We start from the raw sequence: 288,358 nt of genomic DNA on the forward strand, positions 1-288,358 counted from the left end.
CTCTCTCTCTCTCAAAAAAAAAAAGCTAAATTTATATTTTATTTTGTAAGCACTTAGAACAAATGAAAAACATCTCTCTCCAAACTTCTGCTGTATTTCCTATCATATTTCCCATCCACGTGAATGGCAGAAATAAGGACTCACATCTTCCACCTCCCTTATCTAAATGACCTCCAAATGTTACTTACCCCAAATATCTCCTGACTCCGTCCCATCTGCCCACTTACACTGCCATAGTTTTAGTCCAAGGCCTCATCATATCGCCTCTGACTTATTGTCACAGCCTCGTAACAAGTTTTCCTGATACTACTCTTGCCCCCTTATCCATCCTCCATACTTCCCCCCAAATCTCTGCTGATGTTAGCCTTCCTCATTATTAGCCTTCATGGATTTCTACCACTCTCAAGATAAAGTTCAAAGTCTTTTGCACTGATTACAAGAGCCTGCCATGATTTGGCCCCTGCCTAATCTCCCCCTACCACCCTCTGCCCTTACCCTTTATTCTTCAGCAACACCAAACATTTCATTGCTCCTTAATTCATGCCATGCCCCTTTATGTCTTAATGCTTTGGGCCATGCTTGACTCTGTGTCAAAAACAGTTATCTCCTGCCCTAACCAGTTACAGCAGTTGTTTAGAGCATTATCCCAACATGCCGACATGCCGAGTTTACAGGTTTCATCCCTGGTGAGGCATTTACAAGAGTCAACCAGTGGTATAAATAAGTGTAACAAGAAGTCAGCGGTTCTCTCTCTCCCTCCCTTCTTTTTCCTAAAAACAAAAACAAAAACAAAAAAACTCATCCCTGGCTGGATAGTTCGGTTGGTTAGAGTGTTGTCCGGGTATGCAACAGTTGTGGGGTTGATCCCCAGTCAGGGCACACACAGAAAGAGATCAACGTTTCTGTCTGTCTCTCTCTACTTTTCTCTCTCTTTAAAATCTATCAATGAAAATAAAGAATCAATCAATAAAATATTTTTCATAAATCTTTCTAAAATAAAAAACAGTTGCTCCAGGCAGTGGTGCCATGGATAGAGTGTTGCCCTGAGATGCTGAGGACCCAGGTTCTAAACCCCAAGGTCTCCAGCTTGAGCACAGGCTCAGCAGCTTCAGCACAGGGTCACTGGCTTTAGCGTGGGATCACAGACATGACCCCATGGTCACTGGCTTGAGCCAAAGGATCAATGGCTTAAAGCCCAAGGTCGCTGACTTGAAGCCCAAGGTCGCTGGCTTGAGCAAGGGGTCCTTGGCTCTGCTGTAGCCCCCTGGCCAAGGCTCATATGAGAAAGCAATCAATGAACAACTAAGGAGCTGCACTGATGAATTGATGCTTCTCATCTCTCCCTCCCTGTCTGTCCCTGTCTGTCTGTCTGTCTGTCTCTGTCTCACAAAAAAGAAAAAAGAAACAAAAACAAGAAATAGTTGCTCTCTTCTCTGCTTGGGTAACTTTTCTTTCAAGACTCTGGTTAGGTGTTGTAGCACCTAATACTTTTTGCTGTTATCATACTCTTTTTTTTTTTTTTTTTTAATAAATTTTTATTGATGTTAATGGGATGACATTAATAATTCAGGGTACATATATTCAAAGAAAACATGTCTAGGTTATTTTGTCATTAAATTATGTTGCATACCCCTCACCCAGAGTCAGATTGTCCTCCGTCATCCTCTGTCTAGTTTTCTCTGTGCCCCTCCCCCTCCCCCTAACTCTCTCCCTCCCTCCCTCCTGCGTCCTCCCTCCCCCCACCCCTGGTAACCACCACTCTCTTGTCCATGTCTCTTAGTCTCGTTTTTATGTTCCACCAATGTATGGAATCATGTAGTTCTTGTTTTTTTCTGATTTACTTATTTCACTCCGTATAATGTTATCAAGATCCCACCATTTTGCTGTAAATGATCTGATGTCATCATTTCTTATGGCTGAGTAGTATTCCATAGTGTATATGTGCCACATCTTCTTTATCCAGTCTTCTATTGAAGGGCTTTTTGGTTGTTTCCATGTCTTGGCCACTGTGAACAGTGCTGCAATGAACATGGGGCTACATGTGTCTTTACGTATCAATGATTCTGAGGTTTTGGGGTATATACCCAGTAGAGGGATTGCTGGGTCATAAGGTAGTTCTATTTGCAGTTTTTTGAGGAACCACCATACTTTCCTCCATAATGGTTGTACTACTTTACATTCCCACCAACAGTGTATGAGGGTTCCTTTTTCTCCGCAGCCTCTCCAACATTTGCTATTGCCCGTCTTGTTGATAATAGCTAATCTAACAGGGGTGAGATGGTATCTCATTGTAGTTTTGATTTGCATTTCTCTAATAACTAATGAAGCTGAGCATCTTTTCATATATCTGTTGGCCATTTGTATTTCTTCCTGGGAGAAGTGTCTGTTCATATCCTCTTCCCATTTTTTTATTGGATTGTTTGTTTGTTTGTTGTTGAGTTTTATGAGTTCTTTGTAAATTTTGGATATTAGGCCCTTATCTGAGCTATTGTTTGAAAATATCAGTTCCCATTTAGTTGGTTGTCTGTTTATTTTGTTGTCAGTTTCTCTTACTGAGCAAAAACTTTTTATTCTTATGTAGTCCCATTCATTTATCTTTGCCTTCACTTCTCTTGCCATTGGAGTCAAGTTCATAAAATGTTCTTTAAAACCCAGGTCCATGAGTTTAGTACCTATGTCTTCTTCTATGTACTTTATTGTTTCAGATCTTATATTTAGGTCTTTGATCCATTTTGAATTAATTTTAGTACACGGGGACAGGCTGTAGTCGAGTTTCATTCTTTTGCATGTGGCTTTCCAGTTTTCCCAACACCATTTGTTGAAGAGGCTTTCTTTTCTCCATTTTGTGTTGTTGGCCCCCTTATCAAAGATTATTTGACCATATATATGTGGTTGTATTTCTGGGCTTTCTATTCTGTTCCATTGGTCTGAGTGTCTATTTTTCTGCCAATACCATACAGTTTTGATTATTGTGGCCCTATAATATAGTTTAAAGTCAGGTATTGTAATGCCCCCAGCTTCATTCTTTTTCCTTAGGATTGCTTTAGCTATTCGGGGTTTTTTATAGTTCCATATAAATCTGATGATTTTTTGTTCCATTTCTTTAAAAAATGTCATAGGAATTTTGATGGGAATTGCATTAAATTTATATATTACTTTGAGTAATATGGCCATTTTAATTATATTTATTCTTCCTATCCAAGAACAAGGAATATTTTTCCATCTCATTGTGTCTTTTTCTATTTCTCTTAGCAATGCCTTGTAGTTTTCGTTATATAGGTCCTTTACATTCTTTGTTATGTTTATTCCTAGGTATTTTATTTTTTTTGTTGCAATCGTGAAGGGGATTATTTTTTTGAGTTCGTTTTCTAATATTTCATTGTTGGTATATAGAAAGGCTATGGACTTTTGTATGTTGATTTTGTATCCTGCGACCTTACTGTATTGGTTTATTGTTTCGAGTAATCTTTTTGTGGAGTCCTTTGGGTTTTCGATGTATAGGATCATATCATCAGCAAAAAGTGATACCTTTACTTCTTCTTTTCCGATGTGGATGCCTTTTATTTCTTTGTCTTGTCTGATTGCTCTGGCCAGAACTTCTAGCACCACATTAAATAAGAGTGGAGAGAGTGGACAAACCTGTCTTGTTCCTGATTTAAGGTGGAAGGTCCTCAGTTTTACGCCATTTAATATGATGTTGGCTGATGGTTTATCATATATGGCCTTTATCATGTTGAGATATTTTCCTTCTATACCCATTTTGTTTAGAGTCTTAAACATAAAATTGTGTTGTATTTTATCGAAAGCCTTTTCTGCATCTATTGATAAGATCATGTGGTTTTTGTTCTTTGTTTTGTTAATATGGTGTATTACGTTAACCGTTTTACGTATGTTGAACGATCCTTGAGATTCTGGGATGAATCCCACTTGATCATGATGTATTATTTTTTTAATATGTTGTTGTATTCGATTTGCCAGTATTTTGTTTAGTATTTTAGCATCTGTATTCATTAGAGATATTGGTCTGTAGTTTTCTTTCTTTGTGCCATCCTTGCCTGGTTTTGGTATGAGGGTTATGTTGGCCTCATAAAATGTGTTTGGAAGTATTAGTCCTTCTTCAATTTTTTGGAAGACTTTGAGTAGAATAGGAACCAAGTCTTCTTTGAAAGTTTGATAGAATTCACTAGTATAACCGTCTGGGCCTGGACTTTTATTTTTGGGGAGGTTTTTAATAGTTTTTTCTATTTCCTCCCTGCTGATTGGTCTGTTTAGGTTTTCTGCTTCTTCATGACTCAGTTTAGGAAGGTTGTATTGTTCTAGGAATTTATCCATTTCTTCTAGATTGTTGTATTTGGTGGCATATAGTTTTTCATAGTATTCTACAATAATTCTTTGTATATCTATGATGTCTATGGTGATTTCTCCTCTTTCATTTTGGATTTTATTTATTTGAGTCCTGTGTCTTTTTTCCTTGGTGAGTCTTGCCAAGGGTTTGTCAATTTTGTTGATCTTTTCAAAGAACCAGCTCCTTGTTTTATTGATTTTTTCTATAGTTTTTCTGTTCTCTATTTCGTTTATTTCTGCTCTGATTTTTATTGTCTCCTTTCTTCGGCTGGTTTTGGGTTGTCTTTGTTCTTCTTTTTCTAGCTCCTTAAGGTGTGAAGTTAAGTGGTTTACTTCAGCTCTCTCTTGTTTGTTCATATAGGCCTGAAGTGATATGAACTTTCCTCTTATTACTGCTTTTGCTGCATCCCAGAGATTCTGATATGTCGTATTTTCATTTTCATTTGTCTGTATATATCTTTTGATCTCTGCGCTTATTTCTTCTTTGACCCATTCATTTTTTAGAAGTATGTTGTTTAGTTTCCATAATTTTGTGGATTTTTCCCCCTCTTTTTTACAGTTGAATTCTAGTTTCAAGGCTTTATGATCAGAGAATATGCTTGGAACAATTTCAATTTTTCTAAATTTGCTGATATTGTCTTTGTGGCCCAACATATGGTCAATTCTTGAGAATGTTCCATGTACACTAGAGAAAAATGTATACTCTGTCGCTTTGGGATGAAATGTCCTGTAGATGTCTATCATATCCAGGTGTTCTAGTATTTCGTTTAAGGCCACTATATCTTTATTGATTCTCTGTTTGGATGACCGATCTAGAGCCGTCAGCGGTGTATTGAGGTCTCCAAGTATGATTGTATTTTTGTCAGTTTTTGTTTTAAGGTCAGTAAGTAGCTGTCTTATATATTTTGGTGCTCCTTGGTTTGGTGCATATATATTAAGGATTGTTATGTCTTCTTGATTCAGTGTCCCCTTAATCATTATGAAATGACCATTTTTGTCTCTGAGTACCTTTTCTGTCTTGTAGTCAGCATTATCAGATATGAGTATTGCTACACCTGCTTTTTTTTGGGTGTTGTTTGCTTGGAGTATTGTTTTCCAGCCTTTCACTTTGAATTTGTTTTTATCCTTGTTGCTTAGATGAGTTTCTTGTAGGCAGCATACAGTTGGATTTTCTTTTTTAATCCATTCTGCTACTCTGTGTCTTTTTATTGGTAAGTTTAATCCATTTACATTTAGTGTAATTATTGACACTTGTGGGTTCCCTATTGCCATTTTATAAATTGCTTTCTGTTAGTTTTGTATCTTGTTTGATTCTTCTCTTTTGTTTTTCTATCGTTTGTTTTTGTTTGTTTGTATTCCATACTTCTTTCCTCTGTTGCTACCTTTTTTAAGTCAAGTGTTTTTGTGGTGGTTTTTTCAAGGGTGGTTACCATTAAGTAATGAAAAGGGTACCTACCATATTCATTGTAGTACCCTTTCTTATGAGTGTTTCTGCGCTTCATCGTCCTTTGCTACTGTTAATCTTCATCCTTTCTCCCCTTTTTTTTTTTTTTTGTTGTCACAGTTTAAGTTTGGTTTTATTGTTTTCTTGGTGGAGCTGTTACTTGGGGTTATGTTTTCTTTTGTTCTTTGAATCTGGTTGGAAAACCCCCTTTAGTATTTCCTGGAGTGGGGGCTTTCTGATGATAAATTCTCTCATCTTTTCTGTATTTGTGAATGTTTTTATATCTCCTTCGTACTTGAAGGATAGCTTTGATGGGTATAGTATTCTTGGCTGAAAGTTTCTCTCTTTCAGGGCTTTGAATATTGGGGTCCACTCTCTTCTAGCTTGTAGAGTTTCTGCTGAGAAGTCTGATGATAATCTAATAGGTCTTCCTTTATATGTTGTATTCTTCTTTTCCCTGGCTGCCTTGAGAATTTTTTCTTTGTCATTGGTTTGTGTCATCTTCATTATGATGTGGCTTTGAGTGGGTTTGTTGGGGTTAAGAAAACTCGGTGTTCTGTTTGCTTCTTGAATTTGAGGCTTTAGTTCTTTCCACAGGCTTGGGAAGTTCTCATCTATTATTTGTTTGAGTATATTCTCCATTCCATTTTCTTTCTCTTCTCCCTCTGATATACCTATTATTCTTATGTTATTCTTTCTGATGGAGTCAGACAATTCCTGTAGGGCTTTCTCTTTTTTTTATTATTTTTGAGTCTCTTTCTTCTTCTCTCTGTTGTGCCTCAAGTTGCTTGTCTTCTATTTCATTAATCCTATCTTCTATCTGGGCTGTTCTATTAGCTAAGCTTGTTATATCGTTTTTCAGTTCGTGAATTGAGTTTTTCATTTCTGTTTGATTTGTTTTTATAGTTTCAATTTCCTTGGTAATATATTCTTTGTGATCATTGAGTTGTTTTCTGATTTCCCTAAATTGCCTTTCTGTATTTTCTTGTATATCTCTGAGTATTTTTAAGATTTCTATTTTAAATTCTCTGTCATTTGGCTCCAAGGCTTCCAGTATGCTAAATATTTTTTCCATAGATTTTTCCACATCTATTTGTGTTACTTCTCTATCTTTTGTATCCATAATATTCGATTTCCTTTTTCTTATTGGCATCTGAAGGTGGTCTTGTTGATATTCTTAATTAAAATTAATAAAGAATAAAAAGGGGGAAAAAAAGAAAAAAGAAAAAAGAAAAAAAAAGAAAAAGAAAAAACAAACAAACAAAAAAAAACACTCCACTCACAAAAAAAGTAATGATTTATTATTTCCCCCTTTTTTCTTTCTTCTCCTTCCCTCCTCTCACCTCTTTAGGTAAATATCGTGATGACCTGTAAATTATATTATGCTAAATGGAACAAAAACTGCCTATAACGGAGAGCCTGATCTGGGGTGAAGAGTTCAAGGGGCAAAAAAGGGAGTAGGGACCTACTAAATGCAAAAAAAAAAAAAAAAAAAAAAAGGAGGATATCTTAGACAAGCATAAAATGATTTGCTTGTAAGTGATGGTCGACTAAGAGATATAATGAGGGGGATAAGAGGGAAACAGAAAAAAGGAGAGAAAAAATAATATTTAAAGAAGAAAAAAATAAAAATAATAAGTAAAAATCTGTTGTATTAAGTGGAGTGTAGACTAAATACAATGGAGACTTTGGGTTGGGAGGAATGCTAGTGAGTTAAAAAGCAATGTAAAAAGTACCCAAAATGCCACAAAAACAAACAAATAAAGGAAAACCAGGAAAAAAAGCAGAAAAGAAAAGAAAAAAAGAACAAACAACAAAAACAAAAAAACTTGAGTCCCAAATTAAATAATTTGTTCGTAATTGAGGATTAAATGAGAGGAAAAGTAAAAGGAGAAAAGAAGGAATGAATAGAAAGGAAAAAATAAGAAAAAGAGAGAAACAAAGGAAGAAAAAAAGGAAAGGGAAAAAAAACAAAAAGAAAACAAAAGGGGAGAGAATGAGAGTTAAGGGTTTTGGAGTGTAACCCTAAGGGAGAGTTAGGATGAAGAAAAGAAATAAAATGTAACACTCATGGGTAGTGTAGTTCAAGAAAAGGGTAGCATAAGATGGGCAGAGAATAAAAGGACCGAGGTGGAGGAAATACAAATAAAGGCAATAAGAAAGAAGAGAGAAACAACAACAAAGAATTAGTGGAACAAGTTATAAAGTCTGTGGATTTTTCTTGATTTTGAGAGGTTAACTTCTTCCTTTTTCTTTTCTCTCCCTCTTCCTGGTCGGTGACTCTGTACCCCAGGTTCTGCCCCTGTGTCACGCTTAGGTAGGAATTTGCAGTTGATGGGATTCTATGGCAATGTCATATAATTGGCTTTAGTCTCACTGGTAGTCAAGGCTTGTTGGCGTTTGTAGAGTCCAACAATGAGAGAGAGTTTGCTTTCTTGGAGTCCCTCCCCTAGTCTCCCCTTCCTGAATTAGCAGCCTGGTGATCCAGCTATGAGGCTGCCACTGCTTCTGTCTGGGGAGTAAGAGGCTCAAAGAGCTGGGAAATCCCCACTCTATCCTCACTCAGCGCAAGGCTCTGGATAAGGCTCTGGCAGTCAGAGCCTCCAGCGTAATCAGGTGGGGCTGGGAGTCAGTTGTTGTCAAGGTGACTGTTCAGCGCCTACCATTCAGTTGGACCACTCAACCCAGGCTTTCCACACTTTGTAGCCTGTTTTGGCTGGAAAGAAGATGCACTATTCACTGCTTGCGACTAGTGTAGTATAGATCTTATTATCTGCCAAGTCCCTCTTGTTAGGTATATCCCTGAATATGGAGGCTCTGTCAATCAGAAGTTGCCCCCGCCCCTTTAGCGAAAGGCACTGAAAAATATTATGCCTCTTGTCTTGGATCGCTGAACTGGGAGAGATCTTATCAATTAGAGCCCCGTGGGTGCGTAGATTTTGTGGGTTAAGCTAATTTCAGTGATTGGATCCGCAGCTGTGCTCCAGAGAGTATTTCAGGCTGCCTGCGCGCCCCTCCCCCAACGCTTGATTGTTAGCTCGAATGGCTGGGTGAGGTGCCCCGTCCACGGAGAGAATCTCCTGACTAGTAAAGACAGGTTTGGCGCCCCTCCCCGACTGCGTCACGGGGCACGCGCGCACAGGGCTTCTCAGAGCATGCCGGTGGTTGCCGGCACTCCCCCGGACGCGGCTCGGGGCCCGGGCGCGCGGCTTCTCAGAGCACGCAGTGGTGGCCGGCACTCCCCGGGACGCGGCTCGGGGCGCGGGCGCACGGCTTCTCAGAGCACGCCGGTGGTTGCTGGCACTCCCTGGGACGTGGCTTGGGGCGCGTGCGCGACTTCTCAGAGCACGCCGGTGGTGGCCGGCACTCCTCGGGGTGCGGGCGCGCGGCTTCTCAGAGCACGCCGGTGGTTGCCGGCACTCCCCGGGACGTGGCGCGGGCAGCTGCACGTGTGGGTTGACTCACCCCAGGCGTATTCCCTCCTCGGCAACAGTCCTTTCACTTTCAGTGTGTGTGTGTGGAACTCCGGGATGCTCCGAGGATAAATTTTTCTGTTTCTAGTTGATAAATTTGTTGAGATTTTGGGGAGATCTGTCGGACGCGCTGCTCACGGCGCCATTTCCGTGACGTCACTCCGCTAGCTCCTGTTATCATACTCTTGATTGCTCACATGAATAATTAAATTCTTTTTTTTTTCAGAGACAGAGGGAGAGTTAGAGAGAGGGATAGACAGGGACAGAGAGATGAGAAGCATCAATCATTAGTTTTTCATTGCACATTGTGACACCTTAGTTGTTGTTCATTGATTGCTTTCTCATATGTGCCTTGACCATGGACCTTCAGCAGACCAAGTGACCCCTTGCTCGAGCCAGCGACCTTGGGTCCAAGCTGGTGAGCTTTTGCTCAAACTAGATGAGCCCGCACTCAAGCTGGCGACCTCGGGGTCTCGAACCTGGGTCCTCAGCACCCCAGTCCGATGCTCTATCCACTGTGCCACTGACTGGTCAGGCTAATTCAATTCTTATATGAGCTTCATGAAATAAGTTGTTATACTGGCAGCTAAGATTTGAACCCAGATGCCTGGCCCAAGGACCTACTGTTGAAACCACTACACTTCTCTTCAACTCAGACACCACACTTATCACACTGTGTTGCAATTGTCAATTTATCTCTAAGTCTCTTCAACCTATTGGGAATTAATTAATTAATTAATCCCATTAATTTGAGGGACAGAAACAACAACTCATTCCACTTAGTTGTTCCTTTTAGTTGTACACTCATTGGTTGCTTCTCACATGTGCCATGACCAGGGGTCGAACCCACAACCTCAGTGTGCTAGGATGATGCTCTACCACTGAGCAACCTGGTCAGGGTCATGTGAATTTCTTGAGAACAGAAATTATGTCACATTCATCTTTTTACTCTCAGAACCCAGCATAGTGCCTGTCACATAATAGGCATTCTATATGTTTGTACTGAATTGATGGATGAACAAATGACTGAATGAAGGACTTCTGATATTTATGAATGATTCCTCTTGCTCTGTTGTTTTAGCCATTCTTGAAGATAAAAAAAGGCCTACAGAACTAGACACATACTTCGATAAAGACTGAAATTATATTAAAAAACAACAACAACAGAGAACTGCTCACAGGTGATAAATTTTCTGTTTACTGATATTCTATCAGCAGTTTGGAAATACAAGCAAAATCATTTTATTAAGAGAAAATATACAACAGCGGGATGAAGAAGGTGCTCGATAACAGAAAGAATTTAATTCTTCCTTCAACTGCTCCCCATTAAGATAAGAAATGAAATAAAACCTGCTATTAAGGGAAACTAGAGAGAGACACAAAGGCTGTCTACAAAAGATATAAGCTTGACCAGAATGAAGATATTAAGAATATGTAGAAATATAATAAAATAATATACTGAAAGGTAGCTTGGTTGTAGCAGAAAGCTACACTTAAGCAAATCAGTATGGCTGTCCAAGCATCAGTTCTCATCTGTCATAGGGGGATGATAATATCCACTTTAGAGAAAGGTCATGAAGCTTACGGATAAGGTACCAGGCTAGCGCAGTGTTTGACATGGAATAGGTTGTCAATCAATGGTAGTGTTACTCATTATTTACTTGGTCCTTTTTATGTTTCAAAGGACATTCATGCATATTGTCACAGAGTGATTTAGGGATAGAAAAAGGAAATATGTCGTGGAAGACTGCAGTATAACTGTGGGAAAGCACTAGGCTAGAAACCACATGGACCTGGAATGGAATCTGGCTCAGCCATTTCAGAGCTTTGTGTCCCTGGGCAAAGTCCCTTAACCTCTCTGAGCCTCAGTTTCCACATCTGTAAAACACAGATAACAGTACCTATTGTAGTTGCAGAATGAGGGATTTTTTCAGGTCTAAAACCCAACAAAATAAATTAGTATTTCAGTTTGTGAACTCTGAAAAATCAAAACTCATGAATAACAACCAATTTTTTTTAAATTTATTTTTGTTTTGTTTTTTTCATTTTCCCGAAGCTGGAAATGGGGAGGCAGTCAGACAGACTCCCGCATGCGCCCGACCGGGATCCACCCGGCATGCCCATCAGGGGGCGATGCTCTGCCCCTCCGGGGCGTCGCTCTGTTGCATCCAGAGCCATTCCACTGCCCGAGGCAGAGGCCACAGAGCCATCCCCAGTGCCCGGGCCATCTTTGCTCCAGTGGAGCCTCGGCTGTGGGAGGGGAAGAGAGAGACAGAGAGGAAGGAGAGAGGGAGGGGTGGAGAAGCAGACGGGCGCCTCTCCCATGTGCCCCGGCCGGGAATCGAACCCGGGACCCCTGCACGCCAGGCCGACGCTCCACCGCTGAGCCAACCGGCCAGGGCAACAACCAAATTTAAGATTTATAAAGATTCTTTTTTTTATTCATTTTAGAGAGGAGGGGGAGAGACAGAGAGAGAGAGAGGAGAGACAGAGAGAGAGAAGGTAGGGAGGAGCTGGAAGCATCAACTCCCATATGTGCCTTGACCAGGCAAGCCTAGGGTTTCGAACCGGCAACCTCAGCATTTCCAGGTCGACGCTTTATCCACTGCGCCACCACAGGTCAGCAAATTTAAGATTTATAGTAAAAAAAAGGCTCAAATTATCTGGTGTGATCAAAAAACTTTAAGAAGAAATGTATATAAAAAGAATACTAAGGGCCTGACTTGTGGTGGCGCAGTGGCTAAAGCATCAATCTGGAATGCTAGGTCACGTGTTCAAAACCCTCGGCTTGCCCTGTTAAGGCAAATATGGGAGTTGATGCTTCCTGCTCCTCCCCCCTTCTTTCTCTCTCTCTTTTTCCTGTCTAAAAATAAATAAGTAAGAAAAAAATTTAAAAAATAATATTAAGTACTCTGGAAAACATAAAATAAGAAGAATTTGCCTTCTTATACCTGAGATGGTTTAAGCTGAACATGGATCCTAGAAATAGGGTGTCCTGATGGGTACACTGACAAAAATTAGGTTCCGGATTTGCAGATATGAGTTTTGGACCCTTGAATGGTGTGGATTCCCTTATAGTTAGTTACTCTGTAAACCCTTGTTTGGATGGAGAGCTGGCTTCTTGCTATAGAATTTCTTTCTCAATTATTTCCATCAAAATGCAATAATTCACAAGAAACCGAAAAAGACAAAGCTTAAAATTTTACAACCACTTTTCATTAAACTGATTTCTCCCATTGAAAGAGTTACATACATTGTGCATCTAGTTAGACAAACACTCCCATATGTACTCAAAGATTTTTACTATATAATACTGTTGCTAATAGTGACAAATAAGAAACAACTTAGAAAGACCCTCAATGTCCATCGGTAGGGGTATGACTAAATAAAATGCAACTTATTCATTCAGTGGAATACTATCCAGTAGTTAAAAGTCATGAACTGTGGCCTGACCTGTGGTGGTGCAGTGGAGAAGGCATCACGTGGAATGCTGAGGTTGAGTTCGAAGGCTCGGGCTTGTCTGGTCAAGACACATACAAGAAGCAACTACATGAGTTGATGCTTCCTGCCCCCCCCCCCGTGTCTCTCTCCCTCCTCTCTCTAAAGTCAATAAATAAACTCTTTTTTTTAAAGGTCATGAACTACTACGTAAGTGTCAACAGGGATAATTCTCTTTCTTTTAAATTTTATTTATTCATTTTTTTTAGAAAGGAGAGAGAGAGGGGGAGAAAGAGAGAGAGAGAAGGGGGGGAGGAGCAGGAAGCATCAACTCCCATATGTGCCTTGACCAGGCAAACCCAGGGTTTTGAACCGGCGACCTCAGCATTTCCAGGTTGACACTTTATCCACTGCGCCACCACAGGTCAGGCAAACAGGGATAATTCTCAAAACTATAACATAGAATGAAAACCACAAGTCACAAAAGGATATGTATAGTATGAAACCATTTATGTCAAATACTACAATACAACAACTATGTTGTTCTATACTTATTTAGGTAAAAGTATTTAAAAGATTTATTTGGCCTGACCTGTGGTGGCACGGTGGATAGAGTGTCGACCTGGAACGCTGAGGTCACAAGTTCAAAACCCTGGGCTTGCCCAGGCAGGGCACAGACAGGCAATCAATGAATAGCTGAAATGAGGCAGCCATAAGTTGATACTTCTTACCCCCTGTTTCTGTAAAATCAATACATAAAATCCTTTAAAAAAAGATTTATCTGAAAGAATGCACATCAAGCTCAAAAATGGTTATCTATGGGGAGAAGAGAGAGGAACAAGTTGGAGAGGTGGCCAAAGGGAACTGTGATGATTAATTTCGTATGTCAACCTGAGTAGGCCACTGGGTTCCCAGGTATTTGGTCAAACATTATTCTAGGCTTATCAGTAAGGATGGTTTTGGATGAGATTAGCACCTGACTCAGTAGACTGTGTCAGATTGCCTTCCCTGATGTGAGTGGCTGCATCCAATCAGTTGAAGGCCTGAATGGCACAGAAAGGCTGACCCCCTCTCCTGCCTGAGTGTTTACGCTGCTCAAACTGAAACATCAGCTCTTCTTGGGGCTCCAGCCTGTTGGCTTTTGAACTGGAACTAGTCCACTGGCTCTCCAGAGTCTCCCTCCAGCTTGCTGACTGCAGAGCTTGGGATTTCTCAGCCTCCATATTGTTTTGAGCCAATTCTTTATAACCAATCAGCCTCTCTTTAAATAAAGACAAAGATATAGATACTCTGTAGATTTTGTTTCTCTGGAGAACCCTAATACAGGGATTTTAGTTTTCTCTTTTTTATGTTCTGATTTTTAATAAAGGGAGAACGGAGCCCTGGCCGGGTAGCTCAGTTGGTTGGAGCACCATCCTGATGAGCCACGGTTGCAGGTTCCATCCCTTGCCAGGGCACATGCAGGCATAAACCAATGAATGCCAAAATAAGTGGATCAACAAATTTATGTTTCCATCTCTCCCTTCCTCTCAATCAATACAAATAAAAATAAAATAAAAAGGAGAATGGATTCACGTGTTATGTTACTGACTTTATCTTCAAAGAACCAAAGCATGTGAAGCCTGTGTTATTATTCCCAGTTAAGAGATAATGAAACTGAAAGGTGAAATGGTTGTGGCAGTCCTTCCCCCTAGTTCCCACACCCGCAGTTGGCAGAGAAGTTGCAAAGACAAATGCATCATTATAAAATCAAAGTCTCTGGAGCTCTTTGTTAGGATACAGAAATTAAAGGTATTATAATTTCTTGCTTTCTCCTTCTCACCTTTTTTCTCACATCTTTCACGGAAGGAGTGAGCTCACACACATTGAGAAAGAGAAGAGGCAACAAATGTCTCATAAACATGGTAATTAACTCCATGCTACTTTAAAGATTTGAGGGTGTGCCAAAAGTTGTCTGACCCCCAGAGCGTGGAGTGAATACCGCTCTGGAAATCTTTGAGAATCAATGCTTCAGAAACATAATTTATGGGCACAGCAGCTAGACAGAAACATTCGCAGTGGAAAATTCCTTTCACTACCCGGTTAAAGGATGGGGATAATTCTTCTGGGCAGGAAAAAATGTGCTTTGAAATATGTAAGAGGAAGGCAGAAAGCATCAAAGGTGTGTGTGGGGCGGGGAAGCTACGTGAATATTTATAAAATCCTGATCTTTCTTGACTATTTCTAAGGAAAGATATATTAATATAAAATCTATTTGGGGACTTTTCTGTTTTACATAAAAGGAGAAAAAAGAAGAGAGATGTTTCTTTCTGTTATCAACAGAAACAGAAAGCCCCTTTCCGTCAAATTAAAAAAAAGCAACTGTATCTTAGGTCTTGGGAGGTCTTGTGTAACTACTTGAATTCTGTAAACATGGAGATATAATAGTCGCTCTTCTTCTCTGCCTCTCTCCAAATCAATGGTTTGACCTTTGAATTTAAAATGTTGTACCAGTTGTTAGACAAATAAAGTGCCCTATTATTCAAATAGAATTATGCATCTTTTCAAACCTGATTGTTTATCAAGATACTTCTGAAAGCTGTTTCCGGAATTCTTACTTTTTCCGAAGTTCAGGTTTCTTTAACAATGTAATTTAAATTATAAAACAACAGCATTGTTGCCTGACCTGTGGTGGCGCAGTGGGATAAAGCGTCGACCTGGAACACTGAGGTTGCCAATTCGAAACCCTGGGCTTGCCTGGTCAAGGCACATTTGGGAGTTGTGGCTTCCTGCTCCACCCCCTTCTCTCTCTCTCTCTCTCTCTCTCTTTCTCTCTCTCTCTTTCTCTCTCACTCCTCTCTCTCTAAAAATCAATAAAAATTTAAAAAATCTTTTTAAAACAAACAAACAAAAAAAAACCCAAGAGCATTGCATTTAAGGAATTCCAAAATGATTATGTTGACTTCTGGTTTGAATTTGGACACGGTCTTTCAAGAGACAGTATATGTGATGCTTATTAAGATTGTATGCTAATAATGTTTTATCATAAAGACTTCATTACTTTTATTTGTAGAACCTGTGGGTTGCGACCCCGGTGGGGGTCGAATGACCAAAACACAGGGGAACCGCTGTTCTAGAATCTAAGTTTTTAGGCTGCATTATAACTTTTATTAAATATCCAAGTACATTTGAACTGAAATGAACAAGTGTTTTAGAATTTCACAGAATATTTTACATTATTTGTATAAATATTTAAAATTATAATCAGAATTGTTTATTATAATTGAGATCCAAGACAAATATTCTGTCTTTAATTGTACCTTTTCATTTCTTCTTTTTGAAACTTGTTTTTACCCAATAAATTCAAAAATAAAATTTAAAAGTAACTTTGTTGTTTTTAAAATTATAAACTGTGGCCCTGGCCAGGGGCTCAGTGGATAAAGCGTCAGCCCAGCGTATGGATGTCTCAGGTTCGATTCCAAGTCAGGGAACACAGGAGAAGCAACCATCTGCTTCTCTCCTCCTCCATTTTCCCCTTCTCTACCTCTTCTTCTCCTGCAGCCAGTGGTTTGATTGGTTCAAGCATGGCCCCGGGTGCTGAGGATAGCTCGGTTGGTCTGAGCATGTCAGCTTCAGGCACTAAAAATAGCTCAATATTTGAGCACCAGCCCCAAATGGGGTTGCCAGGTGGATCCTGGTGGGAGCGCATGTGGAGTCTTCCTTGCTATCTCCCCTCCTCTCACCTAAAAAAAAAGAAATGTATTATATATACACAAAACATAGAATATAATAATCTCCCATGTACCCAGTATCTAGCATCATCAAATATTATGTTCCTGATATTTACTGAAAATATATATTTTAAAAATTTTATTAAATTTAGTGGGGTGGCATTGGCCAATAAAACTATATAGGTTTCACATTACAATTCTATAATACATCATCTGTATTTTGCATTGTGTGCCCACTACCCCAAGTCAAGTCTCCTTCTGTCACCATCTATCATATTTGACCCCCTTTATTATGTCTCCCTCCACCCCCCTCTTTTCCTTCTAGTAACCACCATACTGTTCTCTGTGCATATGACTTTTTGTTTGTCTTATTTGTTCATTTGTTGTTTTCTGGGTTTTTAAAAATATTTCATTTATTACAGAGAGAGAAAAAATATTTTATTTATTGATTTTACAGAGAGAGAGAGAGAGAAGGGAAAGAGTGAGAAGCATCAACTCATAGTTGTGGCACTTTAGTTGTTCACTGATTGCTTCTCATACATGCCTTGACCAGGGGCTCCTGCTGAGCCAGTGACCCTTTGCTCAAGCCAGAAAACCTTGGGCTTCAAGCCAGAGACATGACCTTGGGATCATGTCGATGATCCTGAGATCAAGCTGGCAACCTCAGGGTTTTGAACCTGAGACCTCAGCATTCGGGGTTCACTCTCTACCCATTGTACCACCACCAGTCAGGCACATATGAAGCACTTAGAACCTAATACACTAAGCAATATGTGTTAGCTATTATTCTGCACCTTGCTTTATTTCCATAACATTTTTGAGATTTATTCATGTTGATACATGAAGCATTAGTTCGTTTTTACAACCACATAATATTCTATCATATGAATATACTACTATCATATTAATATATATCTCCTCTTCTGTGATGGACATTTAGGTTGTTTCTATTATGAAAAGTGTTGTAATGAACATCCTTATATATGTCTTCTAATGCACATATATGAGAGCATTCCTATTCTTCATCTTTAGTTATTTCCAAAAAAATTTTTTTTTATAAAATATGCTTTTGATTTCTTTTTCACAGCAAAGGAGCTGTGTATTCAATCCATTCTAATGTCTTCAAAATCAACAGTGTTTGTCTTTCTAAATGTTTGCAGCTATCCTCTTGAGCATCAAAAATCACAATTTGGTTGAAGTAATTATGTCATGACAGCAAATACTAGTCTTATTAATTTTGATTGCCTCTTAATTTTCGCATACTGCTGTCTGCAAATTGAAGGATAGAACCTGACCTCCAATCAGACAGGATACCATTTTAATATTACTTATAAAAAATCTGATTGATCATTATACTTCAAAGGTTTTTGAGATCTATGTCACAAGAGTTGTAACTAATGAACGGCTTTTCAAACTCTGTTTTGTTTTTTCTTCTTGGGAAAAGACTGCATTGGTCAAGTGGGTGTTTTATTGGTGTTAACTTAGACTGTAAACTTTAAGAATGTTTCAACTCATAAAGGAATAAAGACCCTAGTTAAAAAGTCTCTGAAAATCAGTCTCTTACACTACTAACCTCATTAAGTTTCATCTAGTAGTCCTTTTGAAAATTTATTCAAATTTTCTCATTTTCTCATTCTGAAGATTGTAGGAGAGTGTTATTTTTAAAGAAGTAGGGACAAACAACTTCTTATGACCTCTTTTTTTTGCACTTTCTTGTGCTACTAATTGTTACACTTCTCCTTTAAGAATATCTAGACAACTGTAATGGTTTGCCCTGTAAAGTGACTTTATTTTCTAAATGTTTTATTCTTCTTCTTATTATTTTTTGACTTAATGATTTCAGAAAGAGAGGGAAGGAGAGATAGACAGAAACATCAATCTCTTTCTGTACGTGCCCTAATGGGGATCGAACTGGCAGCCTCTGCATATTGGTATGATGCTCTAACCAACTGAGGTATCTGGCCAGAGCTGTAAAGTGACTTTAAATTGACCTTAAAGTATTCGATAAACAATACATATATCTGAAAGAATAAAATCTCACTAAAGACTCCAAGGCTGCTCTGACCAGGTGGTGGTACAGTGGATAGAGCATGAACTGGGATGCATAGGACCCAGGTTCCAATCCCCGAGGTGGCCAGCTTGAAAGCGGGGTCACTGGCTTGAGTGGTGTCATAGACATGACCCCATGGTTGCTGGCTTGAGCTCAAAGGTCTCTGGCTTGAGCCCAAGGTCACTGGCTTGAGCAAGGGGTCACTGGCTGTATTGTCGCCCCCGGTCAAGGCAAATATGACAAAACAATCAATGAACAACTAAGGTGTTGCAATGAAAGAATTGATGCTTCTCATCTCTCTCCCTTCCTGTCTGTCTGTCCCTATCTATCCCTCTCTCTGTCTCTGTCACACAAAAAAAGACTCCAAGGCTGCTCTCATATTATAATTTGGTACCTAGGGATTTGGGTGTCCCACCCTCTGTGAAACAAGTCATCTACTGTCATTGTTGGTAGCCAGCTCTTCATTTACAACTCTAAAAAAATACTCATCAGGTTTTATAGCTTCATAAATAAATAAAAATGCATCTTTGAAAAAAAGACTATGGGAAAGGCATTCCAGACTAATGGAAATATCAAGTGTTTATTGAGCACTAAGTTTTATTTATTGAGCATCTATTGTGTTAGACAGATGTTTCTACTCTTAAAATGAGTAAGCATACTAAGGTTGGCCAGGAAACAGAAGATTATGATCCGTATCTAAATCTGGTCTGGAAAGTGTTTTCCCTAATGATGCAGAGCCTAGGGCTCGGGGATGAGAGGACTAGGGTGCTGCTCACAACTCTGTCACTAGGCATTGTGTGATGGTGAGGATGTTCATCTCTCAACTCTTCAGTTTCACATTTGAAAAATGAGGGGGCTAGTCTGGATGCTTTTCTTTCTTTTTCTTTTTACTTTTATTTATTGATTTTAGAGAGAGAGAAAGGAAGAGTGAGAGGGATAGAAACATCGATCTGTTCCTGTATGTGCCCTGACCAGGGATCGAACCAACAATCTCTGTGAATCCAAATAACATTCCAACCAGCTGAGCCATCTGGCTAGGGCTGGATGCTTTTCTATATATCTTTCACACAATTCTATGAACTGTAAGGAAGGACCAAGGTTGAATGTGCTATTCAAGAGAGACCTTATGGAGAACAAAAGACTTCAAAAAGCCCCACGAAGGATTCAGATGCTTGGGAGACAGTGTTTGAGTATAACTAAAGCGGGCCCTAGTGCTAGACATGATTGCTTTTAGTTTACAGTGTAATATAACTAACTACAAAACTAGGATAACGTGTATACATATATTGATATTTACCTCCTCTCTTGAGAAAGTATGTTTGAAAGATATTTTTAGGTGATTAAAGAATGGCATATTAAAATATATTATTACTACTGAATATTTAACAGTACTAGGTGTTTTTTTTTATGTATCAGCTCAGGTTAAAGGCAAAATAGAGCCTGACCTGTGGTGGTGCAGTGAATAAAGCATCAACCTGGAACGCTCAGGGCTTGTCTGGTCAAGGCATATATGAGAGTTGATGGTTTCTGTTCCTCCCCCTTCTCTTTCTCCTCTCTAAAAAATGAATAAATAAAAAACATTATAAGTTTAATAGAATAACCTTATCAATTATACTAACACAAAATAATTTCATGAATCTGGACATTATTTTTTATTTTGATCCATGGCAGATATGTTTTAACAACTGGCTCTCCAGATCTCCCTGATCTATATAGCATTTGCTGATTTTCATGAAGACGCTCTCACCGTGGCTGATTTCAAGCTCCCAATGTGAGGTCACTAACTGGCGTTATGAAGACTTGCCCAATTAGCTCTTGTGAGCCAGTGCTAGCAGGCTCTAGCACACTGCCATAGTATATGTGTGTGTAAGGAATACATTTACCTTTCTTTCTGAATCAGTTGAATATAAGTTGCTGACATAGTGCCCCTTTTAGCCTTAAGAATGAAGACATCCTCCTCATAACCATAATATGGTGATCAAAATCAGGAAGTTAGTATTTTTAATTATTTTTATTTATTTATTCATTTTAGAGGAGAGAGAGAGAGAAGTGGGGAGGAGCAGGAAGCTTCAACTCCCATATGTGCCTTGACCGGATAGTATTAATACAGAATTATTATATACTCTCCTAGAGCTTATTCAAATTTTGCCAATTGTCTCAATATACCCTTTATAGCTTAAAGAAAGAATCTAATCCAGTATTGTCTATATTTTTGAGATAAATTGTACTTTCTTAGAAGTTTCTGTCTCTAGGCCTCTTACACTTTGCGAATCTCCCTTCGTCTTTTTTGTCCCACTTCCTAATCTTTCCACAGGCAGTTCTAGCATTAATTTCTAGTGTCTAACATTGGAAGTGCTATCAGCAGAACAGTGAAGTGCTAGCAATGACAGACAGACATCAAATGCTGACAGTGGTTCAAATGTTTGAATTTTACTTAATGTTGGTAGTTACTAGTAACAAATACTGCACTTGAATTCAGGAAGTAGCCCTTGTTTGTTAGTGTCCCTCTTGGTTATTAATATGACCTTTGCTTTATAAGCTTGCATTCAAGCCAATAAAAGAGAGTCTTATTGCAGGTTCTGGGAAACACTAATTTTATTTTACTTTATTTTTTTGAGAATTTTTATAAGAGTTTATTTGAGCCAAACTGATGACATATGCTAGGGAGCAAGATCTGCTCAGAGCAATACTAATTTTAACCAAATCACTTTCAGCAATATGGGGAAATAACTTAAAAATGTTTATATTAGGGGGATGTGTGTCTGTTATTCTGCTAACAATGTTTCTGTGTCCAAAAACTCTTGCTATTTCTGTAAAAACTAATACCCAGCAACAATGCTACAACAGCGACAAAGAATAATGTAATTATTAAATGTGCATGGGTTTAAAATGACAAATGTTTCCTGAACCTATTGAAAATCATGCATCACAATAGAACCTTTAAATTAATCCATAAGTCTGAGTTGATAGGTCTGCCTGTGCCTTGATCAGTCTTTTTTGTTGCTGTTCACTGAATGTTGGCACTCAGAAAATAATGCAAATGTCATCATGTACACAAACAAATCCTATGACATGTTTAACTACTTAATACAAATAACTAGGACCAGTGCCAGCATTAACGGATGAAAGAATTAGCTGCTGATAGGAATGAATTATTTTGGCTAATATTTTGCAAATGATTTAAGCAGAAGGCAGGAGGTAGTTTTTTCTTTGAAATTTCCAGACATTCATACCAATTTTCGACTTTGCTTCCATGGAGATCTGGCTATTCAGTGAAAGCTGTGCTTCTACACACAAAAAGGAAAAAAGCAGGAAAATAAAATGGATTAGGAAATAAAGACAAAACAAAAATGTTCACTGCAATTATCATCTTATTTCAGGCTACAAAGCACATATTCCCTAAACCTGACTATTTTCACTGCTAGCGCTGAATCCAAGCTCCGTCCCTTCTCAAACTGTGTTCCTTTCTACTCTCTCATCCAGAAGCATCTCTCTAAAATGGCAAGCCAGCATGTTGCTTCCATGGCTTCCGTTTGCTTATGAAATACCCAGCTCCTTCCTTGGCATGGCATTCCAAGGGCCCTCTGTGATTGGATTCCTGCCTATTTCTCCAACATAAATATCTCCAGGTCTCCTCTCCTCCCTTTTTTAAAAAAAATGTATTTATTGATTCTAGGGAGAGACAGAAACATTGATCTGTTCCTGTATATGCCTTGACTGGGGATCAAACCCACCACCTTTGTGTATTGGGAGGACACTCTAACCAACCAAGCTATCTGGTCAGGGCTCCAGGTGTCCTTCTGACAGAGCTCTCTGGTCTCCACGTCCTAGGTGTTACCCAAATGAACCACTTGTAGTTCCTGGAGGAGAGGGGCTCTCTGTTTTTACTTTCCATGCTTTGTTCACAATCCTCCCTGGGCAAAGCTCTTTATCTTTTGTTTGCCTAATGAATACTATGTTATTTCAACTCTTACCTTCCTTATAAACCCTATTCTGACTCCTGCCCACATTCACCTTTGTACACACACTCTACTTGGTCAATCTTCTATAATAGCACTGATAACACTTGATTGGATTTGTTTGATCCCGACAATCTCCTCTTAATAGGTTGCAAGCTCTTTGAGGTCAAAGACCATAAATTATTCATCTTTCTATCACCAGGCCCTTGCCTATGCTGTGTCTGGCACATGGAAGACACTCAGTTTTTATTAAACAATGTCACCCCAGTAAATCCAATAAAAGTAAATAACTAAATTAATTAAATTAAGTTAAATAGAAAGCACTCAGAACATCATGTAGAATGAAAAACAATTGTAACTTGAATTATCTAGATAGTCACTGTACAATATGTAGCCACGAGGCACATGTGGCTATTTTACATTTAAATTTTAATTAATTAAAATTAAAAATTCAGCTCCTTAGTCATACTCGCCACATTTCAAGTACTCAATAGCTACTTATGGCTAAAATATTGTATAACACAGATTATAGAAACTGCCATCGTCACCAAAAGATCTAATCTGTAGTGCTGATCTATATGATTCTTTATTCCCTCATTTCAATGTAATAAACATTGATTCTATTATATGCTAACATTTGTGCTAGGCATGGCAGTTATAGCAATGGTTAATAAGACATTATTATTATTGTTTGCACGGCATTCAAAATCTGCTAGGGAGAAACCTTGCAAAATGAGAGCTATTATTTCCGTAATGTGAGATTGGGGAAAATTTTACAGATTTTCTCTTTTAAACTGGGCATTTCAAGATAGACAGAATTTGAGTGGGGCAAAGTTTGGAAAAGGAGAGGGAATAGTGTGAGCAAATGTACCGAGGTGGGAAAGTACTAGGAAAACGGTAAGTAATTTAATTTGCTTACAATGTATGGTATATGAATTGGGAGTGGTGGTTTAGTTTATTCACTCATTTCTTCAATCATTGAATAAATATTTTTGGAGGACCTATCCTGTTTTAGACTCTATATTAAGCACTGGGGATACAACAGTGACCTATGCAGACATTGCTCCAGCAGAGCCCACAGCTGTAAGTGATGACATTTGGATAAGAATGTGGGAGGCACTGCCTGACCAGGTGGCACAGTGGATAGTGTCAGACTGGGACGCTGAAGACCCCGAGGTCGCCAGCTTGAGCACGGGCTCATTGGGTTTGAGCAAGGCTCACCAGCTTGAGCCCAAGGTCGCTGGCTTGAGCAAGGGGTCACTCGGAAATCAATCAATGAACAACTAAGGAACCTCAACGAAGAATTGATGTTTCTCATCTCTCTCTCTTACTGTCTGTCTGTCCCTATCTGTCTCTCTCTCTCTGACAAAAAAAAAAAAAAAAAAAAAAAAAAAAAGAAGAATGTGGGAGGCACTGAAAGCCACCCTACAGTTTGTACTTTGCTCCTCAGGCCCTCACACAAGCGTGGACTTTAGAACAGTAATGCGGGCTGGGCATGACATGGGAGTTTGCTAGAAATGCAGACTCTCAGGTCCCACCGTAAACTCAAGATGTACTAAATCAGAGTTTACATTTTAGCAAGATTCCCTAAGTTATTCTTAAGCACAGTAAGGTTTATTTATTTATTTATTTATTTATTTATTTATTTGTATTTTTCTGAAGCTGGAAACGGGAAGAGACAGTCAGACAGACTCCCGCATGGGCCCGACCGGGATCCACCCTGCACGCCCACCAGGGGCGACGCTCTGCCCACGAGGAGGTGATGCTCTGCCCCTCCGGGGCGTCGCTCTGTTGCGACCAGAGCCACTCTAATGCCTGGGGCAGAGCCCAAGGAGCCATCCCCAGTGCCCGGGCCATCTTTGCTCCAATGGAGCCTCGGCTGCGGGAGGGGGAGAGCCAGAGAGGAAGGAGAGGAGGAGGGGTGGAGAAGCAGACGGGCGCTTCTCCTGTGTGCCCTGGCCGGGTATCGAACCCGGGACTTCTGCACGCCAGGCCGATGCTCTACCACTGAGCCAACCGGCCAGGGCCGAAGCACAGTAAGGTTTGAAGGGCATTGTTGTAGACCAGCAATTTTCAACTGGTGTGCTGCAAGAATTTTTAAAACATGCAACACCTGACTCTTTAGTCAGGAACCAACCTCTTTTCCCTTATTGTCAAAAAAAAAAAAAAAAAAAAATTACAACAGCCAACAGAACAATAGCCATTCTGTGTGAATGAATCAAAATTATACCTATTTTTTTGGTCAGATTGGCAAAAATACATGTTTTGGTGTGGTGCAGAATTCTAGGAATTAGTTTATGTGTGCCATGAGATGTAAAAAGTTGAAAACTGCTGTTGTAGGTCAACTGAGCCACTTAGATAGTAGGTAAATGAGTGAGTTGAGTAAGGGAGTTGGAAGGTAGCAGGTAAGTAAGCATAAAGTGAGTAAGGAAGGTAGTATTCTAATCAGTATTGGGTTGGATGCCAAAGAAATTGGTCATAGGACTATTACAGTAGCTCAGACGAGAAGTGGGAGGGGTTGAATGTGAGAGACATCAAATCTTTTGTATATATATAGATATAGCTTCAATTCCATTAACTCATACTGGAAATACTGTATGTTACTCAGAGTAAAAATGTCTGCCAATCCTCATTTGGTATTTGAGATGTCTTAGAAAGGTACCCGCTATTTGTTTTAGACAATACTTATTGGCAAGTCTATTTCCTGTTGATGCCACAGGTCTATGGTCTACTCCTGAGTATTGAAGTATCAGACCCTTAACTGTGTAAGTTCAGACAGAGGTAATGATAAGGAACTCGGAAATTAAGTCATTATATGCAAGTTAATAAAAAGCTGATTTGTAAACTAGAAATTCAATTTATAGTGGAGCAATTAATTTTCTACTAACCTAAGAGATTTTTTATTTTATTATCAGCATTAAAAATTTTATTACAACTTTTTATTTTGAAATAGTTTAGGTCATACAAGAAGTGATAATACAGAGAATTCCCATGTACCCTTAATGTAGCTTTCCTCAATGATAAGAGCTTACATAACAACAGTACAGTACTTGTCAAACACAGGATATCGACATTGATATAATACTGTTGATTCAAGTACAGACAGTATTTGAATTTCACTATTTTTTTCAAGCAATCCTGTGTCTGTGCTGTTCTATGAAATTTTATTACATGTGTAGATTTAAGTAAATATCACAAGCAGGAAACACAACTGTTCCATCACCACAAAGATACTCCCTCCCATTACTTCTTAATAGTTATACCCTTTCCTTAACCCTAACCCTTGCCAACCACTGAGTTGTTCTCCATCACTATAATTTTATCATTTTGAAACAACTTGATAGTGGAGTCACAGTATGTAACTCTTTGAGATTGGCTTTTTAAAAAATTTTTATTTATTGATTTTTAGAGAGAGAGGAGTGAGAGAGAAAGAGAGAGAGAGAAGGGGGAGGAGCAGGAAGCATCAACTCCCATATGTGCCTTGACCAGGCAAGCCCAAGGTTTCGAACCGGCAACCTCAGTGTTCCAGGTTGACGCTTTATCCCACTGCGCCACCACAGGTCAGGCTAGATTGGCTTTTTCCACTAAGCATAATACCCTGAGGTCCATCCAAGCTGTTGCATGGATCAACAGTTCCTTTTTATTGCTAAGTAGTATTTCATTATATGAATGTACCACAGTTTAACCATTTACCAGTTGATAGACATTTGGGTTGTTTCCTGTTTTAGGCTATCACACATAAATCTGCTATGAGCATTTGTGTACAGGCTTCTGTATCAAAAAGTGCCAAACTGTTTTCCAGAGTAAGCAGTAGAAGATCTTAAAAATTACATAGATAGGTAGAGCGTTGGCCTGGCGTGCAGGAGTCCCAGGCTTGATTCCCGGCCAGGGCACACAGGAGAAGCGCCCATCTGCTTCTCCACCCCTCCCCCTCTCCTTCCTCTCTGTCTCTCTCTTCCCCTCCCACAGCCAGGGCTCCACTGGAGCAGGGTTTGCCCGGGCGCTGAGGATGGCTCTGTGGTCTCTGCCTCGGGTGCTAGAATGGCTCTGATTGCGGCAGAGTGACGCCCCAAGATGGGTGGAGCATCGCCCCCTGGTGGGCATGCGGGAGTCTGTCTGACTGCCTCCCTGTTTCCAGCTTCGGAAAAATACAAAAAAATTTACATAGATAATTGGTGTAAGAATTACATGCTCACTGTAAAATAATTAACATAAGGTGGCAAGTATAAACTGAAAAGCAAAATTATAAGCCCTGGAACCCTGCAGCAACTCTTTCTGAGAAGTAACTATTGTTTCTTGTATATTCTTCAAGAATACGCAGTGACAAAAAATGATTTGACAACACAATACACACACACACACACACACACACACACACACACACGAACCTGACCTGTGGTGGTGTAGTGGATAAAGTGTTGACCTACAATGCTGAGGTCGCTGGTTTGAAACTCTGGGCTTGCCCAGTCAAGGCACACACAACAAGCAACTACTATGAATGGATGCTTCACACTCCTACCCCGTCTCTCTTCTTTCTAAAAATTCAATAAAAATCCTTTAAAAAAAGAGAATGTTTTGTGCACATGCAAGCACATATATATGTATATAAATATATATATATATTTTCCTAAATGGAATTACAATATACAAACTATATGCAACTTGACTTTTTGCTTACTTAACATCTTTTAGACCTATTTGCTTATCAATAAATATATACTTGTTTTAATGGTGGGCATAGAACTCCATTGTATGAATGTACCATGATTTCTTTACACAGTTCTGTAAGGACACCTTTTCTATTATGTTTGCTTTTATTTTCTATTTATTTCTTAAAAATTTTTTATTTATTGATTTTTAGAGAGAGAAGAGAGAGGGGGGAGAAGCAGGAAGCATCAACTCAGTAGTTGTTTCCTGTATGTGCCTTGACCAGGCAAGCCCAGGGTTTCGAACCTGTGACCTCAGCATTCCAGGTTGACGCTTTATCCACTGTGCCACCACAGGCCAGGCTCTTTTTATTTTTAAAAAAGATTTTATTTATTGATTTTACAGAGAGTAGGAGGAGTGAGAAGTATCAATTTACAGTTGCTTCACTTTAGTTGCTCACTGGTTGCTTATTGTCTGTGCCTTGACCGGGCAAGCCCAGGGATTCAAGTTGGCAACCTCAGCATTCCAGGTGTTGATGCTCTCTCCACTGCACCACAACAGGCTAGACCAGGGGTCGGGAACCTTTTTGACTGAGAGAGCCATGAATGCCACATATTTTAAAATGTAATTCCGTGAGAGCCATACAACGACCCGTGTACCTTACATATTATCCAATAAAAATTTGGTGTTGTCCCGGAGGACAGCTATGATTGGCTCCAGCCACCCACAACCATGAACATGAGCGGTAGGAAATGAATGTTTTATATTTTTAACGTTATTATTTTTTTATTAGAGATTTGTCTGCGAGACAGATGCAGCCATCAAAAGAGCCACATCTGGCCCTGGCCAGTTGGCTCAGCGGTAGAGCATCGGCCTGGTGTGCGGGGGACCCGGGTTCGATTCCTGGCCAGGGCACACAGGAGAAGCGCCCATTTGCTTCTCCACCCCCCCCTCCTTCCTCTCTGTCTCTCTCTTCCCCTCCCGCAGCCAAGGCTCCATTGGAGCAAAGATGGCCTGGGCGCTGGGGATGGCTCCTTGGCCTCTGCCCCAGGCGCTAGAGTGGCTCTGGTCTCGGCAGAGCGACGCCCTGGAGGGGCAGAGCATCACCCCCTGGTGGGCAGAGCGTTGCCCCTGGTGGGCGTGCCGGGTGGATCCTGGTCAGGCGCATGTGGGAGTCTGTCTGACTGTCTCTCCCCGTTTCCAGCTTCAGGAAAAAAAAAAAAAAGAGCCACATCTGGCTCGCTAGCCACAGGTTCCCAACCTCTGGGCTAGACCGTCTGTTTCTCTTTATTACAAGGCTACAATGAAAATCTTTCTACATATATCTTTATGTAATTTGTACAAGCATAAACTATTGTAGAAATTAAATTGCTAGGTTATTTTTACATGTTAAGATACTCTTAAAAAATATTTACACTCCCACCAATAGTATATAAGAATTAAAAAAAATTTTTTTTTAATTGATTTGAGAGAGTAAGAGAGAAAGAAACATCAATTTGTGGTGCATTCATCCTTTGAGTCTTGTATGTGCCTTGACCGGGGATCGAACCTGCAACCTTGACATATTTGGATGATGCTCTAAGCTAGCCAGCCAAGACATCAATTTGTTGTTCCACTTCTTTATGCATTCTTTGGTTGTTTCTTATATGTTCTCTGACTGGGGATTGAATCTGCAACCTTGGCATAGCGGAACGACACTCTAACCAACTGAGCTATCCAGGCAGGGCTTGGAGAATTCTCAGTTCTTTATCAACATTATAAACTTCTGCTAGTCTTGTAGAAGTGGAATTTAATTTGCATGTCTTAGTTGTAAATGAAGTCAAGCACTGTTTTATATACTTATTAGCCATCTGCATTTTTTGTCCAGTAAGTTAGTTGACTTCATATCCTTTGTTCGTTTTTCTATTGGAGTATTTTTTATCTTACTGATTTGTGACAGTTCTTCATATATGAAGTAAACTAGCCTTTTTCATTCTGTAGCAAATATTTTTCTCACAACTTATAGTTTATTTTTTTATTTTATTTATGGTATTTTCATAAAACTTAAAATTTCTGTGAACTCGAATTTATTCACTTCTAGGCTTCTGGATTTTATATGTTCAGAATGGTGGTGGCAAATACAAAATATATATGTGTGCTGTCCAGAGCGGGAGATGATTTGGAAAACCTAATTTATAATCAGAAGCTTGCTCCTTTTGTATGGAGTCAGAGCAAAGAGAACTGTGATGTGTTTTTTTCAGCCTATGGTAAGGCTGGAGGATTATCTCTGTTAAACTGTGGGGTATGCATTTCTAGTGACCAGAATATTTTTGCATTATATAGTGCATTGCCCTTTACACAGTAGCAAATGTTCTAATTATTCAATTTTCCTCTTTCACTATTTATCAGGCATCAAAACTTCTGTCACTACAAGACTATTTCATGAAGGACATGCTATAAATAATTAAAAGTTATTTTATTTCAGTTACATGTTTCATTTGATGGCATTTTCTCACTTTGTCCCCAAATTATTAGGGTGCACTCAGTATTTCAGTACCTTAGGAAATAAATTCCACTTTTTCGGATAGGATTGGAGCACACAGCACTGACATTTGCACATATTGAAGACTCAATAAATATTTTTGAGTGAGTTATAGGGAAAAAAAGAGGGCTACTGTGAAACATTCTTTAATGTCAGCATAATTTTACTACAAAACTTTACTGATCTTATCCCAGTTAGTTGTTATTCTTCTTTAGTGATATTTTTCACAAAATGAAAGTAAGTCTACTGAGCAGAGGAAAGCTTTAATTTGGCTGAAAGTATAAAATTGTTTAAAGTCTCGGCTGCTCCATACATAATCTGCCCAGACTGGAAACATAGAATAGATGAAAATTTGCATCATGTACAACAAATGTGATGCTTCCAGACAAACACCAGTCGTTTTCAGCTAATACTAAAACAGGAAATCATTTAAAATCAATTGATATTAAATTGGCACAATTGAACTAATTAACATAAAATGACTTGGTTTATAGCCCTATTTTTCTATTACTTTAAGTGAAATTTTGCATTAACTTATATAACTGTAAATTTTCCACTACTATTTGATGTTCTAGCTGCATCACTCAGTAACTTCAATCTATTAAAAACTGTATAACATTCTACCAAAGGTCGTATGGAAATTTATTTTGAATAGTATTGCACTGGCCAAATCTTTAGAGGTAAGTAAAAATGTCTGATTTTATTTCTTGTTAGTAATATTTAGATGTTTCTGTTTAACTTCTATTGTTCAGTTGATTAAATATACCATAATTCTTTTTTAAAGTTTTAGGAAAAAAACCAGTAAGCACGGAATATGGTCGAGAAATTAAGACAGGCATGGAAGGAATATAATTTAAGGATTGAAAAGAATCATTATATTGCATTAAGAAAGCTTTAGATGTGATATCAGGTGAAATCTGCACCATTTACACGGGGCTTGCATTACTTCTCAGTTGGAAAATTTGTCTTGTTATTAAATACATTTATTCCCTTTCTTCTAATTGTAAAATAATTTATTAAAGGAATATTTTAACCGAAAACTTAAGACAGAAACGAAGAGTTAACTAAACAATGAGTGTATGAGTCTAAGAACTTCTATAACAGCAATGGAGACACTGTAATAGGTCACTTCTTCCTGTCCTAGGAAAAACAGCGCTTTGGAGGGGACAGGCCCTCCCCAAGTTCATCTCCCCGCAGAGGGTCTTGGCAAAGGGCCAGGAAGCTAAATCGAAACACACACACACACAAACAAAAGGTGATAAAGACCGAAGTTAAGTGGGGTCGAAAGGGCGGAAGGTGTCCTTTCGCACTTCAAACATCTTGGGGTAGGGGTGGGGAGGCTTAAGAAGGAACCAAAATTCTTCAAGCCGCGAGGCCACCCCGCCCACGCTTCAGGGAGACGGTGGATACGCGGGGGAGGCGGGGAAGAACTTGTAGGTTCCCCTCGATATCTTTTACCCAAATTTCACTTTGCCTCCACTTTGCTCGGTCCTCTCTTCCTACTTCACCGCCCCGAGTGGAGAATAAATTCGTCGGGCACCCGGCCTAGCACAGTATCCCAGTTCCTTGGTCTTTCAAACCCCGGAGACCACGTTTTCTGGGAGACGGGAATGCTAAGATGTAAAGAAAAATACCCCCACCGTGCTAGGTCTCCCCGGTAGTGAATTGGTTCGCTTTCTTTCCACACCTGAAACAAAAACAAAAAATTCAAAAACGCCTCAAAAAACAAAACCTCTAAATCACTTAGGATCAGGTACTCGAGTTAGGCAAGTTGAGTCCTTTTGGTGGGAAGGAGTAGGAACCACGGCGAAGCGAGGTTCAGCAACTAGGGCCATGGTCCCTCGCTGGGGCGTGTCGGAGGGCAGGAGGTCGCAGGGTGATGCCCAACTTAGCTGCTACCTCGGGCTGCGCGGGGGGCACCGAGGCCCTGGGAAACGAGTCCCGGGCATGCCCGCTTTCCGATTTCCCACGGCCCGAGGGTCTGCCGGACATTCCCACCGACCTCCCGTCGACCCCTCAATAAAGAACTAGGAAACATGGCCCCACCGGGTCCGCGCCGGAAGCGCCGCCAAACGAATGAGTAAGTCAGGCGCGGGCATGGCACCTTGTTTACCCCACTCGGCGGCGCGCCCCGGCGGGCGCCTCGTTTGGAGGCGGGGTCCGAGACGCGGCACCAGGGAGGCAGCCGGCTGCGATTGGTTGGTGACTGGGAGGAGGACGCGGGGTGGGAGGGCCGCAAGCCAGCCCTGCAGTGGCGGCGCGCTGCCGCTAGATGCCGCTCCCTCCCAACGGGAGCCGGGCGCGGGTTTGTGGCCGACAGATGGCGCCTGCGCGTTCCATTCGCCTCCAAGTCGCCGAAGAGCGAACACCCCAAACAATCCCGAAGCGCCACCAAAAAAAAAAAAAAAAAAAAAAAAAAGAAAAGGAAAAAAAAAAAAAAAAAAGAAAAAAAAAAAAAGAGAGAAAGAAAAAAAAAAAAGAAAAAAAAAACCCCCCGCCGGATCCGACCGCCACTTTCAAAACCCCCCAGCGCGCTAGAACCGCGGGAGCTTCCGTCCCTGAGTAGAAGTCGAGGGTGTAAAGAAGAGGAAGGGGAAAGCTCTTGTACCAGCCCAGGGGTGAAGAAGCCCCCGGCCTGAGAAAGAAGGAAGAGTGGGGGAGGCGGACGGTCTCGCTCCTGCCTCTGTGTACGCTGAGGGGGGAGGTAAGTTATAAAATGGCGGAGGCGAAGCTTCTAGAAGTTTGGAGGGGCACCCGGAGGGCGCGGGGCCCACCGTGAGGTGTGTGCGGTGGAGACGGGGCACAGCAGAGGAGTTGGGAGGGACCGCGACTGGGCGCCCCGGTGCCGTCTGCTTTCCCCTCTTCTTTCGGCCCCGGCGGGGCGGCCCGGAGCGGGGGACCCGGCCCAGGCGGGGCAGCTCCTCTCGGTCCCCGCCTGAGCCCCGGCCCTCCTTTCTCCCCGGCCCCCCAGCGCCCACCTCCGCGCCCCCGAGGAACTTCCTGCCCCTTCCCGCCCTACCTCCCGCTCCTACGAGCCTTTCTCCCGCCGGACTCTTATCCCCGTTCCCCTCGCCGAGGACCCTGCCCTTCCTCCCGCGCCCCGCTCTCCCCCGGGGCCGCTGCGAGACCCCCCCCATGGGTGGCCCAAAATGGAGAACGCGGAGCAGCGCAAGATGGAGGCTCCGCTTCTCCGTGTAGCGTTAGATTTAGGTGCCTTTTCTCCAGCAGGCTCCTAAGGCTGGGAGAGCCAGACCTGGAGAGGTGGGGTGGGGTGCGAGCCCGGTCGGGGGAGGCTGGCCGGGAGGCTGCGAGGGGGTGGAGGGGAGCGCGGGAGCGAGGTGAGGGGAAGGAAGGGAGCAAAATGGTGGTGCTGGGAACCGGGGGGGAGGGGAGGAGAGGAGGCTCAGTTGTGTATATTTGGGCCTCGGACCGAGAGAGGCGAGGGAAAATCTACTCTGATCACACCCCTCCCTCGTGCCCCCTCCCTGCTGCCTTCCCCTCCTTCCTTTCCTCCCTCCCTCCCCTCCCTCCCTCTCTTCCTCCCTTCCTAGAGAGGGAACAACATTCATGTGACGGGCCCCTCGGCTTCTCCCCCGCCCCATCATCTCCAGCGCGTGGTGGGGAAACTGCTGGGGAAAGCGATTGGCATCGATCTCGCCATCCCTTCCGAGGCCCGACTTCGGTCAGTTTTCTTCGGGCAACAATTTTATAAATAGGTTGGGGTCTGGCGGTGTCGGCCCCCTCGTGCAGCCCGTGCCCTGAAGTGGGCCCTGCCTGGCTGGCATGGTAGGAGGGGGGAAGGGCGGGAGTGGAAGGCTGTTTGTTGGGGGGTTTTGGCGCCACTTTTGTTTTAGTTTTAGTGCTGCTTTTCGTTCTCACCCCCACCCGCGCCGTCTTTCTCAAGACACGAACTGAGCTGATCCTTGCCCCAGGTAGGCAGCTTCTGCTTTTTCCCTCCACACTTTTATTCTGGCTGGGGGGTTGACTTTCTTTTTCCTTCTTTCCCGTGCCCGGTGATATGTGGACGACGATTTTAGGGACGAAAAGGGTCGGATGGGCCATGGGGGACAGAAGGTGTGGGAAACAGCATCAAGTAGTTCCGCAAAACTTTGAGCCCCGTTCCCATTTTCTTCTGGCCTATATTCGTAAACGTATTGTTGATTTCTGCCCTTATTATTGTTTTCTTTCTTTCTTTCTTTCTTTTTTTTTTTTGGTCGCGAGAATGGCTTGTTTTGCCTTGAGTAGTTTTTTTTTAAGCCGGTGTACTTTCGACATTTAGTTTTCGCTCCTCCTCGTTGTATATGTCATTTTATTTTTAACCCTGAACTGTAATGGGTTTTATCGTGGGTTTTTTTCGTACTGCAGTGTTCAGCTTTAATTTTTAATATTGCATTAGTTTCATCCGGTTTGTGACTTTCTCCGTGGCCTAGAAATGTTTTATGTTGTTGCCTGCCCCCACCCCTCTTTTTCTTACATGCAGTTTTTAAATTGAGGGTCATGGTAGTTGATTAAATGATTATTTACAGTTTACATGATATAGCTTTTAGGAACTTCTGATCTTGTAGGATTAGGTTTAAGTAAACGAAAACCTTGCTGGTTCTTAAAATGCGCGGGCCGCCCCCCCTCCCCCCCGCACCAGCATCCCCTCACACTGGAGTGTAAATTCCAGACCCTTTTTCTCCCACGGACCGCCGTATTTCACAGCAGCCACACCCTGTATTTGTCTCTGTGGATTGGACTCATTATCAGCTTAATTTAGTGACTCTTAAACCACCATGATAGGACTTGCTTTAGCAGAAGCTTCTTTTCCTGTTTAGTCCTAGTGGTTAGTGTCGAAAGAGGAATAATCGAGGTTTCTTGATGAAACCTGGCGCAGTCCAACCTCTGCCTTTTTTTCTGTTGTCTTTTTCCTACTCCGGGCTGTTGGCGGTGTCAGCACCGCTGCTGGGGGCGGGGGTGGAGGGGAGAAAGAGTCGGGTTACCGAAGTGCGTCATTCCTGGCTCTAGCACGGCCTGCTCGGGAGCTGTTGGTGTTTGTTACTGTCCTCGCTGCACTTTCCTGCCAACCTTCTCTCTCTGCGTATTGGTTAGGAGCAAAAGCAGGAGGCGGTCTCCTACTTAATTCTTTCTGTAGCCCAGCGCGTTGCGTTTAAGGGTATACGTGAACTTATTTAAAAAAAGAATAAAAGGTCCTGGAAAGTGGATACATTTCTGTTCAATGACATACATGTAATTCAAGTAGTTTAGACTTAATTTCATACATTTCCCAATGAACGGTGGGGTTAATTTTGAACATTTTCAACCACTTATGGTAAAATGCCTGTTTTTCTTTCTACATTGATATCAGTCTATAATTAGGGATCAGAAGGGCCAGTCAAGGCATAAGTGTTCAGCTGCTTTTCAAGTGGTTGAATTGTAATTTTTTGACACATTATGTTAAATAGTCCTTTTTTTTGTTTGTTTTGAGACAAGGTGCTACGTGAATTCAAGCCAATTACACATGTTTAACTTCATTTTCATCACATTCCTGTTTATCTTTTTAGATATAATTTTAACTATCCTTTTGATTTTATGGACTTCATTAAAATTCTTAAAGGTGGCTATTTCTTTGTATTTAACCAAAGTCTTAAATTTACCACCTAACCAGGAGTTGTGTAGGGTGGCCTTACAGTAACACTGTTAAATTCTTGTCTTGCGGTACTCAGTGGACTTCTGAGCACAGCGTCTTCCTCTTCTCTCTTTTTCTGAATATACTAATTAGGGGAGGAAGCAGTGGAAGGTAGTAAGCCAAAAGAAAGTGGCCTTGAGTCCATGATTGTAGCTGGATGGCTGAGTACAGGAGAGCTCATTGTATTACTATTCTCTCTAGTTTTGTGTGCCCTTAAATTTACATAATTAAGCAAACTTGAAGGAAATTTTTCAGATTGTCTTGCAACTTTGGTGTAATGACAAATTTGTATTAACATATCCTGTAATTTGCATGGGAAACTTGGCCTTGTGTATAAGTAATCATACAATGCCTTATATACCAGATTTCAAAAAAATACTTAAATTGAACTGTTATAATGGAACAGGGAGAAAACATACATCTTGCCACACAATCACGAAACCGAATTAGGTAATTAGCCTTTATTAGCTGGTTTTGCACGCCGACCACACGGAAACCAAAGCCCTTCAAATCAATGCGACCCGACTGCATTTTGGAGTTAGGTTTTATAGGTGGAATTACACATTGATTGAGGAATTGGGGGGGGGGAGAAAGCATAGCAGTAAAACAAAGCAATGAAACAAGCTTTCTTAACGATGTTTATCCATACACCTGCAACCTTGCAAAGCTAGCCCAAGGCCACAGTCTGAGAGACCCGGCCTCTAGGCCAGGAATAAGGAAACTTTTATCAGAAAAAGTAAGTTCTGCTAAAAGTCTCTTTGTTTTAGAGACGGTAAGTTTTTTCTTTCTTTCTTTTTTTTTTTTTTGCCAAAAATTATTCATGTTAAGAGTCTTTCTTTTCCACACTTCAGAACCAGTGTAGAATGAGCAACATAAGTTGGTTGAACTTTAAATGTTTGTAAATTACTTTGAAGGTGCTCTACTTTTAGCTTTTTTAATCCTTTGAAAAAGGAAAATTCCATTTGCAAATTTTGTAAATTTTGCTTGGTGTCTATTTCATTAAGTTGAAGTTCCAGTGAGTCAGTATGAAAGGATTTACTATTAATAGGAGGGGCTTTGGCAATTGTAATAAGTGCAGTGGAAAGGATTGGGTGCCCTAGGGAGCATTCCTGGTAGGAAGATCAGAGGTAGTGGTTGAGTTTAGTTTCAGTATTTGGTGTTTAATGAATGGATAGAGAAAAGGATTGGTGGATAGAGAAAAGGATTGGAAAAGAAATATACGTACTAGCCATTCTTTCCCACAGTGAAATAACTAGCACTCAAAGGTATCAGAGACTGGCAGTTGGGGTGGGGTGTGTCCTTTTTTTTTTTAACTGATAGGAAAATGTATACATATGATATTAGTTACCCTCCACTACAAGGATCTGGTGCTATAAATAGTTAAACGTTGACGTATAAAATATTGTAATGTTTTCTGTTACAAAATAATTCTGATCATTACCCATCAACTGTAAAATAAAAGTGCAATGCAATTAAAACCCTGTCTCCTTAATTATAATCTTTGTGAATTGCTTCTAGATTTTTTGAAGGTAAGTTCCTTTTTTCTTCAATTTTATTGTGTTTAGTGTCAGTTTTTTTTGTCCCATAAGATACATTTTTGAATATATGTCAAAGTTTGAAAGGAAATCCAAAATAATGGATATGTAATTTTACATTTGGTAATTTGTGTTTTCTAGTCATTATGAAGTAAACCATTCTAACTTCATCTGGGAACAGACATTTTAGAACTGAATAAATATTCTGTTTATATTTCATATTCAACATTTTAGTTTTAGAAGGATGTTAAGAGAAGACAAATTGCATATTTTGAATTCTTATTCATATGCAAATAATCTTAAATAGATAATGAGAATTGTGGCTTCAGGTTTATTTTATTGTGGTGAGGTAACAGCTAAACTACTAAACCAAGAAATTATGAGTTTGGTAACTCTGAAGTTCAGTTCATTTTTTTTTTTTTAACCCAAACACTCAAATGTAATTCTACATTCCTTTTGCATTGTTTTCTTTTTCAACTTGATTGACTTTGGTCTCCTGAGGACCGATGTATTAAAATTGGTGGGTAACAGGCTCATGCTCACATTATCCTTTGGGAATATAGGGTTAGATATGAAAATACGCCTTTGACAGTTTAGTAATGCTTAATATTCTGCCTGTTTAACTGGTGCCACCCACAGTCATGTGTGGGAAGGGGGTAAACAGTGAATAGCTTATTCTTTTTGCTTTGGGTTCTTTATAATAGATGGAAGCCTTTAGTTTTTGATAGTGCAAGTTAACTTTTGAGCTTAAAATTTACTTTAAATAAACAGTGATCTGTCTTTTATCTCTTGGATAACGTTCCTATCTCTTTAATGCCATGACTTTTGTGTCTCGTTTTTTAAAAAAAAAAGACACTGGACTTGTATAAGCACTTTGAAATCGCGGTTAGTAGACTATTCAGAGATTAAACATGACAGTTTACTGTCCAGTGGAGCATTATAGTATACCTATTTTGGGAGTTGGGGAACATAGCAAAGGAAAGAGATAAATTCCAGTTAGCTATAGGTATCAGTATACACAGAGATATGATTCTTTGGAGAGGAAAGAAAAAAAATTCTTGGGGCCTCATAACTCGAGCATTGTCCAGATACACAAAGGTTATAAGTTTGATTACTAGGTCAGGGTTACATGCAGAAACAGATAGATGTTTCCATGTCTCCCTCCCTCCCTCCCTCCCTCCCTCCCTCCCTCCTTCCCTCTCCCTCTCTCTCTCCCTCTCTCCCTCTCTCCCTCTCCCTCCCCCTCCTTCTCCCTCCTTCCTCCTCTCTCCTTCCCTCTCCCTTCTCCCTCCTTCCCTCTCTTCCTCCACTCTTCTATTCCTGTGTCTCTAAAATCAAGAAATTTTAAAAAAACTTGAAAGCTACAGATTATTTAAAAAGTTCTTTACATTTTTCTTTTGTAATCTACTTTTGAGGTATGTTTAGGACTTTTAATTTGTGGTTCAATACTGCCTGGTATAATAATTTTCTGTATCCAGATATCTTTTTATTTAATTTAATTTATATTTTTTACAGAGACAGAGAGTGAGTCAGAGAGAGAGATAGACAGGGACAGACAGACAGGAACGGAGAGAGATGAGAAGCATCATTAGTTTTTCTTTTTTTTTTCTTTTTTTTAATCATTAGTTTTTCATTGCACGTTGCAACACCTTAGTTGTTCATTGATTGCTTTCTCATATGATCCTTGACCGCGGGCCTTCAGCAGACCAAGTAACCCCTTGCTGGAGCCAGCGACCTTGGGTTCAAGCTGGTGGGCTTTTGCTCAAACCAGATGAGTCCGCGCTCAAGCTGGTGACCTCTGGGTCTCGAACCTGGGTCTTCTGCATCCCAGTCCGACACTATCCACTGCGCCACCGCCTGGTCAGGCTCTTCAGATATCTTGAGCTATGGTTATTGCATATTCTGTTTGGCAAAGATCTGTGAGAAAACAAAATTGTTAGCTTGATTTTTTTTCAGTATTTTGAATTGCCTGTTTTGTATTTAATTTAAGCAAATTTTATATATCATTAGTGTAAGTGGTGTTCCTTGGTAGTCTTAATTTTTTTGTGTGTATTTAAAAAAAACTCCATCTCTTCAGCAGCTGTGGTAATCTGCTGCCTGAATTGTGTTTCTAACAATGCTTGCCATAATTCTGCATTTTATAGTAGCCAGAAGAAAACAAGTTTTTCCATGTGGTTAGTCTAATCAAGAGGTTGTTGAATTGTTTTAAACTTTCCTCCCCAAAGGAAGGGAGCGTGAATAATCAGTGGTTTGTTCTTTTTTACTATTTTAATTGGAAAATACATGACTAGGCTTGATGGAACAAACTAGAGAGATTACTGTAAATTTTTTATAATCTAATGTACAACTCAATAACTTCATCAGAAAGTTTATAAATATAGTGTAAATTCTGTTGAATGTTGCTAGAGGGGGAAGAGTAAGTCATGTTTACATTTTTGCATTGTTACCATTTGCTGTAATTGTATTTGACCTATAACTTACTGAATCCTGAGATATTTTAAAGTGTAATTTAGTTGCTATTTGAGGTTCTTTTGAATGCTGATAGCTGTGCTGTGTGTTTCAGTATGTGCATAATCTTAGCTACCTTGCAGGATGTGCTTTCTCTCAGCATTTTACAAATGGGGAAATTGAGGCTCTCAGGGTAAATGGCTTGTCATATAATAATTGACAGCTTGAATTCACACCTAATTAGTTTGTGCTTTTTAAGTTCTGTAGTTTTTTCCCTTAGCTGGTTTAGATCTTGGGTTATCTATAGCCAGAAAGTATGTATCATTTTAATATACAAAGTTAAATTTTCTTTTTTCATGTATAGAGCAAGACAAATGCAGATTAAAAAAAATTATTTTAGTGAGGAGAGAAGGAAGGGGGCGAAGAGCAGGAAGCATCAACTCCCATATGTGCCTGACCACGGAAGCCCAGGATTCTGAACCAGCGACCTCAGTGTTCCAGGTCGATGCTATAACCCTGCACCACCACAGGTCAGGCATAAATGCATGCAGATTTTTACTCAGGGTTAGATGAGTTGTAGCCTAGGAAGGGTCTAAATTGTATTTTATACTAATAGTTGAAATGAATCTGAGCTTTGTTGATTATGCTTATTATACAAAAGTTTGTGGGGTTATATGTTGAATTGTCTTTTTTTGTTGTTATATTATGGTAGAATGGTTTCACTGTTTTTATCCTTTGTCATTTATGTTCTGTACTGAATGGAAGCTAAGTGTGTCTGAGAGTAGTTCCCCAATCATTCCATTTGTTTATTTGAGTAGTTGAATTTGAAATAAAAGTTTAGGTACTCTTACAATAAATACACTGCTCTCGTGGGTTCTCTAGGGGTATTTTTTGGTTGTTATTTAATGGTGCTTTATAAATATTCTTTTCTAAGTGTTAGTATCTTCTATATACTTTCTATTCTAGTTCACCTTTTCACTTTGTAATCTTGTGTTCTTGTTTTTATCAGGTATAGATAGTATTGGTGCCTTGGATTATTAGCTTGGTTAGTGATCAGAATTTTGGTCTCAGCTTTCTTTGCCTTCCCTCTTTTTCCATGCTGCGTTTCATAAAGTATAAGTAGAACTTTCCTTATCTGAAGGAATGCTAGATGTTGGATATCTGGCCTAAGATAAATTAGTGGAGATGAAGTAAAATTGAATATATTAATGCTTTTTGTAGTCATGACTCAAAATTTATTTTATGTTAATCATTCCCTTAAGTTTCATTCTGTAGGAAATAATTTTTCCTGGTGATGCAGTCTTGTACACACACTTTGTTCAATATTCAGTCTTTTCATCCATTTTTCTCGCTTTGTACTCCAAGAATGCCAAGATCTTGGTGTTCTACCATAGAATTGTGCCCCAAGGCATCCATTATATGTAATAGTTTCTTTCCTGTGCATCTAGAAAGATACCAGTTATGTGCCATTCTTGGGAGAGTTCAGGAAATTGTCACTCAAATCATTTTTAAGAAGGAGAGACAGGGAGGGAGAGAGAAGTATCAACTGATTAGTTGTATCACTTTAGTTGTTCATTGATTGCTTCTCATAAGTACCCTTGATTAGGGGTAGGGTAGGGGGGGCTCCAGCCAAGTCAGTGACTCCTTGCTCAAGCCAGCGACCTTGGGCCTAAACCAGTGACATTGGTTTGAAGCCAGCAACCTTTGGGCTCAAGCCAGTGACCTTGTGATCATGTCTATAATCCTGTGCTAAGATGGTGAGTCTGCACTCAAGCAGGATGAACTCACACTCAAGCCTGCGACCTCAGGGTTTCAAACCTGGGTCCTCAGCAGGTCCACGCTCTGTCCACTGCTATCGGTCAGGCCATTTTCTGAGTTCTATGGTTAATATGAAGAACACTGGTTGAGAAAGGCTGCTAGAATATTCAGGGATTTGGTTTAGCACTAACCAGAGTTTTACGTTCTATAGTTAATTTTCTGTCAGTAACCCTAATTTAGCCTTTGATAAAACTTACGCATGATAAAATGTGAATGCAATTGATATTGCCATCTCTGTGGGATAAATTTGTTAGTGTTGATGTCAAGCAGTTAGTGCTGCTTAGTTTTAAATAACTTAATGTGGGAAGTTAGATGAATAATGAATAATTTTATTTGTGAAAAGGAATATTGTAGGAGCTCTCTGTTCATTATACAATCTAAAACTTTTTATATATAAAAAAGTCTTTGACAGTGACTGTATGTAACATTAACAGCTACCACTGACATGTTAGAAATGTCATATGTGTATTATTAGTCTTCATAACATTATGAGGTTAGATGACCATGTGATTTATTGTTGAAACCAGGATAATTTTCAAAGTGAAAGGGGTACCAGCTGGATGGCATGCTGGGATAATAGTATAACATGGGACCATCTCAGAAAGTAGGGTATATAACCCGAATTAGTATCCACTTTTTCACAGTAGGAAACCAAAATATAGGGAGGCCAGGTAACTTGCCCAATTACTAAGTGGTAGAAGGGATTTGAAACTCCTATAGAAATTTAGAAATCTTGGGCGTGAAAGTGATTTAACTTTCTGTAAATGGCCATATTCTCAGAGCTTATTTTCACTCTTTTGGAGGAGTGTTTTTATAGGTATGAGGGAGGTCTATGGTAAAGACAAGATATACAGTGTTTTTTAAAAGCCGGTAAAATTTCCAGTTGGCCTTTTTTTTACTTGACTGTTAAGATTTCAGTTGATTATATGTCTTAATGTTGAAAAGCAACTTTTCAGGGTCTGCCTAAATAAAAGAAAATTCTAGGATATTTACTTTTACTGCTTACATATGTGTTTGTTTTCCTTACATATTATTCAGACTCCTTTACCATTTTCTTAGAAGGAAATGTGAATTGTATGATATTTTGTGGGAGGTTCTTACATGGAAAATTTATTCTGAGAAGAAAGCTGAAAGAGAAGTAATTTTGTGAGTGCAGAGAAGTGGTATTAGAAAAGTAAGAAAAAGGTCCAATTTAGAGACCTATCTGAAGTTAAACTGATTTGGTAACATTTAAGAGTTAAGTATTACAGAGATAATATCATTTCACAAAATTAATTGTGCTCTTTATTTTGGGTGCCTTTTGTAGTTGCTTTGTATTCCTGGCCAGTTTATGTTTGTGGTACTTCCCACTTACAAAAATGTTTTCTGTAGGCGAAATGAAACACTTGGAAAATTACTTCAGCATAATGACAGATTCACTGTATTGTAAACTAGGATTTCTCCCCCCTTTTTTTCTTTCATTGTAGTTGAGTGGTAGAGATATGATCTTAAGAGAGGACTTCGAGTTTTGTTTTCATACTTGGGTATTTACTATTTCATTGAGGAAATTGTGATTTTTCTCCCCGAGGTAGTTTACTTTTGGAGGTTATATTAGAAACAACCGAGAGGTTATTAAGTAGGTCTACTCGATTTTTTAGATTATTGATTTTAGAGAAGGAAGAGGAAGGGAGAGAGGGACAGAGAAGCACAATGATTTGTTGTTCCACATTTTATTAATTCATTGGTTGATTATTGCATGTTCCTTGACCAGGCATCCAACCCACAACTTTTGTGTATCGGGATCACACCCTAACCAACTGAGCTACCTGGTTAAGGCTAGATCTGTTTAAAATAATTTTTTTATGTGACAGAGACAGAGAGAGGGACAAATAGGGCCAGACAGAGAGACAGGAAGGGGAGAGAGATGGGAAGCATCAGTTCTTGGTTGAAGCTCCTTAGTTGTTCATTGTTTTCTGGTATGTGCCTTGACAGGGATGGAGGGATGGGGAGGAGGGGCTACAGCTGAGCAAGTGACGCCTTGCTCAAGCCAGCAACCTTTGGGCTCAAGCCAGTGACTTGATGCTCAAGCTGGATGAGCCTGCACTCAAGCAGTCGACCTTGGGGCTTCGAACCTGGGTCCTCTGCACCTCAATCTGATGCTCTATCCACTGCGCCACTGCCTGGTCAGGCTAAAATAATTTTTTAAATTTATTTATTTTAGGAGAGAGAGAAAGAGAAAGAAAGAAGTGGGGGGGGGTGAGCAGGATACATCAACTCCCATATGTGCCTTGACCAGGCAAGCCCAGGGTTTCAAACTGGCGACCTCAGGGTTCCAGATCAATGCTTTATACTCTGCATCACAACAGGTCAGGCTAACATTCTTAAAAGATCTTATTTATTGATTTTAGAGGAGAGAGACAAAGAAAGAGGGGAGCAGGAATCAACTCCTAGTTGCTTCGCAGTAGCTGTAGTTGTTTCTCATATGTGCCTTGACTGGGCAAGCCTCGGGGTTTTGAACCAGTGACCACAAAGTCGAGCCAACATTTTTTTTTAAAATGATTTTACTGGGGCACAGCTGGAAAGGGGCCACTCCTTCACCCATCACACACCGCATGTTTGTGGGGATCCTGATGCTAAACCATTCATAGATGACCTGCTATTCAAAAAAGAAAGAAAAAGATTTTTATTTATTGCCTGGCCTGTGGTGGTAGAGGGGATAGAGCGCTCACCTGGAGTGCTGAGGTTGAAACCCTGGGCTTGCCTGGTCAAGGCCCATGACAAGCAACCAGTGAGCAGCTAGAGTGAAGTAACTACTTGTTGTCCCCTCTGTAAAATCAGTAAATAGATCTTAAGAGGGGAGAGAGAGAGAGCGAGAAAGAGAAAGGCAGGAGTGGGAAGCATCAACCTGTAGTCCTTGCTTCTCCTATGTGCTTTGGGCAGGCCTGCGGTTTCTTTGTTGCTTTATCCACTTCACCACCACAGGTCAGGCCTATTCAAATTTTTAAAGGTCTTATTTAGTTCATTAAAGTCATCATGAAGTTAGAAGGGCCGTGGGGAACCACATTTCTGACCAGGTCAAACAATTTGAATGACTTGTAGACAAGTTTATTTCTTATGGATTTGATTCATTATATGAAATAAATGCAGTTGTTTGTTTTAAAAAGCTACTGCTGATTTTTAATCTGGGGTCCATGGTTAGGATGTAGTTGTAAGAACCCTATGAAATTATATGCAAAATGTGTAAGTACTGTATTTGTGTTTTCTTTCAGGTTCTTAAAAAGGTTCATTCATTGTTATATCAGCTGGTACTGAAAAGTGCCTACAGCGATGGGGGTGTATAATGCCAAACCCTGAAAGGATTAAGACTAATCCTTTTTATTTGTTGTTATTACTTTTTAAAGATTTTATTTATTGATTGTAGAAAGAGGAGAGAAAGTGAGAGAGAAGCAGGTAGGAGCAGGAAGCATCAACTCTTAGTGGTTGCTTGTCATCTGTGCCTTGACTGGGCAGAGCGGGGGTTTCAAACTGACGCCCTCAGCATTGCAGCTCAACACTATCCACTGTACCACCAAGGCCAGGCAAGAACAGTCCTTTTCAGAAACATTATGTACTGGAACCTACTATATGTTAAAGAACATTAAGGTAAAACCAATAGTCAATACAGTTTAATAGTATCTTTTTTTTTCTTAGCGAAGGAGTTGTGGGACAGACAGACAGGAAAGGGAGAGAGAGATGAAAAGCATCAGCTTGTAGATGTGGCACCTTAGTTGTTCATTGATTGCTTCTCATACGTGCCTCTACTGGGGAGCTCCATCAGAGCCAATTTCCCCTTTGCTCAAGCCGGATGAGCCCACACTCAAGCCCCGACCATGGGGTTTTGAACCTGGGTCCTCGGTGTCCCAGGTTGACAATATAATATCCTTAATTTGAGACTAATGACAAGTACTTAACAATAAGGACTACTCTGGAAAGCTTTAAGGAAAAAAAATAACAATTGAGTGCTGTTAATGTAGCCTTGGATTGCTTCAATCTTTGGAGATGTTCATAAACTAAGTTCAAAGAGCCCATGATCATCCCCTGTAACCAGTTACTGTTATTCAAAGGTTGGAACCTTCTAAATCAGGGGTCCCCAAACTACGGCCCGGGCCACATGTGGCCCCCTGAGGCCATTTATCCGGCCCCTGCCGCACTTCCGGAAGGGGCACCTCTTTCATTGATGGTCAGTGAGAGGAGCACTTTGACCATCTCATTAGCCAAAAGCAGGCCCATAGTTCCCATTGAAATACTGGTCAGTTTATTGACTTAAATTTACTTGTTCTTTATTTTAAATATTGTATTTGTTCCCGTTTTGTTTTTTTACTTTAAAATAAGATATGTGCAGTGTGCATAGGGATTTGTTCATAGTTGTTTTTTTTTATAGTCCGGCCCTCCAACGGTCTGAGGGACAGTGAACTGGCCCCCTGTGTAAAAAGTTTGGGGACCCCTGTTCTAAATGATATTCCAGTTCTGAGTAAAAGTAAAAGAGGCAATCAACAATCATTCTGTTCCGGGACTTTTGTGTCTTACTTTATTTCAAGTTGTAAATGCTTGCTTTAAAAAAGGAATGGAAATTCGTATATGCTTTTGCTTTACTTTCGGATTCTTTGTTGGAATGTTAGATTGAAATGTCTTTGTAGCAGTATATGATAGTCGTTAAATTCATTCTTTCTATAGGATCTGTAAGATGATTTAGGTTTCGTATATTTGAAGTATTTCCATTTCAGGATTGGATGTATGATAACCTTTTCTTGAATTTCTAACCTTTATCTCTTTTCAAAAGCACAGAGAAATTTTCTGTACTTACCAACCTGCATACTGCCTTGTACTTAATATGCAAACTTTATGGCAACTAGAATGTTGTTACAAAGAACACATATAATATCCTCTTAGTAAAAAAAGGCCTTTTTTTGGTTTAAAGTAGTAGTATTAAAGATAGGAACATGAACCTTTGAGAATTTCCCTTCTACACTAAAGTAGAGTAAATGTAGGAAATATTAGTAAAGCCATAATATTTTCCCTTTGGAATATATCCCTCCCTGTTTCCACCACTCAATTCAGGCCAAAAGACATTCCTCAGACTTGATCCCTGGCGGGAGAAGTGAGGAAGTGGTGGTGGCCGTGGCTGGCAGGGAAGCAGAAGCATGAAGGTATGTTTTTGAAAAGCAAAATTGTCAATGACAAATGGATTTTTCCAGCACTGAGTAAATGTACTTTTTTGAGTTTTGATAAATATCAATGCATAATGTGGTACTATTCATTGAGGGACTCTTCAGTGGTTGCATTTATATTTGGCTGTTCAAGATATACAGTCACTTGAAAAATTTCAGAGGGATTGTTTGGACAATACAGGATTATACTATTAGAAAGGATTCTTTAGTAGGGAATTGCGGTATTTCCTAAACCTTCGAAGTATACGAAAACAGCCATCCAGGTGGCTGAAGAAGAATAGCAAACCTGCCTGACCAGGTGGTGGCGCAGTGGATAGAGCGTTGGACTGGGATGCGGAAGACCCAAGTTCGAGACCCGGAGGTCGCCAGCTTGAGCGTGAGCTCATCTGGTTTGAGCAAAGCTTACCAGCTTGGACCCAAGGTTGCTGGCTCAAGCAAGGGGTTACTTGGTCTGCTGAAGGCCCCCTGTCGGGGCACATATGAGAAAGCAATCAATGAACAACTAAGGTGTCACAATGCGCAACGAAAAACTAATGATTGATGCTTCTCATCTCTCCGTTCCTGTCTGTCTGTCTGTCTGTCCCTGTCTATCCCTTACTCTGACTCTCTCTCTCTCTCTCTGTAAAAAAAAAAAAAAAAAGAATAGCAAACCTAACTTGAGAGATTATTTGAGTGTATGTGTGTGTGTGTGCACGTGCCCATGCATAAATATGTAGTGTTTAAATGTATAGTATAGGTGAATATCCAAATATATCTCATAATTAAATTGTTAATTGTTTTGGACTAGGAATTATGCTTTGATCTGATTTTGTTTGAATACCTTGTCTGACTGTGTAGTACATAGAATACAGGTTCACAAATATTTGAATAGAAACCTTAGGTTTTTTTAGATATGCAACCTTGCATTATAATTACATGATTAATATTCATATTAAAGAACTGTCTGTTGGAAGGGAAGTAATCAGTTTCCTTTAGTTGGCTTTGCATTAATGACTAAGTTTGTATCTACAGGATATTGTGTAGTAGTGGTTACTAGGCTCCCTAGCATTTAATTTAAAAAGTTTTTAAAAGCACTCAGGTAGCTACTGAGGTTCAGAGTTGTTTAAGTGACTTGCCCAGGATAACTCAGCTAGTACGTGGCAGAGCTTCTTTTTGAATCAGCACAATCTGCACAGGGATACACTGCCTCCCAGTGGGATGATTTGTAGATTTCATAGTGATAACTTTTTTGGAGGTAGAGAAGTCAAGGAGACAAGACTCCTAAATTGATGAAACTTAGGAGGAAGATAAACTTCTAAGAGCAGTCAGAAAAGTTTTTTTTTTTCCCCCCTGACAGTCAGAGGGACAGACAGGGACAGACAGACAGGAAGGGAGAGATGAGGAGCATCAATTCTTCATTGCAGCACCTTAGTTGTTCATTGATTGCTTTCTCATATGTGCCTTGACGGGGGGGTGGGTGGGGTGGCTACAGCAGAGCTAGTGATTCCTTGCTCAAGCCAGTGACCTTGGGCCCAAGCCGGCGACCTCAGGGTTTCGAACCTGGGTCCTCTGTGTCCCAGTCCAACGCTCTATCCATTGCACCACTGCTAGTCACGTTAGGTAGGAGAAAGACTTATTTTCTACCAAGAGCTGCTAGGATAAATAATTCTCAGTCTGAAGTTACATGTGATATGTTTCATATTTTATAATATCAGGTAACAATTAGAAAGGGGTTAGATGGAGAGAAGATGATTAAGTTTGTGATATTGTACTTGTTTTAATCCTCATAGAGTGACACCTGCATTTATTTTAAGGAATTAAATTTGTTATAAATTATGAAATAAAATGTTACCCAAAGCATTGTTTGCACATGTGTCACGAATGGTGTTCTTACTAAAGAGCAATAATACTGCTTAGAGGAACAATATGTTTAGGTAAATTGTTCTAAATGCAGGCAACATTATGATGCCACTTTGCATTGTTCTGTTCTGTTTTTCATTTTCTCTAGCCTTCCTCTGTTGCTTTTCTACCTCCAGTCGTTTTGGAACTTTTAAAATTCTCCATACAAAGTACACTGCTCACAAAAATTAGGGGATATTTTATAGCTTTATATTCATTTTGAAATATCTCCTAATTTTTGTGAGCAGTATAGAAACCTTTTTGATGGTAATTTCCTTTTTTTACTCTTATGCTGTTACTACTAATGTTAGCTAACTCTGTGCTAGGTACTTCTACATGCTAGGCACTTAAATAGAAATGATTTCCAAAATTAACCCATTTACCTGACCAGGTGGTGTTGCAGTGGATAGAGAGTCAGACTGGGATGCAGAGGACCCAGGTTCGCAACCCCGAGGTTGCCGCCTTGAGCATAGGCACATCCTGCTGGTGCATGGTCGCTGGCTTGAGCAAAGGGCTCACTTGCTCTGCTGTAACCCCCTCTTCCTGTCAAGGCACATATGAGAAAGCAATCAATGAACAACTGAGGTGCCACAATGAATAATTGATGCTTCTCATTTCTCCCCCTTTCTGTCTGTCTCTATATGTCTGTCTCTCTGTTGCTCTATCACACACACAGAAAAATTAACCCATTGAAAAAACATGGGCACTTACTATTTTCTATTTACAGGTGAAGAAACAGGTATTGCATGAAAATGTAAAATTGCCCAAGAGCGCATACAGTAAGCCCTCACTTAGTGTTGTCCATAGGTTCTTGGAAACTGACTTAAATGAAACTACAAGTAACTAAACCAGTTTTACCCTAGGTTAATTCCTTAAAGCATTTTTTTCTGGTCACAAAACTAAGCAAACCTCTAAATAAAGACTCAGAACATTTCTAATATTAAACGTTGAAATGCATGTGAGCTATACATATGCATACATTTAAGGAAGATCAAGAAAAAGGCGAAGTTTTTTCTATCCCACTCTGGAACCTCCAGATGCAAGATGGGAACCACCCTGGCCAGGAGACAGGCAGACACACACACACACACACACACACACACACACACACACACACACTCTCTCTCTCTCTCGCTGGGACTGGATCACTGTAGACATGTCAGTTCACCTCACATGTACATCTTTAGGATGTGGGAGGAAACCAGAGGCCTTGGAGAAAAGCCACACAAACATGGGAAGAACATGCAAACTCAATGCAGTCAGTAGGTCCTGGCTGGGAATTGAACTTTTTAATCCCCATTATACTGATAGGACATTATTTGAGGACCTGCTGTACCTAGGAAGTGGTGGGGCCTTGATGTGAAACCAGGTTGTCAGGCTGATAAGAGTCCATGTTCTTAGTGCTACAGCACCTTACTACTGATTGGTTGACATTAACGTGAATGGTGTCCTCACCTTGGCAATATATTTAAATCCTCTCTTTAATTATGGAATTATGATTGTTCATCCTTACAGGAATTTTAAAGGTCAGCAGAGGATTAGGCAAATTTCTGATCCCCAGGTTTTCCTAGCATAAAATAGTTGTAATCCTGTTTGTTTTATATGTTATGGGAATTAGATAACAATACCTTTTCCGAGTATTTTTTTTTTGTGTATGTGTACCAGACAATATGCTGAGGGTTTTGCTGGCATGACAGGCCCTCAGATAATTGTAATATTCTCATTTGTTGAGTACATTTCATTTGTCATATACCTGAGGATAGTATACCCATTTTATAAATGAGAAGACTGAGGCCTAAAGGAATTAAGACATTTGCTGAAATATGTAGGTTCCTACCTTAAAGCCTTTTTTTACTTGCTGGTCCTTCTGCCTGCCTTGGTTCATTGTTTATACAGGACATTTTGTTCAAATAATTAGCCTTTCAGTGACGTATTTCTTGGCCATGTCATGTAAAATAATGTTCTTTGCTCCTAAGTCCTCCCTTTCTTCCTCTTTTATTTCTTGGCAAGAGTCTTCATCATCAGACAGTTTTACATGGATTGTCTCTTTCCCTACACTAGAATCTAAACTCATTGAGGGCAAGAATGTTTTTCTTGATCATTGCCTTATCCCCAGCGCCTAGAACAGAGCTTGGGACATAGTATAGAATCATGTGATATTGAGTGGCTCCTTTATGCGGTATCCTGAGACTCATTTGTAAGCTGATCTTGAGTTAAACTGGTTTAATTTTAATGAGCTAAAATGGATATTCCCTGGAACAAAGAAGTGTTGTGGTGTGTGCTCAGGCCTGTTCTAGGATGGGAGTGGGGAGGCAATTGAGTCTTGCATTGTCATGAATTGCCTATGAATTCCAGGAGGAAGGAGTGTGTGCCCGAGCTCAGCTTCTGATTCTGTGAAGCCTTTATCTCTTTAATAGAGATCTGCCATCAGCTTTTTTTTTTTTTTTTTCTGCTTAAATTTCATCCCCTCATCTTGCCTAAAAATTCGTTCATTGACCAAACATAATGTATTTGTGATGTGCATAGTTTGGAGCTATATGTGAAGCAGGGAGTTAGTTGGCTTCAAACAGGATTTCTAGCTTTGCAATTTGTAAGTTAGTAGGAAATAACATGTATAACATATATGTATGAACAGATGTTATATGTGTGTTCAAAACTGCCATGTATTGAAACTTTCAATAATTACGTTTTAGTTGATATTTTCATAGCACATCAGTCACTTTCTGATGTTGTAGAATGCATACCTCTTTGTTTCTACTCAAAATTTCTTGCAATATATGTAGTGGGAGCACAGTAGTGATGTACAATATTGTACTACCATGATCTTGTACTTAAATGGTAACTGATTTTGTTTTTTTTTTAATCTTTTTTTCTTTTATTTTTTGGAAGTTGGAAATGGGGAGGCAGTCAGACTCCCGCATGCGACCAACCGGGATCCACCCGGCATGCCCACCAGGGGGCGATGCTCTGCTCATCTGGGACATTGCTCTGTTGCAACCAGAGCCATTCTAGCGCCTGAGGCAGAGGCCACAGAGCCATCCTCAGCGCCCGGGCCAACTTTGCTCCAATGGAGCCTTGGCTGTGGGAGGGGAAGAGAGAGACAGAGAGGAAGGAGAAGGGGGAGGGGTGGAGAAGCAGATGGGCGCTTCTCCTGTGTGCTCTGGCAAGGAATCGAACCCAGGACTCCTGCACGCCAGGCCGATACCCTACCACTGAGCCAACTGGCAACTGATTTTGGAAAGACACGAATTATGTTTTAGATACTTCAACCTTAAGCTGATATCCAACTGGATTTCAGGAGGTATAAGAGCAGGAGAGATATATGCTAAGGATCCCTGTGCATAGATTACATTGGCCTTTGATGGGGACTTAAAATAAAGAAAAGCAGAGGATCAGGAGTGAAAACCTTTTTCTTTTCTTTTTATTGAGTTTATTGGGTTGACACTGGTTGACAAAATTATTCAGGTTTCAGATGCACAATTCCACAATACATCATCTGTGCACCGTATAGTGTGTTAACCCCCCCCCCCATGTCAACTCTCCTGTCACCACTTATCCCCTCCGTGTCTTCTCCACCTCTCCCATGCCCCCCTCCTTCCCGGCAATCACCAGAAAACCTTGTTGATTGGGCCCAAGGAAATAGAACCATGGTCAGGGAGTTAGGAGGAAATCTAAAAAATGTAGCATTAAATCTCTAAGCATTTCAAATTTTAAAAGAATCCAGATGACGTGTTTTCCATCTGGGAGATGCTTTTAAATTGTATAGATATAAAAGCATCCAATTATGTCAAGGTGAAATGATCTTTAAAGCTGATGTAATCAATGATTATTTGAAAAGAAAAACTTTTTTCCCCTTTTGTTCCTCTGAACTTTCATGTGAAATAAAAGTGTAGGCAACCAATTACAGTTTTCTTCAAGTTTTATAGAAAAGCTACCTTGTGTACAAATAATGCCATACATGAGTAACTTATCAAATCTTCTCACTTTTCTGCTTCTTGGGAAAATATTTCAGAGAAATTATCTATCTGAAAAAAGTGCTTATAACTTCACTTTCCTCATTCTAAGTGCTTACTTTTTTATTTTGGTAAAATATGAATTTTACCATTTTAAGGACATAGTTAAATGGCATTAAGTGCATTCAAATTGTTGTGAAAATGTCCTCATTACCCATCTCCAGAACATTTTCATCACCCTGTAAAGGAACTGTACCCATTAAAAAACCCCTACCTCCACTCCGTCCTCAAACAGTCCCTGGTAACCATTGTTCTGCTTTGTGTTTCTATGTATTTGACTATTCTAGGTACCTCAGTACAGGAGGAAGCGTAGAGTAATTGTCTTTTGAAGACTGGATTATTTCACTTGGCATAATGTTTTCAACTTTATCCATGTTGTAGCATGTTTCAGAATTTCCTTCCCTTTTAAGCTTGAATAGTATTCCATTACACGCATATGCTGCATTTTGTTCATTCATCCATGTTGGCCACTTGGGTTGCTTCCACCGTTTTGCTATTGTGAAAATGCTGCTGGGTATACAAATATCCCTTCAAGTCTCTATTCTAAATTCTTTTGTGTATATACCCAGAAGTAGAATTGGTTCACAGATATTTGAGTATCTAGTACGTGGCAGTCACTGTGCTAAGCATTATGGATTTACTTTTTCACTTTTTATTTAAAATTTGTTATAAAAATATTTATTGACTAAGTGAGAAAGGAAGGGAGAAAAAGAGAGAGACAGGTACATCGATCTGTTCCTGTATGGGCCCTAACCGGGGATTGAACTGGCATCCTCTGCTGCACTTAGGGACTATGGTTTTAACTAATCAAGCTTCCTGGCCAGGGCGGGCACTGGGAGATTAGGAATGAACGTGACAGCCTGGTCCCTGCACTCAAAGAGTTTATCGTCTGGTCGGGGCAGATTAAATAAGCAGTTACAATTAAGTACTGTATTAGCTTTCCAAAATGGCAAGTACAGAGTGCCACAGGTAAGTGTAAGCATTATATGATTGTAATAATGTATAGAGTGAAAAGAATACAAAATATTAGCTGCTTTCCTACATTCCATTAGTATCCCTTGCAGCAGCCCCCACCTCCCTACCAACCACATGAAAATCTCTTCTGCTCTTTTTGCACTTTTAGGTACTAGGACTTAATATCCTCTTTTTGCACTTTTAAAGATGTACTGCATCTGGGGTTTATCTTTGACTAATGTGAGGTAGGACTATTGTGATATTATGACTTGTTTGTTTATTTATTTGACAGAGATGGAGAGTCAAGAGAAAGGGACAGAAAGGAAGGGATAGAGAGGAGAAGTATCAACTCATACTTGTGGCACCTTAGTTGTTCAATGGTTGCTGCTTTCTCATATGTGCCTTGACTGGGGGGCTACAGCAGACCAAGTGACCCCTTGCTCAAGCCAGAGACCTTGGGCTCAAGCCAGTGACCATGGGGTCATGTCTGTTATCCCACACTCACGCCAGCGACCCCGCACTCAAGGTGGTGAGCCCGCGCTCAAGCCGGGGACCTTGAGGTCTTGAACCTGGGTCCGCTGTGTCACAGTCCGATGCTCTACCAGGGGTCCCCAAACTTTTTACACAGGGGGCCAGCTCACTGTTCCTCCGACTGTTGGAGGGCCGCCACATACAGTGCTCTTCTCACTGACCACCAATGAAAGTGGTGCCCTTTCCAGAAGTGCGGCAGGGCCGGATAAATGGCCTCAGGGGGCCGCAGTTTGGGGATACCTGCTCTATCTTCTGCACCACTGCCTGGTTAGGCTGTGATACTGGGATTTATAGAAAATATATATTTGGTCTTCTTCCTGTTTCTGGTACAGAGCTCCTTAAGTGGCGAGAGTAAAGAAAAGGTGTCTATTTTGTATTTTTCTGAAGTGAGAAACGGGGAGGTGGAGAGACAGACTCCTGCACGCGCCCGACTTGTATCCACCCCGCATGCCCACTAGGGGACGATGCTCTGCCCATCTGGGGTGTTGCTCCACTGCGGCTGAGCCATTCTAGTACCTCAGGCGGAGGCCATGGAGCCATCCTTAGTGCCCGGGCAACTTGCTCCAAGGGAGCCTTGGCTGCTGGAGGAGATGAGAGAGACAGAGAGAGGAAGGAGAGGGGGAGGGGTGGAGAAGCAATTGGTCATTTCTCCTGTGCACCCTGACCAGGAATTGAACTTAGGACTTCCACATGCTGGGCCGACACTCTACCACTGAGCAAACCGGCCAGGGCTTAGGTATCTTTTATTTTAATTAAGTGGCTATCGGAACTCACCTAAAGATGGGGACTGGTTGATTTCCTTTGGAACCAGTGCTATGATTAGAGGGTTGGAACTGTAAGTCTCATCCCATGACCTCCAGGGAGGGGAGAGGGGCTGGAGACAGAGCTCAATCACTAATAGTCAATGTTTTAATCAACCAAGTCTATATAATGAAGGGTCCATAGAACCAAAAAGGACTGTTCAGGGAGCTTTCCCGGTTGGTAAACAAGTGGAAATTTTGGGGGAGCGGTGCCCTCTGAGAGGGTTGGAAGCTTCACGCCGCATACCTATACGTCTCTTTCATCTGGCTGTTCCTAAATTATCCTTTTATAGTAAACTGGTGATCTAGTTAGTTAATATTTCTCTTTGTGAGCTAGCAAATTAACTTGAGGAGATGGTTGTTGGACTTGGCACTGGCCTCTGAAATGGGTAGGGAGCTGTCTCGTAGGACTTAGCCCTTAACCTCTGGAATCTGGTGCTGATCTGGGTAGACAGTGTCAGAATTTGGTTGAGTTGTAGGACACCCAGCTGGTTTCTGGAGAACTACTTGGTGCTGTGTGGGAAATGCGCCAACACACATAGGAATTGGTTCCCAGAACCACTGGAGCCATATCCACTTTTGTCTTTGCTTCCTACCATGCCATGAACTACCTAGTTATTTTTATTTTTTTAAAAGTACTTTATTTTATTGATTTTACAGAGAGGAGAGGGAGGGGGGAGTGAGAAGTATAGACTCCTAGCTGCTTCACTTTAGTGGTGCATTGCTTTCTTGTTGCTTGTCGTGTGTACCTTGATGGGCAACCCCAGAGTTTTGAACCAGCGACCTTAGCATTCCAGGTCGACACTCTATCCAGTGTGTTACCACAGGCCAGGCTTATTTTTCTTGCAGTACATTTTTCTCTTTCAGTTTTGATTAAAAAAAAAAAATATATATATATATATAATATAAATTGATTTTAGAGAGTAATGGGAGAGAGACAGTGATTTATTCATTTGTTATACATTCATTGGTTGTTTCTTTTTTTTAAGTGATTAAATTTATTTTATTGATTTTTTTTACTTTTTTTTTTTTTTTGTATTTTTCTGAAGCTGGAAACGAGGAGAGACAGACAGACTCTCGCATGCGCCCGACCTGGATCCACCCGGCAGGCCCACCAGGGGTGACGCTCTGCCCACCAGTGGGCGATGCTCTGCCCCTCCAGGGCGTCGCTCTGCCGTGACCAGAGCCACTCTAGCGCCTGGGGCAGAGGCCAAGGAGCCATCCCCAGTGCCCGGGCCATCTTTGCTCCAATGGAGCCTCGCTGTGGGAGGGGAAGAGAGAGACAGAGAGGAAGGAGGGGGGGTGGAGAAGCAAATGGGCGCTTCTCCTATGTGCCCTGGCCGGGAATTGAACCCGGGTCCCCCGCACGCCAGGCCGACGCTCTACCGCTGAGCCAACCGCCAGGGCCTGATTTTTTTTAATAGAGGAAGTGGGGGAGAGAAAGAGAAGCATTCATTTGTTCTTCTTAGTTGAGCATTCATTTGTCGCTTCCCAGTTGTGTCCTGACCAGGGATTGAACCCACAACCTTGGTGTTTCGGGACAACACTCTGACTGGGCTAACCGGCCACGTTGGTTGATTCTTGTATGTACCCTGACAGAGGATTGAATCTGTAGCCTTGGCTTATTGGGGTGACGCTCTAGCACATGAACTACTGGGCCAGGGCATCCTCCTGATTTCTAATGACACTACCTAGATGTGTAGTTTAGGCTTCTTTCCTAATTCTGTCCAGCAGTGGGATTATGCTATCAATACGTGTGAACTTTTAAAGCTCTGTGTAGATGAAGATACATTGTTTTCCAATAGGGTTGTACTCACCTTACAGAGCTGACATTGCTGTGATACATGGCAACCACATTATCCCTGCTTTAGAGATGTTATTTTAAGTGGTTTGCCAGTGGTATTTCAGGTTCTTTAATTTGCGTTTCTTTGATTACTAGCTAGAATGAGTATTTCCCCTTATTTTTCAACAGGTATTTTGAGTGTGACAGACAACACTTAAATTTAACCAGAGGCCCTTTTTAATTATGAGTATGCAGTAGTAGTTTTCTGGTTAATTACTGGTATTGATGGTTTTTAGTATTAAGTAGATGTATCTAATTATTTTAAATTGGGTTTGTGTATTATTTTTGTGATGTCTGTTCATCTTATTTGTGGTTTTAGTTTTTAATTTCAATTTTAGAAGCAGAAGTTGCTTAGGAAACTTGCAGTAATCTATGATCCTCTTGTCTAGTCCAGTAGTGCATTAGGTGGACAGTTTGTGGATAAGCTGTGCTCAAGTGTGCCATAGATTGTAAATAGAATATGAGAGAACCAGTTGGAAAACCCCAGAGTTTTTTTCCCTTACTGCATTGGAATATTTTTAGCAATGGAGCCTATAGTGAAATTAAAATTTTATTAGTAGTTCAGCCTGTATCTTGATAGTAATGATAATTTTTACTAATGAGCAGGGTACAGAAAGTAAAGATGGCTGTTAGACATCATTTTTTAAAAAAATTATATGATTGCATTCATGGTTATGCCAGGTAGTATGTAGTTCAGACTTCCCTTATTGAGAATTTGTCATTGCCAGGCATAGTGAGACCTATGGGATAAGGTGTACCCATCTAAGATATTTGAGAATGTTTTGGACTACCTAATTTTAGAGTGATTAAAGAGGCACTAGCAATTTTGTATTGAAAAAATGTTCAGGTGTGGGGAGAGAAGATGGGGGCAAATGGTAATAAAGAATTGTTAATTTTCAAACACTCTAGATTAAGATTTGTTTTAGTTAGGAGCATAAAAATGTATTTATAGCTTTAAACTGATCATGCATGTTATGTTTAAATGTGAGTTGGAGCCCTGCTCCCTCCCCTCTCAACACAATCACCTTATTTTATTTTCATGATAGCCTTTATCATTGCTTGGTATTTTCTTCTTTTTTTCCCCACACTAGGATTTAAGTCCTTTGAGGTCAGGGTTTTGCTGTTTAATGTTGTAACCTTAATAGTGCCTGGTATAGTAGGTACTCAAAATATATTTGTATTTGTTGAATGAATGAATGAACGAGTTATTTAATAATTTAACTGGATACTGATTAAAATATTTAGAAATAAATTCAGTCCTAGTTGTGAATATAACTAAATGAACTTTTAGACATTATTAGATTTTTTTTTTTAAATTAGTTTGAGAAGGTGGAATAAGCTTTGTTATCTGAGGGGCTTGTTGGTATTACTGTAGATCCAAGAAATTAGAGGTAAGGCTAAGAAAGACACCAATATCCAAATGTTCATTAAATAAACCTTTTGCTGTATGCAACTATGTCTGAGCTCATTATCTGAGCTATGACTATTAGCAGATTTTCTTTTAATTAGTTTTCACAAGTTAGAACAAGGTTTTATTCCTAAGCATCTGATTTGGTGTACACTATGTCCTCACCCAATGTCACAGTAGGTTCTCTGACTTGAAGGCAAAACTATATAAGGAAGCCAATTTTACCATAGCCTGATTGATGTAAGCGAGTTACCGTATTTTTTTGCTCCATAAGACTCACCTGACCTTAAGACACACCTAGGGTTTTAAGGAGGAAAGTAAGAAAAAAATGAACTAATCAGTGTGTTAAAATATTTAATAAAATATACCACAATAATATTTCAACAATGTAAACTCAACAGCAGTATAACAACCATTAGCACTGTTATTAACAAATGAGAAGAGACTTTAATGTTCAAATACTCTTCTAGTTGTCCAGGAATCCTCAGCAGCTAAAAATAATGAACATTTATTTGCTCCATAAGATGCGCAGGCATTTTCGCTTCCACTTTTGGGAGAAAAATGTGCGTCTTTTGGAGTGAAAACTACGGTAAGTTCCTTTAGCCACCTTATCAACATTATATATAACAAAATGATGTACGAAATGACCTTGTTTGAGGACCTGCTGTATTTCCAAACATAGACAAGTTTCTTTTGCAAGCTGCAGAAGTTAAGAAATCTGAAACAGGTGAAAAAAGGAGAAGTTAGTCAAACTACGGTTGACCCTTGCACAATGCAGGTTATAAGGATGCTGACACTCCCCATAAACAGTAGGAAATCCAAGTATAACTTTAGACTCCCCCAAAACTTAACAGCTAATTGCTGACTATTGACTGGAAACCTTACTGATTGCATAGCCAGTTAACAAATTTTGTATGTTTCATGTGTATTATATACTGTATTCTTACAATATAAAGTAAACTAGAGAAAAGAAAATGTTAAGGAAATCATAAGTAACCTGAGTTGGGTAGCTCAGTTGGTTAGAGCATTCTTTTGATACATCAAGGTTGTGAGTTCGGTCCCCAGTCAGAGCACATACAAGAATTAACCAGGGAATGCATAAATAAGTGGGACAACAAATTGATGTTTTTCCTTTTTCCCTTCCTCTCTCTCTAAAATCAGTAAATAAATTAATAAAACAAAATCATAAGGAAAATACATTTATACTGTTTATTGAAAAATATTGCATGTAAAGTGGAACTCTGCAGTTCAAACTCGTTTAAGCGTCAACTGTATATTGCCTTTCTTTTTGGCCAACATCTTGTAAGAAGACTGGGGGAGGGGAGGTATGTTTGTGTGCACTGTATTCCCCAATGTTGAATGTATTACCTAATACCAAATTCTGAGTGTGTTGCTCATTATGTGTGTTAAATGAAATAGTGATGATCCACCATACTTTTAGTGCATTATAGGGTTTTCATAGTATTTTCACATTGTCCTTGTACTAATCTTTTAGGGAGGGAGGTCTTGTGGTAATTCTGCTATTTTCCTTTTTTTTTTTTTTTTTTTTGAGAGAGAGAGAGAGAAAGGGATAGATAGGGACAAACAGGCACGGAGAGAGATGAGAAGCATCAATCATCAATTTTTCGTTGCAACACCTTAGTTGTTCATTGATTGCTTTCTCATATGTGCCTTGACCATGGGCCTTCAGCAGAGTGAGTAAGCCCTTGCTCGAGTCAGCGACCTTGGGTCCAAGCTCGTGAGCTTTGCTCAAACCAGATGAGCCTGCGCTCAAGCTGGCGACCTCGGGGTCTCGAACCTGGGTCCTCCACATCCCAGTCCGACGCTCTATCCACTGCGCCACCACCTGGTCAGGCACTATTTTCCTTTTTAAAAATTATTATTATTATTATTTATTTATTTATTTTTTAATAGAAGCTGGAAACGGGGAGAGACAGACAGATTCCCGCATGCGCCCGACCGGGATCCACCCGGCACGCCCACCAGGGGGCTATGCTCTGCCCCTCCGGGGCATCACTCTGCCGCGACCAGAGCCACTCTAGCGCCTGGGGCAGAGGCCAAGGAGCCATCCCCAGCGCCCGGGCCATCTTTGCTCCAATGGAGCCTCGGCTGCGGGAGGGGAAGAGAGAAACAGAGAGGAAGGAGGGGGGGGTGGAGAAGCAAATGGGTGCTTCTCCTGTGTGCCCTGGCTGGGAATCGAACCCGGGTCCCCCGCACGCCAGGCCGACGCTCCACCGCTCAACCGGCCAGGGCCTTTAAAAATTATTTGACAAGAGTGTCAGAGAGGGGGACAGATAGGGACAGACAAACAGGGAGAGAGATGAGAAGCATCAATTCTTCGTTGTGGCACCTTAGTTGTTGTTCACTGATTGGTTTCTTATGTGTGCCTTGACTGGGGGTCTACAGCAGAACGGGTAACCCCTTGCTCAAGCCAGCAACGTTTGGGCTTAAGTTAGCGACCATGGGGTCATGTCAATGATCCCATGCTCAAGCCAGTGGTCCCATGCTCAAGCCAGTGGTCCCGTGCTCAAGCCGGATGAGCTTGCAACCTTGAGGTTTTGAACCTGGGTCCTCCACGTCCCCGTCTGATGCTTTATTCACTGCACCACCGCCTGGCCAGGCTCATGCTATCTTTAAAATGAAAAATTGTCCTTCCAGAGGAGCCAAACAACATTGTCCAAGGTCATAGAACTAGAGTTCTTGACAGAAACACTAGAACATGCATTTGGTTTCCTGATTCTGGTTCTGTGCTCTAGAACCATAGAGTTTTAGATCAGGAAGAAACCTTAACTCTAACCTCCTTTATATATGTATGGGAAATAATTTAACATTATAAAGCTAATGTGCCAGGGTTCTATTCCAGACCTCCTTAGATTGTTTTTTTTTTTTTTTTTTTTTTTTTTTTTTTTTGGGTGACAGAGATAGAGTGAGAAAGACAGGAAGGGAGAGAGATGAGAAGCATCAATTCTTCATTGCACCTCCATAGTTGTTCATTGATTTCTCATATGTGCCTTGTCCGGGAAGCTACAGCAGAGCAAGTGGCCCCTTGCTTAAGCCAGTGACCTTGGGACATGTCTGTGATCCCACGCTCAAACCAGCAACCCTGCAGTCAAGCTGATGAACCCACGCTTAAACCAGTGATCTTGGGTTTTGAACTTAGGTCCTCTGCGTCTCAGTCCAACGTTCTATCCACTGCACTACTTCCTGGTCAGGCCAGATTGATTCTTTATTGTGTCTAATCAATCTTCCATGTGTTTGATCATGGAAGTTTGTATGCTACTAGTTGAATTGGCTGGCAGATAACAAAGTTATTAGGGTTTCACAATAGTTTTCTGGTTCATGTTTATACTTGTAATGGTGAATATCTTCCTAAACCATTTGAATGTATTTTGAGGCAACTTGCAATAGTGGGAAGAAGTTAGTAAGCCTTTAGAGTCAAGCTGATTTAAGTTGGAACCCTATGACTCCTTTCCTCATTAACTGGACTTGTAGAAATTAATTTCTCTTGTTTTCTCATCTGTAGACTGGGCAGGATGTCATCTGGAAATAGTTAAATATAGTGTATTATGTTAAGTTTATGAAATATGGAATTTGTTTGATAATGTTAAGGTTATTTTATAAAATGTCAGAGATATGAAACAGTCTTTATGGTGCAGAAAGGAACAACTAAGATGAAAGCAAATTCGGGTAAACATTTGTAGCAAATATGACCAAAGGTTTTTTTTTTTGTTTGTTTTGTTTTTTCCCTGAAGCTGGAAACGGGGAGAGACAGTCAGACAGACTCCCTCATGCGCCCGACCGGGATCCACCCGGCACGCCCACCAGGGGGCGATGCTCTGCCCCTCCAGGGCGTCGCTCTGTTGCTACCAGAGCCACTCTAGCGCCTGGGGCAGAGGCCAAGGAGCCATCCCCAGCGCACGGGCCATCTTTGCTCCAATGGAGCCTTGCTGCAGGAGGGGAAGAGAGAGACAGAGAGGAAGGAGAGGGGGAGGGGTGGAGAAGCAGATGGGCGCTTCTCCTGTGTGCCCTGGCCGGGAATCGAACCCGGGACTTCTGCACGCCAGGCCAACGCTCTACCACTGAGCCAACCGGCCAGGGCCCAAAGGTTTTTTTTATGTTAGTTAGCATTCATACAAATCGATGTGAATAACTATTCTGATTTTAAATGTTAGTAAACATTACGGTTTTAATACTATTGTTACCACGTATTGAGTCTTACTAAGTGCCAGGCACTAGCTAAGTGTCATTTTAAATCCTTAGGCAGTAAACGTGAAGAATAGGTTAAAATCTCCCCATTTTACAAATTGCAAAAAATTGTAGGCATGCTCCTTATCACTAATCAAATGTCCTAATATAAATGTCCTACTGGATCTCATGAAAAAAAATAAGAATTGCACATAAAATCTATACACAGAAAGCAGTGTTATTATAATGAAATATTGGAGTAAATCTTAATGTCTAGCAAGAAGTAAATAGAGTATGATACAGCATATCTGTTGAAATTTCATGGAACTATTAGTTTTTATTACTATTATATAAATGGTAGCCATGGATATAGAAATTAAAAGTATGCATAATAAATATCTGTTCTGTGAATGTAGTTTTGAAAAATCGACACCTAGACATCCATGCATGCACATCCAGATGAAGCCTGGAGAGCAAAATCAAAATAAGTGAATTATTAGGGTAATGGGTGCTACGTGATTGTTCTGAATTCTTTAAAGGGAATTTTGCATGCAGTTTGGTGGGAACCAAAGTCAAAAGCTTGTGTACTTTGCACTGAAGAAAATTGTTTTTTAATGCTCAGAGGGTTTGACCTAGATGGTATGGTATATTTTTTTCTTATACTTTGAGTGGACTTTAATAGTCCCAACTCGACTGGCTTTTTACTTTATTTTAATAAACATGACATACATTATTCAACCCATTGCAGTTTACCATGACATTTTAGTGTTGTTCTTTTCTTCCTGTTCTTGGAAATTATAGCCTTTATAAGTAGACCTGTACCTTAATAGTTATTTTTGTACCTTAATGGATTTGAGAATCTTCAACTTCTTGGTGACATTAAAGAAGCACACGTTTTAAGCCAGCAGCTTTCAATTGGTGTGCCACAAGAATTTTAAAAACATGCAGTACCTGACTGTTTAGTCAGGGGGCACTTAATGACCTCTTTTCCTTTTGTCAAATAAAAAAAAAATGACAACAGCCTGACCCGGTGGTGGTGCAGTAGATAGAGCGCATTGGACTGGGACACGGAGGACCCAGGTTCGAGACCCCGAGGTCGCCAGCTTGAGTGCGGGCCCATCTGGTTTGAGCAAGGCTCACCAGCTTGAGCCCAAGGTCGCTGGCTGGAGGAAGAGGTCACTCGATCTGCTGTAGTGTCCCCCTCCCTTCCTGGTCAAGGCACATATGAGAAATCAGTCAATGCACAGCTAAGGAACCACAACGAAAAATTGCTGTTTCTCATTTCTTTCCCTTCCTGTCTGTCCCCTATCTGTCCCTCTCTCTGGAAAAAAAAATGACAACAACCAACACAATAGCCATCTGTTGTGAATGAATAAAAATTATACTTATTTTTTTGGTCAGATTGGTAAAAAATACAATGTATAATTTTGGTGTGCTACAGTTTTAATAATTAGTTTATATTTGCCATAAGATGAAAAAGGTTGGGCATTGCTGTTTTAAGCCATCCATTGTAACCTTCCATGCCCATTGCTTTTTGTGTGGCTGTCTTGTCAATCAGCAAAGCAAATACTTTACTGCTCTCTACCTTCTGAATTACTTCATATATTTTATGGTTGATATATTTTATGGTATGTGTGTTCTTTTCTATTTCACTGCTTCCATAAATAAAGACTTGTTGAGATGTTAGTTTGATCCACTCTCTTTTTCCATTCGTCTGAATACTACATGGCACAGTGCACCATTGATTCTTGCGTTTCTCATTCATATTCTGATTTTAAGAAGCTTGTTAGAGTTTGCCTGGGGAAATAAATGGTTTGATGGTTTTAGGTGACTTGAGAACTAACTTACTAGAGTGCCTTTTTTCCATTGTTTCCAGTTGTGTTTCAGTTAAGGGCATTGTTAAATTGATTCATTTTTATTCTTTCTGTCTGTCTGTCTTGTTTTAAATTAATCTTCAGGGAGTGTGTCTGCAAGTGAAACTCTTGAGAGTTCCCTGTACTAGAATTCTTCGGAATGTTTGCCTTTCCTGGTGGTTGTATATTTTACAGAAGCAGCATCTGCAGCATGTTCTGAAGCATGGTTCTCATGTCTTCAAATGATTTTTTAAATGTTTGGTGCAAACTGCTTCAAAAGAAGAAAGAACTTTATTATTATTTGTATAAAAATAATGATTCCTGATCATGGTAAAAATGGGATAGAAAGGGATATAAAGTGAAAAATTCCAATTCCCTCCATTATCAATTTTCAGAGATAACCACTGCTGATAGTTTCTTTGTGTTTTTTTTTTTTCTAGACAATTTCTAAGCACAAACTGGATCAAATTTATGTTTTGGTCTATAACTTGTTCTTTTCACTTGGTGATACTGTCTTACATTTTATAATATCAGTTGATTTTTATCAGGGTAGACTTTGTATTTATGAATTTAATCATTCCCATGATTTTAAAAAATGCATAATTTTCCTGAGCATATATGAAATTTAATCTTTTTTTTTTTTGAATTTTTTGAAGCTGGAAACAGGGAGAGACAGTCAGACAGACTCCCGCATGCGCCCGACCGGGATCCACCCGGCACGCCCACCAGGGGCGATGCTCTGCCCACCAGGGGCGATGCTCTGCCCCTCCGGGGCGTAGCTCTGCCGCGACCAGAGCCACTCTAGCGCCTGGGGCAGAGGCCAAGGAGCCATCCCAAGCGCCCGGGCCATCTTTGCTCCAATGGAACCTTGGCTGCAGGAGGGGAAGAGAGAGACAGAGAGGAAGGAGGGGGGGGTGGAGAAGCAAATGGGCGCTTCTCCTGTGTGCCCTGGCCGGGAATCGAACCCGGGTCCCCCGCACACCAGGCCGACGCTCTACCGCTGAGCCAACCGGCCAGGGCCTAATCTTTTTTTTTTTTTAACAAAGAAAGAGATATTGTAATTATTTCTCTACAACAAATTAGCCTAGACATATTTTGTTTTGTGGAAAGTTCATGGGCATGTGATTAAGGGCATGGGCATACTCATACTTTATATTAAAAGAATATACTTTATTATAATGGTGTCTTTTCAGAGTGAATTGTGTACAAGGCAGTTTTTATCTGCCAAGAGTTCATTGTCTTAGTACAGAAGGTACGAAGGAAACTAAAGCATTAAAATGAAGGATCAGTATTGTGATAATGGAAACTTGTATATAGTAACAGAAAGAGGTAGTGATTTTCTGGGAGAGGTCAGGGAATGAGCGTTACAGAGGGGAGGTAGTGATTGAGGTCAGTAGGAGTTTATCAGGGCATTTGAGACCAATGAACCTCCCTCCCTTCCTTTTCTCATATATTACAGCGGTATTCAACTACTTTTATTATTTTCTTAATATTTTTTTCTTTTTTAAGATTTTATTTATTGATTTTGGAGAGAGCAGAGACAGAGAAAGGGGGGAAGGAGCAGAAAGCATCAATTTGTAGTAGTAGCTTGTAGTATTTATCTTGACTGGGCCAGCCCAGGGTTTCGAACTGGTGACCTCAGCGTTCCAGGTTGATGCTTTATCCACTGTACTACCACAGGCCAGGCAACAACTACTTTTAGTTACCTTAACATACCATGCTTTTTGAAGCCCCCTTGTAGTTTTGCTTGAGCTGTTTTTAATGTCTAAAACACTAATGCACCCACGTTTCAGTGTAACTTGTTAATGTCTTTACAGATTTTGATTGGGGTCATCTAAACTCCCCTTTCCCATTTAAGAGCCTGGGCTTCCCATTAAGAGCTCTGTGTCCTGGGCTTCCTATGCATATTTATGCCAGTGTTCTTTTTTTTTTTAAGTGAAAGTGAGAGAGAGAGGGATATGCGGGGACAGACAGATAGGAAGGGAGGGAGATGAGAAGCATCAACTCATAGTTGTGGTGCCTTAGTTCATTGATTACTTTCTCATATGTGCCTTAACTGGGGGGCTCCAGCTGAGCCAGTAACTCCTTACTCAAGCCAGCGACCTTGGGCTTTAAGTCAGGGACCATGAGGTCATGTTTATGATCCCAGGTAACCTCGGGCTCAAGCTCAAGCTGGTGAGCCAGGGCTCAAGCCGTATTTTACTGTTTTTTGATGGTACTCAATTTTAATTTCTTTTGTAACACCTTCACTATCTTTTTTTTTTTTTATAAATTTTTATTAATTTTAATTTATTTTGTTTTTGTTTTTTTTTAAGCTGGAAACGGGGAGAGACAGACAGACTCCCGCATGCGCCTGACCGGGATCCACCCGGCACGCCCACCGGGGGCGATGCTCTGCCCCTCTGGGGCATTGCTCTGCCGCAACCAGAGCCACTCTAGCGCCTGGGGCAGAGGCCAAGGAGCCATCCCCAGCGCCCGGGCCATCTTTGCTCCAGTGGAGCCTCCGCTGCGGGAGGGGAAGAGAGAGACAGAGAGGAAGGAGGGGGTGGGGGGTGGAGAAGCAAATGGGCGCTTCTCCTATGTGCCCTGGTCTGGAATCGAACCCAGGTCCCCCGCACGCCAGGTCGACGCTCTACCACTGAGCCAACCGGCCAGGGCTCACCTTCACTATCTTTGACGCTCACTTGGGGGGCATGATTATTTTACTCATTTTCCCCAACATTTTATTATGAAAAATTTCTAGTATACATAATTGTATTGTGATCGCCCATATATACCCATCACCTTGATTCTGCCTTTTACATTATACTGTATTTGCTTTGTCAGATATCCATCCGTCTGGCCATCACTCTCTTCTATCCATCAATCTTCCATATTTCTTGTGCATTTTATGTTTTTAAATCTCCCCCCAATTATTTGAAAGGGGGGAGTGGGAGAGAAAGAGAGAAAAAAAGCATCAATTCATTGTTCCACTTTTCTTTTTTGTGTGAGAGACAGAGGAACAGATAGGGACAGACAGACAGGAAGGGAGAGAGATGAGAAGCATCAGTTCATTGTTGCGGCACCTTAGTTCATTTTCTTCTCACATGAGCCTTGACTGGGGGGCTACAGCAGAGCGAGTGACCCCTTGCTCAAGCCAGCAACCTTGGGCTTTAGCCGGTGCGCCTTGCTCAAGCCAGATGAGCCCGCGTTCAAGCTGGTGACTTTGGGGTTTCAAACCTGGGTCCTCCGCGTCTCAGTCCGACACTATCCACTGCGCCCCCGCCTGGTCAGGCTCATTGTTCCACTTTTTGATTTAGTTATATACTCACTGGCTGTTTGTCACATATGCCCTGACTGGCATCAACCCATGACCTTGGCACACTGGGACAACACTCTATCCATTGAGCCATACAGCCAGGGCCTTTGTGATGCATTTCAAAGTTGCAGACATTAGTACCTTCCATGGGTAAAAACTTCAGTATAAAATTCACTAAGTGGAGTTAATGCTTGCCCTGGCTGGATAGCTTGGTTTGTTGGAGCATCATCCTGAGGTACAGAGGTTGCAGGTTTGGTCCTTGATCAGGGTACATACAGGAGCAGCTTGACATTTCTGTTTCTCTGTTGCCCTTCCTCTCTAAAATCAATAAATAAATTGAAGAGAAAATAAATGGGATTCATGTTTTATTTATTTTTTAAACATTATTTTTTAGAGGAAGAGAGAGAGAGTGAACACATCAGCTGGTTGTTCTCTTAGTTGTGCCATTGATTGCTTCTCGATTTGTGTCCTGACTGGGGCTTGAGCTGGTGATCTTGGGGCTGAGCCGGCGACCCAGGATTGAAACCAGTAACCCTGGCATTCTGGGACAACGTTCTATCCACTGTGCCATTGGCCAGGGCATGTTTTATTCACTTTTATCCTTTTTCTTTTCTTTTTTTTTTACATTTTAAAAATTGTGCCTGTTCTCTTTGTTATGATGGCTTTCATAGTGCTTGTGTATAGGTGCTTAGTGCTTGAATTGAAATCCTTAATCTTGTGCTTTTGATATAAGTGTTGTACTTGAAATGAGCAATTCAGTAAGGGCTCAAGTAGACAGAATTTCGTAGAACAGGGATAATTATTATGTTTAGATCTCTCTCTCTTTTTTTTTTAACAGAGAGAGAGAGTCAGAGAGAGGGATAGATAGGGACAGACAGGAACGGAGAGAGATGAGAAGCATCAATCATCAGTTTTTCATTGCAACACCTTAGTTGTTCATTGACTGCTTTCTCATATGTGCCTTGACCATGGGCCTTCAGCAGACCGAGTAACCCCTTGCTCGAGCCAGCGACCTTGGATCCAAGCTGATGAGCTTTGCTTAAACCAGATGAGCCCGCACTCAAGCTGGCAACCTCGGGGTCTCGAACCTGGGTCCTCCGCATCCCAGTCCGACGCTCTATCCACTGTGTCACCGCCTGGTCAGGCGGATAATTATTATGTTTATTAGAATAATTTATTATTTAAAAGCCAAAATAAGATTCTAGGGAAACGGGACAGGGTAGGGAGGGGATGACTGGGTTAGGAGGATACTAGAAACTGATTTTAGAAGCAAGCCAGTGTTTTAATTGGACCTTAAAGAAAGATTTTAGGATGAGTAAAAGGGGGGTGGTTATGGTTACAGACTGGAGAAGCAGAGATGGGAGTGAGCGCTGTTCATGGAATAATGAGATAAGCATTATACTTTGGAGCTGTAGGTTTAATTTCATTAATTAAAAAAGCATTAGGTGTTTTTGTTCTTTGGAGGATCTCATTAGGATTTAAAGAGCCTTGATGTTAAGCTATATAACAAGTGGCCTGACCTGTGGTCATGCAGTAGATAAAGTGTCAACCTGGACTGCTGAGGTTGCTGGTTCGAAACCCTGGGCTTGCCCAGTCAAGGCACATTTGAGAAGAAACTGCTAGGAGTTGATGCTTTCTGCACCCCACCTCCCCATTTCTCTCTCTCCTGTCTCTAAAATCGGTAAATAAAATCTTAAAAATTTATATATAACAAGTGTCCCAAAAGATTATCTGATATTTTTATTAAACTCAGTTTTAAAAATCTACTCTTTTTTATACTTTTTTCCAATTGAGTAAACTTTTGTCTGGTTTATTCAGACTTTCTAGAAACTGGCAGCTCTTGGTGTTTCTGTAGAAGATAGAAGGAGATCCCAGTGGCAAGTTGAAGTCCAAACGGAATAAACTTCCTGGAGATTTCCAGACTTGGTTAACTCAAACATGAGCAGTGTCTTTTAGGAAAGAGACACTTCTTTCTTGTGGAAAGAACAGTGGTGTGGTGACCACTGGTGGCTTAAACTCTGGGAAAGCTTCTTTTTTACCCCCCTTCTTTTACAAGAGAGGAGGGAGTATAGAGAAACAGATTCCTGCATTTGCCCCGACCGACTGGGATCCACCCAGCAACCCCTGTCAGAGGCCCATGCTCTGTCCATGTGGAGCCTGTTTACAACTGAGCTATATTTAGCGCCTGAGGTGGAGGCTCCATCTTCAGTGCTCCTCAGCTCCCTGGGCGATGCTTGAACCAATTGAGCCATGATTAGGGGTGGGTAAAGGGAAAGGAGGGGTGGAGAAGCAGGTGGTTGCTTCCCCTGTGTGCCCTGACAGGGAATTGATCCTAGGACATCCACACACCGGCTGATTGATTCTCTACCACTGAGCCAACTAGCCAGGGCCTTCTCTTTTTTCTTCTTTAAAAATTATTTATTGATTTCAGCAAGAGAAAAAGGAGAGAGGCAGGAACATCAAGCTGTTCCTGTATGTGCTCTGACTGGCACTTGAACCCCGCAACCTCTGCATTTGGAGATGATGCTCTAACCAACCGAGTTATCCAGCTAGAGCATCTGGGAATCCTCTTAAGGATGTTCTGGGGAAGTACATCATTGAGCAGTGGCTTTCTGGCATTTGAGAGTATAAGGTTCAGATGATTAAGTGGCCCAATGCAGGCAGGGAGAAGTGTGTTCGCTTCTCTTCTCTATTCATGCCTTCTCTGTCTTTAAAACTGGGCCATCGGGGTATATCGGAGGTTGCTGATTCCATAGTTTACTGCAGCTTTTCTTAAAGTGGGATATGGACCCATCAGTATTGGGGATTTGTGAGTATTACAGGTGCTGAGACTTGTATACAGATCTACTGAATGCTTCCCTAGGTGTGGGTTTTATAACCCTGTATTTTAACAAGCATTTTATATGACTCTTATGCACACTGGAATTTAAGAGAACGACTCTTTTAAGATAGAATTTTTCTTTTATTGATTAAGTGATCCCTAACATGTATTATGGTGGAGCTACTGCTCCCCTTCTGGGAGGTACAATTACAGGCAACAAATACCCGTTTGCTTTATAATAGGATTGCTGGTAAAGTACAGCTGTTGGGGATTTTCTGCTGCTCAGGATTCTGCTAGAGATCATTTGGTGTACACAGTTGTAAGGAAACTATTGTTTCTATGTATTGAACAAGTTATGTATGATATTTCAGGGATTTCTCTGTTTGTTTTAGGTATAAACTTAAATACAGAATAAAATGAAAAGACACCTCATATTTGAATTTATTGGATTCAGAAGATTTTAAGGATATAATTTCATTTTCTGTCTCTCTTTTTTTTTTAAGTGAGAGGAGGGGACATAGTGAGACAGACTCCCATGTGCCCCAAACGGGATCCACCTGGAAACCCCCACCTGTGGCCAATGCTTGAGGGGAAGAGGGAGAGGGAGAGGAGCAGCTGCTCGCTTCTCTTGTGTTTCCTGACCCAGAATCAAACCCGAGATGTCCATACACCAGGCTAATGCTCTATCCACTGAGCAAACCTGCCAGGGCCCATAATTTCATTTTCTGCAAAGCTGATGTGGATTATCCCAACAGGACACCCATTTGCGAAGCAGATATGCCTAAAACAGGTTCATGCTGAGATTTTTGTCTCTTACTAGCATGTGTGACCTTGAACAAGAGACTCTTAACATTTTAAAAACTATTCAGTGTTGATGAGTGTTAAGGGGAAGTTGTGATGTGGTTTTTTTTTTTTTTTTTTAATCATTTTTTTTTTATTTTCTATTTTTCTGAAGCTGGAAACGGGGAGAGACAGTCAGACAGACTCCCGCATGCGCCCGACCGGGATCCACCCGGCATGCCCACCAGGGGCTAAGCTCTGCTCACCAGGGGGCGATACTCTGCCCCTCCGGGGCGTCGCTCTGTTGCTACCAGAGCCACTCTAGTGCCTGGGGCAGAGGCCAAGGAGCCATCCCCAGCGCCCGGGCCATCTTTGCTCCAATGGAGCCTCGCTACGGGAGGGGAAGAGAAAGACAGAGAGGAAGGAGAGGGGGAGGGGTGGAGAAGCATATGGGTGCTTCTCCTGTGTGCCCTGGCCGGAAATCGAACCCAGGACTTCTGCACGCCAGGCCAATGCTCTACCACTGAGCCAACCGGCCAGGGCGATGATGTGTTTTTTTTTTGTTTTGTTTTGTTTTTTAAATTTTTATTTATTTATTCATTTTGAGAGGAGAGAGAGAGTGAGTGAGAGAGAGAGAGAGAGAGAGAAAGGGGGGAGGAGCAGGAAGCTTCAACTCCCATATGTGCCTCAGACCAGGCAAGTACAGGGTATTGAACCGGCGACCTCAGCATTCCAGGTCGATGCTTTATCCACTGTGCCACCACAGGTCAGGCGATGATGTGTTTTTGAAACCATTTTTTGACAGTACTTGCTTAAGTGCTTGCAGTAGCACACTTTTGGTCTTACCGTGATGGTGTGTGGGCATTTTTCTTCTCAGGTTTAATACAGAAATAATAAGGTGAACAGAAAATACCCTCTGTGAATTCTTTTAAGTATACTTGGAGAAGGATGAATATTGCAGGTTGCAAAAATATATATAAGAGGAAGTAGGCAGTACATCAGAGAAACATGGAGAGTGAAAGTTAACCTAGGGATAACTGATTTCAGAAATCTCAGCTCTAAAAGATAATGAATACCCTTTGTATGTGGCAGTGGGAGCAGAGAAAAATGTGAGCAGGTGGAAGAAGCTCATGAGGACAAGGTTTAGTTAGACTAGAAGGGATCGTAGGGCTGAATGGAACAACTATTGCACAAAGATACTGTATTAGCCTGAAGTGATCTGTCTCCTTAGAAGCAATGGAGGCAATCATTGGCTTATCAAACTTGAAAGACTATTCTAATACATAAAGAGCATTTTAAAGTCAGCAAGAAAGAGATTAGCCTGTTAGGAAAAAGGGCAAATGACATGAACAGGGAGGGTTTATGAAAAAGATGCTAAGAATGGCACTAAAACGTAAGGAAGTAAGAGCACAGCAAATTAAAACAAGTATCCCTTCTTAGCCAGACCTATTTGGTTCCCGATTTTCATTAGCAAGAGTTCAGATAATTATGAATATTGCATTATCTGAATCTTGGTTTGTGAGTTTTGAATAACAAGTGTTTTAATGAAAATGTATGTTTGGGTCCTGAGTTGGTAAAGTGGGGCTTCATGTGGGGAGATTCACCTATACTCTGAATGAACCCTTTTTACCTTAGCAGACTGGCAAGATTCAGAAACTTTTGACAGTGCTGTTACTGAAGGTACAGAAACAGATCTACACTGCTCACAAAAATTAGGGGATCAGGGAACGTGCAGATGCTCCAGGACTTTTAAGCCTTTTGATAGTGCATTTTCACCAATGAAATAACTTGGTTTTGCATCTTATTTGCATAACCGAACGACTTTCTTTGACTTGTCGTTTGCTTTTCTGATGTTCTTGTTTAATAAAAAAATCAAATGCTTTGTTTATTGCTTCATATTCATTCTGAAATATCCTCTAATTTTTATATAGATTGCTGGTGGAAGTACAAATTGTCTCTGTCTATAGAGACCAATTTGGTATTATTTGTTAAAATTATAAATGCATATAGCCTTTCGCCAAAATCTTCACTTGTATCTGTTGGAAGAGGGATGCTTATGTGTTAATTGATTAAAATATCCAGAGCAACATGGAATTAAGTATTGTCCAAGTAGCTAAAACAGATAGTTTTGGGGTTTCAGTATAGATATTGAAGAAATTAATTAGAAAAAGTTAATTGGAAGATGGACACAGACTCTATAAATTTTATTAAAATTATTTATATAAAGTCCAGTTCACTTTTTAAAAAATACAGTCCTGTGAGTTTTGGCAAATAGTCTTATACAATTATCATAATCAAGATATATTTCACTTCCAATATCTCTGCCCCTAAATCCCTCCAATACTTCTTGATATATAGTCAGTCTTTCTCCCCAGCCTGACCCCCTGGCAACCATTGATCTGTTTTCTATCCATAGGTTTGGTTGGTTTTTTTTTTTTTGCCTTTCAACTGTCATATAAGTGGTAGCATACAATAAGTAGCCCATTGAGTCTGGATACTTTCCCTTAACATAATGGTTTTTGTTTGTTTGTTTGTTTGTTTGTTTTTGTATTTTTCTGAAGTGAGAAGCAGGGAGGCAAAGAGACAGACTATGGCATGTGCCAACTGGGATCCACTGGCATACACACCAGGGGGTGATGCTTTGCCCATCCAGGCCATTGCTTGCAACTGGAGCCATTCTAGCACCTGAGGTGTAGGCTATGGAGCCAGCCTCAGCACCCGGGCCAACTTTGCTCCAATGGAGCGTTGGCTGTGGGAGGGGAAGAGAGAGAGAGGAAGGAAAGTGGGAAAGGTAGAGAAGCAGATGGGCATTTCTCCTGTGTGCCCTGGCTGGGAATTGAACTCAGGACCTCTATACCCGGCTGATGTTCTACCGCTCAGCCAACCAGCCAGAGCCAACATAATTTGTTTTTTAAGATCCAGCCTAGTATGTATATAGTGATAAGCAAAATAGAATTCATGCCTTGAAAATGGGTAATTATGGCCCTGTCCAGTTGGCCCAGTGGTAGAGTGTTAGCTTGGCCTGTGGATGTCTGAGATTTGATTCCCAATCTGGGCACACAAGAAAAGTGACCACCTACTTCTCCACCCCCCCTTTCTCTCTTGTTCTCTCCTGCAGCCATTGCTTGATTGTTTTGAGCACCTCATCCTGGTGTGGATGGCTCTGTGGAGCCTCTGCCTCAGGTGCTAAAAATAGCTTGGTTGTGAGCATGGCCCAAGATGGGCAGAGCATCGGCCCAGATAGGGGTTGCCAGATTGATCATGGTCTGGGTGCATGCAGGAGTCTGTCTCTATGTTACCTCCTCTCACTTGGAAAAAGAAGAAAAAAAAAGGGCAATTACATACTGTGATAAGTACTAAAAATACAAAAGAAACAAGTTGCTGAGAGACAACTTACAGCAATACTGCTATCTTTTATTTTTTTTTAATACTATCTTTTTTACCTACTTTAAAAATTTTCAATTGCAATTTACATTAAACATTGTTCTGTGTTGGTTTTGGATGTACAGCATAGTGATGGAAAATCATTTACTGTATTTCCCCATGTATAAGATACTCCCATGTATAAGATGTACCTTAATTTGGGGGTCCAAAATTTGAAAAAAAATGTAATACATAAAGTTGTTGAAAACAAGATTTATTCATCATATAATTCATACAACTCCTTATCCACACGAAAAAGCAGGAAGTGCAAGTAAAAAACAAAACAAGAACAAACTACAACCACTGTATAAGATGCACCCAGTTTTTAGACCCCAAATTTTTCAAAAAGTATGTCTTATACGTGGGGAAATACGGTACTTTGCATAGTGGTCCCCTCGGGAGATGAGAGCAGAATTTGGCAAACTTCAGCCCTACCCTGCTGGCTGTATTGTAAATAAAGTTTTATTGGAACACACACACAGAAATGTTCATTTAATTATTTCCTTATCGTTTTTGGTGACACTGGGTAACAAAATGCAGGTTTCAGGTGCATATTCTACAACACATCATCTGAATACTGTGTTGTGTATTTACCACCACCATTCAAGTAAATTACTTATTTGTTAAAAAAAAGATTTAGCCTGATCATATATATCAGGTGTTTGTTCCTTTTATTACTGAGTTGTATCCCATTGTATAGAATAGATAGAACAATTTGTGTATTTATTCACCAATTGAAAGATGTTTGGTTTGTTTTCTACCTTTTGGTGTTTCCAAGTAAAGCTGTCTAGAAGTTTAAAAGTTTTTTACATTTAGTCTAGCATTCTTTTTGACTTAATTTTTTCATATGATATAAGGTATGGGTTAAGGAACTTTTTTTTGGCCTATGGATATCCAATTGTTTGAAAAGACAGTCTTTATTGAAGTGCCATGGCACCTTTGCTAAAAAAAACCAAGTGACCATATGTGGTGGATCTATTTCAGGTCTCTATTCCGTTGATGTGCCCTTCCCCCATTGTTCTGCGTTGATCACCATTCACACTATCTTTATTACTTACTGTAGCTTTATAGTAAGCCTTGATACAATATATAGTGGGCATCCTCCAATTTATACTTTTTCAAAATTGTTTTGGCTGTTCTAATTCCTTTGACTTTTCACCTAAGAATTAGTTTGTTGATTAAAGAAAACTTTGCTAAAATTTTCATTAGACAATTTGCAGTTCTACTTTGGTATACTACTAGATTCACAGAAAGTAGCAAAATAAATGTAGAGGGGATTATATATAGCCTTCATCTAATTTCCCTCATCGGTAACATCTTGCATAACTATTATACAATATCAAGACCAGGAAATTGACATGGGTGTAATTTACAGTTTATTCAGATTTTATGGTTATAAGTGTATTCATTTCTGAGACTGTGTATTCATAATTCTTTCAAATTTTATCCGTATAGATGGTTTTAACTACTGCCACCATCAGGATACTGAACTGTTCCACCATCACAAAGACCTCTCATACTGCTCTTTTATGATTACATTCATCTCTCTCCCTCAGCTTCCTCTACTCTGTTTCTAATCCTTGGCAACCGGTAATGTGTTATGTTCTTAATAATTTGGTCATTTTGTAGGATTTTGTGTAAATGGGAACCTTATAGTATATAACCTGTTGAAACTGGATGCCCCTCTCCCCATTCAAATAATTCCCTTGAGATATAGCCACGTTTTTATATTCCAGCAGTTACTTTTCTGTTGCTGTGTTATATTTCATGGTATGGATGTGTGTTCACTCACTGAAGCTTGTGGTAGTTTGTTGGCAATCTTTGGTGTCCTTGGTTTATGAAAGTATTGTCTTGGTCTTTGCCTTAATCTTCACATGATGGTCTCACTGTGTGTATGTCTGTCATCAAATATCCTCTTTTTATAAGGATACTAGTCATACTGGATCAGCGCCCACACTAAAGACCTCATTTTAACTTGGTAACTTCTATAAAGACCCTAACTCCAAATAAGATCACATTCTGAGATACTTAAGGCTAGGACTACAACATACAAATATTGTGATAGCGCAATTCAACCTGTAACAGTTGTTTCCAATTTCTGGCTATTACAAGTAAAGCTCCTGTGAACATCCTTGTTTTTGTGTGGACATAGATTTTCATATTTCTGGGATAAATGCTCAGGGATACTGCTCAGTTTCAAGGATGTTCTTAATGGCAAATGTGTATATGGTTTTTAAATTTAAATTTTTAAAATTTCTTGAGATACAATCACATAAGGTGTACAGTGTGTTAACTTGATAGTTATGTATTGCAATGTAATTACCAACACAGCTTTAGCAGCTTTCTATCAAGTTATGTAATTATCGTTTCTTTGTTGTGGTGAGCTTATATGGTTTTCAGATGAAACTCCTAAACTCTTTATCAGAGTAGCTGTACCATTTAATATATGAGAATCAGTTTCTTTGCATCTTTGCTATGATGTGGGTTTGTCACTACTTACTATTTTGACCTCTTTTTGCGAGTGAAACAGACACAGACAGACAGGAAGGGAGAGATGGGAAGCATCAACTCTTTGGTTGGGGCACCTTAGTTGTTCATTGATTACTTTCTTATATGTGCCTTGACCGGGGCAAGGGGGATCCAGCTGAGACAGTGACCCCTTGCTGAAGCCAGCGACCATTAATTCATGTCTATGGTCCCACGCTCAAGTCATCAACCTCGATGTTTCAAACCTGGGTCTGCAGAGTTCCAGATTGACGCTCTGTCCACTGCGCCACCCTCTGGTCAGGCCAATATTTCTTTTAAAAAAATGATTTTATTTATTGATTTTTACGGGGGGGGGGGGCAGAATGAGAAGTATCAATTCATACTTGCTTCACTTTAGTTGTTCATTGATTTCTTGTCATAATGTGCCTTGACTGGACAAGCCCAGGGTTTCAAACCCACAACCTCCGCTTTCCACATTGATGCTGTATCCATTGCACCACCACAGGCCAGGCCAGTATTTCTTTTTGTCCAATCAACTGTGTGTATGTGTGTACATTTTTATTTTACAGTTATTTCTTGAAAGTAGCATACTGATCAACACAGTTTGTTGCGAACATTGATGTTAACTGACCTAATAATAGAAGATGTTAAGAATTGTATTGATGATGTGTTTCATGGTGTGATGGTTGAATCTGCTACACCGACTTCTGAATGATTTCATGACCTGTAAGTCATTGTTAATATGAACTAGTGAGGTAGGTTCACTAGTAACTATGTTATGATTTAAACCACTTCAGCAGTGGAAAACTCTGCTTGTTGCTTTATAACTTTGGACAGAAAAGAGACTGGTGAAATACTAGTGAATAGCTAGTAATATGTTATTTCTAGCTAAAGCAGTTCATACAGGACAAATGGGGAGTGAGTGCACAAAATGAAGGAAAAACCTTCAACTAAATTGATAGGAGTGAGATAATTGGCAAACATTAGCAGAATAATTTACAGTAAGTAGTTGGAGAAGAAAATTTTTTTTGCTTTTTTGTTTGGAATTTATTAATCAGGAACACTAAACATACTTGCTGATGGTAGAGAGATTGCTTTTCTTTTTTTTTTGTGGCTTTTTAAAAAAATTTTTATTTATTCATTTTTTTTTTTTTTTTTAGAGAGGAGAGGGAGAGACGGGGGGGGGGGGGGAGGAGCTGGAAGCATCAACTCCCATATGTGCCTTGACCAGGCAAGCCCAGGGTTTCAAACCGGCGACCTCAGCATTTCCAGGTCGACGCTTTATCCACTGCACCACCACAGGTCAGGCGAGAGATTGCTTTTCTTGATAAAAAGAACATTTTGAGCATTTTTAAAAAGTTTTTTATTTTTTATTTTATTTTATTTTTTTTTACAGAGAGAGAGAGAGAGAGAGAGAGAGAGAGAGAGAGTCAGAGAGTGGGATAGCCAGGGACAGGCATACAGGAACAGAGAGAGATGAGAAGCATCAATCATCAGTTTTTCATTGCAACACCTTAGTTGTTCATTGATTGCTCTCTCACATGTGTCTTGACTGCGGGCCTTCAGCAGACCGAGTAATCCTTGCTCAAGCCAGCGACCTTGGGTCCAAGCCGGTGAGCTTTTGCTCAAAGCAGATGAGCCCATGCTCAAGCTGGCGACCTTGGGGTCTCGAACCTGGGTCCTCTGCATCCCAGTCCGACGCTCTATCCACTGCACCACCGCCTGGTCAGGCCATTTTGAGCATTTTTACCAAAGTAATCATAGAATAAAAGGGGAGAAATCTCCTCATACATGTTATTAGATTTTACTACATTTGGCAGAAACCTTTTTGTGAAATGGACCATTACAACAAATGGTTTTCTGTAGAAGAATTTTCTAATTGAGAAGTTTCTTTCCTGACTGATGGCTTAGTAGATAAATCATTGGTATGACAAATTATGTCTTAAAAGCAAAGTTGCAAAAACGATAAATTTAAGATAGATTCAAGTTCTCTGTGGTATACTTTCAAGTATACCTAACATAAACATTAGTTCTAGTATATGCTGTATTTGCTTTTAATAATATACAGGATGGGAGAAAAGTAGGTTTACAGTTGTAAGTATGTGAAACACAAGAGTTTATTCTTGTATTATTATTTATTACTTACTGTATTAGTTTTCATATGAACAACTGTAAACTGACTTTTGCCTCACCTGTATTGGTTTTAATATTTAATGCCTGCTGAATCATTATTTCGCTGCCTTTCTCAGCATTTGATAATCCTTTTGGGGATGTTGTGCAGGATGTATTAAAAGGTAGTCTTTCAGTCTCAGTACTGTCGGCAAGTTTAAAGAATTCTCATCATCTTAGAGCTTGGACTGGGGTTGTCTTGTCTCTCTCTTTCACATTGCATGGCATATGAAAGTGGATGCAATACACTCTTGGGTGTATGAAAGCACTTAAAATGGAATAGGATACAGGGCAAAATGCGGAGCCCCTAGTGCCAGTAGTATAAATACACATATACACACACACAACACATTTTGATATCTCTTCTTACTGGATTATCTTTCTGATGAATGCTAATAATAAGCTCTCTTCCCCAAGTTTAATGGAATCACATGATGCATTTTAGGGATCAGTAACTCCCAATTCTTAGTATCATTACATTATGCCATTCTAGCATGTCAGTCCTTTGCTGCAGTTTGCCTGAATCCTGCTGGAAGGTTCATGTTGCTTTTTTTCTGACTTCAAGTTGTGAGACTTGTTGGCTCAGTGGTAGAGCGTTGGCCTGGCATGCAGGAATCCCGGGTTCGATTCCTGGCCAGGGCACACAGGAGAAGCACCCATCTGCTTCTCCACCCTTCCCCCTCTCTTTCCTCTCTCTCTTCCCCTCCCGCAGCCAAGGCTCCATTGGAGCAAAGTTGGCCCGGGCGCTGAGGATGGCTCTGAATGCAACAGAGCAATGCTCCAGATGGGCAGAGCATCGCCCCCTGGTGGGCATGCCGGGTGGATCCCAGTCAGGCGCATGCGGGAGTCTTTCTGACTGCCTCCCCGTTTCCAACTTCAGAAAAATACAAAAAAGAAAAAAAAAAGGGACTTGTACTATAAAATTTTGGGGAAGGGAGAGAAATGTTGACCATTTATTAAGTGAGTTTAAATGATAGTTTTCATACCCTTTGCTGAGTAACCTGTAGTGAGTAACTTTAAAAATATAGCTGGGATTAGCTGGCACATTTTTTTTTTTTAATTGAAAAGTTGAATATGTCTTTGAATCCTTATATAAGCTTTGGTTCACGTTTACTATATTAAATTGGAGACAAAAGAAATATCTGTTTGTCAAAATAAAGTATTCTGAGTATAGATGCCAATTGTCTGTGTTTTTTTTCTTCTGAGACCGAAAGAGAGAGGAGGGGAGATAGACCCCCCTCATGCACCCTGACCGGAATCCACCTGGCAGTACCTTTTTGGGGCTGATGCTCTGCCCATCTTGGACCATGCTAGCAACTGAGCTATTTTTAGCACCTGAGGCAAGGCCATGTGGAGCCATCCTCAGTGCCCAAGGCCAGCTTGCTTGAACCAATTGAGCTATGGTTATGGGAGGTGAAAGAGAAAGAGAGAGACAATGGGGGGGGGCTGGAGGGGTGGAGAAGCAGATGGTTCCTTCACCTGTGTGCCCTGACCGGGAATTGAACCTAAGACAATCCACATGACAGGCTGACACTCTACCACTGAGTCAACCAGCCAGGGCGTTTGTGACTTTTTTTTTGTTTCGTGCCAAAAAGTTTTTATTTTTTTTATTGATTTTAATTATTGTGTTTACATGGATTCTAGTGTTGCTCCAAATGCATCCTCCTTCCCCCGTATTCCCCTCAACATTTCCCTTGCACCCCTCTCCATAGCACCTTCTCCCCTTCCCTTCAGGTTTATCCCATCCTATCATCCCCTTTCCCTCTGTCCTCTTTTCCTCTGGTCCCTTTGATCTCTCCTCTGTTCCATTTCTCAGTTCACATTGTTCATTGGATTCCTCAAATGAATGAGGTCATATGATATTTTTCTTTCTCTGCCTGGCTTATTTCACTCAACATAATAGTTTCCATGTCCATCCATGTTCAACATGGCATCTGTATTAATTTATAAATTTACAGTTCAAAAGGTATCAATAGTTATAGTGTATAGAATCCTTTTTCAGTGGAAAGGTGTTCTCCAGTGATGGGTGATTGGTAAAATCTCATGTATCTATGCGACATGAAAGAAGCTTGCTTGTTAAACGGAGGTCTAAATTTTCTATTGTGTCACCCCCCCCCCATTCATAACTTTTGCCATCTGAGTAATTTTTACGTGGACAGCTCAGCACTGTTAAGTAAATTAACATCTTTGTGAAACAGATTTCTGGAACTCTTTGTCTTGAAAATCTGGAACTACCCTTTAAACATCTCTCCCTTTTTACCTCTTTCACTCCCTGGTAACCATCATTCTACTATCTGTTTCTATGAATTGGACTACTACTTTAGATACCTCATGTAGGTAGAATCATATAGTACAAGGGTGGGCAAAAGTAGTTTTATATTTGTGCGTTCCTGGAACAGTTAATAAAGCTGTTGTAATAATCATAACCCACATGTCTTTTTTCATACAAACAATTGTAAGCCTACTTTTTGCCTACCTCTGCATTTGTCTTTTTGTGACTGAGTGGCTTATTTCATTTATTATAATTCCGGAAGGTTCATCTATGTTGTAGCATGTTGACAGGGTTTATTTCTTAAGGATGGATAATACTCCATTGTTTGCATATACGACATTTTATTTCTCTCTTCAGCTGTCATGGGTATGTGGTTGCTTCCACCTCCAGGCTGTTACGCATAGTGCTGCTATGAATGTGGGTGCGCAACTATCTCTTTGAGACCCAGTTTTCAGTTGTTTTGGATCTATACCTGGAAGTGGGGATTGCAGGATCATATGGCAGTTCTACCTAAAATATTTTGAGGAACCTCCATGCTATTTTTCATAGTAGTTGCACAATTTACAATCCTGTCAACACTACACGGATGCTTAATTTTTCCAAATCCTTGCATACAATTTTGATTCTAGACATCCCAGAGGGTGTAGAATTGTATCTCGTTTTGGTTTTGATCCAAGTCCTTTGCCCACTTTTTATTTTGGTTATTTGATTATTGTTCTTGTTGAGTTGTAGGAATTCTTTATATATATTCTGGATATTAACCTCCTATGAGATATATGGTTTGCATATGTTTTCTCCCATTCTGTAGGTTGCCTTTTCACTCTCTTGATCATGCCCTTAGATGTGTAAAGGTTTTGGTATAGTCCTGTTTGTCGGTTCCTTTTGTTACGCTGTGCTTTTTTTTGTCATATCTTAAGATTCCTTGCCAAGTTTAGTGCCATGAAACTTTTCTTCTGTTCCCCCTCCCCCAGGAGTTTTATAGTTTTAGGTCTTACATTTAGATCTTCAATCCGATTTGAATTAATTTTTGTATGTGGTGTGAGATAATGAATGGTGTAGTTTCATTCTTTTGCATGTGGGCATCCAGTTTTCCCAGCACCATTTGTTGAAGACACTATCCTTTCTCCATTGAGTGTTTTTGGAACCCTGTCAAAAATTATTAAATATGTATGCCATGATTTATTTATGGCCTCTCCACTGTATTTCATTGGTTTGTATGTCTGTTTTTGTGCCAGTACCACACTGTTTCACTTAGTGTAGCTTGGTAATAGGTTTTGAAATCAGAAAGTGTTGAGTCTCCCAACTTTGTTCCTTTTTTCTCTCACAAAAAATTTTTCTGCTCACAAAAATAAGGCAATCAGGGAATGAGCAGATACTCCAGTATTTTCAGCCTTTTGTGTAGTGCATTTTCACCAATGAAATAAAAGTTAGTTTTGCATCTCATTTGCATAATCAAACAACTTTGACTTGTTTGCTTTTCTGATGTTCTTTAATAAAAAATCAAATGTTTTTTTATCACTTGATATTCATTTTGAAATATTCCCTAATTTTTGTAAGCAGTATAAATTGTTTTAGTTAATTGAATTCCCTTGAATTATATTACAAATTTTTTTTATTTCTGTAAGAAAGTGCTCTTGGTATTTTGATAGGGATAGTGTTGAATCTGTAGATTGCTTTGAGTATAGTATGTACATTCTTACATACTAAGTTGTCCTATCCATGAATGGGGAGTCTCTCCATTTATTTGTATTTTCTTTAATTTCATTTCAGCAGTGTTTTGTAATTTTCAATGTATAAGTCTATCATTTTCTTGGTTAGGTTTATTCCAAAGTATTTTATTCTTATTGATGCTATGGTAAATTAGTGAGAGGAGGGGAGATAGTGAGACACCCCCCCCCCCGCACGCTTCTTGACCAGGACTCACCCAGCAACCTCATCTGGGGCCCATGCTTGAATCAACTGAGCTATCTTCAGCACATGGGGTTGATGCTCGGACCAATCAAGCCACTGGCTACCGAGGGCCAGGGGGAGAGAAGCAGATGGTCGCTTTTCCTGTGTGGCCTGACTGGGGATTGTATCCACATGCCAGACTGACACTCTGTCCACTGAGCAAACCAGCCAGGGTCACAACTGATTTTTGTGTGTTGATTTGTATCCTGCAACTTTGTTGACTTTATTTATCCTAACAGTTTTTGCATCTCTGTGTGAGAGAAATCTTTAGGGTTTTTTTGTTTTTAAACCTATAAGAGCATATCATCTGTGAATGTAGATAATTTTACTTCTCCCTTTCTAATTTGGATGCCTTTGATTTCTTTTTCTTGCCTAATTTTTTGGGTAGGACTTCCAATACTTTGTTGAATAGAAGTGACTGATACCAGAGGACATCGAAGAGGGAAAGCTTTCAGTTTTTTATGATTAATATGATAGTTCCTGTGTGCTTTTTATAAGTGACCTTTATTATGTCGGAGTATTTTTTCTTCTATTCCTAGTTTGTTGAGTAGTTTTATCATGAAAAGGTTTTGAATCTTATGTTCTGTTTGCATCAGTTGAGATGATCATGAGGTTTTTTTTGTTTTAGTTTCTTTTGATATGTCATTCTCTTTTTTTAAGGCATCATTGTTTAATAGCGCTTTTTAACCTTTCTCATCTCATGGCACACATAAACTAAAGTTGTGCAGCACAGCAAAAAAATGTATTTTTTGCAGATATGACCAAAAAATAGGAATAATCTTGATTCATTCGCACCAGATTTCTGTTGTTGTGTTGGCTATTACCTTTTTTTATTGGACTAGCTAAGGGAAAAGAGGTCAGTGCCCCTGGCTAAATTGTCAAGTCTTGCATGTTTTAAAAATGTGCCATGGCACACCAGTTGAAAATTGCTATTTTGCTATAGTAATATCCCATGAACACACAGTGGTTTTTTTTAAATCTGTCATTCTCTTAATGTGCATTGCAATGATTGATTTTCATATGTTGAACCAGCCTTGTATTTTGGGAATAAGTCTCACTTGGTCATTGTGTATTATACTTTTAATGTGCTGTTGAATGGTTTGCAAGTAGTTTGTTAAGGGGTTTTGTATCTATATTCATTGGGGATATTATTCTGTAGGTATTTTTGTAGTGTATCTGGCTTAAATTTAATTAAAAATAATTTATGTTTTAATCTTTATTTAAGGAAGTTTAAGATTAGATAGAATTGAAATAATTTTAGACTACAACATATATGTGAGTCTCCTGTCATTGTCATTATGTAGAATTGCCAAATGAAGAACCAGCATTTTAGATCTGAGATAAGAAATAGGAAGTAACTATACTGTGTTCATAAACTTCATTGTGGAAGCATATTTGATTTCTGAACATGAATATAATTTAAGCCTATGAATTGTGTACTGTGGGTGTAAGTAGAAAGATTGGTTTTTATCAAGTGGATGCTAATTCTAGAAATTTTAATAAGGTTATCTAATCAAAAGCAGAAGGTACAAAAATACTAACAAAATAGCATGGAGTATTTTTGTTTGTTTTGTTTTTAAGTGAGAGTAGGGGAGATACAGAGACAGACTCCGCATGCATCCTGACTGGGATCCCGATACTTTGTCTATTTGGGGCTTGAGGCCCACTAGCAATGGAGCTAGTTTTAGAGTCTGAGGTGGAGGCTCTAAGGAACCATCCTCAGCACCTGGGGCCAGTTTGCTGGAATCAATCCAGCCATGGCTTTATTGTTGTTTATTAACTGAATTGTATCTGTTGTATCTCCATCTTCATATGATTTATTAATAAACTTAATATTCCAGATACTTTTTACTACCTTGAATGAATAAATAAATGTGAAAATTTTAATGTAATCAGTCAGAGTATGTGAAATGAAATAATTGGATTTCCCTTGAAATTTAGGTGGGATTATCCTGTTTTCATCTGCTTTGCTATGAAATATGACTTGATATCTGCTGTTGCTTGAAATCTGCCAGTGAGCCAGTGGTGCCCAGTGTGAAGTGGTAATAATGCACTGCGCTTTATCATGCTGTATACCCTTTATGAGTGTTAGTTAACACATGCTTTAGCTCATTGTTGTAAACTTAATTTTTAGATCAGATATTCATTTATACCAGCTAATTGGGTCTCCCCTCTGAGATGTTGATAGCCACTAACACCCAGTTGTGATTACTACTGAATATTCATGATGTCATAACAGCATACAGAAAGTTTTGTCAGTGAGGCATATCTATATTAATTAATTCATTCGTTTTGTGAGAGACAGGAAAGGAGAGAGATGAGAAGCATCAGCTCATAGTTGTGGCACTTCAGTTGTTCATTGATTGCTTCTCATATGTGCCTTAATGGGGTGGAGTTCCAGCTGAGCCAGTGACCTTGGGCTCAAGCCAGCAACCATGGGCTTCAAGTCGGTGATCCCGTGCTTAGGCTGGTGTCCTTGGAGTTTTCAAACCTGGGTCCTCAGCATCCCTCGTGGACACTTTTATCTACTGCACCATCACCTGGTTAGGCAATTTTTTATTTATTATTGATTTTAGAGAGAAAGGGAGAGAGAGAGAGATTGATTATTTTGGTTGATTTATTTATTTTTTTTTTTGCGGGGCTGGGGGAGAGAGAGAGAGAGAGACAGGAGATGAGAATCATCAACTTGTAGTTATGGCACGTTTACTTGTTCATTGATTGCTTCTCATACGTGCCTTGACCTTGGGCTCAAGCCAGCAACCACGTGATCATTTTGATGATCCCACACTTAAGCTGGTGAACCTGTGCTCAAGCCAGTGGCCTCGAAGTTTTGAACCTGGGTCCTCAGTGTCCCCAGGTTGATGCTCTATCCACTGCACCATCACTGGTCTGGCTGTTGATTATTTCTTGTATGTGCCCTGACTGGTGATCGAAATCACAACCATGGCATATTGCGATGATGCTCTAACCAACTGAGCTACGTGGCCAGGGCTGGCATATATATAACTCCATGCAAAAAGCTAACTGCAGAGTATGATATTGAGGTATAAGTAAAGTGAAGAATGAACATTGACAGTACTTTTAAAAATTACTCATGATTTAGCTGTTTACTTTAGTAGACTGAGATAGGATTTTAAGGTAATGGTATATAATAAAACAAATAGTTTACCTGTTTTGAAACTATCTTGGGTTAGGATCAGATTATGTCTATTCAGCTGCAGTTTCTTAGGACAAACTGGGAATTAGCAAAATTGGAGTTAGATGGTTGTTAACTTCACATCAGGTTCCATAGGTGTCCAGTATCTAGCAGCAGCCAGTGCCAGTGTGGCAAACAGATGAGAGGAGCCACGGCATCGTGGCATTAAAATTAGGACAACTGGAGAGACACAGGGAGACTGTGTTCAGGGTGGGTTTGGGAGCAGGATCCCAGTTCCCGGAATGGTTTTGGTAGATTTAGGTATTGTGGCAAGAACAAGACAGGGTATTAATCCTTAGGCACAGTGTACAGCTGAGTACAGTGTGGTAGAGTAGTGGGTATGAAGGAGTGAGGAAAACATTTTTATCTTCTTCCCCATCCAAAAGAAAAAAATTGAACTGGTAGTACTTACTTGTTTTGAAGTTCATGAGTGGCATGCTAAATTTTCTACAGAAATCAGAACTCATGGTCAAGAACTGGGGCAAGCTGAGTATTTAGGTTGGGCCAGGTGATCCTAATTGTGCTTAGGACTCAAGCCACATTTAGAAATTATTGGGGAGTGTGGGTAGACAAGGAAATGAGTAAGAGTGTTGATCACCTGCTATCATGCCGTCATCATAAGTTAGTCAGTGTATGAATATTATTATTAATTGCATTTTTGTACCATAAATTAATTTGTGGCTGGGCATTTTGGTAATTTAAGTGTTTGTATTTTTTTTTTTTTTTTAGTATTTTTCTGAAGTTGGAAATGGGGAGGCAGTCAGACAGACTCCCGCATGAGCCCGACTGGGATCCACCCGGCATGCCCACCAGGGGGCGATGCTTTGCCCATCTGGGGCATTGCTCTGTTGCAATCAGAGCCATTCTAGTGCCTGAGGCAGAGGCCATGGAGCCATCCCCAGCGCCCGAGCCAACTTTGCTCCACTGGAGCCTCGGCTGCCAGAGGGGAAGAGAGAGACAGAGAGGAAGGAGAAGGGGGGGAGGTGGGGAGAAGCAGATGGGCACTTCTCCTGTGTGCTCTGGCCGGTAATCGAACGCAGGACTCCTGCACACCAGGCTGACACTCTACCACTGAACCAACTGGCCAGGGCCTAAGTCTTTGTATTATAATGATGGTGGCATTTTAGAAGGGTACATATATTTCCTAGATGTGATCCTTACAGATAGAAGGATGTGCCCCTTTAGGGGAGAAGTGTTAAGATAAGGAGATGGCATATGATTTGTGTGCTGAGTTTGCTGACTTAGAAATTGAATATTTCTGCATTTTTAGGGAAAGAAGTAGCATGCCAGCTACTTTAAATGCTCCCCCATTCCTGAATAATGTGTGAATTCTGCCCTGGCTGGTGTGGCACAGAGGATAGAGTGTTGTCCTGGAACACAGAGGTTGCCAGTTTGATCCGGGGATCACTGGTTTGAGCTCTTGTCAGGGCATGAATGAGAAGCAGTCAATGGATGCACAGCTAGTGGAGCAATGAGTTCATGCTTCTCTTTCTCCCTCCTCCTTCTCTCTCAGTTAAAAAACAAGTGAATTTTAGCCCTGGCTGTTTGGCTCATCGGTAGAGCGTCGGCCTGACGTGCAGGAGTCCTGGGTTCGATTCCCGGCCAGGGCACACAGGAGAAGCGCCCATTTGCTTCTCCACCCCTCCCCCTCTCCTTCCTCTCTGTCTCTCTCTTCCCCTCCCGCAGCCGAGGCTCCATTGGAGCAAAGATGGCCCGGGCGCTGGGGATGGCTCTGTGGCCTCTGCCTCAGGCGCTAGAATGGCTCTGGACGCAGCAGAGCAACGCCCCAGAGGGGCAGAGCATCGCCGCCTGGTGGGCATGCCGGGTAGATCCTGGTCGGGCGCATGCGGGAGTCTGTCTGACTGCCTCCCCATTTCCAGCTTCGGAAAAATGAAAAAACAAACAAACAAACAAACAAAAAAACAAGTGAATTTTGAGGGACCTTATTTAGTGATGGCTGTGTTTAGTATTTTTAAAAAAGTTTTCTGTCTTGAAACCCCTTGGTTTGAATTAAAAGAACTTTGAAAAGAATTATTTTATGAAAAAATAATTTTACAGATTTTACAGAAGTGAAAGAAGAAAGCTTTTTTTTTGTTTTTTGTTGTTGTTGTTTTGTTATTGAATTAATTTAACTTGGAATCTAAACTTTGAGTAACAGGCTGTAAATATACTTTATAGATAAATTGAAAAGTTATGATGATCAAGTTGCAGCTTTTAGATCTGTTTATATCAAAAGCAGTACCTGTGAGATTGTTTACTTGAATTTAGCACATAAAATTAACCTATTATGACCTATTACTTTTTAATCCACTCATTATATATGAATGTATTTAACAAGCCTTTAGTGGCTGAACACTGTACACTTGAACCTAAGAAGTGGTTTTACAGTATCTTATGTGGCCAATCTAAAATGTGTTCGTTTAGTTTTCAGTAAGGAGAAACAGAAGTTAGTTGCTGTTTGGATATATTTTTCCCTGAAAGGAAGAGTGATTGAGAGTTAAAGCAAATTTCATTTCTGTGCTTTATCCTCTAAAGCTGTTGGAATGTTAGCTCTTTTATAGTAGTTAGAAAGAATTGGTACATGTGATAAAAATCTCAAAAGTTTTTCCCTGACACTAGGTGAGAGCTCCACCTTGTGATCTTAGAGCATATTAAAAGAATTAATAACCTACCGTCAGGCAGTAATACATAAGCTTGCTTATTTAACTCATACTTTTATATAGCATTACATTCTTACAGTTTTGGGTTTCCGAACTTAGGCCAAATGGTGTTAAGTACATTTAAAGGCCTTGTAAATTTTTTAACATAAGTCTTTGGAGGAAGCAAATTGTATTTATATACAGTTTCAGAGATTTAAAATAAAAGGAGAAATCCTCAGATCTTCCTGCAGATGAAGTTTATATTTTTTCCTTTTTAAAAGTTTTTTTTTATGAGTTTATTTGAGGCAAATTTCTGACAATTGCCAGGAAGAAAAGTCTCAACAGATTGAGAAAGTGCTCTGGCAAATGGCGGTTTCACCACTGTGGGTCAAATAAGTTTGCAAATCCAATGTATATGTTTGCTAGCTTATAGTTTGCATTGGTTGTGCGCGACAGGCTGTAAGCAGGCAGGGTCCTCATAGCCTAAGGCAGGGGTCTCAAACTCAACTCAGCATGTGGGCTGCAGAGCAAGATGCTAGAGAAATGAAAAATACAAGTAGGCCCCTAGGCTTACTTAATTTTATCCAAAATATTTTGAACTTCGTGGATTAGTCTGCGGGCCGCACAAAATTGTTCGGCGGGCCGCATGCGGCCCATGGTCCGCGAGTTTGAGACCCCTGGCCTAAGGCTCAGTTTTAAGACTAAGCCTTTCCCACCCTTTTAATACTAAGATATTCTCAACACTAAGCTTTTCCCCATACCCTTGACTGTTGCATGATGTGGGATGGTGCAATCTTATGAGAAATCCCATTTATGCCTCAGATAAGTGGCTTTGTATCAGAGACTTCCTTATTTGTTTATTGGTAAAGGCTTTAATTTCTACACTATAAAATAAGGGAGACCAGGGAGACCAGAGGTGTGCTCGCGCGCGTTCTCTCTCTCTCTCTCTCTCTCTTCCTGAAATTAGCATTGCTCAGACCCTGTCAACAGTATTAGAGAGGAGAGGCAGCCAAGATGGCGGAGTGCTGAAGGAGAAGCCAGTATGCAGTTTGTGCAGAGAGAAGGAGATGGGGAACAGAGGTGAATAAGGCTGGTGAGGTGGAAACCTTGATTCTAGGAATACATGGATGACTTCAGTGGCTTTGGGAACCCTGATTGGAAAGTGAAGTGTTTTCCCACTGTGTATTTCTCGCCCACTGGGTGTGAGCTAAGATTGAAGGTAATGAATGGCTCACCAGCTCTTGTCTTCGTTTCATTACCGTCTGAATCTAATGCGAACCTGCATGGGCCAGGCGGCTATGATGGTGGCCGCAGCTACTGGCTTTATAACCACTTATTTTATACATCAGAATCAAAGGGGAAGATGTCAGGGGGTTCCATGAAATTGATTGGTGATAGGCCCTGGCCGGTTGGCTCAGTGGTAGAGTGTTGGCCTGGCGTGCAGGAGTCCTGGGTTCGATTCTCGGCCAGGACACACAGGGGAAGCGCCCGTCTGCTTCTCCACCCCTCCCCCTCTCCTTTCTCTTTGTCTCTCTCTTCCCCTCCCGCAGCCAAGGCTCCATTGGAGCAAAGTTGGCCTGGGCACTACGGATGGCTCTGGTTGCAGAGAAGCAATGCTTTAGATGGGCAGAGCATCGCCCCCTGGTGGGTGTGCTGGGTGGATCCCAGTCAGGCACATGCGGGAGTCTGTCTGACTGCCTCCCCGTTTCCAGCTCAGAAAAATACAAGCCCTGGCCGGTTGGCTCAGTGGTAGAATGTCGGCCTGGCGTGCAGAAGTCTCAGGTTCGATTCCTGGCCAGGGCACACAGGAGAAGCGCCCATCTGCTTCTCCACCCCTCCCCCTCTCCTTCCTCTCTGTCTCTCTCTTCCCTTTCCGCAGCCATGGCTCCATTGGAGCAGGGTTGGCTCGGGCGCTGAGGATGGCTCTGTGGCCTCTGCCTCAGGCACTGGAATGGCTCTGGTTGCAGCAGAGCGAAGCCCCAGATGTGCAGAGCATTGCCCCCTGGTGGGCATGCCGGGTGGATCCCGGTTGGGTGCATGCGGAAGTCTGTCTGACTGCCTCCCTGTTTCCAACTTCAGAAAAGTACAAAAAATAAAAATTATAAAAAAAAAAAACCAAAAAAAGAGAAAAATAAAAAAAAAAGAAGAAAAGAAATTGATCGGTGATACATTAGGGAGGGGGGAGAAAGCAAAGTGGGGAAATCCCTGGGAATGGATAAAACTGAAAATGTATACACTAAACCTCCCTTACACAGGGAGGCGCAAGACTGACAAGTGAATGAACATGGTAATAATAACAAGGAAGCATTTGTGGGTTCCTGCTCAGGTGGGATGCCTACCCTGAGGGCAGGAAAATACAATTACCCCAACTCCTCAAAGACATGTTATCAAGTACATTATTTTACATGCAAATGGCAAAACAGACAGGCTTCAAAGCAAAAATTGACCTTTGTTCAGATAGAGAGCAACTCCCTAGGACATGAGAACTCACCACAAACTGCTTTCAGTTAGAAAGGTTTGATTTAGACCAGGGGTAGTCAACCTTTTTATACCTACCGCCCACTGTTGTATTTCTGTTAGTAGTAAAATTTTCTAACCACCCACCGGTTCCACAGTCATGGTGATTTATAAAGTAGGGAAGTAACTTTACTTTATAAAATTTTATAAAGCAGAGTTATAGCAAGTTAAGGCATATAATAATAATTACTTACCAAGTATTTTATGTCGGATTTTTGCTGAGTTTGGTAAAATAAATCTTTATAAAACAATTTACTATAGCTAAATCTTTTTATTTATACTTTGGTTGATCTGCTACTGCCCACCATGAAAGCTGAAACACCCACTAGTAGGCGGGAGGGACCAGGTTGACGAGCACTGCAAAAGTTTGCGGTTCGCAATCACGAGTTTAGGCTATCTACTCCGTGATTCAGTCTAGGAAGATCATATTGTTCTAGAAATTTATCCATTTCTTCTAGATTGTTAAATTCGGTGGCATATAGTGTTTCATAGTTTTCTATGTTAATTCTTTGTATATCTATGATATCTGTGGTGATCTCTTTCATTTTGGATTTTGTTTATATGAGTCCATTCTCTTTTTTCCTTAGTGAGTCTTGCCAAGGGTTTGTCAATTTTGTTGATCTTTTCAAAGAACCAGTTCCTTCTTTTATTGATATTTTTTCTATAGTTTTTCTGGTCTCTATTTCATTTATTTCTGCTCTGATTTTTATTATTTTCTTTCTTCTGCTGGTTTTGGGTTATCTTTGTTCTTCTTTTTCTAGTTCCTTAAGATGTGAAGTTAAGTGGTTTACTTGGGCTCTTTCTTGTTTGTTCATATAGGCCTGTAGTGATATGAACTTCCTTCTTATTACTGCTTTTGCTGCATCCTAGAGATTCTGATATGTTGTATTGTTATTTTTGTTTGTCTGTATCTATTTTCTGATCTCTGAGCTTATTTCTTCTTTTACCCACTCATTTTTTTATATTATGTTGTTTAGTTTCCACATTTTTGTGGGTTTGTTTACCTCTTTTTTGCAGTTGAATTCTAGTTTCAAGGCTTTGTGATCAAAAAATATGCTTGGTATAATTTTAACTTTTCTGAATTTGCTGATGTTACTTTTGTGGCCCAACATATGGTCAATTCTTGAGAATGTTCCATGTACGCTAGAGAAAAATGTATACTGTGGCACTTTGTGATGAAATGTTCTGTAGATGTCTATCATATCCAATTGTTCTAGTGTTTTGTTTAAGGCCAATATTTCTTTATTGATTTTCTGTTTGGATGAACGATCTAGAGCTGTCAGCATGTATTGAGGTCTCCAAGTATGATTGTATTTTTGTCATTTTTAATTTTTAGTCATTTAATAGATGTCTCACATACTTTGGTGCTCCTTGGTCTGGTGCATATATATTAGGAAGTGTTACATCTTCTTGATTCAGTGTCCCCTTAATCATTATGAAATGACCATCTTTGTCTCTGATTACCTTTGCTGTCTTGTAGTCAGCATTATTAGATATGAGTATGGCTACACCTGCTTTTCTTTGGATGTTATTTGCTTGGAGTATTGTTTTCCAACCTTTCACTTTGCATTTGTTTTTATCCTTGTAGTTTAGATGTGTTTCTTGAAGGCAGCATGTAGTTGGATTTTCTTTTTTGATCCACTCTCCTACTCTGTGTACTTTTATTGGTGAGTTCAATCCACTTACATTTAATGTAATTATTGACACTTGAGGGTTTCCCATTGCCATTTTATATATTGGCTTTCTGATAGCTCTGTATCTTGTTTGGTTCTTCTCTTTTATTTTTCTGTCATTTGTTTTTGTTTGGTTGTATTCCATACTTCTATCCTCTGTTTTTTTTTTGTTTTTTAAGCCATGTATTTCTGTAGTGGCTTTTTCAGGGGTGGTTACCATTAGGTAATAAAAAGAATATACATATATCATATTTATTATAGTACATTATCTCATGAGTGCTTCTGCACTCCTTCCTCCTTTGCTACTGTTAATCTTTGTCCTCTCCCCTTTTTTGTTTCTGTTGTCACAGATTAATCTTCTTTTTATTGTGATCTTGTTTGGAGCTTTTACTTGTGATTTTGTTTTGTTCTTTGTATCTGGTCAGATAACCCTCTTTAGTATTTCCTGAAGTGGGGGTTTTCTGGTGATAAATTCCCTCATCTTTTCCATATCTGTGAATGTTTTTATTTCCCCTTCATCTTTGAAGGATAGCTTTGATGGATATAGTATTATTCTTGGCTGGAAGTTTCTCTCTTTCAGTACTTTAAATTGGGGTTCACCGTCTTCTGGCTTGTAGAGTTTCTGCTGAGAAATCTGATGATAGTCTAATGGGCCTTCCGTTATATGTTGTATTCTTTTACCTGGATGCCTTGAGGATTTTTTCTTTGTCATTGGTTTGTGGTAATTTCATTATGATGTGCCTTGAAGTAGGTTTGTTTGGATTAAGATAATTTGGTGTTCTGTTTACTTCTTGAATTCGATGCTCTAATTCTTTCCACAGGCTTGGGAAGTTCTCATTGATCATTTGTTAGAAAATGTTCTCCATTCCACTTTCTTTCTCTTCTCTTTCTGATATACCCATTATTCTTACGTTGCTCTTTCTGTTGGAGTCAGATAATTTCTGTAGGGCTTTCTTATTTTTTTTTTTTAAATTCATGAGTCTCTCCTCTTCTCTCTGTAGTATCTTTAGTTGTCTATTTTCTATGTAAGTAATTCCTCTGTCTGGCCTGCTCTATTAGCTAAGCTTGTTACCTTGTTTTTCAGTTCCTGTATTACGTTTTTCATCTCTGTTTGGTTCCTTTTTATAGTTTATTTCCTTGGTGAAGTATTCTTTTTGTTCATTAAATTGTTTTTTGAGCTCTCTAAATTGTCTTTCTGTGCTTTCTTGTATTTTCCTGAGTATTTTTAGGACTTCAATTTTTAATTCTCTATCATTTAACTCCCAAGATTTCCAAGCAATTGAAAATTTTTTCTAGAGATTTTTCATCATCTATCTGAGCTACATCTGTCTTTTGTATTCATGATATTTGATTTCTTTTTCCTTAATCGCATTTGAGTGCGATTGTTAATAACACTAATAAGAGATAATTAAAAAAATAAAATAAAAATGGAAAAGATACAGTGAAAAACTGAAAATTCTATACTGATAACTGGAACAAAAACTGCAGAGAACAAGAAGCAGGAACTGAGGAAAGATGACAAAGTGATAAAAAATGAAGTAAAAAACACAAAACATCACAAAGAAAAATATGGGTCCAAAATATAATAATTTGTTGATAAATGATGATCAAATGAGAGAAGAAAAAGAAAAAAAAATTAAAGGTTTTTAAAATGGAACCCTCATAAAAAACAAGAATGAAAAATATAACAACTATGGATAATGAAGTTCAAAATGAAAAGGAAAGAATAATAAGGAAAGAATATAAAATGTCCAAAATGGGGGGGGGGGAGAAAAGTTATAAAAATGTATTTTTTTTTTTCCTGGTTTTGAGAGGTAGCTTCTTCCTTTTTTTCTGCAGGTGGTGCTGTATTACAGTATTTTCCCCTGTGGAACTTTTTTTGTGCAGAGGTTTACTGTTATGTCACTTGGAGGCTGTGACAATGGGAGACTCAGTTTTCCTGGTGCCTCTCCCCACGTCTCTGTCACCTGAGCTAGCAGCCTGGGGACTTAGCTTGAGGTTCGCCCCAGCCACTGATTGAAGAGCAAGAGGCTCTAAGAACAGACAGGTCCTTCCAGTACTGCTTAAAGCACAGTTCTGGGTAAGACTGTAACAACTAGAGCCATCAGTGAGAGCAGGCAGGGCTGAGAGCTGATTGCCAATCCTAGTGCCTTTCTAAGGGCTGGGGGGACAGGTCTAGTACGTCTCAGTATGCCGCGGGCTGGGAGCCGATTGCAGATCAGGGGCCTTTCTAAGGGCCTCTAGGCATGTCTAGTATGCCTCCGCGTTCTGAGGGTCTAATCTCCACAGGCTTCTCTCTTGTGCCCTGTTTGGTAGCCCACAGGAAGCCAGGTGCACGCCCATCCCCCATGCCTTCAGCAAGGTACATAGAGGCTTGTACCTGCCCCCTTTGGTGGACAGTGCCTATGATCTCAGGCTTGTAGAGGTGCCCCGCCTGGACAGTCTCAGGCCAAGGGATCCTGGCGTTTGCTCACTTCCCATGATGGTGGCGGATCTCGGAATGCATAGACTTTTGCCACAGCTCATGCAGATGTCTATCACTGATAACCTCGGGCTATGCCCTCCAACCTGCTCATGCACAAGTGTGCACACGCTCACACCAGTGGTGCTAGGTGGAGCCACTCACATACCGCCTGGGATCATGGATCTGGGAGCACACAAAGCTGCTGGCACGGGCACCAACTCCCTCCCTCGGGCACCCTGTATCAGAAACCTTTGTCAGAGCCTGCTGCTGTGCTCACCCCGCACCTGCGATCTTAGGCAGAGCTAGTATGGTCTTTCTTCTGCTTGATTATCCACCCTAACCCAGCTTTCTCCCTCTGCCCCTGGTCCTCCGATTCTCTTGGCTTCAGACGAAAGTGTCCGTCCCTCAGATCAGTGAGGAAAGCAGAAAACCCTGTTCTCTATCTTACTTCCTTCAGAGTGGGTTATATATTCAGCCACCTTTTCGTCCAATCATACCTTTGTCTGGTGTGTGTATATTTCAGGTGCTCCTGACATTTTTTCTCTTTCTTTAGTTGTTTAATTGGTTGAAATTTCAAGGGGAGATATCAGGAGCACCCTTCACGGTGCCATTTCTCTTGCCTGTTTTGAAGTTTATATTCTTAAAAAAAAAAAAGGGCAATGTTAACTTACCCATTGTTCTGGCCCCTTAAATTACAAAGCAACTTCAGTGTATAATTTTTGAGCAATGAAAAATTGTTTTTGGTCGCTATTTATTTATTTTAGGGAGAGAGACAGATAAGGACAGACAGACAGGAAGGGAGAGAGATGAGAAGCATCAGTTCTTCGTTGGGGCACCTTAGTTGTTCATTGATTGCTTTCTCATATGTGCTTGGGGGGGGCTACAGAAGAGCAAATCAGTCCTTGCTCAAACCAGTGACCTTGGGCTCAAGCTAGTGACTATGTCTATGATCCCATGCTTAAGTCAGCAAATCTGTGCTTAAGTTGGCGACCTCTGGTTTTTAAACCTGGGTCCTCTGCATCCCAGGCTGACGCTCTGTCCACTGCACCACCGCCTGGTCAGGCTTGGTGATTATTTAAAGAATGTTTAAGATTGTAAAAATTCAGATTCATGGAATTTAGTATTATGTTTAATACTAGGTGCTGTAGAGGTAGGTGCCTTGTAGAAATAAATATATAATTTTTCACGTTTATTGTTACAGGCGGCTCCATTAAGGGCAAGGCTCACTGCTGTACTTTTACCACTGTGTGCCAGTGCCCTGCACTGCATTTGGCACGTGGTAGATGTTTTTAATTGGTTGGATGGATTCTTAATATTTAGGCAATTTTTAAAGCAAATATTTTACTGGGCTTGGGAGTTGGCCAATTTAATAATTTTTGTAAGCCTGTCAGATGATATTTCTTTTTAAAATATAGGCACGTTGTTTGGGAGACTCATGTCTTTATAAAGTGCATTTTTCTTTTGTATTTGTTTTGCTTTCTAGTTTCCAAATACATATTAGTGTAACCTTGTACTGAACAAATTATTTGGTCTGACAAACTTCTTGTACTCTAGAATCAATTTTGGGCTATGTAGAGGAATGTAGTATATTACACACCAATATTATTTACTGCTGTCTGCTTTTTAGAGCTGATCCATTCTTTTTGCCCCACAGGAGAGTATATGTATGAACTCTCTTTAAAGCCTGCTTAAAATCTGTATATTTAAGGAATGCAGCAAGTTTGTTATAAAATGGTTAGGGGGATGGACAGGTAAGCAGGGAAAGCAAGCACTTTCATTTTCATCTTGCTGTCTAGATAACCTCAGGGTTTGGTTGGAATTTATTTGGCTCTGTACCTCTCCAGCTCTCTTTAAAAAAACAAAATTGTTTTATTTATTTATTTATTTATTTATTTATTTATTTATTTATTTATTTATTTACTTACTTACTTACTTACTTACTTACTTTTGTAATTTTCTGAAGCTGTAAACGGGGAGAGACAGACAGACTCCCGCATGCGCCCGACCGGGATCCACCCGGCACGCCCACCAGGGGGCAAAGCTCTGCCCACCAGGGGGCGATGCTCTGCCCCTCCTGGGCGTTGCTCTGTAGTGACAAGAGCCACTCCAGCGCCTGGGGCAGAGGCCAAGGAGCCATCCCCAGCTCCGGAGCCATCTTTGCTCCAATGGAGCCTCCGCTGCGGGAGGGGAAGAGAGAGACATAGAGGAAGGAGAGGGGGAGGGGTGGAGAAGCAGATGGGCGCTTCTCCTGTGTGCCCTGGCCGGGAATCGAACCCGGGACTTCTGCACGCCAGGCCGACGCTCTAGCACTGAGCCAACCGGCCAGGGCCCTATTTTTTTTTTCTTTAAAAAAGAACTTTCCTTTTAAAAATAAATTGGGATTGTTAAGAGTCTAGGTGTGTCCTACATATAATGGCAAGCCTCAGAGTTGTGGTGTACTGTTTAGCTAACTCCTTAGGTTACAGTAAGAAAACCAGATTAACAATTAGCTTGTCTTGGAGGGGAACAATCCTGAGACCATGATTTAGTGCAAGGAGAAAATGATGCTAATAGTCATATCTAAATAAATATTTTACATTGTGAGTATTCTTGAGTAGAAGTTCAAAGTGTAGTGATATAGACAACCCTTGATTATTCAGGGCTTACTTTGTGGATTATTCATTCTTGTTTCTTTTATTATGCTCATTATTTTGCTATTATAGTTGCTTAATTACAGTGAGCCTAAGAAATGCTGTGTTTTGACTGGCCATTTATGATGTTTTTAGAGATTGAGAATTAATGGGAAAATAGAGTTATCAGTTTTTCTTGTATTATGTGTGTTATATTGGAAGAGATCAGTAGAAGTTAATACTGATGTGTGATAGTTGAACATTTATTATTAGATGGATATGTTTAATCTCACCTACCTTTTCTTACTTGAGAATAAAAGAAAAATATAAGAAAAATTTAAAAGCAAGGTACACATAAGATTAATAACTTGAGATCCAGCCTATTTTCTCTTTTTGTTGTAGACTTGGCATTTGCTCTTAGGTCATTCTTTCATTTAGGAGCTGCATCCTTGACCTTCAGAACTAAAAATAGTACCCTTCCTCTGGCTAAACTTAGACTATTTGTTCCTATGACATTATTGGTATTTAAATTGATTATAAGTTCCTTCAGAGAAAGGGAACAGATTGGAGCTAGCATTTCCCACCCTTTTCTATTCAACCCAATGTGGTATTATCATGAAGAGGTTATTAATAAGCCAGGCTTTGGATTGTGTTTTTCTTCTACAATAGAAGAGTCAGCTTTTATAGTAAATATTCTATAATTTTATCTTAAGTTTTTTATTTGCTCCTTTTTATGTACTGTACACTATCAGCAAAAGTTTACAGAATTTTCAAACATCTTGTATTATGGTTTAAACTTGTCATAAGGGTTTCAAGACCAGTAAAGAGTCACATCATGTTCCTAGTTAAGGCATATATTTTTTAAAACCAGGCTAGAGAACCATAACAATTTCAAAATAATTGTCTGTAATACAAGCCTCTTTCTCTGTGTCTGTAACTGTTGTGGGGCTACAATAGTTACAACAAATCCTTATCCAGAAAGCAGTCAAATGCAAGGGAAAGAAATTCTATCTACTGAAACATACTAGGAGGCACAAGGTAATTTAGTTTTTGAGTGTAGATGCCCTTCCCAATATTTTTTGGTGTGTTTATAATAGATATGGCATTCCTCCCCTTTAAAGGAATTGTCTGTCTTAGAAGAAAGAAGCAAACCATTGTTTTACCCACGTAAATATATGAATATATTTCTGACATTGGAGCGTTCCAGAAGATGATAAAGAAATGATAGCAGCTCCAGAAATACCAACTGATTTTAATCTACTACAGTAAGTATATTATGATGATTTTTAAAAATACTTTTTCCACAATATAGGAAATGTGTTAACGTCAGTTAAAATTAATTCTTTAAAAGATCTAATACAGTGGTCCCCAACCTTTTTTGGGCCACGGACCGGTTTAATGTCAGAAAATATTTTCACGGACCGGCCTTTAGGGTGGGATAGATAAATGTATCACGTGACCGAGACAAGTGTCAAGAGTGAGTCTTAGACGGGAATCTGGTCATTTTTAAAAAATAAAACATCATCAGACTTAAATATAAATAAAACAGAAATAATGTAAGTTATTTATTGTTTCTCTGTGGACCGGTACCAAATGGCCCATGGACCGGTATCGGTCTGTGGCCTGGGGGTTGGGGACCACTGGTCTAATACATAAGATATAGTATAGTATGTATACTTAAAAAATTTATATTAATTAATGTTCATTGGACTTTGTGACAGTAATTATTCCATTTTTTTGTACTACATATTAAATTAATTTTTTTAAATTTAGACACTCAGCTATTTATTATTTTTGCTGTGTAATTGAATCCACGCTTGGTTTTACAATAGCAACTGTTTGGAGGGAGTATCATGAAACTCTTGAAAAGTGTTCTCATTAGCAAGAAATATATCCTGCCGCAGTACTGAGGATGTAATATCAGCTTTCTGTGATCAAATCAATGACGACATGCTAAAGCAAATCTAGGAGGGTAGGACATGCTCTCTGTATTTTTGCAGAAATAGTTACATTCTTATTAATCCATAAAGTGACTTCAACATAGGTATTTTCTTTACCCATATCTTAACAGGTGCCTATATTCCTTATTCAACTTTTATCCCAATTATTCTTTGGTGATATTGGACAGAATTTGAACTGCTATGTGTAAGAATGGTTTTCATACTGCATCCCAGTTTCATGAAGTGCCTCAGTGAAAAGTGAACCTGCTTGTGGATCCCTTTAGCTTGACACACAGATATACCACACCATATTTGCTATAAGGGTCTTTGTAAAACTTGATTTGAAAACCGTCTGGTTGCTAAAAATAATGAAGACAACAGATAGATGTACGTGGTGGTAATCAGTGTTCTCTTTTGATGGTGTATAAATTTTCATTTTAAAAATAATTTTATTTTCACCGTCACTCTACAGATCTAGTGGGATATTGCCAATATTTCAAAGTATGATTTTTTAAATGTGATTTTTAATCCCAGTGGATACTGACTATTTTAAGATTTTTGGTTCTCCCCCTCCATCTCTCCTTGGAGCAGGCCCGCACTTCCCCGACCCCTTCCCCAAGGTGTGTTTTCTTTCCCTTCTTTTTCCTGAGCCCACATAGCCCAGTTGACTTTACTTCTACCTCTGTGATCTTCTAAATAAACTTCTGCTTGTTAAAAAAAGAAAAGATTTTTGAGGATAAGTTGTTGTTTTTTTTTCTTTGAGAGAGGATATGTGATAGTTTGAGAAAAAAATCTTTGGTGTCACTATTGTAAAATTACCTTATGAATTTCTTATATATTAAGGGTTAGAAATGATCAGAAGGGTTTGTATTATAAACTAGACCATTGATTGTTAGACTATCTTGAGTAAGTAGGGCCTGATACAGGATAATGGATAAAAGAGAATTGATTTGTGTAGGTAAATAGGAGGGGAGTATTGTGTGGATTAGGGTAAAGAGGAAGAAGTTTAAAGTTCATTCATAGATAACTGAATAGCTGACTCATGAAGTTTCAAGTCACTCAAAGGTTAAGGCCAATATTCTCTTTAAACATATCTATTCCACCTAGAATAGGTTTTATTGTTGTTTTAATCTTAAAAGCAGAGGAAAGCACTGGAGAAACAGGCTTAGGAGAATGTTTCTTCTCCAGTTGAGGATATTTTAGACTCCTTTACTGATTACTCCATCTTTCTTCAGGTTTTCCCAGTTAGTAATCAAACCTCTAATGCTAATTACTCTTTTACTTGGGATAGCCTGGAGATGGGATTTAAGAATGTAATTTAGCCTGACCAGGTGGTGGTGCAGTAGTAGCTAGAGCGTTGGCCCGGGATGCTGAGGATCCAGGTTCAATATCCTGAGGTCGCTGGCTTGAGTGTGGGATTGTAGATGTGACCCCATGGTTGCTGGCTTCAGCAAGGGGGGTCACTGGCTCAGCTGAAGTGGTGCCCCCCATCAAGAAACATATGTGAAAGCAATCAATGAACAACTAAGGTGCTGCAACTATGAGTTAATGCTTCTGGTTTCTTTCCCTTCCTGTCTCTCGGTTAAAAAAATGTAATTTAGCTTTTCATTACTCTAGTCATTAGAATATTGTGAAGGCTCATGTTTGTTTGCAGGCTTACTGTAGTTACTGAGCCAAGAGAGCTGGTGTCCCACAAATATATTGGGAAGAAAGAAGTATTACTATACACCAAGATATTTTAAAACATTTTTAGTTTGTTTTTTTTTTGCAAGGCCGTCTAGGCATGTGAGAAGAATATTGATGACAGCAATCTTCTTAAGATGTAACAGGCATAAGTTTCAGGGTTAATATTATAGTAGTCATTCAGTTTTTGGTGCATTAGCTCTTGGAAATGTTATTTATTACAGGCTCTTTCCTCACAACATTATAGAACATAGTTAGGATTGCCACTATCTTCAATACATTGTTTAAATTACTTTGTAGATAAGTGCTATAAATAGTAACCCCCACCTGTATTTTGACCATTACTTTAGATTTATAAGGTATTCTTCCTACCTCACAGCTTCTGAACAATTGGTTATTATAGCAATAAAAATGGAAATAGAAGAAATATAGAGAAGACTAGCTTTAGAAAAATAGCCTTTTACTTTGATCCATATTTAAATTTTTATTTATTTATTGACTTTAGAAAGAGAGAGGAATGGGGGTGGGGAGAGAAACATCAGTTTGTTGTTCCACTTTTTTATACATTCACTGGTTGATTCTGGTATGTGTTCTGACCAGGGATCGAACCCACAACCATGGCACATTGGCACAACATTCTAGTCAACGGAGCTACCTGGATAGGGCTTGATTTATATATCTGAAGCAAATCTGGTACACATTTTGAGTGGTAAAACCATTATCTTTTAGGGTGTGACTCAATTCTGAAATCCATTGTGGCCCAAATACCAAGTATGACTTGCCTTACAGCAATTAAATGAGAGTATGTTATTATTAGTTATTACTTTGCTTTTTTATGTGTAAGAATATCCAGTTTATAAAAAACACTCCTCCTACAAACTATGGCACAATTCTTAGAATGACTGATTTATATCATGGAGATTGAAGACACTTTAGAGATTTCATTCTTTCCTACATACACATTGTTTACAGATGTGAAGATTGAAAGGTCATTTGGCCAAGATCACACTGTTTCTTAGTACTAGTACCAGTTCTCCTAACTATAGCTTACTACTTCTTTATTTATAAAGAATTTTGGTCAGTTAGCATACTTCCCTACTGTGTATCAAATGATTTTAGTTTGTAAAAATGTTTCATACCTATTCTTTCAAAAATAAATGTTTTATATGGTTACACCTGGATTTAGAAATATTTCTGAATGAGGTAGTAGAGGACAGAGTATCTTTAATGTTAAAATTTCCTAATAAAATTTCTCTAATGACTAATGTTAAAATACAGTTTTCCCTGAGCACCGTGGTCTTGGAATCAGAAAATGAAAACAGCCATTACAACAGAACAGCACCATAGTTTTTAGGATTAAAATTTTGAGAGCCACTGGTTTCGTCTTTATGCTTTGGTTGTAAATTAACAAAATAAAGGAAGATTTAGACATTTGTGCTTCAGATTATTGGTTTTGTAGTTGGTTATGTAATTTTATATGTTTGGTAGTATGCTATGGTATGATTTGGGAAATTGATTGCATTTAATGCGAATAAGGAGTTTTGTAATGAGTTAACCAAATCTTTCTTTTAGAAAATATGGCAAAAATTAGAAACCACATCTACATTTCTGTGGAAGGTTTTAATAATTGTTTATCTTTCTATCACAGGGAGTCAGAAACACATTTTTCTTCTGACACAGATTTTGAAGACGTTGAAGGAAAAACCCAAAAGCAAGGCAAAGGAAAAGTATGTATAGAATTTGTGACTTTATTTTGATTTGTAAGGTCATTAAAAAACAAACAAACATATATATAAATAAATAATTATGTATATAACATAGCTGTTTTAGTTATATCTGAGATGATGTCTTTTTAAAATTAGTATGGTAGCCCTGGCCGGTTGGCTCAGCGGTAGAGCGTCGGCCTAGCGTGCGGAGGACCTGGGTTCGATTCCCGGCCAGGGCACACAGGAGAAGCGCCCATTTGCTTCTCCACCCCTCCGCCGCGCTTTCCTCTCTGTCTCTCTCTTCCCCTCCCGCAGCCAAGGCTCCATTGGAGCAAAGATGGCCCGGGCGCTGGGGATGGCTCCTTGGCCTCTGCCCCAGGCGCTAGAGTGGCTCTGGTCGCAACATGGCGACGCCCAGGATGGGCAGATTATCACCCCCTGGTGGGCAGAGCGTCGCCCCATGGTGGGCGTGCCGGGTGGATCCCGGTCGGGCGCATGCGGGAGTCTGTCTGACTGTCTCTCCCCGTTTCCAGCTTCAGAAAAATGGAAAAAAAATTAGTATGGTAAGCCTTCTGAACATGTGGTTTTGGGGCTTCTAGATCAAGTATCTTTTATCTATTTTCATGACTGTAAAGATAAAGTTAATACATTGTAGTTTCTACTCGTGTATTTGCAATGTACAGTATACTAAGCAAAATGTGATATCCTGTTGGCTTTATTTTTATTTACACATGAGTAGTCAAATATAATTGCAAAGAAGTTAAAAAAAATTTCTTATTCCAAAGCACCCTAAAAATGTAACCTACAACCATTTCCTATCTAATGGATTATGATGGACAATAGTTTTATTCTTTATATGTAATGTCAAGTGAAGTTCTGAGTAAATAGAATGCAAGTTTAGAATATGAGTGGGTACCTTGAGGGCTCTGGGTAACTTGGCTAATGGTTAAATCATTTTGCTGTTTTGGAAAAGTACATTTGACTCTGTGCATGTGTGTATATGCATTGGGCAAAATACGGCTTGTTTTTGTCCAGCAATTTCTTAACCATGATGAATTTTATAGTTGTATTTTTTTTCTTTTTTTTTGGGGGGGGGGCGGAGACAGGGAGAGTCAGAGAGAGGGACAGATAAAGACAGACAGACAGGAAGGGAGAGAGATGAGAAACATCAATTCTTCATTGTGGTTCCTTAGTTTTTCATTGATTGATTTCTCATATGTGCCTTGACAGGCTGGGGGGGGATTGGCTACAGCAGACCGAGTGACCCCTTGCTTGAGCCAGCGACCTTGGGCTCAAGCTGGTGAGCCTTGCTCAAACCAGATGAGCCCTCGCTCAAGCTGGCGACCTCGGGGTCTCGAACCCGGGTCCTCCGCATCCCTGTCCCACGCTCTATCCACTGTGCCACCACCTGGTCAGGCTGTATTTCTTTATGACACATTTAATTTTAAAAAGTTTAATATAGAAACATACAGTAACAAAGCAAAAATTTCCCATAAATTTAACATCCAAGGTAATTTATTCTTTAACATTTTGGTAAACATACTTTGGTACATATACCTATGTATAAACACGAACATACAGTTCTACTTAAATAGAATCATGCTATGCAAACTATTTAATTTGCTTTTAAAATTCAATGGTATATTATCAGTAATCTTCATATATTAGATTTTTTCTGTCATTTTCAATGATAGCATCCAATTTTATGTATGGGACATAATTTATTTAACTAGTTCATGGAATACTATGCTCATGGAATATATTATAATAAGAGCTACCATGTTTCACACTATACTATACACGCTCCATGGCACTGTGAAAATGCATTTACATATTACCTAATTTATTATTTGAACAACCTTGTGGATTAGGAAACTTCCTTATTTTATAGATAGGAAACGAAGGTCCAGAGAAATCAGTGGTTAAAGAATATGAGCCTATAACTGTTTAAAGATGGTGCTTTTAATCCATAATAGCAGTGATTGTCAACCCATGTGTCTCAAGACTTTTTAAAACAGGCAATACCTAACTATTTAGTCAGGGGCAATGACTACTTTTCCCTTAGATTGTCAAAAGTAAAGAGTGAAAGCAGCCAGTGCGACAATTGTCATCTACTATGAGCACCCTATCTGGAACCATAAATATATAGGTTATATAATAGGGTTGCATCTTATTAGTTACATTGCATAATAAAGTTGTGTCTGGTTTGTTAATTCTTGGTACCAGAAATCATTATGTACAAATACAGGCACCTGATTTTTTTATTTATTCATTTTTAGAATGGGGGGGGAGAAAGAAGGTAGGGGAGGAGCAGGAAGCATCAACTCTCATATGTGCCTTGACCAGGCAAGCACAGGGATTCGAACCAGTGACCTCAGCGTTACAGGTCAGTGCTTTATCTACTGCGCCACCACCGGTCACGCTAGGCACCTGATTTTTTAAAAAGTCACTTTGGACCAAAAAGGGTAGGTGATTACAATTATTTTTTGGTAAATCAATCAAAATTATACCTATTTTTTTATTTGGTCAGACTGGAAAAAAAATTTTTTTTGTTGTGCTGTAGAATTTTAGTAATGAGTTTTTATTTTTGTTTGTTTGTTTTTTGTATTTTTCTGAAGCTGGAAACGGGGAGAGACAGACAGACTCCCGCATGCGCCCGGCCGGGATCCACCCGGCACGCCCACCAGGGGCAAAGCTCTGCCCACCAGGGGGCGATGCTCTGCCGCGACCAGAGCCACTCTAGCGCCTGGGGCAGAGGCCAAGGAGCCATCCCCAGCGCCTGGGCCATCTTTGCTCCAATGAAGCCTTGGCTGCGGGAGGGGAAGAGAGAGACAGAGAGGAAGGATGTGGGGGGTGGAGAAGCAAATGGGCGCTTCTCCTGTGTGCCCTGGCCGGGAATTGAACCCGGGTCCCCCGCACGCCAGGCCAATGCTCTACCGCTGAGCCAACCGGCCAGGGCCTTAGTAATGAGTTTATGTGTGTCTTGAAATGGAAAAGGTTGAGAATCACTGCACTTTAGTATATGTAATGCCGGTGGCTTAGGCCAGGCAGGTCCACACTGGATTTGGGCAGACGGTAGAGAAACTGCAGAGCTGGAAAGGGTTGGGCCATTCCGTTTAATAAAGCCTCACAACGGACAAACACACAGGCAGGGGGAACCGCCCGTCAGGCAGACAAACAGCAAAATGGCCCCTCGCAGTGGCGGGCAGGCAATCTGCCATCCGCGATCCCCCATCTCTAGAGTGCAAGCACCCCTAGCCTTATACAGGCCATACACACGTGGCGCTGCCACGCAGTCACATACCAATCAGGCAAAGTGCTTGCAGCTGGTAACCCCGCCAGCAAGTCTAACACGGCTGCCGCACAGTGTACTACCTCCTAGTCTCTTTTTAGAGATTTTTTCTTCTCCATGATTGAACCCGGGTTAGCATGTTTACTTCTTGTACTTCCCTGCATTATCACTCCTTGCACATTGTTTTTTCTAGCTCAGCATATTCACTGAGCCATTTCCATTGTATTAATTAGTTTTTCATACCAACAGGGAATGGGAGGCATATGATAGATAAATTGCAAATATATAGCTCCGTGTTAATTAATATTAGCATTTTATACTTTTCTAGTGTACTTCTTGTAGTTGATCTTTTCTTTCACCCTTATCTCTGAAATTCCTTTTATTGGGGACAAAAGCCTTTCATTCTACAATTAAGAATTAATGACTTAGGTTCACAAAGACTGAATATTGTTAACACAATAATGTAAGTTAAGCAGTAAAATCTTTTAGTTGTTAGGAAGGGATTTGAAGAAGTTAAGAGTAGGGTGGTGTTGGACTCTTAGAGGAGGAGGAGGAACCTTTATGGGACACAATATAGAAGCATACAGGCTGTCAGTGGGGATACATTTGTAGACCTGCTTGTAGATCAGGGAGCTGCAAACTGGCCTTTTTTGTACTGCCCACCAATTAAGAATTGTTTTTACATTTTTAAAGGTTTGTAACAATAAAGAAATTATGACAGATCAGTTATGTGCCCCACAAAGCTATAAATATTTTCTATGAGGTTCTTTACACATAAAGTTTGCCTACCCTTGCTTTAGTTCAGTGTTTTTCAACCGACAGTTCATGAACTGGGGCTGGTTTGCCAGAAGTGGTGGTTAACTCTTTCATGGACCAGCACGAAATTTCTGGCAGACCGGCAGTTGAAAAACACTGCTCTAGGTCATAGAAATGTGTTAGTTTAAAAGATACCTTAGAAATCATTTATTCTATTCTGTAAAGATTTTAGTACATTTCTAGCATTTTAGAAATGAGAATGCTAAGTTAGGGAATGACTTATTTTTCTATAACAAGTTATAAAAGTTGTGGGAGGTATTTTATAACTCAGGTGTTATAGACAGTCTTTTCACAGGTTTAGGAAGCCCCTCACACCAGTATTGATAACTTTCCTATAAAGGGGCCTCATTTCCATAGTGTTCACATAAATTGAATTTTCCTGATAAGTTAGTGTTGGAGGGAGGGCCCAGATAAGAGTGAGGTTGATATGCCTATTCTATTTCGAATTCCTTTGTCAGTGTACTGCAGTGATCTATGATGACTAACAATAGGTGTCAAGCTAAATGTTAAAACTAAGTGTGAGTGGCTTATTTGATAAAGCAGCAACCCTATGGGGTAGGTATGGTTTTATTCTCAATTTACAAATTCAAAATCTCTCTGAAGCACAGTGTGGTTAAGTAATGTGCTTAAGAGCACTCAGCTAATAGAAGTTTGGCCCCATGAAGCCTGTCACTCTGCAGAGGCTGTGCTGCTACCTACAATGTCATGTGTGGTACATGGCAGTATAAATGAAAAAAGAGGCTGCCACAAGCACACCATTTTATATGGCGGGTATGGCATGCCCCTTTAGGTTTAAGCGTGTTTATGCATCTTTTCAGCTGCTTCTGTACCTTTAATTTGAGTTCTCAAAGATAATGATATAATTTAACTAACTTGTGTTTTTATGCAGACTTGTAAAAAAGGCAAAAAGGGCCCAGGAGAAAAGGGCAAAGGTGGAAATGGAGGAGGAAAACCTCCTTCTGGGGCAAACCGAATGAATGGTCATCACCAACAGAATGGAGTGGAAAACATGATGTTGTTTGAAGTTGTTAAAATGGGCAAGAGTGCTATGCAGGTAATGTTTATCACGTTCTTCCCAGTTTATTTGTACATTGTGAACATTAGTCAGTTAAATGAAATATATCCCTAGTTTTTTTAAATTGTGTTGAAAATATTTCTAGCACTGCTTATTAAAAAAAAGCATCAATCTATTTAGCAAACTAGAGATTTGTCTATTCAGACATAAGACCTTTAAGCTGTGTATTGAATTATTTTCTGCTGCATTATTTTTCCCCCTAAATTTATTGATTGCTTTTAGAGAGATAGAGGGGGGAGAGAACCTACTGAGCTAACCAGCCAGGGTTGCATTATTTTCTTTTAATGATATCTAAAAATAAATTATTTGGTCAAAACTATGCTGATGTAAACCCTGATGATGAAGTTTCAATTTCCCCTGAATTTAGATAGCTGCCATTAAAATATGAAGCCCTTTGCCCATATAGAATTCCTAGCTGAGTGACCTAATATAATCACTATCTGCATTGGGTAATTGATTTTTTTAAGTGAGAGGAGGGGCTAGAGAGACATGTACCCTCATTGCGATCCACCTGGCAACCCCTGTCTGAGTCTGAGACTAGAATCAACTGAGCTATCCTCAGTTCCCTGGGCTGATGCTCTGACCAGTTGAGCCATTGGCTGTGAGAGAGGAAGAAAGAGAGAAGGGGAAGAGAGCGGGGAAGAGAAGCAGATGGTTGCTTCTCATGGGTGCTCTGACCACGGATTGACCCTGGGACTTCCGTATACCGGGCTGAAGCTCTAGTCACTGGGAAAAATGGCTAGGGCCAAATTGAGTTATTTTGATCACTGTTCTCTATTACAAATTTTATTACTTATTTCTTAGCAGAAGGCAAAAAGTTATATCCAAGGTTAAATAATTAATACTAATTATGTTTCTTCATAATGTTATGACAGTAGCATTTATATTTTATAATGGAGGCTAAACTCATGTGGCTTTTAAATATTGAATCAACACTAGTCAAGGAATATACATGCTTAATAAAGTTATTTAATTTATAAAAGCTATAGGGAATAGGTATTTCCTTTATAGAATTAACTTGAATCAATAAAAGGTACACATGGATGGGTTAGGGAGAACTAGCCATTTAAGTTTTTTTAAATGAATAACTTAAAGTCAAGTCTTGTTTATAAATATGGACTTATCTAAATACTTGTGGTTTTGTAAATGAAATTTAAAATTATCACTAGGAACTGATAAAGATCATTTTTACATGTAAAACTAAAAAGAATGCTTAGTTTCGACACTATTACCAGTTGTGCAGAACATTGTATTTTTTCTCTTCCCCTCTCTCCCCCTTTTCCTTCCCTCCTTTCTTCCTTCATTCCTTCCTTTTTCTTTCCTCCCTTCCTTCCTTCCAGGAAGGGAGAGAGATGAGAAGCATCAACTCCTAGATGCATCACTTTAGTTGTTCATTGATTGACTCTAATACATGCCTTGACCCGTGGGCGGGGGCGGGGAGTTCCAGCTGAGCTAGTAACACCTGGCTTAAGCAAGCCAGCTGCTATGGAATCATGTTGATGATCCCATGCTCCAGCTGGTGAGCCTACACTCAAGCCCTAGCCGGTGACCTTGGGGTTTGAACTTGGGGCCTCAGCATCCCAGGTCGACATGCTATCCACTACGCAACCATCAGGCAGACCATTGTATCTTCTAAATTTGAATCCGCCTTTATTTATTCACATATGGTTTGCTTTCATATATTTGTGATTAGGATGTGGATTATATTTCTTATTTAATGTTTTAAAAGGTTATTTTTTGTGCATGTTCGTTATTTTAAAAAATATCTATGTTACTATGTTAATAGTTTATTTAGTCATTCTCTAATTTAAAAATTTACCCCCCTTTCTGTAGTTTCCATTTTTGGTTAATTTTATCTAAGAGATAAATGATTTTATTTATATTATGGAATTTTTAAAATTTGTATTGATTTTAGAGAGAGGATGGAGAGAGAGATAGAGATCAATTTGTTGTTCTACTTATTTATGCAGTCATTGGTTGATTCTTATATGTGCCCTGACCAGGGATCTAAGTAGTTAAATGCATTAATTCTTTTTTGGTATCTTTCATTTCTGTTATATAAGAAATCTTGACTTATATTCATGCTAATCAGGATATTCTATTTTTGTATAGTCTGTAGTCTATTTTTGTTTTAACTTTTTATGTCATCAAAAATTTTTACTATAAAATATGAGGGGTTAAGCTTTCTATTTCCTTTGTTAACAAATATCTCAATATTTAAAGAGTTTTCCTTATTTTTGTGTTGCTTATGCTTTGTAATGTATTAAAATTATACCTCTAAGCCATTTGTTTTTCTGTTTCTAAATGTGTTTTCCCACTTAAAAGCAGAATGTACACAGTACCTCTGCATTGATTCCACTGAATCCCCTGTTCATCTCTAGTTTATTTTGTGTACTTCTACTTGCATTATCTAACACTAAATTTGATCAAGGAAATGTACTGTTTGCAAACTTTTCAGAGTTCTTCCTTACCTAAAGGTTCCAGCTCAGATTTCCTTTTGGGATACTCGCTATTCCCCAGCTATACAGTATGTATTCTTTCCCTCTCTCTCTCTCTTTTTATTCTCTCTGTAGCCATTTTTCCTCCTTTCTATATCACTTAGGATTGACTAAATCAAATGTCACTCTTTTGAGAAGCATTCTTGGGCTCCATCTCCTTTTTCCATTGAATGTATTTCTTACTCTTCTCTTTTCATTATAGCACTTAGTGTATTGTATTACAGTTATGCATATGTCTGAATTTGCTTCTAGATCATTGATTCCTTGATCAGGTACCATATATTACTCAGTTTTTATATCCCCAGTTTATATCTATTTCAGTAATTATAAATGAGATTGAATAAGTACAAGACTAGCTGTTGGTTTTAAAATAGTTTTTACATTTTAAGAAAGGCAAACCCATGCATATGCCCCTAACTGTTGAATTTTATTTATAGATATTAAATTTCAATGAATAAGTTCTTAGCATACTATTTGATTAAAGTTTTTAAAGTGTATTTCAGTGTGATAGCTTGTATTTTGATTACAAGCAGGCTTGTATTCCTGGTATAAACCCTATTTGATCTTCATAAATAGCTTTTTAATGTGATGTGATCTTCTTGTAAGATTTTACTAAATATTTTTATCTTTATTGATGAAAATAGTCATTGTTCCATTTATTTATTGCTGCATAACAAACTGCTCTAAACTTAGTGATATAAAAGAAAAACCATTTTATTATGTTTAATGATTCTGTGGGCCTAGAAGACAGACAGAACTAAATAGGGGATGGCTCATCTGTGTTCTTGTCTATAATGGCTAGGGCTTTAGCTGAGACAGCTTGACTGAAACAGGGACTAATCCAGAGGCTTCTTTATTCATGTTTGGTACCTAGCCTGCAGAGACTTAAAGGCTGGACTCAACTGGAACTATACCTGGAACACCTACAACTGGTCCTTCCATATGGCTTCTGGGTTTGAAGATTATCCTGTGCAAGAAGGAACAGCTAATTCTCTAGTGCTCCAGGAATGCAGTGCAGAAGTTGAATGGCCTTCTGTGATCTAATTTTGGAAGCACCATTTCTACTGCACTCTTTTAGAACAGGGTTTATACACTCCACTTCTTGGGGAAGAATGTCAGAGAATTTGGAAGCCACGTTTTAAAACTCTGAGAGTCATACCATGCATTCTCTTTATCTATTTCCTGTATCATATTTGGAATAATCTGTAACACATTTCTTTTATAAATCCATTGCTTAACATACACAAGCTGTAAATTATAGAAGAGGACTGAATTCTAGAAATTGAGTCTAGTTTTAGAATATCTCCAATCTTTGAGTCAGGTAAAACTTAGATAATATTTTCTTTTTCATTTCTATATTATATAATCCTATTTGTTTTTGTACATCAAATTGTACATATTTTATTCACTTTGTACCATTTTTATATTTATTGGTATATAGCTTTAAACATTTCCCACTGACTTTTTGTTCTTTATATAGTATTAGCTATTATTTATCATCACAATTTAAAAAATTTGGTTTATTTAAAAATTGTTTTTATATGTTTTGTGGTTTCCTTTTGTGTTCACAAAGGAATAAAGTACTGCTTTTATTTTTTCTGTCCTAATTTAAAAAAAAATCCTGTATTGGGGTATATTTCAGATGCCGTGAAATTCACCCTTTCTGAGTGTAAATTCAGTGGTTTTTAGTGGTCCTGTTATCACTACAGTCTAATTTTAGAATATTCTCAATACCCCAAAAAGAAACCATTAGCAGTCACTTTTCCCTCATCTGCCACCAGTCTAAACCACTAAACCTACTTTCTATAAGCTTGCCTATTCTGGCCAATTCATATAAAAGGGATCATACACTATGTGGTCCTTTTTGAGTGGTTTCTTTGACTTAGCTAATGTTTTCAAGGTTCATCCATGTTGTGGCATGTATTATATATTTGTTCTTTTTTAATGTCAAATAATATTTCATTGTATGAATATATAATATGATTTGATTCATTCATTCTTCAATGCATGCTTGGTTTGTTTCTACTCTTTGGCTGTTAAGACCGAATGATGCTGTTAAGAGAGTATTGTTGTACAAGTTTTTATTTGGACATACATTTTCAATTCTTTTGGGTAATTATACCCTAGAATTTGAGTTGCAGGGTCAATATGATAGCTCTATTTAATTTTTAAGGAGCTGCCAAACTTTTTCAAAGTGGTGGCAGCATTTTTTAATGTTCTCACTGTGTTTTAGCATGCCATTTCTTCACATCCTTGCCAGCATTTGTTATTGTCTTAATTTTTTATTATAGCCATCATAGTGGGTGTGCAGAACTATCTTTCTTACTATAGTTTTGATTTCCATTTCCTTGATGGCCATTTACATTGAGTTGAGCATTTTTCATGTTCGAATAGCCATTTGTATATCTTCTATATAGAAATGTCTATTCAGATCCCTTGCCTGTGTTTTTAATTGGGTTATTTACATTTTATAAATGATTGAATTATGAGTTCTTTTTATATTGAATTTATTGGGTGACACTGTTTAATAAAATTATAAGTAAGGTTAAGATGTACAATTCTATAGTACACCATCTGTATATTGTATGTTCACCACCCTAAGTCAGGTCTCCTTCTGTCACCATTTATCCCCCATTCTGTAGATTGTGTTTTCATTTCCTTGATATGGAGTCCTTTGAAGCACAAAATGTTAATTATGAATAAATCAAATCCATTTTTCCTTTTGTCTCATGCTTTCGCTCTAATATCTAAGAAGCCTTTTTGCTCAATGCACAGTTCTGAAGTTTTACCTGTGTGTTTAGGGTTTTAGCTGTTATACATTTTATATCTTTGATCCCTTTTGAGTTGTGTATGGTGTGAAATAGGGTTCAGCTTCATTTTCTTGCACATGGGTATCCATTTATCCCAGCACCATGTTGAAAAGACTAGTCTTTCTTTGATTTGTCTTGGTATTTTTGTGAAAAGTCAAAAGACCATTAATGTAAAGCAGGGGTCCCCAAATTTTTACACAGGGGGCCAGTTCACTGTTCCTCAGACCGTTGGAGGGCCAAACTATAAAAAAACTATGAACAAATCCCTATGCACACTGCACATATCTTGTTTTAAAATAAAAAAACAAAACGGGAACAAATACAATATTTAAAATAAAGAACGAGTAAATTTAAATCAACAAACTGACTAGTATTTCAATGGGAACTGTGGTCCTGCTTTTGGCTAATGAGATGGTCAATGTCGGTTCCATATTTGTCACTGCTAGCCGTAACAAGTGATATGACACACTTCCGGAGCTGTGACACGTACGTCCGGCGTCACCAGAAGTAGTACTGTGCATGAGTGACGCCGCGCTTTGCGGTGTCGCCATATATAGTACTCCAGGAGCACAGGATGCAGATGCAGAGAGAGAAGGGGGGAGCAGGAAGCATCACTGACCACTAATGAAAGAGGTGCCCCTTCTGGAAGTGCGGTTGGGGCCGGATAAATGGACTCGGGGCCGCATGTGGCCCGCGGGCCGTAGTTTGGGGACCCCTGATGTAAAGGTTTATCTCTAGACTCTCAGTTGTATTTCCCGACTTTCATTGGGTCTACATCTTCATCCTTACGTTAGTACTCTGCTGTCTTGGTTACCGTAGCTGTGCAGTAAATTTTCAAATCATGAGTGTGAGTCTTCTAATTTTGTTTTTCTTTTTCAAGATTGGCTGTTCTTAATCCCTTGTATTATCAGAAGAATTTTAGGATCAGCTTTTTGTTTCTTAATAAGAATCCATCTGCGATTTTTGGTAGGGCTTGCACTAAATCTTTAGAACAATTTGGAGAGTGTTGTCATAAACTTTCTGTCCTCTCTGGTTTGTTACTCTTCAATTTGCCTTTCTTACTAATACACGACTAGGAGGATTCACTGTTGAAAAATTATTTTGTTCATTTTCTCATTGACCCAAGCATTCACTTCTTTAATTTTCTTTTTACTTTGATTCTATTGCAGTGTTAATGTTTAAGTATTATTTAGTACAATATTTTAGTCAAAAAAATATGTATGTGACTTCTAATATTTTCTAGAATATCTTTAATAATGTCACTAAAAATAAGTATTCATGCTTTATAAGGTGATATTATTGAATTTGATTTAATTTTATTATTAAAATGTAGATATAAAATAATATTCATTGACTTAGACAAAAGTGAAATGGTTTTTAGAGGGAGAGGGTTGGGAGAGCGGAGTAATGAGGGACCAATATTCGGTGACAGAAAATGATTTGACTTTGGTTGATGGACACATAACACAATCAACAGTTTAAATGCTATAAAGATGTTTGCATGAAACCTGTGTCCAATGTCACTCCATTGAGTTTAATTTCTAAATATAAAAAGAAAATATAATTAAAAATTTTATATATATGTATATATTACATTTGAAGTAAGTGATAGCAGTTGGTGTTAAATTTTAATGATTTTGATCAAACTGAATTCTTAAAACATTAGAAAAAGCTAATGGTTTCTTTTTCCCTTTGTTGTAGTCGGTGGTAGATGATTGGATAGAGTCATACAAGCATGACCGAGATATAGCACTTCTTGACCTCATCAACTTTTTTATTCAGTGTTCAGGCTGTAAAGGTAAGGTATATTTGTTTTGGGAAGCAGAATGTTTTCAAATGGTCTCTTCTGTTTTGTTCCTCCCTAAAGATGTATCAGCATGGAAGTAAATGCCGAAATACTGAATTGTTTGCATTAAAACTGCACAAAATGTTTGAGGAGAAAAGAGCAAAGAACAAAGTGAGAGACTCTGTAGAGACAATTTGTATTCATATGTGAAGTTAACTAAAAAACTTGGCAATTTATAATTGTTATGTTACTTTTATTAGGTATACTTCCCAAGTGGGAAGATCTGCTTTTAGGAACAAAGAAATAGAATAAGAAAGGAAGAGAAAGATAAAGAAGAGATACAAGTTCAAATGGCAGGAAATTGTAAAGTGTAGTGAATTAAAAAGTATAATGAATAAGAGTAAGTAAGTTAAGGTAGGGTGACATTTCTAGTTTTTCTTTTTTTTCCCCAGAGAAAGAGAGAGAGGGATAGATAGGGACAGACAGACAGGAATGGAGAGAAATGAGAAGCATCAATCATCAATTTTTTGTTGCGACACAGTTGTTCATTGATTGCTCTCTCACATGTGCCCTGACCACGCGCCTTCAGCAGACCGAGTAACCCCTTGCTCGAGCTAGCAACCTTGGGTCCAAGCTGATGATCCTTTGCTCAAACCAGATGAGCTCGCGCTCAAGCTGGCAACCTCGGGGTTTCAAACCTGGGTCCTTCCGTATCCTAGTCCGATGCTCCATCCACTGCGCCACCGCCTGGTCAGGCTCTAGTTTTTCTTCTTAAAGGTAGAGAAACTAGATTGGGGAGTGTGGTCTTGTTTAAAATGTTTTTGTGTAAAAATATTTTGAAGTAGGAATGGAGAAAGTATAAAATATAGAAATATTGTCTCTAGGCCAAAAAATATTTAGTGCAGACATTGGGCAAGCGGATAAAATTATGTAAGTTGAGGAGTCATGTATCCTGATTTGGATAATTAAATGAGTCATTCAAGATTATGGACAGATTCTGATCTATCCCGTGTTTCCCTAATACTTGATCCATCCTTGAAATTCTAGAAGATGCCCAGGCAAATAAATGTTGTTAACATAGTTTTCTAAGGGCATGATATATTTTTTAAACAATTTTACTTACTGACTTTAAAGAGAGAAGAGAGAGAACAAGGCCGGGTGGGGGTAAGGGGATAGGGGGAGCTGGAAGCATCAACTCAGAGTAGTAGCTTCTTGTATTTGCCTCGAGTAAGCAAACCTGGGATTTTGAACTGGCAGCCGGGCATTCCAGGTCAGTGTTCCATCTACTGCGCCATCACAGGTCAGGCAGGGAATTACATTTTTTAAAGAAATGGCACCAAAAACCATGGGCATTAATTAGGTCAGGAGGAAGGAAGTTTGCTTAAAAATAGGAAGAATCCCAAGAAGCCATTTATTTAAAATCTCTACTCATTTACTTCTATAATACCCCTTAAAAATAGTCACTGGAATTGGAAAACAAGAAACATTGTAAGAACTGATGCATTTTATTTGAGGTTGATTACAACATTTAGTGCATGATAAATATATTAACTTCTAGAGTCTAAGATCTTCATAATGCCATTAATGAAGTCAGTCTGAAGAAATTTAAAAAATTGAGTAATTAAAATCAACTTTAGAGCAGTGGTCTATAATCTTTATACAACATCAGGGTGGTTAACTCCTTTGTGGACTACCAAGGGTCTGTAGAGCTGCGGTTGAAAAACACTGCTTTAGAGTACAGAGAGTTTCCTAGTTGACTTGACTTCTTAGTTAAGGTAGCTGCAAATATGTATTAGAAAATTCTGCTGACTGCTCAGAAAAAGTATTGTTGTAATAATAATATGATGAGCCAGGTTAATGTTCTAAAAATCAAAATAGGTTATTTTTATTTTGCCTGTGTTAAGTCCATCTTTTCACAGTAGATGTGTATAGCTGCCTTTTTGTGTTATATTGTTAAGGACCATGTCCTTCCTTCCTTCCCTCCTTGCTTCCTATTTATTTATTTAATCATTTATTTTTTATTTCTCTTTACATTCTTTGAAAATGGAAGGTTGATTGCAGAAAAACCAAACAGGTGCCAGAAATAATTTGATGAGTTGAAATTCTAATTGTTTATTTTCAGTCTTCCCTATTAAGCAATAGTTTGGTCAATTTTAGTTTTCTAATTAGGCTTCTGGATTGTAGATTTTTAAATTTTTATTAAAGTTTTTTTATTGCTTTGAAATAAGCAGAGAGAGGCACATTTATGTGTTGTTTCACTTACAGTAGTTATGCATTTGTTGGCTGCTTCCCGTATGTGTTCTGACTAGGGATCGAACCTCTAACCAGCCAGGGTTGAATTGTAGTTTTAAAGCAAGGCCATAGTCAAAGCATTTTCCCTTCATTAGATTCCTTTCTGGCATCAGTCTGATTATAATTCAGGAACTTACCAACTCAACATACCTTGTCATAAACCAAGTTGTCAAGAATTGTAAAAATTCAAAGTGTTGAAAACTTAAATTGCAATAATATATTTATATATTTTTTAAAGAATCAAGAAAGCCCCATTAAAGGAAATTTACTATGTAACAAAGTTAGGGTTTTTAAAGTCCTTTAAAACACACTCAAAATTATTTTGATGGACTTTTATAAATAAGTTAGAAACTTTTTAAAGTATATATAATTGTGACAGCTACTTTTCTGCTTATTTTTGGGTTTTGGCTATTGTATGGCCTATGAGATGAGAGGAATAGCTTTAGAATTGGGCATTTTTCAAAATATATGCAGTATGTTTGCTTTGAGATTTATTTATATATAAATGTTTATTTCATAGAAATTGTTTCAGGGATTGAGTTACTTGTGCTTCTCTAGCACTGCCAAGTTTGCAGCACCTGGACATAAGTTATGGGAAGGTTCTGAAGATAAATCTATGACTCGAGATTAAAATAAGAAAGCCCTTCAAAAGATTTCTGAGAATGTGCTTTCTTTAGCTAAGGAGATGGTGGTTTCTTCCAAATGTGCCATGTTTTTATTTTATTTTTTTAGCACACACTCACAAGAAAGAGGCAGAAAGGGAGAGAGATGAGAAGCATCAGCTCATAGTTGTGGCACTTTAGGTGTTCATTGATTGCTTCTCATACGTGCCTTGACCGGAGTGAGCCAGTAACCCCTTGTTCTTGCCAGCAACTGTGAGATCATGTAATGATCCCCAGCTCAAGTTAGTGACCCAGTACTCAAGCTGGTGAGCCCTTGCTCAAGCTGGCAACCTCAGTATTTTGAACCTGGCACCTCAGCATCCCACGTTGAAACTCTATCCACTGTGTCACCACTGGTCAGGCCAAATGTGTTAATATTTTTAAACAATCATTTGAGTCTTTGATGTTGTGTTAAATACAGGCTCTTGCACAGCACTATTAGCAAATAGATCTCATCTGTGGTTGAGCAGTGTGATGTAGGTGAATAATGTAAAATTATTTGACTTCTTTTTGCCTTAGCCTTATTTTTCTTATCTGTAAAGCCAGGATTCTATAGTACCTGCCTCATAGGCATGTTATCAGGGCTCATCAAATTCGAAGTGGCTGGCACATAGGCAGCTCAGTAGGTGTTAGTTATTGGTCTAGCCCTGCTGGCTTGTTTTATTACTGGAAAGGCTTTAATTGCATGCCCATAGAGAAGAAGCTCAAGAATCAATTGTTCTTTTCAGGTTTTGGGTTAGAAAGAGAGTATGATTTTCTTCGTTGCAGCTCCTTAGTTGTTTGTTGATTTCTTTCTCATATGTGCCTTGACCATGGGCTATATAGCAGAGCGAGTGACCTCTTGCTCGAGCCAGCGACCTTGGGTCCAAGTTAGTGAGCTTTGCTCAAACCAGATGAGCCCACGCTCAAGCTGGTGACCTCAGGGTCTCAAACCTGGGTCCTCCGCATCCCAGTCCTACTGTCTATCCACTGCGCCACCGCCTGGTCAGGCAGAGAATATGATTTTTTATTGTTTTACAAAATATAGCTTAACCTATTGAAATAAATATTTATATCTATATAATAAGTTTCATCTTCCTAGCTAAGACATTTTTTTAGATGTTACTACTATATTTATGATACTCCTAGTGATAAAACTGGCAAGGAGTAAATAATCCAACAATAGAAATATGTTATTGAAAATCCAGTTTTCACATGGTGTTTTTTTTATTATTATTATTATTATTTTTTATTGATCTTAGAGAGAGGAGAAGGGAAAGAGAGAGACAGGAACATTGGTTTGTTTCTGTATGTACCCTGACCCGGGAATCGAATCAGCAACCTCTGTGCTTCGGAGGGACACTAACCAACTGGGCTCTCTGCATTGGCCAGACATTTGCTTTTTTGTTTTTTACAATCTGACACCCCACCAGTGGAAATTCATGTTCATATTATATTATCCCTGCAGTATCTCCTACTTCTAATTTTCCCCTAGAAATCTTTCTGATATTTGATCTGTATATGGCTGACCCTTACTACTTCTTGAAATGTGCCTTTCTTCTTCTATCCTGCTTTATTTTAAATTCCTGAATGTCCTTATCAGATTTCTTTGGAACACCTAACTTATACTAATCTCTCTCTCTTTTTTTGGTCTGAGATATAGCCTTGCCATTGCCATTCATTAGGGCATTTATTATGTACATCTTAATATTTTCTTTTTCTTCCTTTTGGAGGTTATTATTTTTTAATTTATTTATTTTGAGAGAGAGAGAGATGAGAAGCATTAACTTGTAGTTGTGGCACTTAAGTTGTTCATTGATTGCTTCTCATACGTGTCTTGACTGGGGGGGCTTCAGCCGAGCCGGTGATCCCTTGCTCAAGCCAGCGACCTCAGGGTTTGGAACCTGGGACCTCACCATCCTAGGTCGTCAATACTCTGTCCACTGTGTCAGCACTAGTCAGGCTGGAGGTTATTCTTTATTTAAACTTGCAAGTAGATTATGGGCTTCTGGATGGGCAGGAACTATATAGCTTTTGTTTATTTGAAACTCTTAGAGAAACGATGGGATGTAGTTGTCTTATGTGGAGTAGTGCTTAATGAAGCAACCTGGCTGAAGTGAACTCTACCCCTTATTACCTTTTGGTTCATCATTAAGGTTTTAAATATGACCCTGGATGCTGCCTTATTATTGATGGCATATGTTTTATATTAAAGGAACTAAGTCAGTATGTTGGAGACCAAATAAGTCAACAGGGTATTTTGCAATCTGGATATCTAGTGGACAGAGGTGTTGGGCCCAACCCCCCACCTCACCTGCCTAGTTAACGATTCTCACTCTTTCCTACCATGTTTCTCTGGAAGAGACTGGAAACCGGTTTCTTATTGGTGTAAAGTTTGATTGACTGGTATGGTGAGGTTTGTCTTTGAGTTGCCTTGGAAACTTAATTGAATTTCTAATGAACCACATTTTTCCTGGGAATAAAACGGATGCTCTTCTGGGGGCAGCCATTGTCTTGGCTCAGGAACAGTAGTGACTGATCGCCATGACATCCTCCCAAACCCATCTGTATGTTATATATCTTTAAGTCTCATCAAGTCTATCATTAATTCAATTTCATACCTTTTCCCGCTCGATATCCCGGAATAGACTCGTCGTGGCTGGTTCATGACATCTGTATACATATTATAGGTAAGAGTAAAGCAAGTCAGGCAGGAATGTCCAAGGCAGATTTCACTAGGGAGAAAGGTATCTTTCAGAAGTACGGAGTTGCTTTTTGTACACATTGAGATTAGGATTTGTGCTTTATTTATAGGGGTAAGTAGCACAGTGAAGGTCACATGATAAAATATTATGTGACTATAGACATTTTAGTACTAGAGACTGGCTTAGAAGTTCTATTGTTTGTTTATTCTTCATTTTACCGTGTATTAACTTCTCACACTTGCACATTTCAGGAGTTGTCACAGCAGAAATGTTCAGACATATGCAGAACTCTGAAATCATTCGAAAAATGACTGAAGAGTTTGATGAGGTAATATTACTCAAATGTTTTGATAACTTTAAGTATGTTGATCTTGAAAGTATTCTTAAATTCTGAGTATTAGTGTTATGGACAAGATATCTGACATCAGATTCAATCAGATGATCACTATGTGACCTGGGTAAGTTGTTTTAGCATCAGTTCTATCATCTGTTAAATGGGGCTAATAATTATCTTCTAACACTGTTGTGAAGATTGAATTCAGTAATGTTTGAAAATTCCTTAGTATTTTTTAATGCCTGGTACATAGTAAGAACTTAATAAATGATAGCTGTTGTTATAGTAAAAAAGTTAAAATATAAAGGAAGAATAAAGTTTAGAGCCTAAAAATATTTTTGGAATATTGTTAAAAGAAAATTTGGTCAATATCTGAGGAACCAGTTTTTAGACCAGGGGTCCCCAAACTTTTTACACAGGGGGCCAGTTCACTGTCCCTCAGACCGTTGGAGGGCCGCAGTATAAAAAAAACTATGAACAAATCCCTATGCACACTGCACATATCTTATTTTAAAGTAAAAAAACAAAACGAGAACAAATACAATATTTAAAATAAAGAACAAGTAAATTTAAATCAACAAACTGACCAGTATTTCAATGGGAATTTTGCTCCTCTCATTGACCACCAATAAAAGAGGTGCCCCTTCTGGAAGTGTGGCGGGGGCTGAATAAATGGCCTCAGGGGGCCGCATGTGGCCCACGGGCCTTTGTTTGGGGACCCCTGTTTTAGACAAAGGAATATATGTATATACACACATATATAAATAATTTTGTTTTTAAAATCTCCTTTATGTTTCAAATATAAGTAACAAGAACAATACAAATAAAATTGAATAGTAGCTTAGATGTGAGTTGATCCTTTATCAAAGTGATGTTTTTGTAGTATTGTTATCAGTCAAGACATACTTAGATTTACTATAATGTAAGCTTCTTCAGAGCAGGAATTTTTGTTCATAGCTACATTCCAACACCAGTGGTTTTTACTCTTTAAAACTTTTCCCTGTGTACTATCAAGTAGAAAGCATTGTCTCATTTGAGTTTTATTTGATCGTTTTTCCGTGTTTATTGTGCTGAAGGGACTTTCAACTATCATTCTAACAGATAGATGAGTTATTAAAATGGCTTTGTTGATCTCTAAATGCTATTAATCAGCCTTCAAGTACTTAAGAAGTAATTATGAGTTATGGTTTTATTTTAGTATTTTAATATTAAATGTTTTAGTGAGAACCTTACTAAAAGGAAACAGCTTTTTGAGGTAAGAATCCTGAAATATGACTTGAAAACAATTAGCAAATCAAGTTACTAACAACAATTAAGATGACACATTTTAGTGTAGTCACTTAAATGAGCCAATCAGAAAATATGTAAGAAAACATTTTTGTGGAGTATTAGGACCTTATTCTCAGAGGACAAATGATACCATTTATTTATGACATAGCTTAAACTTTTTTAAGAAGTACTGTTGTAACGACAACTTAACTGTTAAAATTCTTGACTACGCTACTGATAAAATGTTGTCTCTAGGATACTCTTCTCAGAAATTCTTTTAGAAGTTCTATCTGGTATTGGTTTCTGCTTCTATTTTTAAGGACTTACTTGCTTTCAATTATTTATGCAGAATCTCTCTGGAACTACAGTGAAGAGCAGCCCACCTTTACATGGGAAGAGTCCTCGAGTAGTAGTCATTTCAGGCCATTCTAGCTACATTTCATTTAAAAAAAAATTATTTATGTCTGTGGATTATTTGATGTTCTGTAGCTAACAAAAACGTACATTTTAAGGTTTTTGATTATAAATGATACATCAATCTATTAGATTGAGACTAATTTCATCAGTTTGAATTCATTATAGTTTAAATATGACTTTGGCTCACTTTTGTTTTAAAGCAATTTAGTAAATATTATCTTTGTTTATCAGAGTAGTGCATTGCTTTGATTGGAGATGCTTTTTACTTTTAACCTTTGAGTGATTGGCACATATTTTCATTGGTTAAAGTGAATTCAGAATATTCATTTTGGTCTTAAATAAAAACAGTGGCGTTGGAAGGTATGTTTGCCTTTGCACATTGTTCTCCTACCTTCTCTGAGGATATTATTGGAAAAGAAAGCCGAGATAAAAGAGTCATTTCATGTCAAATACTTCTCCCTAGGGTATTTGAAAATCAAAAAATATTTTATTGTCATGTATTTTTAATGAATTTTTTTTTTCTTTTAGGATAGTGGAGATTATCCACTTACCATGGCCGGTCCACAGTGGAAGAAGTTTAAATCCAGTTTTTGTGAATTCATTGGTGTATTAGTACGGCAGTGTCAATATAGTATCATATATGATGAATATATGATGGATACAGTCATTTCACTTCTTACCGGATTGTCTGACTCTCAAGTCAGAGCATTTCGACATACAAGCACCCTGGCAGGTCAGTATTTAGAAATATTTTCTGTGTATTTCCTAAGATTCAAGATGAAAACGATTTCCATGGAAAGAAATGAAATAATGGTGACACAAATTAATTTTGTTTATTAAATAAAACCAGTAGGAGGATACTCACCTCTCCTCCATCCTCCATGAATTACTGGGAATGGGATAGTATTTTAAGTTTCAGTTCTGTAAAGTCAATGCTATATTATATAGTGATTTTCTTGTGCTAAACCTACTCAAATGTTATTCCACAGAAAGGGAAAAGAGGTGGATAGGAATGTACTGATTATTGAAAGATGAGATCTTTTATCAGGGAGGATATGGACACAAATTTGGAGAGACCGTCAGTCATTTTGGCTTAGTAGTCCTAATGACTCTTATTTTGTCTTTGGTATGCATACTTCTTGCTATGATGGTCCCTACACGATGATCCTTACTCTTTAAACACAACTACTCTTTAACCACATCACAAAAAGTTGATTTTTGGTATGTTTCTGAGTGACTTTAGACTGAGTCACATTTTAAGATTGTATTTATTTTACAAGTGGGGGGAATTGAGAAGTATCAACTCAAAGTTGCCACACTTTAGTTGTTCACTGCTTGCTTATTGCTTGTCATATGTGCCTTGACTGGGCAAGTCTGGGGTTTCAAACCAACGACTTCAGCATTCTAAGTCAACACTCTATCCACTGCGCCCCACGGGCCAGGCTGACTCACATTCCTTGATCTTTAAATTTTAATGAAACAAGTTGCACAATTCTAGAACAGTGCTTTTTTATTTGGTGTTGATAAAATCTTTTTTGCTAAAGGTAACATTGTTAATATACTATTACAGGCTACTTGCTTTTTGATATGTTTGAATAAATTGAATAAGTGTTAATTATCTACAAAATATTTTATTCTCTAAATGTGGGGATATTTTTTCCTTTTAGGGTATTTTCTCAAATAATTAAAGCTGTGATTAAACATGTACTTTTACTAAGTCCTCAATTTATAAAAATAAAATGCAGACAATCTTCCTGTAGGTTTTTTTAGACTCAAAGTCACAAAATATGAATGTGATCATGTCCAATGGATTTAGGTAGTATTGTTACAAACTTGTTGGGTAAAGTAAATTAAAAAAAGTATGATGGTATAAAGTGAATAAATTTAGATCAGAATAACAAACTGGTTTACTGACAGTGTGAAAAACTCAGAGCAGAAAATTGTGAATTTCTTAAAAAGAGCCAGGAGCCACAAATTAAAATTTAGTTTTGAGCTTGACCAGGTGGTGGTGCAGTGGATAGAGTGTTGAACTGGGAAGCAGAGGACCCAGGTTCAAAATTCTGAGTTAGGGCCCTGGCCGGTTGGCTTAGCGGTAGAGTGTCGGCCTGGCGTGCGGGGGATCTGGGTTCGGTTCCCGGCCAGGGCACATAGGAGAAGCGCCCATTTGCTTCCCCACCCCCACCCCCTCCTTCCTCTCTGTCTCTCTCTTCCCCTCCCACAGCCAAGGCTCCATTGGAGCAAAGATGGCCCGGGCACTGGGGATGGCTCCTTGGCCTCTGCCCCAGGCGCTAGAGTGGCTCTGGTCGCGGCAGAGCTACGACCCGGAGGGGCAGAGCATCGCCCCCTGGTGGGCAGAGCTTCGCCCCTGGTGGGCGTGCCGGGTCGATCCTGGTTGGGCGCGTGCGGGAGTCTGTCTGACTGTCTCTCCCCGTTTCCAGCTTCAGAAAAATACAGAAAAAAAAAAAAAAAAAAAAAAAAGCTCTGAATTCGCCAGCCTGAGCGTGGGCTCGCTGGCTTGAGTGTGGGGTCATAGGCATGACTCCAAGGTTTCTGGCTTGAGCAAGGGGTTACTTGCTCTGCTGTAATCCCCCCCCCCCGGGGTCAGGGCACATATGAGAAAGCAATTAATAAACAACTAAGGAGACTACGGAGCTGCAATGAAGAATTGATGCTTCTCATCTCTCTCTCGTCCTGTCTGTCCTCTCTGTCTCTGTCACCCCCCCCCATAAAAAAGATTTAGTTTTGTGTTCTGTAATGCATTGAACTAGGTCTGGGAAATAGTCTGGAGTGAACTAAAGAAAGCATAAAATGGTCAGATATTTCAATTAGTAAGTTTTAAATCATAGGCAGTGGGTCTTGTCTCAGGAGCAAGAAGTTAGTAACAGAAGGTAGGGATTTGGAGGTTTGTTATCAGTTTATTATTAAAATATCACTTTACTTAGTGATATTTTACTTTTATTTTTCTAGATGTTCTTTGTAATATGACTATTGTCTTTATGTATTGGAGTAGACTGAAAGGAAATTAAATACTGATAAAATTCTTCAACATTTTTATACACTGTATTTGACGTAAAGCATTCAGGCTCCCTCTCTTTTTGGTTACTGACTTAACTAATTGCTGTACGAACCACAGTTTGCTTAGAAGGTGAATCATGATCTAGAAAAATATCATTGTAGGGGACATAGAGTCTGGAGACAGATTACCAAGTTTTAGATCCTACTTATATGAACTGCATAATCTTAGACAAATTTCTTAATCTCCCTGAGCTTCAGTTTCCTGCTGAATGTAATGAGGATAATATTAATTTTGAGGGCTGTCGTAAGGATTAGGAAATAATCTGTGAGAAGTACTTAACATAGGTAACCAGCTGACATACAACAAATTCTAGTCAGCTGTTTTATTGTTGTCATTTATGGCAGCTGTACTTTTCTGTTTGAAGCTGAACAGCCCACTTTATTTTTAATTTCTCTTAATTTGTAATATTGTTTTTGTATCTGAGACTAAATTCAGCATTTTTCCCCTTTAAAAACAGCTATGAAGTTGATGACAGCTTTGGTGAATGTGGCACTAAATCTTAGCATTAATATGGATAATACACAAAGACAGTATGAGGCAGAACGGAATAAAATGATTGGAAAGCGAGCCAATGAGAGGCTAGAACTCCTGCTACAGAAGCGGAAAGAGGTAAACTTCTATATTGAACATTTTCATGGTTGTATGTGACTAACTTGGACACCATTATCAGGCGTCCCGAAACTACGGCCTGCGGGCCACAATGCGGCCCCCTGAGGCCATTTATCCAGCCCTTACTGCACTTCTGGAAGGGGCACCTCTTTCATTAGTGGTCAGTGAGAGGACCACTGTATTTGGCAGCCCTCCAATGGTCTGAGGGACAGTGAACTGGCCCCCTGTGTAAAAAGTTTGGAAACCCCTGCCATTAATGATATAGCTAGTTCATCAGATAAAATGTTTTGAAAGATTTAAATTTAAATAACATATTTTAGCTCATTTTTATTTCTATCTTAGTTTTGTTGACTATCCATGTCAGCAGGACTTTTGCATATATTATCTGTGTGGAATAGTATGAAGAGTTCAAGCCTTCACAGAAGGAGTCCTAGGCAAGTTCATCAAGTTGTATTAAGCTGTAACATTATTCATCTCCACTGTGAAGCTGTCTCATCACTTTTTTCAGTTTGATATCTGGATGAAATCACTTTGAAAAATAATTTTTAAGCTGTTTATGGTGTCTTGGTGGCTTTTTTGTGTAATGTCTAAGCACTTGGTTAATATTAAGGACTGACCACTAAAATCAGCTTTGAATGAGGAAAATATTTTTTCAGCCTTATGGTAAATAGTGATTTTTCGATGTTGTGTTTGTGATTTAAATTGGTCCTTCATTGATGATACAGCTTTTCTCTATCTGATATTAAGGATGTTTATAGGCAAAAATGATGTTTCGAAAAATATTATTAGTGCTGTTGAGTTAAAACACTTGGCATGGTAACCCATAAATTAGTTCCTTGATTTTGACATGGAGAGGGTAGTTGAAATTTAAAGTTGCTTATTTCAGAGATAGTCAATAACTTTTAAAAATGCCCTGACTGAAGGAAAAGCCAAAAGAAAATCCTCCTTATATTTCCCGGAAGCCTGAATACTTCATTGTTTTCATATGGTTTGAAATGAAGAGTTGACCTTTTTGCCCTTTAATTTAGTTAATAAATTTCTTCAGATGATTTATTAGGTGAACATAACACATGGCTTAATGTTTGAAATTATGACCTAGTTCTTAGACATAAATTTACGATTGCAAACACAGAATGAGTGGATTTATGTAAAATAATTTTGAGGTTAAAATTTCTGTTCAAATAGAGAATATTAATACTTCTAGGATAGAGTTCAATTTTTAAACATGTTGAAAGACCACTTGTACCTTTGACTGTTTATCCGTGCTAATGAACATAAGTGCATGCTGTTAGCATTATTTGGAAATGCAAGATTATATTTATAACAAGAAAAAGAACATTTTACAAAAGCACAGAACATAATCTAAAAGCTAATTGATACTCAGTTTGGGAAAGATGTGTCTCTTAACTCTCAAGCTCTGAAACAATTTTCTCTTAACTCTTGATTTTTGAATTGGGGGCAGTGAGTAAAACATCAGAGTAGATAAGTCAGCCAAGATTTGAAATGCTGCCTGACCTGCGGTGGCGCAGCGGGTAAATTGTTGACCTGGAACACTGGGGTCACTGGTTCAAAACCCTGGCTTCCCTGGTCAAGGCACATTTGGGAGTTGATGCTTCCTGCTCCTCCCCCTCCTCTCTCTCTCTCTCTCTCTCTCAAATCAATCAGTGAATACCTAAAATCTTAGGGGAAAAAAAGATTCGAAATGCTTATTATTATTTTTTTGGGGGTGTGTCCTGTTTCCCTCAAAAGAATTTAGCAGGGAGACAATCTTTTTTTCTAAGTTATCTTTCTCAAATTCCTTTTGTTTTTTGAACAGATACTAGTTAATACTACTCATCTTTTTCCAGAAGATAAAGTCCAAGATAGTCAATTCTTGTTATACTTCATTGATATGAACATTTTATATACTATATAGATAATATGTATTATAATAAATTACTTAACAGTTCTTTACATACCTTTACACAATGAAAATTTATAAGCATTATAATAAAATAATCTACCAACCAAACATAAAAAGCCAAGTCAACTATTTCAGATAGCAAGGGACTTCTTATAGAATAGCTCTTGATTTTTCTATGTGGTTACTGTTGTCTAGTGGAATTAAAAATTAGCTGTAACCACCAAAACACTGCATTTGTACTTAAAAACAAATTAGATGTTCATTTGTCTTCCATTACATTTTAAAAGAAACTGTGTCTTTTTTTTCAGCTTCAAGAAAATCAGGATGAAATAGAAAATATGATGAATGCAATATTTAAGGGAGTGTTTGTACATAGATACCGGTAAGTCTGGACAGTTTTTTCTATGAAATTCTTACTCTGTTCAAGTTTGGAAGTGATTTACACAGTGTAAATTAGTGGAATGGTGGAGTGTTAGAATCTAAGCTCTTCCATGGAATGAGATGATCAAGGCAGTTATTTAACTGCTCTGAACTTCATGTTTTCTATTTGAAAAATGGTTTAGTGCTGTTCTTGACCTGTATCTGCCCAGCAAATGGAAGCTACTGCAGCTACTAAGAGTCAGTCTAGACTAGAGAATATTTCATTGCTTTTGGTGGATATATTGTTAGTAGAGCTTGTACATGCTCACTTCGACTCTCTTCCATTTGAATATCAGTGGGAAAATTTGGATATGTGTGAGATGTTTTCTTTTGCTATTTTAAATGAGTAGAAGAAAAACGAAGATAATCTTACCATTTATCCTGTAACCTGTTCTTTAAATGTTGGTGGCATTTTTATTCGACTTTTTCCTCATTTCCTCAACTTGGCAGTTAGTAAATATGTTCCTTTGTCCGTTCTTTTATTGCTATTGTTGTCATTACCTTTGTCCATTCCCTCTTTTCATGCCCAGAGATTTTTGAAGTTTTCCTACAATGTTCTTTTGTTGCAGTATTTTTCTGCTGAAAGCATTCAATGACTCACCAGTACCTACAGGGTGAATTAAAGTAATTTAGTCTGACATTCAAATCCAAATTGATCTTGGCCTCAGAGTTATGTATAACTAATTCTCGCCTGGAAAATTGTGTTCTAACTAGAATAATGTGCCTGCTGTTTTCTGAACACACATGCCCAGCAGGTGTGAGCAAAGGCTGTGATATGGCATGGTTTAAAAGGCGGGGATCAGATTTTGTTTGTAATTTTATTTAATTTAAAATATTTATGTGGTGATAATTATGCTTTGCCAGCTAAACTGTAAACACTTAGCATTCAAAGGCCATGCTTCAGTTCTACTTAAAAAAACCCCGTAATACTTACTATAGTGATATACTCACAGTAGGTTTGAATTATTCGGCATCTCTTGAAGAAACAAGTCTTGTGGTAATAGTGGTACTAATATGTGTACTTATTCCTTCCCTCAGCGATGCAATAGCTGAAATACGAGCTATTTGTATTGAAGAAATTGGCATTTGGATGAAAATGTATAGTGATGCCTTTCTTAATGACAGTTATTTAAAATATGTTGGTTGGACTATGCATGATAAGGTAAGATATGCCCTATAGAATGTTTGTCTACCTGTAGGAATAGATAGCTGTTTGTAGCTGTCTTTCATAAAGAGTTATGGAGGTAGGTGTACCTTGGACCATATTTTTATAGGCCTGTGCCTCTTATTCTGTTCCATTTGCTTCATGAAAACATCATCTCTATCACATAAAGTCCAGTAGATTTTTAATCTTGGCCACTGATTTAACCTTTAATCTTGAATTATTTAGTGCTAAAACATTAAGTTCATGTAGGTAGGCATGGTGAGACATTTCTTAAAGCAATCAGCAGCATCCTTTGTTAGTGTATGAGTGCTGTATTTTTTAAAAACCCTCTTTGATAAGCATGTGTCTTAACCAGATTATAAGTTACAACTTGGCCTCTGACCATTTTATTTTAATTTTTTAAATCTACCTTTCTCTTAAGCTGCCTCTTTATTGGCCTTGAAATTCCTTGTATATAACTCTTACAAATACTACTTTCTATAAAGGAGAAACTTGGTATGAAATATGCTGCTATTATCTTTCATAGTAGTAGTTCTCTGAATAATTTTTAAAATATTTTCATTAGATCTACAAAAATGGTAACCCCAAAGGATTTTAGTCTTAGATGTTCGTATTCCTATTTTCGCATTATCATAGATGAGTTTCTGAAGAAATGCTGTTGTATGGAACCTTTAATATTTTTGAGTAGAAAATATTGTATAGATCTTGGTTGCAAACATACAAAGTTTTAATTCATTATTTATTGTTTCATGTAGCAAGGTGAAGTAAGACTCAAATGTCTCACTGCTCTGCAAGGGCTTTATTATAACAAAGAGCTTAATTCCAAACTGGAGCTTTTTACCAGCCGGTTCAAGGTTAGTATTACTTTAAGTACTTTAAAATGACCAATTATTTGAAAATATTTTTCTCTTGCTTTTCCTTTAATAATCTTTCTTTTCTTTTTTTCCCCCCTAGGATAGAATTGTGTCTATGACCCTTGACAAAGAATATGATGTTGCAGTACAAGCAATAAAATTACTTACTCTTGTTTTACAGTAAGTATTTATAGCATTTTACTAATGTCCAGATTATCTAAATAATATATTAGAGAACTTGGTTTTAACTATCTAGATCTAAATTTTAATAACTTAAGTCATGGGATTTTGCAGCTACAAGTTTTAGTTTCTCCTGTAAAGCTGAGGAAATAGGAGAAGGAAATCATTGGACTAGAAAAATTCTGAGATAGGAATTCATGTGTACTCATTCCCTTTGTCACTGTCCTTCCCATTTTACTGTCTTAGATGCTCTGAAAAGAAAGTTAAACATTTTAGTGTATTAAATGTACTTACTGTATTTGTCACACTTTTAGAAATTAGTATTTACTTGAAACTTCCATAAACAATCTGAATTTAAACATGTTAAAATGTAATAGTGATGCAAATCCTTTTTTTTTCTTCTTAGAAAAGTTGTAATAATATATATAATATAAAATTTACTATTTTAAACATATTTAAGTGTGCAAGTCAGCGGCATAATGTATGCTCGCCGTGTCGTGCCGCCCTTAGCTGTGTCCAGCCGTGCTTTCATACCGACTCTCTGGGCCCCTTACACACTCGCCTTTCTGTCCTCCCTCCCGCTCCCAGTCCCAAGTGTCCACTGTTCTACTTTCTATCTTTATGAATTTGATTATTTTAGGTACCTCATGTAAGGGGAATCATAAAATATTAGTCCTTTTGTATCTGGCTTATTTCACTTTAGTACATTGTCTTGTTTGTCCATGTTGTAGAATGTATCAGAATTTGATTCCTTTTGAGATTCAATAATACTCCATTTTGTATTTATACCACATTTATGCATGTATCTGTCAGTGGACATTTAGATTGTTAACATGGTCCAAAAATTCCAAAAGAGTTTTTATCATAACATGTTAATTTTGACACTCATGGAAAATTTATCATGTAAGAATAGCCAACAAAATTCACTAAAAACTAATGAGAGATGACTGTCCAATATGATTATAAAGCCACAATAAGTTTTAAATTTCAGACCTGTGAATAGGCAGAGAGATTGGTGACACAGAATAAAGATACTGTAGAGACAAATACAATGCATCCAGAAGCCTAATACAGGGTGAGGGTGGCTTTTCCTATCGGAAAACAAATGGGTTTGTGACAAACAGGTTCTCTTGGGGAGGAGGATTAAAGTACACTCCTATCTCAGTTTTTCTACAAAAATTATTTTCAGATGGATGAATTGTTTAAATGTAAATAAATGAAACCATTAAAGTTCTAGATGGAAAACTTGGGAAGATTATGTTATATGTAAAATGAGTAAAAAATACCTTTCTGAGCATGTTATAAAACCTAGACCAAAAAAATCATTTAACTACATTAAAAAAAATGTGTGTTAAATAAAATAACAAGTAAACTCATGAAACAAATGGTAGGTTGGGCAAAATATTTGATTCATAAGAGTCAATTTCTTCCCCTCCCCCATTCAATGAGAAGGGGAGTCAGAGAGACAGACTCCCACATGTACCCCACACAGGAAGTCCACTAGGGGGCGATGTTCTGCCCATTTGTGGTGTTAGTCAGCAACGGAGCTTTTCTTAGTGCCTGAAGTGGAGGCCAAGGAGCCATCCTCAGTGCCTAGGGCCAACTCAATGGAGCCATGGCTGCGAGGGAGGGAAGATAGAAAAAGAGAGAGAGAGAAGCAGGAGGGGGAGGGGTGGAGAAGCAAATGGGTGCTTCTTCTGTGTGCCCTGACTGGAAATTGAACACAGGACATCCACATGCCGGGCCGACACTCTGCCACTGAACCAACTGGCCAGAGCCAAGAGTCAATTTCAACAAATTAATAAAAAGAACAGAAACCGCCCTGGCCGGTTTGCTCAGTGGTATAGCATCGGCCTGGCGTGCAGAAGTCCTGGGTTCGATTCCTGGCCAGGGCACACAGGAGAAGCGCCCATCTGCTTCTCCACCCCTCCCCCTCTCCTTCCTCTCTGTCTCTCTCTTCCCCTCCCGCAGTGAGGCTCCATTGGAGCAAAGATGGCCGGGCGCTGGGGATGGCTCCTTGGCCTCTGCCCCAGGCGCTGGAGTGGCTCTGGTCGCCACAGAACTACGCCCAGGAGGGGCAGAGCGTCGCCCCCTGGTGGGCGTGCCGGGTGGCTCCCGGTCGGGCGCATGTGGGAGTCTGTCTGACTGTCTCTCCCCGTTTCCAGCTTCAGAAAGATTAAAAAATAAAAGAAAAAAAAAGAACAGAAACCAGTAGGAAAATAGTCAAAATGTAGTAACCAACCAGACCATTGACAGAAACATAAAAAAAAATTATTTTTATTTATTTACTTATTTATTTTTACAGGGGGGGGGATAGACAGGGACAGACAGACAGGAACGGAGAGATGAGAAGCATCAATCATTAGTTTTTCATTGCGCATTGTGACCCCTTAGTTGTTCATTGATTGCTGTCTCACATGTGCCTTGACTGCGGGCCTTCAGCAGACCGAGTAATCCCTTGCTCGAGCCAGCGACCTTGGGTTCAAGCTGGTGAGCTTTACTAAAACCAGATGAGCCTGCGATCAAGCTGGCAACCTCGAGGTCTCGAATCTGGGTCTTCTGCATCCCAGTCTGATGCTCTATCCACTGCGCCACTGCCTGGTCAGGCAGAAACATAAAAATTTAAATGTATACGCCTAGCATATCCACATTTATATGAAATGGACTATATTATAGTCATTATCAAGGAGGCAGCTCAGGATGTACTGAAATTTTCTGAAAATTTACTTAAATGGGAGAATTAGAGCAGTCTTAACCATTGTAGTTTTTTAAAGTTTTTAGTTTGTTTTAAAAATTATAAATATTATATATACACGTATTTAAAAATATTGAAAAAAATCCTGAAATAAATAAGAAAGTAATAGTACTCTATATATGTTGCTGTAGTTTCCACCTTCCATAATACACTTATACATGTTTTCCTTCTTTCTGGTACCAATGTTTTTATGAAGGGCGAGAGTCTTTTATGATGATTCAGCCATGAAAATAACTAATAAACTGAAATGTAAAGGAACTTCCTTCTCAAACAGTTAAAATGAGTAACCTGATTTGGTTCAATAAATGTTTTTTCCTTATAAACAAGTGGTTTTTCCAAAAATAATACAATATTATACATACAATAGTTTAAATCAAAGTGCTATTGAAAGTTGAATTTTAACGTTTTGGTTTTGTGTCTGTCAAAAAGAAGTAACATTTCCTTATATGACAAAAACCAAACTGATCTGAGAGTCTCTAACCACCTAATATATTCAGGCTTTTTTGTCTGAGGTGATCCTATGATTCTTAATTTACATATAATGGTAAAAACCTAGATTGTCTTATCACTATAGACTAAAGCATATAAGGTCTTTGGCACCTAAGTTTTAATTAATTAGTAAATCCATTTCCATTGCTTCATATGGTATTCAGTACATGATGAAATATTCTTCATCACTGTGTGATAAAGTGGGGTGTTAGTATATTTTAATGATGCAGTACTTTTTCCTTGATTCCTATGAAATATATGCAGTGTTCCCTGTGATTATTAACTAAGGTCTTAGCATGCCAGCACTATTGTCTATATTAGTTTATATTATTTTTTCTTCATTTTCTTGTTGTTTTTTATTTGTATTTTTCTGAAGCTGGAAACGGGGAGAGACAGTCAGACAGACTCCCGCATGCGCCCGACCGGGATCCACCCGGCACGCCCACCAGGGGCAACGCTCTGCCCACCAGGGGGCGATGCTCTGCCCCTCCGGGGCATCGCTCTGCCGCGACCAGAGCCACTCTAGCCCCTGGGGCAGAGGCCAAGGAGCCATCCCCAGCGCCCGGGCCATCTTTTGCTCCAATGGAGCCTCGCTGCGGGAGGGGAAGAGAGAGACAGAGAAGAAGGAGGGGGTGGGGGTGGAGAAGCAAATGGGCGCTTCTCCTATGTGCCCTGGCCGGGAATCGAACCCGGGACTCCTGCACGCCAGGCCGACACTCTACCGCTGAGCCAACCGGCCAGGGCTCTTCAGTTTCTTTTAGCGTCCTTGTCATGTTATAACTTATCTTCACCATATAGGTCTTTACTTTCATTATCATTATTATTATTTTTATTGTGACACAGAGAGAGAATCAGAGAGAGGGACAGACAGGTGGAAGGGAGAGAGATGAAAAGCATCAATTCTTTGTTGCAGCACCTTAGTTCATTGATTGCTTTCTCACATGTGCCTTGGCCCCAGGTGTGGGGGGCAGCAGCAGAGCAAATGACCCCTTGCTCAAGCCAGTGACCGTGGGCTTCAAGCCAGCAACTTTTGGACTCAAGCCAGTGACCATGAGGTCATGTCTATGATCCCACGCTCAAACTGGTGAGCCCATGCTCAAGCCGGATGAACCCACACTCAAGCTGGCGACCTTGGGGTTTTGATCCTGGGTCATCTGAGTCTCAGTCTGATGCTCTATCCACTGTGACACTGCCTGGTCAATCCTTTACTTTCATTATTGACTCTTAATTTTACCCCCCCATTGAATCTAGATCAGGGGTCCCCAAACTACAGCCTGAGGGCCTCATGCAGCCCCCTGAGGCCATTTATCCGACCCCCGCCGCACTTCTGGAAGGGGCACCTCTTTCATTGGTGGTCAGTGAGAGGAGCACATTGACCATCTCATTAGCCAAAAGCAGGCCCATAGTTCCCATTGAAATACTGGTCAGTTTGTTGATTTAAATTTACTTGTTCTTTATTTTAAGTATTGTATTTGTTCCCATTTTGGTTTTTTTACTTTAAAATAAGATATGTGCAGTGTGCATAGGGGTTTGTTTATTTTTTTTATAGTCCGGCCCTCCAACGGTCTGAGGGACAGTGAACTGGCCCCCTGTGTAAAAAGTTTGTGGACCCCTGTTTTAGATGTTAATAAAATACTCAGCTCTTTTGACAGGGCAAGCTTTTACTGATAGATGATAAATAAAGTTGGTGTCTTTTAAATTTTTCTTAGCACAAGTTAGTGAAAGTATGAACATAGATTTTTATACTCATTATGCTTAAAATGATGACATTACTAAAAAGATTGCTACTGCTTATTTCATTTTAGGAGTAGTGAAGAAGTCCTTACTGCGGAAGATTGTGAAAATGTCTATCATCTGGTGTATTCAGCTCACCGGCCAGTAGCAGTAGCAGCTGGAGAATTTCTCTACAAAAAGTAAATTTATATTTCTGTTATTTATTTTCAAAGTATACTTTTGTGATAGTAATTTGTGTTATAATTTATGTTAAAATGTATATAACTTATTTTCTAAAAATTATCCAGTACAAGTAAAATTAAAACTTTCACAGTTTACTATTTTCTTTAAAAGGTTCGACTTACCTTCTTCAATTCCTTTAAGTTAACTCTTTAAAGGGAAAATGTACCCAAATCTTTTTTTTTTTTTTTGTATTTTTTTCCCCTGAAGTTGGAAATGGGGAGGCAGTCAGTCAGATTCCTGCATGCGCCTGACCGGGATCCACCCGGCATGCCCACCAGGGGGCGATGCTCTGCCCTTCTGGGGCATTGCTCTGTTGCAACCAGAGCCATTCTAGCGCTTGAGGCAGAGGCCATGGAGCCATCCTCAGTGCCTGGGCCAACTTTGCTTCAATGGAGCCTTGGCTGTGGGAGGGGAAGAGAGAGACAGAGAGGAAGGAGAGGGCGAGGGGTGGAGAAGCAGATGGGCACCTCTCCTGTGTGCCCTGGCCAGGAATTGAACCTAGGACTCCTGCACGCCAGGCCGACGCTCTACCACTGAGCCAACCGGCCAGGGTCTGTACCCAGATCTTTTAATGAATGTGTTTAAACAGGTACCCAAGTGTAGCACAATGCTAAGACCTTATCCTAATTTTCCTTTTTTTCTCTGATTCCAACTTCAAAAAAAAATTGCCTGACTTAGCAACGAAGTATTTATTAAAAAGAGTATATGATGCAAAACATTAATTCTACGGTTTTCCCTTTATTGCTGTTCATTGTTAGTTCTGTTTTTCCTTTTTTTAAAAAAAATTATTTATAAAGAAAAACAAATGCAATGTCCATAGAAAGAGGTCACTAAATCTAGGCTTTGGGATAACTATATAAGAAAGATAGAAGGCAAACATATTTTCAGTTTAAAGAGAAGAGTATTTATCATAAATTTATATGTATAACTGGTATAAGTTAGTCATTGTAATACTTTTATTAAAGGAAATGGTTGTATAAAATGCAGCAAGGTTTATAAAAAATTCACAAATTGGTACACAGTGGGGCAAAAGTAGGTTTGCAGTTGTGAATATGTGAAACTCAGTTTATTCTTGTATTATTATTTATTAATGTATTGTGATCTTTATGAACAAGTGGAAACCTACTTTTGCCCCAACTGTACAATTAGCTTGAAGTTAAAAGGGCTTGGAATGTACTAGAAAGGTTAATTGCAGTTACTCACCTGGGTATCACGTTGTACAGTATTACACCCACCCAGCTCCCATTGACTCCTTTGTTCGGTGCTTCAGTAAGCAATCCAGTCAGCTTTCTTTATTAGGAGATACTGTTTTTTGTTTTAAAAGTAAACATTCTGCATTGCTCACAGGCTCTTCAGTCGTAGAGATCCAGAGGAAGATGGAATGATGAAGAGAAGGGGGCGGCAAGGTCCAAATGCCAATCTTGTTAAGACATTAGTTTTTTTCTTCCTGGAAAGTGAGGTTGGTTGATGTTCATTTCTACTTATGCCAGTTTTTTAAAGGATATTCCTTCTATGTTCATGCAGGAGGAATCGTGTGTATATTTTTTATTCGTAATGTTTTTGACAGGTTTTGGTATCTTAGTAATGCTGTCCTCGTACAATGACTTGGGAAGCCCTAGGGCCATTTAAACTTCAGAATGAAAAGAAATGATTTGCTTATATATTGAGTTGATTAGTAAATATGTATTTTGTTTTATGCAACCATAATCGCTCCCATTCAGTTAAAATAAATTTGTCGTTTATTTTATAATAGAGAGTCGTTAAGTCATGTAATATTGATTCCAAATAGGCTCTAAATATGCATGCGTGCATATAAGTTTTTCAAAAATAAATTTCATGGTAATGATTATTGTAAGAAATGTTTAATGATACTGCCTAACAAGCTTTACTTATACACAGCAAGCTAAGGCAATTTCTTGTCTGTTCTTTCTTCCATCTGACCTCAAAAAACAGATTGCTGTTTGAGTTTGTACATGGTGTCCCCAAAGCTTCCATTATTTTGCGTTAAGGCTAGTATGCTATTTGTTTAAGAGCACATTGCTCTTTTTTCATTTTAGTTACATGAGCATGCAGCATACCTTGTGGATAGCATGTGGGACTGTGCTACTGAGCTGCTGAAAGACTGGGAATGTATGAATAGCTTGTTGCTGGAGGAGCCTGTTAGTGGAGAGGAAGGTAAGAATGTTTAATTATGGTATTTTTGTTGTCTAGCCAGTTTTGAAAATAGATTTTACTTATTCCATTTGTTTTAGTGTTAAATTAATTGAGTGGAAACCTTACTTTGTGAATAATCTTGTTTTTATATACATGAATATTATGCTATGTAGACAGATGTAGTTGCCATCAACATTCTTGATTTTTTGTTTTTAATCTGTGTTCATATTTTCTTTCCTCAAATTGTGGATCAGTGGCATACAGATTTGTAATGTTTAGGAAGGTTTAACTTGTTGTTTTGTTTTGTTCCCTTTCTATGATACAGTAATGGAATTTTCTTTAATATGTTAGGTCAGATTCTATCCCAGGCAGAAGGAACTGTTACATAATAATTAAAAATGGCATATAGGGAAAAGAAATGGATTAAGTCTTTCTGATTTTTTTTCAGCACTAACAGACAGACAAGAGAGTGCTCTGATTGAAATAATGCTTTGTACCATTAGACAAGCAGCTGAATGTCACCCTCCTGTGGGTAGAGGGACAGGAAAAAGGGTATGCCAGTATATTTTTAGTATTTTCAACTATGTTTCTCTTTCTTAATATGGTATAATAAAGTTATTTGTAACCATAGAAGCAAATTTTTGAAACCTTTTATTTTTCCAGGGGATCTTTGCTTGTACATAAATGTTAGAAGTAAAGTTTAAAGCATTAACAATTTTGGAAATTTCTTCCATAAGATATTTTGTTACTTACTACAGAGATTACAATGTTTACAGTTCTTACCTTTAAGACTGAATCTAGTGTTTGCCATTATAGAGTGGTGCATTTGCCTGTTCTGGTTTATTTTTAGATTTACTTTTAATAAATAAATTAATTTAACTGAGGAAATTCCTATTTCCTGTGATTAGATTTTAATGCATTATTGCAAAGTTTACATATATTTGCATTGTAGACCAACAATTCCATATATTTTCATACTTTTTTCTCTTTGAACTTAAGGTATATGATACATTCTATGTTTTTTTTTATTTTTTATTTTTTAATTGCTGGTAGCAACTTATTATGTTAAATTCAGAACCCATGGATCATGGCCTACAGCTTAGAGTAGGCTGAAATGCTATTCAGTGCCATTATTATATAAGCTCTTAAACTATATCTCCTGTTACTAATTGTTGCTTCTTGATTAGTCTAATTGGGTATTGATTTCCCATCTAGAAATATTCAAAGTTTTTTTGTTCTTGTTTTTGTTTTTCTTATAATGTATAAGTTATTCTCCTGGTCACTTTTGGGTTTCAGGTTTTATAGTAGAAATTTTTGTATCCATCACCTAAGATGTAGTTTTATTATTTATTTTGTACATCTTAAACTTGAGCACTGAACACTATCAGTGGCTTAATAAGTATTTATAAATATTGTATTACTTTAGGTGCTGACAGCAAAGGAAAAGAAGACCCAGTTGGATGACAGGACAAAAATCACTGAGCTTTTTGCTGTGGCCCTTCCTCAGTTATTAGCTAAAGTAAGTTTGAATGAATATCAGAATTTTACTAAGAAACAACAGGTTTTGTTTGAAATGTTACACAGAATTTTATCATGCTTACTTACCATTATTGTGTTTTTGACTCTTTTTAATTTCAAAGTACTCTATAGATGCAGAAAAGGTGACTAACTTGTTGCAGTTGCCTCAGTACTTTGATTTGGAAATATATACCACTGGACGATTAGAAAAGGTATGCTGTTTTCTGTGTTTGAAAATAAACCATGAAGAGTTACTAGGTTGATTCATCTCGTCATATTATTTTAAAATACTTTTAAAGTCTGTGTTTGTAACTTCTGATGGTAAAGTAAACATACTTACATGTCTTCTGTATTTTAGTAAGTTGGATTTAGAGTATGGCACTAATGAGGCTTCCCTTTGATTCATATATTACCAGCACACTCTCATTCCTAGCTGTTATGTGACTGCCACTGATCATATATAGATATTGGGGTTGGGTAATAGGATGATGGCAACTACAGAATTACAAAAGAAAGCAGCTAATATTCATTGCTGTTTCTATGATCAAAATTCTCACTGAAGCCCTATGCAGTGGGTGGTATTCCTATTAATGTTAAGGAAATCAATATGGGTAGATCAGTGTATTTGTTTACCATGACTAGAAAAACTCCTTAAAGTGCATGTCCTCGTTGTAGAATTACTTTATTTTAAGCTTTTCACTTTAGTTTTCATGGAAAGAAAAACCACTTTGATTTTGCAGCATTTGGATGCCTTATTACGACAGATCCGGAATATTGTAGAGAAGCACACAGATACAGATGTTTTGGAAGCATGTTCTAAAACTTACCATGCACTCTGTAACGAAGAGTTTACAATCTTCAACAGAGTGGATATTTCAAGAAGTCAACTGATCGACGAGTTGGCAGATAAATTTAACCGACTTCTTGAAGATTTTCTGCAAGAGGTATGTATTACAAATATATTGTCAGTTGGGCCCCTTTATTCAGTAACTGAATTTAGCCACTAGTCCTGGTGATGGTCCCTCACAAGTATGTTGAAAAGACGTTCAAAGTTTTTTTTTTGTTCTTTGATTTCATCATGATACTATTATTCTTCCACCAACATATATAGAAAGGTGGTAAAAGTTTGAGTTGGAGAAGGTGAATGAATGCAAAACTAACATTTTATTTAAAAAAGAAATGATCTGGGAAGTTACCAGGGTTTAGTTGAGTAAGGCATTGAAGGAATTGAAACCGTTAGGCATGATGACCAGGACAGTAGAGCTAGTCTCTAACCATGTAGTCTCAAAAAGAAAGGTGGTTCTTAAGTGCATGGTCTTTGATACTTTAAAGCCTTGAGAAATTGCTGTTACAGCCAATGTTGATTTTTGTGTTTTAGATGTTTTTCTGTTGTATTTCCAAAGAGGCTTAAAGTGTGGCACTCAAATACACTTGGATTTTTATTGTAATTTTTATCATTTCTGGAAATATGTTTAACAGTCTTCTTGGTTTGCATAAATAAAAACTTACACTTCTCAAATGACAACGTATCAGACAGGTTTCAGGTGCACATCTCCATATCACTGTCATTAATGCTGCAAAAAACATGGACTTTGTAATTTTCAGGTTTCTTGTTTAAGAATTACTTTTTCATCTTTCTTTTGTTGTGTGTCACATATTCCATGCTTACTAAGTTTTTCTTAATTGGCAGCTGTGCAAATATGTTGGTGTTCAGTGATCACATTCTTATTTAAAAATTTTAAAGGATCTACTCTTGTCTGGATATGATTGTGATTAGGACAAGTTAACTTAAAAACAAACAACTTTTTATTAATTTTTATTACTTTGTAGAAAAATTAAAGTTTAAAGAAAACTAAGGAGTTTTAGAGAGATAAAGGGTTTGTTTGTTTGTTTGAAGAAACTTAAATTTAATGGGGTGACATTGATCCCTAGGATCTCACAGGTTTTGTGGGGAACATCTGCATGGCGCTTGCTCTATACATTGTATTGTCAGCTCATCACCCAGAGTCAAACCAGCTTCTGTCACTGTATGTTTGGTTCTCTTACCCGCCACGACTCCCCCTCCCCTCTCCTTCTGACAACCGCCATACTTTTGTCCATGGACAGAGCCAGGGGTTCGATAGATAAGTTGGTAGCAGTTAATAAACTTTGAAAGTTTTATGTATTATGACTTACAAAATTTTTTAATTACTTGAGTTATCTAAAATTAAAGACTAGGATGTCTAGTCCTTACTTGTCCTTTAGGTGTTATTTTTATGATCTCTTGTTCTCTAGTGTATTTTTCATTTTTTTGTGTCACAGAGACAGAGAGAATCAGAGAGAGGGACAGACAGACAGGAAGGGGGAGAGATGAAAAGCATGAATTCTTCGTTGCAGCACCTTAGTTGATCATTGATTGCTTTCTCATATGTGTCTTGACCCAAGGGGGCTACAGCAGAGTGAATGACCCTTTGCTTAAGCCAGCAACCTTGGGCTCAAGCTGGTGAGCTTTACTCAAACCAGATGAGCCCACGTTGAAGCTGGTGACCTTGGGGTCTCGAACCTGGTTCCTCCAGGTTTCAGTACAATTGTCTGTCCACTGTGCCACCACCTGGTCAGGCTCTAATTTTTTTTTTTCCTTTTATATTTTTCCGAAGTTAGAAGAAGCAAGGAGGCAGCCAGGCAGACTCCCACATGCACCTGACCAGGATCCACCCGGCATTCCCACCAGGGGGTGATGCTCTGCCCATCTGGGTTGTTGCTCCATTGTGGCTGGATCCATTGTAGTGCTTGAAGCGAGGTCATGGAGCCGTTCTCAGTGCCCGGGCCAATCTTGCTCCAATGGAGTCTTGGCTGCGGGAGGGGAAGAGAGAGACAGAGAGGAAGGAGAGGGGGAGGGGTGGAGAAGCAGATGGGCATTTCTCCTGTGTGCCCTGACTGGGGAATTGAAACCTGGACTTCCACATGCTGGGCCGACACTCTACCACTGAGCCAACTGGCCAGAGTCTATAATATATATTTTTTATTGTCCTAATATATTTGTTACTGTAAAAGAGCAGATATCTTCTTATTTTGGAGTAAGGTTACTTAAAGAAAAAGGGAGAATGTCCTAACAACTGTGTGGACTCATTACTCCAGCCATATTCTTTTAAAGTTTGCCAGGTTTAGATATTGAATGACACAGTTAATATATGGTTTTTATCAGGTTTTTTCTTTTGAAGGGTAGTATCTCCAATATGATAGCCTCTAAAGATTCATTTGATGGTTACTAATGTTTAATATCATATAATTAATATTTATAGGGTGAAGAACCTGATGAAGATGATGCATACCAGGTATTGTCAACATTGAAGAGAATCACTGCTTTTCATAAGTAAGTTTCTGATTTGTTTTTTTTTATTTATGATTTTAATTTATTGTGTTTACATAGATTCAAGTTTCCCACCAAATATATCACTCCCCACCCCCGGTTTTTAATTTCTTAAAACTGTAGTGAAACTAGTTAGGTTGGTTTAAGCTTTGTCTCGAAAGCACAGAGGCTGCAGAGGTTGCCAGTTTGATCCCCAATCAGGGCACATACAGGAAGTTAGCAATGTTCCTGTCTGTCTGTCTGTCTCTCTCTCTCTCTCTCTCTCTCTCTCTCTCTGTCTCTCTCTCCTTCCCTCCCTATAATCAATAAATAAAATAAAAAACTAGCAAAACCAACTTGCATGTTTTGAGGTTACAATCTTCTCAGATTCTTTGCTAGGTTTCTTGTGTTTTAGAAGGGGGGAGAGTATTTGCTAGAGTCACGTTTTGAATTGGATAATAGCTGAAAAACATGCTTTTTAAAAAATACCCATTTCTTTTGTTGTGATGCATGTTAAAACGTTTACTTTGGCCCTGGCCGGTTTGCTCAGTGGATAGAGTGTTGCCCTTGTGTACGGGTTCGATCCCCAGTCAGGGCACACATAGAAGCAACCATTTGCTTCTTTTCCCCTCCTTCTACCCCTGTTTCTCTCTTACCCTCTCACAGTCAGTGGCTTGATTAGTTCGAGAGTTGGCCTTGGGTGTTGAAGATAGCTCGTTTGAGCCGAGCATCGGCCCCGACGGGGGTTGCCGAATGTTTTCTGATCAGAGTGCATGTGGGAATCTGTCTCTTTCTCCTCTCCTCTTACTTTAAAAATAAGTTTACTATATTTTAACAGCATTCTGTTAACATTAAGTCTAAGACAGATGTGATTAAACTTTTTAATATAATTTAATTTTTTTTTTACAGTGCCCATGACCTTTCAAAGTGGGATTTATTTGCTTGTAATTACAAACTATTGAAAACTGGAATTGAAAATGGAGACATGCCTGAGCAGGTTTTTTTTCTTTTTATTTACAATTTCCATACTTAACTTTGACAATGAAGGCTTGTGACTTTTAATTTTAACTGTATTTTCTTGGCTCTTTTTACAGATTGTTATTCATGCCCTGCAATGTACTCACTATGTAATCCTTTGGCAGCTTGCAAAGATAACTGAAAGCAGCTCTACAAAGGTTTGTGGCAGTTCAGTGGAGGTTCTATGAGATTAATATCATTAATTGTTTTCAGCAGACATAAATCTAATAGGACCAGTTTATTTTTTAAAAAAGTCTTGCTTACTTCTGACTTACTGTTTAGGCATATGTTCTTTTTAAAGAGCCCTGGCTGGTTGGTTCAGTGGTGGAGCGTCGGCCCAGCATGTGGAGGTTCTGGGTTTGATTCCCGGCCAGGACACAAAGGGGAAGCGCCCATCTGCTTCTCCCTCCTTCCCCCTCTCCTCTCTGTCTCTCTCTTCCCCTCCTGCAGCAAAGGCTCCATTAGAGCGAAGTTGGCCCCGGGTGCGGAGGATGATTCCATGGCCTCCGCCTCAGGCACTAGAATGGCTCCTGTTGCAAGGGAGCAACACCCCAGAGGGGCAGAGCATCGCCCCCTAGTGGGCATGCCGGGTGGATCCCGGCTGTGTGCATGCTGAAGTCTGTCTCTCTGCCTCCCTTCTTCTCACTTCAGAAAAATACAAAAAAAAAAAGTAATCGTGTTTGTAGTTTGATGCACTGGTTTTCAGTCACTGGTCCATGGACAAGTGCAGGTCTGCAGAAATTTCGTTCTGGTCTGCAAAAGAGTTGACTACCTTGATGTATGAAAGTTATAGAAGCCAGTCCATGGACAGGTGGTTGAAAAACCACTGGTTTTCATATACATTGATTGAAAACATGTTTTACTTGGGGGTATGATTTAATATTGAAAAACTGTTCACAATTGAGGGTGGCACAATTTAAGGATTTTCATATTCTCAAAAGTATTTAGTATATGATAGAAATAGAGATTTTGTAAATGACCAAGAGCCTTGGAGTCAAGCACATGCATCTGTTGGATTATATAAATTGATGATATACGAGTTACCTTGGAATTGTTTTTGCGATCACTTTGTTCATACTCAAAATCTCTCTGCTGATGTTTCGAATTGATAAATCACTTTCTGATCGACTGTAATATTCTAGCTACCATGTCTTAGAGCTTTCAGAATTTTATCTGTAATGGTAATCCTTGATCTGTTCTTTATTGACTGAACTAAACAGGACTGCCTTTTCCATTTGAAAATTGTAAGCCTGAAACACCATATTTATAGTAGATGTTGCCTTAAATATTATTTGTGCAATTTTTATAAATATTAATATCTGGACATTATAGAATTAGTTTTTTAGGTATTTTCCTCATAAAAGATCTGTCTCCCTTCTTTTCCTTCTCTCTCTTCCTTTCTTCCTCCCTCTCCTCGCTCTTTAAAGATCTAATTGGCTTTATTCAACAGTTCATGAATCGGACAGCATCCCTCTAGAAAATAGCAAGATGCTCCCAGGAATTCTCTTGATAATACATTTCTTTTGCATAAAAAAAACCCAAATTTTAAATGCTTAGAATTTTGTTGTTAAAATAGATTACTTTTTGTCAAACACTCAAGAATAACCAAACTTATAGTGGAAACATTGACCATATTAGAAAATATTACTGTTCATCTAAGTTGAAAGTACTAGGTTAAAAATTAAAATGGGGAAAAAGTTAATCCTTTTATTAGGGAAAAAGGGTAAAATGAATTAATTGGATACAGAATTGTTTATGCAGAAGATTGGTTGAGTTTTCCTCAAATCAATGTTCAAATAAGACCAGTTTATATTGAACTAGTCCGTTACATATAACAAATATGCACTGCTGTTCTATCATTTAGCATTCAGTACCAGAAAATAGGTCAAAGGTGATGCCTTAAATAAACTAGTGTATATGATCTTTATAGAGTGGTTTTCTGTTTTAACTTAACCGATAAATATTTAGAAATAGAGAAAATGCAAGAAACAGTTTCAGTTTTTAATATGCGAGTTTGAAACATTTGTATTTTTTTTAATTGGTGTAATACCACAAAGCTGATTTTTTAAATGTTTTTAAAAAGTACAACTAGTATCCTTTAAGTGAGAAATGAAAGGTGTAGTTTTTAAAAATTAGTTTCTCCCATTCATAAGTTGGCCACCCTTCAAATTACAAAGTGAGGTTGGAGTATAAATCTTGACTCTTTAAGCATTTTGAGTTAATGGATTTATTAAAGATAGCCACCTATAGAGTCAGATAAGTTTTCTTATTCTGAGAGACCCAGACCACTTCAGATGTTATCCATTAATGTACCTGACATTTCTAAGACTGCAATTTGTTGCGATTTTTAAGAAAAAATGGTATCATTTGTTTTTGTTTTCCTTTCTGATGAATCCTAAAGAGGAATTTAAATTTAAAGTACAAGCAGAGTGAATATATTTAAATGTATGATAATGTTTATATAATTTAAAATATCTTAAATAGTGAGTTTTTAATACAGTATTTTTAAATGTGAATTTTTTTAAAGGACGACTTGCTGCGTTTAAAGAAACAGATGAGGGTATTCTGTCAGATATGTCAGCATTACCTGACCAACGTGAATACTACTGTTAAGGAGCAGGTTAGTAATTACTATAGATAGCAAACTTTTTAAGCAATGTTAAAAAATACCTGAACTAACATAGAAAATTGATCAAAATACAAATAATTTATATCCATCCATTTATACCATGCTCAAAAAATGGATTAATATATTACTTTCATATAGAGTTTATAAATTGCATTATAGGTTCCCCTCATTGTAGTTATTCTGTGTTATCGTTTTTTTATGAGACTTGGTAAACAGACCCATATATCAAATGAAATATATGAAATCACAAGTGTTATTCCTGAAAGCAACAAGTATAACAAGTATGCCTCAGGAAGGAAAGGTGCATACAGATTTCTCATCTCTGAGAATATTATCAGATTTTGACATTCCTGACTGTCCTGATTGTGTACGTTATTTTTTCTTATGTGGACTATTTCAGTCAGTCACTTCCCTGCCTTCAAAGTATTACCTTCTTACCCCATACATGCTCATGATTCTAATACTGCCAACTTCACTCATTTTGTATCTATATAGCTACCTGGTGCCATAGATAGTTTTCCCACCTATAAAATAAATTCTGATCGTGGGACTAAGAGCTTACTTAGCTCTGCTTCCCTAATAGAGGATTAATCTTTTTGGGCACATGCTTTTTAAATGCCTTTATGAGATAGATGTTTTTATAATCATTTAATTACAATAATCATGCCTCGCATAAATCACATTGGCTATGATGCTGCCACTGCACAAAGCTTTTATAATCATTTAATAAGAAATAATAATTATACAGTTAAAATGTTTATGATGATTTCAAGGTATGACCATTTCATCTTGCTTAGCCTTTGTATATTGGATTTAGAGATCCATTAGTCATTGTAAGTGCTATTTTAGCTCGTGTTATATTGGGTACTGTTTGTTTTAATTTAGGGTGTAGTTGCTTCTTAAAGCTACCAAGATAGTTGTTTAAATATAAGTGTTCCAACTATAAACCTACCAAGTCAGTCATTCCTTTTGTTTGACACTTTATTTCACTTAAAAAAATGAAAACTAGTATTAAAGAAACACATTTGGATTGTTATAGCTAAAACTTTACATTTGAGACTAAACTGTTGGTCTCATTTTTCTTCTTTTTCCCAACTCCCTGTTATTCCTCCCATGTATGCATGCTTGGTCACAAATAAATTAGAATATACTACATAGACAAATCCATTTACTGGATTTTTTATTTTCTTGTAAAAGTATAAAGTATGTTGCCACAGTCCTTGGCCAGGTAGCTCTGTTGGTTGGAGCATCATCCAGATGTGCCAAGGATACAGGTTCCATCCCTTTTCAGGCACATACAAGACTCAACCAGTGAATGCACAGATAAATGGAACAACAAATCAGTGAATGTCTGTCTCTCTGTTTCTCTCTAAAATAGAAAAAAAAAGGTTTATTGCCACAATTATTGCACTACTGAGTTCTTTCCAGTTTTAGGTATATAGTTTTGTACTGCAGGAATAATAAAGTATTTGGGAATTTAATTTTCATCTGTATAATTCAGGTGAAAGGAACAAAATTTCTGAGGGTAGTAAATTGAGTTTAGAGCTAAACTCTTAAAATGGGATTTTAATGAAATATGCACTGATCCAAACTCAGTACACAAAATATTACTTGATATTTTCATATGCCATCAAGTTATTCAGCTTAATATTCCCGATTCTTTTTCTACAGTGTTGACACATAATTGTTTATATAATTTGTTCAAGTCTTGGGAGAGGATTTAGTCATTAAATAGCTTGTGTGCAGTCTTCCTAACAAGCTTCTGGGCTGTGTCCTGATCAGCTCTCTTGGCCTGCCAGCTCACCTAATTAACATCACCGTATTTATCATGTTGTGTTATTACTATGTATGTTGCAAAAGTTTTTGTAAATCATATCAAACTATAACTGTAGTAGTAAAATAAGGAGAAGAGACTTAAAGAAGAGGGAAAATCATAAAGAGAAAGAAAATAAATGTGGTTAGTTCCCAAAAGGTAAAACTAGTATTAAGATCTGCTCTGCATTTTATAATCTGCATTTCTAGCATTCTTTCTTTAAATGTAATTTTCTGTTGACTTGTGACAACAAAATTCTATTTTCATTAACCCTTCCTAACAGATAACTTTTTCTAGTTACCTTCTGACTGTATAGTTTTGTTAAGCTCCTTAAAATATAACTTCAACTGTAAGTTTATTATGCTGTGAGGTTTGACTGATGATTGGTAAGCAGGCCCATACCTGCTTGTTTTTTTCTGCCTAAGCACCACATATATTAATAATGAGAGTGCTTAAGAAATACTAGAGAGTTTGTGATTTCTCTTCTAAGATCTTCTATGAGCTATTCATCTTCTTGGCATCAAGTTTCCCTTCCATAGAAGAAAAGAATGATACCAAGTTAATGCATTATTTCATATTTGAGAATATATACCACAAAATAATTTATAATATAGAACAGTGTTTTTCAACCACCAGTCCGTGAGAAATTTTCTGTCTGCAAAAGTGTTAACTACCTGCTATTGTAGGAGCATTATAGACCCTATGATCTTAGTCGAATTAGCTTTTTCTCAGGGTGATTTCTGCCTTAGCGGTCCCTGAAATACTTCTATTTTCACCTGTCCCCAAGCGTAAAATGGTTGAAAACTACTATTAGAGAGTGTAGAATTTGAGGTCTGGAAACCTGAGGTTGAGTCCTGACTGCATGTTTTGGTGTTGTTAGCATGTTACACAAGTTATTTTAAGTAGCTTAAAAAAAAACAAACAAAAAAAAAACTTTTTGTGAAATTATCTTGCAGTTAGTAAGGCATGATGTAAATATTAGTAGTCATTATTACAGAAATTACACTGCTCGGGTTTCAAAATCTTAGGAAAATACTATATATTGATTTTTTCCTCAGAATTTCAAATACAGAAATTTAGATTGTATTTCCGTATGAAATGTGTAAGTTACTTGTGGCAGTTGATGAGAAACCTTGATTTATATCCTATCGTCTTTTTTTTAAAATAGGCCTTCACTATCCTATGTGATATTTTGATGATCTTCAGCCATCAGATTATGTCAGGAGGCCGTGACATGTTAGAGCCATTAGTTTACAGCCCTGATTCTTCATTGCAGTCTGAGCTGCTCAGCTTTATTCTGGATCACGTCTTCATTGAACAGGACGATGATAACAACAGTGCAGGTGATTTTACTTCCAGCTGTTTGTTAAGTATGTATATCTACCGTAAATAAAATTTCAGTTGCAACGATGTGTAAAGTGCTGCACTGCTACTTGCTATTTTATTCCCCAAACAGGAAACAGATCTTCCAGCGTATTTGTGTTCATCTCCTGTAACATTCAAAGGCAGCGTGCTGTCACAGAGCATACACTTTGGAGTCAGATCTTTGCATCCTACTAGCCTGAGCCTGTTTTTGTCATTTATAACTAGCTGTTTCACAGAATATATGAGCTAATTAAACTGGTCAAAGTGACCAGTACAGTGCCTGGGCATATAGGTACTCAATGAAATTTATTCTCCCTTCCCTCTAATCAGTGGTCATACTAATGTACAGGTAGTTTGATCAGAATGAAGTGTTTCTTTAAGTGATATTTTTGTTGTAGACTTTTATTAAATAAGTTTTTATATTTTAGTGAGGGTATTAATCTGTATAATTTATCCATATTAGAAATGTTTGAAACTATTCTGTAAAAGTCTACAAGTTCAAAGGATCTAGCTTTGCCTAGGGTTAAGTTACTCTTGATACCCTAATTGTATACACAGTTTCTTGCTTAAGGCAAACAAAGGTCATGCAAACCAAATAGTATTTGGTGGCTTCTTTATGTGTTTTTTTTTCTCTAAATGCTTGGTGATACTTTATTATTAATGGGCATTAATTATTTTAATGCCCTTTATTTTGTCTGTGTTTGTGTGAAATATTATTTATTTGTTTTTACATTTTTATTTTTTCAATTACAGTTTACAAATATGGTTTCTTATTAGTTTCAGGTATATAACATAGTGGCTGCACAGACATATACTTTAGAAAGTGTTTTCCCAATACCTCCAGTAGCCGCCTGTCAACATACATAGTTATTACAATATTGACTGTATTCCCTGTGCTTTAACTGCCAACTTGTGCTTCTCTGTCCCTTCACCTTTTTGTTTCTAGGTTTGTTTTCAAATTGAAGATATACTTGAAAGACACTATAACATCAATATATATATATATATATATATATCCATACATAAACTGACTCATCAGTGTAAATTAGTGTCTGAATAAATATATGTAATTCTAGACAGGGTTCAAAATTCTTAATATCTCAGTAATCCAGTGTCTACGGAGAAAAGGCTATATATCTCTAGTTCCAGAGAGTAGTACTTAACAATGTTGTATAGAAATCTGTCACAACCACAGCATCATCATTAGTAAAAGCTAGCTTATATATTCATTGTAATTTTGCAGAGTAAACTGTGTTGTTTCTTAGCAAATGTTTTGTCATTCCGAAATGTGCACTGTAATAACACTTTTTCTGAGGGTCTGTTTTATTTTCCTATTCTCAAAATTTAGTTCTAACTTATTAGAGCAGTTATCAAGGATTATCAGAGACAAGGTAAAATAAATAGTTGTTTAAAAGAGGATTCTTATTTCACACACACAAAATTTTTTTTAGCTTGACTGGTGGTGGCACAGTGGATAGAGAATCGACCTGGGATGCTAAGGTCCCAGGTTCAAAATCCTGAGGTTGCTGACATGATTGGCTTGAGTGTGGGATCATCGACATGATCCCATAATCTCTGGCTTGAACCCCAAGGGCTGTTGGCTTCAGGAAAGGCTCACTGGCTCAGCTGGATCCCCCTGTTCAAGGCACTTAGGAGAAGCATTCAGTGAACAACTAAGGTGCCGCAACTACTATGAATTGATACTTCTCGCCTCTTTCCCTTGCGCCTCTGTCTCTCTCAAAAGAAAATGTGTGTGTGTGTGTGTATAACATTGAGAACCTGACATTGAAGACCTAACAGGATATGCACCTCTTGTTCACAAAAGAGGAAATAGAAATGGCTAAATAAACATAAGAAAAACTTCACTGATGACCAAAGAAATGTAAATAAATATATATATTGTAAGTAATTTCATTTGTAAAATTTGTCCAGAGGAAAATTCCTTACATAGCTTTTTATGTAAGAGGCTTCATCATAATTTTATTTTCAGCATCAAAAAATTAGAAACAACCCTCTGGCAGTGCATGGAGGCTGTTGTCTGTCCTCTTGATAACTGAATGTCAAGATCTCACATCAGAGCAAATATAATTTCTGAGGTTGGTGACCCTCAGGTAACAAAGGGCCTTAATCCAGAGACATTGAATAGGTAGAACCTATCCTATTAGGAAAGTAGATGAATGTGTTAGACCAAGTCTAGCCTGGCTTAACTAAACATCAGTTCCTCCGACTCACTCTACCTGTTCCTGTTCCTGTTCCTGTGCACCAGGTAGCCTTCTATTTCTTTTACTTCACAAAAATTTTGTTTACTGAAATGAATGGACTGGTCATTCACTAAGATACTGAAAGTGATAATTTTAATTGCATTTAAATGTTCTTTTTTATTTTTTTAAATTCTCCAAAATAAATGTATTTTTTTAGTGAGAAATATATATATATATATACTTGAATTGAAATACAGATGGTTTAATGTTTGGAACTCTTCCCCCAGATGGTCAGCAGGAGGATGAAGCCAGTAAAATTGAAGCTCTGCACAAGAGGAGAAATTTACTTGCTGCATTTTGTAAGCTGATTGTATACACTGTCGTGGAGATGAATACAGCTGCAGATATCTTCAAGCAGTATATGAAGGTAAGGTTGGAAAAATGAATACAAGACATTTTTATAATGTTTAAAAGACAATGTAAAATTGGCTTTTATGCTTGGTTGTTGTTGACTTTTTTAAAATTGTAAATCCCTTTCCTAGTATAAAAGAAATCTCTTTTAAAATATTTAACGTTTACAGTAGCATTTTCTCTTATCTGTACTCCATTATAATGGACATTTTAGGTTTATTGAGTTCATTTGCATTTGGAATCTAAGACAACTTAAATTGTTACTGTTAGAAACATAAGATGGTATCCTGCCCTGCTTGATGGAGCATTAACAGGTCTTGTTTTAGCAGTCAGGAGACCTAGATGTTACAGTTTTGGCGTGGTGACTATGCAGCTTGTGGTCTTGAATAACTCAGTGCTTTTTGTGTGTGCCTTTCTTCATTGGTTCTTTAGGGTCTCAGATTCTGATTTGACTCAAAGTAGGTTATTCACAATTTTCATAAATTCACATGAAATTTTCTAATTTTTAATTGGTAGTAGGAAAGGATATTAATTGTACTAATGAAATATGACTACATGTGGTAAGTGTTTTTCTTCACTCATTTCTCAAGTAAAATCTAATTATAAATGTATGTATTTATTTATTTAGAGACAGACATACTAGGAAGGAGAGAGATGAGAAGCATCAACTTGTAGTTGAAGCACTTTAGTTGTTCATTGATTGCTTCTCATATGTGCCTGGGGGGGGGGGCTCCAGCCGAGCCAGTGACCTTGGGCTTCAAGCTGGCTTACCACATGCTCAAGCTGGACAAGCCCACACTCACGCCAGTGACCTAAAGGTTTCAAACCTGAGTCCTCAGTGTCCCAGGTCAGGGCTCTGTCCACTGCACCACTGCCAGTCAGCCATAAATGCGTGTTTGTGTTTATTTTTAAGTCTTTTATGAAATAAAATAAATTTGTCAAAATCTAATTCTCTTTGGAATACTTTCCTACATATGGAGCCCTATAACCATTGTAATGGTTATATAATCATTATAACCATTATAAGATATTTGGCATAATAATTGATTTAAAAAACTAAATTTGTTTATGAAGTCATTTTGTAGGTTTTAAACTTTTATACTTAAAATTTAGGTATTTTAGATTAAAGTCAATTTTTTTAGTCATAAGAGCATGGTTATCCTGTGTTAACTTTAATAGTTGTGTGCATTTTAAAACAATCTTGAATTCAAAAAAATTATGTGCACTGTGTGATGTAAATGTTCACCTGCAATGTTTTCTTTTAAATATTAACAGATTATTAGTTTGTATAAGACAAGTTAATAAAGTTGGAAACTGCCAGTAGCAATGTTATGAAGTAACTGACTATATTCATGTTTTTAATAGTTCAGAAAGAGCACAAGAACTTTGTATCCTTTGTGTTATTTCTGAAAATAACCTAATTATTGTTTTATAATAAAGTTACGGTAACATTCTTTTGTGTTTTTAAAGGCATGATTTTAGCCAGATATATAACTTTGTGACATGCTTGCATGATTAACCTAAAATTAGTTTTATTGTCCAGTAGTTTTAAAAGCTAAAGCTCTAATTTGTACAAATTTCCTTTTTAGTATTATAATGACTATGGAGATATCATCAAAGAAACAATGAGTAAAACAAGGCAGATAGACAAAATTCAATGTGCGAAGACCCTTATTCTCAGTTTGCAACAGGTAAGACTTTAAGAGTACCAGCTTTACACTAAGACAATTAACAATAAATATACTGCTCATAAGAATTAGGGGATATTTCAAAATGAGTATGAAGCTATAAAACATCCCCTAATTTTTGTGAGCAGCATAGTTCTCAAAGTAATAGTGGAAAAATGGGTAAAGGATGCAGTGGACAATTCACAAAAGTAGAAATAAAAGATATTCAGTCTTCCTAGTAGACATTGTGCAAGTCAGATTTTTTGTTTCACACTGGCAAGTTTAGCAAAACCTATAGCTAATAGGTCTTATCAGTGTATATTTGTACAACCTTCCTGGTAGACACTTTGGCAGTATATGTCAAAATTTCTCTGTGTGCCATTTGAGACAGCAGTTCTCCATTAAAAAATTTATCCAAGGTAGTAATAGGACAAGTTTGCAAAAATGAATGTATAGGATTGTATATAGCAACACTGTATATAATAACAAGGAATTAGAAATAATCTAAATGTTCACCCATAGGATATTAAGTGAATATATTATGGAATACATTTCTGCAGTGGCTGTTACATAGCACTTAAAATAGGTTTTAAGTAGGTTTGATTTCATTAATGTGAAAAGATTTCCACAGTATATATAGTTTAAATGTAAAGGAAACAAGATGACAATACAGCATCCCTATAAAATTGTACATAGCTCTATGTCTAGCTGGAAAAATAATCACTAAGCTGTTAGCTGTGGTTTACTTGCTTTGGTAGGGTTCAGATGAATTTTACTTTTTTCTTTGTATATTTCCATATTTATTTTAATTTTTAATTTAGTCTTATGATCAAAATTGAATAGCCATTTTCATTTTGGTAGGCAGCTTTAATTAAGTAAAAATTATTTGCTTAGTGTACTTTTGTCTAAGAGGCCAAATGCATTCTAAACATAGCCCATTTCAATTTTGATAAACTTTATTCTTTTTCAAAATCTAGGTATGAAAGTTTTAAATTCATTTGCATATTCTTAAAAGGTTTTAAAGGTAGCATTTAAATAACTTCTTTTTATAAAATAATAGCTGCTTTCTGTAGAAAGTTCGGAAAATACAGGAACTAGGGACAGTACAATTTATCTTTAATTTTTTCTCAGTTAGCAATGCTTTTAGGTTTTATAGCCTTAGCCTTTCTTATGCCTATATGAAATCTTGTTCTTACAAAATTAAGTCATTTTGCATTCTAGTTTGCAAGCCTTAACAAAGTCTCAATACTTTCATGCCATTAAATACTTCACTCACCTGACCTGTGGTGGCGCAGTGGGTAAAGTGTTGACCTGGAATGCTGTAGTCACTGGTTCAAAACCCTTGGCTTGCCTGGTCAAGGCACATATGGGAATTGATGCTTTCTGTTCCTTCCCTCCCCCCCCCTCTCTCTCCTCTCCAAAATGAATAAATAAAAAATATTAAATATTCTATTTTATAGAAGGACCTTAATTTAACCAAGATCTCTTTTTGTTTGTTTGTTTGTTTGTTTGTTTCTTTCTTTCTTTCTTTCTTATTTATTTATTTACTTATTACAATTTTTTGCCATTATAAATAGCTAAAACAAACTTTGGGAGGTATTTTTCTAAAGTGAGAAGCAGGGAGGCTAAGCAGAGAGATAGACTCCTGCATACACCCTACTGGGATTCACCCGGCATGCCCACTAGGGAGCAACAATGCTCTGCCCATTTCGGGTGTTGCTCCGTTGCAACTGGAGCCATTGTAATGCCTGAGGCAGAGGCCATGGAGCCATCCTCAGCACCCAGGCCAACTTGCTCTAATGGAGCCTTGGCTGTGGCAGAGGAAGAGAGAGAGAGGGCAAGAAAGGAGAGGGGGAAGGGTGGAGAAGCAGATGGTCACTTCTCCTGTGTGCCCTGGCTGGGAATTAAACCCAGGAATTCTACATGCTGGGCCAACGCTCTATCACTGAGCCAACTGGCCAGGGCCAAAGCAAACATTTTTGTACTTGTGTGTGTGTACAGTTAATATTATTCCTCTTGCATAATAAAGTCTAATAATTAGAAATGTGTAGTCCAGTGGTTCTCAAAGTGTGCCCCAGGGCTCACTGGTGCGTCCTAGAAGATTTCCAGGTGTACCCTATGGTATTTCAGAGAAATATGTGCCTGTTGGGGACCAAAAAACCAACAGGGTTTTTGGAGTTTAGATTTTTGGGGGACAGAGGTGTGGGGAATTGGCTGTAAGCTGACAGTCTGCCCAAACTCCCAACTCTCACTTGCCCGATTAGGTTGCAAAAGGCTGTTAAGTTGTGGTGCTGGATTGTTTAAACTACCCCCCATGTTCCTCAGAAAGACTGGAGGCAAGTTTCTTCTATACCTTCTTTGGTGTAAAGTTAAGATGATATGTATGGTGGGGGTTTTCTGCATTCAACACAATTAAGAGTAAAAAGAGAGGGATTCTTCAATGTATTGACGAGGAAATGAGAGTTTTCTTTTCAGATAGATGCCCAAACATTGAAGAAATCACTAGGACACATCAGGCTCATGTTTCTCATAAACACAAGAATGAAAAACCTTAACATATTTGCGCTGGGACCTCCCAAATTTACTAAATCTTACTAAGAATATATCTATATATATAAAAAGATAACTTTTATGTTTTAATTTTTTAACCCCTCTATGAATTCTAAAAAGCATAACTCAAAAAATGTAACAAAAATGTTTTTTAATGTCAGAACAAATTTAATTTTGTTGTATTTATTTCATTTAATTACCATAAAAGCACTGTTGGATTTTATATTTTTTCTTTAATATTTGACTTAATGATTATAACATATTTCTTAGAAATTTGTATATTGTGTGCCTACAATTATTTTTAGGATTTTAAATGCGCCCCAACTTCAAAACGTTTGAGAACTACTGGTGTAGTCAAAGGACATCAAATTCTAAAGTTACATTACCGTTTGCCAGGTTAGCTATAGAAAGGAAAGTTATCTCAATTGATGTTTCCAACAAATCAAAGTGCTCATTGAACTATATTCTTATAATAACCATTATCTGTTTAAAAGCTTGACAGTTTGGTAGTTGAAAAGTTACGCATTCTTTTGCTTCCATTACAATAAAAGTTTTTGTGAGATTTATTGTATAAATGTAAATAGCAGAGCATGGTTGTCTAATAATTTAATGGGCTTCCTTTTTCGTTATATTTTTATATGCTATCTTAATAACCAGTTAATTTCAGTAGAATAGAATGCTGTAGCTAACCCAAAGAGTTTCTAATCTCTAGTGTATGAAGTGCTATATAATTTTTAATTTTGGTCATTAGTATCATATGTTTTAAAAATCTGTGTTTTTGAATAAGATACAATGTCTCATTTATGGATCATTGACTTTAAGTATATCTTAAATAGGAAATATGTTATTTTTAAAAATGTTAACATGCTTCCTTTCCTTTTTTCCAAACAGCTTTTTAATGAAATGATACAGGAAAATGGGTATAATTTTGACAGATCATCCTCAACATTCAGCGGCATAAAAGAACTTGCTCGACGTTTTGCTTTAACTTTTGGACTGGATCAGTTGAAAACAAGAGAAGCCATTGCTATGCTACACAAGTAATCTCCAAATATTTTATTCAGCTCTCCTGTTTTTTAGTCATGAAAATTTTCAATCTAGCTCTTATGTTTAGAATAATTAAATTCAGTTGATGTTTAATTATTTGTTTGCAAATGTGTGGCATACCTCTTAAAAAAAAGATTTTATTGATTTCTAGAGAGAAAGTGAGCGAGAAGCATCAGCTTGTAGTTGCTTCACTTTAGTTGTTTATTGATTGTTTCTCTTTGCCCTGATGGGCAAGCCTGGGGTTTTGAATCTGCCACCTCAGTGTTCCAGGTGAATGCTCTATCCACTGCGCCACCTCAGGGCAGGGCATATCTCTTATTAAGAGTCTGTTGTAGTGCTATCCATTAACACATTAGCTGGTAATAAAACTCCTTTCATAGAAAGTCTTTGCTTGAATTAAAACCATAGAAGCCCTGGCCGGATAGCTTGGTTGGTTAGAGCATCGTCCCAAAGTACAGAGGTTGCCGGTTTGATCACTGGTCAGGGCACACACAGGAGCAGATCAATGTTTCCTTCTCTCACTTTCTCCTTCCCCTCCTCCTCCATCTCTCTCTCCCTCTCTTCCTCTCTCTCTCTCTCCCTCTCTCCCTCTCTCCCTTCCTCTCTCCCCCCTCTCCCTCCCTCCTTCCCCTTTCCCCTTCCTTCTCTCCCCCTCCTTTTCTCTATCTCCCTTCCTCTCTAAAAGCAATTTAAAAAAACACACAATTTTTATAAATTAAATGAAGAAGAGCAGCATATATATTTATCAAGCGTATCTCCCTTAACAGCTTTTGTCATAATTTGACTTCTAGTTAGAGAAATTTTTGAGATTTGAATCCTTTATTTCAAGTTGTCCCTTTCTGATTCTGTTCTCTGTATTGTAGTAACCTTTCCTCTTGTTTTGATCCACATTCTTTTTTTCTGTTTGCATATTTTCTTTGTGTTACAAAAATTGAAAATGATCTAACTTTATCTGAAGCATGTGATTTAGTGGTCAGTTTTCCTTTTGAGTGTATTTTAGACCTTTAACATAACCAACAGGCGGGTGTATACCCTGGATCTGTTAACTGGGGAAATCAAGAGGCGTGGACTTCCATTGGAAGCTCTGCTTTATTCGTGTGTGTCTCTTCTCATCTTAATTACAGCATTGAATATATCTCCTTCCAGAAATGTTCTTTTCTTTAAGTTGATACTATACTTGCCCCAACTTTAATTTACTCTTTCCTTTTCCACCTTGCTTTAAAAATCTGGAATTTCTTTATGCCTTTTAATAGATTGGATGATACTTTTAGGTATTATTTAAAGATCATATATGTAATAATAATTTTATTACTACAGCTTTATGTATAATTATTGGTATATTAGAATTCTTTATATATTGAAATAATGTTATTTCCTTTATGTAATAGCCTTTTTTGTTGCCTCTGCATTATCATCAGGATTATTTTTTAATGTTTTTGGTAGAGTATAATGTTGGGTTGTTATCTTGATTTATAGAGGTTTTATTGTTAAATAGAGTTAAAATGGGCCCTTACTGTAGTTTAACTTTTAAACTTGACTCTTAAACGGGTCATTACAGGCCTGACCTGTGGTGGCACAGTGGATAAAGTGTCGACCTGGAAATGCTGAGGTCGCCGGTTCGAAACCCTGGGCTTGCCTGGTCAAGGCACATTTGGGAGTTGATGCTTCCAGCTCCTCCCCCCTTCTCTCTCTATCTCTCTCCTCTCCCCCCTCCTCTATAAAAGTGAATAAATAAAAAAAATGGGTCATTACAAATAGTCTTAAATGATTATTTTTATGTTAGTCCTGTGTGTTATAGTAGTAGTTCTACTTTATGTCTTAAAAAATACAGAAAATGTTTTGATCATTACTTGAGAGCATTTGGGGTATTTTCTGTGGAGAGGAGAAGCAAGGAGAGAGTGGAGATATATCAAACCATGTTCTCTCTAGGGACTAGCTGGTGTGCTGTGGGCCTTTGTTTTGTTTTGAAGATGATAACGGTGGCATAAAATATAAATATATTTGCTTATTATCACATTATAGTCTTCTTAATCTCTCTCTTCCTCATATTAAATGCATGACAAAGAAAACATCTAATAGAGGAATGAAAGTATTTTATATAAAGAGAAATTTTCTTTCTTAGTTGTTAAATTTTGTACTGTAGTCCCTTAAATACTTACATGTCTTTTTTTCTTGCAGAGATGGCATAGAATTTGCTTTTAAAGAACCTAATCCACAAGGAGAGAGCCATCCACCTCTAAATCTGGCATTTCTTGATATACTGAGTGAATTTTCTTCTAAACTACTCCGGCAAGACAAAAGAACAGTGTAAGTGTTAGAAATACTCTATACTTAATTTTGTTTTATCTTTTTTTTTTTTTTTTTGTATTTTTCTGAAGCTGGAAATGGGGAGAGACAGTCAGACAGACTCCCGCATGTACCTGACCGGGATCCACCCGGCACGCCCACCAGTGGGCGATGCTCTGCCCACCAGGGGACGATACTCTGCCCCTCCAGGGTGTCACTCTGCTGCGACCAGAGCCACTCTAGCGCCTGGGGCAGAGGCCAAGGAGCCATCCCCAGCGCCCGGGCCATCTTTGCTCCCATGGAGCCTTGGCTGCGGGAGGGGAAGAGAGAGACAGAGAGGAAGGAGAGGGGGAGGGGTGGAGAAGCAGATGGGCGCTTCTCCTGTGTGCTCTGGCCGGGAATCGAACCCGGGACCTCTGCACGCCAGGCTGACACTCTACCAGTGAGCCAACCGGCCAGGGCTGTTTTATCATTCCTAAAGATCAATAATTGTACTTGATTTTTCTCCCTTCTACATGTAGAGATTAGAATTGTAGCCTAATTAAATAGGGAATAAAAAATTTCAAAAGGGGAAAGCAGGGAGGAGTTTGACTAACCAGTGTAGGTAGGACACAGACTAAGATGTTCCTAATGCATCAACAATATTATTATCTATTAAATATTTTTTATTGACAGACTGAGAGAGAGTCAGAGAGAGGGACAGACAGGCAGCAAGGGAGAGAGATGAGAAGCATCAATTTTTCATTGCGGCTCCTTAGTTGTTCATTGATTGCTTTCTCATATGTGCCTTGATCAGGGGACTACAAGAGAGCTAGTGATCCCTTTCTCAAGCCAGTGACCATGGGGTCATGTCTATGATCCCACACTCAAGCCAGCGACCTCAGGGTTTCAAACCTGAGTCCTCTGCATCCCAGTCAGACGTCCTGTCCTCAATAGGTCATTTAAACAGGATACTCAAAATTGAGGAGAAATAAAATTGTGACATTAATATATATAGCATGTTGGTTTTATATATGTATACACTGTGAAAGGATTTTCATAATCAAGTTAATTATTATTTTTATCACCTCACATGTTTACCTTTTGAAAAAGCACTTCAGTTCTATTTTCAATTATACAGTATTATATTATACAACATCATCCAGGTGTAATCACCATGTTATGCAATAGATCAGATCTTATTCATCTTTTCTAAAAAATTATTTTTCAACTTTATTGAGATATGGTTGACATAATGTGTAAAGCTTAAGGTATACAACATCTTGATCTGATACACATATCCTGGGACATAAGCAGCACTGTAACTCTCTCTGGTGGTGGATACACGGTTGTGCCTCTGCCAGTTATTATATACTGCTCACAAAAATTAGGGGGTATTTTATTGCTTCATACTCATTTTGAAAGATCCCCTAGTTTTTGTGAGCAGTATATTTTGGCTCAAGTTCCATATCTTGTCGTAGACTGGTAATACTTCTCATACTTTCAGCTAGTTCACAGACCACACTTTGAGGAGTGCTGCACCACTCACTGTATATAGCTGAAATATATTGCAGTTAAGAAGAAATACTGAACAGATAATAAAAGCAGTGTGCTTATAACTGATACCTCCTGTTCTCTCTTTTTAATAGCATTCAAAACCGGTAATTTTGAATTTATTGCAATTAGTCATTATGCCAGAAAGTATTTGAATTGCACCTTATAGGTAGTTGACAAAAAATTTTGGTTGTGTATTTAAAGCATAATTTAGACAGTAAAGCACTGAACTCTTATTGTCAGAAACCTGGGATTTAAATCATGGATATACCACATTTTCATTTTTTCTTCATCTGTTAAATGGGGAGATTGTCTCCCTCACAAGATTGTAAGAATTAAGTTAAAGCATCCAAGAGAAAACCATCTAGTACATAATAGTCACACAAATGTTAGCCAAATTTTGATTGCTGTATTACATATAAGCATAGAATCCTGGTGATACTTTGGATCCCAGGGAACATAAATGTTTGACTTCCATCAGGCTCAAACTTTTTTTGCAGGCAGCACCGATGATATCTCATTCATCTTTATATCTGTCCCCAGTGCCATAGTAGATACTTCACAAATACTAAGCTGAAATTCCCTGAATTGTTTTAATGTGAGAGTCTGAAATACATAATTACTCTTCAGTTACTGATGAGGCAGAGATGGAACGGTCAAATAACGCTGGTCTCACACAGCCGGGAGTTGATAGAACTAGACCCCAAATTGTGTGTGATTTTTGAATCCAGTTCTCTTTCCATAAATACGACTTCAGTTTGTTCTAACAGAGGGCCTGAAAAGTGAGGTGGAAAGGAGACAGCTTGAGAAAGAAAAAAATAATATTCTTTAATTGTTACTGTATACGTTTATTTATTTTTATTAGAAGGAGTTTTATTATTAAGCCAGCGACATACACGGGGTATCACCAAAACCAAAAGGTGAAGCATGGATCACAGTTCTGAGGCTGCTTTTATACTGGTTGGGGAAAGGGAGGAGGAGCATGGTATAAAAGTCATTTACTAACAAGCTTATTGAGTTTTTGCTGTCTTGTTGCAGTGTTTATCTATAGGATCTATCAAAAGGAAAAAATATTCTTACACATTAAGACTATAAGATAACATAGTAGTGATGATTGTTTTACATGTCTGAGAAAGACATTCCCTCACCTTTTAGGATTTACAACCTATCCCTGTCGCTACAATAGTGGGAAATGTTTAGTCGGCAAACTCATTAGTCAACAGAGGCAAATATCAACAGTACAATGATTGAAATTTCTTTTGAGAGCCAAGTTTTTTAAACTTAAACTGTATAGGAAGGTACATTCCTTATCGAGGTAGCGCCGGCACATGGTATTTTGTGGAAGAGCCACACTCAAGGGGCCAAAGAGCTGCATGTGGCTCACGAGCCGCAGTTTGCCGACCACGGAAACTTTAGGATAAGGAGAGAAGCTAAATGAAGTTACTTTTGCTAAGAGCATTGGGGTTAGCTTATTAGGAAGTCTAAAGCTAGTCTCCGTTTGCTTAGTTTACAAGTTTTGCACCTGCAGAGAATTTCAAAATGATGATTATTAGAAAGCATATAAAATGTTACAGAATACAGGTTTCCATGTAAGGGGCTTGTGATCCCTTTGTCTACAGGTGTGCGTCACTCTCATGACTCCAGGAGGGGAGGAAGAGTCAGGATTAGTGTAGGAATTTTTTTTCCTGACCCCTTCTTTTTTTTTTAATTTAATGGGGTGACATTGATAAATCAGGGTACATATGTTCAGAGAAAACATCTCCAGGTTATTTTGACATTTGATTATGCTTCATCCCATCACCCACAGTCCAGTTGTCTTCCGGCCCCTTCTAACTGGTTCTCTACTGTAGATGTTTGGAGGAAATTGGGCTTATTAACCAGTATTTTGTTTCATTCTAATTTACTTCACTTTTTTATTCAATTCTAAGTAAATCATTGAATGTTCCACATGGTATGTGAGTCTTAAGGTACTAGGAGTAATAAAGAATAAAAATCTAGTGCAGTTTTATCTATCAAAGCTAATGGTTTCTACTTCTTTTTAAGGTATGTTTACTTGGAAAAGTTTATGACATTTCATATGTCACTTCGAAGAGAAGATGTGTGGCTTCCACTGATGTCTTACCGAAATTCTTTGCTAGCTGGTGGTGATGATGACACTATGTCAGTCATTAGTGGAATCAGCAGTCGGGGGTCAACTGTGCGGAGTAAAAAGTCAAAACCATCTACAGGAAAACGGAAAGTGGTTGAAGGCATGCAGCTCACACTCAGTAAGAATACAGTTATTGTCTTCATTGTTTTAGTTTTTTTCTGTTTATATTTATTCCTTATGTTTACCAGCTAAAGCATCACTAAGATTCACTTTATTATTATTATTATAATTTGAGATTTGTCTTGTTAAATAATATTTGGCATCTCTTGTCGGCCTTTTGGGTAGTAAGATCAAGTGTAAACATTATCTTGCGCAGTGTGTTCATTATATGTGAATGTGCTGTTTCAAAGCATTTTTTATACATAAGCTCAGTTCTTACAACTCTAGGTACATCCTCATTTTTCAGATGAGCAAACCAGTACAGACAGATTGAGTGACTTACCTAAAATCACTCCGATATTAAGTAGTAGAATCAGGCAGTCTTACTCCAGAGTGCCTGCTTTCAATCACTGCGCTGTTCCGTACGCACAGGGCTGTGTACTGTGTCACAGAGCTGGGTAGTGCCTGAGAGATCGGATCCATCTAGTTCAACTGGAGCAGCAGATCCAGAGGTAGCAGCTTTTGGGTTTCTATAAAGAGTTTCATAATTCTAAAATTATGAAGACCTTCATAGAAATACAAATTGCTGTCTCTAATCTTAGAGGTAGTAATGCATTATGACACATGAATCTCTTGGACTCCTAGCACTGCAGGGTTGGTTCAAAGTGGGCCTGGGGACTTCCTTCCTTTCTTTAGGAACTTTTAAACAAATTAGCATAGTTATCAAAATTTGTTCCGGTTATTATCACCGAGTAACACACTACCTCAAAACTTAGGACCTAGTGACTGACACTGCTTCAGTTAGGAAACCTCAAATGCTGCTGACTGGCGTTGTACGGAGGCATTTGCACTTACAAATAGATCTCATGCAGGCTGCCAGCTGGGACCTCAGTTGGATTGTCTCCCAGAACACCTGCATGTGACCTCTTCATGTGGATGTTTGCCTTCTCACAGCCTCTGCCTGAACTCTTAAGAGTAAAGGTCTCAAGAGACAGGAGAGGAAGTTGCCAGTTTCTTCAGGCCAGACACGGGCCTAGCATGATGTACACCATATTCCATTTGTCAGTCATGGGGCCCAGGGTCAGGCGATGGGACGCAACTCTCCACCTCTATGTGAGGAGCGGCAGAGATTTGGGGGCCATATTTTAAAATTGCCAAATAACTTTTTAGCCATTATCAGGTGTATAGTGTTTAAAACTTGATTGTTCCATGGAACAATGGTTTTAATCTTTTGTCCAATAATATAAAGACATAAGTTTATAATTTGTACAACATTCGATTATACTTACTTTGTCATATAGTTCCATTATCCCAGTCAATGGGAAAATCTCTTTTACAATTTTCCCAAGCATTTAAAGTAGTGAGGGCTAATGGTTTATAGCGAGTTAAAATAAACTTGCCTTATTTTAGTAGAGGACTTGTCAAAACCAATTTTTTCTTGTATATTACTATAACTAACTCTAAAAGTTTTTTTTCTCATTTGAATAAATAGTTAATAGTTACATATTTGTGCTGGGCCATCAAACCTCATATTCCTTAAACTTTATAGAACATGTATGAATTGGTATTTATATAACATCTTAAAGATAGATTATCAAACCAGATATTTCAGTTTTTTAGAAAAAGTGAGTACTCTCTTTGTTTAGATTCTTGGAGAGTGTCATAGAAATTGAGTCATTAGTAAGTTTGAAGAAGGAAGGATAAACACTGATAGGTTGTCCAGATTAGTGCGCTTTGGAAAACGTAATTGGAGTCTAAACATAATAGAACTTAAGGTTGATAGAATTATACTGCAAATTGTGAAATTTATGTCTAATCCATCTATTATTATTATGGTTTTTAGCTATTAGCACATATTTTTGTACTTTTCCCTTAAAATCATCTATATATATGCACATATATATATCCCCATATCATATTAGGGGATATTTCAAAATGAATATGAAGCGATTAAAAAAAGAAGCATCTGATTTTTTTTAATCTTATTTTTATTAATTTTAATGCAGTGACTTTGATAAATCAGGGTACATATGTTCTGAGAAAACATCTCCAGATTATTTTGACCTTTGATTATGCTGCATACCCCTCACTCAAAGTCAAATCGTCCTCCATCACCTTCTATCTGGTTTTCTTTGTGTGCCCCACCCCTCCACCCCTCCCTCTCCTTCCTCGCCCCCTCCCCACCCCTCTCTCCGACATCTCTCGCAGCGATATATTTGCTGATTTATCTCCATGTGCAAGGGAAATAAAAGGATAAACAAATGGGACTATATCAAACTAAAAAGCTTTTGCACAGCCAAAGACAATAAGAACAGAATAAAAAGACAAACTACACAATGGGAGAACATATTTGACAGTATGTCTGATAAGGGGTTAATAACCAAAATTTATAAAGAACTTGTAAATCTCAACACCAGGAAGACAAACAATCCAATCAAAAAATGGGCAAAAGAAATGAATAGACACTTCTCCAAAGAGGATATACAGATGGCCAATAGGCATATGAAAAAATGCTCAACATCATTAATCATTAGAGAAATGAAAATTAAAACCACAATGAGATATCACCTCACATCGGTCAGAATGGCGCTCATCAACAAAACAACACAGAATAAGTGCTGGCGAGGATGTGGAGAAAAGGGAACCCTCGTGCACTGCTGGTGGGAATGCAGACTTGTGCAGCCACTGTGGAAAACAGTATGGAGACTCCTCAAAAAATTAAAAATCGAACTGCCTTTTGACCCAGCCATCCCACTTTTAGGAATATACCCCAAGGACACCATAGAACGGTTCCAGAAGGAGAAATGCACCCCCATATTTATAGCATTTGATTTTTTTAAAAAAGTAAACAAAAATATCAGAAAAGCAAATGACAAGTCAAAGAAAATTGTTCAATTTTGCAAGTGAGATGCAAATCCAACTTTCATTTCATTGGTGAAAATACACTATACAAAGGCTGAAGGTACTGGAGCATCTGCACGTTCCCTAGTCCCCTAATTTTTGTGAGCAGTGTATTTTAAAGATTTTATTGATTTTAGGCAGGGGCTGGGGGAACAAGAAGCATCAACTTGTAGTTGCTTCACTGTAGTTGTTTACTGATCGCCTCTCACGTGTGCCCTGGCTGCTCAGCACTCCCGGGGGACACGCCATGCACTGCGCTGCCACCCAGCAGGCTCTCTATGCACAGATTTGATCTTCTAATAAAATAGTTTTCCTCCAAACTCAAGTTCAATCAATCGCTATTAATTTCCCATCCCAAATCAGTGATTTTTCAAAATGACTGTGAATTCAGTAAGATTTGCATTTGAATTTATCTTTTATTAATTATGGCAGCAACTATAGACATTTGAAAATAGGTAGGTTTTCCAGACTTGAAACCTGGTCTTTTCAGTCCAAGGTTTAATGGATATGGATTTGGGCTTCCCTTGAAGTTGTTCTTAGACCTGCTCAGCGATGAACATCCTACAAACTGGGAATCCTTTTTTCTTTTCTTTTCTTTTCTTTTCTTTTTTTTTTTTTTTTTTTTTTTTTTTTTGATGGCAGAGAGAGGGACAGATAGGGACAGAGACAGTAAGGGAGAGAGATGAGAAGCATCAATTCTTCGTTGCAGCACCTTAGTTGTTCAGTGATTGCTTTCTCATATGTGCCTTGACCAGGGCCTTCAGCAGACCGAGTGACCCCTTGCTCGAGCCAGCGACCTTGGGCTCAAGCTGTTGAGCTTTGCTCACACCGGATGAACCCGCACTCAAGCCGGCGCCCTCGGGGTCTTGAACCTGGGTCCTCCACATCCCAGTCCAACACTATCCACTGCGCCACCGCCTGGTCAGGCGGGAATCATTCATTCTTTTTTTCTTCTCTTTTCTTTAAAGAAGTTAAGAGAAGGGGGAGATAGTGAAACAGAACTCATGCGTTCTGATTCGGATCCACCTGGAAACTCCTATCTGGGGCTGATGCTTGAATTGACTGAGCTATTTTTGGTGCCTGAAGCTGACACTAGACCAGTCTATGAGCCACTGGCTGCAGGAAGGGGAGAGGGAGATAGAGATGGAGCTGGAGAGACTCAGATGGTTGCTTCTCTGGTGAGCCAGCCATCCAGGGCTGGGAACCATTCTTACTGTCTCCATTCCCATTCTCCCCTTTGACTCATCTGGACTACACAGTTAGCCTCCTAACTGGCCGGTTTGCTCGCTATTCTTCATATTCTAAAGTCCTCCTTCTACACTGCCCCATTGTATGCTTTCCCTGAAACATGTAACTTTCACATTGATTCCTTAAAACTTTCAGCAGCAGTTCTTGTCACCTTAGCACAGCTTACAAAACTTTTCATAGACTGATTCCTGTCTCTTTTTTCATTCAGCATTACCTTTTGCTGCTTACCACAGGAATACCAAACTCTTAGTTTGAACCACATGAACTTAACATATTTTTAGTCAAAACTGCTAAGTAACAGTATATTGGTATGGTTCAGTTGTTTAGTGCCCCAGTGAGTTTGCTTATGTGTTCCCCCTGACTAGTGCTCCCAATATCTACTATAGTTAGAAGTCACTTCCAGGTATTTGGCTCTGATCCTTCTTATTGCTTTCATTCTACCTGTGCTTCCCTCTCTGCTAGCACTTCCCACACTGTCGTAATTTCCTTGTTTTCTTCCTTCGTACCTAAATTATAAGGGCAAGGTAGGGGGCTGCACCTTACCTACCTTTGCATCCTTTCTTTCAAGCTCTTGGCATGGGACAAGCAGGTGTTTTTTGACCTGAAGAGGTTGTGTTAGACATCTGATTAGTCAAAATTAGTGGCTGAACGTCAGTGCCGTTGATTTTCTTTTTCAGCTGAAGAAAGCAGTAGTAGTGACAGTATGTGGTTAAGCAGAGAGCAGACACTGCACACTCAAGTTATGATGCAGACACCACAGCTCACCTCAACAATTATGAGAGAGCCCAAAAGATTACGACCCGAGGACAGCTTCATGGGTGTCTATCCAATGCAGACTGAACATCATCAAACTCCTCTTGATTATAAGTAAGTACATTTGATCATTTTCTGTGCTAGAACTTTATGAATTACATAGAAAAAAGTTAAGTTAAAAGAAGAATAAAATTCTTCTTGAAGCACGCAGGTAACATGGATGTTAGCTCAAAGACAGCAAGAGGAAGCCAGGCAGCAGCAGGAGAGAGCAGCAGTGAGCTATGGTAAACTGCGAACTAACCTTCAGCATGCCATGTAAGTGCGAGTGCCTTATTGTCTGAGTCTAGGAAGCTCGCTAATTCATGTTAACATATCTCAATGTGTGCCTTATTAAAAATGTCAGCAAACTCTCTAGAGTAAGCTGAAATAATCAAGGAACTAAAAATTTGTCTTTCCAACAGATAAAAAAAAAGAAAAATTTAAAGTTAAATATTAACCAGTTAGCTAAGGACCAAACTTAGGTTGATCTGTTGGAAAAGTTTAAACCAGAATCCTTGTTTATTTTGGTACACAAAATTATAGCTAAAATACCTAGTTTTTGTTACATCTTAATTAATTCCCCACCTTAGTTCAGGCTCTCATCTCTCACCTGAACTATTATATGAGCTTTCTAACTCGTTTTCTTCCCTCAAATCTCCCATTGATCCTCTCACCAACTCCTCCCTCACTCCCACTGCCACCACTCCAGCATTCACGCTGCCACTCAGAATTACTATTCTAGAATAAAAGTCTAGTCATGTAACTCCTTCACTGAAAACCTTTTGATGGCTCCTCATTGCCTACAGGAAAAAGTTCAAACTCCTTAGCTCATGGCATGCAAGATCTTCCAGAATATGGCCCCTGCCTACATATTAGTGTCATATCCCATTCCCTGACAACTGGTATTATAAAAGGACAAGCTCAGGTATCGCCTTACAGGAAGCTGTGCTCATCTATGTTCCCATCACACTGTCTATATTTATATTTCTTATAGCACTTACCACATCATATTATAGTGATTTGTTTATGAGTTTTTCCTTTTCTCTAGACTGTGAGCTCCTTAAGGGCAGGGACTGCTTTCGTTGCCTGTCGGTGCTTGGCACATAGAAAGTGCTAAGTAAATGTTCATTGAATGAGTAAATGTCCAGTGCTTAAAAAAATTATAGTTTAACATTGAAATACTTTGTTTTTACTGGAATCTGTATGAGAGCTTTCAAAATCTTTATTAGCTTTGGCTCCAAAAGAAATGTCACAATCTGTAGATGATTTGCACAAAGGGAAAGATGGTGATTCTGATTATTTTCAGTTTTGGGTTTGAAAGCTTTGATTTTAACATAATGTTGTATATGTTTTAATATTGGGAGATAGTAATTGTTACCTCTTTAAATGGCAGTTTGTTTTGTTGGTTTTTAAATGATGAGAATTTCACCTATTTTGCTTAAGAAGTTACCATTTACCAAATGAATAGTATCGTATTTAAATTCACTTTCTTTATCTCTGGTGGCCTTCAGAACCTCTACAATTGTACACACTGTCACATCTATAGATTCTGATCCCAACTTGTTTAATATGGTCAGCATCTATACTGTCACTTGGTTCTGTTTCCTATGCCTGGTTCTATGGCCACATTCCCCTTCATATGTGCTCTTATTTCATGTTGGAGTCAACAGCTAGTTTCTTAGTGTCCAACCAGTCACCAGTCAAAACATTCTGGGATTTTGCCTGTAATCATTTGGTCTGTATTTCTTCCCTGAAGACTTTCCACCAGTTTCCAAGATCTTCCACAGCATCTCATTGTGCAGTATCATTTGTCGTTTGTCTTTTGTGGGGTCTGTTTTAATTCCCCTTAGAGATAAACTTCCCCTGCTGACTACACAGTTAAATAATTATTACTGGAAGAGTATTTTCATTGTACCATAAGTGGTCAATTACTTGATACCTTAAAATATTTTTGTTTTACAATGATTTTTCTGTAATGATATCTGCCCTATAACTGAAAATACTTGCAAGTTCTCTGATTTTATTTATTTATATATATAGTTTATATCATATAATCTTCCTTACACTCCAAATGAAATTCAGACTGATTTTTTGTTTTCTATAATGTTGTCCACAAAGCACATACTTTCCTTTCACAGTTGCCTCACCTAAGACTCAGCATAGTATTGTATGTGTATAAATTCTAGGTAAAACTTTCAATAAATAATTGATTAGGGGAGGAAGGAGTAAGATCATTCACTAAGTGAGAAAAGAAGGAAACAGCCAAACTGGGGGACTAGACCACCATCAATATCACTATTACATTGACTTTTTTATGCTGATCTGGGCTAATTTGTGAACTTGAAATTTCAGTTTATTCCTTATAATTATGTGATAACAATTTTTATTTTACTTCCTTATATATGTATTAGTTTGAGTTTCCTAGAACACAGAATAAATTTTAGCATAAATGTTGCTTATTTTTTCTTGAAGCAGAATTAATCTTTATAGTACTTAATTCATATTTCTCGTGCAGTATTTATCACATTTTGTCATAATTATTATCTGTTTCCTATAGTAGACTGTGAGCTCCTTGAGGGCAGGAACCATATCTTAATTCATCCTCTTTGTTTTGGTTTTGTTTTCCCCCCCTTGTTTGCATCCATAGGACAAAGTAGAAACCTGCCACATAGTATGCATGTGAGAATGAGTGGGTTGAGTGCCTGGTGCATGTCAGGAACTGAGTGAATGAGTGCGTGATGGGCACAATTAACACTATATAGTAATGAAAATATCTATGTATTCTTAAAATGTTATTTCTCTGGTCTCTGTTTTATATTTGTTTATTAATTTGTACCCTGCCTACTATCAAAAAGGATTTGAGGTATCTTGTTTGTTCCCATGTGGGATATTCTCATTGAACTTTAATATGGGATATCAGAACTATCAAGTTAAATGTACTGCATTTTTAGACAAGTGAACATTGGGGTTTTGACATCATTGCGACATGATCAATGCCTAATCATTTTCCCTGACCTTTAATTCCATCATTTTCCATTACACTTGAATATAGAGAGCCACATAGTTGCTGCCGATATATTAACAGTCACAACATTGGTTCAGATCTTGACCTTGTTTTGTATTTCTCTAGTCGGCGTGGTACAAGCCTAATGGAAGATGATGAAGAGCCAATTGTTGAAGATGTTATGATGTCCTCAGAAGGGAGGATTGAAGATCTTAACGAGGGAATGGATTTCGATACCATGGATATAGACTTGGTAAGAAACTTAGTGGTTTCTGTAAGATTTTCCCAAAGTTTAGGTCCTTTGGAAATTAATTTGGATATTTACTAGAGGTAATAAATACTTGCCATGAGAAATTTTGCAGAATTATTAAATAAAATAGTTGTTAAGTGTTTGGGTATATGAGAAGGGATTGAAGAGAGGGTGAGGTTGGTTAGAGTATCAGATCCTAGTTTACAATGGTTAACTTTCAGGTTAATTTACAAATACATAGGTTTAAAGAATATATTTTGCTTAATATTAATACTAAGTATCATGTCACCTTATAATTTTCCATTTATTTACCATTATTAAAATAATATATAACTTGATACTACCCTGTTATTGAGACAGATTTCCATATCAGATAATAAAATTGCTTAAACTTGGAAGTTCAATATATGTATGGGTATTTTTAAAATTATCACATGATATTATGATTAGGGCTTTGTTGTATACAGAATGCTTCCACAGACTTCATTTTGCCATGTGTCTCATTCAGCTTTGTAAGGTAGATTGAGAGGATTGAGGATATTGAAGCTTAGACAGTTAGCCTCTCCAGGGAGACAAAACTGGTAAGCAGTAAAGCTGCAAGTGATAAGCTAGGTCTTCTCATTCTGCTCCTCAGTGCACCACAGTGTATTCTCCTTAAAGGAAGAAGACTATATTGCCCCATATATAAGACGCACCATTTTCTGAAAAATTTGGGATCTAAAAACTGGGTGCATCTTATACAGTGCTTGTACTTTTTTGTTTGTTTGTTTTTTACTTGCATTTCCCGCTTTTTTACACTTTTTGTCTTTGAGCTCATTGTTTAGCACTCACTTGTTACTGGTGTATTACGGTAGGTTACGTTTGCCACACTCTGCCTAGAAATGGCTCAGAAAAGATTTTCGTACTGTGCTGAATTCAAGTAAAAAGTGATATAGTTTTCAAAAGTGAATGGAAATTGTGCTGCTGAATGTAAATTGGGTCTTCCTCCAACTGAGAAATCAATCTGAGACTGGCTGAAATCCTACTGGAAACACCACAGCAGAAGAAGGCCATGAGAAGCAAGTCAGCAAAATGGCCTGATATAGAGAGGGAATTAAAGATATGGATTGAAGAGCAAAGGACAGTTGGAATTCCTGTGTCCACAGTGCTTCAGGTTCATGAAATGGAATGGACTAAGCATGCGTATATGCACCAGATTTGCTCAAAAGATGCCTGAAAGCTGTGAGTAGAAGGTCCTTGAATTTCACTGTTTTGTTACTTGATTTCAGAAGACACATCAGTTTGAGTTGGGACAGATTGCAAGTATGGACGAAGTCCTCCTTCAATTTGATGTCCCAAGTAACAGAACTATTGATAAGAAGGGGGTGAATACTGTAACTGTGAAGACAAGTGGACAGTTGTTCTAGTTTATTGTGCTCACGAAACCAAGCTGCCTCCTATGCTGATTGTCAAATGCAAAACAATGCGAAAAGAAGACATTCCTCCAGGAGTGATTGTCCACATTCATGACAAGGGTTGGATGGATCAGGATGGGAAGATCTGGTTTGAGAAATTTTGCAGAAGAAGACCAGGTGGACTCTTATGCAAACCTGCCCTATTGGTGCTTGATCAGTTCAGGGCACACATAACAAAGAACACAAAGAAGATTGCTGCAAAGCAAAAAACAAACTTGCCGTCATACCTGGAGGCTTGACATCCAGCTCCAACCACTTGCTCTCAGTATTAACAAACCCTTCAAAGCTGCCATGAGAGATGAATGGAACCAATGGATGAAGTCTTCTGGGGACCATTTGACACCAGCTGGAATAGTGAAGAAGCCAACTATAGGAGAAGTTTGTACCTGGGTGAAAAGATCCTGAGATAATATCAAGAATGAGATCATTGTCAAGTCATTTAAGAAGTGTGGCATTTCAGAGGTCATAGATGGACTGAGGACGAGGCAGTATATGAAGACAGTGATTCGTCATCAGACACAGATGAGGCCAAGCTAATGGATGGGAGTTTTGACAGTGATGAGGAGTTGTGTGAATTTTATGATGAATACATTTTTCCCCCAAATTTTGGGCCCCAAAATTAAGGTGCATCTTATACATGGGAGCATCTTCTACATGAGGAAATACGGTAACTTAAAGTTCTCTCTACAATGTAGTGTACTCTGGTGCATTTATAAATAATTTGAGAGATGATTTTTTAAAATGGAAAAAATGAGTTTTCATCTTTTAGAATAATTTATCATGAATAAATTTCATTTGCTTATATTTAAACATTCTGTAGTTTGAATATACTGTACTTAACATATTGCAAGGCACACTTGCCATTATATACTTAATGTGTATATTTAATGCTGATTAATTACAATATCTGCAGTCACTTCTGGCTTATAGATAAGACAATTGTCAACTTCCTTTTCTTTCCCCTTTAGCCGCCATCAAAGAACAGACGAGAGAGAACAGAACTGAAGCCTGATTTCTTTGATCCAGCTTCAATTATGGATGAATCAGTAGGTTTAATTTAAATGTACACCAGGATTGCAAAATCAAGAATATAGGCAGCCCCTAAGTTTAAGGTTGAAGAGCTGAGACAGCACATCAAGAATGGATTAGAACAATTGAACAGGAGAAAAAGAGGCAGGCAGGAGGGATTCCAGAGGAAAGGGGGGAGGGTGACCGACTAGTAGTACCATGAATCCCTGGCCAAGGGGCACTTAAAGAATTTCAACTTTTCTTTTAGGCTTGAGTTATCCAATGAAGGATTATTTTTGTTTTTTAAGCAAGAGAGGGATAGACAGGAAGGGAGAGAGATGAGAAGCATCAATTCTTCTTGCGGTACCTTAGTAGTTCATTGATTGCTTCTCATACATGCCTTGACAGGGGAGGGGGGCTACAACAGAGCGAGTGACCCCTTGCTCAAGCCAGCGACGGTGGGATCATGCCTGTGATCCCTGCACTTAAGTTGGTGACCCCATGCTCCAGCTGGTGGTCTCGTGGTGTTGAACCTGGGTCTTCAGCATCCAAGACCGACCGACACTCTTATGAACTGCACTTCCGTGTGGTCAGGCCCCAGTGAAGGATTTTGAAAGGAGTGACATGATCAGAATTATGTTTCAGAAAGATTTCCTTGGCATTTATGGATGGATAGGATGAATGGGAGGAATAATAATCATATGACGACATAATGGAAAATAGAACTGAACAAGGAGTTTGATAATAAAGAGAAGGGGATTGAGAGAATTGATTATTACATATTGCCAATTTTATTTCTTAAGTATCTCTTATACCCCTTCCCACTGCTGTATTTTCCCCAGCGATGCCTCGGTTCATTCAGCTCCTCCTTTGTTTTCACTTGGACTGTTGCCTTAGCCTTTAAATTGACCTGCTGTTGCACCCTCCTTTATCTCTCTTGGAGTCATTTTTCTAAAATGCAGATCGGATTCTCTAACTTAGAGTTTTAGTTTTTTCACTGATATTAAGAAAATATTCTGGCTCCTTAGCCTAGCAAACAAAGCGTTCTGTGATCTGGTTCCTTCGCTGGTTATTAGCCTCGGCCCTTTCCTGACATGCATCCTATGCTCCAGCCACACCAGCTCCTGTACTTCCTCTCAAACAGACTCTGCTCTTTCATGACTCCATGACTTTGTATAAGATTTTCTTTGTCAGAATCGCTCCTTTTCCCCCCTCCTAGTGAGGTCCTTGTTTGGTAGTTCTGACGTTGCCTGAGGAGTTTTTGCTGACTTGTCTAGATAGATGCTTCATTATCAGCTTCCATAACACATTGTATACACTTTTATTTTGATAACTACCAGGTTGGCATAGTGAAATAGGATATAATGCTCAATAGACTGAACTCTAGGAAGTGATCATTTTATTGATTTTGATTTCTGCCTGGCATAGTAGGTGTTTAGTTTTACTTGTCAAATGAATAAATCAGTTAAGTGCTCTTTTCATTCCCTGTTTATGCTCCTCCTAACAGCTACTGCCTCACGCGGCCCCACCCTCTGAGGCCTGCCTTCAATGCCCCATTTCTAGCATTCTCTCCTGGCCCTCACTTCATAATTTGCTTTCAGATAGAGCTCTTGGAAGAATTTTGAGTAACTCATGCTAACATATTATATTAGTAAGACCTGTTATTTCAGCCAAAAGATAGTTTCATAGAGCAGCCGGTATAGAAATCTTTTGACAAGCCACCTTGGGATGTTTTTAAATTAGTGTTTCTCAGTCTCTAATGTGCATATGAATCATCTGGCGGCCTCATTAAAATGTAGGTTCTGTTTGAATAGGTCTGGAGTGTGGCCTCTGAGTCTCTTATCTCGAGCAAGTGCTGTCAGTGCTTCAGGTCTGCCGACTGTACTGAGTAGTATAGGTGACCTAGGCTTACTCACAAGTCTATTTTTTAAATGCATATTAAAATCCTGATTATCTAGTAGTATGTATCTTCCCAATTTGTTAAATAAAACATGAAGGTAGTTATTGTAATGAGGGTTGAAATAGAATCTTTTCAAGCAGATAAGATGAAATGTATTAATATTGAACAATTTATTGAGCTATAAGTTGTTACTAAAGTCAGTGACATACTCTTCCTGCCCTCAAGGAGTTCATATTACAGTCCGCCTTGACTGTCACTTTGAAACGAAAAAGCCAGAAGAAGCTAGTGTTTGGGAGCTTGAGTACCTAACACTGTCTAAGGCATGATTTAGTTTGGTCTTTTCAGCAACCTCACAAGAATGGTTGTGGGAGCCCAGTGTACACCCGAGCAAACTCAGACTGAAGAGGCGGTTCAGGGACTCGCTCAGCTACACCAACTTGGCGTCAGTGTTAATTCAGTCTGAGTTCCTTCTGATTTAGAAATCTTGTGCTGTCTCTAGTATTGTATTTTCCAGAACTGAAATTGGTCTTCATTTGGAAGAAACACCAAGAAAAGTAATTTAGAAATGGAAATGATTAACTATATTCAAAACTGATATGAGCAGTTAGAGATTTCCAGTCTTGTCAAGAAAACCTTAGACATTTGTTTCCTTAGTCTCTTACTAGAGTTGCAAAAAGCTGTTCTTTAGTTCAGATTCACTAAAACAATGAAATAGCTCTGTAAATGATGTGTACATATTTTTGTCACTTAACATTTAGAAAAAAAAAACCCCTACAATCTGAGCGAGGCCCAAGGTAGAGATATAATGATTATTGAAAACTTTGGGCATTCTTGTTTTTATTGAATATGTTATAACTAAGGGGGTAGTAGTTTAATTGCTTCTACTAAAATTAGGAAAATGAGCACTTGAATCTATCGCTGTATTTTTACAGCATCACCACATGATGGCAGCAGTCACATAACTGAGTAGTGCTCAGTCTTTCAAGATTCGTGATGCTTCTTTAGAAGTGTTGGACCATACAAATATATTTGTTAATACTAGTTTGTTTTTAATATGCATTAAACTTGACCTCAGATTATCTCAATAATAACTTAAATGTAATAATGGAATATTTTAATGCAAAAATCTGTGTTTGCCCTTATATAATAGCTTACATCTGTTTGTACTTAAGTCTGTGATAAGTCATTTCAAACAACAGTAAAATTGGACCTTAAATCTTTTTATAGCCAGTTCTAAGGTTCTCCAATTCTAAGTGAAACAACCCAAAGCAGTCTAGTCTAGACACTTTAGGTTATTATGAAATAAACCCTAAATCTATCTTTTGTGACATGATATCCACATAGTTCAGAAATGTAAATATAAACCTGCAAGCAGATCAGTGTCAGATTCCGTGTGCGTTCTAGGTTTATGACTTAATTAGTTTTATATCTGGAGACCACATCACTGGTTGCCCTGGCACATTACTGGTTGCTTCCTGACGCTAGTGGGCCAATGTTCCACAGCACACCAAAGCTTGCTTTTTGTACTTTGTAAATATCTGCTTAAGTGTTCATTATTGTTAGTGCCAATTAATTCAGGTCAGCACAAAAAGAGAAGGTGTTGTTAACGCCGTTCTTCTGTGTTGAGAGTCTCTTAGTACAGATATCTGTAGTATAAAATTAGTAAAAGAATGTTTCAGTATGATGGAGCTAATTTAGTGTTCTAGTAGAAGAATCTACATGTAACCCAGTCTATACCCCAAAAAATCTATTCAGGTGGTTCCTAATTAGGCATTCTGTTTGGCAAGAGCTTGAGTTAACTTCATGCTACACTCGACGCTAAGAATTTTTAATTAAGATTTTACCTTCACTCATCATCAGACCTTCCCTTCCACAGAGTCCCAAGTGTTAGAGCTAGAAGGGACCTATAGACATGTAGGCTTCTTTGGTGAAAACATCTAACCACCCTGATTTTGACTAACCAGAAAAGGAGGACCTGGAACCTTGTTGGTGGGTGCGGGGGACGGGCTGCGTAGTAGTGGTGGATGGCAGGTAAGAAGTGGGGTGCATCAGTCCTCTGTTCCCATCACCGGGGGTTCCAAACACTTAACTGTTCACTACGGGCAAGCCGCAATCCGGCAGATACTAGTTTCCTGGTCTGGAACTGCACAGCGCCTTTAGATCAAAACAATTCATGCGTTCTATGACTTTTGCTGAAGTGAGATTTAATTTACAAGTAAGAGCCCTCTGGAATCCCATCCTGAATTCATTACCTCGCCTTTTAATATCAGTTCTTACTAGCTTATTATAGTATTTACAAATACTACTCAATTCTCCTAGTTAAGTATAGAGTTATAATTGAATAGCCTGACTTTTAGTATACAGCCCAGAGGTCCATCTCATTCTCACTTAATGAACGAGGGGAGTAACTCCATTCATCATCTGCTTTTACTTTTTTTTAGCTAATGACAAGGAGTTATCAGAGTTGACATAAATTCTTTCCCTGAATGGGATGTAAAGAAAAGAAAGTATCACTAGTATGTTTGCCTAGCTTTAACCATACTTACTGGATTTCTTAAAATTATAGTTCTGTTCTTTCACTCAGGCCAGATTTTCTAAAGAAAACTTCCTATTTTCTACGTACTTGTATTATTTTTGGATGTTTTCAGTCTGTGAGTTCAGATGTTTTGTCTTAAGAACTATACCCACTTCACAGACAGGTGAGCGAGTTGGCCACTTTCTTAAGCTCTTTTCAGTACACCTGTGCCAGAAGCGTCTGTCAGGAAGTACGTGGTTTGTTCCTTCAGCCAGTGTTGCGCGCTAGTGTTCAGGCTGGGATCTAGGCAGTGGGGTTTGTGTAAGCATAGGACAGAGACATGGTTCCTACTCCTAGTTAGATTTGCCAGGTAAGTAGCATCTTGATTGGGCCTGTTGTTACTCCATTATCTATCAATGGCCATTATAACTTGAAAATAACATATCTAAAGAGGGAGATTTTTCAAAGTGATATTATTAGCATGTTATTAAAATTAATGTTAATCAAGTATTGTGATAATTTACAGATATGTATTACAAAGAAACGAATGACAATTTTTAACGAGATTTTTTCTCTCTCTCTCATTAGGTTCTTGGGGTGTCAATGTTTTAATACCAGTACACAATTAAATCTGGTGAAGTCATTTTCTAAGTGGAAGAGGAAATTTTAAAATAAAGTGTGGTAGATACAGTGAAATTCTGTACAGATTTTTCTCTAAGGAGAATATGACATGCTTATGCTTACCAAGATCAAGTGCATTGAGGGGCAGTTTTATTTGCCTGAAAAAAGTAAAGGACAAGTAAACAATTTGATGATAAGCTACAGTTTTTCTTAGAAAGTAAATATTTTATTTATGCGCTGTTAGTTGGCTTTTGAATCAATTATTTCATGCTTTTTTAAAAAGAAAATATAAGAATCTGAAGAGGCATTTGGTACAGACATGAATACTCACATTTATTTACTGGGTGTACTGAGTAATGATGACCTCTGCTGGATTTCCTGTTTACATCCAAGAAATAAAGTTAAGGATGGATTTATTCCCCTGCCCTAAAATTATAGGATAGAATTGTTTTTAGCATTCTAAATTTAAATGCTTCAGACATCAATCAACAAAGCTTTCTTTTAAATATTGTAATTGTGGAGAAAAGTAAACTTATAAGCAGAACTTTTACAATTTTTTCATCTAAAATGTATTTTAAGATATTTTTAAAATTCAAGAGCTTCTCTATACTTTTCAGAAATACCCAGACGCAGTGAACTGCCAGAAGGTAACCAGTCTCAAACATGCTTGTCCCATCCTCAACCCTGAAAAGTTTGCTTGTCCTTTAAGATAAAAATGTAATGTTGTGATATTCCTTCCAGTAGTGCCACTGTATTTTGTCTCCAAATAAAAGAAGCTTATTGTAGTATGTTTGCAGAAAAATTCTAAACAAAAATTATACAGCTTATTAGAGTGTGGGAATAGGGATCTAAATTTTAAATAAAATTATATATATATATAAATTGGTGCTGATTTTATAATTGCGCAGTTTGTTTAGTTTTTTCTTACTTTTAAATTCCAACTTAAAATTATGAGGTTTCAGAAATATATTGAAAGTTTAACAATGTTTAAAAATAGAAAAGCATGAGTGTTCATGCTTTAAAATGATTTTTAAATTTGTATTTTATATTGTTTTATCTATCTGTCTTTGCAAGCAGTCTTCAGGTAAAGATAACTTCTAACAGGTTACAGTACATTTCCTCTGTATGTAAATTAGATGGGATAATAGAATTCATAACCCATAATATTCTTTGAAAGCTAAGCTTTAAACTTCATTTTATGTCCTTTCACAATAAATTAGTTTAAAACAGAAAGTGGCCACTTGCCATTTTGACATCAACTCATTTTGCGAGGCTTAGGCAGCTAGACATCATTTAAAACAAAATATTAACTTATATTACATGTGTATCTATCTTTCGTCAGTCATCTCTCAGTTCTTGAGGTATATTATTTTAATCATTCCATGCCTTAATATGCTTGCAATACAAGAATATCTTCAGATGGATGAATACCAAAAGGCTTCCAGTTCGTAGACTCAGAAATCAACAAGCATTGGGGCTGTGGTAGCCAAAAACCATAGGTTAGCTCAAAGATTGTGATGAAGTACAATTATTTTATTAAATCATGGTTAATAACAAATGAAACCAGACTTGTCTAGCAGATTTTCCATCAACAAATGCTGTTAATGTGCGAAAGTATTGCCTATGTTGTTTTTCACACCACTGCATTTACTAGAACTGCTGAGAGGACTGTATATATGATTTTAAACCTAAGTTGATTTTTTTTTCTCATTCTTGAAAGAAGTACTTCTTTGTGAAAGCAGTTCTTACAGCTTTGTTTTCAACCAGCTAAAAATGTTTTATATATTACTCTAACCTGTTGTCCTCCACATTCTATTGTCCTAATTGTACTGTTTTCTGATTTGTATTTATGTCTTGAGACAGTAACTTTTTGAATAAAAATAAACCTACAGTGTGTTGTATGTTTTATCTTTTCTAATTGAAAGAGGGTGGCTGTAAATGGTTTAGAAAGTATATCTAGGACACCTTTGACATGTTCGAGTAGGAATAATTTATAGAAAACATTGCCATTTCATAGTTTTAATAAATCATGTATTTTTAAGGGAGACTAAATCCCTAATTGGGTTATTACTTTAAAGTGAGAACCCATGACCGTTATTGCTTTAATTTTTCTCTGGTACAGGTTAAACACTTTTTGAAATAGTTGCATTGATCATCCGGGATACATTTGAGTGCCTATGATGTACTAGGCATGTTGTTAGAGACCCAACAGTAAACAAGGTCGACAAGGTCCTCCCTAGTACATCTAGTGGGGTTAACAAGTAAGGAAAGAAAACAATAAATTTGTAATAGATGCTGAGCTAGAGAGTTGAGTGAATGTGTGTGTCTGTGCCTAAATAAAACTTCCCTTAGTTCAGAGGGGTGTGCTTGGAGGTGAGTGAAAGTGAACATTTGAAAAAAGTATTTATTGAATTCTTACAGTCTTCATTGTGTTAACAAGATTTGTGTCATAAACTGATTCAAAGCAGTGTGACACTAGCACATTGTCATTTAGACTGGTTTGTAGAGCATAGTGTAAGACCAGTCTTCTGTCATTGGGGATTCAGAACTGAAGACATTAAGTTGGTAGTGAATAATAGCTAGTCATTCTTTTAAGTGGTTTACATGCGTTAACTTATAAAACATGATAATATATAAGTGACACATGTTATTTTCCAATACCCCCCCCCTCTTTAATAAGGAGGCAGTAAGGAAAATGAGGCAGAGAAGTTAAAACACCCTGGGCAAGGTTCTGTGACTAGTGATGGCTGTGTTGAAGTCCCGAGAACAATGATGCTGACAGTGATGCATGGGATAACAGAGATGGTTACATAAAAGTAAACTAGCACGTTCCTCATTGTGCCATGGTGAGGAGCATCTTGGAGTGATGTGAATCAGCATTGCCCTTAACTATGCTGCCCAGCTGGCATTAAATCTGAGCCATAAGCCCATCAATAGTTTCTAAAGTTGAGAGGGGAAGAAAGGATAATCCAAATGAGATGTCTTCAATGTCTTTCCACAAAGGTAATTTGTAAGGATTTACATAGATGAATTCCAGGTCAAATAGATTATTCTGGTCACTGTAATGACTCACCAAAAGGAAATATAGCAATAAAGCCCAAGGCCTCTGGTTATGAGGAAACTAGGTGATGACATTCAGTAAATATCACTTCAGGGCAACAAGTCTTTTGACCACTGTACCTGGCCTTGTAGCTGCTTAGCAAAGACCAGTAAGACAGATTTTGTTTGCAAGTTGCTTACAGTTCCACTTGAGGTTGGGATGCATTCAAAACTGACCAGGCGGTGGTGCAGTGGATAGAGCGTCTGACTGGGATACGGAGGACCCCGGTTCGAGACCCTGGGCTCGCCAGCTTGAGCGCGGGCTCATTTGGTTTGAGCAAAAGCTCACCAGCTTGGACCCAAGGTCGCTGGCTCGAGCAAGGGGTTACTCTGTCTGCTGTAGCCCCACAGTCGAGGCACGTATGAGAAAGCAATCAATGAACAACTAAGGTGTTGCAACAAAAAACCTGATGATTGATGCTTCTCATCTCCGTTTCTGTCTGTCTATCCCTCTCTCTGTCTCTGTAAAAACAAACAAACAAAACTTATTAAAATGTAGTAAGTTCAATGTTTTTACTGGGTGTTAAGGTAGCCCAAAGGTATTCATCTTTTTCCCCTCTTTTGGTATAAAGTTCAGATACAATGAAATGCTTTAAAACATGTATTTTTGAGGTTTTACAAATGCTTAGAGCAGTTTAACTGAAACCCCTATCAAAGATACTGAAGATTATCATTAACCCAATCAATTCCTTACTAATTAGTTTCTGCTTTCATCCTTTCTATGGAGGCGGCAGCTGTCGCTTGGACCACATATCAAATTTGGCTCTTCTAGAACTTGATACAAATGGGATCATATAGTAGATATTGTTGTGGAAGGTTTCTTTCAACCAGCATGTTTCTCAGATTTATCCATGTTGTATCAGTAGTTGATGGACATCTGCATTGTTCCCACTTTTGGGCTTTTATGGAGAAAACTGCTTCTTGAGTGTAATTTGAAAAGCTGAGCAGTGGGCTAGGCAAAAGCTGGGCGGGGGAGGGGAATAGGGTGAACAAGACAATTCCTGACAAAGGCGACAGCATACACCATCAGGGATGCAAGCTATTTCCTAACTGCTGCGGGGTGGGTGGCAAGACTGGAAGAGAGTTGGCCGTCCACGATCACACATCACCTTGACAAATGAAGGGCATTCACAACTGGTACTTCTGTGGTGTCTCCAGTGTACATGTATTGTTCCTGGAATTGTCAAATATCCAAAGAAGTAGAAGTAGGGTACCTTTAGCTTTTTAAAAAAAGTTTGCTTTGGTTTTGTTTTTGTTTTTGGTCCTGGCTGGCTGACTCAGTGGTAGAGTGGCGCAGCATGTAGAAATCCCAGGTTTAATTATCCACCAGGGCACACAGGAGAAGCGTCCATCTGCTTATCCACCCTTCCCCCTCTCTCTCTTCCTCTCCCACAGCCAAGTCTCCATTGGAGCAAAACGTTGGCCCCGGGAGCTGAGGATGGCTTCATGGTCTCCCCCTCAGGCTAGAATGGCTCCTGTTGCAATGGAGCAACAGCCCCAGCTGGGCAGAGCATTGTCCCCCTGGAGGGCATACTGGGTGGATCCCGGTAGGGTGCATGCGGGAGTGTGTCTCTGCATCCCCGCTTATCACTTCAGAAAAATTTTTTTTTTTTTTTAAATTCATTTTAGAGAAGAGAAAGGCAGAGGTGGGGGCAGTAGGAAGCACCAACTTGTTGCTTCTCACATGTGCCCTGACCAGGCCAGCCCAGGGCCTCGAACCGGTGGCCCTAGTGTTTCATGTTGATCCCTTCTCCACTGCACCATCACTGGCCAGGCAGAAGTAGGGTGCCTTTTAAATGAGTTGTGATAAATTTGTTTAATAATATGGATGTTTTAGTCACATTAGACTTTATTCTACCATTGAGAAAAATAATGCAGTTTATCAGCTGTGTAGTTGTAGTAAAAGTATGCTGTATGGTTAGAGCATTGTTTTGAAGGGCAGAGGTTGCTGGTTCAACCCCCGACAGGGCACATACAGGGACAGATCAATGTTCCTCTCTCTGTCTCTCTTTTCTGTCTCTCCCCCTAAGGTCAATAAAATAAACAGGAAAAAAAGCTGTAAATTTCTAAAAAAATAGGTTCCTTCATTGAAGTCAGTTTGGGGCTTGATAGTGTGAACTTAAAATGTCAGCTACCATAAGTTTAATTTTTACCCTCTGCCATCTTAAGTTTAGGATAGGTGTGAGGAGTTGAGTGACTGGCAAGTTAGCTTTTAAATGATTTTTGCAGTACGTAAGGCAAAATTATAACTTATTTTTAAGGGAAATAGTTGTTGGGTGTTTATTGTGGCCCAAACGCTATTCTAAGTGCTTTACTGGTTCTTGCAGCAAGTTTATACAATAGTTGATATTACCCACATTTTACAGATCAGGAAATTGATGCACAGGTCAAACTAACTTGCCTATCGGCACTTAACGTGATAGAATCTAGATACGACGAAGCTAGGCCATCTGACTCCACAGTCCTTGCTGGTAACTTCTCTTCATATTTGTGCTACTAAATATACCCACATACTATCCTCTGTATTCCTATCCTATACACTGTTTTCTTTCCAGTGCATAAACTATATCTAAGACTAAATACTCCTTTCCCCGCTCCCCAGCATTATTAGTTTCACCCTCAACTGGATCATTTCTAACATGCAGACATTCCCATCTTCAAAATTAGGGGAAAAAACATTCTTTTAACTAAACATGTCCTTCTAGCCACTGCCCCATTTCTTGCTCTTTACTGCCTGGACTTTCCCCCTAGTCTCTTTTTTTTTTTTTTTTGTATTTTTCTGAAGCTGGAAACGGGGAGAGACAGTCAGACAGACTCCCGCATGCGCCCGACCGAGATCCACCCAGGACGCCCACCAGGGGCGATGCTCTGCCCCTCCGGGGCGTCGCTCTGCCTTGACCAGAGCCATTCCAGCGCCTGGGGCAGAGGCCAAGGAGCCATCCCCAGCGCCCGGGCCATCTTTGCTCCAATGGAGCCTTGGCTACGGGAGGGGAAGAGAGAGACAGAGAGGAAGGAGGGGGGGTGGAGAAGCAAATGGGCGCTACTCCTGTGTGCCCTGGCCGGGAATCGAACCCGGGTCCCCCGCACGCCAGGCCGACGCTCTACGGCTGAGAAAACCGGCCAGGGCCTTCCCCTAGTCTCTTGAATGCATTTAATCAGGCCTTCTTTCCTACCACTTAACTAAAACTTCAAACGTCCAATGACCTTCATTTTGCCAAATTTTCTCATCAGTATCTAGAGAGTCTAGTTTGCTCCTTCAGATCTCTTCCTCTGTGCCCCGGGCTAACCACCGATGGCAGGGTGAGAGTTGTGTCCTTCTGGCGGAATTCGGGGGATGCCTTTATCTGGCAGCCATCTCTCAGGGAACTGACCAAAGGTGTTCCCGCGTGGCTTTCCCAAAGCCCGAGCAATAGCAATTGAAGTTGTAACTGCTATATTAAGTCCCCAATCTCCATAGCTGTCAGAGTCTGCCTTCTGCCATGTGGAAACTTCCCTTTATTTCTCCGTTTCCTTGCTAGTGAAGCAACCAATTTCATCACCTTCCCTTCTGCAAATGGCTGTGCTGGTGAATTGAGAGGCGACTGGATGGGGTGTTAAGATTAAGCCTGGAACAGCCTGGCACTCAATTTCACACCTGCCAAAACCTGTTTGACTCAGATTCATGTTTTCTGATTTGAAATATCTTGGGATGAGTGCCCTTTGTACCAAGTTTCAGTGTAAGTGTAGACACATTTAACTAGCCTTTCCATAGCATGTAAAGGTTTATCGGGTATGTTCTTAGGGGTTTAGCACCTTCAAATCCTTTTCTTAAAAAATCTCTACTTTGAGGCTCTGGCTGGGTAACCCAGTTGGTTAGAGCATGATCCCTACATGCCGAGGTTGCCAGTTCAATCCCCAGTCAGGGCACACAGAAAAATCAACCGATGATGGCATAAGTGGAACAGCAAATCAATGTTTTTCTCTCTTTCTTTAGGTCTGTTTCCTTTCCTCTCTCTAAAAATCAATACATTAAAAATGTCTACTTAGGCCCTGGTTGGTTGGCTCAGTGGTAGAGCGTCGGTCTGGCGTGCAGGAGTCCCAGATTCGATTCCCAGCCAGAGCACACAGGAGAAGCGCCCATCTGCTTCTCCACCCCCCCTCCTTCCTCTCTGTCTCTCTCTTCCCCTCCCTCAGCCAAGGCTCCATTGGAGCAAAGTTGGCCCGGGCACTGAGGATGGCTTTTTGGCCTCTGCCTCAGGCACTAGACTGGCTCTCGTTGCAACAGAGCAACGCCCCAGATGGGCAGAGCATCGCCCCCTGGTGGGTGTGCCGGGTGGATCCCAGTCGGGCGCATGCGGGAGTCTGACTGACTGACTGATTACCTCCCTGTTTCCAACAATCAGAAAAATACAAAAAAAAATGTCTACTTTGAGAGCCCCAATGGCCTCTATTCAGAAGGCTAAGCTGTTGTAAGGGACTGAATAGCAATTCTGTGACTTATATTTATTCTCCCTTTGGTAGCAGTTCAGGACTTCGCTTCCAAATTGGCAGATGCTATCTCTCTATTCGGTTGTAAAGGCAGGAAATTGTATCATCTTTAACCCATGGCTTCCAAGATTGTTTGGTTCACCATTCTAGCCCACAGGAGGTGGAGAGAGAGAGTGGTAGAATGCACGTGGGAGGTTTTTATAGGTCAGTCCTGAAAGTGGCACCTGCCATTTGTGTTCACATTCCATTGGAGAGGACTTAGATGGCCACACCTAACTGGGGAAGGGCTGGGAAATGTATTCTGGCCCTTGCTCAGGAAGAATGGAAGAATGAATTTTGGCAGACCACTCACAGTCTCTGCCTCTGTCCTTCCCCTCTGGCTATCCATATACTTCCTTCTTGCCATTCCTAGGACATACTCTCCCTCTTTTCCAAGGGAAACAATCCAAAAGTTCTATCTAGTTACCATATGCAGCTCAAAGTCCAGGTTCTCCAGGTTATGCTCAGTCTTCTCCATCAGGTCAAGATATGGAGATAGCTCTAACACCCACCATAGAGTGGCAGAGCATTGTCGGAATCAGCACAGTAACTCAGAAGGAGGAAGGATGGAAAACATCAGTCATTGGTCCATAGGAAACTTACTAGACAGAAATTGTGCAGATTTGCTGCCCTAGCAATGGAAGATGTGCTTTGGTCAAATTCTGGTTCTGCTCTCTAGATGGGATTTCCTTATCCTTTGTCTTTTTGTCCCCCCCCCCCCCCCGTCCATTATCTTCCAGGGCCACCTCTGAATTGGGCAATGCCAAATAGTTTATTTTGTTTGTCAGCATCCCACTTAAAGTTTCCTGATCTGTATTGTATCAGTTGGCGTAAGATAATACGCTGCTGTAACAAGACGCCACAATGGCTCACCTCCATTGGGTCACAGAAGAGTTTCTTGCTTTTCTCCAGTGCATGGTAGTTGTTCTAGGTTAGGGTGTGTCTCCTATGTGATTATCTGTACTGAGTGTGGGAAGTTCTGTCATTTTTTACTACTATATTTTTCAGCAGGCATATAATTAATGAGTTCAATATTTAGTTTCTTCTTTTGATATAAATTTTATACATTAAATGTTTTCTTTTGAAATAATGTCAGACATACATACAGAAATTTTACAAGAATTAGTGCAAAGAAGTCTTATATATCCTTTACCCAGATTCCTTAAGTGTCAACATTTCACCATATTTATTGTTTCTCTCAATGTGTGCAGATTCTTTCCTGAAAAGTTTATGTTGCAGAAATGATGCCCCTTTAGCCCTAGGTAATGTGTATTTCCTAAAATAGAAGTTTCACTCACATAACCACAGTACAATTAACAAAATCAGGAAATTAACATTGATGCACTCTATTATTTAACCTACAGACCTTATTCAAATTTTTTCTATCGTCCAAAATGTTTTAGCAAGAGAAAAAAAATAACCTGTCCAGGAACTAATTCATGATGACATACTGCATTTAATTTAAAAGCCCCTGTATTACCCACAATTATTTCTGTCCCATTCATATCCATTCTTTCCGTCCTGTTTCCATTCACCCCCTTTAGACAAGCAGTTCTTTCAGTTTCTGATTTATGTTTCCTGTACTTCCTTTTGCAAAATAAGCAGAAACATGGTTATTTTCCTCCTTTTTATTGCTCTTTTGCATGCTTTTAAAACTTAATGTTTCCTACAAATCACTCATATCATTCAAAGATTCTCATTTTCCTACAGTTACATATTACTCCATTGTATGGGTATGCTATAGTTTAACCCAGGGGTCAGGAACCTTTTTGGCTGAGAGAGCCATGAACGCCACATATTTTAAAATGTAATTCTGTGAGAGCCATACAACAACCCGTGTACGTTACACATTATCCAATAAAAATTTGGTGTTGTCCTGGAGGACAGCTGTGATTGGCTCCAGCCACCCGCAACCATGAACATGAGCAGTAGGAAATGAATGGATTGTAATACATGAGAATGTTTTATATTTTTAACGTTACTATTTTTTTATTAAAGATTTGTCTGCGAGCCAGATGAAACCATCAAAAGATCCACATCTGGCTCGCGAGCCATAGGTTCCTGACCCCTGGTTTAACCACTCTTATGTGTGAATGTTCAGGTTGGTTTCATTGTTTTGTATTCACAAAAAATGCTACAACGAATAGTGATATATATATATATAATTTTTTTTTTTGTATGCTGAAGGTATATTTGCAGGGTAAATTCCCTAGAAGTGGAAATGATAAACGCGTGTCGATTTTGGTTAAATATTGCCAGGTTTCCCTCTCCATAAGGGTTGTACAAATGCACATTCCCGCCAGCATGTAGTACTGACCTACAAGTGCCCGTTTCCCTGCAGTATCACCAACAGACTGTTGTCTTTTAAATTTTTGCCAATTTGATAGCTAAGAAATGGAGTCAGTATAATTTCAATTTGCATTTATTTAAGTGAGGTTGAAAAATTTGTATTGAGGAAAGTTTTTATGTCTGAGTGAATTGTCTATGTCTTTTGCTATTTTTAAATTAGGTTTTTGGTGTTTTCCCCTCAATTTTAAACAGTTCTTTAGATATTAGATATATTTACCCTTTATGATATGCATTGCAAATATTTTCTCCAAGTTTAACATTTGTCTTTAAATTTCTTTGCTTAATATATATATATATGTATGTGTATATATATATATATATATATATATATATATATATATATATATTTGCATGTGAATGCTTTAAAATTTTTTTATGTGATCACATGAGTCAATCTTTTATTGCAACTGGATTTTGAGTCATAGTTAGAAAAGCTTTTCCTACACCCAGGATATACAGGAATTCACCAATTTTTTTTCTAGGACTTACGTAGCTTAATTTATTCAGAGCTCTGACCCATTTGAAATTTATTCTTGTGAATGGTGTGAGGTATGAATCTAATTTTATCTTTTTCCAAATGGCTACACTGCACTGTTTATTAAAAGTTCATCTTTGCCCCAGTGACTTGAGATGCCACTTTTATCATACACTAAATTTCTCTTTGTACTTGGCTTGTATTTCTGGACTTCTTGTTCTGATACCCTGGCCTGTCTGTCTGTTTCTGGGGCAGTACCACACTTTTATTTATAAAGCTTTTATAGTATGCTTTTATATTCCATATGTGATTTCCTTTTCAGTGTTTTCCTAGCTATTGTTGCATGTTTATTTTTCCATGTGGACAGTATCAACTTGTCTAGTAAAAGGAACTTTTTAGTGTTTTATTTGCATTGTGTTAAATTAAAAAATTAACTTGAGGAGAATTGATATCTTTATGCTATTCTAGTGAAGAGCAGAGGATATATTTCCATTTGTTTAAGTCTACTTTGTGTCTCTGGAGTATTTGAAAAGTTTTCCTTACATGGGTTCTACACATTTCTTAAGTTTATTTCTAAATATTTAATCTTCATTACTGCAATTTTAATGGGGTTTTCCTCTACCATTGTCTTCTCTAATTGATTACTATTTGTGTGAGGGAAAGATATTGACTTCTGTATATTAATTTTATATTCTGCTGTCTTACTGGATAAAATGTGTTGGTACCCAGTTGAAAAAAATATTAACCCCAACCCCTATCTCACACCATGCACAAAATCACTGTGCGATGGATTAGAAAACCAAAGGTTTTAGAACAAAATGGAAATCTCTTCATAATTTGGCAGTAGGCAAAGGTTTGTTAGGACATAAATAATATCTATCTATGAAAAAATTGTTAGAATGCACCATCAAAATTTAAAACTTCTGCTAATGAAATGACACCAATAAGAAAAAATATAGGCAAGCCATAGCCCGGGAGGAAATAGTCACAAAACCTATATCTGAAAAAGGACTGGTGGCCAGGATATATAAAAAACTCCTGGCAACTCAATGATATAAATAAGTGGCCGATAAAAGTGGGCAAAAATGAACACCCAGAGTGAAAGGTGAATGGAAAACAAAATATACATTTTAAATAAGTGAATTTTATGGTACATGAATTATATCTCGGTTTTTAAAAAAAGCAGTTATGGCGGGGGGGGGGGGGGACAATTCCATCCAGGGAGTTTTTTTGCATTTCAGAACGCCGCGGCAAATTTTAGGCTAGAGAAATGGATGAACTTCTGGCCTTCAGGCAGTCTTCCATAAATTGATTTCTTTCAGCTGAGCTTTTGATAAGTTGAGCAACTGTGGATTTGAAGGTATGCTATCTGACAGTCCTTAGAGCACAACAATTCTGTATTTGCCAAAGTACAGAGCCATGTGTTTTGAAAGTCAACCCAAGTGAAAAAAGACCCAGACAAGAACCTGTCCCGGAATAGAAAGCTGCTGCTCTTCAGCGTGGAGTCAGGCCAAGGGAATCCTCCCCGTTGGGGCCAGTATAGCTCTCAAAAAGGAAGTTGGAATTTGCTGCAGCACATGGGTGAAGCAGACCCCCAAATTCTAAGCTAGAGAACAACACTACTGTAATTTTAGGCTGGAAAAAATGGAAAGGCATAACCAAATCTTGGTCATGAAAAAGAACATCAGGAAAGATTTAGCTTTGAGCAATGTAACTTCTGGATCAGCCTGCCACCAAAGAGGAAGTAGTGAGAGTGTGCCTAGGTAACCCAATAAATTAACTTCTTGAAAGGGATTGTTAATGTTGAACTTGGTAAACGGTGGGGAACGTCTGCCAAAAATGTTGACTTCGGTTTTCTAAGGGTTGGTTTGAAGCCCCTCTTTTATTAATGTCATTCCTAGTTTGTGACAATACCTTGTGCATGTGGAGATAGATAAAGCATCTATATTCTTAGTTCAAGGTGATATTAAGCTATGAAGGCACACCTAAAATTGAGAAAGAGCTAGAACACATGCCTGATAGTGGATCAAAAAATTCCCAGCACGTTACATAAAATACTCCTAGTGATGCTGATGTTCTCGTCTAATTGGTGACTAGAGGTGCACTGAATGCACATTTAGGCAAAATGCTAAATGGCCAAATATTAAAATCAGTATTACCTGAAACCACAAACCAACACTACCATAGGGGGAAAAAAGTTTCTAGAATATAAAAATAGATCCAAAATTTTATTAAAAAATTATTAAAACTTTTTTGTTGAAAATGAGATTTTCACATTTTAAAAATTTGATATTACAGTGCGGAAACACTGATTTCTCAACCCTATCAGTTTTGTGCAGAGGCTCAAAGAAAATGCTTTCTGAATATTGTTTTTTTTGTTGTTGTTTTTTTACAGAGACAGAGAGAGAGTCAGAGAAAGGGATAGACAGGGACAGACAGGAGCAGAGAGAGATGAGAAACATCAATCATCAGTTTTTTGTTGTGACACCTTAGTTGTTCATTGATTGCTTTCTCATATGTGCCTTGACCAGAGGCCTTCAGCAGACCGAGTAACCCCTTGCTCGAGCCAGCAACCTTGGGTCCAAGCTGGTGAGCTTTGCTCAAACCAGATGAGCCCGCGCTCAAGCTGGCAACCTTGGGGTCTTGAACCTGGGTCCTCCGCATCCCAGTCCAATGCTCTATTCACTGCACCACCGCCTAGTCAGGCGCTTTCTGAATATTTTAAAAATGAACTATTTTTAGGGCAGTTTTATATTCAGCAAAATTGAATGGGATATACAAAGGTTCCCTATATACTTCTTGCCCCTCACATGCACAGCTACCCTCATTATCAACATCGTCTACCACAGTGGCACATTAGTCACAATCAATGAACCTCCGTTGATGCATCATTATCACCCAAGGTACATAGTTTACATTAGGGTTCCTGATTGGTGTGTTGTACATTCTATGGATTTGGATGCATGCATAATGTATTCTTACGTGTATCCATCACTGGAATATGATTCACTGCCCTATAAACCCTCTGTGCTCTTACTATTCATCCCTCCTTCCACCCTAGCAGCCACTTAACTTCTTACTGTTTTTTAGTTTTGCCTTTTCCAGAATGTCATACAGCATGTAGATGTTTAAGATTGGCTTTTTTTACTTAGTAATATGTATTTACATTTACTACATGTCTTTTTATGGGTTTATAGCTCATTTTAGGGCTAAATAATATTCCATTGCCCAGATATACCACAGTATATTTAGCCATTCACCTGAAGGACAAACATCTTGGTTGCTTCCAAGTTTTGGCAATTATGAGTAAAACTGCTATAAATATTCACATGCAGGTTTTTGTGCAGATATAAGTGTTCAGACTTGTGGTGAGCCTCTTCTTCTGGACTGCAAATTTCAAATATGCTTCTTGGATGTTTTTCTTCTCTTAGGTGGGACAGAATGGCAAGAGTGGGCTGCAGTTGAGGATTTCCCTTCTCCAGGTACATTAAGCTCTGATAAACCTCAGCTGTAGGCTCTGCTTTATTAGTTTCTCCTGAGGGCAGGCCTGTCACGGAGAACAGAGTGCTTTTGGCATTTTTATTTTATTTTATATATTTTTATTTTTTGTATGTTTTCAAAGTGAGAAGTCAGGGGTGGAGGGTGGGGAGGCAGGCAGACAGATTCCTGCATGCGCCTGACCAGGATCCACCTGGCATGCCCACCAGGGGGCAATGCTTGGCCCCTCTGGGGTGTTGCTCTGCTGCAACTGGAGCCATTCTAGTGCCTGAGGCAGAGGCTATGGAGCCATCCTCAGCACCCGAGCCAACTTTGCTCCAGTGGAACCTTGGCTGCGGGAGGGGAAGAGAGAGACAGAGAAGGGGAAGAGAGAGACAGAGAAGAAGGAGAGGGGGAGAAGCACATATCTGCTTCTCCTGTGTACCCTGGCTGGGAATGGAACCTGGGACTTCCACACGCCAGGCTGGCACTATACCACTGAGCCAACCAGCTAGGGTGCTCTTGGCATTTTAAAAATGGATTCTTTTACACTCACCTTGCCAGAAGGAGGAAGGGATTGTTCTCTGATAATCACTGTGAAAACCTTATAGAGATCCAGGAGGTAAAACTCAAGAAAGTGTAGAGGACCCCTGATGGCTGGATCCCCTTGGAGTTTTTAAGTTTCAGACTTGTCCACACTGAGCCTCCACCGATTCATCAGTTACAGTTCAGGTTTCCCCACTCCAGGACTGGTTCCCATGGAGGTTTCTGTTTGGGTAACTTGGGGTTCTCTGTGGAGATTTCTACTTGGGGTAAGTTGTGATTATCTGTATTCACCTGTTGGTCTCTCCCTTTTTGTGAGCAGCAGTTTGCCCTATGACCTTATTTCACTTATGGATCTAAGAATAGTTGTTGATTGTTCAGTTTGTTCAGATTTTTACTTGTTAGGATGGAGGAATGACTTCCAAGCTCCTTACATGCTAGACTGAAAACTAGGCCTGTGTTATTAATAATCTCTGAGATCATTTAGGTCACAACTGTGTCTTGACCTTTTCTGTAAACTCAGCAACTTACATAACCTGGAACATAATAGATGCTCAGCTAATATTTGTTGAGTAAGAGAATAAATGAATAAAAGAATGAGTGTAGGCAAAACAATTTAGAGATGTTTTCAGCAAGACCTTCAACATCACTAATCATTAGAGAAATGCAAATTAAAACCACAATGAGATACCACCTCACACCAGTCAGAATGGCACTCATTAACAAAACAACACACGATAGGTGTTGGAGAGGGTGTGGAGAAAAGGGAACCCTCCTGCACTGCTGGTGGGGATGCAGACTGGTGCAGCCACTGTGGAAAACAGTACGGAGATTCCTCAAGAAATTAGAAATGGAACTGCCATTTGACCCAGCCATCCCACTTATAGGAATATATCCCAAGGACAACATATCACCGACTGAAAAAAAGAAATGCACCCCCATGTTTATGGCAACATTGTTCACAATAGCAAAGATCTGGAAACAGCCCAAGTGTCCGTCAATGGATGAGTAGATTAAAAAGCTGTGGTACATATACACAATGGTTTACTATGGGGCTATGAAAAAGAAGAAAATATTACCTTTTGCAACAATATGGAGGGACCTGGAAACTATTATGTTGAGTGAAATAAGCCAGGCAGAGAAAGAAAAATATTATATGACCTCACTCATTTGAGGAATCCAAGGAATAATGAGAACTGAGGAATGGAATTGAGACAGAGGAGAGATCAAAGGGACCAGAGGAAAAGAGGACAGAGGGAAAGAGGATTATAGGATGTGATAAACCTGAAGGGAAGGGGGAGGGCGCTGTAGGGAGGGGGGCAAGGGAGATGTTGAGGGGAATAGGAGGGAGGGGGATGCATTCGGTGTGACCCTAGAATCTATGTAAACACAATTAATTAAATAAAAAAAAAGACCTTCAATAGCTTCATAGATTCCTCCTGAACTCCCAAATTCTTTGCCCAAATATATAGAATCAAATATGAGAAAATAGCTCTTTTCCTCCTAGTGGCAACTTATAATCTTCTTTGGTGTTGTATCGCAAACTGAAAATCTTGCTTTCTGAATATTTTTAGAGGCAGTTTTAAGATTGTTGCCCTCATTTGTGTTTTTATTTCTGGTGTTCTGTTTGTCCTTGGTGTTTTTTCTTTTGATTGATTTTTATTTTAAATTGCATTTCTCTTTTTTTATTTTATTTGCTAATTTAACATACAGTAAAATTGACTTTTTTACTGTACACTTCTTTTTTATTATGATATTATAATTTTTAATTTAGAAAATTAAATTTAAAAGGGTGACACTGATCAACAAGAGTACATAGATTTGGGGTAAACATCTCTACATCATTTGGACAGTCGATTATGTTGTGTACCCATCACCCAAAGTCAAACCATCCTCCGTCATCTTATATTTGTCCCTCTTTATATCCTTCCCTCAAACCCCTTCCCCCTCCGCCTCCCCCTCCTTCACATCATCCTTCCCCTAATAACCACTACACTCTTATCTATATCCAAGAGTCTCAATTTTGTGTCCGACCTATGTGTGGAATTATACAGTTTTTAGTTTTTCTGGTTTACTTATTTTACTCAGTATAATGTTATCAAGGTCCATCCATGTTGTCGTAAATGATACTATGTCATCATTTCGTATGGCTGAGTAGTATTCCATAGTATATATGTACCACATCTTCTTTATTCAATCTTCTATTGACGGGCATTTTGGTTGTTTCCGTGTATTGGCCACTGTGAATAAATGCTGTGATGTACATGGGGGTGCATGTGTCTTTACATACCAATGTTTCTGAGTTTTGGGGGGAAGTACCCAGTAGAAGGATCGCTGGGTCATATGGTAGTTCTATTCTTAATTTTTTGAGGAAGTACTGTACTTTGTTTTATAGCAGTTGTACTAATTTGCATTCCCACCAGCAGTGAATGAGGATTTCTTTTTCTTCACAGCCTCTCCAACACTTGTTATTACCTGTCTTGTTGATAATAGCCAATCTAACAGGTGTGAGGTGTTATCTCATTGTGGTTTTGATTTGCATTTCTCTGATAGCTAGTGAAGATGAGCATTTTTCATATATCTGTTGGCCATCTGTATTTCTTCTTGGGAGAATTGTCTGTTCATGTTCTCTTCCTATTTTTTTTTTTTGATAGAGATGGAGAGAGACAGAGAGAGGGACAGACAGACAGGCAGGAAGGGAAAGAGATGAGAAGCATCAATTCTTCATTGTGGTACCTTAGTTGTCCATTGATTGCTTTCTCATATGTGCTGTGGCCAGGGGCTACAGCAGAGTGAGTGACCCCTTGCTAAAGCCAGAGACCTTTGGACTCAAGCTAGTAACCATGGGGTCATGTCTAGGATCCCATGCTCAAGCCAGCAACCCTGTGCTCAAGCTGGTGAGCCCATGCTCAAGCCAGTAACCTCAGGGTTTTGAACCTGGGTCCCCTGTTTCCCAGTCCAATTCTCTATGCACCGCACCATCGCCTGCTCAGGCTCCCCATTTATTATTTGTATTGTTTGCTTGTTTGTTGCTGAGTTTTGTGAGTTCTTTATATATTTTGGATATTAAACCCTCATCTGAGGTGTTCTTTGCAAATATTATCTCCCATTTAGTTGGCTGTCTGTTTTGTTGTCAGTTTATTTTGCTGTGCAGAAGCTTCTTAGTTTGATATAGTCCATTCATTTAGTTTTGCCTCTGCTTCCCTTGCCTTTGGGATCAAATTTATAAATTGTTCTCTATGTCCAAGATCCATGAGTTTAGTACCTATGTTTTCTTCTATGTAATTTATTGTTTCAGATCTTATATTTAGGTTTTATCCATTCTGAATTAACTTTTGTGCAAGGGGACAAACTGTAGTCAAGTTTCATTCTTTTGCATGTGGTTTTCCAATTTTCCCAGCGCCATTTATTGAAGAGGCTTTCTTTCTCCATTGTGTGTTTTTAGTTCCTTTGTAGAAAATGATTTGCCCATATACATGTGGTTTTATTTCTGGGCTCTCAATTCCATTCTGTTCCATTGGTCTCTGTGTCTTTCTGCCAGTACCAGGCTGTTTTGATTATCATGGCTCTATAGTATAATTTGAAGGCAGATATTGTAATGCCTCCTGCTTCATTTTTTCCCCCTCATCATTGCTTGGCTATTCAGGGTTTTTTATGGTTCCATACAGACCTGGTGAATTTTTGTTCCATTTCTTTAAAAAATGTCATTGGAATTTGGATGGGAATTGCATTAAATTTATATATTGCTTCGGGTAATATGTTCATTTTAACTATATTTATTCTTTCTATCCAAGAACATGGGATATTTTTCCATTTCAGTTTTTGTTTTTCTATTTCCTTGAATAATGCTTTGTACTTTTCAGTGTATAGATCCTTTACATTTCTTGTTATGTTTATTCTTAGGTATTTTATTTTTGTTGCAACTGTAAAAAGGATTATTTTTTGAGTTCATTTTCCAAAGTTTCACTGTTGGTGTATATGAAAGCAATAGACTTCTGTATATTAATTTTATATTCTGTGACCTTACTGTATTGGTTTATTGTTTCTAATAGTCTTTCTGTGGAGTCTTTGGGTTTCCTATACACGGGTTTATGTCATCTACAAAAAGTGAAACTTTTACTTTTTTTCTGATACGAATGCCATTAATTTTTTTCTCTTGTCTGTTCTGGCTAAAACTTTCAGCACTATGTTGAACAGGAGTGGAGAGAGTGGGCAGCTTTGTCTTGTTCCTGATTTTAGAGGAAACACTTTCAGATTTTTACCACTTAGTATGATATTAGCTGATGGTTTGTCACATATGGCCTTTATTATGTTGAGGTATTTTCCTTCTATACCCATTTTATTGAGTGTTTTAAACATAAAATGGTGTTGTATCTTACGAAATGTCTTCTCTGTATCTATTGATAGGATCATATGATTTTTATTCTTTGTTTTGCTGATATGGTGTATTATGTTAATTGATTTACGTATGTTGAACCATTCTTGTTCTCTTGGGATGAATCCCACTTGATCGTGATGTATTATTTTTTAATGTGTTGTGTTCGATTTGCTAATATTTTATTTAAGATTTTTGCATCTGTACTCATTAGAGATATTGGTCTGTAGTTTTCTTTTTTTGTATTGTCTTTCCCAGGCTTTGGTATGAGACTTATGTAGGCCTTATAAAATGTGTTTGGAAGTATTGCTTCTTCTTCAATTTTTTGGAAGACTTTGAAAAGAATAGGAATCAACTCTTCTAGGAATGTTTGGTAGAATTCACTAATGTAGCTGTCTGGTTCTGGACTTTTATTTTGGAGGAGGTTTTTGATAGTTGTTTCTTTTTTCTTTTTTCTTTTTTACAGAGACAGAGAGTCAGAGAGAGGGATAGATAGGGACAGACAGGAACAGAGGGAGATGAGAAGCATCAATCATTAGTTTTATGTTGCAACACCTTAGTTGTTCATTGATTGTTTTCTCATATATGCCTTGACCATGGGGCTACAGCAGAACGAGTGTCCCCTTGCTCGAGCCAGCGACCTTGGGTCCAAGCTGGTGAGCCTTGCTCAAACTAGTTGAGCCTACACTCAAACTGGCGACCTCGGGGTCTCAAACCTGGGTCCTTCGCATTATAATCTGATGCTCTATCCACTGTGCCATTGCCTGGTTAGGCAATAGTTGTTTCTATTTGCTCCCTGCTTATGGATCTATTTAGGTGTTCTACTTCTTCATGACCAGAGGTGGATTATGGTCAGTTGAGGACCTGGGCACAAAAGAAAATATTGGGCTTCTTAAAAAAAAAAGAGAGACAGGGAAAATAAAAATACATGTTAACCATATTTTTAAATAAATAAAAAATATTATGTACCATTAATGTTAAAATTGCACATATGAAACCAAACTGTCATTAGAAAAAAGTGTAAAGTTGGGGTTTTGTGGAGCCCTTCAGAAGTCGGGGCTCAGGGCATGTGCCTGGTGTGTCTGCTATTAAATCTGCCTCTGTTCGTGACTCAGTCTAGGAAGATTGTATAGTTCTAGGAATTTATCCATTTCCTCTAGGTTGTTGAATTTGGTGGCATATAATCTTTCATAGTATTCTACTATGATACTTTGTATATCTATGATGTCTGTGGTAATTTCTCCTCTTCCATTTTGGATTGTGTTTATGAGTTCTTTCTCTTTTTTCCTTAGTGAGTCTTGCCATGGGTTTGTCAATTTTATTGATCTTTTCAAAGAACCAGCTCTTTGTTGTATTAATTTTTTATGGCTTTTCTGTTCTCTATTTCATTTATTTCTGCTCTAATTTTTACTATTTCCTTTCTTCTGCTGGTTTTGGGTTGCCTTTGTTCTTCTTTTTGTAGTTCCTTAAGATCTGATGTTAAGTTGTTTACTTGGGCTCTCTCTTGTTTCTTGATATAAGCCTGTAATGATATGAACTTCCCTCTTATTACTGCTTTTGCTGCATCCCAGACATTTTAATATGTTGTGTTGTCATTTTTGTTTTTCTGTGTATATCTTTTGATCTCTGCTTTTATTTCTTTGACTCAGTCATTTTTTAGAAGTATGTTATTTAATTTCCACATTTTTGTGGGTTTCTTTATTTCTATTTTGCCATTGAAATCTAATTTCAAAGCCTTGTGGTCAAAGAATAAGCTTGGTATAATTTCAGTCTTTCTAAATTTGTTGATGTTAGTTTTGTGGCCCAGCATATGGTCTATTCTTGAGAATGTTCCATGTACACTGGAGAAAAATGTATACTTTGAAGTTCTGAAATGGAATGTCCTGTAGATGTCTATTATGTCCATTTGCTCTAGTGTTTCATTTAAGTCCGCTATTTCTTTATTGATTTTCTGTTTGGATGAATGATCTAGAACTGTGAATGGTATATTGAGATCTCCAAGTATGATTGTGTTTTTGTCTGTTTTTATTTTCTGATAAGTTAGTAGATGTCTTATATATTTTGGTGCTCCCTGGTTTGGTGCATATATATTAAGAAGTGTTATGTCTTCTTGATACAATGCCCTTTTTATCGTTATGAAATAACCATCTTTGTCTCTGGTTACCTATGTTGTCTTGTAGTCAGCATTGTCAAATATGAGTATGGCTACACTATCTTTTCTTTGAGTGTTATTTGCTTGGAGAATCACTTTCCAACCTCTCATTTTAAATCTATTTTCGTCCTTGAAGCTTAGATGTGTCTTTTGAACACAGTGTACAGTTGGGTTTTGCTTTTTGATTCAATTTGCTACTCCTTGTCTTTTTATTGGTGAGTTCAAACTATTTACATTTAGTGTAATTATTAACACTTGAGGATTTTCTATAGCTGTTTTATATATTGCTTTCTAATAGCTCTGTGCTAGTTTGGTTCTTCTCTTTTGTTTTTCTGTCATTTGTTTTTGTTTGGTGGTATTCCATACTTCTTTCCATTTTTTTTTCTTTAAATTTTATTTTTTTTCACAGAGACAGAGAGAGAGAGTCAGAGAGAGTGATAGATAGGGACAGACAGACAGGAATGAAGAGAGAAGCATCAATCATCAGTTTTTCATTACAACACCTTAGTTGTTCATTGATTGCTCCTCCACATGTGCCTTGACCGCAGGCCTTCAGCAGACTGAGTAACCCCGTGCTCCAGCCAGTGACCATGGGTCCAAGCTGGTGAGTTTTTTTTTGCTCAAGCCAGATGAGCCTGTGCTCAAGCTGGCGACTTTGGGGTCTTGAGCCTGGGTCCTCAGCATCCCAGTCCGATGCTCTATCCACTGCGCCACCACCTGATCAGGCTCCACTTTTTTTTTAATCTTTTTTTTAATTAAAAAATTTTTTTTTATTTATTCATTTTAGAGAGGAGAGGGAGAGAGAGAGAGAGAGAGAGAGAAGGGGGAAGGAGCTGAAAGCATCAACTCCCATATGTGCCTTGACTAGGCAAGCCCAGTGTTTTGAACCGGCGACCTCAGCATTTCCAGGTCGATGCTTTATTCACTGCGCCACCACAGGTCAGGCCTCCACTTTTTTTTTTTTAAGCTATGTGTTGTAGTAATGATATTTTTCCGGGTGGTTACCATTAGGTTATTAAATGAAAAATTATCATATTTACAAGAGTCCATTATCTCATGAGTGCTTCTGCACTCCACCCTCCTTTGCTACTGTTGGTCTTGGTCCTCTCCCCTTTTATGTTATTGTTGTCACAGATTATCCTGGTTTTTATTGTGATCTGGTTGGAGCTTTTACTTTTAGTCTTGTTTTGTTTTGTTCTTTGTATCTGGTTGGATAACCCCCTTTAGTATTTCCAGCAGTGAGGGTATTCTGGTTATAAATACCCTCAGCTTCTGTATGTCTGTAAATGTTTTCATTTTCCCCTCATATTTGAAGGATACCTTTGATGGATATAGTATTCTTGGCTAGTAATTCCTTTCTTTCAATATTTTGAATATTTGGGTCCACTCTCTTCTGGCTTGCAGAGGTTTGGCTAAGAAGTCTGATGATAACCTAATGGGCCTTCCTTTATAGGTATGTTCTTCTTTTCCCTAACTGCTTTGAGAATTCTTTTTTTTTTTTTTTTTTTTAAATTATTTTTTTTTTTTGAGAATTCTTTCTTTGTCATTGATTTGTGATAATTTCATTAAGATGTGCCTTGGAGTAGGTCTGTTTGGGTTGAGGTAACTTGGTATTCTGTTTGCTTCTTGGATTTGAGGCTCTAACTCTTTCCATAGGCTTGGAAAGTTCTCTCAATTATTTGTTTGGATAGTCTCTCGATTCACCTTTTTCTCTCTTCTTCTTCTGATATAGTCATTATTATTTTTTTGTGTGACAGAGACAGAGTGAGAGATAGAGGGACAGAGAGGGACAGACAGGAAGGGATAGAGATGAGAAACATCAATTCTTTGTTGTAGCTCCTTAGTTGTTCATTGATTGCTTTCTCATATGTGCCTTGACTGGGGGGTTCCAGCAGAGCCAGTGTCCCCTTGCTCATGCCAGAGACCTTGTGCTTAAAGCCAGTGACATTTGGGCTCAAGCTAGCAACCATGAGGTCATGTCTATGATCCTACACTTAAGTTGGTGACCCTGTGCTCAAACTGGTGAGCCCACACTCAAGCCAGATGAGCTTGCACTCAAGCCAGCGACCTCGGGGTTTTGAACCTAGGTCCTCTGTGTCCCATTCTATCACTCTATCCACTTTGTTACCACCTGGTCAGGTCCATTATTCTTATATTGTTCTTTCTGATGGAGTCAGACAATTCTTGTAGGGTTCTCTGATTTTTTTTAATTCACTAGTATCTCTTTCTCTCTGTAGTATCTCTAATTGCCTGTGTCCGATGTCACTGATTTTCTCCTCTATCTGGCCTGTTCTGTTAGTTAAGCTTTATACCTCATTTTTCAGTTCATGTATTAAGTTTTACATCTATTATTGGTTCTTTTTTATAGTGTCAATTTCCTTGGTGAAGTACTCTTTTATTAATTTGTTTTTTGAGGTCATTAAATTGCCTGCCAGTGTTTTCTTGTATCTCTTTAAGTGTTTTTGAAACTTCAACTTTGAATTCTCTGTCATTTAACTCCAAGGTGTCCATGTAATTGAGAATTTTTTCTGGAGATTTTTCATCTAGCTGAGCTACATCTCTGTCTTGTTATCCAGATATTTCATTTCTTCTTCTTTGACAGCATTTGAGAGTGGTATTGTTAATAATGTTAACCATAGATAAATAAAAAATGAAAAATAAAAATTGAATTATTACAGTGAAAAGATAAAAATTCTATAAATAATTAGTAGAAAAAATTACAGAGTTCTTGCTCTTCATCAAACTTCATCAAGAACTGAGAAAAAAAGAAAATATGAAATCAACACTACAAAAAATATAAGTAAAAATATATTAATATGAAAAAAAAATGAAATTCATGTAGGGGGGAAGGAAGAGGAAGAAAAGGGAAAAGAGAAAAAAGAGCAAAAGAAAAAGTATCAGAAATAAAACCATCACAAAAAAAAATAATAATAAAAAGTATAACAACAAAGGATAATGAAGTTCAAATGTGAAAAATAGAAAGAAGAGAAATGAAGGAAGAAAAAACAAGAAAAAGAAAAAAAATATTTTTCAGTTTTGAGTAGTTACTTTTTCCTTTTTCTGGTAGGTGGCACTGTACTACAAGTTTTTGGGTCTGTGAGAATCTTGGGCAGAGCTCCCCTGAGGCATTGCTGTGGAAATGATGTAAGCAGGGCTGCAGTCACATTGTTGGGTTGGGTTTTTTGTTAGGGCTTTACATTTTTAGCTTTTTTTTTTTTACTGCTTTACTGATTTACAGTTATATGGCTCTAGCAATGGCAGTCTCAGGTCTCAGGGCACCTCTCCCTACATTCCAACTGACTAGGGGATTGAATTCGGGGCACCTCTGCCTCTCACAGGAAAGAGCGGCCTGGAGATTCAGCTGTGGGGTATCTACCACTGTCACTATCTGCACCACGAGGGGACTAACATGAGACCTGGGAGGCATGAGGGGGGACCCACAACCTGGTCCACCCTCTGGTACCACTCAAAGTGTGGCTGTGTGGAGGGCAGTGGTGTGCATGCCACCATTTGCACCCGAGCATCGGGCACCCTGAACTCCATGAACGCCATATGCACAGATTGCAGATCAAGCATGCCTCAGCACCATGCAGATTGAGGGAGTGCTGCAGGCTGTGTGTGTGTGTCCAATGATCACAAATAGAGCCCAGTGATGTGGGTACACCATGGAAACCTGGGCTGTGTCCCTGTTCTTGGTTGCACCCGCCTTAATTCATTTCCTTCCCTCCTTCCCCTCAGTCTTTCCACTTCTCCCAACTTTGAAACAATACCTATGCTTAAAGTGCCTCCCTCCCTCAAATCAGCGAGGAAAGAGAAAAATTTGTTTCCTGGTTTTTGTCCTTTCCAGAGTCCTCCATGAATGTGTTTTATCTTCCACCCTCCTTTTCTTTCTTTCTTTCTTTTTTTTTACAGAGACAGAGAGTCAGAAAGATAGGGATAGATAGGGACAGACAGACAGGAATGGAGAGAGATGAGAAGCATCAGTCATTTGTTTTTCGTTGCAACACCTTAGTTGTTCATTGATTGCTTTCTCATATGTGCCTTGACCGTGGGCCCTCAGCAGACCAAGTAATCCCTTGCTCGAGCCAGCCACCTTGGGTCCAAGCTGGTAAGCTTTTTGCTCAAGCCAGATGAGCCCATGCTCAAGCTGGCAACCTTGGGGTCTCAAACCTGGGTCTTCCGCATCCCAGTCCAATGCTCTATCCACTGCGCCACTGCCTGGTCAGGCTCTTCCACCCTCCTTTTCAACCTATTCTACCTTCAGTCCCTTCAGTGCACGGATCTTTCAGGCACAGCTGCGAGCCCCTCTGAGGTTAATTCTCTGCATTATAGTTGTTCAATTTGTTGAAATTTCAAGGGGAGAGATCAGGACTATCTCTCACGCTGCCATTTCTCTGATGTCACTCTGGTGTACACTTCTATATGGACTTCATAAACCACTTTATGGAGTCATTTTCCTGAGCACCTCCCTCTCTACCATCTCCCTGGTACTTTCCGGCTCCTGGAGTTCCCCTATTTAGTTCTCTGACCAGAAATCTGGGACTTTAGTTACCTTGTTCTGCTATGTACTTCTTGTGACTGTGCTCATGTCTGGGAAGAGAGAAAAAAAGCAATAGTGGTCTTTCCTACCCTGTTGGTACTACTTCCTCCTATAGAGAAAGGTTCCCCTCTTTCAGAGCTTTAGGCCCCTGTGGGTGTCTGTTACTGCTACTGTCAGTGCTGCTGCCATTTGCCATTGCCACCATAGGACTTCTTAGTGGTACCAGTTTGGTCATACTTTAAATTCTTGTATTCTTTTCTAAGATGTATGCTACCACTTACTTTACAGAGTCCTCAAATAGCTGCTCCATGCATTACATCCAGGTTTTACAGCAGTATTCATAGGGGGAGATGGGGTAGAATGTGTTTCTACATCTAAGCAGGAATGGAAATAAACCCTTGCTATTTTATAAAATAAATTGAGAAAAAATTGCCTTTCAAATATGGATGTAGATATATGTGACTATGGAGCAAAGTAGTTGACTCAAGATATGAAAATCAGGGGATCCAAGTAGTGGAGTAGGTGGAAGTTACACTCACCCTCTCCTAAGACCAAACTGGAATTACAGCTAAATTATAGAACAACCTGAATAACCAACTGAATACTAGCTGAACAGGAGTCTCATAACCTAGGATTTAGAGAAAAAGCCACATAGAGACTGGTAGTGAGAACAGAGACACAAAATGGGCCGGCCCTGCTTCCATGGGCAACATCTGAGAATCCAGAGGGACATCTCAGCTGTAAAGGAGTCCTCTGAGGAGTGAAGGGTCTCAAACCCACACCAGGATCCTCATCCCAGAACCCCAGAACTCGGAAGAGGCACCCATATAACATCTGGCTGTGAAAATCAGTGGGGAGTCTGACCACAAGGGTAAGATGGTATTGTGCTAGAAATCCAGGTACCCTTTTAGAGAGAAATAATAAAATTTCATTCACAACCACTCACCCTGAGCTCCAGTGGAAGGAAGGAGGATCGCATGAAAATCCTGTGAGAAGAAATTGGGTTGTGTGGCTCAGGCATACAGCTTAGGGACAGCTGCCAGGGTTTCCATGCTTGGCCACAAATGCCATCTTTCCTGTGTCAAGAACTACTCTCCATAAGGCATCAACCTGGGGGAATGCAATAGCCCTAATCTCCTGACTCCCTATGGCCCAACCCACTGAACTCACACTCTGTGGATAAAGTTGTAGAGGTCCAGGTGAACTAAGAGGGTGTCAGTGACTGAATTCTATACCTCTGGTGTGGGAGCCATCTCCCTACTTCCCAGAAGACTGACCAGTGCCTCCCACCATGAGAGATCCACTAACCCCACTCTCCCAACTGCCAACGACCACACCCTACTAAGTTCCAGCTCCTGGCAGAATTTGGGACAGATTGAGTTTTGTGGCTTTAGTGTAGGGTCCATTTATCACTCACATGTCCAACTGCTACCATAATTTCTGTGCAGAGATCTACTTTTACACAGTCAAATCTTGGTCTATTTGGGCCTGATAAACTTTTCTGGTCTTACCCTAATGATTTTCTGAGACCCTGCCTCAACACAAATGTCTGTGGGCACTTGGTGGCAGTTAACCTTGGTGTACCCTGAGACTTTTGTTGCATGGCCTCAGGCCCAGTACTGGCACGTCATTTGAATCTGGATTAACCTGGTAAACACCATTCACACCTACCTAGTGACTCACTGAGAATCTACCTCACACAAATCACGTACCACTAGAGGTTCTTTCAGTGAACGAGCCTAACAGTCAGTAAGTGGAGGCAGATCTTAGAGTGACTTAGGCTTTTTGATGACCTGCCCCCAGACTTGGTGCTGGTAGTAGCTGGCCTTGGTGCACAGTTTGACCATTCCCACATACACCCAGGCCCAGCAAAGGCAGCTTCAAACTGAAGAATGCTTTGTAGCTACAAACAGATTTCCCAGGGCCAGCCACAAGCAGCATCTGACATTGGCCTGTACCAGAGTCCCTCCCAAGAGACCCAGAGCCAACATACCCAGTGGAAGGCTTCAGACAACACCATAGCAGGATCCAATTAGCTTCAAAAGTCACACATCCAAAGGGGAATTTTTGCAGGTACTAGATGTTGCTAAGAAAAATTTTACTTTATGTGGTCAGCACCTACATAGCAGCTCATACACTGAGGTCAGGGTCGATCCTCACTCAGACAGTCAGAGGGTATATCCAATGCACAGACAAGCCAACAGCAATTAAGTCTCAAGTACAGGGGTCTAGCCAGGTAGCTCAGTTAGAGCATCATCCTGACATGCCAAGGATTCAGGTTTGATCCCTGGTCAGGACACATGAGGATCAACCAATCAATGTATAAATAAGTGGAAAACAAATCCTCTCTCTCTCTCTGTCTCTCCCTATCTCTCCTTCCCTCTTTCTCTAAAATAAAAAAAACTATAACTGGAGGGCTCACATTACACACACAAGGGACATTCCTGGAGCACCCAGCTCAAGTGATCAGGGAGACTGCACCACTGGGTCCCACAGGACATCTACTACAAAGAGCACCATACTAAGACTAGAAGATAGATTTACCTAATACACAGAAACAAACAAAAAGAAGCAGCCAAAATGGGGAGACAAATAAACAGGTCCCAAATGAAAGAACAAGAGAAAAAGAACTAATGAAATAGAGGGAAGCAATCTACCAGATATAGAGTTAAAAACAATGGTTATAAGCATGCTCAAGGAACTTAGTGAGAACATTGACGGCAAAAAAAGAAAAGAAATCACAGAAAAGATCCAATCAGAAGTGAAGAATACAATATCTGAAATGAAGAATGCACTAGAAGGAATCAACAATAGGTTAGTTAAAGTGAAAGATTGAATCAATGATTTGGAATACAAGGTAACAAAAAACATCTAGTCAATGCAGCATAAATAAAAAAGAATTTTTAAAAATAAGGATAATGTAAGCAACCTTTGGGGCAATATGAAGCATAAAAAAACATTTTCATCATAGGGGCCCAGAAGGATAAGAGAGAGCACAAGGAATTGAGAACCATTTTGAAGAAATAATGACTGAAAACTTTCCTAACCTGGTGAAGGATAAAGACATACAAGTTCAGGAAGTGAAGAGAGTCCCAAATAAGATGAACCCAAAAGGCTCACACGAAGAAACAGCATAATTAAAGTGCCAAAGGTTAAAGACAAAGAGAATCTTAAAAACAGCAAGAGAAAGATAGTTTCCTGTAAGGGAGCTCCCATAAGACTGTCAGTTGATTTCTCAACAGAAACATTTTTGGCATGAATTCATGCCAGAAAGGATTGGCATGAATTGTTCAAAGTAATGAAAAGCAATGATCTACAATCAAGACTGCTTTACCCAGTAAGGCTATTATTTAAAATTGAAGGAGCAATAAAGAGCTTCCTAAACAAAATAAAAGCTGAAGGAGTTTGTTTACCACCAAACCAGTATTACAAGGAAAGTTAAAGGGTTTTCTTGAAGAAAAAGAAGAAGAAACAAAAGAGCATAGTTAAAAGAATAAAATGGCAATAAATATATACTTATTAATAGTCACTTTAAATGTAAATGACTTAAATACTTTAATCAAAAGACATAAGGTAGCTGAATGAGTAAGAAAACAGAATTGCTATATGTGCAGTATGCAAGAGATGCTTCTCAGAATAGAAAATGCACACAGACTAAAAGTAAGGGGTGGAAAAAGATATTTCATGCAAATGGAAATTAAAAAAAAAACTGGGTTAGCAATACTTATATTAGACAAAATAGACTTTAAAACAAAGATTATAGTAAGAGACAAAGAAAGACACTATATAATGGTAAATGGGGCAATTCAACAACAGGATAAACATTTATGCACCAAACATAGGAGCACCTAAATATAAAAAGCAAATCTTGATAGACATAAGAGGAAATATGGACAATAATACAGTCATAATAGGGGATTTTAATAACACATTGACATCAAAGGAAAGATCTTTCAGACTGAAATTCAACAAGGAAACAACAGCCTTTAATGACACACTAGATCAGAGAGATTTAATTAGTATCTTCAGAGCACTTTACCCCAAAACAATAGAATATACATTTTTTTCAAGTGCACATGGAACATTTTCTAGGATAGAACAGATAGTAGGACACAAAACAAGTCTCAGTAAATTTATTTTTTTTTTACATGACAGAGAGTGAGTCAGAGAGAGAGATAGACAGGAACAGACAGACAGGAATGGAGAGAGATGAGAAGCATTAATCATTAGTTTTTCATTGTGCGTTGCAGCACCTTAGTTGTTCATTGATTGCTTTCTCATATGTGTTTTGACCACAGACCTTCAGCAGACTGAGTAACCCCTTGCTGGAGCCAGCAACCTTGAGTTCAAGCTGGTGGACTTTTGCTCAAACCAGATGAGCCCGCACTCAAGCTGGCAGCCTCGGGGTCTTGAAGCTGGGTCCTCGACATCCCAGTCTGATGCTCTATCCACTGTGCTACCATCTGGTCAGGCCAAGTCTCAGTAAATTTAAGAAGATTGAAATTATATTAAGCATCTTCTCTCACCACAATGATATGAAACTGAAAATCAATTATAAGAAAAAAATGAAAAACATGCAAACACATGGAAGCCAAAGAACCCCAAATCTATGGGCTACAATAAAAGCAGTCCTAAGAGGGAAATTCATAGCATTACAGGGCTACTTCAAAAAATAAGAGAAAAATCTTAAACACTGAAAAGAATGATAAAAACAACAGCTAGCAATGCCCAAAAGGAACAGAAGAAAGATCAGAGCAGAAATATATGAAATAGACTCTAAAAAAAAAAATAAATAAAAGACTAATGAAACCAAGAGATGGTTTTTTGAAAAGATAAATAAGACTGACAAACCTTTAACTAGACTCATCAAGAAAAAAAGAGGACCCAAATAAATAAAATCAGAAATAAAAGAGGAAAAGTAACAACTGAAACTACAGAAATACAAAGGATTATAAAAACAAATTGGACAGATGCATGCAAAAAATAAAAGTAGACTACTGTCTTAAACCACATACAAGAATAAACTCAAAATGGATTAAAGACTTAAATCTAAGACTCAAAACCATAAAACCCCCAGAAAAAAAATAAGCAATAAAATCTTGGACATTTCTCTTGGCAATATTTTTTTCTGATATATCTTCTTAGGCAAGGAAAGCAAAAGAAAACAATTTAAAAATGGGACTACATCCAACTAAAAAGTTTTTGCACAGCAAAGGAAACCATAAACAAAATGAAAGGAGAACCCACTGAATGGAAGAACGTATTTGCCAATGATACATCTGATAAATGCTTAATATCCAAAATTTATAAAGAATTCATACAACTCAACACCAAAAAAAAAGCAAACAATCTAATTTAATAGTGGGCAATGGACCTGAATAGACACTTCTTTTTAAAAAAGTTCTTTAAAAAGTTTTAAAAATTGATTTTAGAGAGAGAAAGAGGAAGGGAGAGACAGAGAGTGAGAGAGAAACATTGATTTGTTGTTCCACTTATTTATGCACTCATTGGTTGATTCTTGTATGTGCCCTAACAGGAGATCAAACTCACAACCTTGATGCATTAGGGTGATACTCTAACCAACTGAGCCCATGGCTTGACACTTTAAAAGCACATACAAAAAAAAAAGAGCACATACAGATAGTCAATAGACATATGAAAAGGTGTTCAATGTCACTAATCACAAGAGAAATGAAATTAAAACCCCAATGAGTTATCTCTTCACACAGTCATAATGGCTATTATTAATAATTCAACAAACAACAAGTGTTAGCAAGAATGTAGAGAAAAGGGAATCATCATGCACTGTTGGTGGGGATGCAGATTGGTGCAGCTGCTATGGAAAACAGTATGAAGATTTCTCAAAAAAAAAAAAAATGGAACTGCCTTTTGATCCAGTGATCCTAGTTTTGGGAATATATCCTAAGAATCAGGAACACTAATTTGAAAGAACACAGGCACCCCTATGTTCATTGCAGCATTATTTATAATAGCCAATATGTAGTAGCAAACCAAGTGCCCATCAATAGATGAGTGAATGAAAAAGTAGTGGTACACATATATATGTACAACAGACTATTACTTGGTCATAACAAAGGATAAAATCTTACCATTTGTGAAAGCATAGATGGACATAGACGGCATTATGCTAAGTAAACTAAGTCAGTCAGAGAATAATAAATACCATATGATTTCACTTATATGTGGAATCTGAAGAACAATATAAAGGACCAAACAAAATTGAGACAGACTCACAGATACAGAAAACAGACAGAGAACAGGTTGCCAGAGGGGAGGAGCTGGGGGAGCTGGGTGAATAAAGTGAAGGGATTGAGAAGCAGAGATTGGTAGTTACAGAATATTCGTGGGGACATAAAGTAGAGCAAAGGAAATGTAGTCATTAATATTGTAATAACTATGTATGGTGCCAGGTGGGTATTGATAGGGGTGAACACTTTGTAAAGTATATGATCATCTAACCACTATGCTATGTACCTGAAACTAATACAAAATAATTTTGAATGTTAACTGTAATTGAAAAAAAAAGTCTTAATTAAACAACAAAGAAAGCCTGATCAGTGGTGGCACAGTGGACAGATCGTCAACCTGGGACACTGAGGACCCAGTTTTGAAACCCTGAGATCGCTGGCTTGAGTGTGGGCTCACCTGGCTTGAGCACAGGCTTGCCTGCTTGGGCATGGGGTCACCAGCTTGAACATGGTATCATCAAAATAATCCCGTGGTCACTGGCTTGAGCACAAGGTGGCTGGCTTGAGTAAGGGGTCACTGGCTCATCTTCAGCCTCCCTGTGCCCCATCAAGGTATGTATAAGAGGCAATCAATGAACAACTAAAAAAAAGGGGATGTAACTATAAGTTGATACTTCTCATTTTGCTCTCTTCTTCCTATCTCTCATAAAAAAAAGAAGCTCTTCTTGAAAGTGGTCTGAGGTGACCTGCGAAAAGGTTCACTATTCACTTGACCCAGAAAATTTCACAAAGTCATGTTAATCAAGAGGTTCAAATCTTCGTGTTTGCTTTAAGACCTCTCATGAAACTTTCCAGGCTATCAAAGGTATGCATATTCAAAAAGTCACCAAGTATCTGAAGGATACCAGTTTACAAAAGCAATGTGTGTCATTCCAATGTGACAATGATGGAGTTGGTAGGTGTGCCCAGACCAAACAGTGGGGCTGAACACAGGATTAGTGGCCCACAAATGGTGCTAAGTTTTTGCTACACATGCTTAAAAATGCAGAGAATAACTGAACTTAAGGTTTAGATATAGATTCTCTGGTCACTGAGCACACCCAAGTGAACAAAACTCCCAAGATGCAGCGCAGAATTTATTGAACTCATGGTCAGATTAACTGGTACCTGAGCTCTCTCGGCGACCCTGAGAGGACTCTTTTTTTTTTTTAAATTGTTTTTTTTATTTAAAAAGAAAAATGAAGAACAATTAGTTCTCAATACCTAATTTTTGTAAAGTAATTTATAAAAAAATGGACAAAACAACAGGCAGAACATTATTTGATGTACACTGCTCATAATAATTAGGGGATATTTTATAGCTTCACATTCATTTTGAAATATCCTCTATTTTTTTTTTATTAAATTGAATGCAGTGACATTGATAAATCAAGGTACAATACATATGTTGAGAGAAAACATCTCAGATTATTTTGACATTTGATTGTGCTGTATACCCCTCACCCAAAGTCAAACTGTCTTCTGTCACCTTCTATCTGGTTTACTTTGTGCCCCTCCACTCCCCCATCCCCTCTCTCCTCCCTCGCCCCTTCCCCCTCCCCCCACTCCTCCACCCCCATTGCCATCACATTTTTGTTCATGTCTCTGAGTCTCATTTTTATGTCCCATCTATATATGGATTCGTATAGTTCTTAGTTTTTTCTGATTTACTTATTTCACTCCATATAATGTTATCAGGGTCCATCCATGTTATTGTAAATGATCCGATGTCATCATTTCTTATGGCTGAGTAGTATTCCATAGTATATATGTACCAAAACTTTTTAATCCACTCGTCCTCTGATGGACACTTGGGCTATTTCCAGATCTTCGCTATTGTGAACAATGCTGCCGTAAACATGGGGGTGCATTTCTTTTCATACAGTGCTATGGTGTTCTTGGGGTACATTCCTAAAAGTGGGATAGCTGGGTCAAGAGGCAGTTCGATTTTCAGTTTTTTGAGGAATCTCCATACTGTTTTCCACAGTGGCTGCACCAGTCTGCATTCCCACCAGCAGTGCAGGAGGGTTCCCTTTTCTCCACATCCTCGCCAGCATTTATTCTGTGTTGTTTTGTTGATGAGCGCCATTCTGGCTGGTGTGAGGTGATATCTCATTGTGGTTTTAAGTTGCATTTCTCTAATGATTAGTGATGTTGAGCATTTTTTCATATGCCTATTGGCCATCTGTATGTCCTCTTTGGAAAATTGTCTATTCATTTCTTTTTCCCATTTTTTGATTGGATTGTTTGTCTTCCTGGTGTTGAGATTTACAAGTTCTTTATAAATTTTGGTTATTAACACCTTATGAGATGTATCATCAAATATGTTCTCCCATTGTGTAGTTTGTCTTTTTATTCTGTTCTTATTGTCTTTAGCTGTGCAAAAGCTTTTTAGTTTGATATAGTCCCATTTGTTTATCCTGTCTTTTATTTCACTTCCCCGTGGAGATAAATTAGCAAATATATTGCTCCGAGAGATGTCGGAGAGCTTACTGCCTATGTTTTCTTCTAAGATGCTTATGGTTTCACGGCCTACATTTAAGTCTTTTATCCATTTTGAGTTTATTTTTGTGAGTGGTGTAAACTGGTGATCTAGTTTCATTTTTTTGCAGGTAGCTGTCCAATTTTCCCAACACCATTTGTTAAAGAGGCTGTCTTTACTCCATTGTATTTCCTTGCCTCCTTTGTCAAATATCAGTTGTCCATAGAGCTGTGGGTTTATTTCTGGGTTCTCTGTTCTCTTCCATTGATCTATATGCCTGTTCTTATGCCAGTACCAGGCTGTTTTGAGTACAATGGCCTTGTAGTATAACTTGATATCAAGAAGTGTGATACCTCCCACTTTATTCTTCTTTTTTAAGATTGTTGAGGCTATTCGTGTTCTTTTTTGATTCCATATAAATTTTTGTAATATGTGATCTATATCTTTGAAGCATGTCATTGGTATTTTAATTGGTATTGCGTTGAATTTATAGATTGCTTTTGGTAATATAGACATTTTAATGATGTTTATTCTTCCTAACCATGAGCACGGTATATGCTTCCACTTGTTTGTATCTTCCTTGATTTCTTTTATCAATGCTTTGTAATTTTCCAGGTACAAGTCTTTAGTCTCCTTGGTTAAGTTTACTCCTAGGTACTTTATTTTTTTGGTTGTAATAGTGAAGGGGATTGTTTCCTTAACTTCTATTTCTGACTGTTCATTGTTGGCATATAAAAATGCCTCTGATTTCTGAGTATTGATTTTATATCCTGCCACTTTGCTGAATTCATTTATCAGGTCCAGTAGTTTTTTGACTGAGACTTTACAGTTTTCTATATACAATATTATATCATCTGCAAATAATGATAGTTTTACTTCTTCTTTTCCAACTTGAATGCCTTTTATTTCCTCTTCTTGTCTGATTACTGTGGCTAGGACTTCCAGGACTATGTTAAATAAGAGTGGTGAAAGGGGGCACCCCTGCCTTGTTCCTGATCTTAAGGGGATTGCTTTTAATTTTTGCCCATTGAGTATGATGTTGGCTGTGGGATTCTCATAGATTGCTTTTATCAGGTTGAGGTATGTTCCCTGTATTCCCACTTTACTGAGAGGTTTTTTTGTTTTCTTTTTGTATTTTTCTGAAGCTAGAAACGGGGAGAGACAGTCAGACAGACTCCCGCATGGGCCCGCCCGGGATCCACCCGGCATGCCCACCAGGGGGCGACGCTCTGCCCACCAGGGGGCGATGCTCTACCCCTCCGGGGCGTCGCTCTGTTGCGACTAGAGCCACTCTAGCACCTGGGGCAGAGGCCAAGGAGCCATCTCCAGCGCCCGGGCCATCTTTGCTCCAATGGAGCCTTGGCTGCGGGAGGGGAAGAGAGAGACAGAGAGGAAGGAGAGGGGGAGGGGTGGAGAAGCAGATGGGCACTTCTTCTGTGTGCCCTGGCCGGGAATCGAACCCGGGACTTCTGCACGCCAGGCTGACGCTCTACCACTGAGCCAACCAGCCAGGGCCTTTACTGAGAGTTTTGATCATGAATGGGTGCTGGATTTTATCAAATGTTTTTTCTGCATCTATTGAAATTATCATATGGTTTTTTGCCTTCTTTTTGTTTATGTGATGAATCACATTGATTGATTTACAAATATTGTACCAGCCTTGCCTCCCCAGAATAACTCCCACTTGATCATGGTGTATGATTTTTTTCCATATATTGTTGGATCCGGTTTGCTAATATTTTGTTGAGGATTTTAGCATCTATATTCATCAGAGATATTGACCTATAATTTTCTTTCTTTGTGTTGTCTTTGCCTGGTTTTGGAATCAGAATTATGCTCGCTTCATAAAAGGAGCTTGGAAGTCTTCCTTCCTCTTGAATTTTTTGAAATAGTTTGAGAAGAATAGGAGTTAGTTCTTCTTTGAATATTTGGTAGAATTCAGTTGTGAAGCCATTAGGCCCCGGACTTTTCTTTATTGGGAGTTTTTTGATAACTGTTTCGATCTCATTTGGTGTAATCAGTCTGTTTAGGTTTTCTGATTCTTCTAGATTGAGTTTTGAAAGACTGTATGTTTCAAGGAATTTGTCCATTTCATCTAGGTTGTCTAGTTTTTTGGCATACAGTTCTTCATAGTATTTTCTTACAATATTTTGTATTTCTGTTGTGTCAGTTGTTATTTTTCCACTCTTATTTCTAATTTTATTTATTTGAGATATCTCTTTCTTTTTCTTTGTGATTCTAGTTAAAGATTCATTAATCTTGTTTACCTTTTCAAAGAACCAGCTCCTAGTTTCATTGATCCTCTTTATTGTTTCTTTAGCCTCTATGTCATTTATTTCTGCTCTGGTCTTTATTATTTCCTTCCTTCTACTACATTTGGGCTTTCCTTGCTGTTCTTTTTCTAGTTCTTTTAGATGCAGGGTTAAGTTGTTTATTTGACCTTTTTCTAGCTTCTTAAAGTGTGCCTATAGTGTTATGAACTTCCCTCTCAGTACTGCTTTTGCTGTGTCCCATAAATTTTGAGTTGTTGTATGCTCATTGTCATTTGTTTCTAGGAATTTTTTTATTTCTTCTTTGATCTCATTCTTATTCCATTTGTTATTTAACAACCTGCTATTTAGTTTCCATGTGTTTGAGAATTTTTGAGCTTTTCTGTTGTGGTTCATTTCTAGTTTCATGTCATTGTAATTGGAGAAAGTGCTTGATATGATTTCAATCTTCTTAAATTTGTTGAGACCATTTTTGTGCCCTAACATGTGGTCTATCCTAGAGAATGTACCATGAGCACTTGAAAAGAATGTACATTCTGCTGCTTTAGGGTGAAAGGTTCTGGAGATATCTATTAAATCGAGTTGATCTAGTGTGTCCAATAAGTCTGCTGTTTCTTTGTTAATTTTCTTTCTTGAGGATCTATCCAGTGATGTTAGTGGGGTATTGAGATCCCCTACTATTATAGTATTGCTGTTGATCTCGCCCTTTAAATCCATCAAAATCTGCTTTATATATTTAGGTGCTCCTATATTAGGTGCATAGATATTTATAATAGTTATATCTTCCTGTTGGATTACTCCCTTTATCATTATGTAGTGGCCTTCTTTATCTCTTACTATATCCTTTGTTTTAAAGTCCAATTTGTCTGATATAAGTATTGCTACCCCAGCTATTTCTTCATTTCCATTTGCATGTAATGTTTTTTTTCCATCCTTTTACCTTCAATCTATGTGTATCTTTTGTTTTAAGGTGTGTCTCTTGTAGACAGCATATGTATGGGTCCTGTTTTCTTATCCACGCAGCTACCCTATGTCTTTTGATTGGGTCATTTAACCCATTTACAATTAAGGTTATTATTGATATGTAGTTGTTTATTGCCATTTTATTCTTTAAAGCTGTATTCCTTTTTTGCTATATTTTTTCCCACTTTGATTTGTTTACAACAGGCCCCTAAACATTTCCTGTAGCATTGGTTTGGTTGTAATGAATTCCTTGAGTTGTTTATTTTCTGGGAAGCTTTTTATTTCTCCTTTGATTTTAAATGATAGCTTTGTTGGATAAAGTAGTCTTGGTTGTAGGTTCTTGTTCTGCATTACTTTGAATATTTCTTGCCATTCCCTTCTGGCCTCAAGTATTTCTGTTGAGAAGTCGGATGTCATCCTTATGGGGACTCCTTTGTAGGTGATAGCTTTTTTTTCTCTTGCAGCTTTTAATATTTTCTCTTTATCACTTAGCTTTGGTATTTTAATTATGATGTGTTTTGGTGTAGGTTTCTTTGGGTTTCTCTTTAATAGAGTCCTCTGTGTTTCTTGAACTTGTGAGAGTTTCTCCTGCATTAATTTAGGGAAGTTTTCAGCTATGATATGATTGAACAAAGTCTCTATCCCTTGTTTTTTTTCTTCTTCTTCAGGAACCCCTATCATGCGGATGTTATTTCTCTTCATGTTGTCACAGAGCTCTCTAAGAGTTTCCTCAGACTTTTTGAGTCTCTTTTCTTTTTTCTTCTCTGCTTTCATGCCTTCATTTTAGTTGTCCTCCAACTCGCTGATTCGATCCTCAGTTCTATCTATCCTGTTTTTATTTCCTTCCATTGTGGTCTTTATTTCTGATATTGTATTTGTCATCTCCGACTGATTCTTTTTTATACTTGCTATTTCTGGTTTTTGGTTTTTTTTTGTATTTTTCTGAAGCTAGAAACGAGGAGAGACAGTCAGACAGACTCCTGCATGCGCCTGACCGGGATCCACCCGCACGCCCACCAGGGGGTGACGCTCTGCCCACCAGGGGGCGATGCTCTGCCCCTCCGGGGCGTCGCTCTGCCGTGACCAGAGCCACTCTAGCGCCTGGGGCAGAGGCCAAGGAGCCATCCCCAGTGCCCGGGCCATCTTTGCTCCAATGGAGCCTTGGCTGTGGGAGGGGAAGAGAGAGACAGAGAGGAAGGAGAGTGGGAGGGGTGGAGAAGCAGATGGGCGCTTCTCTTGTGTGCCCTGGCCGGGAATCGAACCCAGGACCTCTACACGCCAGGCTGACACTCTACCACTTAGCCAACCGGCCAGGGCCTATACTTGCTATTTCTTTATTTAGGTGTTCATAATGACCATCCATTGTTGTTCTAAGATCCCTAAGCATCCTTACAATCATTATTTTGAACTCCGCATCTGGAAGTTTGATTATTTCCATATCACTCAGTTCATCTCCTGACGGTTTCATTTGGATTGCACATTTTTTGTCTTCTCATTGTCTCTGTTTTGCTTGTAGACTTGGTTGAGTCTAGGCTTGGTGTTGTCTGCCTCCAGTTTTCAGTTGTGTTATTTCTAGGTCTTCTTGAGTTGGTATCAGCTATTATTTGTAATCCACTTTTGGATTTGGGCAGCTTTGAAGTTTTGATTTGTTTGTTTTCTTAACAGGTGATAGTCTTGTTTACTGATCTCAGCAGGGGGCTTCCTTGAAACTGTATCCAGGAATGCGGTTGGTGTAACCTGAGACTCTGAAGGCCTCTTCCACCAACTAATCTCTCTGGGGGCAGGGTGTTTTCTCAGCTTCAGTAGGGGGAGGTGGATCTCAGATCTCCATGGAGACCTGAGTTACTGCCCCTCCTCCCCACTTCTTGTTTTCAGCTGTGCCTTGTTGTGCTGATTGGAGCTGGAGAGATGTCTGGAGATCTCTGATCTGGAAGCAATTCAGTACTGTTTTGTGGGGAAGGATCAGTCCCTCCCCCAGCTATAGCCACATCCAGCATGGATGAGTCAGCTTTTTTTAGATCGTCTCTTGCATTCTTTAGCCCCTCACAGTCGGTCCCTCTCTCTTTCCTTTCCACTTGGGAGATAAGCTGGTCTTTTCAACACATCTCACTCCCTGGTTGCCAGGCAAGTGGCTGTGAGCAGTATTTTCTGCTCTTTTTCCTGGGGTGAGATCCCCTATGGGCTCTCAGCCTCACCCCCCTCCGTTCCTGTAAGCAGGGGAGATTCAGGCGCTCCCTACCAGGTTTGTTGTGGCTTCTTCTTTGCTCCTTGGTTTTTGAGAGCTGTTCTTGTAGTCCAGAGTTGGTTTTTCACACTGATTTTTCCTAAATTGATTTGTATTCCAGTTTGGTGGTGAGAGCTGGGTGTCTGTGCATCCGCCTACTCCGCTGCCATCTTCAGGATCAAGAGGACTCTTGCTGAGCAAGAGTAGATTGTTCCTAAACTGGAAGAGGAAATTGGACAGAAGAAAAAGATATCCCAGAGGAAACTAAAGCAAAAAGAAACAAAACAAAACATGGTCTGGGAGTAAATTCAGCATAAAAGAAATACTAATAAAAGTAAAAAAAAATCATCTATGAATTTCCACCTCTATGTTAGCATTCATTGCATATATATATAGACACACACACACACACACACACACACATACACACACACACACACACATCCAGTCAACTCCCAGAAGCAGATTTGACTAGCTGACCCACAGCTGCCCACAGGCACATGGGAACCCAGGGAAGCTCAGACCAAATTGCTAACCTGAAGAATTGTGAGCCAAAAGGTGAAATGATTGTTATATTAAGCCAGTAAGTTTTGAGGTAGTTTTTTTTTTTTTTTTACATAGCAATAGTTAACTGATACTGTAGGCAAGTAAAACAAAAGCATTAATCTATTGTGCTGTCTAATTAAAAAAAATCTGAATGTTTCTGTGTGTCCAAGTGTATGATGTGTAAAATGAAAATGGTAGCACATCTAATAGTATCACTCATCATTTTATGCACAGTTGAATATAATTTGTATAAAACCTTTTCCAGCAACTTAATTTCTAGTAGAAACTTTGTACTTGGAATTCATAGCTTAGGCAAATCTCAAAAAACTTTTAATTTCAAGTACTAAAAATGGTGTGCAGTCTATAAGCATCATTTTCACAAGTTTTGTTTAGATTTTTGAAGTATGATAATCAAACAAGCTTTGGCTGCCACATTTGTCTCTAATACTTTCCTCTCTTTATTGTCATCCCATTCTTTATTACTGTATTTGGATATAACATGATTTATCATGGGTATAATGCATGATTTTGGAGTTTTTCTTCCTTATAAAATTTTGAGATGGAAAAGTTGACATTTAACTTTCATTTCATTCACATAAGCTATGAGGATTTCCAAATGAAACTTTCTTAAAACACTCATGGTCTTATTTATAATTAAATGAAAATTAAATCTAATTCTTAAACATTATCATTTATTGTTATGAATGCTAGTACAAAAATTCTACAATTAAAAATTACAATTATATCTAATTTTTATTTTTGTCTCATATTTAATTAAAAATTATTGGTTTAAGAGGATATAATTCTCTTAAATTTATTTGGTCACTGCACATGTTTCTTTCTTTCTTTCTTTCTTTCTTTCTTTCTTTCTTTCTTTCTTTCTTTCTTTCTTTCCTTCCTTCCTTCCTTCCTTCCCTCCTTCTTTCCTTCCTTCCTTCCTTCCTTCCTTCCTTCCTTCCTTCCTTCCTTCCTTCCTTCTTTCTTCCTTTCTTTTTTTAGAGAGAGAGAGAGACAGGAAGGTTGAGAGATTGAGACACATCAACCTGTAGTTGCATCACTTTAGTTGTTCATTAATTGTTCCTCATATGTGCCTTGATGGGTGGTGGAGTGTGGGGCTCAAACCAAGCCAGTGACCATTTGCTCCAGCCAGTGACTGTTGGGTTCAAGCCAGTGTCCTTGCAATCAGGTTGATGATTCTGTGCTCAATCTGGTGACCTCAGGGTTTTGAACCTGGGACCTTACCATCCCAGGTCAACACTCTATTCACTGTACCACCACTGGTCCAGCGATCACTGCATATTTTCTTAATATTTGTATTGGCTTATCTATTTCCCTATTTCAGTGTAAGTTCCTAATAATTATGTTTGTACATAAAATTAAAAGCTTTCAGAATCATCATAGCATTTTAGTCCTGCCATAATAAATATACATTTATACTTCAAATGACCAAGATTTCAGTATATGAAGCCTACAGGGAGATTTTCACCTATATGTGAAAATAAATATTCAGATATTAAAAATAAATCTAAGTGATACTCTTTGTTCATATAACTGACATTTTAATATTGATTATATGTAATAGTAATGCATGGTTACATCCTGTACATGTTCTGAGATGGCAGAAGTGATGATGAGATAGACATTTGGCCTTCAAGAGGGTGAGGCAAGAGCTGAGAGATTTTGACCAAATACTTCAGTGCATCCTCGATGTGATTTGGAAGAGTGCTGATGATTTAGTGCATAGCAGTGCAAGAGGAACATAAAAGACTGCTTGATCCTGCTCCACTTCCACATAGCATAATGTGTTTTCATGCCACACTTACCTCGAGAGACATAATTTTTTTTCCATTTGTGAGCTGGGCTCGTTTAAGATGAATAGAGTGGACAAATAGGTGGAGAGTACACCTTTAGTGGGAAAAGAGAGATTCCAATAAAGAAAGACAAAAGAACTTGACTAGGATAAGATACAAGAACCAGAAAGGAAGGATTGTTGTTTTCTTTAAAGAAAGGCTGCAGAGTTAAGAAGAGCATCATCTAAGTTATTGAGTGATTATTGGAGGCTACTCATTATTTCTAATTTCCCCTAGGTATGGGTGTGAAAATGTTAAATTTTAAGGAAAAAACTCTTTGATGGAAGAAACTATGTTAAATGTTGGAGAAAGTTACTGAGGAAGGATCTCGGGGGTGGGGTGGGGAAACCAATGGAATGATGAATTCTCTGACACCAGCAAACATACTGGGCAGGCTTTCCAGTTTGATGTATTTTTAAAAATTTCTTTATTTTAGAGAGGGAGAGAGAGAGAGAAGAGGGAGGAGCAGGAAGCATCAACTCCCATTTGTGCCTTGACCAGGGAAGCCCAGGGTTTTGAACGGGTGACCTCAGTGTTCCAGGTCAAGGATTTATCCCCTGCACTATCGCAGGGCAGGCTGATGCCTATAGTTTCATAATCTTGGTCAGTTACCTCAGTTGGTTCGAACACACCAAGGTTGTGGATTTGATCCCTGGTCAGGACACATATGGGAAGTGACCAAATGAATGCACAACTAAGTAGAACAGCAAATTAATGATTCTCTCTCACTCTGTCCTTCTCCCCTCCTTTTTCTCTCTATCTCTCTAAAATCAATCAGTAAAAAAAGTGAGAATCACTTTTCTATAACAAAAGGAGTCTTGGACAAGAGATGGGATTCCTCAAGCTCCTGGTTGTCTGTTGTAGACGAAGAGGAAAAAGCCTGCTAAATGTGTTGTGGCATTCTGGATTAGATCCCAGAACAGAAAAAGGACATTAGTAGTAAAACTGGGGAAATCGAAGTCCAGAGTTTAATAAATTGTAATGCATCAATGTCAATTTCTTGGTTTTGACAAATGTACCATGGTAATGTAAGATATTAACATTAAGGGAACTGGTTGGAAGTATATGGGACTCTCTGTACTATCTTTGCAAATTTTTTGTAAGTCTAAAATTACTCAAAAATTAAATAACTAAAGCTGAGCTGAGGTGGGAAAGGCAGCTTTAATTGAAAGTAGGATACTGTTTTTGGTTAGAGAGGTGCTACTTCTGGGGCAAGGCAACCCAACAGAGAATATCAGGTTAGAAGGATGTAAGGACTGCTCCAGATATGGACAAGGGAGTAAGGCAGTGGTACACAACTAAGGAAACTAAATAAATAGATATATCCACATCAGGGTACTTTGTATAAATTTAGGGAAAATTATCTCAATAGTAATTTTTTATTAAGGTTAAATGGTAATGATTGGATTAATACAAACTAATTCTCTAACATAAGTTATCCTGTAGTCTTTAGCCAATGTTCAATTCATGTGGAATTGACACCTTCTCCCTTTGGTGATAGTTACAGGAAACCAGATGGATTTCTCCTCTTCCCTGTTGATGTGAGCTGTAGTTAAACCTTAGTTTTTGAATGAAATGGCTCAAATTTTTCTTCTTAGTATGTTCTTTCATACCATCAAAATTTGCATTTAAAATATGATGATTTTAAGCTACATCCACTTTTTTTTAAACCACATAATTCAAGAAACATGTTTTTGGTAATGAGATTGGGACTTCTTCATGTCCCTTGAGTCTGTAAATGATAGCTAGGCTTAGATCACAACCTCTTGGATTTCTAAGTGGTTACTACTTAGAAATGTGTAACAAGTCACAAGCCATTCTACCACCCAACCTGTACTCCAATACCAGTTATGTAAACTGTGCCATCCAATCAGTTTGGTTGCCTCACTCTTCTTTGGTAGACTTGGATAATGGAAGGTAGATTGGGTAAGGTTTTGGTTTTAAGAAGTGAATAGTATCTCAAGACAGCTTAAGCAGAAGTCCATAAATGGTCATTTATAAAGAGGAAATGGTGATCTCACGGTATCAACAGGTAAGAGCATGACTAGACCTCAGGAAAAAACTAAAACCAGGAACCAGAAAGCCAGCACAGGAACCCAGGAAGCATATTGTTTTGGCATCTTATTGTTGCTTTTCTCTCTTTGTAGAATGACTTTCTCACTTTCTCTGTCTACAGAGACTGACTGGCTGGCTCTAGGCCTCATGAAAAATTCTCAGGAGAGAGAATCTGATTGGCTAACTTCCTGGCTAGCACTACCCTAATGTAATCAACTGCAAGCATGGAGGTGGAGTCACGTAGTGTAACATGACTTTCTATCTGGGTAGGCAGAAGAGTAGTACTGATAAAAGCAAGAAGTGCTGTGAGCTGTGCAGACACTTCAAAGGTTGTTTGCTATAGGAAATGGTGGTGGCCATGACAGAGAGAAGAAAGAGATTTGATTGTTGTGTGAAACACAAACAAGTATACAACCCATGTGATATTGAACATCTTCTTAGAATTAATCATCAGGTGTTGCTTCAATTCCTCAGAAAATATTGAATGTGTATGCTGTGCACATGTTGGTTGAAGTACTGTGGGCAGAAATATATGAGGTATGGTCTCAGTGCTCATTTGAGTTAGGAAGATGTGTCTATGAGAAAATGAACCAACATCAAGGAAGTATAACATGAAATATCAAGTATGGATATCAAGTTTTATCGAAGGTCATGTCAATAATTAAAACTTTTTGCATTCTTTTCATTGAGGGTCCAATTTAATAATGGTGAAAATGTATATTGGTGTTTATTTTACCTTGTGTAGTATGATGGTAGTAGGGGCTATGGAAGGGCATTTGGTTAAAAGTCTAAATGTTATGTCCTTCAAGGAAGTGCTTGAAGATATTTGTGCAACAATCATCTATAATAATTAAGCCCAGTGCCTCCAGGCTCTGCCCCATCCGTAGGTGAACTGAAATACACAATCTCATTTCCCCCGGTCACTTTTGTAGACATAGCCCCACAAATTCCTTTGGTAAAGCCTATGCCTTCTGGAGTATCTTATTGAAGTGCAATTGCTCTTTGGAATACTATATAATCAGGCATTGATACCTTAGCTTAAATTGGTTTGTCTTATCCTAGAGATTGGTAAACTTCGATAAGAAATCACAAAAGATCTTGAGTGCAGAGGATAGGCAGTAACCCCTCTGAGGGACTGTGAAAGTGAATGACAAGATGTAGAATAAGATGGAGAGAGGCCACTGGAAGTTTCATCACTTAGTTTAGGTTGTTGCCAAGAATTCGGAAGGTTTCCCCAGCAACTTCATTTACCAGAAAGCTTCTGTAAAAATCCTAATGGCAAAGATTAGATCTTCTGTTTTACCTTTAAACTCCCAGGAGGCTATATTCATCCTGACCATACATATTTTTGTGAATAAATCTTCATTTGACTGAAGGCTCAAATTAGGGAATATACTGAAGAAAACAGGAACTGCAGAACACTCTAACTCCATCAGAAGAACCAGTCTTCTGTACAGCCTCTTTCTCCCACCCCAAAATAGCTCTCTGGATGGTCTGATGCCAGGAAATTTCTTTATTAGAATCCTTACTTATAGACCTTTTGGGTATTATTAACCAGGCCTGGCATGTAGATGTCATTCAGTAGTGTTTATTGTAAGATATGGTGATGACATAAGGATTAGCATAACTGTTTCTCAGTTTAATGCGATCGGTTTACCCATATAAAAGATGTTGGGTAGGGGAAAGCTAGTAAAATAGAAATCATGGTTCTGTTTATCCTGGGACATTTTAAAAGACCAAGATAGAAAATAAAAAACCAGACTCTAAGCACCATGTCATAGAGAGGCTTACCACTACCACATTGCTTTCCCTATCTTCCATGACATCTTAGCCACCTGCTGATTGATGTCTGCCGATAAGACCAGTGGTGGGGACTGAAGGCTCTGCCAAAGTGAAATATCCAAAACGACTGATCATCCTTCCTCAGCTGCTCCAAACAAATCTCAGAGGGTAGAAATAACTCACTGCTAGATATCCTGAGTTGACTTTGTTCAAAGCAATTTATCCAGATAAGGCTTCTTTTTTTTCTCCATCATTCTGAAGAAATAACACCAGAAAAATTTATGCAAAGTAAATATACACAATTTTAAGGAAATCCCTATATATTCCACTTATAAGAAATATATTTAAAATAAACAAAATAAATTAGAGTTTTAAAAATTAAATTGATTTTAAAAGAGAGAGAAACATCAACTTGTTGTTCCACTTATTTATGCATTAATTCCCTTCTCCTCCCCTCCCCTCCACTCCCCTTCCCTTCCCTCTCCTCTCCTTCCCTCTCCTCTCCTTTCTTTTCTTCCCACCAGAATAGATAAGGCTTGGGAGGTGGGCAGTAGAGGGTAAGAAGGCAGACTAGACCCAAGAGCAGGGCATGGGCAGTGAACAAGGCTGACTGTGGTCAGCCCTGCGGTTTCGATCCAAGGCTAAGACAGGAACTCTCCCAAGGCAAAAACAGGGTACATTAGTGAAATCTACCAACATCTGAAACAAAACAAAGAGTCAGAGGAAGGGCATGTATATTGCTTCCAGCAATCCAAGGAAGCAAGTGGAGTGGGTGCAAATACTCAGCATCAAAGCCAAATATGGAGATGGAGGGGGTAGAACTTAGCCTTTTGCTAAGCCTCGAATCTAAAATGGCTTTTTGCCATTTATGGTCCACAACATATCCCCCTTTTCTTTTTTCTTTTTAATTTGTGTGCTGAGATTTGCACTCATCTGATTTCCTAGTTTCCCAGATTCTAATTTGGAGGCAGATTGAAAAAATACAGAACAAACACAAAATTAGTATAGTCAATGCTAACAGATACCCAAATAAACATTCTAATACATTACAGTGATTAAAGCCTTTAAGCAAACTCTTGGCCAATACAACAAGAATCCATAAAAGAGTAGTGTCCTTAACATGTTCACCAAGTCCAAGTTGGCACCAACACCATTCCAAATTTCTGCAAATGCAACCCAACCCCAGTTCAGTCCATCAAAAGCTGTCACAGGAGAAGGAGTCCAGGAAATAAATCCAGGAAAAGTCCGCATGGCACTGGAATTGCTGTCACACTTCTATACTTTGCAGCTCGTGTCCAAGTCCCAAAGACCACTGCTTCTAGCTGGTAATGACCCAGGTAGACTCGAAAAGCCATCCACAGCATGCATGAAGACAGAGCTTCTGTTTTCTTTAAACTGGAAAGATGAGCCCAGGGGGCCTTATACTGGAGCTTTATAGCCATGGGGTGGTAAGGAGAACCTTGGGATACACTAAGCTGGTTGGCAGAGGTAAATTTGTAAGTTGGCAAAAAAGGAAAAAAAGAGCTCTAAATTAGGAGTAGGTCCTAGCCTAAAATATGGGTGGGGCATTGAGGCAGGAGGAATAAAGGAAACACTATATATTAAACAAAGCAGCAGAAAATAGGACCATCAACACCCGCAACAGAGATCTTCGAGGGAAGAATTAAAAACCTGAATATTCAGGCAAGACATAGTTAAGTGGCCCTTGTGTAAATGAGATCAGTTTACCTGCTACTTGGAAGAAAGACCCTAGGTTCGTCCACAGTGTCATAGATGGGGCCAACAGCCCTGAGCACCTTCAACCTTCCATGGCAAACCCCAGCATTCTGGGCAAGGTTAGGTCACAAGTGGCTGGAGCAGGGCTGGAAGAGACTGAACTCTCCCTTAGAGGAGCGAGGGGGCAGCTTACCTTCCAGTGTCCCTTTTTCCTCACAGCAAAGGCATGTAAGCCTGGCAGGCTTTGGCTTAAATGACCATCCTTTCCACTCTCGAAGCAGGGCTCTGATGGAGTCCTATGAGGCCCCATTGGGGTGTTGGAGCCTTTTGAGTGTGTATGCCAAGAGCTAGTATTTCACCTGATCTCTTTTGAGCTTTTTCTGCTTCTTGGTACCTTAAAAGCCATGCTCAGAAGATCTCACTGAGGGGTTTGAGGATCCCCATCTGCCTATATAAACCTTTTCCTTATATCTGGAGCTATTTGGAAAAAGACAAAACAGTGTTATTAGCTGGATCAAATAAAAGAGGGTAGAAGTTTGCAGGCGAAAAAGATTTGGCATCTCCTGTTCATCATCTGCATTCAAAAAAAAAAATTTTTTTTTAAAGATAAGGTAGATTTGCAGGAATTCCAGGATATGACTCCCCCTTTTATATATATATATATATATATATATATATATATATATATTTAAATTGACCTTAAATATTTGCTGGGTACACTTTAATAATACCTTGACTTTAAAGATTTTAAGAAATACCCATAATTCGAAAGGTTTGACAAAGTAAAGTAAATGCTTTTGCTCCATATGCAGGAGCATTGTCAGCTTTAATCACATCAGGAAGTCCAATAATAGAAAATGCATACTGACAATGAGCTATAACATGCATAGCAGCCTCTCCTGTTCTAGTAGAGGCTACTATAAATCCAGAATAAATATCCACTGTAACGTGGACAACGGACTGTTTGCCAAATGAAGGTGTACAAGTAACTTCCATTTGCCAAAGTTGTCCTGGTAGGAGTCCTTGAGGGTTAACTCCAAATGAAGGGACAGATTATAGTATAGGACACCTCGGACAGGATTTACCAATCTGTTGTGCTGCTTCCCGAGAAAGTTGAACCTATTTATGTAGGGCTCAGCGTTCTGGTAATGAATAGTATGAGACTGAATTGCTTGATCTGTCATGGTTGCTCCAATAATTTTCTTTTGGGTAGTTTGATCAACAAGGGCATTCCCTTGTGCTAAAAGCTCCAGGGAGCATAGAGTGAGCTCGAGTATGTCCTATAAAACATGGAGCTCTCTGTTGATGTACAAGTCTTTGAAGAAGGAGGAAATGCTGAAATAGTTCATCAGCAGTTGTCCCTAAGATAGCAGTCTCTATAGTGGAAACAACCATAAGTAAATAGTGAGAATCAATTTGGCCTGTAAAATTTGCAAAAGCAATTTGCCATTTAGTGGAAGTTTCCCAGAGCCATTGTTGTTGATCCTTTGAAAAAAGAAACAACAATAATTTTGAGGCTCAAAACCTATAAATTGTAAGGGTCGCCTATACCCCTTGATAATCAAGGAGGCGACAAGATCAAAATATGGAGAACAGCTAAATGAATCCATTCAATAGGACGTGAAGCTTGCCACAATAGTCCTGTTGGAGTGTAACTTGAGGGACAAATTAGTAAGGATTTATGCATTTTAGTTGTGCTTGTTGCAAGGCTTTTTCTACAAGTTTTAAAGCTTGCTGTCCCACAGGTGTAAGTAGCTGAGGAGAAGCTGGTTCAGCTGAGCCTCTAAGAATGTCAAAAAGCGGCTTCAGTTCTCCAGTAGTTAATTTCAAGGAAGGTCTAAGCCAATTAATGTCTCCTAACAGTTTCTGGAAATCATTTAAAGTTCGCAAATGATCTGTCCTGATTTCTATTTTCTGTGGGTGAATTTGTTGTCCCTCAATAATTTGGCCTAAATAAGAAAAAGGTAAAGATTGCTGTACCTTTTCAGGAGCTATATAAAGTCCTAATTCTTTCAGAGAATATTCTAATTATTGCAAAATGGTCCACACAGTGTCTTTATCTGGATGAGTAATAAGAATAAGAATAAGAATATTATCCATATAATGAATTATGTACATCTTAGGGTGCTGCCTTCATACTGGAGAGATAGCTTCAGAAATGTATTTTTGGCACAAGGTAGGACTGTTAGCCATAACTTGAGGCAAAACTCTCCACTGGTATTGCTCCATGGGAGCCTGGAAATTAAGTGGAGGAACACTGAATGCAAAATGCTTGCAATCATGCGGGCTTAAAGGAATAGTAAAAATGCAATCCTTCAAATCAATATTTACAAGGTGATAATTCCATGGAATGGCAGTAGAAGAAGGAAGTCCTAGCAGAAGAGGACCCATAATTTCCATAGTCTTAATTATTGCTCTCAAATCTTGTAATAGTCTCCAGTTTCCTAATTTCTTTTTAATGACAAATATAGGCGTATTCCATGGACTATTAGATGGTTCAATGTGCCCAAGCTGTAACTGCTCTTGTACCAATTGAGCAGCTGCCCTAAGTTTCTCCTGAGAAAGGGGTCATTGGTCTACCCATACAGGATAATCTGATTTCCAAGTACACACAATGCATTATTGGGGTAGCAGAAGCTACCAAGGTCCCTATGCTAAATTTTAATATCCTAATCCATGCCTTCTGGTATTGGATGCCACTTCTATGAGGGTGAGAATTCCCCGCTGTTCTTTTCCCTAGACCCTTAGTGGGCAAAAAATCCCTGATCAAGCATTTGAGTGCTAACCAAACTATTAGGACTGACAAGCAACGCTCCCATATATTTTTTTATAAATTCTTTTTTTAAAATTTTTATTTTATTTATTCATTTTTAGAGAGGAGAGAGAGACGGAGAGAGAGAATGGGGGAGGAGCTGGAAGCATCAACTCCCATATGTGCCTTGACCAGGCAAGCCCAGGGTTTCGAACCGGCGACCTCAGCATTTCCAGGTCGACGCTTTATCCACTGCACCACCACGGGTCAGGCTCGCTCCCATATTTTTCAAAACATCTCTACCCACAAATTAGCTGGCAATCCAAGGAGCACATAAGGCTGAAAAAATCCAGAATGACCTTCTTTATCTTCCCATTGTAAAAAACTAGAACTTTGTTGGGGGGATTTACTCTGCCCTATACCTTGTAATTCTGTGGCTGCTGCATGAGTGGGCTAGGAAGGAGGCCAATATAGCTTAGCAATAACAGATACATCAGCTCTAGTATCTAATAGTCCTTTAAATTTATGTCCTTGTATTGTTAGTTTCATTTCAGGGCGTTCCTGACCTATTTTTTTTTTAAATCCAATTGGCAAAATCAGAGGAGCCAAATTACTGGCTTCCTTGGAGCCTCCTTTGTAGGATGTGGCCTGAGAAGCTGAATTAGCATCCTTATACTATTCTTCTAACTGCCTGAATTAGCCGTGAGACAAATTCTTGAAATGACTTATTAGGGCCCTGCTTAATTTTGCTCAATTCCTTTGTTTTGCCTGAGTATAACCTTACACATAAACAAGACAATTTATGCACAAAAAACTCAAGTGTAACATATAACTTTGATTAATCCTAATACTTAAATTGCCTATTCGGCTCCTAACTCTGAACACACCCAACAATGCACTAACTAAAGCAATAAGTCTTAAGGATCTACATTCTATTCTATTTAAATTTAAATGAGCGCTCCTTCCAAGTTCTAAAAACATTTTATTTTTTCTAAATATTAGAGCCAGCATTTCCAATTTTTGCATGAAACAAAACCCTTAATTTAGGTCTTAAAAACAGACACATTTTGACAACATTAAACAAAGACTAAACAGAAACAAGAATTAGACGAACCAGACAAACCAGAGAGAAACCCAGGATTTCAGAGCACATCCAGTTTAGAAAGATGCCTGCCTGATGTTAGTCAGGGCATTTTCTGACAGAGGGACTGAAGGATGTGACTAAACAAAATCTCCCCGAGAAAATTTGCTCTTGGCAGCTGCTGGGATATTTTCTATAGTCAGATCCAACACAGGTCCCCTGCCTCAATTTCCAGGCAAAGAATAAGAAAGAAACAAAATGATAGTTCAGAAGATCATAGTTAAAACATTAATAAAAATCAGATCATGACAGGACAATCTGTAACTTTCCTAATACCTGAATCTCCTATCCATTCATATTCTATAGTTGCTGTAACCGGTGGCTCAGGTTGACTATGCTGAGATTTCTCCCCTACCTCAACAGCCCTTTCATGAAAATCCAACTTCCACAGCAAATAATCACCCCCGGAGAGACAAGCACAAGCGATCGCCTTCCAGTAATTTGGGAGAAGAGTCTTTTCCCTAATAGTATCTAACAAACCAAGTGAAAAAGGGGCAGTAAGCCCATACTGAACACAAGCAAGTTTAAGCTCTTTCAGAGTTCTAAAAGGTACAGGTTCATGTTCTCGCACTAGTTTCTCTGTATCATCCTGTCTTTCTACAACAGGAAAATGGGTAAAGCCATCCTCTACTGTTTCCCCTACATTTCAAGCCTGGTCTATAGATTGTTGGAGAGGGGATTTCCCAGATTTTGAGTTATAGACTCCGCAATCAGTCCAATAAGGGAACGGAGGAGCAGAGGGTTGAATGTAGGAAGGAGCTGAGGGCAGCGGAGGCCCCGGGGCTAAGGCAGCCATAGCCACGGATTTTTCATCCCCCCTGTCATCCTCAGATTCCAAGTTATCCTCGTATTCACATCCCTCTGTTTCCAGCTCATCCTGATACTCTTCAGACAACGATTTGTCTTCATATGGGAACATTTCTACATAAAGGTTCCTTATTTTTTACCCTATCTGTCCCATAATCTTTTACTCCTGACTACACTTTCCCCAAAAACTTTCTTTACTCACTGTGCACACTTCACTTTGGGGAGTTCTGTCATCTTCCTTCAGTTTTAGTTTCCTCGTACTCAAGTCGTCTGTTCGGGCGCCACTTGCCGGGGACCAGCGCGGCTCCTAATAACGGTGTGGAATTAAGGAAACACACTTATCAAAACAAAAACGATGGGACCAGGAGGACTCTTCAACATGCCTGGCAGTATCCGAGTGCCCCATAGCCCCAGTTTGCTTTATTATATAGCCATATGCAAATCAAGGACCTTTATACAAAGTTGCACATCCAAGGCTAAGACAGTAACTCTCCCAAGGCAAAAACAGGATGCATTAGTGAAATCTACCAACATCTGAAACAAAACAAAGAGTCAGAGGAAGGGCATGTATATTGCTTCCACCAATCCAAGGAAGCAAGTAGAGTGGGTGCAAATACTCAGCATCATAGCCAAATATGGAGATGGAGGGGGGAGAACTTAGCCTTTTGCTAAGCCTCGAATCTAAAATGGCGTTTTGCCATTTATGGTCCACAACAAAGTAAAATCATATATTTCTTTCTCTGCCTGGCTTATTTCACTTAGCACAATAATCTCCAGGTCCATCCATGCCATCGCCAAAGGTAAGATTTCCTTCTTTTTCATGACCACATAGTATTCCATTGTGTATATGTACCAAGCTTTTTTTTTTTTTTTTTTTTTTTTTTGTATTTTTCTGAAGTTGGAAACGGGGAGGCAGTCAGACAGACTCCCGCATGTGCCCGACCAGGATCCACCCAGCACGCCCACCAGGGGGTGATGCTCTGCCCATTCAGAGCATCGCTCTGCCGCAACCAGAGCAATTCTAGCGCCTGAGTCCGAGGCCACAGAGCCATCCCCAGCGCCCGGGCCAACCTTGCTCCAATGGAGCCTCAGCTGTGGGAGGGGAAGAGAGAGACAGAGAGGAAGGAGAGAGGGAGAGGTGGAGAAGCAGATGGGCACTTCTCCTGTGTGCCCTGGCCGGGAATCGAACCCAGGACTCCTGCACGCCAGGCTGATGCTCTACCACTGAGCCAACCAGCCAGGGCCTGTACCAAAGTTTTAAATCCACTCATCAACTGATGGACACCTGTGCTGTTTCCAGATCTTAGCTATGGTAAACAATACTGCAATAAACATGGGGGTGCATATCTTCTTTTGAATCAGTGATTTGAGATTCTTAGAATATATTCCTAATAGTGGAGTAGCTAGGTCAAAAGGCAGTTCCATTTTTAATTTTTTGAAAAAAGGCCATACTGTTTTCCACAGTGGCTGCACAAGTCTGCATTCCCACCAGCAGTGCAGGAGGGTTCCCATTTCTCCACATCCTTGCCAGCACTTACTGTGTGTTGATTTGTTAAGCACCGTTCTTACAGGTGTGAGGTGGTATCTCATTGTGGTTTTAATTTGCATTTCTCTGATGATTAGTGACATTGAACATTTTTTCATGTCTATTGCCATCTATATGTCCTCTTTGGAGAAGTGTCTGTTCAATTCTTTTGCCCATTTTTAAATAGGATTGTTTGTCTTCCTGGTGTTGAGATTTAGAAGTTCTTTATAAATTTTTGTTATTAACCCCTTATCAGACATATTGGTGAATATGTTCTCCCATTGTGTAGGTTGTCTTTTCATTTTGTTAATGGTGTCTTTTGCTGTGCAAAAGCTTTTTAGTTTGATAGAGTCCCATTTGTTTATTTTGTCCTTTATTTCACTTTCTTGTAGTGATATATCAGCAAAATATTGCTACGAGAGTTATCAGAGAGTTTATTGCATATTTTCTTCCAAGATGTTTATGGTTTTGTGACTTATATTTAAGTCTTTTATCCATTTCGAGTTATTTTTGTGAAGGGAGTAAGTTGGTGGTCTAGTTTCATTTTTTTGCAAGTACTTGTCCAATTTTATCAACAACATTTGTTAGAGACTGTATTTACTCCATTGTATGCTCTTACCTCCTTTGTCAAATATCTATTGACCATAAAGGCATAGGTTTATTTCTGAGTTCTCTGTTCTTTCCAGTTGATTTGTATGCCTGTTCTTATGCCAGTACCAAGCTGTTTTGATTATCATGGCCTTCTAGTATAACTTGATATCAGGAGGTGTGATACCTCCCACTTTATTCTTCATTTTCAAGATTGCTGAGGCTATTCGTCTTCTTTTTTGCTTCCATATAAATCTTTGGAATATTTGTTCTATATCTTTGAAGTATGCCATTGGTATTTTGATAGCAATTGCATTGAATTTATAGATTGCTTTGGGTAATAAAGATATTTTAATAATGTTTATTCTTCCTATCAATGAATATAGTATATGCTTCTACTAGTTTGTATCTTCCATGATTTATTTTTTCAATGTCTTATAATTTTCCAAATACAACTCTCTTACCTCCTTGGTTAAATGTACTCCTAGGTACTTTATTATTTTTTTTGTTGCAATAGTGAAGGGGATTGTTTTCTTAATTTCTCTTTTAGACACTTCATTGTTGGTGTATAAAAATGCCACTGATTTCTGAGTATTGATTTTATATCGTGCCACCTTGCTGAATTCACCACTGGTCCAGTAGTTTTTTGTCTCAGACTTTAGGGTTTTCTATGTACAGTATCATGTCATCAGCAAATAATGATAGTTTTACTTTTTTTCCAATTTGGATGCCTTTTATTTCTCCTTGTCTGATTGCTGTGGCTAGGACTTCCAGAACTATATTGAATAAGAGTGGTGAAAGGGGCACCCCTGCCTTGTTCCTAATCTTAAGGGAATTGATCTTAATTTTTGCCCATTGAGTATGATGTTGGCTGTGGGTTTGTAATTGGTGGCCTTTATCATGTTGAGGTATTATCCCTGTATTCCCACTTTGCTGAGAATTCTGATCGTAAATGTGTGCTGGATTTTATCAAATGTTTTTTTCTGTGTCTATTGATATTATCATGTGATTTTCTCCTTCCTTTTGTTTATATGATGAATCACATTGATTGATTTGTGAATATTAAAGTAGCTTTGCCTCCGCAGAATAAATCCCACTTGATCATGATGTATGATTTTTTCATGTATTGCTAACATTTTGTTGAGAATTTCAGCATCTAAATTCATCAGGGATATTGGCCTATAGTTTTTTTTCTTTGTAGTGTCTCTGCCTGCTTTTGGAATGAGGATTATGCTCACCTCATAAAAGACATTTGGAAGTCTTCCCTCCTCTTGAATTTTTTGAAATAGCTTGAGAAATATAGGAGTTACTTTTTCTTTGAATATTTGGTAAAATTCACCTGTGAAGCCATCAGGCCCAGGACTTTTGTTTGTTGGAAGTTTTTTGATAACTGTTTCAGTCTCATTTGTTGTGATTAGTCTTTTGTTTTTCTGATTCTTCCAAATTCATTTTTGAAGAATTATATGTTTCAAGGTATTTGTTCATTTCATCTATATTGTCTAATTTTTTGGCATACAGTTCTTCATAGTATTTTCTTACAATCCTTTGTATTTCTGTTGTGTCAGTTGTTACTTCTCCACTCTTATTTCTAATTTTATTTATTTGAGTCTTCTCTCTTTTTCTCATGGTGAATCTGGTTAAAGGTTCATCAATCTTGTTTACCTTTTCAAAGAACCAGCTCTTGGTTTCAATGATCATTTGTATTGTTTTTTTAGCCTCTATGTCATTTATTTCCGCTCTCATCTTTATTATTTCCTTCCTTTTACTTCCTCTGGTTTTACTTCCTGTTTTTTTCTAGTTCTTTTAGATGCAGTGTTAGATTGTTTATTTGAGCTTTTTCTTGCTTCTTAAGGAATGCCTGTAATACTATGAACTTCTCTCTCAGGACTGCTTTTGCTGTGTTCCATAAACTTTGAGTTGTTGTATGTTCATTTTCATTTGTTTCAAGCGAATTTTTGATTTCTTCCTTGATTTCAATGTTAACCCATTCATTATTTACTAACATGCTATTTAGTCTCCAAGTGTTTGCATGTTTTTTCTGTTTTTCTATTGTATAGTTAATTTCTAATTGCATGCCATTGTGATCAGAGAAGATGCTTGGTATGATTTTAATCTTTTTAAATTATTGAGATTTGTTTTGTGTCCTAATATGTATTCTATCCTAGAGAATGTACCATAAGCACTTGAAAAGAATGTATATTCTGCTGCGTTAAGGTGAAAGGTTCTGAAGATATTTGTTAAATCCAGTTCATCTAATGCACGGGTAGTCAACCTTTTTATACCTACCGCCCACTTTTGTATCTCTGTTAGTAGTAAAATGTTCTAACTGCCCACCGGTTCCACAGTAATGATGATTTATAAAGTAGGGAAGTAACTTTACTTTATAAAATTTATAAAGCAGAGTTACAGCAAGTTAAAGCATATAATAATAATTACTTACAAAGTACTTTATGTTGGATTTTTGCCAAGTTTGGCAGAATAAATCTTTATAAAACAACTTACTATAATTAAATCTATCTTTTTATTTATTCTTTGGTTGCTCCACTACCGCCCACCATAAAAGCTGGAATGCCCACTAGTGGGCGGTAGGGACCAGGTTGACAACCACTGATCTAATGTGTCATTTAAGGCTGCTGTTTCTTTGTTAATTTTTTGTCTTGAGGATCTATTCATTGATATTAGTGGAGTATTAAAATCCCTTGTTATTATTGTATTGCTGTTGATTTTGCCCTTTATGTGGATCAAAATCTGCTTTATATATTTAGCTGCTCTTATATTAAGCGCATAGATATTTATAATGGTTATATCTTCCTGTTGGATTGCTCCTTTTATCATTATGTAGTGACCTTCTTTATCCCTTACTATATAGCCTTTGTTTTAAAGTCTATTTTGTTAGATGTAAGTATTGCTACTCCAGCTTTTTTTTTCCTTTCTGTTTGTGTGACTTTGTTCCATCCCTTCACTCTCAGACTATGTTTATTTATTGTTCTGAGGTGAGTAGGCAACATATTAATGGGTTCTGTTTTTTTATCCATTCAACTACCCTATGTCTTTTGACAGGAGCATTTAATGCATTTACATTTAAGGTTATTTTAGTTGTTTATTGACATTTTATTCTTTTTTTTTTTTTGTATTTTTCTGAAGCTGGAAACGGGGAGAGACAGTCAGACAGACTCCCGCATGCGCCCGACCGGGATCCACCCGGCACGCCCACCAGGGGCAACGCTCTGCCCACCAGGAGCCGATGCTCCGCCCCTCCAGGGGGTCACCCTGCCGCAACCAGAACCACTCCAGTGCCTGGGGCAGAGGCCAAGGAGCCATCCCCAGCGCCCGGGCCATCCCCGCTCCAACGGAACCTCGGCTGTGGGAGGGGAAGAGAGAGACAGAGAGGAAGGAGGGGGTGGGGTGGAGAAGCAAATGGGCGCCTCTCCTAAGTGCCCTGGCCGGGAATCGAACCTGGGTCCCCCACACGCCAGGCCGATGCTCCACCGCTGAGCCAACCGGCCAGGGCCGCCATTTTATTCTTTAAATCTACAATCCTCTTTTTCTAGTTTTTTTTTTCTTTCTTTCCTTTGCTCTGTTTACAGCAGGCCCCTTAACATTTCTTGTAGCACTGGTTTAGTTGTAATGAATTCCTTTAGTTTTTTTTTTTTTTTTTTTTTTTGGTCTGGGAAGCTTTTTATTTCTCCTTCAATTTTAAATGATAACCTTGCTGGTTAAAGAAGTCTTGGATGTAGGCTCTTGTATTGCATTACTTTGAATATTTCTTGTCAGTCCCTTCTGGCTTCTAGTGTTTCTGTTGAAAAGTCGGGTGTCATTAATATGGGGGCACCTCTGTAGGTAATTGACTGCTTTTCTCTTGCAGCTTTTAGTATTCTTTCTTTATCATTTTCCTTTGGTATTTTAATTATGATGTGTCTTGATGTAGGCCTCTTTGGGTTCCTGTTCAATGGGACTCTCTGTGCTTCTTAAACTTGTGTGACATTTCCTTCACCAATTTAGGCAAGTTTTCAGCTATGATTTCTTCAATCAGGTTCTCTATCCCTTGTTCTTTCTCTTCTCATTCAGGAACCCTTTTGATGCAGATGTTGTTTTTCTTCATGTTGTCACAGAGCTCTCTTTGAGTTTCCTCAGACTTTTTGAGCCTCTTTTTTCCTCCTGCTCTGCTTCCGTGATTTCGTTTATCTTGTCCTCTAAATCACTGATTTGATCCTCTGCTTCATCCAGCCTGCTTTTAATTTCTTCTAGTGTAGTCTTCATTTCTGATATTGTATTTGTCATTTCTGTCTGATTCTTTTTTATAATTTCAATGTTCTTCTTGATACTTCCTATCTCTTTATTTAGGTGTTCAATATGTCCATCCATTGTTGCTCTAAGATCCTTAAGCATCCTAAAATCATTATTTTAAACTCTGCATCTGGTAGTTTGTTTATTTCTATTTCATTTAGTTCTTTTTCTTTGGATTTCTCTTATTGATTCATTTGGGTTGCATTTCTTTGTCTACCTGTTTTGTCTGTGTTTAGACTTCTCCTTTGGGTGTGCTGTTTGTGTAGCTAGCTGAGTCTAGGTTTCTTGCTGTCTGCTACCTACTACCAGTTGTGTTGGTTCTAGATCTTTTTGGGTTGGCATCAGCTGTTGTTTGTAACCAGCTATGGGCTACTTTTCAGCAGCTACTACTCTTTTTTGTGTGTGTGTCTGTGTTTCTGTTCCTGGGTAGTGTGGGAGTGCCCAATCTGTGTATAAGGATCAGCTTCCTCCTGGTTAGAGATCTATAAAAGCCCCAATCTCTGTAAGATTTTCCTCCATGTTTCAGCTGCTCCACCTCCTCTTGCAGCTGCCTGGTCTTCCCAAAATCTTCTATAGAAAGACAGTAGTGTGGGCTCAGACTGGGCTCACCCAACCAACCCCTCTACATGTTTTAAGCTTGTTGGGTTAAGGCAGCTGAGTTTGGGAATACAACATTAGTGGGACCCCCTACTTCAGGGTTCTCTAGGGCAGTAGCTCAGTTCAGGGATTATGGCCCCTTCTCCAGAGCCTAATCCATCAGCCACTGCTGGATACTCAAATTTTATTTCTTCTCAACAAGGTCAGCAGTAGGTTCAGATTAAGTGGAGCCAACAGTTGCCTCTGCACAAGTTTTTACAGCTGGTGAGACCTTGATCTCAAGGGAAAAGACTGAGAGAGTCCTCTCATGGGGCTGACTGTGCCCCCCCAGATAATGGATATGCTCCTCAACCAGATCCAACAATAGGCTCACAGGGACCCACTCTTTGAATGTCCATGCTCCAATCTTTTCACCCTCCTCCCTTTGGAGTCTAGCCCAGCAGGGCAGGATATCCAGCACCCAGGCTAGCTGACTTGGAGCTCCACTCTATCCAAAGCACATGAGCTGCTGTGTTGATGCTGATCACAGAAAGCAGAACTTGCCTCAGCTGGGCCAGGTGTAAGGAGCTCTTCCTTAGGATACCATTCTAGCAAGAGTTGTTATGTCCTGAACCAATGCTCTCCACAGCTTCCCACTGATGTGCCTGCCCTGGGCCTCCCTGGCAGGAACTCAGTGCATACCTGTTGGAGACACTGCATGTGACTGTCCCTCAGCAACCTTCTTGGAGGTACAAGCAATCTAGAGTTTGTGGCTGCCTCTGCTAGGCCCAGGAGCACATGGAAATACCAGCTGAACACCTAGGGTGGCTTTTACCCACTGTGTGCCTGGGGGAATGTTCGCTAAAAAGGCCAAGTTTCCCTAAGTCCCTCCTCCTGCAGCCTCTGTCTGCATCTTGGGCTCAGATGCTAAAAAAACCTGTGGTAGAATCTAGAGTCTGGGGCAATTCAGGGATTAGGAAGGGTGGTGGGTGTGGATTTGCCTCTCAGTCCCACATGTCAGTCTGTCCAGACTTTTTTCAGAGACCTCAGTAGTGTGTGGCCCCAGGACTCTGGTGGGTGTGGCCTCTGAAACCCCAGAGGTGTGGTCTTCCCACCCTCTGGACAGTTTCAATTGAGTCTCCCATGAGGTAGAAGCCCCAGTCATAGAGTCAGGAGCATGTGGGGGAAAGTTTCGGCCTCAACTCCAGAAAACTGAGTCACTGATGTGCCCCCTGTTTCCTGGCCTCTCAGAATGACCCATCACCATGACTGGGGTAGGAGAGACTCTGAGGGTGGAGCAGTTGCTTTTCCCCAAGCTGATGCTGCTCAGAAGGGATTGATCCACCAGGAAAGATGGCAACTAAAGTATTGGAGAATGACTCAGCACAGGGTTTCGGGTGGCCATCCCCTACAGTGTCTCTTCCTGGGCCTCCAACTTTACACTTTCCTCACGCAACTCTAGTTCTCTCAACTCTCCCTCCACTGGAACCCAGTTAAATGGCTGTGAACAAGATTCTCTGTGGGGGCCCTTTAAGACAGAGCTTGCATCTTCAAGAGCTCAGTCTCTTTCTCACAGACAGAAACCCAGCTCTTTTCACCTCCAAATGCTGTGTGGTCATTCCTTCTAGGCTCTGGGGCTTTAGGATGGGGCACTGTGCCTGGGGCTGAGGACCCACACCTTTCAGGGCAACTCTCCCCACAGTGAGAGTCCCTACAGAACCTCAGCCTCCACTCATTCCTGGGAGTGGGGCTGCCCTTCTTGCATCTCGGCTCTTCCCACCAGTTTCGGCTTCTTCTGTGATCCTTGGTTATAGAGTCCTTTTTCAAGATGGTTGTTCTTAAATTAAGTTTTAATCTAATTTGGTCCTGGGAGGTGGTAGTTGGAACGTCCACCTACTCAGTCAACATCTTGGAATCCCATATTGTATCTTATTGAATGCCTTTTTTGCATCTATTCGTAAGATCATATAATTTTTGTCCTTCGTTTTGTTGATATGGTGTATTACATTGATTGATTTTCATATGTTGAACCATCCTTGTGCTCTTGGAATGAATCCCACTTGATCATGATGTATTATTTTTTTAATGTATTGTATTTGATTTGCTAGTATTTTGTTTAGATTTTTTCTGTCTGTATTCAACAGACGTATTGGTCTACAATTTTCTTTTTGTTGTCCTTGCCAGGTTTTGGTTTGAAGGTTATATTTGCCTCATAAAATGTGTTATGGAATATTGCCTCTTCAATTTTTTGGAGGACTTTAAGAAGGATAGGTACCAAATTTTCTTTCAATGTTTGGTACAATTCAGTAGTACAGCCATTTAGTCCTAGACTTTTATTGTTGGGGAAGTTTTTGATAGTTGTTTCTATTTCCTTACTACTTATCAGTCTACTTAGGTTTTCTACCTTTTTGTAACTCAGTCTAGGAAGATTGTATCATTCTAGGAACTTAATTATTTCTTCTAGATTGTTGAATTTGGTAACATATTATTATATAATAACAGTATTCTGGTATGATCCTTTGTATATCTATGAAGTGTGTGGCTGTTTCTTCTCTTTCATTTCAGATTTTGTTTATATGAGTTATTTCTCTTCTTTCCTTGGTAAATATAGCCAGGGGTTTGTCAATTTTACTAATTTTTCAAAGAACTGGCTCTTTGTTGTATTAATTTTTTCTATAGTTTTTTTGTTCTTTCTATTTTATTTTGTTATGCCCTGATTTTTATTATTTCCTTTCTTATTCTGACTTGAGTTGCCTTTATTCTTCTTTTCCTAGTTCTGTAAGATGTGATCTTAGGTTGTTGACTTTAGCTCTCTTGTTTCTTGATATAAGCTTGTAATGATATGATATAAACTTTCCTCTTATTACTGCTTTCACTGCATCCCATAAATTTTGATGTTGTGTTGTCATTTTCATTTGTATGTATCTTTTGATCTCTGCTTGTATTTCTTCTTTGACCCAGTTATCTTTTTTTTTTTTTTCTGAAGCTGGAAACAGGGAGAGACAGCCAGACAGACTCCCGCATGCGCCCAACCGGGATCCCCCCGGCACGCCCACCAGGGGCGACACTCTGCCCACCAGGGGGCGACGCTCCGCCCCTCCGGGGCGCCGCTCCGCCTCGACCAGAGCCACTCCAGTGCCTGGGGCAGAGTCCAAGGAGCCATCCCCAGTGCCCGGGCTATCCCTGCTCCAATGGAGCCTCGGCTGCAGGAGGGGAAGAGAGAGACAGAGAGGAAGGAGGGGGGTGGAGAAGCAAATGAGCGCCCCTCCCATGTGCCCTGGCCGGGAATCAAACCCGGGTCCCCTGCACACCAGGCCGATGCTCCACCGCTGAGCCAACCGGCCAGGGCCCCAGTAATCTTTTAGACGTATGTTTTTTTAAAATTAAAAAAAATCTTTAGATTTTTATTTATTTATTTTAGAGAGGAGAGGAGAGGAAAGAGAGGAAGAGAAAGAGAGAGAAAAGATGAGGAGCAGGAAGCATCAACTCCCATATGTGCTTTGACCAGGCCAGCCCAGGTTTCAAACTGGCAACCTCAATGTTCCAGGTTGGTGCTTTATCCACTGTGCCATCACAGGTCAGGCAGAAATATGTTGTTTAACTTACATATTTTAGTAGGTTTCTTTACTTCCTCTTTGCAATTGAATTCTAAGTTCAGATTATGATGGTCACAGAATATGGTTGATATGATTTCAACCTTCTTGAATTTGTTGAGGCACAATGAATTTTAGATTGTGGCACACCATATAGTCTATTGTTGAGAATATTCCATGTGCACTAGAAAGAATGTATAATGTGAAGTTTTGGGATAAAATGTTCTGTAAGTGTCAATTATGTCTACTTGGTTTAGAGTGTAATTCAAGCAATATTTCTTTATTGATTTTCAGTTTGGATAACCGGTCTAAAGCTGTGGTGGTTGAGATCTCCAACTATGACTGTGTTTTTCTCTGTCTCTTGTTTTAATTCTGTTAGTAAATGGCTTTCATATTTTGATGCTCTCTTATTTGGTGCCTATATATTAGGGAGTGTTATGTCTTCTTGATATAGTGTCATTTATCATTATGAAATGTCCATCTTTGTCTTTTCTTACCTTTGTTGTCTTGAAATCAGTATTATCAGATGTAAGTATGGCTACACTTGCTTTTCTTTGAGTATTATTTGCTTGGAGAATCATTTTCCAGCCTTTTACTTTGAGTCTCCTTTTATCCTTGCAGTTTAGATTCGTCTCCTGAAGGCAGCATGTGGTTGAGTTTTGCTTTTTGATCCTATCTGCTACTCTGTGCCTCTTTATTGGTGAGTTCAGTCCATTTATATTTAGGATAATTACTGATGCTTGAAGATTTCTTATAATCATTTTATGTTTTGTTTTCGATTACTGTGTCTCTTTTGTTTTTATTTCCTTTGTTTTTCTGTCAGTTGTTTTTATTTGGTGGTACTCTATGCTTCTTTCCTCTATTTCATCTTTTTTTTTTAAGCTATACATTTCAGTTTTTGGATTTTTCATGGTTGGTTACCATTAGGTTACTGAGAAAAAATGTTTCATATATACAGGAGTTCTTTGTCTTATGAGTACTTCTATATTACATCCTACTTTGCTACTTCAGACCTCTATTCTCTCTCTCTTTTTATGTTTTTGTTGTCACAGATTATCATTGTTTATATTGTAACCTTGTTGGAGCTTTTACTTTTAGTTTACTTATTTATTTATTTATTTATTTATTTGTATCTGGTAAAATACCCCCCTTGAGTATTTCCTGCAGTGCAAGTTTTCTGATGATAAATTCCCGCAGCTTCTGTATGTCTGCAAAAGCTTTTATTTCTCCTTCATATTTGAAGGATAACTTTGATGGATATAGTATTCTTGGCTGGTAATTCCTCTCTTTTAGTACTTTGTTTGGGTCCACTCTTTTCTGGTTTGCAGGGTTTCTTCTGAGAAGTCTGATAATAACCTAATAGGCTTTTCTTTACATGTTTCTTCTTTTCCCTAGCTCCTTGAGTATTCTTTCTTTGTCATTGATTTTTGACAGGTTTATTACAATGTGCCTTGGAGAAGGCTTGTTTGGGTTGATGTAACTAGTGTTCTGTTTCCTTCTTGGATTTGAGGTTCTAATTCTTTCCATGAGCTTGGGAAGTTTTCATCAATTATTTGTTTGAATAGGATCTCTATTCCCTTCTCCTTCTTTTTTCTTCTGATATACCTATTATTCTTATATTTCTCTTTCTGATGAAGTCAGACAATTCTTGTAGAGTTATATCATATATTTTTTAAATTTGTGAGTCTCCCTCTTCTTCTCTCTGTAGCATCTCTAGTTGCCTGTCTTTGATGTCATTGATTTTATTGTCTGTCCTGTTCTATTAGCTAAACTGGCTAGCTCATTTTTCAATTCATGTATTGAGTTTTTCATCTCTGTTTGGTTCTGTTTTAAAGTTTTAATCTCAGTTTTAGCCAGCTGGCTCAGGTGATAGAGTGTTGGCCTGGCAAATGGATACCCTGGGTTCGATTCCTGGTCAGGAGAGGTGACCATCAGCTTCTCTCCCCATTCCTGTCTCTCTCCCTCTCCCCTTCTCTCTCTCTTCTCCTCCTGCAGCCAGTGACTCAATTGCTTTGCATGTTGTCCCTAGACACTGAGGGTAATTTGGTTGCTTTGTGCATTGACCCAGACAGGAGTTGCTAGGTTGATCCCGGTTAGGGTATATGTGGCAGAGTCTCTCACTCTCTCCTCTCCTCTCACTTAATAAAAAAGTTTCTATCTCTTTGGTGAAGTACTCATTTTGTTAATTAATTTGTTTTCTGAGAGCATTAAATTGCTCTCAGAAAATCAGTATGGTTTTTTTTTTCACATCTCATTGAACACTTTCAGAACTTCAATTTTGATTTCTCTATCATTTGACTCTAAGGTTTCCATGTGATTGAGATTGCTGTCTGAAGACTTTTTATTTCCTTTCTGAACTGCATTTCTTCCTTGGGAAGCCATGGTTCTTTTTCTTTCTAGATGTCATTTGAGAGTGGTATTGTTAAGAAATCAAACAAAAACAACAAAAGGATAAAAATAAAAAGGAAAAGCCACAAGAAAAGCAAATAACAAAAACAAAAGACAAAACAAAACAAAAGAAAATAAAAACAAAAATTACAGAGAAAAAACAAAAAAAAGTGTGGTATTATCCTTACAAGAGGTTTTCTTATTATTTTCCAGTAGGTGGTGCTGGATTACAAGTTTTAGCTCTGTAAAACCCCCAGGTTGACCTCTGCTGAGAAGCTTCAGCCAACATGATGGAGATTGGGCTGCATTTGGGATGATGGGGTGGGCTGTGCTGTGAAGGCTTTATGATATTCTTTGTAATGGTAATCTCAGTCCTCCTTGTGCTCCTTCCCACTTTCCAACAGACCAGGTACTAGGCAAAGAGCACCTCTGTTCTTTGGGGGAAACTGTGGTTCTGCAGAGTTCATCTGGGGTTGCTACTATTACTCTCTGTACCCCTTGAGAGGAAGAAAGCAGAATCTTGGATTCTGGATATGGGTTGCTGGGTCTGGGATGCTGGACCTGGGACACAGGATCTGGAAGGAAACAAGTGCCTTAGAGGCAGTTCTTACATCAAGCCCCGATTGAGAAATGCCTATGCCCCCTATGGCAATTCTCAGATGTTAGTGTGCACAGGAATCCCCAAAAATCTTGTTAAAATGCAGGTTGCATTTAGTAGGCCTGGTGTGGGGCTGGGGAGTCTGCATTTCTAACAACCTCCCAGGTTATGCCCATGCTTCTGATCCTTGGGCCACTTTGTATAGTGAGACTAGGTGGTTTCATCTATGACCATGGTTCCAATCACCACTTCTGTTGATAACTCCAGGATCTCTACCAGGATCTCTATCTTCCACTGGGTTTTCTGTCATTTTTTTATCTTTTTTTTTTTTTACAGAGACAGAGAGAGAGTCAGACAGAGAGGGAGGGACAGATAGGAACAGACAGCCAGGAACGGAGAGAGTTGAGAAGCATCAATTAGTTTTTCATTGCGACACTTTAGTTTTTAGTTGTTCATTGACTGCCTTCTCATATGTGCCTTGACCGTGGGCCTTCAGCAGATTAAGTAAGCCCTTAAGCCGGCCACCTTGGGTCCAAGCTGGTGAGGTTTACTCAAACCAGATGAGCCCGCGCTCAAGCTGGTGACCTTGGGGTCTCGAACCTGGGTCCTCTGCATCCCAGTCCGACGCTCCATCCACTGCGCCACCGCCTGGTCAGGCGGTTTTCTGTCATTTTTTTTAACTCCCCCATTCCTCCCTAGCTCAGTAAATGACACCACTCACTTCTCAAATCAGAGTCCTGCCATCTATAACGTCTCTTCCTCTTATCTAACTGATGACCAAATCTTGTCAAGTCTACTTTTTTTTTTTTTAAAAAAAGATCTTATTTATTCATTTTAGAGAGGGGAGAGAGGGAGAGAGAGCAGGAAGCATCAACTCCCATATGTGCCTTGACCGAGTAAGCTCATGGTTTTGAACCGGTGACATCAGCATTCCAGGTCATTGCTTTATCCACTGCACCACCATGGGTCAGGCCTGTCAAGTCTACTTTCAAAACACCTCTCAAAGTCATCATCTTCTCTCAGTCTCTACTATAACATCTAATATCCTCTTCCAGGCCATCATCATCTCTTGCCTGAACTACCAAACACTGCCCTGTAATTGGGCTCTCTTATTTTACACTTGCCCTCCTATAATCCCTTATCTATGCAACCAGACACAATGCTAAAGTACAAACCTCTTCATGCTACTTTCTTGCTTAAAACTCCTACTGCCATCCAGATGAAGTCTCAATTTGGATTTCATGGTTTGCAATGGTCTCTGATACTTACATGTTCCTTTATTATTTCTTGAGCTTTATGTCCCATCTGTCTCATAGTCCTCTGTTGCACTCTAAGATCTTACTACACAGTCCTTTTGCATTTCTTCTTTTTATTAAATTTTATTTATTAATTTTAGATAAACAGAAACATCAATCTGTTCCTGTAGGTGCCCTGACTGGGGATCAAACTGGCAACCCCTGTGTACTGGGACAATGCTCCAACCAACCAAGCCATCTGGCCAGGGATGCAGTTCTTGAATTGAGTCTTTTATCTCTGTGCTTTTGCACATACTACTGCTCACAAAACGGGATCAGGGAATGTGCAGATACTCCAGTACTTTCAGTCTTTTGTATAGTGCATTTTCACCAATGAAATAAAAGTTGGTTTTGCATCTCATTTGCATAATCGAACAACTTTCTTTGACTTGTCGTTTACTTTTCTGATGTTCTTGTTTAATAAAAAAATCAAATGCTTCTTTTTTTGAAATCACTTCATATTCATTTTTAAATATCCCCTAATTTTTGTGATCAGTATATTCACTCTGCCAGGAGCACTCTTTCACCAGCTCATTCATCTAGCCAACTCCTATTCATCCTTGGTTTCAGCTTAGATATCACCAAAATCTCTCTTCAAGTCACCTAAGTTGTGCTAACAACCCCTCCTCTATTTTTTTGTAACTGTCTGTATTCTCTTGTCATAGACATCATAAGTAACAGTTTACTTGTCTCCTTCACTAGGATGTGAGCACCATAAGGGCAGGGACCATATCTATCTTGTCCGGTGTCCAGCACACAGCTTAGAATTAATGGGTACTCATAAACATTTGTGATGAAGGACTAAAGAAAAGAATGAATGAATGTTAGGCATTCTGTGTCTCTCGGTGTCAGAATTCTTCTGATGCTTCAGCCTTTAACGAGTTTTCAAGCTTTTCCTGGGAAAGAACCCCACCAGTCTAGTTTGATTTGCCCCAGGCCTGCAGTGCAATCTTCCAGATACACTTAGCACCAAGCAGTCAAATTCAGGGCTTGAGGATGGGGCAAAAGGTGGTGGTAGTGTTCATGCCCCTAGTGGGTTAGTAGTATTGCTTGTGTAGTTGAAGGCTGTGGTTTTCATATTTATAATTATTTATATATACAATTTTTCTTAATATTATGTCTGTCTCACTCAAGTGGAAGGTCAGTTCCATGTGGACTGGTGCCAAGTGTTCTAGCACTTTTGGAGGCCTCAAAGGCTGATTGAAAGTTTGTATGCACAGAGATTGAAGGTTTTACTAGCTTACTTTGCCAGAAGTAGCAGAGTTTGGCTGAACATTGGTTGCTGATGATTTTGAGGCTCATTGGCAAAGATAACCAGACTAGAAGTGTGCTTTTACTCTTGTTTTATAGAAGTGTGAGTGTCCTCTTGAGTAAAAGACTTGCTATGTGCTAATACTGGGTTAGTATTACAACAGCTTTCCTGTCAGGTTTTTGTTATTCATTTTATTTATTTATTTATTTATTTATTTATTTATTTATTTATTTATTTATTTGATGAGAGGAGGGGAGACAGTGAGTCAAACTCTAGCATGCACCCCAACAAGGATCCACCCATCTGGGGCAAATGCTTGAATACCAAGCTAGTTTTAGCACCTGAGGCCAATGCACTCCAGTGGAGCTATCCTTAATGCCTAGGGCCATGTTCAAAGCAGTCTAGCCACTGGCTGCTGTTGGGGAAGAGTGAGAGAAGGGGGATATTAAAGGGGGGAGAAACAGATGGTCGCTTCTCTTGTGTGCCCTGACCAGGAATCAAATTCAAGATATCCATACGCCAGTCCTACACTCTATCCACTGAGCCACTAGACAGGGTCTGTTATTCATTTTAATGTGTAAACAGGTCAAGTATTGAGTCTCCTTAGAAAATTCCACTTTTAAAAAAAAAGAAGTGCTTTATATCTGGGGAAAAGAGATTACTCTTGTCCTACCCTTGTGACTTTCTTATTCTGCATGATTAATGTCATAGTTTTGATTTCACTGTACTGGTTAGTCTTCTTGAGTTCGACTAACTACAAACTCTTTATTCTTTTTTCTTTTTTAAATTTTTATTATTTTTTGTATTTTTCCGAAGTGAGAAGCGTGGGGGGAAGGTGTGAGGCAGACAGACACATTCCCGCATGTGCCCAATCAGGATCCACCCAGCATGCCCACCAGAGGGCGATGTTCAGGCCATCTGAGGCATTGCTCTGCTGCAACTGGAGCCATTCTAGCGCCTGAGGTGGAGGCCATAGAGCCATCCTCAGTGACTGGGCCAACTTTGCTCCAATGGAGCCTTGGCTGCAGGGGGGAAGAGAGAGATAGAGAGAAAGGAGAGGGGGAAGGGTGGAAAACCAGATGGGTGCTTCTACTGTGTGCCCTGGCCAGGAATCGAACCCTGGACTTTCACATGCTGGGCTGACGCTGTACTGCTGAGCCAACTGGCCAGAGCAAGACTCTTTATTTTTTAAAATTTGCTATTGTATTTATTGGAATAACATTGGTTAATAAAATTATACAGGTTTCAGGTATACAACTCAGTAATACGTTATTTGTATATTGTATTGTGTGTTCACCACCCAATATCCTCAGAGTCTTTAAAACTCACTCCAGAGATTAATTTATATGCTGTATTCTAGAAACACTGACACAGGCAAGATACTTTCAAAGTTCAAAGGTGTATGATGAGTTAACACAATGGTTGCAGAAATCTTTAGTAAATGAGTTGTAAATGAACATTTATATGCATTGAAGAGATTCTAAGTCTAGACTCCTTTGTAAATTACATAAATCATGCACTGTGAGTAAGTAACCCATACTTGATCTGGTTTAATAATTTGCATATTTATTGAATTTTTACTTATTTATTTATTTATTTTATTTTTTTTAAGTGAGAAGATGAGAGATGTGAGACAGACTCCTGCAAGCACCCTGACTGTGATCAACCCAGCAACCCCATCTGGTGCAGATGCTAGAATCAACAGAGAAATGTTTTAACACCCAAGGCTGATGCTTAAACCAACCAAGCTATCCTCAGCACCCAGGCTGATGCTCGAACCATTAGAACCACTGGCTATGGGAGAGGAAAAGAAGGGAAGGGGAAGAGAAACAGATGGTCACTTCTCCTGTGTGCCCTGACCAGGAATTGAACCTGGGATGTCTATATATTGAGGCAATGCTCTATCCACTGAGCAAATGGGCCAGGGCTTTATTGAATTTTTCTAAGATCAAGCACAATAATACTGAGAAATCACCTACCCATGTTGTTTTTTTACAAGTCTCAATCACTGACTTTCCAATATATATAGTTTTAAACCAGTTTTGTGTACATTAGTACTATTAAGCAAGTTTTTCTGGTTCTCCTTGGGCACCTGGTGGTATTTCACTTCCTCCCTTCTCTGGGGTTCGGTGGGGCCAGTTGAGTTGTGAGTAGTTACTATGGTACTGAAGCTTTTGTTTCCTCAGAATTCATATGTCGAAGCCCTAATCCCCATTGTGATGTTGTTAAGAGGTGGGGCCTTTGGGAGCTAATTAGGTAATGAAGGTAGAGCCCTCATGAGTAGAATTAGTGTCCTTATAAGAAGAGATATAAAAAGATAAGAAAAAATAAAAGAATAATAGAAGAAGAAGAAGAAGAAGAAGAAGAAGAAAAAGAGATACAAGAGAAGTGTTTTGACTCTGCCATGTGAGAACACAACAAAGAGGTGGCCATCTGCAAACCAGGAAGAGGGCTCTCACCCAGAACCAAATCAGCCTGACCAGGTGGTGACGCAGTGGATAGAGCGTTGGACTGGGATGTGGAGGACCTAGGTTCGAGACCTCAAGGTCACTTGCTTGAACGCAGGGTCATCTGGTTTGAGCAAGGATCACTAGCTTGAGCCCAAGGTTGCTGGCTTGAGCAAGGTGTCACTCGATTTGCTGTAGCCTCCCCCCCCCCCGGATCAAGGCACATATGAGAAATTAATCAATGAACAACAAAAAGCTGCAATGAAGAATTGATGTTTCTCATCTCTTTCCCTTCCTGTCTGTCTGTCCCTATCTGTCCCTCTTTCTGACTCTCTGTCTCTGCCAAAAAAAAAAGAACTAAATCAGCTGGCACCTGATCTTGAACTTTCCTTCCCCTAGAACTGTGAGAAATAAATGTCTGTTAAGCTACACAGTCTATGGTATTTTCTTTTAGCAGGCCAGGCCAAGCTGACTAAGACAGTGGTAATGGTATGTCACTTCTAGGCCAGAGCACTTAGTTACCAATGGTAAACTCTCTGGAGCTCTCTTCCCATCAGGCAGGGTCCATGAGTGATCATAATGAGCAGAGACCTCTGCAAATGCATGACAGATGTGAAGCATGAGTGAGAAATAAATATTTGTTATTTTAAGCCACAGGGATTTGAGGATTGTTACCCAAACAGATCCTAGCCTGTCCTGACTGTGTATGACATGAGACAGATGTAGCATGGGCCTTGCTTCCATGCAGAGGAAAATCAAGGATGTTAATCTTAAAGGATGTTGTGCTAGAAGAGCCATCTGTCCACCTGTAGTTTCCCTCTAAGGCATTTGGTGGCTTCACCTAATAATCTACCTGGGAAGGACTGTTGCCATTTCAGCCCTGTAACAACTTGGGGTGCTGGAAAGTAATCTTTAAGCTGGTACCATTTCCTTCCAGAAAGCCTCCAATCCTATCTCTTTCAGATCTTAAGTAAAAATTTGAGGGCTTATCAGAGCCATGAGTTCCTTAGTGACTATTCTTCTGTTTATAGACCACCTGACCAAAAGTGTGCTAATTGGAATCTTTCCCCATATCTTTTCATACTAATATAGGACACGAGCTATGAAGAGAAGCTCAGATCTGGGTTTTTTTTTTGGGGGGGGGGTTGTGACAGAGAGAGACAGAAAGAAGGACAGATAGGGACATACAGGAAGGGAGAGATAAGAAGCATCAATTCTTTGTTGTGGCTCTTTAGTTGTCCATTGATTGCTTTCTCATATGTGCCTTGACCATGGGCCTTCAGCAGACCGAGTAACCCCTTGCTCCAGCCAGTGACCTTGAGTCCAAGCTGGTGAGCCTTGCTCAAACCAGATGAGCCCGCACTGAAGCCAGTGACCTCGGAGTTTCAAACCTGGGTCCTGCATGTCCTAGTCTGACGCTCTATCCACTGTGCCACCACCTGGTCAGGCCCCAGATATGTTTTAAAGTCTCTTTCCTGCCTTGGGTAGAAAATCTGACAGCAAGAGGTAGAAAAGTGAACTTTCCAAGAGAAGTAGTGATGAGAAACAGAGGAATGAAGATCTATAGCTAGTGGGAGAGAGTGGGTTATTTTAAAAAATGTATTTATTGATTTTGTAGGTATAGGAAATGGGGGGGAGAGAGATAAACATCAATCTGTTTCTCTATGTGCCATGGCAGGAGATTGAACCCACAACCTCTGTGTATTGGGGACGATGCTCTAACCAGTTGAGTTATCCGGCTACGGCTGAGTAAATGGTATTTGTGTTCCTTTATTCAATCAACACCGATGCCAGCTCCATCCCGACCATTTACACATTTTTAGTTCTTGAGTTGATAAATGTTATCCTCAGTCTGTTGCTTATTCAACTCAAATCACTTCTAGTTGAGTTTCTGCCACCTAGGGATTAACTAGAGGGGATTTTTGAGTATCTATACAGGACTCATTGATAGCACTCATTACTTTTGTATCATATACTTATGACTTAAAAACACATAAATAAATAAATAAATATAACATTTAAAGAAGACCTTAAATTAGTGTGTCAAATTTATAAATAAAATGTATTCAAAAAAGTTTAATAAAAAACTTGAGCCTGCTTCTTTCACTATAACTTTTCATATCAAGTGTTGTGCTTGAAATGATTACACACCATTTCTTATCAGGATTTTAGTGATGACCCTGAATTCTTCATGGTCACCGCTGGCAAGAAATTGTATTCCCACAAATGGATGACAAAGACAATTTAAGCCTTGTTTTATAATCATTGCAAAATTCACAACAGTTGAAATTATATTTAAAGTGTCTAACAGCTGTTCCTTTTCTGTTGATAAATTCTATGATGAAATATCTTGTGATGACACAAATGGATTGCAAATCCAACTGAATATTTTCATGTCAAGCACAGTATTTCAAAATAATGATGATGCTACAATTTACAGAACACACATGCAGTCACCATGTGGCTAACTTGGATGCAACTAAAAGGCTATATCAAACAGTTGCTAGATATGTTGTATACGCGATGATAGGGGTTTGAGTCTGGTACCCGGAGCCCCTCAGCAGCTCCCCTCCACCCTCCTCTTCCAGCCTCCCTCCAACCCATGTCCTGATGGTGGAGCACTTCCTTGGGTATAGTCAGCATTGTGCAGTGGAACAGTGAAGGACGGAAAGTGCCCTTTTTGCTGGCTGCCCATCAAGACTGTAGGGCAAAATTCCAGATTCTGTACTAAAGGGCCTGTTTTCTGTAAAAGAAATCCATCTAGGCTGCTAGCGGCTGGTGGTGAGTGGCCTGGCTCCCCTAAGCTCTGCCTGATTGTTGTAAATATCAAGATGAGTAATTCTTGCCTACTTCCAATCCACTGGATGCACCTTAGTGTGTCAAGTCTTATCAGTTGGGAAACTCAGCTTTCTCTATTAAATCTTTCACTAGAACCACACAGGATGATAAGAAGGCCTTCAGAAGAGGGGAGTCCTACTTGCACACACTTTCTCTCACGTTCTATCTCAAGAGTCCCCTATTTGTTCTGCAGTCCCTCCATCATTCCTACCCCCTTTCTTGAGAAATTATGTTCATCTCCTCAGGAGAAAAGAATTCCAGAGCATTTTGGTTTCTTTTTCTTTTTTAATTTAAGTGAGCGGAGAGACAGAGACAGACTTCCACATGTGCCCCAACTGGGATCCACCCTGCAACCCCCTGTCTGAGGCCAATACTCTGCCCATCTTGGGCCAATGCTTGCTACCGATCACCTGAGGTGGAGGTTCCATGTAGCCATCCTCAGCACCTGGGGCTGATGTGCTCAAGTCAATCAAACTATGACTACAGGAGAGGAAGAGAGAGAGAGAGAGAGAGAGAGAGAGAGAGAGAGAGAGGGAGGGTAGAGGAGAAGAAGCAGATGTCACTTCTTCTGTGTCCCCTGTCTGGAAATTGAACCCGGGACTTCCACATACTGGGTCAATTTTTTTTATCACTGGGCCAACAGATGAGAGCTTGGTTTTTCATCTGGGTATGGATGGAGGCCTGCTGTAAGCCAGGCTTGACAAGGTTTGAGGCTGAAATTTGTGGTGGCATGACTCGGTAATGTCAGACTCAGCAGTGGACAGGTCACATTACCTAGAGAAGCTTCGGTGCCAGTGTAAGTGTCAACCACCACAGTATCAGGGACGGCGTTGGACTGCTGGACTCCTAGCAACACCATGTTGTAGCAACAGCAACAACAGCTGAAGAAAACATTTCTTAGGTGAACTGAACAGGCTTCCAGCTTTCTTTCCTCAAAGCAACAGAGGTCAGTACTGACCCTTTGAAGTGAGTGCCCCACCTCGAAATTCACAGAATACCTGTTAGAGGAGCTCCCTGGAGAGGGGGGAACCATATTCTGAGGGTAAGTAAGATGAGGGGCTAAGGATAATTTAATTGGGAAAATAATAGAAATGTAATTGTTTTACTTCAAGCTAAATAAGTGGTATTTTTTACACTTTTAATGTGTTCTGTCCAAAAACATAACTGCTTTAAGTTATTATCGGCTCTAGCACAGCTGTCCTTTGGAGAGAGGTGGTAACATAGTAGTGAACCAAAGCAGACCACTCCTCTCTGTTAATCTTCCTGGTGTGGCTTTCAGATCTCATTGTAAACCCCTCTTCCTTCAGGAAGCTAATCCTTGCTCCACCAGTTTCTTGAATACTGGTGCCCTTGTAAGAGTAGAGCAAAACCTCTGACTTTTTCTCATATTTGTTCATCTCTTTAAATCTACAGGATTTAATCTACCAGTTGATCACTGGGCTTGTTGAAGTGTTCCCCCTCCTGTGGCTCCAGTCTGTTCGGGGAACATGAAGAGAAGAGCCAAGTACAAAGGAATGTTGGCACCAGAGTCAAGGTCCTGGGAGTTGCCTTCTTTTCTTCTCCCTGGAATTATAAATATCATTTAGGTCATGAAACTGCTGCCGGGGTTAGCAGCCAAGTCACTGCCTACCCTCAGCTGGGCTGCTGTGTCAGCTGGCTGGTGCTGTGATCTATTTCTTGTTAACTCTCCTGTTTCCTCTCTGTGCTCCCCTAAGCCATTTAAGCTTTTCCCACCATAGCTCTTAACAGCCTGCTTCCTTTTCTGTCTTTCCCACTGCAAACAACAAACAACAAAACAAAAACAAAAAACCAAACAGTACAAAACAACAACAAAAACACCTCAGTGAGATCAGGGTCTACGTCTGCCTTGTACTTTTGGTACTTGGCATAAGGTCTGCCTGGCAAAAAGTCATTGTTCAATAAATATTTGTTGCATGAATGAACCAAATTCTATTTGGCTTGGTGACCTGAGCAAATTTATTCTTTTCTCTAAGCCTCAGTTTCCCAATCTGTAAAATGAGAGCTATGAGTGAGATACTCTCAAGGTCCTTTCCAGTTCTGACATTTTATGGTTTACTTGCCTGAAATGTCATTCCTACTCCCAGTATCATTCATTCTTCACTGTTGACTTCACCTCACATTTTGGTAATACCAATATTGACCGAAGTAAGATCTGGCACTATAGTCTGTCCATTTCAAAAATTATTTTCTATTGCTGCCTCTTCTCCCTTTTATTACCTCATTTCAAAGAAGAGTTCTTCATCTATTCAAAGCTCACTCCTCTATCCTTACTCTTTACCCCTCCCTGCTATTCTGCTCTGCAATCTTATGTTCATCCATTCATTCAACAAACATTTGTTGAGCATTTACTATGAATCAGACACTACACAGGGCACTGAAGATAGAACTATAATCAAGTATAATCCTTACCTTCAAAGATCAAGGAATTTATACTCTTCATCTATCATATTTCTACAGATGCTCTCAAATGTTTATTTTTAGCCTGGATACTTTTTCACTTTTAAACTCTAATAATCTAAGTTTCTTCTGGGTATGTCCCTATGGATGTCCCATCAACTCCTCATATCAAATGTAATATATCCCAAACTAAATTCTTCTCCAAACTGTTTTCTTTTTGATGGTTTTACTTTGATTAATTTTTTTCTTTTTTTCTCTCATTCTTTCTTTTATTCTTTCTTTCTCTCTCTCTCTCTTTTTATAGATGGGTAAACTGAGGGTTAAGATTCAGTGTCAAACATAGTACTAGAACCCAAGTCCTTTAATTCTTGCCCTGACTTCTTTTCTGGTGTTGAGTCCTGATTCAAATAATCAAGAGAGACTTAAATTAGAATTCTCTTTAGCCTGCTCTCTTTTGCTTCCAGTTTTCTATCTTAGTATGTAGGTTACTTTTGAGTCTATTCTTTTTTTTAATTTAGAAATTAAATTTAATGGGGTGACATTGATCAATAAAAGTATATAGGTTTCAAGTGAACATCTCTATAACATTTCAACTGTTGATTGTGTTGTGTGCCCATCACCCAAAGTGAAATCATTTTACCTTACCGTATATTTGTCTCTCTTTACTTCTCTTTCCCTAGACCCCTCCCCCTGGTAACCACTTCACTTTTATCTACGTCCATGAGTCTCAGTTTTATATCCAACCACAGTGTTTTTGTTTGTTTATTTTTTTTCATGGTCCGAGCCAAAGAAATTTGAAACCCCAGAGTTATACCTGCCTTCCCTCTTTGTGATAGACTGGATAATGGCTCCCCACAAAGTAACCAGGTCCTAATCTCTGGAACCTGGCAAAGAAACTATGCAGATATGATTGAGAATCTCGAGATGGGGAGATTATCCTGAATTATCTAGGGGAGTCTACTGTCATAAAAAATGTCCTTAAAAAAGAGAGGCTGAGGGAGATTTGGCACAAAAGAGAAGGCAAGTGATAATGTTGGCAGACATTGGAGTGATTTAGCCACAAGACAAGGAATGATGGCAGCCACCAGAAGCTGGAAGAGGCAAAAATCCCTTTGGCTACTGGTCAGGGTAGGTTTTAGAGCCTGGGACAGAGCTGAGGCTGTAGCTAAGGGAATGGATGGTCCCAGTGGTGGGATTCAAATAATCTAACAACTAGTTCTCTGCCCTAATGACCATTTTAAGTATAACAAAGCAGTATACTGAAAGGTAGTTTACTATTTCATGCATTTAATGTTAAGTAAGAACAATAAAAGAGGTACTCAAAACTAGATTGTTATAACAGTTTAAAAATATTAATGAAAAAATATTAAACAATACCTGACAAAAAACAATAAAATTGTTAAGATATTTCCATATTGCTTCTTGATTGACATCCTCACTTGCAATTTTATTTTCACCTATGGATAGAATGAACATTATTATGGGCACTTAGAATATGCTGTTGTGCAAATGAACATTAAAAAAAAGTAAGGAATGTAAATTTGTGATTTCCACATTGGGCAGCTGCCCAGGCACCCACCTTAGAGAGAACCCTGATTATAGGTACCATTTTAACAACTGGTTTGTGGAACTCAACAAAAAAATTAGGTATTGGGGCCCTAGCCAGTTGGCTCAGTGGTAGAGCGTCGGCCTGGCATGCAGGAATCCCGGGTTCGATTCCCGGCCAGGGCATACAGGAGAAGCACCAATCTGCTTCTTCACCCCTCCCCCTCTCCTTCCTGTCTGTCTCTCTCTTCCCCTCCCTCAGCCAAGGCTCCATTGGAGCAAAGTTGGCCCGGGCACTGAGGATGGCTCTGTGGCCTCTGCCTCAGGTGCTAGGATGGCTCTGGTTGCAACAAAGCGATGCCCCAGATGGGCAGAGCATTGTCCCCTGGTGGGCATGCTGGGTGGATCCTGGTTGGGTGCATGCAGGAGTCTGTCTGACTGCCTCCCCATTTCCAACTTCAGAAAAATACAAAAAAAAAAAATTAGGTATTGGTTCTGCCAAACTGGCATGAACCTACTGAATCCCACCACTGGATGATCCTCTAGTACAGGGGTCGGGAACCTTTTTGGCTGAGAGAGCCATGAACACCACATATTTTAAAATGTAATTCCATGAGAGCCATACAACGACCCGTGTGCATTACACATTATGCAATAAAAATTTGGTGTTGTCCTGGAGGACAGCTGTGATTGGCTCCAGCCACCCGCAACCATGAACATGAGCAGTAGGAAATGAATGGATTGTAATACATGAGAATGTTTTATATTTTTAATGATATTATCTTTTTTATTAAAGATTTGTCTGCGAGCCAGATGCAACCATCAAAAGAGCCACATCTGGCTCGCGAGCCATAGGTTCCCGACCTCTGCTCTAGTATATGGTCCAAACAGGAGGAGGACATCAGCCAGGGTTTAAATCAAGAAACAGAGCTGCTATTAGGGCTGGCAGTTGCCAAGATAGAGGTAAAGTGCAGAAGAGCAAGGATAAGCTGAAACCCACAAGCACAAGCTGGAGCCTGCAAGATAGGCTAAAACCTGTGTCAGTTCTCATTGGGTCTGATTTTGGTAGTATGGGGGTTCTACTAAACATACACCTGTCCCAGGAATATGAGAAACTGAAGAGAGATCCAGAGGAAGGTGGATCAGTTGCAGGCCCAGCTTTTGCCTTATACCAATGAGATGAGTCAACAGATCAGCCCCATAGATTAGCTACAAAATGGCTGTTGCTCTGTTCCCACTTTTTTTTTTAAGTGAGAGGAAGGGAGATAAAGAGACAGACTCCTGCATGAGCCCCGACCGGGATCCACCCGGCAACCTCCATCTGGGGCTGATATTGAACCAATTGAACTATCCTCAGCACCTGGGACTGATGCTGGGACCAATCAAGCCACTGGCTGTGAGAGAGGAAATGAGAGAGAAAGGGGAGAGGGAGGAGAAGAGAAGCAAATGGTCGCTTTTCATGTGTGCCCTAATGGGGCATCAAATCTGGGAGGTCTGCATGGCAAGCCAATGCTCTATCCTCCTAGCCAACCAGCCACTTTCACCCTTTCAATCTCATATGAGACTCTCTCTTGTGGCCCACACTGACGGAAAATGTAGAAGGAAGGGAAATCTGGGGAATTTAGCTCAGCTTAGCAAAGTAAACTGCACAGGGAAGACAGAAGTAGAGGCTGGGAAACAGCAACAGTCTTATGGGTAAACCTAAGTCTAATAGAAGTTGCAGGAATAGCTTTCAAATAACTTGAGTTGTCTAATAATTGTATTAACTATATTATAAGCCAGGAAGTTCCTCACCTCTGGATGTGTTCAAGGAGAAGTTTATGGCAAAATATTTGGAATATTTAAGACCTGTGGAAGGTTTGAAATATCAGCTAGGATCCACATTTTATTTTTAGAACAGTCACTCTGATAGATGAATTGGAGGAGGCCAGATTTAAGAAAGGGAAACAGACTAGAAAGCTATTTTAGTAACATGGGGTAAAGCTAATGAAACACTGAACTAAGAAGTGGTGGAGGTGGTGAAGAGAGATTGAATTTGGAAGACAGAAGTAGACTCAGAAGGACTTCACAGCTGATTTGAAGTAGAACACTGTGTTCATTTAGTATGGCTACTGTAATGAACTACCACTAACTTAGTGACTTAAAGCAACAGAAATACATTTTCTTACAATTCTGGAGACCAGAAGTCCAAAATGAGTGTTACACGGCTAAAATCAAGGTGTCATCAGGGCTGCTCCTTTCTGGAGGTTTCCAGGGAAGAACTTGATTTTTGTTTCTTCTAGCTTCTGGTGGCTTACATCATTCTTTGCCCTGTATTTAAGGAGGTGGGGACCAGTGATTGGCAGTACAGGGGATCCTAAGAAGTGCAGGTGAGGCAGATGCTGGGTGGACAAAAGTGAGATATTCACATTATGCTTGCCAGCTTACCTTGCCCCCAGTACCTTCAGCTCAATCTAGAAGTCCACCTTTCCTCAACCAATTATTTCTATCCCATCACAGGAGGGCTAGCGAATTCTCTGTTATAGTCCTTCCCAGTGATATATGTGAACTGTGTTTCTCTGTGTTCTCAAGGTATTACTTTATTCTGGCCTTTGAAATAACGTAGAATAAGTCAATCCCTCTTCTACACAATGTTCTTTTCCACAGTTCAAAACAAGCTGTAGACTCTGCTTGAACCCTTCCCTCCCTCTCACCTTGGAACCATATCTTTTTTAGATGAAACATACTTCTAAGTCCTTCAGTCATTGGTTGGGTTCCATGGTCCACTTGAGTCAGTTTTCAAGGGCAGAAACCATATCTTAAGGCCTGGAAGTAAATAAGTGTTTAGTAATTGACTTATTGATGTGGTTTCTATAGTGATCACTCTCCCGTTCAGTCAGGCTTCTGTGTAGTCAGATTGGCATTCAGTTCAATTGTGCACACAGGCTGGTGCAGAAAAGAGTGGGGGTGATTCCTTCTGAGACTGAGAGGCTATGCTTATCTACATGCAATCTAGTGAGCTCAGCCCATATTTGGGAACATGGTAGCAATAGCTCCATTATGACTTTCGGGCTGTCTTCTATCCTGAGCTTCACAAACTTCATTAAATAAGTCCAGAAGCTTGTTTAACTGCTTTTTTTCTAAGCTGCTTCAGGTGGGATGCACTGGCAGCCAACCACAGCTCCCATTAGCATATCTGCACTGGTATGCTGCCCAGGTATGTTCATTATAAATAAACAGGAAGACTAGCAAAAAGAAGAGACTACAACCCTGTAATTCCACCGTTGAGAGACACCCACTGTTAACACTTTGGTTACAATATCGTTTCTGTCTTTCCAAGTTTTGACTCTGCCTCTGCCATTGTTTTTTTTTTTGTTTGTTTTTTTTTTTTTACTTTGGATAAGTTTTTAACTTTTCCTGGCCTCACTTTCCTCATTTGAAAAACAGAGATAATGATGCCAATATAGCAGGATGGTTGTGAAGATCAGATGAGATAATTTATGGAAAGCACCTAACCCAGAGTTACTCTTAAAATTGTAACTATTGTTATCTGACTGGGTCATTACAGTTGTAAATAACAGTCTTAACCACTATCCTGATCTTTCCTGTGATATTTTTCTTCCTTAAAAACAAAATAGGAGCGTGATGGAACAAAATTGTCTGCAAGTTATAGATTACTGAGAATGTGGGCTCATTGCATTATTCTCTTTACTTCTGCCATGTGTGTGGGGATTTTCCATAATTAAAAGTTTTTAAAAAGACTGAAAACAAAACAACAACAAGAAGAAGCCCTGAATTCAGATGTTGCCCTTATCTACTGTTGCAAACTCATTTTCTCTAATTTAAAGACCAGCAGGCAGAGACCTTACAAATTGGAGCTTGCAACTATGAACGGAGGCCCATAACAAAGGTACTTTGAGATGTAACTGTGCGGCCATGAGCATTAATTTTAGATTATGTAGTTTTTTCTTATTGAGATGAGTGAGTTACTTTCCCGTGAGAGGTGGTGAGGGCAGCACAGAGGTTTGCGTAGAGAGGCTAAAGTAGTGATGACCTGACAAGACTGTGGAGAAATTCCTGCGCTGGAGAGCTCGTACCACCTAGATGCTGACCTTCTTCTGCCTCCCTTCTCTCCTGTAAGCTTTTCCCTACAAGCTCTAAGGGCCTACTATAAACTTTTCAGGAATTTTGTGAGCCAGGTGATGTCATACTAATAGCTTGCAATAGGTCATGGTAGGAGAATTTATATGATGAAAATAAGTAAACATTATAAATCATTATAAAACATTAAAAAAAGATTTTTTTTTGTCCTACAGAGGTGGATATTTAACATTTACCAGTACACCGCTAACCAGACCATATCAGTAAATTCCTTTTGACTCAAGTTAGCCAGAGTTGGATTCTGCGACCCCTCTTCTAGCTTCCTGAAGTAGAACAATTAATAAAATAAAGTGCACCTTGAAGAGAGAAAACAGCCTGCTACAGCTACTACTTTTAAGCACTAAACATGGCATGGGGCTCTGCCAAAATCAGTAACTCCACTGACACAGATAAAGCACTCTGTCTCCTTTTTAAATTGTCAAACAGCTTAGGGGATGGGGATGTAAGTGACAGGTACTAGCACTGGAGGCCTCATAGAAAGCAAAACTGCCCCAGCTTCTTCCTGAACACCTCCAACCCAGTACATCCCATGGTCTCCTAACAAGACTGTGGCCTTCTCTCTTCCCCTTTTCACTGAAAGGACTGGATGACCTGCAACTCTGTAACTGACCTCTGACACATTTCTCAGATTCAAGGGTTCACTGATTCCCACTGTCATTTCAAGTTTTCCTATAGCATTAAAGAGACCTGGATTGTCCACTTCAATCTGTCACTAATGCACTATGTCAACTTAGACAAGTCTCTTCTCTTGAGATTGTGACCCTTAGGTTCACTCTAGGCTCTGGCATTCTCTGTGTGTGTTATTGCTGGAGCAATGGTGCTACTACTGATTTCCCCATCCCAATTTGCTTTAATGTTGTTTAAAATTTTTAAATCAGTTTTTGAATTAGACAATATTTTTAGTGAAATGAACTCACTCCTGTTCTAAAAGGTCAAACAACACAGAGTCACATACAGTAAAATGTGAGAGTCTCATTTCTTCCCCATTCCTGCATTTTCCTTCCTGGAGGCAGCTATGGTTGTTAACTTCTGTGTTTCTATCCAGTTCTCTTACACACATGCATAAATACATATACATGTATACAGGACACACATACACACTTAGATAAATGGGACTATATACTATACATCCTATTTATTAATTGCCTTCATGTGCTGAATCTGAACTAGAAAAATACTGGAGATAAGGAACGTAACTCCAACTTCCCACCCCCCTCAATATGACTGCCTGCAGTCTTGCTATCTAATTTTGCTCTCCCTTCCAAGTCCCACCCCCCCCCCCCAACACTATGAGGTAAGACATTAGCCCTCCATATCTGATATTGGGCATATGAAGATGCCAATTGCCAATGATGTTATGTTGGAATTTGTTACCACTGGTTTTTGTGGTGCCATAATTGACTCAACCACTACCCTATTAAGCACCTTGTCTTCAGATTTCCATTACTACAATACTGCAAAAAAACCTTTGTAAAGATATCTTTATGCATTTCTATGTGCCTATAAGTTAAATTCCTTAAAACGGACTTACTGTGTCAAAAGGAATGCATATTGAAATATTTGAGAGACATTACCAATCGTACACTAAAAGTTATTTTTGTATACCACCAATAGTGTTTGAGTGCTCATTTCCTCATACATTATTGTCAGTACTAGGTGTTCCCAGTCTTTTTAGTTTTTGCGAACTGATGGACCAAGATTGTTCACCATAATCTCATTTTAATCAATGTTTCACTAATAATTACTGAGGTTGAACACCTATTCACAATAATTGATCACCCACTTTTCATTTTTGTTCTTAAGAATTGCCTGAAACATCAGTGAAATTTCAGAATAGGGAACTCTAAAAATCTATCCCTCTACAAAAACTATAAAGAAACTGGCCAAACTCTCAGAATAAACTTTTTCAAAATTCTGGAAACTATTCAAATTCTTACAGCAACCAGGTGAAGGCTTAATCAAGAAACTATATCTGAATCTTAGTAAGTTAGAATGAGAATTGTAGCATTCAAACTCACCCCCAGTACTGCCCCCCACCCCCAACCTTGGCAGTAGCCTTGAAAACAACATCCCACATTCCTGGTATAAGCACCTGGAACTAAGAGTCCTTATGACTGATTAAATTTAGCTTTAAATCCTAGCTCAAGAAATCATATGTCTCTCTATATATACATATATACCCCTCAGAGATCTAGCCCTCCCACCACAGTCAGCAACCTCCAGACAGCAGAAGACAGAGCTCAGTATGACTAGTGATCTCAAGGTCTGGACCTCTGGCAGACTAAAAATAACTTCTTGACCTAAGTTATGTTTCAGCTCCTGAACCCCAAGGTTGAAGGACACCCTTATCTCAGCATGAAATCAGACAGAAGGGCATGAGAACAGACCACAGAGCTGTTCTCAAGTTCTGAAGAAATGATTTTTTACCCTTACCTCACTTCCAACCCAATCAGCTCCCAGCACTACCAGGAAGAGGTGTCTTGTGATTTTGCCCTTTATCATCAGTAACCTGCATGCCTGTCAAGGGTTGGGGGTTTTAAACATTAACTTCCTATGCTCTTGGGTGTCACCATTTATTGATATAATAAAATAACTAATATTTCTCCACTGCAATTCTTAGTGTTTAGTGTTTGGCTCTGCTAGCCAGGTGGACAGACACTTTCTGTTCTGCAACACACCCAGTATTGGAGGGAGTAGAACAGACCTTATTTGCAAAGAATTGTGGTTAAGTTTTTGACCTGTTTGGTATCTCCCTGGAGTATTAGTTCAAAGGGTTTGCCTTTAGTTTACCTAACTTGGAACTCTCCCGGGGCTGAGGTGGTGTTGTTTGCTAGAAATATTGAAAGACAAATATTTTAGTTACTGCTGCCCAGAACAAGGGATAACAATGGTGGCAAACAATGGAAAATTGAAAAGTGAGGGAGAACAGGTTGGGAAATGAAATAGGTAGGGGTGCGTAAAGGGCTTCAAAGAGCTCCTATAAATTACTGGAAATCTAGAAGGCCCCATGTATGTCCAAGGCTGTGCACATGCTCAGGAAGGACCTGAGAAGGCCATATGCTCTCACCTCTGAGCTCTGAGCAAGCACAGTAGTAAAGGCTCAGGCAGAGTCATAGACTCCCTGATTGTTGATGGCAAACCACAGTAGTAAAGACTCAGGCAGAGTTATAGACTCGCTGATTGTTGATGGCAAACCACAACACATGGAGCCCCTCAACAAGAACTAGGACAGTGTTTTTGTTATTATTATTTTTGTAGGCATTTAAGGAATTCTCTGTTAAATTTCTGGCTGACCACTAAGTGTATGGAACAAAGAATTCAGTGCCACATGTGACAGAGAACTTGGACCTTACTAAATCAGTTCAGAAAATTTACTCAAGAAACAAACAATAACCTTTCTCAAACACTTCCAAAATATTGAACAGCAGAGACTATTTCTTAATTCTATGAAGCCAATATTACTCTGATACCAAAGCCAGACAAAGACACCACATCAGAAAAGAATACAGACCAACATCCCTTATCATTATAAATGTAAAAATCAATAAAATAGTGACAAAACGAATCCTGTAGCGTATTTAAAAGATTATATACCATGACCAAGTGGGATTTATCCAAGGTATGCAAGGCTAGTTTCGGCATATGAAAATTAAACAATGTAACATACCACATTAGAGACTATTAATATTCTCTAATTAATATTTCATATTAATAGAATGAAGGATACAACCCCACAAACTCCTCTCAATTGATGCAATAAAAGCATTGACAAAATACAACACCCTCTCATGGGAAAAACACGCAGAAAAACTAAGAATAAAAAGGAACTTCCTCAATATGATAAAGGGCATCAATCAAAAACCCATAACTAACATCATACTCAATGGTGAAAAACTGAAAACTTGCCCTTTAAGAGCAGGAAGAAGACAAGGATGTCTTCTTTTTCCATTGCTATTCAACATTGTACTCGAAGTTCTAGCTGGAGCAATTAGGCAAGAAAAAAAAGAAGGCATCGGATGATGTCAGAGTAATGGCACGGTAGGAAGTGATACTGATAAATCTCCCCCAAAACCCAACAAATCTTCAACCAGAAACAGAAAAACCTATCCTTGGAACCTCCAGATGTTTCGCAATACACCCGAAGGTATGGTCGAGCGAAAAATTGGCTAAATATATAATCAATCCCCGAAGGAATTAGGGAGTAAGAAATGCTCCGCCTTCCTCACTAACCTAAACAGGGCTGCTTTCACTGGGAACTGAGAATATAGAAACTAAGGCAGGCAAAGGGAGTGAATAGATCCAGGCCACGGCACAAACGGCCGAACCAGGCTGTGGCACAAAGATCGAAGCCGAGGAAAAACTGTGCCTGGGGCAACCCAGTCAATACAAGCTAGCACTCGCGCCAAACCCAGACAAAGAAAGACAAGCGGGGCAGCCATTTTCCCCAATCTCTGGGTCGGCACACAAAAATAGTGGGCGAGAGATTCCTCTGAGTGCCTCAGCAGTGGGTGCTCGTGTTACCCCACAGAGAGGCAGAGTCAGGGGCCTCTGTGTGTGGAATCTCCAGGCTGCCCCAGAGCCCTGAAAAAGCCACGCACGGGGAGGGAGTGAGAGCCAATTCCAATGCTGGGACTTTTCTGTGCGGGCAGGGGTTTCACTCAGAGGGTGAGGCGGCTGGCCTGATATCCTGGTCGGCGTGCACGGAGAGTGGGCAAGAGACTCCTCACAGCACCTCAGGAGTGGGCGCCTGTGTTATCCCACAGAGGGGCAGAGTCAGGGGCCTCTGTGTGCGGAAACTTGTGCCACCCAAGCACCCTGAAAAAGCTGCACACGGGGAGGGAGCGAGAGCCAATTCCAATGCTGGAACTTTTCCGTGCGGGTGGGGGTTTCACTCAGAGGGTGAGGCGGCTGGCCTGATATCCTGGTCTGCGCGCGCAGATAGTGAGCGAGAGTTTCCTCCAAGCACCCCGGGAGTGGGCACCCACCTGTGTTACTGGACAGAGTGGCAAAGCCAGAGGTCTTTGAGTGGGTGGAAGCCGCACCTGATTATACTAGCAGCTCTGACTGACTGAGCCTTACCCAGAGCCCTGTGCTGAGTGGGAATAGAGTGGGGAGTTGCCAGCTCTTTGAGCCTCTTACTATCCAGGCAGAGGCAGCAGCAACCCCATAGCTCGATTATCAGGCTACTAATTGAGGAAGGAAAGACTAGGAGAGGGGCTCCAGGAACACGGACTCTCTCACTGTCGGAGCCTATAAATTCTAATGAGCCTCGACTGCCAACGAGACTGAAGCACAATACATGACATCACCATAGAGACTTATCAACTGCAAACCTCTACCTGAGCATGCCAAAGGGAAAGAACCCGGGGTACAGAGTCACCGACCAGGAAGAGGGAGAGAAAAGAAAAAGCAAGAAGATAACCTCTCAAAATCAAGAATAATCCGCAGACTCTATAACCTATCCCATTTTATTATATTTGTTTGTTTGTTTCTCTTATCTTCATTCTGGATTTTTTTTCCTCCTTCAATTTGGTTGTTTAACTCTCTGCCAGTCTTACTCTCTCCTCTCCTTGAACTACACTACCCATAAGTGTTACATCTCCCATTATCTTTTCTTTCCTCTTCCTTTCTCTCTATGAGGGTTGCACTCCAAAACCCTTAACTCTCTCCTCTTTTTTCTTTTTTCTTCTTTTAGTGGTTCCCTATTTTTTTTTCTCTCTCTCTCTTTCTTTTCTCCCTCTATATTAGTTTCTTCCTTTCTCCTTTATATCTCTTCTCATTCAAACCTCAAAAACGAACAAATTCTCTTATCTGGGACTCAAACTTATGTTTGTGGCATTTTGGGGTTTTTTTACTTCACCTTTTTAACTCACTAGCAGTGCTCCCATCCCTGGCTCTCCATTTTATCTAGTTGTTGTTCCACTAAATACAATAGTAACTTTTTAATTTGTCCCCCCATTTTCCCGTTTCCCTCTTATTCCTCTCATCATAACTCTTAGTCAAGCAACACTTAAAAGCTAATCATTTTATTCTTGACCCAAATTTTTTCCTTATTTTCTTTTCGTGGGTCCATACCCCCCCCTTTTTTTGTTTGTTTGTTTTTTGTTTTTTGCCCCTTTATTACTTCTCCCATATTCAGCCCTCCATTACAGGCATTGTTTGTTCTATTTAGTACAATATAATTCACAGTTCACCACAAGATTTTCTCAAGAAAGAAGGGAGAGTAGAGGAGAGGAAATAAGGAGGGGGGGAATAATTTCCCTTTTTTAAATTTTAATTTAATTTTATTTTTCTTTATTTAATTATTAATTTTTAAAAAAACAACTCTTTTTTATTTTTTATTTTTATTTTTTTAACTTTTTATTCTTTATTAAATCTCAATAATACTATCAACAAAACCACCCTCAGATGCCATTAAGGAAGAGAAAATCGAATATCATGGATACAAAAGAAAGAGAGGTAACACAGATAGATAGATGAGGAAAAATCTATGGAGAAAAAATTTAATATATTGGAAACCTTGGAGTTAAATGACAGAGAATTTAAAATAGAAATCCTAAAAATACTCAGAGATATACAAGAAAACACAGAAAGGCAATTTAGGGAGCTCAAAAAACAACTGAATGAACACAAAGAATATATTACCAAGGAAATTGAAACTATAAAAACAAATCAAACAGAGATGAAAAACTCAATTCACGAGCTGAAAAACGAGGTAACAAGCTTAGCTAATAGAACAGGCCAGATAGAAAGTAGGATTAGTGAAATAGAAGACAAGCAACTTGAGGCACAACAGAGAGAAGAAGAAAGAGACTCAAAAATTAAAAAAAAAATGAGATAGCCCTACAGAAATTATCTGACTCCATCAAAAAGAATAACATAAGAACAATAGGTATATCGGAGGGAGAAGAGAGAGAAAATGGAATGGAGAACATACTCAAACAAATAATAGATGAGAACTTCCCAAGCCTGTGGAAAGAACTAAAGCCTCAAATTCAAGAAGCAAACAGAACTCCGAGTTTTCTTAACCCCAACAAACCTACTCCAAGGCACATCATAATGAAATTGACACAAACCAACGGCAAAGAAAAAATTCTCAAGGCAGCCAAGGAAAAGAAGAATACAACATATAAAGGAAGGCCCATTAGATTGTCATCCGATTTCTCAACAGAAACTCTACAAGCTAGAAGAGAGTGGACCCCAATATTTAAAGTCCTGAAAGAGAGGAACTTTCAGCCACGAATACTATACGCATCAAAGCTATTCTTCAAATATGAAGGAGAAATAAAAACATTCACAGATACAGAAAAGGTGAGGGAATTTATCATCAGAAAACCCCCACTCCAGGAATTACTAAAGGGGGTTCTCCAATCAGATACAAAGAACATTAAAAAAAAGAAAAACCAACAAAGCCACAAGTAAAAGCTCCAAGAAGAACACAATAAAACCAAATTTAAACTGTGACAACAACAAAAAGAATGGGGGGGGGAGAGGATGGAGATTAACAGTAGCAAAGGACGATGGAGTGCAAAAGTACTCACAAAATGGTGCACTACAATGAACAGGGTAGGAACGCTTTTCATTAATTAAAGGTAACCACCATTGAAAAAACCACCGCAGAAGCACATGATTTAAAGATAGCAACAGAGGAAAGATGTATGGAATACAACCAGATAAAAACAAAAGTTAGAAAAATGAAAGAGAAGGATCAAACAAGACACAAAACAAACAGAAAGCAATCTATAAAATGGCAATAGGGAACTCACAAGTGTCAATAATTACACTAAATGTAAATGGATTAAACTCACCAAGAAAAAGGCACAGAGTAGCAGAATGGATTAAAAAAGAAAATCCAACTGTATGCTACCTACAAGAAAATCATCTAAGTAACAAGGATAAAAACAAATTCAAAGTGAAAGGCTGGTCGACCTGGAAATGCTGAGGTCACCGGTTCAAAACCCTGGGCTTGCCTGGTCAAGGCACATATGGGAGTTGATGCTTCCAGCTCCTCCCCCCTGTCTCTCTCTCTCTCTCTCCTCTCTAAAATGAATAAATAAAATAAAAATTAAAAAAAATTCAAAGTGAAAGGCTGGAAAACAATACTCCAAACAAATAACATCCAAAAGAAAGCAGGCGTAGCAATACTCATATCTGATAATGCTGACTACAAGACAGCAAAAGTACTCAGAGACAAAAATGGCCATTTCATAATGGCTAAGGGGACACTGAATCAAGAAGACATAACAATTCTTAATATATATGCACCAAACCAAGGAGCACCAAAATATGTAAAACAACTACTTATTGACCTTAAAACAAAAACTGACAAAAATACAATCATACTTGGAGACCTCAATACACCGCTGATGGCTTTAGATCGGTCATCCAAACAGAGAATCAACAAAGATATAGTGGCCTTAAACGAAATACTAGAACACCTGGATATGATAGACATCTACAGGACATTTCATCCCAAAGTGACTGAGTATACATTTTTCTCCAGTGTACATGGATCATTCTCAAGAATTGACCATATGTTGGGCCACAAAAACAACATCAGCAAATTCAGAAAAATTGAAGTTATACCAAGCATATTTTCTGATCATAAAGCCTTGAAACTAGAATTCAACTGCAAAAAAGAGGGAAAAAATCCCACAAAAATGTGAAAACTAAACAACATACTTTTAAAAAATGAATGGGTCAAAGAAGAAATAAGTGCAGAGATCAAAAGATATATACGGACAAATGAATATGACAATACAACATATCAGAATCTATGGGATGCAGCAAAAGCAGTGATAAGAGGGAAGTTCATATCACTTCAGGTCTATATGAACAAACAAGAGAGAGCCCAAGTGAACCACTTAACTTCACACCTTAAGGAACTAGAAAAAGGGAGTGACGTCACGGAAATGGCACCGTGAGCAGCGCGTCGGACAGATCTCCCCAAAATCACAACAAATTTATCAACTAGAAACATAAAAATTTATCCTCGGAGCATTCCGGAGTTCCACACAAACTGAAAGAAGTTAATTACCGCAGGGACGTTCATTCAAGCCGCGGAGGGAGTGCGCCTGTGGTGAGTCAGCCCACACTCGGGAGCGGCGAGCAGCCACCGGCGCACGCCCGGTCGGGTTGCAGAGTGAGCACTGCTAGAGTTCCCAGCGGCCCGCGCACTGCGAGTGAGAGTCCCCAGCCACTGGTGCCCGGAGAACCCCATTCGCGCGCGTGCCCTGGGCATTCCACGTGCCCAGAGCGCCCTACTGGCCCGCACACCCAGGGTGCCCCATTATCCTGCGCCCGGTGCACCCCAGCCACCAGCGGCGGAGCGAGCGGGAGGCGCACCAGGGCAGTCTTCCCTACTTGGGAGATTCTCTCTGTGGGCGGGGAACCTCACCCAGCCATTCAAGCTAACAATCAAGTGTTGGGGGAGGGGCACGCAGGCAGCCTGAAATACCTTCGGGAGCACAGCTGTGGACCCAATCACTGAAATTAGCTTAACCCATGAAATCTGCGCACCCACGGGTTCTAATTGATAAGATCTCTCTCAGTTCAGCGATCCAAGACAAGAGGCGTGATATTTTTTAGAGCCTCTCGCTAAAGGGGCGGGGGCAACTTCTGATTGATAGAGCCTCCATATTCAGGGATAAACGCTAACAAGAGGGACTTGGCAGATAATAAGATCTATACTACACTAGTCGCAAGCAGAGACTAGTGGCTCTTCATCCCAGCCAAAACAGGCTACAAAGTGTGGAAAGCCTGGGTTGAGTGGTCCAACTGAATGCTAGGCGCTGAACAGTCACATTGACAACAATTGACTCCCACCCCCGCCTGATTACACTGGAGGCTCTGACTGCCAGAGCCTTTCCCAAAGCCTTGCGCTGAGTGGGGATAGAGTGGGGATTTCCTAGCTCTTTGAGCCTCTTACTCCCCAGGCAGAAGCAGTTGCAGCCTTATAGCTGGATCACCAGGCTGCTAATTCAGGAAGGGGGGACTAGGAGAGAGACTCCAGGAAAGCAAACTCTCTCATCGTTGGACCCTGCAAACGCCAACAAGCCTTGACTACCAGCAAGACTAAAGCCAATTATAGGACATTGCCATAGAATCCCATCAACTGCAAATCCCTACCTAAGGGTTACACAGGGGCAGAGCCTGGGGTACAGAGTCACCGACCAGGAAGAGGGAGAGAAAAGAAAAAAGAAGAAGTTAACCTCTCAAAATCAAGAAAAATCCACAGACTTTACAACTTGTTCCACTAATTTTTTTTTGTTGTTGTTTGTTTCTTCTATCTTATTGCCTTTATTATTATTATTTCTATTTCCTCCACCTCGGTCCTTCTATTCTCTGCCCATCTTATGCTTCCCTTTTCTTGAACTACACTACCCATGAGTGTTACATTTTATTTCTCTTCTTCATCCTCACCCTCCTTTAAGGTTATACTCCAAAACACTTAACTCTCACTCTCTCCTCTTTTATTTTTTTTTGTTTTGCTTTATTTTGTTTTTTTCTCTTCCTTCATTTTTCTCTTTTTCTTATTTTTTCCTTTCTATTAATTTTTCTTTTCTCGTTTAACTTTTCCTCCCATTTAATCCTCAATCACGATCAAATTAGTTAATTTGGGACTCAAGGGTTTTTTTTGGTTTTATTTTTCTTTTTTGCTTTTGCCTTTGTTTTTTTTTGTTGTTGTTGTTTGTTTGTTTCTTTTTGTGGCAGTTTGGGTACTTTTTACGTTGCTTTTTAACTCACTAGCATTTCTCCCAACCCAAGGTCTCCATTGTATTTAGTCTTCGCTCTACTTAATACAACAGACTTTTACTTATTATTTTTATTTTTTTCTTCTTTATTATTCTTTTTTTTCTCCTTTTTTCTGCTTCCCTCTTATCCCTCTCATTATATCTCTTAGTCGACCATCACTTACAAGCAAATCATCTTATGCTTGTCTAAGATTTTATTCCTTTTTTTGTATTTTATTTTTTTGCATTTAGTAGGTCCCTACTCCCTTTTTTTGCCCCTTGAACTCTTCACCCCAAATCAGGCCCTCCATTATAGGCAGTTTTTGTTCCATTTAGCATAATATAATTCACAGGTCATCACGATATTTCCCTGAGGAGGGGAGAGGAGGGAAAGAGAAGAAAGAAAAATGGGGGAAATAATAAATTATTACTGGGTTTTTTTTGGGGGGTGTTTTACCTTTTTTTATTTTTATTTTTAGTTTTTACTCTTTATTAATTCTAATTAGTGATATCAACAAGACCACCCTCAGATGCCAATAAGAAAGAGGAAATCGAATATTATGGATACAAAAGAAAGAGAGGTAACACAAATAGATGTGGAAAAATCTATGGAGAAAAGACTTAACATATTGGAAGCCTTGGAGCTAAATGACAGAGAATTTAAAATAGAAATCTTAAAATTACTCAGAGATATACAAGAAAACACAGAAAGGCAATTTAGGGAGATCAGAAAACAACTCAATGAACACAAAGAATATATTACCAAGGAAATTGAAACTATAAAAACAAATCAAACAGAAATGAAAAACTCAATTCACGAGCTGAAAAACGAGGTAACAAGCTTAGCTAACAGAACAGCCCAGATTGAAGATAGGATTAGTGAAATACAAGACAAACAACTTGAGGCACAACAGAGAGAAGAAGAAAGAGACTCAAAAATAATAAAAAACGAGAAAGCCCTACAGGAATTGTCTGACTCCATCAGAAAGAATAACATAAGAATAATAGGTATATCAGACGGAGAAGAGAAAGAAAATGGAATGGAGAATATACTCAAACAAATAATAGACGAGAACTTCCCAAGCCTGTGGAAAGAACTAAAGCCTCAAATTCAAGAAGCAAACAGAACACCGAGTTTTCTTAACCCCAACAAACCCACCCCAAGGCACATCATAATGAAAATGACACATACCAATGACAAAGAAAAAATTCTCAAGGCAGCCAGGGAAAAGAAGAGTACAACATATAAAGGAAGGCCTATTAGATTATCATCAGATTTCTCAGCAGAAACGCTACAAGCTAGAAGAGAGTGGACCCCAATATTTAAAGCCCTGAAAGAGAGGAACTTTCAGCCAAGAATACTATACCCATCAAAGCTATCCTTCAAGTACGAAGGAGATATAAAAACATTCACAAATACAGAAAAGATGAGAGAATTTATCAGCAGAAAGCCCCCACTCCAGGAAATACTAAAGGGGGTTTTCCAACCAGATTCAAAGAACAAAAGAAAACAACATCACAAGTAACAGCTCCAAGAAGAACACAATAAAACCAAACTTAAACTGTGACAACAAAGGAAAAAAAGAGGGGAGAGGATGGAGATTAAGAGTAGCAAAGGACGATGAAGTGCAGAAATACGCATAAGATAGGGTACTACAATGAATATGGTAGGTACTCTTTTCATTACTTAATGGTAACCACCCTTGAAAAAACCACTACAAAAACACTTGACTTAAAAAAGGTATCAACAGAGGAAAGAAGTATGGAACACAAACAAACAAAAACAAATGATAGAAAAACAAAAGAGAAGAATCAAACAAGATACAAAACTAACAGAAAGCAATTTATAAAATGGCAGTAGGGAACCCACAAGTGTCAATAACTACACTAAATGTAAATGGATTAAACTTACCAATAAAAAGACACAGAGTAGCAGAATGGATTAAAAAAGAAAATCCAACTATATGCTGCCTACAAGAAACACATCTAAGCAACAAGGATAAAAACAAATTCAAAGTGAAAGGCTGGAAAACAATACTCCAAGCAAACAACACCCAAAAAAAGCAGGGGTAGCAATACTCATATCTAATAATGCTGACTACAAGACAGAAAAAGTACTCAGAGACAAAAATGGTCATTTCATAATGATTAAGGGGAAGTTGAATCAAGAAGACATAACAATCCTTAATATATATGCACCAAACCAAGGAGCACCAAAATATATAAGACAGCTACTTATAGACCTTAAAACAAAAACTAACAAAAATATAATCATACTTGGAGAACTCAATACACCGCTGACGGCTCTAGATCGGTCATTCAAGCAGAGAATCAATAAAGATATAGTGGCCTTAAACGAAATACTAGAACACCTGGATATGATAGACATCTACAGGACACTTCATCCCAAAGCGACAGAGTATACATTTTTCTCTAGTGTTCATGGAACATTCTCAAGAATTGACCATATGTTGGGCCACAAAAACAACATCAGCAAATTCAGAAAAATTGAAGTTATACCAAGCATATTTTCTGATCATAAAGCCTTGAAACTAGAATTCAACTGCAAAAAAGAGGGGGAAAAACCCAAAAAATTGTGGAAACTAAACAACATACTTCTAAAAAATGAATGGGTCAAAGAAGAAATAAGCGCAGAGATCAAAAGATATATACAGACAAATGAAAATGAAAATACGACATATCAGAATCTCTGGGATGCAGCAAAAGCAGTAATAAGAGGAAAGTTTATATCACTTCAGGCCTATATGAACAAACAAGAGAGAGCCGAAGAAAACCACTTAACTTCACACCTTAAGGAACTAGAAAAAGAAGAACAAAGACAACCCAAAACCAGCCGAAGAAAGGAGATAATAAAAATCAGAGCAGAAATAAATGAAATAGAGAACAGAAAAACCATAGAAAAAATCAATAAAACAAGGAGCTGGTTCTTTGAAAAGATAAACAAAATTGACAAACCCTTGGCAAGACTCACCAAGGAAAAAAGGCACAGGACTCAAATAAATAAAATCCAAAATGAAAGAGGAGAGATCACCACAGACATCATAGATATACAAAGAATTATTGTAGAATACTATGAAAAATTATATGCCACCAAATACAACAATCTAGAAGAAATGGATAAATTCCTAGAACAATACAACCTTCCTAGACTGAGTCATGAAGAAGCAGAAAGCCTAAACAGACCAATCAGCAGGGAGGAAATAGAAAAAACTATTAAAAACCTCCCCAAAAATAAAAGTCCAGGCCCAGACGGTTATACTAGTGAATTCTATCAAACATTCAAAGAAGACTTGGTTCCTATTCTACTCAAAGTCATCCAAAAAATTGAAGAAGAAGCAATACTTCCAAACACATTTTATGAGGCCAGCATAACCCTCATACCAAAACCTGGCAAGGATGGCACAAAGAAAGAAAACTACAGACCAATATCTCTAATGAATACAGATGCTAAAATACTAAACAAAATACTGGCAAACCGAATACAACAACATATTAAAAAAATAATACATCATGATCAAGTGGGATTCATCCCAGAATCTCAAGGATGGTTCAACATACGCAAAACGGTTAACGTAATACACCATATCAACAAAACAAAGAACAAAAACCACATGATCTTATCAATAGATGCAGAAAAGGCTTTTGATAAAATACAACACAATTTTATGTTTAAGACTCTCAACAAAATGGGTATAGAAGGAAAATAACTCAACATGATAAAGGCCATATATGATAAAACATCAGCCAACATCATATTAAACGGCATAAAACTGAGGACTTTCTACCTTAAATCAGGAACAAAACAGGGTTGTCCACTCTCTCCACTCTTATTTAACGTGGTGCTAGAAGTTCTGGCCAGAGCAATCAGACAAGACAAAGAAATAAAAGGCATCCATATCGGAAAAGAAGAAGTAAAGGTATCACTTTTTGCTGATGATATGATCCTATACATCGAAAACCCGAAGGACTCCACAAAAAGATTATTAGAAACAATAAACCAATACAGTAAGGTCGCAGGATACAAAATTAACATACAAAAGTCCATAGCCTTTCTATATGCCAACAATGAAATATTAGAAAACGAACTCAAAAAAATAATCCCCTTCACGATTGCAACAAAAAAAATAAAATACCTAGGAATAAACATAACAAAGAACGTAAAGGACCTATATAATGAAAATTACAAAGCGTTGTTAAGAGAAATCGAAAAAGATACAATGAGATGGAAAAATATTCCTTGTTCTTGGATAGGAAGAATAAATATAATCAAAATGGCCATATTACCCAAAGCAATATACAAATTTAATGCAATTCCCATCAAAATCCCTATGAGATTTTTTAAAGAAATGGAACAAAAAATCATCAGATTTATATGGAACTATAAAAAACCCCGAATAGCCAAAACAATCCTAAGGAAAAAGAATGAAGCTGGGGGCATTACAATACCTGACTTTAAACTATATTATAGGGCCACGATAATGAAAACAGCGTGGTATTGGCAGAAAAATAGACACTCAGACCAATGGAACAGAATAGAAAGCCCAGAAATAAAACCACATATATATGGTCAAATAATCTTTGATAAAGGGGCCAACAACACACAATGGAGAAAAGAAAGCCTCTTCAACAAATGGTGTTGGGAAAACTGGAAAGCCACATGCAAAAGAATGAAACTCGACTACAGCCTGTCCCCGTGTACTAAAATTAATTCAAAATGGATCAAAGACCTAAATATAAGACCTGAAACAATAAAGTACATAGAAGAAGACATAGGTACTAAAATCATGGACCTGGGTTTTAAATAACATTTTATGAACTTGACTCCAATGGCAAGAGAAGTGAAGGCAAAGATAAATGAATGGGACTACATCAGAATAAAAAGTTTTTGCTCAGCAAGAGAAACTGATATAAAAATAAACAGACAGCCAACTAAATGGGAAATGATATTTTCAAACAACAGCTCAGATAAGGGCCTAATATCCAAAATTTACAAAGAACTCATAAAACTCAACAACAAACAAACAAACAATCCAATAAAAAAATGGGAAGAGGACATGAACAGACACTTCTCCCAGGAAGAGATACAAATGGCCAACAGATATATGAAAAGATGCTCAGCTTCATTAGTTATTAGAGAAATGCAAATCAAAACTACAATGAGATACCACCTCACCCCTGTTAGATTAGCTATTATCAACAAGACGGGTAATAGCAAATGTTGGAGAGGCTGTGGAGAAAAAGGAACCCTCATTCACTGTTGGTGGGACTGTAAAGTAGTACAACCATTATGGAGGAAAGTATGGTGGTTCCTCAAAAAACTGCAAATAGAACTACCTTATGACCCAGCAATTCCTCTACTGGGTATATACCCCAAAACCTCAGAAACATTGATATGTAAAGACACATGTAGCCCCATGTTCATTGCAGCACTGTTCACAGTGGCCAAGACATGGAAACAACCAAAAAGCCCTTCAATAGAAGACTGGATAAAGAAGATGTGGCACATATACACTATGGAATACTACTCAGCCATAAGAAATGATGACATCAGATCATTTACAGCAAAATGGTGGGATCTTGATAACATTATACGGAGTGAAATAAGTAAATCAGAAAAAAACAAGAACTACATGATTCCATACATTGGTGGAACATAAAAACGAGACTAAGAGACATGGACAAGAGTGTGGTGGTTACTAGGGGTGGGGGAGGGAGGACATGGGAGGGAGGTAGGGAGAGAATTAGGGGGAGGGGGAGGGGCACAGAGAACTAGTTAGAGGGTGACGGAGGACAATCTGACTTTGGGCGAGGGGTATGCAAAATAATTTAATGACAAAATAACCTAGACATGTTTTCTTTGAATATATGTACCCTGATTTATTAATGTCATCCCATTACCATTAATAAAAAATTATTAAAAAAAAAAAAAAAAGGAACTAGAAAAATAAAAACAAAGAGAACCCAAAACCAGCCGAAGAAAGGAGATAATAAAAATCAGAGCAGAAATAAATGATATAGAAAACAGAAAAACTATAGAAAAAATTAATAGAACAAAGAGCTGGTTCTTTGAAAAGATCAACAAAATTGACAAATCCTTGGCAAGACTTACCAAGGAAAAAAGAGAAAGAACTCATATAAACAAAATCCAAAATGAAAGAGGAGAAATCACCATGGACACCGTAGATATACAAAGAATTATTGTAGAATACTATGAAAAACTTTATGCCACTAAATTCAACAACCTAGAAGAAATGGATATATTCCTAGAAAAATACAACCTTCATAGACTGAGTCAAGAAGAAGCAGAAAGCCTAAACAGACCTATTAGTAGAGAAGAAATAGAAAAAAACCATTAAAAACCTTCCCCAAAATAAAAATCCAGGCCCAGACGGCTATACCAGCGAATTTTATCAAACATTCAAAGAAGACTTGGTTCCTATTCTACTGAAAGTCTTCCAAAAAATTGAAGAAGAAGCAATACTTCCAAACACATTTTATGAGGCCAACATAACTCTCATATCAAAACCAGGCAAGGACTGCACAAAAAAAGAAAACTACAGACCATTATCTCTAATGAATACAGATGCTAAAATACTAAACAAAATACTAGCAAATTGAATACAACAACATATTAAAAAGATAATACATCATGATCAAGTGGTATTCATCCCAGAATCTCAAGGATGGTTCAACATATGTAAAACGGTTAACGTAATGCACCATATCAACAAAACAAAGAACAAAAACCACATGATCTTATCAATAGACGCAGAAAAGGCTTTCAATAAAATACAACACAACTTTATGTTTAAGACTCTCAACAAAATAGGTATAGAAGGAAAATATCTCAACATGATAAAGGCCATATATGATAAACCATCAGCTAACATCATATTAAATGGCACTAAAATGAAGGCTTTCCCCCTTAAATCAGGAACAAGACAGGGTTGTCCACTCTCTCCACTCTTATTTAATGTGGTACTAGAGGTTCTAGCCAGAGCAATCAGACAAGACAAAGAAATAAAAGGCATCCATATTGGAAAAGAAGAAGTAAAGGTATCACTTTTTGCAGATGATATGATCCTATACATCGAAAACCCCAAAGAATCCACAAAAAGACTACTAGAAACAATAAGCCAATACAGTAAGGTCGCAGGATACAAAATTAACATACAGAAGTCAATAGCCTTTCTATATGCCAACAATGAAACATTTGAGAACGAACTCAAAAGAATAATCCCCTTCACGATTGCAACAACAACAAAAAAATACCTAGGAATAAACATAACAAAGAATGTAAAGGACTTATATAATGAAAACTATAAACCATTGTTAAGGGAAATCGAAAAAGATATAATGAGATGGAAGAATATTCCTTGTTCTTGGTTAGGAAGAATAAATATAATCAAGATGGCCATATTACCCAAAGCAATATACAAATTTAATGCAATTCCCATCAAAATTCCAATGACATTTTTTATTTTTTTTATTTATTTTATTTTTTGTATTTTTCTGAAGCTGGAAACGGGGAGAGACAGTCAGACAGACTCCCGCATGCGCCCGACCGGGATCCACCTGGCACGCCCACCAGGGGCGATGCTCTGCCCACCAGGGGGCGATGCTCTGCCCCTCCGGGGGGTCGCTCTGCCGAGACCAGAGCCACTCTAGCGCCTGGGGCAGAGGCCAAGGAGCCATCCTCAGTGCCCGGGCCATCTTTGCTCCAATGGAGCCTTGGCTGCGGGAGGGGAAGAGAGAGACAGAGAGGAAGGAGGGGGAGGGGGGTGGAGAAGCAAATGGGCGCTTCTCCTGTGTGCCCTGGCCGGGAATCGAACCCGGGTCCCCCGCACGCCAGGCCGACGCTCTACCGCTGAGCCAACCAGCCAGGGCTCCAATGACATTTTTTAAAGAAATGGAGCAAAAAATCATCAGATTTATATGGAACTATAAAAAACCCCGAATAGCCAAAGCAATCCTAAAGAAAAAGAATGAAGCTGGGGGCATTACAATACCTGACTTCAAACTATATTATAGGGCCACGGCAATCAAAACAGCATGGTATTGGCAGAAAAATAGACACTCAGACCAATGGAACAGAATAGAAAACCCAGAAATAAAACCACATATATATAGTCAAGTAATTTTTGATAAAGGGGCCAACAACACACAATGGAGAAAAGTAAGCCTCTTCAACAAATGGTGCTGGGAAAACTGGAAAGCCACATGCAAAAGAATGAAACTGGACTACTGTTTGTCCCCCTGTACTAAAATTAACTCAAAATGGATCAAAGATCTAAACATAAGGCCTGAAACAATTAAGTACATAGAAGAAGACATAGGTACTAAACTCATGGACCTGGGTTTTAAAGAGCATTTTATGAATTTGACTCCAAAGGCAAGAGAAGTGAAGGCAAAAATTAATGAATGGGACTACATCAGACTAAGAAGTTTTTGCTCAGCAAGAGAAACTGATAACAAAATAAACAGACAGCCAACTAAATGGGAAATGATATTTTCAAACAACAGCTCAGATAAGGGCCTAATATCCAAAATATACAAAGAACTCATAAAACTCAACAACAAACAAACAAACACTCCAATAAAAAAATGGGAAGAGGACATGAACAGACACTTCTCCCAGGAGGAAATACAAATGGCCAAGAGATATATGAAAAGATGTCATCTTCTTTAGTTATTACAGAAATGCAAATCAAAACTGCAATGAGATATCACCTCACACCTGTTAGATTAGCTATTATTAACAAGACAGGTAATAGCAAATATTGGAGAGGCTGTGGAGAAAAAGGAACCCTCATCCACTGTTGGTGGGAATGTAAAGTAGTACAACCATTATGGAAGAAAGTATGGTGGTTCCTCAAAAAACTGAAAATAGAACTACCTTATGACCTAGCAATCCCTCTACTGGGTATATACCCCCAAAACTCAGAAACATTGATACGTAAAGACACATGCAGCCCCATGTTTATTGCAGCATTGTTCACAGTGGCCAGGACATGGAAACAACCAAAAAGTCCGTTAATAGATGACTGGATAAAGAAGATATGGCACATATACACTATGGCAGGGGTCCCCAAACTACAGCCCGCGGGCCACATGCAGCCCCCTTAGGCCATTTATCCGGCCCCCGCCGCACTTCTGGAAGGGTACCTCTTGCATTGGTGGTCAGTGAGAGGAGCATAGTTCCCATTGAAATATTGGTCAGTTTGTTGATTTAAATTTACTTTTTCTTTATTTTAAATATTGTATTTGTTCCTGTTTTGTTTTTTTACTTTAAAATAAGATATGTGCAGTGTGCATAGGAATTTGTTCATAGTTTTTTTTATAGTCCGGCCCTCCAACGGTCTGAGGGACAGTGAACTGGCCCCCTGTGTAAAAAGTGTGGGGACCCCTGCACTATGGAATACTACTCAGCCATAAGAAATGATGACATAGGATCATTTACAGCAAAATGGTGGGATCTTGATAACATTATACGAAGTGAAATAAGTAAATCAGAAAAAACCAGCAACTGCATTATTCCATACGTAGATGGGACATAAAAGTGAGACTAAGAGACATTGATAAGAGTGTGGTGGTTATGGGGGGAGAGGGGAGAGGGAGAGGGAAAGGGGGAGGGGGAGGGGCACAAAGAAAACTAGATAGACGGTGACAGAGGACAATATGACTTTGGGTGATGGGTATGCAACATAATTGAATGACAAGATAACAACAAGATAACATTTATTGATGTCGCCCCATTAAAAAATAAAATTATTGGCCCTGGACGGGTGGTTCAGTGGTAGAGCGTCAGCTTGGCATGCGGAGGTCCTGGGTTCGATTCCTGGCCAGGGCACACAGGAGAGGCGCCCATCTTCTTCTCCACCCCTCCCCCTCTCCCTCCTCTCTGTCTCTCTCTTCCCCTCCCGCAGCCGAGGCTCTATTGGTGCGAGGATGGCCCGGGCGCTGGGGATGGCTCCTTGGCCTCTGCCCCAGGCGCTGGAGTGGCTCTTGTCGCGACAGAGCGATGCCCCGGAGGGGCAGAGCATCGCCCCCTGGTGGGCAGAGCGTCGCCCCCTGGTGGGGGGTGGATCCTGGTCGGGCACATGCGGGAGTCTATCTGTCTCTCCCCGTTTCCAGCTTCAGAAAAATACAAAAAAAAAATAATTTTTTTAAAATAAATTTTTATTAATGTTAATGGGATGACATTAATAAATCAGGTTACATATATTCAAAGAAAACATGTCTAGGTTATCTTGTCATTAAAAAAAATAAAATTATTAAAAAAAAAAAAGAAGGCATCCACGCTGGAAAAGAAATAACTATCTTCCTCTGTACATGCTATGATCTTATATTTGATAACCCTAAAAAATCCACAAAACAACTATTACAACTAATAAATTTTAGCAAGTTTGCAGGGTATAAGATTATCAAACAAATATCAGTTTTATTTTTATATTCTAGTAATGAGTAATCTGAAAATGAAATTAGGAAAACAATTCCACTTAAAATAGCATCAAAAAGAATAAAATATTTTTCAGATCACAGCCTCTTGTCCACGGCCCATCTCTACCAAGAAAGCACATGGTAAATATCATTGTTACCTGTCCATCTTTTATACTTTCCCAACTCTTCTGAACAAATTAATCTTCCTCTCAGTTCCTTGCATTACATTACTAATGAATAGCAAAGGTCCCCTCACTTTAACACCCCCTTAAAAGTAATTTTCCTGTTCTAGAGTTTATGACTTATCTCCCATGGGGATTCTGAGTACTCCAGATCTCTAAGACAATACTTTAAAATGTTACTTAGTAAGTTTTCTTACTAATTACTTTCTCTCTGAGTACTTTAACTTTTAGAAAAATATTTTATTCTTTTCTCCTTCTTTCCTTTCCTTTATTCATGCTACCTTCTTTTGGCAATAGCACCCCAATTTTGTTTGGGGGACATCTCTCTATATATACTGGATAAAATCTGTCAGGAATATTAATTAATATTCCTGTTCTCTCTTAGCGTAGGAGCAACGATGTGGACCCAAGCTGAATCAATTAGAAACTTCCTCTTAAATTTGATCCATGAGTGGAGTTATAGAAAAGATTAGATAAAGCGTAAGCAGTTCTTGCTTGACACTTTTGGAGCTGGACTGATTTTAGCCCTAATTTCTGAAGAGGTGAGTTCTCCAGCCTTTCTTAAACTCCTTTGCTCCCCTGTATCTTTCGAATAAATTCCTCTTTGTTTTAAGTTAGCCAGAGTTGGGTTTTGTTATTCACAACCCAAAACCTCTGACTCAGAAAGGTGATTCATTCAATCATTTGGCAAATATTTATTAAGTATTTACTATTTCCTAAGTACTGTGCTAGTCACTGGGGAGGGCTTGCCAAGTGCTTGATAGGTTGATCTTTTTCTGTTAATAAGAGAAAACTGGGGGTTAACTCTATAAGCCTTCACTATAAGTGCCAGGAAAGAAGGGGTCTCCAGGAAACTCTAGGAGAATAATTAACTCTCATTTTATAAAGTTTAACAGAAACAATAAAAAAGTGTGGAGAAATAATTTCCCCTAATTGAAATAATTAATTCAGAGCTGCAATAACTCTCAACTTTGTGACAAGTTTCTTTAGATGTCATATGTATTGTTATCCTTTGAAGCATGTTTGAGTAGGTCGCTGTTGCTTACCACTTGAGAATACATTACACAGTGTTGCATATGTGAGAAACAGCCTCATCATGAAACAATGCCGATTATTTGAGGCATCTGTGCTTGTGATATATTAATAGCTGAGGAGGAAAATATATTCACTTGGTATTTTAAGCATTTAAAAAAGATAAAGGGGTAATTTTGAAGGAACAAGTGGTTTGGGGAGTTAAAGACTGATTCCTCTCTATGGCACCCTATGAAATATACAGTTTAACTGTGGGTATTATCTTAAAGATCTTAGAATTCTGATACTGCTTCATTAAAAATGATTTTAGCCACTCCAGGGGCTTAGTCATGGGCTCCAACATGACCTTTTCATTGGAACATTCAGGCTTTTTTTCAGGTACCAGACATAGAACTGGTGTAGATTCTTTGGCATAATTTATTTGCAACTCAAGTTTAAAAGCACTATTTTTTTGTAGCAGAAGCATCTGAATTAATAGCTCACATATCTCCTGATCAGCAGTCAAATGTCTCTTGGAGCCTGATTTTGGTTTTAACTGCTTGTGAATGAGCACGCCTCTCCCGATCTCCCACCAAGCATTTCTCTCACTGAACTACTATTTGTCCTTGAAAGAGTCGGTCTTCCCAACTGGCCCTCACATAGGTGTGCCTGCCAAATTGGGTTTTCACCTTTTGAAAAATTCTCATTTAAAAATGCACTTGGTGGGAAAAACATGCACTTGGTGATGGGAAGTCATTTATTCAAAACCTTTGAGGTGAATTTTGTGACATTTAAGCTGTGTTCAGAGAAAAAATTAAAATTATTAATTTAAAAAAATTAGTGAAATTTTATAATGTCCTTAATATTTATGACATTTTAGCAAAGTTCATAAAGTATAAATGTCTTAACTCATACAAATCTTTAAAATAATGGGTCACAAAACTCACTATGAAAGGAAAAGAATAATCAAGGTGGCCTACAGAGTCCCTAAAGTTCATTTCGTCAATACAATGTATTCTAAGTCACACCATCTCAAACACAGCTTCCCAATTTGGTGAACATCTGTGTAGCTGTTTCCACCAATGGGGAAACGAACAAAACTGGAGGTTAATTACGTGCAGATAAGACATAAGTAATCTGCCCAGTCAGTGACGACTCTGTCCCTTTTTTCCTTGACTCCTGCTACTCCTTAGTACTTCCAGCAGGGGGCAGGCAGTAAAAGAGAAAGGGAAGAAGAGGAGAGGCTATGACAGGGGTCGGGAACCTTTTTGGCTGAGAGAGCCATGAACACCACATATTTTAAAATGTAATTCCATGAGAGCCATACAACGACCCGTGTATGTTATGCATTATCCAATAAAAATTTGGTGTTGTCACGGAGGACAGCTGTGATTGGCTCCAGCCACCCGCAACCATGAACAGGAGTGGTAGGAAATGAATGGATTGTAATACATGAGAATGTTTTATATTTTTAACGTCATTATTTTTTTAATTAAAGATTTGTCTGCGAGCCAGATGCAGCCATCAAAAGAGCCACATCTGACTCATGAGCCATAGGTTCCCGACCCCTGGCCTATGAGGTCTTCTGTAATACAATGGAGAAGTCAAAGTTACCTAAACCCATCTCTGAATACATTCCCCAGTGGCCCTGGTATGTGTCACTTACTTGAATGAAGGCATTGTCTCAGATGAGGACATTTCGTCCAAAGAATGGTTGGTCATTTCAGGCAGTCAAGAACTATTTATTGAGTGTCTGTTATGTGCAAAGCACTGTTCTAGATGGTTTTCTTTCTTTCCCTCTCTCCCTTTCTCTTTCTCTAAAATCAATCCATAAATAAAAAGTTTGAAAAGTCTCTACAGGTCTGGAGGTTTCTTACCATCAGCAGTCACATAAAAACATGAAACCCAAAAGGCAGCCAGATAATTGAAGTTTATATAACATCTTAAACTAACGAAAGGGGTCGGGGTCTGGGAATACAAAGAGGAGGAAGGCCATTCACAGGAAGGGCAAAGACAATGTTTGGAAAACTAAGGTTGCCCTGTAATGCATATAAGTCTCTTAGGTAAAAAGGTATCTCTGATAAGAGTTCCCTTCCTGTTACAAGCCCCCCATTCCATTGTGATATTAGGCAGTTAAGGGAGCAGGTAAAGAACTTTTCCTTAATCTGCTTGGTTTTGATTGCTTTAGCTCAAAATAACCCTTATGCTACCCCAAAATAATCATATTTTGAGGTAGCAAAATCTGTTCCTCTTGACAAAGAACATTCTTTTTATCTTTTGAATAAACTTTCTGGGAAAAGTTCTAAAAGTGGATTATTATATCAAAATGGATGACAACAAGATATGAATATTTTCATGATCCTCTAGGTGTTCACAATGAGTCTTCCCAAATGGTGCCTCTATGGTCTATGGATTCTTTTGAGTTTAAAAGCAACCAAGACCCTGTGGGTTCAAGAGAAACTTCTGCTCCCTCTTAACTACCTAGAAGAATTTGAATTAGGGGCCTTGCTCATATTAAGAGATTATCAGGTATAACCCTTTTTTTTTATAAAACCTATCTGTAAGGCAGGGTAAACTATTAATTACTGAATATCTGTTCTTATTATCCTACAATGACTTTCTTCCCTTCTGAAGTCCCAAGATGAACCTTAGCTCAGAATGGCATACATACCTTAATTTCCCTGTCTTTGAACCCTCCATACATGTGAGGTCTCTATCTCATGTATGTGGGGATCCTATACATATATATGTATGTAATAAAATTTGGTCATTTTCACTTGCTAATTTGTCTCATGTCAATTGGAATATTAGGCCAGCTGAAAGAACCTTGAAGATAGAGGGAAGTTTCTTCCTCCCCCACAATCCTCAATATATATTAGCATCATGTTGCCATGAAGATTGGTACTAATATAAGTTTAACAACTACCACATTGTGGTTTAATTCATATTTTTAAATTATTTATATTGTTTAATTTATTTCATATAGTTACTTATTATTTGGATATCCCTGTTGTAAAGATTGTGTTTGGGGGCAGGATATTTTGGAGGGAAATCAGGGCAGATCCTAATTTATGGGATGCTAACTGATGAGAGCAAGCCTGGAAATTACCCCTTCAACCATCAGAGCATGAGGAAGAGAGAAGGCGAGCAAAATTTGTCAACCCAAAATACACCTCTTTGTCATAAGGATTGTTTTAGACAGATTACTTTTTTTTTTAATCCATTTTAGAGAAGAGAGAGAAAGGGAGAGAGAGAGAGAGAGAGAGAGAGAGAGAGAGAGAGAGAGAGAGGAGAGAGAGACAGAGAGAGAAGGTGGGGAGGAGCTGGAAACATCAACTCCCATATGTGCCTTGACCAGGCAAGCCCAGGGTTTCGAACTGGCGACCTCAGCATTTCCAGGTCGACGCTTTATCCACTGCGCCACCACAGGTCAGGCTAGACAGATTACTTTTAAAAACAACACACACTACTAGGAAAGCTCTGAAAACACTACAGAGTTACCCTTTTGTAATAAACATATCCATGTATACGGAAAATCTCCATTTGTAGGATGTTTCCCTCTCCGTACCAGGATGCCTAAATCTCTAGAAACTTATCAATGAAGAAGGCATGGACTTAAATCTGCATAATAACCACACTGTTGTTTATTGTGCTTTGCCTGAAAATGTCCCATAGCTGACTGTCCCCACACCCTTAGCATCTTTTTCTTGTTATTAGCAGAAGATGATATTTAAGGTGATGGCTTGGGCCATTTGGGGTTTTCCTGGTATCCCATGTATATAAGAAGTATACAAGTTATTAAACTTCCATTTCATTTTCTCCTGTTAATCTGTCCTTTTATTATTGGGGGGGCAGAAAGGGGTTCTCAGCCAACATCTTATAGGAGTAGAGGGAAAATAATTTTCCCTTCCCTACAAGAGAATGAGGTGACAAGATGAAGAGAAATGCAAAAAATAAAATGGAGGGACATTGAAGAGGTATGTTACAGATTTGC

General features: G+C 38.9%; 1 protein-coding gene across 6 annotated transcripts; it reads left to right on the forward strand.

Moving 5' to 3' along the window:
• The first annotated feature begins 31,926 nt into the window (after positions 1-31,926).
• Positions 31,927-182,029, forward strand: STAG2 (STAG2 cohesin complex component). Of its 6 annotated transcripts, none has more exons than XM_066357627.1 (33): positions 31,927-32,290; positions 99,126-99,269; positions 103,276-103,354; positions 108,331-108,495; positions 115,526-115,622; positions 121,500-121,576; positions 123,797-124,001; positions 126,802-126,953; positions 129,165-129,238; positions 130,315-130,438; positions 131,197-131,295; positions 131,396-131,475; positions 136,525-136,632; positions 138,023-138,134; positions 138,733-138,850; positions 139,278-139,381; positions 140,256-140,348; positions 140,470-140,559; positions 141,088-141,291; positions 143,629-143,699; positions 144,585-144,672; positions 144,770-144,850; positions 147,220-147,312; positions 150,303-150,477; positions 152,988-153,127; positions 154,701-154,802; positions 158,220-158,368; positions 160,554-160,682; positions 164,238-164,461; positions 169,269-169,458; positions 172,514-172,640; positions 175,060-175,137; positions 180,103-182,029. In XM_066357627.1, the coding sequence occupies exons 2-33, from the start codon at positions 99,226-99,228 to the stop codon at positions 180,124-180,126; spliced, it is 3,696 nt and encodes a 1,231-aa protein (XP_066213724.1). In that variant the 5' UTR covers positions 31,927-32,290; positions 99,126-99,225; the 3' UTR covers positions 180,127-182,029. The 6 variants fall into 6 exon arrangements, with proteins under 6 accessions (XP_066213724.1, XP_066213725.1, XP_066213728.1 ...); XM_066357628.1 differs by lacking the exon at positions 31,927-32,290 and adding an exon at positions 32,306-32,366; XM_066357631.1 differs by lacking the exon at positions 31,927-32,290 and adding an exon at positions 32,720-32,847.
• Positions 182,030-288,358: the final 106,329 nt, after the last annotated feature.

This window comes from Saccopteryx leptura, chromosome X, assembly GCF_036850995.1.
Source record: "Saccopteryx leptura isolate mSacLep1 chromosome X, mSacLep1_pri_phased_curated, whole genome shotgun sequence".
In the NCBI taxonomy this organism is placed as follows: Eukaryota; Metazoa; Chordata; class Mammalia; order Chiroptera; family Emballonuridae; genus Saccopteryx; species Saccopteryx leptura.

What these genes read in the sequence shown, in the direction of transcription:
- STAG2 (XM_066357627.1), top strand. Translation starts at nt 99,226, where the DNA reads ATGATAGCAGCTCCAGAAATACCAACTGATTTTAATCTACTACA. An exon ending in AAAAGCAAGGCAAAGGAAAA is followed by an intron (nt 103,355 to 108,330) that starts GTATGTATAGAA and finishes GTTTTTATGCAG; the next exon opens with ACTTGTAAAAAAGGCAAAAA. An exon ending in TCTTCAAGCAGTATATGAAG is followed by an intron (nt 153,128 to 154,700) that starts GTAAGGTTGGAA and finishes TTTCCTTTTTAG; the next exon opens with TATTATAATGACTATGGAGA.